General features: G+C 44.9%; 3 protein-coding genes across 8 annotated transcripts; 1 reads left to right on the top strand and 2 right to left on the bottom strand.

Moving 5' to 3' along the window:
- Positions 1 to 4,115: 4,115 nt before the first annotated feature.
- On the top strand, positions 4,116 to 36,623 carry Mppe1 (metallophosphoesterase 1). 5 transcript variants are annotated; one of them, XM_042263958.2, is made up of 12 exons: positions 4,116 to 4,606; positions 5,456 to 5,596; positions 15,376 to 15,459; positions 19,739 to 20,111; positions 24,346 to 24,454; positions 30,011 to 30,114; positions 31,132 to 31,206; positions 32,909 to 33,017; positions 33,170 to 33,238; positions 33,320 to 33,442; positions 34,521 to 34,661; positions 35,761 to 36,623. In XM_042263958.2, the coding sequence occupies exons 4-12, from the start codon at positions 19,843 to 19,845 to the stop codon at positions 35,941 to 35,943; spliced, it is 1,182 nt and encodes a 393-aa protein (XP_042119892.1). In that variant the 5' UTR covers positions 4,116 to 4,606; positions 5,456 to 5,596; positions 15,376 to 15,459; positions 19,739 to 19,842; the 3' UTR covers positions 35,944 to 36,623. The 5 variants fall into 5 exon arrangements, with proteins under 5 accessions (XP_042119892.1, XP_076411512.1, XP_076411513.1 ...); XM_076555397.1 differs by having other exon boundaries at positions 4,135 to 4,606; positions 33,173 to 33,238; XM_076555398.1 differs by having other exon boundaries at positions 4,578 to 4,606; positions 5,462 to 5,596; positions 33,173 to 33,238.
- On the bottom strand, positions 34,653 to 166,003 carry Gnal (G protein subunit alpha L). 2 transcript variants are annotated; one of them, XM_006970063.4, is made up of 12 exons: positions 165,365 to 166,003; positions 129,333 to 129,405; positions 128,266 to 128,320; positions 127,995 to 128,114; positions 75,340 to 75,437; positions 50,792 to 50,846; positions 49,021 to 49,094; positions 48,157 to 48,215; positions 47,688 to 47,808; positions 45,027 to 45,157; positions 40,255 to 40,322; positions 34,653 to 38,951 (listed from the first exon to the last, which is right to left on the bottom strand). In XM_006970063.4, exons 1-12 carry the CDS (start codon positions 165,714 to 165,716, stop codon positions 38,805 to 38,807), a joined length of 1,353 nt encoding a protein of 450 aa, XP_006970125.1. In that variant the 5' UTR covers positions 165,717 to 166,003; the 3' UTR covers positions 34,653 to 38,804. The 2 variants fall into 2 exon arrangements, with proteins under 2 accessions (XP_006970125.1, XP_006970126.1); XM_006970064.4 differs by lacking the exon at positions 165,365 to 166,003 and adding an exon at positions 129,669 to 130,283.
- Chmp1b (charged multivesicular body protein 1B) lies at positions 53,935 to 56,461 on the bottom strand. Its single transcript, XM_006970062.4, has one exon. The coding sequence runs from the start codon at positions 56,328 to 56,330 to the stop codon at positions 55,740 to 55,742; it is 591 nt and encodes a 196-aa protein (XP_006970124.1). The 5' UTR covers positions 56,331 to 56,461; the 3' UTR covers positions 53,935 to 55,739.
- Positions 166,004 to 243,793: the final 77,790 nt, after the last annotated feature.

The following is a 243,793-nucleotide window of genomic DNA, read 5'->3' as shown; positions in this document are numbered from 1 at the left end:
TCTTTACTCTTTTGGCTCTCTGTTCTTTATTGGTACCACCACCCAGTTCTCATATAAATCACACACGGAGGTTTATTCTTTTTTTTGAGACAGGGTTTCTCTGTGTAGTTTTGGTGCCTGTCCTGGATGTTGCTCTGTAGACCAGGCTGGCCTCAGACTCACAGAGATCCTCCTGGCTCTGCCTCCCAAGTGCTGGGACTAAAGGTGTGTGCCACCACTGCCTGGCCCAGAAGCTTATTCTTAATCATAAATGTCTGGGCTTAGCTTGGCTTGTTGCTGGCCAGCTTAACTTTCAGTCATCCTTTCTACCTTTTGCCTCTGGGCTTTTTCCTTTTCTTACTTTTGTGCATCTTACTTTTGCTCTTACTCCATGTATGGCTGGGTAGCTGGGTGGCTGGGTTGCTGGGTGGCTGGCCCCTGGAGTCCTCCTCTCCTTGTTCTCTTGCTTTCTTCTTTCCCTCCCAGATTTCTCCTATCTATTCTCTCTGCTTGCCAGCCCCGCCTATCCTTTCTCCTCACTATTGGCTGTTCAGCTCTTTATTAGAACATCAGGTGTGTTAGACAGGCACAGTAACACAGCTTCACAGAGTTGAACAAATGCAACATAAAAGAATGCAACACATCTTTGCATCATTAAAACAAATGTTCTGGGGCTGGAGAGATGGCGCAGAGGTTAAGAGCATTAGCTGTTCTTCCAGAGGTTCTGAGTTCAATTCCCAGCAACCGCACGGTGGCTCACAACCATCTATCATGGGATCTAATGTCCTCTTCTGGTGCCCAGGCATATGTGCAAGCAGAACACTGTATACATAATAAATACACCCCCGAGTCCTCAGCCGAAAGGGGGCCTAGTTCCCACCTCCTCCCGCCTTATATGCCTTTCTCTGCCCAGCCATATCATTTCCTGTTTCAACCTTCCTAGTGCTGGGATTAAAGGAGTGTGCCACCACTGCCTGCCTGGCTCTGTTTCTTTTTTAGACTGGATTAATCTCGTGTAGTCCAGTGTGGCCTTGAACTCACAGAAATCCAGACCGATCTCTGCCTCTGCTTCCTGAGTGCTAGGATTAAAGGTGTGTGCCGCCACTGCCTGCCCTCTGTGGCTAACTCTGTGGCTGGCTCTTTTCTCTGATCTTCAGGCAAGCTTTATTTCCTAGATTACAAATATATTACCACAAGGGCTACTCAGAGAAACCCTGTCTCAAGAACAATAAACAAATAGAAAAAGAAAGAAAGAGAGAGAGATTCTGGGGCTGAGGAGGTGAGTTGTTGGATAAAGGGTTGGCTGTGCAAGCACAAAGACCGGAGTTCAGATCTTGAACATCCACACAAAAGCTGGGCAGGGGTGGTGAGGAGGAGGACTCTTATATCCCCAGGGCTGGCAGGGCAGAGACAGAAGGAGCCTAGTGCTTTGCTGGCGGGCCAGCCTAGTGAACAACAGGCTTCTGGTTCAATGAAGAAACCCAGTTTCAAAAAGTAAGGTTAACAGAGAGGAAGACATCCCTACGTCAATCTCTAACTTCCACAGGTGCATGCAGGGGCACACACCCACACATACACACAACATGCACACATATTACACACACACACACACACACCACACACACATTCAACACACACACATTACACACACAACACACACAACACACACATTCAACACACACATACAACACACACAACATACACACATTACATATACACATACAACACACACACATATACACACATATTCACCAAAGCACAAAGAAACGCTGATATTATTAGACATTCTAGCTTAGGGAATTGGAAACCTTGACCTGAGGTCCTAGTCAGCTGTGTGACACAGGACAATTCATTTACCTTCCTGAGAGCTTTGGGGCCTGCTCCTTTAAAATGAGAGAGGAAAATAAAGGAAATCAGAGAAATGGACCTTGTGCCCACTAACACGCTTTGTAACTTTCCCACTTGTATGTTCTTAATTGTCTTTGCAGATACCCATAAACACGATTTCTCCTCCAGAGTTTAACATTCAAGTCTTGGTTCCTTTTTTCTCAGGGCAATGGGGGTGAGTATGTGTGGAGGCCAGATGCTGATGTCTGGTGTCTTCACTTTCCACTGTCCACCTCAATTTCAAGAGATGGGGTCTTTCAATGAACTTGGAGATCTCTGACAGGCAGCAGCTCCAGGATCCAAATTTGTTCCCTTCCCTATCACCAGGCCTATGGTTACAGAGATGACTGGTCATGTCTGTCTTTTACTTGTGCGCCAGAGATCCCAATATTTTGTGTGGGAGGTAGTTTACTGACTGAGCTATCACCCCCCCAACCCCCCCACCCCCCCACCCCCACCCTCAAGACCAGGTTTCTGTAGCCAGAAGCTCCAAACAGGCCAGAGATACAGAACTAGAATCATCAACATGGCTAAGTTGAAGGGGTATTAATGGCAGGCATTGAGACTGAATGCACCTCCATGATGAGGATTGTGGTTTTGACACAGGCACAAAGGCCAGAGAGACCACATGCCTGGCGATTCTCCAAAGGAGGAAAACTGGGTCTGGTAGTGCATATCTATAATCCCAACCCTCAGGAGACTGAGTCAGGAACATCAACAAGATCAAGGCCTGTGTGGCTACCAGAGAGCCAGTCTCAAAAAGTTAAAATAATATCAGGCAATCTAGAGTAATCCAAACGATATAGGTCATGCCGTGGTCCAGCTGATTTCCATGTGTATACCCCGTCAGAGTTTCAGAAAAGAATGTATTTCAACCGCAGTTCAGGAAGGCAATAGGGACCAGTGGTGAGGGTGGTGAAAGAATTCACCTGTTGTAGATAATTATTTTAAGATGTGTTACATTTTTGCGGTGGAACTTTTTTAAAAAGTTTTAAAAAGTTTTAAAAAATTTCTTTCTTTTTTTCCCCTTTGAGACAGGGTTTCTCTGTGTAGCCCTGATTGTCCTGGAACTCCCTTTGTAGACCAGTGTGGCCTTGAACTCCGAGAGATCCAATTAACTCTGCCCACTGAGTGCTGGGATTAAAGGCGTGCACCACCATCACCTGGATCAGAATTTCATTTTTTAATGAGTTCTCTTTTGCTGAGGAATTGCTTTGCTGCTGGTGTCCTGGTAACTTAGAACAAGCCATTCATGACCATATTCATAGGGTCTTCACTTTAGAGTGAGCACCACAGCTAGGAGGAAAAGGATGATTGCAAGGAGGAAACGAAAGGAGGACGTTCTACATCATCACCTTCAAGCTGACAGGTCTCAAGTTCAGTGAGGTCTTTTCTTTCCAGTGGAAGTTTGCCAGGTTTATTAAGTCTTTAAAGTCTTTCAGTGGGACAGATATATGTAACTTGTAAAATGAGAGTGACTTTTGGTTCACTGTACTAAGGAGTGTAATTTTATGTGTTATAATTTCATGAGCATTTTCCAGGTGGTCGTGCATGTACAATGATTGGTAAATCTGTAATTTCCTTAATGAATCGGGAGCACACATTTGCTTACTTCAAAATTTATTCTCTCAATCACTTTCCAGAATTCACCAATGACCTGATCTTTAAGTAGGGTGAAGGACTCAGAGGCCGGAGAGCCCATCACAAAATCTGCATGCTCTTAGCCAGAAACAAAGACTGCACACCATTAACAGCCCTGTCTTTGTACTCTCAATGAGATTCCTTTTAGGTAAGGTAGTGTGTGACCTGCAAGCATCTGGGAAGACGGAGGCTCAGGTGTGGTGTGCCACAGGCGGCATTTAGAGAGGGGTTTGAACACAGGTCTACGTGGAGGCGGAGTATTTGAACATCACAGTTAGGCTTAAGGCTTGGGAAGCCAGTGAGTGGGTGGCAGACATCAGATCACTGTTTCTCGTGTGAAGGCTTGTTCTATGACACCAGGGCAGAAGAGCTGCCTTATTTATATTTTAACCTTGGGCAGTTTCAAGTCTTCCCCAGTTGACCTTGAAACCCAAAGCAGGCTATCTCTTCCCAGGGTTTAATCACTCTCAGCCTCAGTTGAGGTTGTTGCTGACCTAACTTTATTTCCCACTTACTGGCCCGGCCTTCTGTGCTGTGTGGAAATGCTGAATTCTTAGAATCTTATTCTTCTTCTAAGTTCTAGTGCTCTGGGGGAACGTCTGACAATTGGCCCTCTGCCGAGACATTGACACAGTTACAGAAAACACTGGCCAGAAAAGGAAGCACACAGTATTTAGCAGCTCCATGCTAAGACAATGGTCAAAATCAGCCACAGCTGTTTCTTAACTACCGACAGGAGGTAGCCAGCTACCTCACACTCACACAGCAACACTGCAAGACTCTCCTGCCACCATGCGGTCCCTGCCAGGATGGACTGTATCATTTCAAACCAAAGAGCACGCCCCCTCCCCCCCCCCTTGTTTATCACAGTAACAGAAGAAGTAACTAAGAAAATCAGTACCAAAAAGTGGGGCTGTCGCTGTGACGAACAGCGCCATAAGGTTTTGTAGGCCTTTAAGATGAGTTTGAGAGAGAAACATGGGAGGGCTTGGAGCTGCAGCCTATGGAAGCTTCTAGAATGCAGAGACTGAGCTTAACAGGCATTCTGTTGAGAGCGTGGAAGACAGGAAAGCCAGGAGTGATGTACACAGATGGACTGGTGAGTTGTTCAGCAGATAAAGGCCACTGGGGATGATGGGAGGGGGGCGGGGAGGGAGAACAGCTTGGCCACGCAGGCTTAGAGATCCAGACACAGCTTCTGGCAGGTAACATCTGGACCCAGGAAAAGCCATAAACTGACATCACCTAGGGAGGGCCAGCATCTAAGGGAAAGTACCTGACATTCCAAACATTCCCTGTACTCCTAGACAAATGTTGGCCAATCAGGGTCCTGAACCCTGGAAATTGGAAATCCCCTCGCCCCAACCTCAGCTATGATTTAAAAAAAAAAAGCCACACCTTGCTTGGGCTCAGGGCTCTCTGCTCTCACTTTTTAAAAATGAATTTTAGTTATTTCACACCTCCCCCACCCCCTCTCACGCCCGCTTCCTCCCCGGCTTCCTCCACTTCTCCACAACTCCCTCCTACCTCCGTTTCTTCTTTTTGCACGTGGCCCACTGAGTTTAATTAGTCACTTGCCTGAGTGTGGGTGTGGGGGTTATTCAAGGGCGCAGGGGCAGCTCATCTGTGACTATACCGCGGAGGAAAATGACACTCCTCTCCCTCAGCAAATGTTAATTGCCAGTAGTCTCAAGGGCTCCTCCCTCATCCACCGGGAAGTGTGAGCGGCCCAGACTTGTTTCAGGAATCATATTCAGAAACCACAGCTGCAGTCAGTTCCTGAGCACAAAGGCTGCAGTATCAAACAGATACTTTTTTGTTACACTCTTACAGTCCCTCCCCCTCCTCCCCCCTTCTGGGATGTTCCCTGAGCCTTGGAGGCAGTGATACAGTTGTTCCATTTGGGGCTGGACACTTAACCATCACTTACTCTCCACTCTTTGGCCAGTTATAGATTTCTGCATTACCTACTGCCTGAAGAAGTCAAAACCTCCTCTGATGGAGACTGGGCACAGCACTAACCTGAGAAGGCAAACCTGAGCTGGTGGGATAGTTTGAGGTAGGGTCTCACTGGCGTGTAACTTGACAGGTAAGCTAAGCTGGCTGGCCAGCAAGTTATAGGAACCCTTCTATTTCTCTCTCCCCAGCTCTGGGTTTACAAGTGTATGTGTGTGTGTGTGTGCCCCAATGTTGAGCTTTTTGATGTGGGTTGAGGGGTTTAAATTCAGGTTCTCATGCTTGGAAATCAGACGCTGTACCAACTAAGCCAACTCCCCTGTTGAAAATATTGGCTACTCTACAAAATGTATAGTGTGTGTGTGTGTGTGTGTGTGTGTGTGTGTGTGTGTGTTGCAGGGGATGAGACCTGAGGTCTGGAACATGCTAGGTTAATAATGCTCTACCATTGAGTGTAGCATGAATCTTAAAAGCTCTTATTAATAAAAAAACAAACCCGGAGCCAGGTATTGGGGTGAACGCTGAAAGATCAGAGAAGCAGAACAAGCCATATCCAACTTCACCTTGCCAATTTCTCAGCTGATCTCGTTTCCTGAGACTGGAAGCCGCTGAATCCTCATCTGAATGGATCTCAGCTGAACCACTGCTAAAAGCCTCAAAGCTGAAAAGGACTCTAGTTCCTGGTCCTCATGCCTTATATACCTTTCTGCTTTCTGCCATCACTTCCTGGGATTAAAGGCGTGTGTCACCATGCCTGGCTATTTCAGTGTGGCTTTGAACTCACAGAGATCCAGACGGATCTCTGCCTCCAGAATGCTAGGATTAAAGGCATGTCTACCACTGCCTAAACCTATGTTTAATCTAGTGGCTGTTCTGTTCTCTGAAAAATTTATTAGGGTGCACAATATATTGGGGAACACAATATCACCACATTTTCCCTTTTTTTGTCTAAAATAAAAAAGCTTATAACTAATACAAGAAAAACTGTATCAATAAGTATATACAATATATACAGTCAAGAATTACAGCCAGGCGGTGGTGGCACACGCCTTTAATCCCAGCACTCAGGAGGCAGAGCCAGGTGGATCTCTGTGAGTTTGAGAACAGCCTGGTCTGCAAAGTGAGTTCCAGGAAAGGCACAAAGCTACACAGAGAAACCCTGTCTTGAAAAACCAAAAAAAAAAAAAAAAAAAAAAAAAAAAAAAGAATTACATTAACAATGTCTAGTCCATTAACAATTGAGGTGTGCTCTCAGCCCCTGGGAACCATTTAAACTATTCTGCCTTTGCATAGTTTGGTAGACTAAAAACTTTTAAAAATTATTTTTACAGGGGTACCCAGGCTGGCCTTGAGTTTACTATGTAGCTGAGAATGGCCTGGAATTTCTGACCCTCCTGCCTCCATCTTTTGGGATTACGGAAGTGCTGGATTGTAGCCTTCCAGTAAACACAACTGGCTTTATGTGATGCTGGGGGTCGAATCCAGGGTGGATGCTGGACAAGTACTCTACCAAGAGAGCTCTAGCTGAAGTATGGAGATAATTCTCTTTAAAAATTCCTGTACATTTTATTTACTTGTCTAATCTGTTTCTTTACATTTGTATATGTCGGTAGGAAGGGTATGTTTGTAAATGTTGGCAGTATTTTAAGAATTGACTATTATCACTATTATTATTTACAATTATGTATTTACTTGAGTAATGAATGGGTCTCAACTTTTCTGTGACTTTTTAATACAGTTCCTCATGTAGAGGTGATCCTCCAACCATAAAATTATTTTTGGTGCTACTTCATAAGTGTAATTTTGCTACTGTTATAAATTAACAATATTATAATGTAAATATTTGTGTTTTCCAATGGTTTTAGGCCACCCTTGTGAAAGGATCATTCAACTCCCCCCAGAGGGGTCACAACCACTGATTAGAGTCAATTGTTCCTACATGTGACTTTGGGGATTACGCCTTCTCACCGTCATACGCTTTTTTTTTTTTTTTTTTTTTTTTTCTGGGGCTGAGGATTGAACCCAGGGCCTTGTGCTTGCTAGGCAAGCACTCTACCACTGAGCTAAATCCCCAAGCCCCTGCTTTTTTTAAAATTAATTTTTAATTTTTATTATGTATATGGGTATCTTGCTTGCATGTATGTATATGGCCACAGAAGCCAGAAGAGGGCACTGGATTCCCTGGAACTGGAGTCCCAGCTGCTTTTGAGGGTGTTGGGATTTGATCCTGGATCATTTGCAAGAATAAGTGCTCTGAACCACTAAGCCGCCTCTCCAGCCTCCTGTTAGCATTCTTGGAGGTATAGTATGAAGATTTTTGAAAGAAACTGACCTAGACAAGCTATCTTCAACAGAGCATGCACTCTGTTTTTTAATGTTTGCAACTTTGAAAATAAATGTTACTTTATTACTTAAGGTTTCTTTTACAAAAGTATCATGACATAAAATTCCCTTTCAAGTTAAATGTATCATACCCTATGCTAGGTGGGCCTACACTTTAGGTAAGAATGAAATATTTTGACAAATGTATTTCTTCTGCACAGTTTTAATCCCAGCACTCAAGAGGCAGAGGCAGGCAGATCTCTGTGAGTTTGAGACCAGCCTGGTCTACAGAGCGAGGTTTAGGACAGCCAAGGCTACATATACAAAGAAACCCTGCCTTGAAAAACAAACAACAACAAGAAGCATATTTCTTAGGTTATTACAAACAAAATAGAACACCTTAAACATATGTGAAGGTAGAAATACAGCAAATGCTTGTACCCATCTTCTCTTCTTCTTCTAGACAGGATTTCTCTGTGTAGCTTTGTGCCTTTCCTGGAACTCGCTTTGTAGACCAGGCTGGTCTTGAACTCACAGAGATCTGCCTGCCTCTGCCTTGTGAGTGCTGGGATTAAAGGCGTTTGCCATCACTGCCTGGCTGTACCCATCTTCTTTTACTGCGGTGGTTTGTGTTAGGATTCCGGCCACTCCTCCAGCTATATGACCGCACATGCGCAGTTCAGTAGCCAAGTAAGGGGTCTTATGTCCTGTGCACATGCGTGGTGCAGCTCCGTAAGTCCACATGTGCACGTGCAGGGGAATCCTTAAAAAGCCGGTCACAGGCTCCTCCCCTCTCTTCTGCTCTCTCCTCTTCCTCCCCCATCTCTCCCTCCTCCTCAGTGTCTTTCCAACAGGCCTGGCCATGCTCTCTTCTGTCCCGCCCCTCTCCCTTCTAATAAAACTCTGCTCTGACAATGGGTTTTGTTGTGCCTCATGACTTTTCCTCGCAGAGTAAAAGCGCCGCATTTAAAACCAGCAGTTTGAATGAGAAATGTCCCCTCTAGGCCTCTGTTCCCAGTTGGCACATTGTTTAGGAAGTGAGGTCTTGCTGGAGGAAGTGTGTCACTAGGGGCGGGCTTGAGTGCTCATTCTACTTCCTGTTCTCTCTGTTTCTTGCTTGCTGTTGAGGATATGATCTCTCAGCTTCCTCCTCCTCAGCCATTCCTGCCCACCGTATTGGACTCTCAGCCCTCTTGAATCATGACCAGAATAAACCTTTGCTTCCATAAATTGCCTTGGTTGTGTTTTTGGTTTTTAATCACAGTAGCAGAAAGCCAACTAGCACAACTGCCAATGCAATGACTTGAAACAATATAGCTTGCACTCTGAGTCTCTCAGCCTGTATTAGTTACTTTTCTGTTGCTGTGATAGAAGACTCTGACTAAAAGGAACTTAGGGGAGAATTTGGGGGGGGGGCACAGGGAGGGGCTTATGGGTCCCGCCCATCATGGTGGGGAAGGCATGGCAGCAGGGTCATGAGGCTGGCCGGGCAGTCAGGAAGCAGAGTGATCACATCTTATCAGCATATAGGAAACACAGAGAGAAAACAGGAAGTGGAGACAGGCTTATAAAACCTCCTGTAGTAAATATTATTTTAAGGTGTGTTACTTTTGTTTATGTTGCATTTGTTTAACTCTGTGAAGCTGTGTTACTGTGCCTGTCTAAAACACCTGATGGTCTAATAAAGAACTGAACAGCCAATAGCAAGGCAGGAGAAAGGATAGGCGGGGCTGGCAGGAAGATACACACACACACACACACACACACACACACACACATATATGTATGTATGTATATGGAGAAAACTGGGAGAAGGGGAGCTAGGAACAAGAGAGGAAGAAGGACTCCAGAGGCCAGACACCCAGCTACACAGTAAGCCACAGAGTAAAAATTAGATTTACGCAAGTAAGAGAATGGGAAAAGCCCAGAGGCAAAATGTAGAGGGGATAATTTAAGAAAAGCTGGCTAGAAACTAAGCCAAGCTAAGGCTGGACATTTATAATTAAGAATAAACCTCTGTATGAGAATTTATTTGGGAACTGGGTGGTGGGCCCCCCAAAAAACAGTAAAAACAACTACACCTCCAAACCCTCCCCTAGTGATATATGTCCTCCATCAAGGCTCCACCTCCTAAAAGTTCCGTGACCTTCAAAAACAGCAGCACCAGCTGGGAACTAAGTATTCAAATATGTGAGCCCGTGGGGTGCATCTCATTCCAACCCTCCGGTTCTTACCCTGCCCTAATCTTCACTGGCCAAATTCATACCTCACCCTAGACTTGCCCGCATTTGATGCCATGATGTAGGAAGACCTGAAGTCTCTCCTCTGGTGGTTGACAGAGACCAGTTGGGCCAGTTGCCAGAGTGACATCAGGTCACCTCTGATGTTATCGTATTTCCATCGGTATGCTAAATGACATCCCCGCCAGTGTCATGGAGGTTGACAACTGTCATTACAGTAGCTTGAGAAAACTGCAGACGTGTGATGAGTCCCAGAAAGGTATCTCAGCCCATTCTCAGAAAAGATAAGATACGAATGTTCCTTCCCACCATTAGCCTATTCCACCCCGGAGTTGGTCTTCCTTTCTATTGTAACCTGCCCGTGTGTGGGGCTTCGGAAGTTGACTTATCAGCCTGCTTCCCACTCCTGTTCTCCATAGACAGGCAGACAGCAGCATGGTGGGACTCTGAGGAGAGTTTGGGCACGGGGTGTGTGTGTCCCCGTCCGTCCGTCCCTTCTTACTGTTTTTTTTTTTTTATGATTTATTTATTTTATATGTGAGGGTGTAGGATGATCTAGAACTGGAGTTATAGACAGTTGTGAGCTGCCATGTGGGTGCTGGAAATTGAACCCCGGAGCCATCTCTCCAGCCCTTCTTACAGGTTTTAAAGGAGGGAAGGAGATAGAAACGTTTCCTATTTTGGTCTGCCGTTGCTAGTGGTAGCCAGTGAGTGGCAGTTAAAGACTGTCAGGTGACAGATAAACATCTTTTGTGGTGGCCATTCCTGGAGGTCTGCAGGGTGGGGAAATCGATAATAGAGAAACAAGTTCCTTTACTTCAGAGAACCAAATTTCCTCAGCTGTCGTTTTTTAATCAAAATGGAGGTGCTTTGCCCGATGGCATGGTCATAGCTAACACAGATGACCCTGAATTCCTGATCCTCCTGCCGCCACCTCCCAAGAGCTGGGATTACAGGTGTGCACAGCCACAATACAGCCCACTTTTCTTGCTCTGTTGTGTGTGGTGCATGTAGAGGAGTGTGCAGATGCATGTGCATTCAGAAGCCAGAGCAAGACGTCCAGTGTCTTTATCACTCTCCTTGTTCTTTTGGGCAGTATCTCTTCCTCAGGCAGGACCTTCTCATTTCAGCTTGCCAGAGAGCTATTGTGATCTGCCTATCCTCCCCCCCCCCCCCCCCCCCCCCCCGTCCTGGGGTTATAAGTACCAACAGCCATCCCTGGCTTTTTCTGCTGTGTCGGGGATTTGAACTTACTTCATGCTTGCACGCAAGTAGTGCTATCCACTGAGCATCTCCCTAGACCCTTTCCCTTATTCTTGGCCAAGAGTAAAGAGTGTCCTTTGCAGTTGGGGCTGGGTCTTGTTACTGGTTCCATAATTGCAAGGAGAAAAAGGACCCAGTTTTAGACGGAAACTTAGATACAGCTTTTACTTCCATCTTCAGTAAATATGGTCAGTCCAAACCTCCCTTCCCTCCTTCCACTGGTGATGTTCTGCCCGCCTTCTGCCCCCCACCCCACACACATAGGGCTGGAGATGGTTCTTGGCTCGTGATTGGCCCCAAAGGATGAGATTGTGTCCACTTAGCTAATACAAATGATTTCCACATCCCCCAGGCTTCCTCTTGACCATCTTACTGGTCTCTTTGCCATGAAGGGTAGCAAATCCATAGAATCTGGAATCGGCATCTTTTTGGGGTCTTGATTCTGCTACACAATGTCCACCCAGCCTTCTTGCTTCAGTGTGAAGTGTGACATCTGTGTGTCTACTTCTCTAACTTTCTCCCCTAAAGACAAATTCTAAAATCTGCTGTGAAACCAACCCTCAGAAATTCTACCATTTGCATGTAAGTACTCTGATAGGGACCTTAGGTAAACCTGACTGAAAACGGAGGACAGTGGTACACACCTGTGATTCTACCCTTCCTGAGGCTGAGGATTGTCAGTTCAAAGCCAGCCTGGAAAAAGCAAGGCATTGTCTCAAAAACAAAAACAAAATAAAACCCATGATAAAAAAAAAGCATTATCTAGCAAGATAATTAATAACAATTAATTGCTTATTAATTAGTATTTCTCCAATGTCATTTAACATCCAGCCTATATTATATTTCCCAATGTGTTCACAAATGTCTTTTAAAAAAAGAAAAAAAAAAAAGGTTGATTGGGGACCTGGAGATTGCTCTGTGGATAAAGGCACTTGTAGCCAAGTGTGATGCCCGAAGTTTGATCCCTGGTCACCACGTGGTGGAAGAAGGGACCCACTGGTAAGGTGTCCTCTGATCCCTTTTGCACCAATAGTGAGCACTGGTGTGCCCAGGTGCACTGGGGGGGGGGGGGGGATAAATGTAATAGAGTTCTTTGTATCAGATCGAACCATCAAACAAGGCCCACAGACTGCATTTTGCTAACTTGTATCTCCAGTCTTCTTAGACTGCTCTACCTCTGACACACACCCCGCCCCGCCCCGCCCCGCCCCAGCTATTTAACATTTTTATTTAAATTAAGGAAAAACCTTTTTGAGACAGGGGTGCTATATGACTCAGGTTGGTGCTGAGGGATCTCCTGCCTCAGCCTCCCTGAGAGCTGGGACTTTTAGAGTGTTCCACCGGGCCCAGTGCCGCCACAGCTACTTTTTTTTTTTTTTTTTTTTTTTTTTTGGTTTTTCGAGACAGGGTTTCTTTGTGTATCTTTGCGCCATTCCTGGAACTCTCTTGGTAGACCAGGCTGGCCTCGAACTCACAGAGATCCGCCTGGCTCTGCCTCCTGAGTGCTGAGATTAAAGGCGTGCGCCACCACCGCCCGGCCCACAGCTACTTTTGAGTCAAGATTGTTTATAGTCTTCAGGAGCTCGGCTTTCTGGCTCTGGCTGATGGCTTCCTGGTGTGTTATCTACCCAGCATGCTCTTTTGGCTCCGTTATTTCTTAAACTCTTTGTTGACTGATTTAGTCCTCCTACCCCACCCCCGACCTCCATGGCATTACATCAGTATGGAAATGCCTTACTTTGGCATGTTAAGAGTTGCTCATCTGGGCCCGGTGGTGGTGGTGGTGGTGGTGGTGGTGGTGGTGGTGGTGGTGGTGGTGGTGGTGGTGGTGCACTTGCGAGGCAGAGACAGGTGGATCGAGGCCAGCCTGCTCTACAGTGCAAGATTCAGGACAGGCACCTAAACTACACGGAGAAACCCTGTCCAAAAAAAAAAAAAAAAGTTGCTCACCCGGATAGAGTCGAAATGACTATAGGCTTATAGTCTTTTTTAGTAAATAGCGAGCATTTACTGCATGCTTAAGGCACCCCAGACGTTGTTCTGGTTTGTCACTCTGTGGCTTATTCTACAAACCACACTCAGATTTGCAGAACTGGAAGCCAGCTCATAGTTTCGAAAGCATAGGTTAAGTGACCCTGGTGCTGTTTTACAGGCTTAACCTAAGAATTATTTAAAATAGTGGATGTGCGAGTACCCAAAGTTGAACAAGCTAGTATTCTTGTCGCTGAAAAGAAATGAGACCCCACAACAAACCTTTGGCCGGCTCATATACACATGAGTATTTTACACTTGAATATTTTTCCAAAAGGCCCTTGCGGGGCTTGGGAGATGACAGAAGACCGAAGAAACAATCGCTCCAGACGGGCGGCCGGAAGGACTCTGGCGGCTTCCTGCGTTGATTCCCGAGACGGTGCCACCGACTGGGACTTTGACCGCAGGGCGTGGGGTGGCCGGCTCCACCGCAACCACTGTGCAGCGCGCAGGCCTCGAGGTCTCCGGGCGAGCGGCTGGGTCCCCAACGGGTCCATCCTCCATTCGTGCATCACCACCAGCGTCTGGCGCGTTCTTCCTGCCGCCGCCCTGTGCAGCGACTTCCCGGAGGCGCCGCCATCCCCCGGCTGGAGGAAGGGCGCAGCCGGGCCCCGGAGGATGGCACCGGAGAGCTGAGGCCGCCGCAGCTCCGCGTAGGTTTCCATCTTTATCTCCCTCGGCTCTTCTGAGGCCTCCCGCAGCCGGCGTTCCACAATCTGGGCGCCGGCATTGGAGAGCTCCGGGTTTCTGAGATGATTGACATCTGGACTCCACTGCCCAACGCTGGGGCTGCAGCGCCAGCAGGGTCCCCCAGGGCTGCGACCGAGGTCCCAGGGAGGGTCCTAGGATCCAGGGTCTTCCCCGTGGCTTTGCTTTCATGGCTTTGCGCCCTGCAGAACTCAGGGGTAAAGTAAGGTGAAAGAGTGGGTCCTGCCGCCCGCCACATTTATACTTCAAGGTCAACTGCCGTTTCTTATTAAATGTTTGAAACTTCATGGTCCTTGTACTACAGCAAGTTAAATCTGAAGAAAAAAAAAAAAAACAGCTTTCTGGAAACATTATTCACCGAGAAAGCTGTCTTCTTGTAGGGCTATCTCAGCTACTCCCCAGACTGAAAAACAAAACAAAACAACAAAGCAAATCATCATTTTAAAAGATTACTTAAGATGTAAATATTCACAAGTAAATAGCGATTGATGAAATTGTGTTAATAATATAGTTAAGATTATAAGCAGTCAGGAGAGGTGCATTTAAGTATTACTTTTTGTGTTGTTTTGGAGGAAGTTTTTAATATTTAATGATAGTTTTGAAATTACGAATCAGTCAGGGAAGAAAAAATCTTTTGCTTTCAGTTGTAGATTGTGACGATTCGTGCGTGTTGGGTAGCATAGAACAATACCTCTATTTGTTTTATATAACAATACCTCTATTTGTTTTATATAAGCATTTTTATACCATTATTCAAACAAAACAAAACAAACCCTGTGTGTGGTGAGTGGTTTTTTGTCAGCCTGGTACAAACCTAGACGTATTTGGGAGGAGGAAATCTCGGAGGAGAAATTGCCCCCATCAGATTGGTCTGCAGGAAAGTTTGTGGGGCATTTTCTTGGCTAATGATTGATGTGGGAGGGCCCATTGAGGCACCCCTGGGCAGAAAGTGAACAAGCCAGGGTGAGAAAGTCAGCATTCCTCCATGGTCTCTGCTTCGGTTGCCTCCAGGTTGCCTGGAGTTCTTGTCTTGTTTTCCCTCAATGGACAATAACCCAGGGAATGTAAACCAAATAAGCCTGTTCCCCCCGAAGTTGCTTATGGTTATGGTGTTTATATAGAAAGCAAACTAAGACAAGTTGATTGTGGTGTGGGGAATCAAAAGTATTCTCCATTGAACTATATTCCTAGCCCTAGGAAAAAAAAAACAGGTCTTGGAATCCATAATGCCAGTCATTAATAAAAAATATTTCCGCTTTCTTGTTATTTTCACAGTCAGGTAACTTGTTGATAGTTCACTAAATAAAATTTAGTTCAGCATCAAAACACATTTTCTGTTTTATTTCAGATGACTGTGGTCTGATTTTGGAATGCAGATGCCAACTTGGGGCCTTGGTACCCAACTCAGCCTAGGAGCAGCGGTCTATAGAAGGTGAGGGGTTTATTGGCTCTCGGGAAAAACAGGGCAAGCGGGGCTCACAAAGAGTCTCTCTCTGTCTCTCTCTCTCTCTCTCTCTCTCTCTCTCTCTCTCTCTCTCTCTCTCGGTTTAAATCCAAATCCTCAGATCTTTTTAGTTAGAGTGATGACTTCCCACAGGCTTGGATCGCCTGAGTGGAGCAACCAAGAAGTTACTTCAGTTTTCTGCTTGTTTCTCTCTGAAAACTTCCCCCAAAGAGCCTCAAGGGAGGAACGCCATTACTCCCTCCTAAGGCTGAGTGAGCCTGGGTTTTCCTCTGCAGAGTTCCATATGGGATGGATGAAAAGTCATTCTGTGTACCTACTTAACAACCTTTAAACCTTTCAGTCAAAGCCAAGCACGAGTAACTTCTAACTCTTCACTTGTTGCTGTGATTGTTGTTTTGTTTTTAAGTCCTTAGTATCAGGTAATTTTGCAAGGGAGAGAGGGAGGGAGGATATATACTACACACACACACACACACACACACACACACACACACACACACACACACACACACACACACCCTGCATATCCTCTACGCTTAGGATGGAATCCCTGCTTGGCTTCACTGTATAGTCCAGGCTGGCCTTGGAATAATCCTTCTGCCTCAGCCTCCGCAGTGCTAGAATTACAGCGCCATGTCACCAGCCCTAGCTCTAACCACCTCCCCCCAAAGATGACATTATATTGGAGAGCTGATTGACATGGTACTGAGGTTTTTCTCAGGAGACTATGGAACAGCACTAGCATGCTTGCTTGTTCTCTAGTCCTTTTTTGTCTTCTTTCTCTCTGTCCGTCCTTCTTCCCTTGCTTCTAAGCCTCCTCTCATCGGATGGGTCTGCGGAGTCCGATGCTATTGTTTTTGTTTTTCCTCTGCTGAAAGAAGGTCGACATTTGACGGCAGGGATAGAGTGAGTTTTCTCCTTTGCTGTGTTGCGTGTCCCTCCGCATTGATGGCTTCCATGGTTAGTTCTTGGAGCAGAGGGGGTGGGGCCTGCTGAGTGGACTCACAGGATTGGCTGAGCTGTGTCTGAGCCTTTGCCCTGATTTTGGTGCCGGGAAGTTCGAGGTCTGCACCTTTGTGCCTGAAGCCTGCCCTCCAGCGCTCCAGCCTTCTTCCTCCTTGCTTGGTCACACCCATTAGCTCCTGAGTCACAACTGCTCAAACAGGGTTCTCTGGTGAGAGGAAGTGTGTGTAGGAGAGCAGAGATCTAGTTACCATTCTGGAATTTCATCATCTTGGGAAACACCGGAAGGAAAGCTTTTGATGAGTGTCAGCCAGGTGGGACTCCACAGCAAGGCCACACAGGTGCTGTTACATCAGCATCCTTGGTCTTGAGTCTGAAACAGGCCAGAGGGATGTCCAGATGGAGACTGCTACTTTCTCTGTGTTGGCATCGGCTCAGCACTGGCTTTACAGGGAGGAGGTGGGAGCAGGGTGGTTGCTCATCCTGTTGTCTAGGCCAGCCCTGGCTTACGTTGTTAAAGTTCCTAGGGGGGGAAAAAGCCATCCCTACATTAAACATCCTATAAGTCTCATTAATAATTGTGGAGAGTTAGAATATTGCAGACCTAGAGCCAAATTATCTTAGTCCCCTAAATAGACATTTACCTAACTCCATGTTTGACCTAATATCCCAGTGACTCTTAGGTAGATCCCTTTGGAGTATATGGTGGTTTGAATGAGAATGGCCCGGCCCCCACATTTGAATGCTTGGTCCCCGGTTAGTGGAACTGTTTGGGAAGGATCAGAGATGATGGCCTTGTTGGAGTAGATGTGGCCTTATTGGAGGAGGTGAGTCATTGGGATTAGGATTCGAGGTTTCAAAAGCCCAGGCCAGGTCCAGTCTCTGCCTGCTGCCTGCTGATCAAGATGTAAAACTCTCAGCTACTGCTCCCCTGCTGATCAGTATGTTAAACTCTCAGCTACTGCTCTAGCACCATGCCTGTCTATTTCCTCCATGGTGATCAAGGATTAATCCTCTAAAACTATAAGCAAGTCTCCAATTAAATGCTTTCTTTTTCTTTTACAAGAGTAGCCTTGGTCATGGAGTCTCTTCACATCAATAGAACAGTAACTAAGACAGAGTATAAGAACAGACAACCTGATTTCCACTAACCCCAAATCCGAGAATGTCATCAGATAACATCTGCACCTGATGTTGCCGCTGGGGTTTCCTGTCTTTTTAGTAACCCACCTACCCCCTGAGGTTCCACCAATGTATTTGAAAGTGTCTTGACTTATAATTTCTTTGTTGTGTTTCTGTGAAACTGTTACCATATTGGAGTGTGCTATGTGGAGCTCCTGGGCTGGGCTCACACATATTTGGCTCTAGAATGACCTATCTCTTATTCCTTTTGATGTGACAGTTGTGTTTTTTGCACCATCCATGCCCTGGCCTAGTTTATATTATTATTCATGCCATTGTTTGACACTTAAAGGTGTCCCTAGTTGAGAGGCAGTCTATGGAGATTCTGGTCCCTTGGCACTTGTGGTTTGGTAGAGAAAACTGAGTAGTGGAGGGTTATCAGTAAACAAGTTAAGGAGCAGGCAGCCACTGTGGCCTGCGACCTGGTGATAACGATGCTGTGGGTTCTCTCTCTCTCTCTCTCTCTCTCTCTCTTTTTTTTTTTTGGTTTTTCAAGACTGAGTTTCTCTGTGTAGCCCTGGTTGTCCTGGAACTTGCTCTGTAGACCAGGCTGGCTACAAATTCACAGAGATCCACCTGCCTCTGTCTCCTGAGAACTGGGATCAAAGGGCCTGTGCCACCACCACCTGGCATACTGTGGATTTTCTGAGAAAGGTTCCAGGAGAAGTTGATTCCACTTTGCAGGCAAGACTGCCTTAGATATTCTTTGGGGGAAAGGATGTACTTAATATTTATTATGCCTGCTATACCCTCTTTAATCAAGTGCTTAATATAAAGTATGAAGACAGAGGAAAGAGGGGCCTGGGTGTGGCTCTGTGGTTGGGTGCTTGATGAATAGAGCAGGTGGGAGATTTTTGAGTTCAATTCTCACCACCAAAACCCAAACAAAGCCTAACAGAAGTAAGAAAGTCCCCAGGGTCACCCATTTTATCTTCTCTTTTTATTCCCCATCCTTTTTTTTTTTTTTTAAACAGTCACAAAGGATTATAGCAGAAGCTTCTCATTTCTCCATTTTTCAATTCTGCAACCATTTGTTAACTTTGGACAATGGTTCCAAGTATGTATTCGCTCACTTGTTTTCTTTTTCTTTTTTGTATTTAGACAGGATTTCACTTTGTAGCCCCAGCTGGCCTGGAACATACTATGTAGACCAGGTTGGCCTCAAACTCACAGAGATCTACCTGCTTCTGCCTTCTGAATGTTTGGATTAAAGGTGTGCACCACCACACCTGGCCTCTCTTTATTTTTCTTTGGATAAGGTGTTTTTTTATCTATCTATCTATTTATTTATTTTTGTTTTTCCAGACAGGATTTTCTCTGTGTAGTTTTGGTTCCTGTCCCAGATCTCACTCAGCAGACCAGGCTGGCCTTGAACTCACAGAGATCTGCCTGGCTTTGCCTCCTGAGTGCTGGGATTAAAGGTGTGCACCACCACCACCATGGCCCGTCTGGATAAGGTTTTCAAAGTCCTTCATCCTCTGCATTATGACTCAGTGCACTGTGAAATGAGCCAGGCACTTTGATTTCTATGCTGTGGGTGTGAGTAGTCCTAAAGCCCGGAGTTCACAGAGACAATTGTTGATCCTCCTCTAGCACTGTGTGTGTTCATGATTCTGTGCCTACAAACCAATACAGTCCTGGGTTCATGTCTAAAAGCCAACCGCACAGACATGTTGTTGTTACCTTTCTCTGTTAGTTCAGTTGGGATCCCTGGTCACTGTTGTCCATGGACTCACTTCCTATGGTGGCTTCTCTGATGCCCAGGCTCTCTGTGGCCTGCAGGCCATTGTCTTTCTCACCCAATCATGAGCACATGCTGAGGAATTCTGAAGTGTCTAGAATGAAGCTCAAATCATACCTCAGGGCATCTTTTCACCAACTTGGATGTCTCAAAAACCTGCTTCCTATACAGGATGCAAGGTTACCCAGGAGTCAGGATGAGCACAGAAATGTTCTAAATGTCCTTCAGAAAATCCCTGGTACATTGGGGTCATGTGAAAGAAGGACATCTGGACTTTGAAGACTAATTTGTAGGGCAAAACATCTTTGTGGAAACATGCCAATCATGTCTCCGGGATTTTTCTTTCCTTCTTCCTTGTAGGTATAACGAAGGGCTGGGCCCGTCTCCACCACCCTCCTCAGGCTTCTACAGTGGGTTCTTGATGAACTTGGTCGTCTTCTGCCAGCAACTCCTGGGCAGGAGACATGGCTCTGGACATCAGATGGGGACGGAGAAGACAGAACTTCCACCCACTGAGCAGAGCGTTGCTGCTGAAACTCACAGTCATTATCATCTCCGTGCTTCTGTTTTGTGAATATATCATCTATTACATAGTCATCTTTCGGTGCCGATGGCCTGAGGTGAAGACGCTAGCTCATGGTGATAGGCAGGAGCCGGTGCTGAAGGCCATGTTTCTGGCTGACACTCACCTGCTTGGGGAAATACGAGGCCACTGGCTGGACAAATTACGGAGGTAAGAGGTGAAGGGGGAAATCCTTCTGGAATTCTGTAGACAGAAAGGCATGGCCCTGACCCCACGGGTCAGCCAGGAAGCTTCTGGTGATAGCTGCATTTCCTTCTAAGGTCACACAGGGGATTTTGAATTTTCTTCTACTAATTATTAAGCACGTATTATACGCAGAGCCCTGTAATTAGGGCATGGTCTGGGCTGCTGACTAGTTCTGGGAGTTTGGCAAGACTCTAAGTCCTGCCTCCTTGTCAATCACTGGGTCATAGTACCGGAAACCTCATAGCTGTGTGGAGAAGGCACCCACACAGGCTCCAGGATGTGAGAGTGGACCCTGGGCAGGAGGGTGCAGATCTGCATCGGGTTCCCTTTCATCTTGGTGGTGTGTGAGTCTGAGCACATTGGGTTTTTGGCTCCTCTGGGTAGCCATAGGCATGAGGCAGGTATGTGCCTGTCTTCCCGAGGATGAGTAAGGTCTTACCTCTTCAACTCTGACCTGCTCCAGCTTCATCCGTTTTTTTTTTTTTTCCCACCAGTAAGCTTTCCTTGTTCTCTATTTTGAAGGGAGGTAAAATACACAATACATACTAACATCTATCTGCTTTTACACAGACTCACAGTGGCTTTTTTTCTTTTCTTTTTCTTTTTTTTTTTTCCGAGACAGGGTTTCTCTGTGTAGCTTTGGTGCCTGTCCTGGATCTCGCTCTGTAGACCAGGCTGGCCTCGAACTCACAGAGATCCGCCTAGCTCTGCCTCCTGACTGCTGGGATTAAAGGTGTGCACCACCGCTGCCTCGCCCACAGTGGCTTTTTGATTTTCAGACTGCTGTGCAGTCGTCCCTGATATCCACCTCCAGATGTTTTCCTTGTACTGCAGCTGTACCCACGAAGCACCAACTCCTCACTTTCTTCTCTTGTCTCTGGAAGCCGTCATTGTGCTTCCTGTCCCTGTGAACCTCGCTTCAGCAGACATCACATACAAAGAGGAGCCACGCACGCGGCATTTCATTCTGTGACTAGCTTACTTCACTTAGCGGAATGTTCTTCAGGGTGTACCCATGTTGTAGCACACGCCAGGATTTCATTCCTTTAGAAAACAAACCATATTCCCTTGTTTGGACCTCATATTTTTGTTTGCTATTTGAGACAGAGACTTACTCCGTAGCCCAGGCTGGCCTTAAACTCACTATGAAGCTCAGGTTGGCCTTGTCTTTGGGGCACATCCGTCTTTTAAGGGTTGGGATTACAGGTTCAGCTCGGACCACATTTTAAAAAGTCGTTCAGTGGGCAGACAATGGAGCTGGCTACTGCGACAGGAGCATTGATGGGGCTCTTACCAGCAGGCCACTGGTGACCCTGCCGCTGTTCCTTATCTTAGCGCTCTTTCGCTGAGACAAATACCGGACACACGTTAAAAGGAGAAAGTGTTTGATTTGGTTAACGGCTGCAGGCGCTCAGTTCAGCAGTGCTTTTCTCTCATGTTCCTGGCCATGAATGAGGCAGAGTGTCCTGGTGGAGACAGAGAGCAGAACTGCTCAGCTCACTGTGGACAGAAAGCAGAAAGAGGGACAGGAAGGTGCCAAGAACAAGGTCCTCACTGACCTGTTCCTTCCAGCTAGGTCACGCCTCCCAATAATGCCGCCATACTGTGAATCCACTCTGGACTTGGCGCATCGGTGATGTTAAAACCCTTAGGGTCCAGTCACTTCCAAAGCCCGTCAATGGGCAACCAAGCCCGGCACATGGGAGCCCTCAGGGCACATTACAGACCCAACTGTGACTCTCCTCACCCACAGCTTAGTTGTCTTCGAAAGTGGGAGCATTCTTTCAAGAGGCGGTGTCCTCAGAAGGCTGCAGGTGTGGGTGACCTGGGGTTGGCAGAGTGGGCAGGATGTGTGACGTTCCCAGCCAGGGTGAAAAGGCAGGAGGAAGGAAGAAGAGTGAGGGGCTGCCCGGTCTTCCTATGAAGGGCTCTGGCCAATGGAGGCATGAGCTAGACAGGCAGAGGGAGGCTAGAGTGCCCAGGCTTTGTCTGGGGCTTCCGAAGGTCAGTCCCGCCGGGTAGTTTCCCGTTCCTCTGCGGTTGTGCTGATGTTCTTCTCCCACAGAGCTGCCTCTGGCTCTGGAATGACAAACCTCTGAGGAGTGATGTATACTCAATTTTTGGGGTCTAAAAAAACCTACTCCGATTAAAAAAACAAAACAGAACTTTTATTTCCGTACGGCAGGATGCAACGTTTCTCTTTAGAGGGGAAGCACCCTGGAGCAAGCCAGGAGGATGAGGGAAGGTGGGGGATCCTTACTTAGGAGGTCCCTACAGGAGCTGGAGTTGGTGAGGGGAAGGGAGGAGCTGACCGAGGAGCCTGGCGCTTCCTGAGGGCCTGCATTGTACTGTCACTGTCCAATGCCATCTAAGTCAATCCTGTCATGGACCCTGGAAAGTGGGTCTTTCCATTTTTTTTAAAAAAGATTTTATTTATTTATTTAATGTATATGAGCGCTCTATCTGCATGTGCTCCTTTCTTCCAGAAGAGGGCATCAGATCCTACTGTAGATGGTTGGGAGCCACCATGTGGGTGCTGGGAATCGAACCCAGGTCCTCTGGAAGAGCAGCCCATGCTCTTAACCACTGAGCCATCTCTCGAACCCAGGTCCTCTGGAAGAGCAGCCCATGCTCTTAACCACTGAGCCATCTCTCGAACCCAGGTCCTCTGGAAGAGCAGCCCGTGCTCTTAACCACTGAGCCATCTCTCCAGCCCCAAGGGTTCTTTCCATTTAAAATAAATTAAAATTTTTTTGAGACAGTCTTTCTATGTGGTCCACATTAGCCTTGAACCCGTGATCTTCCTGCCTCTTCCTCCCAGTACCAGGATGACAAGAGCGCACTACCATGCTGGCAATGCTTTTTTTTTACATTGCTAAGGAAGAAATTGGGAATTAGAGTGGGAATATTCTCTCCCCCCCCCTCTCTTTCTCTCTCTCTCTAATTTTTCGAGACAGGGTTTCTCTGTGCAACAGTCCTAGTTGTCCTAAAACTCGATTTGTAGACCAGGCTGGCCTCGAACTCACAGAGATCTACCTGCCTCTGCCTCCCGAGTGCAGGGATTAAAGGCATGCACCACCACTGCCCAGGCGAGGTGTTTAATTTTAATTGGGCATGTTAATTAGGTGAGCCGAGGGGGCTTTTGATTGCTGGACTTCAATACTTTGATAGCTGGACCTTGGCAGTCAGCCCCAGGAGGAGGCAGTGGCCAGATAAAGGAATGACCTTGGTGATGAGCTTGGTGATGTGATCTAAGGTTTTTAGCAAGGCCTGCCAGGGCCATGTTTGCTATGTCTGCTATACCCAGGTTGGCCAGAGTCCCTTCAGGAACCCCTGGAACTGGAGTTACAGACATGAGCTGCCATGTGGGTGATGGGAATTGAACCCAGGTCCTCTGGAACAGCAGCCAGTGCTCTTAATCACTGAGCCATCTCTCCAGCCCTAGGAGTTGGGCTTAAGCCATTGCCTGTCAGATAGCACACCCTAGATGCTGTTCCTGGTGCCGGTGAACTCACCTGGAGGGTGATCACCGATGTCCGGGATGGACTGGATTTACTGTTGTTCTTTGTTTCCCTGGAACTCTGAGGTTTAGGTCTGTTTTGAGAAGGGAAGCCTGAGTTGAGCTTGAAGCTCTGTAGAGTCTGCTTGCCTAACACCACAAAAACAGAAACAAAAACCAGAAAGAGTCTTAGGCTGCAAGTATGGTGTAAACCTTCCGGGCCTCTCTGCAAGCTATGTTAAATCCTTTCAATCTTTGGAGTTCTCTTGGTGGACTGGTGGCTTCGGGGCATTTTTTTGGTGGGGGGGGCGGGGAAGGGCAGCCTAAAATTCCCTAAATTCGATCAGATGCTCACCAATTGGTTGTTCCAAAGCTGAGGGTTGGAAATCAAGATTAGACCCACAGGAGACAGAGAACAGGATCATTTAATTCTCTTTATTTGCTTTTGCGATTTATTTAATTAATTAACTTACTTATTTTGTAGCAGGCTCTCTCACTATGTAGCCATGGCTAGTCTGGAACTTGCTATGTAGACTAGGCTGACCCTAAACTCACAGGGATCTGCTTTCCTGTTTCCCCGAGTGCTGGGATTAAAGATAGGCACTGCCACACCAGGCTAACTCACCTTCTAAATGACTGAGAAGGCCCAGGTAGCTTCCTTCACCCAAGACACGGACTGATGCTTTACTTTTTCTCAAGGGAGTGGCAAATGGAGAGAGCCTTTCAGACAGCTCTGTGGTTGCTGCGACCAGAAGTCGTCTTCATTTTGGGGGACATCTTTGATGAAGGGAAGTGGAGCACCGCCCAGGTAGGATCTGGGTTCTAATTCTGCCTCAAGGATTCACTTTGGCAGCCCAGGCAGTCCATGAAGTTCTAGTGGCTTGGGGCTGGGAGCTTTTCTTCATTCTGATGATGGGAATGCATGGTCCTATGGCCAGGGATGTTGCTCACCAGTGGAGGGGGTGCTTAGCATGTGTGGCGTCCTTAGTTTGGTCCCTAGTCCCCAAATATAGTCTATCTTGAAGATGCTCAGGGTTTTTTTGCTCAATGCTGGTCCTGCATTAGGTCATCTAATTTTTTCTTATCTATGTAGGAAATGTGTGGTTAGGTTGCCATCACTTATATAGTTGGAACATAGTCTTATTACCTTCTGGAGAAAAGTACAAATAGGCAAGATGATGCTACTTCCCCTTTCCTGGAATTACAGGATACACGCAGAGATGCACATTTACCTTCATACTCCTTTCTTCCTTTGGTGGCATGGGGGGTCGAACCCAGTGTGTGCTAGGCAGGCACTCTGCCCCTGAGCTATAGTCCAGACCCTAACTTTATCCCACATCACTGTACATCATGGGAATTAGTTACTCGCCATTGTCCTCTGTTCGCCTTTCTCCTGAGTGAGAGTTGCAGAAGGAGCCACAGGGACCTGGTGTGAGATTCCCCGCACTCAGGGCCTGAGACCACTGCCAGGTGGCTGTCAGAGTACTCTCCTTATTAAAACAAATGAGATTCTCAAAACAAATGAGAAGGAGTGTTCTCGATGTTGATTAAAAAATATTCAGCTACTAATATTTTTTTTGAGGAGGGATTTTTTTTTTTGATTCTCTGTGACTTTCACATCATGCATCCCAATCCCATTCATCTCCTCCTCCCTTCATATCCACCCTCTGCAACCTCCCCCGCAAGTAAAATAAAATTGAAAACAAAAACCCCAAAGCAAAAACAACTAAACTAACATACGAGAAAAAAAAAGTCTCGTCATGGAAGCTGTAGTGTGACACAGTGAGTCACACAGTGTACCCTTTAATCCATGCCTTTTTACTTGCAAGTGTTCATTGCAATGAGTCTTTGGTCTGGTTTGAGGCCTCTGGCTTCTGCTGGGCCCTCACTGGGACTCTACTTGGATATCCTGTTGTCCTGTGCTATGGAGATCCTGCCGCTTTGGATCTGCAGGTCCAGCCCCTTCACATGCTCCAGCAGTTTAGAAGGGGTTTTTCTTGGGAAGTAGTCACAAATGCATTGACATCTGCCGAAACAGCCCAAAAGCTGTTAAAATCTCAAGGGCTGGAGAGATCTCAGCGGGTAAAGGCACTTGACTGCCGAGCCTGCCGACCACAGGGTACAAAGAATGACTCTGACACAAATAAGCACATAACTGAAATGAAAAATAACTTTAAAGAGGTCCTGGATTAGCTACAAACCTATTGTCTAAACTGCTGTAATGTTTCTTATAAGGTAACCTCCAATTAAACATGAGGGAACAGAAATGCCAATGGTTCTCAACCTTTTTAACGCTGCTCATTTGATTACAGCTCCTCATGCTGTGGTGACCCCAACATAAAATTATTTTCGTTGCTACTTCATAACTGTAATTTTGCTACTGTTGTGAATTGCAGTGTAAATATTTTTTGGAGATAGAAGGTTGCCAAGGGGGTTGAGACTCACGGGTTGAGGACCACTGGAAATGCTATATGCAAAAGCAGCTAGCTACACAAGAGTTTAGCTTTGTGTTGCTGTTGTACATTATTAGCAATAGCTCAAGATTTTTAAGTTTTTTATTCTGATTTCATGTCATTCTAACTTTAAACATCTTTTTAAATGAACCTTTATAACTATATTGATGGACTCTATCTGCTTATTTCGTTAGGTAATGCTATATTTAAATTTTGTTATTTTTAAATTTAATTTTGAGTTCATACATTATACTTTCATCACAGTCTTTCCCAGCTCCCAACTCCTCCCGACCCAAATTCACGTTCTCTCAAAAAACAAAAACAAAAGAAAAAGCCACTAAAAACCATGGAGTCCAGTTTGTGTTGGCCAACTGCTCCTGAGCGTGGGGCCTGCCCTGGAGTGTGGTTGGTATTCCCAGTCCCTCCATTGAAGAAAAGTGATTTTCCCTCTCTTAGCAGCTGTCAATTGTGACGGACGCCTTGGCTAGCGGTGGGACTTCCCCTCCTTGGGGCTGGGAGTTTTGTCTGGCTTGAGTTGGTGCAAGTCGTGTTTGCACTGTCACAGTCTCTGTGAGTGCAAAGGCGCATGTGTCCCGTTGTCTCTGGAAAGAGCTTTCCCCTGAAATCTGTCCACCACCCCTGCCTCTTACCGTCTTTCTATCTCTCCTTCCATGGTGAGCCTTGAGGGGAGGGCTGAGTCCTCCAACGCCCCCCCCCCTTTTCTGCACACTGTCCCGTGGTGGGTCTCTGTTAATCCCCACCTACTGCAAGAAGCAGCTTCTCTGCTGAGGGCTGAATGGTGCCTGAGCGTCGGCATGGCGATGTCATGAAGGCTGACTTGATTGCCCTGTTCATTTAAATTTCCCACTGGGCCTGGCTCTGTTCTCCTAACAGTCCAGATCCAAGACAGTTCCCAAACTGGGTCCTTCATGATCTCCAGGGGTCGTGAAAGAAAGTATTTGAGGGGTGACAGTTAAAATGCTCTAAGTACCACATGAGAAGTATTGAAGTGGGGCAGAATAGAAATGGAGGTGAGGGCTGGGCTGATGGCTCAGAGGTTAAGAGCACTGGCCACTCTTTCAAAGGATCCGGGTTCAATTCCTAGCACCTCCATGGCAGTGCATGAATGTCTGTAAACTCCAGTTCCAGGGGATCTGGCATCCTCACACAGACATACATGCAGGCAAAACCCCAATGTATATAAAAAACAAATCTTTAAAAAATTTAAAAAGAGAGAGGGGGGCGGAAATGGACCCCTGAAATACATGGTGGAAGGAAAAAACTGACTCTTGGAAGTTGTTCCTGACCACTACATGTGTGCCTTGGCATGTCTCGGTCTCTGTCTCTGTTTCTCTCTCACTCACACACTGAATAAATAAATATGAAAAAAGAAAGGCAGGTGAATTAAGGGGAGCTGTGAAGGGAACCCCACTGTATTTATTGTATATTTCTTTTCTTTCTTTCTTTTTAATGTGTATGCAGTGCCTTTGGAGGCCAGGAGAGGGTGTTAGATCCTCTGGAGCTGTAGCTGCAGGACATCTTAAGCTGCTATGAGGGTGCTGGGAATCAAACCCAGGACCTCTGCAAGAGCAACAGAGTCATCCCTTCAGTTGAAAGGACCAACAGATGCCATAACAGGCTGCTCAGACTTCTCTCAGAGATCAGGCCTCAGTTTCAGTTCCCTGAGACTTGAGCAAGCAGTTTCTGGGAGGGCTGTGAACAAAACACATAGTCCTTGCAGTAGCCCCCTTTCTGCACGTATTCTGACTGCTCAAGGTTCAGCCAGTTGTTTACTGTCTGGGACCCCTCACCAATTTAGAGCTATGTGCATGGGTCAAGGACAGAGCCTGGGCCACGGAGTCAGCCCCCACAGTCAGTAGGTGCTAGGCCAGCCAGCCTCCACGGCAGCTCAAGGACAAAGCCTGGGACTTGTCCAGGCCTGCCCCAAAATGGTAACTGTAACTCCCAACTAACCCTAGCCAATTAAAAGTTACTAACATGATTGCCACTCGCATAAACCAATCCCGAGTCTGTTGCTATGTAGCCTGTAAACCCCAAAACCCCCACTTGCTTTACTCCCTATAAATAACTCTGCCCCCTTGCTTCCTCAGGGTCTCTCCTGCTCTGCTGCGTCAGACGGATGGAGAGGCCCAAGTTAACTGGCAGTTAAAAGACTCTTTGCTTTTGCCTCAGATTTGGTCTCCCAGTGGTCTTTGGGGGGACCCTGGGTACAACACAGTAACCTTTGTCAGACACTTAAAACTGACAAAATCAGGGAACATTGACATAAGACTTGTATCCCTCGGAGCTCTCAAATGTGAGCGTTAAAGCGGTGAGCGGATCACCCTTGCTTATGTTCAGGACGCACTTGACCTTTGCAATGAATCCTATTGTGCTGGCTAGGTTTGTCAACTTGCCACACACTATCGAGACGCGTGGGAAGAGGGGACCTCCTTGAGAAACTGGCCCTGGGAGCATTTTCTTGATTGCTAATCCAGGGAGGAATGTCTAGTTTGCTGTGGGCAGGTACCACCCCATCAGGGCAGGCCATCCGGGTTGTCTAAGGAAGGTAGCTGAGCCTGGGGACAAGCCAGTAATCATTGTTCCTCTGTGGTCTCTCTTCAGTGTCTGCCTCCAGCTTCCCGCTGTGAGTTCCTGTTTCAGCTTCCCCTGGTGAATGACTGTGCCCTGTAAATTAAAATAAGCCCATTCCTCCCCAGGTTGCTTTTGGTGAGTGTTTTCTTACAGCCAAAGCAAACCTGGACACCCACCAACACTGTCCTATCATCACGAAATTTTTGAATAGTAGACCTCATAAACTACCTTATAACTTCACTCACAAAAGGAAATCTCTGTTTTTGTTTTTGTTTTTTAATTTTTGTTTTTGACACAGGGTCTAGCCTGAAACTCACTCTATAGACCAGGTTGGCTTAAAACTTCAACTAACAGGTGATCCTCCTGCGTCTGCCTCTGGAATGTTGGAATTACAAGCATGGGCCACCATGCCTGATGCTGGAAATTCTTCAAGATGAGGAAATACATAAGCTAGCTTGTGTTTATCACATCTGATTTTAAAACTTCATCTTTGAGCCTTGTTACAAATCACATCTTTGAACAGCGTGACTTTAAAAGTTACAAAACCATGCATAAAGCTGTCAGGTCACTTGGAAATCTTCCCCTCAATGCTTTCTCTTAAATCTAAAATGTGGACACTTAATAAACCTAACACTGCAAGGGAGTGGTGGTGGTGGTGGTGGTAGTGGTGGTGGTGGTGGTGGTGGTGGTGGTGGTGGTGGTGGTGGTGGTGGTGGTGCACGCCTTTAATTCCAGCACTTGGGAGGCAGAGGCAGGCGGATCTCAGTGAGTTCAAGGCCAGCCTGGTCTACAAAGCAAAGTTTCAGGATAGCCAGGAATGTTATACAGAGAAATCCTATCTCAAAAGAAAAAAAAATCAGAAAACAAAACAAAACTTAACTCTACTTCCCATGACTCTTCCCGAAATTCTTTTCTGTGTCATAAGTCACTATCCTGGCTTCCCTGAGTGTGGAGTCCCTTAGTGGAAAATTCCTCAGCTAATTGTAGCGAATTCTACTGCATTTACCACAGCTGCTAACAGATGTCTTGTAAAAAGAATTAAAACTTGGCCTCTCAGTGGTGGCGCACACCTTTAATCCCAGCACTTGGGAGGCAGAGGTAGATGGATCTCTGGGTTCAAGATCAGCCTGGTCTACAGAGCAAGTTCCAGGACAGCCAGGGCTACACAGAGACACCCTGCCTGTAAAGACCAAACCAAACAAAAAAACTTTGTCTTGGTGTGGAGGAGGGGCTGCCCTCTCCAGCCAAAACAGGATCCTGGGTTTGCCAGAGGGAAGAGGGGTCGGGGCTCTCAGCTGTGGCTCTTGTTCCCTTAGGCCTGGGCAGACGATGTGCAGCGGTTTCAGAAGATGTTCAGGCACGGCAGCCATGTGCAGCTGAAGGTGATCATTGGCAATCATGATGTTGGCTTCCACTATCAGTAAGTAGTGTGTGGAAGAATCGAGCCCCCAGAAAGTTTCCTCAGCCATTAGTTATTTTAAAGTTGCTAAAACTTTGGGGAAAGCTGTATTTGTGTTTTTTGTTTTTTTTTTTTTTGGTTTTTTGAGACAGGGTTTCTCTGTGTAGCTTTGCACCTTTCCTGGAACTCACTTGGTAGCCCAGGCTGGCCTCGAACTCACAGAGATCTGCCTGGCTCTGCCTCCCGAGTGCTGGGATTAAAGGTGTGCGCCACCACCGCCCGGCTGCTGTATTTGTGTTTTACTGAAGAAATTCGTTTTCCTTCAAAGATGGGAGTTCTGAAATAGAGGCTCCTTAAGGAATTAAAAAAAAAAAATCTTGGCATATTTACACCCTCCACAAATATCTGGCATGAATGAGTTGTATGTGCCATGACAAGAATCTAACTTAAAATGTAATTAATTCATTTTATTTATTATTTTTTTGAGACAGGGTTTCACTGTGTAGCTCAGGCTTGGAACTCACTATGTAGACCAGGCTGACCCCAAACTCTACCTGCCTCTGCTTCCAAGTGATGGGATTAAAGACATCACCACGCCTGGCTATTTTTGTTTCTGTGTTTTGAGACTCAGTCTTACTATATAGTTCAGGGGGCCCTCAAACTTGTATTCCTTCTGCATTCAAGCTCTAGATGAAAATGTACACTTAACATCAGTCTTGGAAGTCAGACTATAAGTCCACATACCCTTTGCTAGCTCACACTGTAGTGTGCTCTGATGCTTATGTGCTAGTCATTTAAGTACTTTCTGTATACTAAGGTCTCTCTTTTTCATGTCCTGTTGTTTACTGCTCCACTGAGGTGCTAGGGAATTAAGTAACTCACCCTCCCCTCACGATAAGCAGTGGACCTGACCTTTGAGCCTCAATTGCCTGAGACCACTAATGCCAGATTGTCGAAGTTACTTTTCATGTTCACGGTAACTCCACGGTGCTAAGACAGCTTGACCTGAAAAGTGTTTCTTTTTACAATTGGATACAGGATGAGTAAATACAGAATAAAACGATTTGAGAAAGTGTTCGGCTCGGAAAGGCTGTTTTCTTGGAAAGGAGTTAAGTGAGTATTAGCTATGAATTCTTATGAAACTTTTTTTTTTTTATGAGGTGCTGGGGGTGAAGCCCAGAGCCTGAGACCCTTCCACTGAACTGTGCCCCCAGCTCAAATCCATTGTTATTCAAAGGTGGTTGCCATACGGTCAGACCCATGTCCTGTGTTACCTGGTGCCTGTTGATGGTCACTGTGGGAATTGACAGATGGGAAACTTGGACCCACCCACAAAGAACATATCAGTCTATGACTCCGCCCATTTACGGTGGGCGTGGCATTCTGTCTGCACTGTCCCAAGTGTTAGGCATCCAGCAGCCCACTTTGTCGAGATGCTTCTGTGGCTCTTTTTGTTTTGCTTTTGCAGACAGGGATTTGCTATGTTGTCCATGCTGTGGCAAACTTCTGAGCTGGAACTGTAGGTGCATGCCACTGTGTACATTGTGAAGCACCTTCTCATTTGGCCCAAATGTATTTGTACCATTTGACAAGGGCCACTCTGATAGGGATGATGTCCTGGCATTTGGTGCCAAGTGTGTCCACTTTCTATAGCTCTATCTGCCTTCTGAGTTCATCAGCCTTGACCTTTAAAAGAGCAGCCTAGCCTTAGTCTGGTCACTGGATACTCCCCACCCCCACGAGGCCATAAGCAGGGCCACTCTGAACCTTTTCTATGTTGTTGGTAGTACAACCTCCGAGACTGTGTGCCCTGCTCGAGTGAGTCCACACAGTGGAGGGAACCTCTTCTTTTTTAGTTCTGTCCCTCTGTGGCCCCAGAACTCTGCGGATGGTGATGCAGTGAGACCATCTCTGTAAGGAGCTGGTGATGGGAGTATCTTGGATTTTCCATCAGAACTCCTCTTTCATAACCCTGCGGGGGGTGGGGAGTGGGGGGATAGGGGGGTGGGGGGGGTAGAGGGTGGTCTCTCCAGCAACACCGTCCTCTTCTGTATAGCCATGGACTGATGTCACTGAGTGACGTCTGCCTAACCGTAGTAGCGCTTCAGAATTTATGCATGCTCACCAGATTTCAGGCCACCTCAGCTCCCTGTACCAAAAACAGTTTATATTTTAAGCAGTTTGCTGACAAGCACCTTTCCCATGCCCAGGTGCTATGTGTACAGGAAATAAAAGCGTATTTTCATGGGAGTCCATACAAATGTGACAGAGGTAGAGGCTAGCCAACCTTGACCTTACTCTCCCGGTTAGGGGTTATCGAAGCCCACTTTAGCACCCATGCGCACTTGGCCCTGAGCATCCCTTGCTGCGGGTGTGTCTGTGAGCTTCGAGGTCCACTTTAGAGTTTGTTGTTTCACTAACCCTTCACCATAGGCTTCCTGGTCTTCCCCCCACCTGCACACGCGAGACACAGGCTCAGGAGCTTGCCCCAGGACACACTTCCCACTGGATGCTCGATTGAGTGGTAGTCAGACCCCACGGCTTCTGTCTTGTAGGATTTCCTGCAAGTTACAGATTGGTCCTTTCTTTGATGTGGGGCAAGAGAAGCAAGCCCCGCTTCATCGTATCTGGGATCTAATGCTGTTTTTGTTTTGTCAATATTAACTAGTAATTAGTTTAGCTGGGAGTAAGCTGCTCTTGGGGCTTGTTTCATGACACCACGGACGTGTAATGTTGTTTCCATGGGGACAATGGGAAGAGAGGCTCACACGTGAGTCCGGTGGCCTGACCTTCTGCCTGCTCCTGTCTGCCTCAGTTTTGTGATGGTCAACAGCGTCGCGATGGAAGGGGATGGCTGTAGCATCTGCTCTGAAGCGGAAGCCGAGCTCAGAGAGATTTCTCGGAAACTGAATTGCTCGCGAGAGGTAGGAGACCTTGGAACAGCATAGGCCTCTGCGCTCATGTCTTCCCAAGGTGCCCCAGTCGCGCGCCCTGGCTGTTAGTCACCCAGCTCCCCTTCCCTGGCCGGCGGGGAAGCACTGGGGTTTGCCGGGTTAACAGGGTGACTTCTGACCAGCAGGTGCAGGGATCCAGCCGGTGTGAAGGTGAGCAGCGGCTCCCCTTTTCCGCCCCCGTGCTGCTGCAGGTGAGTTGGGGGAGGAAGTCCAGTCCAGCCAGCCAGCCACGCCTCTGACAAAATCACTGATGCCACGTTTATCTTGGACAGCACTACCCGCTCTATCGGGCCAGCGATGCTAATTGTTCTGGGGACGATGCGGCACCCCCAGAGGAGAAGAACGTCCCCTTCAAGGAGAAATACGATGTTCTTTCTCGGGAGGCCTCACAAAAGGTGTGTGGTGACATGACCTCATGCCAGGGTCACGTGGGGACAGCGGAGTGAACACCCAGGGCCTTTGTGGTCACTAGCTGCAGGAAGGGGAGGGCTTTGACACCCTCTCAGATTTCAGCTCAATCGCTTTGTTCCTTTTTTCTTCTTTGGTAGATCCACTATTTCCTAGTCTCAATTAAAATTACATTCTTGGCTAGTTTTTTTTTTTTTTTTCTTTCCCTGAGACAGGGTTTCTCTGTGTAGTATTGGTGCCTGTCCTGGATCTCGCTCTGTAGACCAGGCTGGCCTCGAACTCACAGAGATCTTCCTGGCTCGGCCTCCCGAGTGCTGGGATTAAAGGCATGTGCCACCACCATCCGGCCCCTTATTATTATTATTATTATTATTATTATTATTGTTATTATTAAGAGATTTTATGTGCGCTGATGTTTTGCCTACATGTGTTTCTGAGTGAGGATGTTGGATCCTCTGGAACTAGAGTTATATAGACAGTTGTGAGCTGCTATGTGGGTGCTGGGAATTAAATCCGGGTCCTCTGATGAAGCTGTCAGTGTGCTCTTAACTGCTGAGCCATCTCCCCTAATCTCTTAACGGCCAGCCCCTGCTCCACTCATATTTACATTAAATGCTTTTAAATCGACTTAAATGAATTGAGTGTAAATTAAATTTAGAGTCCAATTTGGGGGGATTTTAACTAGCAGTGCACTTTCTCAAATATGTATATTTAAGAAAAGTACATATAAACAGTAGCATCCGTGTATTATACTAATAGAAATATATTAAAATGCAAAAACATATAAATATGAAATGTAAATACAAATTTACGTTTTAAATATAAATGTATTTGTGGAAAATGTTTATGAGACAAATGTATAAAAATCAAGGGATATATACAAGTGTGTGGTAGAGGAGTGGTCCAAAGGTTTACTAGGAATAGGGAATCTGAGGAAAAAGAAGCCTGTCCTACCTATTAAGGATTATCATTTATTTGAGTGGAGTGAGTGGCCCTGGCAAAGCCATGGGGCTGTCACTGCTAGTCTGAGCCCTAATTGCCCATCTTCATCTCCTTGGCTGCCAGTTGCTGTGGTGGCTCCAGCCTCGCCTGGTTCTGAGCGGCCACACCCACAGCGCCTGTCAGGTACTCCATCCCGGAGGAGCCCCCGAGGTGAGCGTCCCATCCTTCAGTTGGAGGAACAGAAACAACCCCAGCTTCATCATGGTAACGTAAACCTTTATTTTTATCTGAAAGCTTCCTGGAGTATTGAAATCAACACAGTAATCAACTATTTAATGGCTGCAATCTGTAAAAACATACAAAAGCCAGAAATAAATCGCCCACTTTGCACTTTGGAGTTGTATACACCACCCGTCTGTAATCACCTGTCTGGGGACAAATAGGCAGAACACGGCTTCAGAGGGACTCTGAGGAACAGCTGCCAGAATTTTATCTCGAGAGCAGAGGCAGAGTCCAGCAAGTCCCAGTTTGTTTACAAAGAAAGAGTTGTCAATGCATTAACAGACTTGGTCATCTCTCATTTTCTTTCTTTTTTCTTTTGGTTTCTCTGTGTAGTTTTGGTGCCTGTCCTGGATCTCACTCTGTAGACCAGGCTGGCCTCGAACTCACAGAGATCCGCCTGCCTCTGCCTCCCGGGTGCTGGGATTAAAGGCGTGCGCCACCACCGCCGCCCGGCTTCATCTCTCATTTTCTAAGTGTGCCAGGCACGTGGTACTACAGAATTTCCAAGTTGGTGAAAGGTGTTGACTCAGTGAAACGCCTCCTTTGTAACCATGGGTCCTTGCGCCCAGTCTTATGCTACTCTTCTATGTATGGTTCTATCTATAAAAAGGTGGGGGCCCCTTGTGTTTTCAAGTTCAAGTAAGTGAAAACATTTGCTACCTTGATTCCGCATTGCAAACTGCTTACAATGGGAAGCCTATGGAGTTGCAGGGGCACTTCTGGGTGACAGACAGTAACTGCTCTGCTATCAGGTGGCAGGGAAACTCTTGTCCTCTTGTTCCTCTGGGACTGATGCCTCTTGGTCTCCCTCCAGGGCTGCCTTACTGTGTGAGGGATACATTTTAATGGAGGGGCCAGCATATCAGACCTTCTTCCCGAACCAGCAGAGCTTTGGCGCCTTCCTTCCGTCAGCACCTGGGTGGCCGGTGGTGACTTGTTATGCTCGAAGCCCCTTAGTCCTGGGTGGAGAGGGCTCTTCCTTCCCGGTCCCACCAGAGAGAACCTAGAAGACAGCCTCTAAGTGAGACTGCTGTGCCTGGGACTCACCCTGAAGCTTAAACTTTCTCGATTTCTTCCCCAGGGCAGTCTGACATCCAGAGACTTTGCTCTCTCCAAGTGCTACCTCCCACTTGAGGACAGGGTGCTGATCACGTATGGCGCAGCGGGTGGCTTCCTGATGATCCTCATCTTAGTGCATTTTGAACGCCTGCCTTCATCTTTCCTGCTTGGTTGGAAACTGTGCAGAATGCACACGAGAAGATGAAGAGCCGGTGACTGTTGCATGTGGTAATATAAATCAAAGCCAGAGACTTAGGACTTCCGGTGGGGCTCCTGTGAGCCACGGAGGAGAGCAAATGTTGGTTGTCCTTACGCACATCATGGGAATTCCGAATCGTCAGTGCCAGTGACTGCAGAATAAACAGTTGACTGTACTGTTCTCATGCTATAAAAATGGAACATGTGCTCTACAACAAATTTGTCTTTTGTTTTATCAAATATATGTGTAATCAAAGGTTGCATCTGTACAGTATATAAATGTTATGGACACTGGTCACTTGCATGCACAACACCCAACCCTTGCTTCCCCAGGGAAGGGCCCAGCAGCTCTGGCGCACACTTGAGGCTATGTGTGTACCTAAAAGTTGGATTTTCCCTGTCCCTCTATGAAGTGGGTCTCAGTTTCTTATAGATCGTGAAGCTGTACGCTCAAAAGTACAGATTCAATGTGCAGGAACATGTTTGTTATAGGCTCTTGTGTTTCTGTGCTAATGGAACCAGATTTTTAGTTTAATTTTCTCTCTCGAAGACCATGTTGTCACATCTGAATTCAGTGCCTGTTGATGACTAAAGCTTGAAAAAATGGAGGAGGACATGGATGCTTGAATTTAAAAATAAATGGTGTAAATAATTTTGTCAGATTAAAGCATATTCTTTTTTCCTAAAGGAGTCAATCTTTTTCAATGATCCCATTTTATTTATTTATATGTTTTATTTTGATCGAGTCAGGGTTTATGCATGCTAAGCATGTACTCTATCAGAGCTACATATTCAGCCCCTACAAAACTTTTAAATAGTCCTTTAGTAACAGGGAACTGTTGAGTAATAATGCAGGGAGTAGTGGAAAATTTCACTTGTGTGTGTGTGTGCGCGTGCAAGTTTTTCTTCTTTGCTATGAAAGTGCAGGGGGAACTGAAAGTCACTTTCATTTCACGTGGGGGCTCAGAAGTTTTGTGCAATGGTGGAGAATGGCATGGGGAGGCAGTGACGATGAGCCGGGAAATGTGCTGAACTGACTAAGGCTGCCATCCTTCCGTGGAAGAGCATCTCAACCAGGATGCATTTATGAAGCGTTACACAGTGCCGACTTCAGGAATAAACTCTAAACAATGAGGAGATGAACACGTGATGCAGGCTGTCACTCCTCTGCATTTGGACTGATGAAAATTCAACTTTGGACATCTTTACAGATAACTCTAAGCCTAAGAGGACTGACTATTCCTAAAGCCTCGGCCGTGGGTAGAACAGTGCATTGATGCAGCAACCGTTATTTTCTAGGTGTCCTACTGTAACTCGAGGCTGCACCTGCAGATCTTGCATGTGGGAGGAACAGCCATATATTTTGTCTTTAAAATAAAGGCTTTTGTGGGGCTGGAGTAATGGCTGCAGATAAGGATTAGCAGTAGAGTGCTTGCCTAGCATGCACTAGGTGCTGGGCCCATCCCTAGCAATGCAGATAGATACTAAGTAAGTAGCTTTGTAGTATTTCATCTTCGGAAGATGCCGTCCTTATTGTCCTCACTGCTCTAACATTGATACCTCCTTGCTTTCCCCTCACCACCTGTTTCTGGTACGATGGGACTGTGTGTAGAACTTAACTAAGGGATGGTAGGCCTGCTCCTACCTAGGGAACCTGAAGGAGTCATCAGAAACATTTCATCTTGGAGAGGGTGGGGGCGGGCAGCAGGGGGAAGAAAACCCTTGGTACCCTCAAAGAGCAGATTGTAACTTATGCCTTGGAATCGGGTCATCCCAGTGTTAGCAGCAGCTGAGGTTCAGAGCAGTAGAAGCAGGTGGCTGCGACAGTTCCGGCGCTGGGATGGCATTGCTGGTAAAGTGGATGATTCTGAAGTCAACGATAAACACCGACCTGATAAAAATAGCCTAGGACGAACAGGATCCCCCCGTCCCCCCCGCTGTAAAGCACGCAGCAGGCTGTGTGGCCCGCAAGCTGCTTGGCGCAGCTGGGACATAGTTCCTTCCAGGTGTGGCCATCACCAAGGCACAGAACTCTACACGGAGGTTTCGTGAGTCGTCATACAAAAGAGTGTTACATTTTGTGGTCTGTACAGTCTAGGAGAGCAACGACAAAAGGAAGATAGGAAAGACTCTGCCCCGCTATCAGGAAGGTGTAGAGGATACCTTTGTTTATAGACAGGATACGATTTGCAGTCACTACTACAATTGGCAGGGTTTCTGCCTAAATGTGAAAGGCTCCGAGAAACACTACCCCAAATGCCCGAGGCTCACGGCAGCAGTGGCTGAAAAGAGTTCCTCTTGCTCTGTTGCTGGCGTGGGTCTACTCTATGCCTTGGGCTAACGCAGGTCAGAAGGGGCAGCTACCTGCCAGCCTGACCTTTCATAAAGGGAAAAACCAGGAAGAGCCGCAGTGCATGGCGCACTGTATGGACAGTTTTTGCGATCATGCTTGAGAACTTGAAAATGATGCATTTCCCCCATTCACCACGCTGCCTTTAGGCCCAATCGGCTACCAAAGAATAAATAGGTTCCCACTCAGAGACACTTCACTGCAGTATCTATATCTCCTGCATGAGAGTTGGTAGCTTTGCAGTGATACACATTGGTGGCGGGAGGCCAGTTTTTAGTCCAGTGAAAAACAGAAGCTACAGAGACCAAACCTGGGGGGGTCAGAGGTAGCCAAAGGCTTGTTGGTCACATGTAGGCATAACCTAGGACAGGACAGGAGAGGGCAGCCCGGTGACACTAAACACTACGCCCTACCATGGCTCGGGGTAGACAGACAGGCAGGCTAGGGAGAGATACACCGCCTCTGGGGGTGACCAAGAGGGAGGAGAGTCGGCGGTGACGGGGAAGGGTGGGCAACCCTCACAAGAGTTCATACTGCTTGAGGTGCATCCTCTGGATGATGTCCCGACAGTCGTTGAACACCCTGCGGATGTTCTCTGTGTCCACGGCACAGGTGAAGTGGGGGTAGCAGTAATGTTTGCCGTCGCCCGTGGCAGTGCTGATCCTCTGTAAGAAGAAAGGCTGTGCTCAGGACGGCGGGGCCCAGTGCAGTCCAACGGGAGGACCGCCTAGGGGGACACGCTATGTAGGGACCAGGGAGGGCTTGGGCTGACCGGCTTTCACAAACTGTTCGGGTACCGAGCAGGTCCCTGGAGAGAGTTAAACTTCCCTCAGCTCCAGGCACCGAATCGGAGCCGAGACGGGCTTTGGAGAGAGCAAGGCAGGCTAAGAGTTGCAGAATGGAAATTTCCAGCATGTCTCTGCTGCCCTGGTGGACAGAACTCTGCTAGCGGAAATACATTCTGCCTGTAGTTGGGGTAGCTACTGCAACAAGTGCAGGCCACTGAGGGAGGGGGGCAGGAGCCGATCTCTGACTCAGTTTTCATTCATTTATATCTGTTTTGTGCAAGGGTCTTGCTCTATTGCCCACACCAACCTTGAACTCCACAGCTATAGCCATCCCCCTGCCTCACCACGCAACTCCTGTGCCACCAGATGCAACTAAAGTATTTAAGTCTCCACATGTGATGGGGCTGCGTCTTGGTTATACTTCTGCATTCCCCACACAGGTGACCTTGGCTGGCAGTAGAATGTTGCCTGGTGTGTGTGTGTGTGTGTGTGTGTGTGTGTGTGTGTGTGTGTGTGGTGTGTCTTGGAGAAAAGTTCTTTGCTGTTAACTGTGGGAAGCACAAGATTAATGCCATGGGCCTGTGATCCCAGAAGTAGAGGTGGGAGGAACGTAAGTTAGTGGCCAGCCTGGGCTGCACTGTGATTTTGAGGCTAGCCTGAGCTACACATACTCTTGTCTCAAAAAAAATCAAGGACTGGGATAGAGCTCAGTGGTATAATGCTTGGCTAATATATATAAGGTCCTGAAAAAAAAAACCTAAATAAACAAAAACAACAACAAAAAAATGTATGGCAAACACGGCAAATTGAGGGAGGGGGAGGGGCAGAATTTGGGCAAGTTCATTTTCCTGTCAGCCTGCTGGTGCTCTAGGATGGAGGAAACAGACACCAAGGCTTGACTGTGTGCACTTTAGACTCTGCAGGAGGACTTGCTACTGTTTGGAAGACATGAAAAGTGTGTAGCCCTGTCACCTGGCTACTCCCTTCCAGGGGTCCTGGAAGCTCTCTGGAACTAACTGGGTGAGAGAGCTATCCTCTCTCAAGCCAGTGTGCTCCAGCAGGAGAGGCTAACTGCTTCTCTCTCAGCTCAGGATTTGGGGAAACAGTGGAATCTCGAAGGGATAATTAGCAAACTGCAGAGAGCAAGGGTAGAACGCAGAAGGGCAACAGAACTGCTTACCAGAAACAGATCTCGGATAAAGAACTTGGCTCTGGTGACTTTGGGATCTTCTCCCGCATCTGGTGTTGCTGTTGAAATTAAAAATGAAATTTCATTTAACTGACAGGAAGCAAAGATACAGAAGTCTGGCAGAGCAGAAGGAGTCAACTACACAGGGCTGTGTATGCTCATGCTATTAACATACATGTATGACAGGGCAAAAATTAAATGTAATGTTCCTTTCCTTCTCTCAAAGCATTTTAATTCTCATAGAGTTCTGAGAAAAGATACATAATCTTCTGGTGTGAGTGTGTGTATATTCTCATATTGTCTTCCTCATCGAAGCATCAACAGGTGGGATGACTCTGTAGTGGGTAGCCGGTCCAGCTTTCATCTGGAAGTTCCAACCCCCATTGAGGCTTTGGTAACTGTCAGGCCTACAAGGCAGAGCCAATAGAGGACCCCTGAAGACCCAAAATCCAGATGGGCCAGCTCTCTTGGTTCCTGGATCCTGGACGCTAGAGGTAGACTGAGCAGAGTTCTCCCGAGAACACCACCAGACTGCACTACATCTTTCCCAGACTCTGTTACCTATCCCTTCACTTGTAAGTTACCCCACAAAATAAACCTCCCTTTTAACTACATGGAGTTGCCTTAATATTTAAACCAATATGACTCCGTTACCAGGGCTCTGCCATGAGAAGTGGGATTCAGCACTCATATAAAAGAAACCTGAAAGAGATTGTTCATGTCTTCCACCGGTTAAGGACACCGAACTCAGTGAAGAGAGAGTTGGCCCCACCAGACTCCAAATCTGGTGTCCTGCTTCTGGATTTCTCAGCCTCCAGAACACTTTCGTTGTTTATAAGTCACCCCGCCTAAGGAATTTTGTTATAGCAACCCAAATAGACATACTGTAGAGCAGTCTTTGTACACAGTAAATATGTATTGCTGTCATCGTTAATAAAAAGCTGATTGCCCAATAGCTGGGCAGAGACAGCCTGACACTGGGAGAGGAAGGGCGGAGTGAGGAGCCGCCAGCCAGATGCAGAGGGAGCAGGAGATGAACGTGCCATGCTAACAAAGGTACCGCCATGCGGCAGAACATAAATAAGGAATATGGGTTAACTTAAAATGTACGAGCTAGTTAGGAATAAGCCTGAGCTATTGGCCGAGCATTTATAATTGATATAAGCCTCAGTGTGTTTATTTGAGAGCAGCTGTGGGACAGGAAAACTCAGCCAACATAGCAGGTTAGGGCAAGTAATACCTGCTCAAGAAAGCTTCTAACTGAATCCTGAGAAGCTGAGACCCCCTCCATCTTCTACTTCCTATTGCAAGCTATGGTAGAGAGGAAGGCTGTGCTGACTGGGATGCTCTCGGCTTTTTAAACATCAGTCTTGTAGGGGGACTCTCTTCTAGCTACTGCAGACTCTGGTTGGGGGCTCTGGGAAGTCCCCTGCAGCAGACAGACCCTCTGGCTATCAACCCAAGTATGCCCTGGAACCTCAGGGTTTGGTGATGTCTCCACCTCTAGCCATACTCTGGTCATTCATCTGCTGGGAACTGGGCACTAGTTTTTTTGAGGGATAAATTATAGACTCTAAACTATATATATTTCAAATGTATACTTTGATACATTTTGACATGGATTGGCTATTGATAATTATCAAATTATCACTGTGAACAAAATAATGAGTGATCAAAATAACCATGTATCCAACACCATCGGAAGTGCCCCTATTTCCCTCTGCACCCCATTCTTCCCATTCTCAATCGAACAAGTATGATTCTGGCACTACAGTCTCTGCATTTCCTATACTTTACACAACCTGAAGTCTTCTTGGCTTGGATTCTTTCGTTCTGTGTAATTCCTGAGCATTGCACCCATGCTGCATGGATCTACACTTTCTAGCTGTCTAAGTCAGACTTGAGGATCACCAAGCTGGATGGTGAGTCTAGGCTGCCAGCAGTCATTACCCATGCCAGGGAGGGATGGGTGCCCTGGGGGTCACAGACAGACTGGACACATGGTACCAGGTGAGTACCAGTCATTGAGTTGGCACTGTGGCTGGAACCAAGGTCCCTTCAGCTGTCTCGATGAATCACTTTGGTGTTCCTTTTCTGGGAAGCTCCATCTCCTCGTGCAGAGGTAGGTGCCATTGGGGCTGCTGCTCTTTGAAAGATGGCTGTGCCAGAACTGAAGTGCTCAGGGAAGGCAAGTAAACACACACACACACACACACACACACACACACACACACACACACACACACACACACACACATCCCCATGGAGGCTAAGCCAGAAACTGAGTCACTGAAAGGATGGGGGTAAGGTCAGGACCACACCCGGAGAGGTGATGCTTGGAGAAGGCTCCACAGAACTCAGCTGTTGCCTGGACTAGGGCCAGTGAGACACAGGCAGTATCCTGGGAAGATGGAAGAGCCAGCCACGGCAACTGCAGCCAGGCCTGTTCAGCTTTTCCAAGAGCCCTGGTTCAGCCTGGGACGGAACTAGGCAGACCGGGAGGTGAGATCTGAGTACGCTCTGACCACAAAAGAGCCTGTAGCTGAGTGTGGTGGTGCACTTCTTTAATCCCAGTACTGGGGAGACAGGGGCAGCCAGGTGTGTGTGCTCGTGCGTGCGTGCGTGCGTGTGTGTGTGTGTGTGTGTGTGTGTGTGTGTGTGTGTGTGTGAATTTGTCTTTGAGTTCAAGGCCTACAAAGTGAATTCCAATCAGCCACATAAAACAGAAACAAAGTGGCGGCAGGCAGGGCTGGTTACAATGTAACAGCGCATGCTCTGGCCGCCCAGGCTGCTCGAGTTTACAGCAAAGGAGAGGCTGTTCCATAGAACAGGGGAGCTGTACCCCAGGCCCTTTCCCGGCACCTGCTGATTCTCACAGGGAATGGTCCCGTGATGCTCAGGATTTTCCTAGGAGTGCACAAAAGCCAGGACTTTGGGATGGTAGGTAGAGGAGACAAAAGGGGACACAAAGGGCTAAGAAGTCCGAGGTTTCTCTGTCCTCCATAGCGGTAAGAACTGCGGGCCCAACTCCGACTCCAGTTTCTAGAAGCATCCCTTTCGTTTGGCTTTGTTTAGCTCATGGTCTCACATTTTTTAGAAGTGATCTTACTTTTCCTTTAGCAAATGGCTCCTAAAAATGCCCAGTGGCTTAACACACACCGAAAACTAAGGGCAAATAGGACATGGATGACAAGCTCCGCTTTCCCTTCCTCGCCTTAGCACTGGGCCCTCCATCTCAGGAGGCTGGTGGAGCTGGCCACCCAGTGGGGGCCACCAGTGTTGCCACCAAGGGTCATGTAAGCCACAGGAGTGGCTGACAGCACAGGTTTGGACACCAGGGGATGGAGGCCTGTCTTGTCTTCCCAGCTCTACCTATGTGGTCTGGAGCAGGCTGATCACCTCTTGTCCTATGGCAGTGGTTCTCAACCTTCCTCACGCTGTGACCCTCAGCATGTTCTCAATAGTTCCATTCATGTTGTGGTGACCCCCAGCCATAACATTATTTCACTGCTACTTCATAACTGTCATTTTGCTACTGTTATGACTTTCAATATAAATATCTGATATGCGCCCTGAAGGGGTCATGACCCACAGGTTGAGAATCACTGATCTATAAAAAAAAAAATTACAGAAGCCACCACCTATGGTTACTGTATGGGGTTTGAATGATGTGCTGGTCACAAAAGACCCAGCTGGTGGTATGAGAGAACTTACCTGGTATGACACAGTCACTTACTCAAACAGCCCTTCTTTATGTGGCCCGTCTTTAATAGAAAATCAAACTCTGAACCATTTACAAGTAGAATCCTAAGTAAGACATTTGAATACCGACCAAGCATCCCTATTCTGAACACATAACATCTCAAATATCCCACATCTGCTAATCTCTTTTTTTTTTTTTTTTGGTTTTTCGAGACAGGGTTTCTCTGTGTAGCTTTGCGCCTTTCCTGGAGCTCACTTGGTAGCCCATGCTGGCCTCGAACTCACAGAGATCCGCTGCTAATCTCTTATATACTGACATTATACCACAGACACAAACTTCTTCTTTTTTTTTTTTTTTTTGAGACAGGGTTTCTCTGTGTAGCTTTGTGCCTTTCCTGTAACTCACTCTGTAGCCCAGGCTGGCCTTGAACTCACAGAGATCCACCTGGCTCTGCCTCCCGAGTGCTGGGATTAAAGGCGTGCACCACCAATGCTTGGTCCGAAGTTTTTTTTTTTAATTTTAATTTTATATGCATTGGTGTTTTGGGTGCATATGGCTGTGTGACAGTGTTGGATCCCCTGGAGCTGGAATTATAGACAGTTGTGAGCTACCATGTGGATACTGGGAGTTGAACCCAGGTCCTTTGGAAGAGCAGCCAGTGCTCTTAACCACTGAGCCATCTCTCCAGCCCCGACAGAAACTTCTATAGCTGACTTCATGTTACAGGCCCGTCAAAATCCTCAGGCTATATATTTGAGGTGCACACAAATACATTCCAACATTCAATGATTTGTTTTGAATGAAATATGGGTCACATCTCCCAGATAAGCAAACATTCCAAAATTCAAAAAAATCCTAAGCTCCCAGACACTTTTGGTCCTGTGCAATTTGGACAGGGTTACTCACTCTGTACCTTAGTACTTTGGGGGTGGGGTGGGGCAGAGAGGATGGTTTAATCTGAGGCCATTTCTTAGATTCACTAGACTTACAGTTACTGGACTATGGGAAAAGAACAGCTGACTCTTTCAATCATAAGCGAGACTGTGTTTTGAAATCTTACCATCTTCCGGGACAGTGTAATTGGCATACTCTGGGAAATAGTCTTCAATTTTTGATTTCCCTGCCAAGACCTTTTCTGCCAGCATATCTTGCTTGTTCAAGAACAAGATGATAGAAATGGTCCGCAACCACCTAGAGAGAACAAAAATGCACGCTGATTTCACAATGCCGGCGTGTGAAAGCACCATCACAACCACGCTGCCAGACTGAAAGGGAAACTCAGAGGATGCAGCTCAGTGGCGGGTGCTTGCCCAGTCCGAGGCCCTGCTTTCACCTCCACCCTCAGCTCTGCAAGACTGGCAAAAAAAAAAAAAAAAAAAAAAGGTGGTGGTGGGGGAGTGGGCCAACACCGGCATCTTCCGGAAGTGGACTCACTATCATTTGATACACCATTATTTGCACTCTTTGTACCATCAGTGACAAAGCCCCACCCCACCCCCCAACGCAGCAGTTCACTCTTTCCTTGATGAACTTCTGTGGGGACGTACACATTTATTGGTAATAAAGCAGAGATCTAGGCTTGTAATGAATACACTTGGACTCTTGTGATATAATTTTGGGGTCTAATGGGCCAGAAAACTCCAATGGGAGAAGTTAAAATGTTACTCAAGTACCAAATGACTCATTAGCCAATCAGGAGGGGTTTAATTAGCAGCCAGTCTTCCTTGGTCTTACCTCCTCTTAGCACGGGGGGGTGGGGGGGTGGGGGGGGGTGGGGAGGAGAGGGAGGATGGGGAGGGAGGGCAGAAGTAGACTCCCCTCATGTGATATGAGAAGCTAAAGGAATGAAGCCCAGGAATAGGGTGGTGAGGTAAGAAAAGCTGAAGTCTAGCCAAAAGGAAGTTAGCTGCCAAATAACAAAGCCCTCTGAAATCCTAGGAGGTCCCAGGGATCAGCCCACAGGACTCTGACTACAAATGTAAATGCCACCCATCTCCCCCTCAGGTGCTTCTTTTTTTTTAACTTATGTAGATTTTCTAGATACTATACAAACAAGCTTAAGTTATAGAAAATATACATATAATCAAATGCATTATATCAAATGACAATTACTATTAGGTTTTTATAATTTTATGCCTAGATTTTTTTATACTCATGCATATTTATAAATAAAGACAAAATTAGAATCTTTTTTTTTTTCAGTATTGGGGATCAGATCCAGGGATTTGTGCACAGAGTACTGGGATCTTCCAGGGTCCCCTGGAAGAGCAGCTAGTACTTTTAACTACATAACCATCTCTCCAGACTCATACAAATAATCTTCAAGGTCAACTTTTATTTTCTGTACTCCTTAGTGTTGTTTTTTTTCCTTAATAATTAATGAGAACCTGGTTTTTAACAGCATGAGTCTGCAGGGGAGTGTGTGTGTTGAACATTCCTTCCTGACATAATCACGTCTGCTCCCTTGGGATTCTGGGAATATCATGTGTCTGTGCTACAGCTTTGAGTGGTACAGATTGAAGAGACCATCTAGTTACCAGAGAACATTCTAAACTGGGTTCTTACCAACCAGGCATGGTGGCATATATCTGTAATTCAAGTACCTCACGAGGCTGAGAATAGAGGATTGAGAGTTTAAGGCCAGCCGGGGTAATGTAGGGAGACACCAGGCCAAAATAAGCAAATAAAACTAATTTTGAATTCAAAATATAACCTGAGACTTTTATAACAGATTTAAATAGTCCTAACCAAGCACCTATAAGATCTCCAAAGAATATTTCCCATGTTAAGTATGTCTATCAGATGGGATGAAAGGCTTATTAAAATTTAGGATTTACATGTGTGTGTGTGTGTGTTTGTGCACATGTGTGAGCAGGAACCAGTGGAAGCCAGAGGATGATATCTAAATATTTTCCAAAATCATTCTCTGTTGTAGAATATTATTTTAAGATATGTTACTTTTGTTCATGTTGCATTTGTTTAACTCTGTGAAGCTGTGTTACTGTGCCTGTCTAAAACACCTGATGGTCTAATAAAGAACTGAATAGCAAGGCAGGAGAAAAGACAGGCAGGGCTTGGCAGGCAGAGAAATGTAGGAAGAAAGAAGTAGCCAGAGAAGGAGGAGGAGACCAGAGGCCAGCCACTCAGCAATGGAGTAAGAAAGAAAGAAAGATATACAGAAATAGAGAAAGGTAAAAGCCCAGATGCAAAAGACAGATGGGATAATTTAAGTTAAGAAAAGCTGGCTAGAAATAAGCCAAGCTAAGGCTGGGCATTTATAAGTAAGAATAAATCTCCATGTGTGATTTATTTGGGAGCTGTGTGGTGGGGCCCCCAAAAGAAAAAAACCACCAACATTTTCTGCTTAGATTTGAGACAGGGTCTCTCCTTTGAGCGGGAGTTTGTCGTTTTGGCTAGGCTGGATGGCCAGTGAGGCCCAGGGATCTGCATGTCTCCAGCTCCCTATTTTTAGGTTACAGGTGCTCATGGTGACTTACAGCTCTTTTATTTATCAGGCTATGTAGCCCAGGCTGGCCTTGAACTCCAATCCACTTGATTTAACCTTCCTAATGTTAGGCAGACAGATGTGTGCCTTGGCTAAAGTGGGTACTTTTAGCAACAACAGTAACAACAACAAAACAACAAAAACATCTGTAGTCTTCTGAATGTACTTTTGATAAAAGGTCTGGGATCCAGTGGCGAGTCTGAATTGACTCATCACCTGTTATTCCAGATGCTTTCGAACAGGTCCAGCGATTCCCTCAGTCTGTTGGTGTTGTTGTCTTCTCGGATCACCATGTTGTAGCTACTGCAGGCTGCCACATAAATGATGGCAGTGACGTCTGGGTTGGGCACAGAGGGAGAGGGAGGCGGCTTAGATGGACAATGGCAGCTTTTCTGGGATTATGACGGCTCAGGTCCCAGGGATTGTATCTAGAATGACTTGAATATAGGTCCTATGCACAGCTGGGCATTGCTGCAACTTGACCAAGGGTCTACCCAAAAGGTACCTGGAAATGTGGGATGCTTAAATTCTCTATGAGATTCATATTTAAGGAAGGAACATGGTTATTCACTTTGCATGTTATGTTTACCATGTTATCCTTTGCATATCGATTAGAGTTTGACTAAAGCACAGCTAGACCGTGGTGGGAGCCAGCACCCAGCCCTCTACGGAGCATGCAAATCACCATTAAAGCACTGGATCCATTTTCTTCTCTCATCCCTCTGGCCACCAACATCAAACATGCTGTGGAAGAGAAACAGGGACGCCAATTATTCAGGGAAACTGGGGTAAAGGGTGCATGTTTTTTTACCCTTCTCCTCTGCGGTCAGAATGGTCAGCTGCTCATGATGCACCTCATGTGTCTCAGCCCTTGACCTTGAGCTACAAGTTATGCAGCCTCTCCCAGCTTCAGCTCTTCCTCTTTCATGCTACACTGTGGTTGTAGGAGTTAACAGCTGGCATGGTGTCTAGGGGCACATAGTAGGTGTCTAATAGATGCAGTGGTTTCTAGTTTCATACCACATCTTGTACCAAAGTGCATGCTAAGTCTGTGCTGGGGCAGGTCCTTCTGATAACTTGTCTCAGCACCAGAAGATTGTCTCCCCTGGGGAAGTGGGAGGGCTTCCTCTGGATCCAGCTACATCCACAGCCCTCTAGTCACCACGTATGTCTGTCCAGTACCGGGCAGGAGGACTGTCACTTGCATTCAGGCAGATGATACAGCCCTCTGTGAGGCTCTTCAATTGTCTGATTCAAGAACCCAAACGGTTTTCTGTCTGAGTTTCTCTGCAGCTCATTGGGTGGACCCTGGCCCCCCCTTCTCACTCTGCCCTGCTCAGTGCTCCCCTTTCCTGGAGCTGTGTCTCCTTGTGGGTGAGTTTCTCAGTGCCCTTGCTGGAGTCCAGCCTCACACGGCCTGTCCTGAATCCCCATTCCAACCCCTTTAGCCTCAAGGCCTTGTGGCTCCCATTCTGTCCAGAGGCTGGCACCAAGCTGGGCGTCCCTCCACTATTCCTGTCACGGGACACACTCTTAGCAGTGTACTCACTGAAAGTTCACTTTGTCAACTTGGAATCGTGTCTCGAAAATTCCTGAAGTCAGCACTCTGCATCTGAGGAGGTCCTGGAAGAAGAAGAGGAGAGAAGTGAGGTGTGCCCTGACCTAAGCGTGGTGACCGAGAAAGGACAAGGTCTATTGTAACAAAGAGGAGCAATTAAAATGCAGATGTAGAACCCCCCCAGTTAATCAGTTGGGCCCTTCACACAGTAACTGTGTCTGCATGCCTCTCGAGACTTTTAGGAAGTGATTCATGCCCATGTCTTGCTGGTACATGACAGCCAAACCTCATTGCACAGTGTTCAGGCACAGAGCCTGGCCTGTGCCTTGTGGCTACATCTGGAAGTCTCTGCTGGGAAGGGTCGGTAGGAAGCTTAACTCTCTTTCGTAAGTCAGGGATCTCAGGGCTGGAAGCCACTTCACTTCAGTGGGTTTGTTGTCTCTTCCTTGCACAGTTCTGCTCTCTCCAAGGTGGAAGATGAAGTGCTCCCAAGGGCATGGAAAAGCTACGCCGTTTCACAGAGCTGCCGTCTCCCTGTACAGGGCGGGTGCCATTATGCTCTTTACCCATCAGCCACTCTGGGAGACGATCGATGTTTCTGCTGTTTTACAGTCACATCATCACACCTGCGTAGGTCACCTTTGAGGAGTTCTCTTAATGTCAGAGGGCCCAGGTTACATCGTAGGAAGTATTTTTATTAGCATATATTAGTTATAGAGTATGACACTTTTGTACATGTATAGAATTTATTTTGAGCATGTTCCCGTTTCTCCTATTACTTTCCCTCCTTCCAATGCCACTTTCTCTCTCCAACTAGTCCCTTCTAGTTTCATGGTTTTTTTTTTTTTTTTTTTTTTTTTTGGTTTTTCAAGACAGGGTTTCTCTGTGTAGTTTTGGAGCCTTTCCTGGAACTCACTCTGTAGACCAAGCGGGCCTCAAACTCACAGAGATCTGCCTGCCTCTGCCTCCCGAGTGCTGGGATTAAAGGTGTGCGCCACCACCGCCCGGCTGTTTTTTTTTTTTTTTTTTTAAATCAGGGTTGCTTGCAGGAGCATGCGTGAAGGGTTATTTATAGTAGAGAAAAATGGCTCTACCTTCCCCAGAAATCATTGACTGCCCCAGAAACCTCCTGAGCCTCATGCTGGACGATTTTTTTTTTAAGCTATCTGAGTCAGCCATAAAGAGAACCTTCCATCTCCAGGGGGCACAGAGGAAAGGGAGCCTCCATGTGGTTCAAGTCCCAGGCCCCAGGGGTTGCAAGTGCTCGGGGTACATTAGGAGGACTAGTTTGCGTGAACTAACTTAGGTGGGGGTTTACTGGCTCTTTTTTCTCCTTTTACTTTCTTTCCATTCATTTCTTCTTTCTGTCTGGCTCAATCCAAAGGACACACTTGCGGCACACCTGGAGATGTGCTATGGTTACCTGGGGTTCAAGCCTGGAGTCCAAAGCAGAAAGGACCCAGTGTACTACAGGGAAGTGAAAGCCTGGCTTTCTCACTCATGGTCCTAGGAAGCCTGGGAATCCATGCTCCTCCTCTGCATGGGATCTTCCTTCCATACTGGCAAGGGCTTGACTAGGCGCCACAGCACAAGACAGGGGACTGAGGACTCAGAACTTGGTGGCCGGGCCAATGTGAGGGGCAGCATGGTAAGGTGCAGGAGACAGTGATTATGAGTAGGTTTTCCCTGAATCTTCTAAATTACCACGGGACGCTCCTGGCAGACTATCTCAGAAGCTTCCCATGGCTTTACTTTCACATACCTGGTCTGTGGGTGTGTAGTCAACCAGACTGACGCTGTCAATCCTTTCCAGGAAGCTGCAAGGAAAGCCAGGACAAGGTCAGACTAGCTCTCCAGTCCTTTATCCCAGGGCCTTGGCTGCGTTAATGGGGCATTTGCAAAGTGACAGTGAGGACAGGCCCAGGTGCCGCTGTGTGTCTGTCTCAAGGGGAGGCCAAGGCCTGCATTTGGTTTGACTTTGACATTCTGTTCTTTTGTCTCTGTTTTCCTTCCGCCCTCCCTCTTCTCCAGTCCTGGAAGGCTGGAAGAAGTGGCTGCTTGGAAACTGGGAGGGGGAATGAAGCCCCCACCCATGGCCAAGCTGGTAGGAAAAAGAATTGTAATACATGTTAAGACAAAATGTTAATATAAACCAGAAAGCAACAACTGTCCTAATAGGAACAAAAATATAATAGGTGCATGAAAGTCTGAGCATGTGAGAGTATGACTGTATGTTGTATTTATGTTTGCATGTTTGTGAGAATAAGAGTGTGTGAATGAGAAGATGTCCGTGTGAACAATGGTGTGAGGGTGTGGAAGGATAGTCGTGAGTGTGTGCAGGCAAGAGAGAGTAGGTGCAGATTTCATCGGCACAGGCCCAGCAGCAGCTCTCAGTGTAAGTCAGTTCAAGAACAGGACGACCAGACCTGTGCGGGGTGTGGCAGGTGAGTCAACATGGCGCCATCTTTTAAGTCTTTCCTGTTCCTAGGTAGCAGGTCACCTGCTCCTCCTGCTCTCAGAGGTAAGACCCTGTTTCAGACAGCACCCGTTGTCATGAGGCCTGGCTTTTCAGGTCCCAGGAGCACTTGTCACACATTGACATTATTTATTTCTTTTCTGTCAAGAAGTGTAGGACCCAGAGTGCAGGTCTTTGTCTCGGAGACTCTGGGGTCCCCAACACTCAGCGCAGTGCCCAGTCCTTAGGAAACATCCATGGAAGGAACACACACCCAACTCCTCCCTCAGCTGAGAGAGCCAGGTCCCTGACGGGGAAGGGCTGGAAGGAGCTAAAAATTAAATATGAGGCTGGTGGCTGGAGCCAGTTAGCTTAGGAAGCGACCAATTTAAAATTGGTGCACACAGGGTGGAGCAGGTGGGTGAATATACTTGGATGATAATGATTACAAGGAGCAAGAGTGAGATATGGTTGACAGAAAGTACATAGGAGGTTCTTGAGGGATGTAATTAAACACTGCCTTCCAGAGGAAGTGGTGGGAGGGAAGTGGTGGGAACCTTCCTGAAGCCTGTTCAGGCTGGGAGACTGAGGTGTCAACGAAGAGAGGCAAAGGGGCCTCGGTCCTCCCCCGCTCACTCTCCTCTCCAAGGTGCTTTCCAAAATCCTGTCCAGCTCTGACCCTTAGCCTCGATCCAAGCAACTTGCAGAAGTACTTCTTCCAGCTGGGGCTTGTACCTAACTGGACAGATGTCTTAGGAAGCTTTTCCAGAGTTGTGACATTCTCCTTAAGGGGGATGTTTCGTGTGAAGCAGAAAACACCGGGCCATCCAAGAATGTCCCCTACAAATGTCCCTTTGTAGTTCAGAAGGCCACACAGAGCTGTACAACCACAGAAAACTCCAACTGTAAAAAAAACCACTGTGTTAAGGAGGACCGAGTCTGGCGCTGTTTGTAATCTCAGTTGCTAGGGAGGCTGTGGCCGAGGCATTCCAAGATCAAGGCTTGCCTGAGCTACAAAGTGTGTTCAAGGCCAGCTTGGAAACTTAGTGAGATTCTGTCTCAAATTAAAAAGTGGGTAGTTAAGGGGGAGAGGAAAGACTGGGGATATAGCTCAGTGGTAAATGTTCGTGTAGTGTGTATGAGGCTCTGGGTTTAAACCCCAGCACATAAAACAAACAATGCCTCCCCATCCCACCAACTGGCTTTGCTATTTTTCAGTTTTTCCAGCGACAGCTTAAGTTGTGAATGGTGGCGGGAGGGTTTTACTACAGTAACTCAAAAGTTGGTGGCCATGAAGATGGTCAAGAAGTGGGGACAAGCTAGGACAAGGACAGTCGTGGAGAGGTTGTTGGGGATCTTTTGTAATGCCCACCTACCTGTCATCAATCCACATTTGAAATAATTTTTTTGTGGAAAAAAAAAGAGCAAGCTATAACTGTTGAGGGACGTAAGAAATACTCCTCTGAATCATGATACTTACCTCCAAGATAAAAGTACTGATGAATAAAAATATCCACATGGTAAAAATAGTACCAGGGCTTAGGCCTGTGCTCATTGTACCGACGTAAACAGTCTGCCTGTGGTCACCCGGGAACTCAGTACTGTCACCTACAAGTGATGCTATGAATCTGAGACATTCCCAGGAGCCTACTGTATGACCAGATTCTGTCTGGTTTGCTCCCTACTGGCCTCAGAATGTTATTGTAGAAAATGAACTTGGAGAAACTGGGCAGATAGTTTATTAGACCAGGAAGTGGAAGAAGGACAGAAAAGAAAGGAATAGGCCCATCACCAGTTTGCTTAATGTCCCCTGCTTTGTAGATTTTGCTGAGAGTTTTGAGGTATTTTTTGACAGCAAACACCCCCAGGAGGATGTTGTATGTATTGCAGAGAAATCCTTCACTAGTGATTACATATAGACTGGGTTAATAAGGTCACCAGACCAGACTAGTGTTCCCCCCGCCCCGTGCCCCCAATCAAAGGCAGTAGAAAGAACAGTTCTGGTTAGAATGTTCTCCAATTACACACATCTGGGGCCCTGCACTAAAATGAACTAATAGAGGAAAGTTGAGTTTGCACATCAGATTCCCCCCACCCGATTAATTCTAAAACCCAGCTTAGAAAAGATCCAGAGTAAGAATACCAAGGCTCCCAGGAATAGTCAAGAAGTTGCCAAGCTACCAAGATAAAAATTTAGGTTTGAGGCCAACTTTTGAAAAACAGCATGCTCTCTGAACCAAATCTACTTCTGAGTTCTCCTGTCCCCCCAGCCCCTCTGTGTAGTGCTGGGGATCTAGCCCAGGGTCTCCAGCATGCTAAATGTACACTCTATGCTGAGATCCATACTCACATGTAATGATACATCCTTTAAAATACATTCATCCAGTTTTCATGACTTAAAAATCAAAACTACATCAATTTTAAAAGTGAGGAAATAATTCATGGGCCTGTAGTGTTTGAAAATAATGTTTATGATTCATAAAAATGTACATTTATATAGTATGAAATGAACATATTTTAAGAAAGTTTAAGCATATATAGTATTGTTCAATCTCACAAAATATATTTTGATGGAAATATTTGCAGTACAAAAGGGTCTTCAATTTACCAAAGAGTCAATACTAAGCTATTTTTTCAAAGTTGTGTAATTAGTCAAGGTTTTCCAGTCTAAGCTTTTCCAGTCTAAAGGATGAAGGCACAGGTTTATTGACGCACGCCTGACTCAGCACAACTGTGTATACGAGAAAACATGTCTGGTAAAGGTCCTTTGAGAGGAAACTAGGCGGTTAAGGTGTCCCTTAGAGCACTTATCAAAAAAAAAAAGTGTAAGTATGTATACACACACACACACACACACACACACACACACACACACACACACAGCTTTAGTACTAATCTGTGCAGGCTTGTACTTGTTTTCATTAACATTCAGTCACATGGGAAATCACACTATAATGGATTTTTCAAAGAGTTCTGTAGAGGATCTATTTTTGTCTGAAATATTGGAATTCTTTTAATAGAAAAAAAAACCAGGAAAAGGGGAAATTAAATAAAACAAACTTTGTAAGCATTTAACTGAGGTTAAGTATGTGCCAAGCAAACACTTGTTCTGTGTTTGGAGGCCGGGAGAAAACGGGAGGTGCTTTGCTTTCCACCAGAGGAAAACAGGAAGGTGGATGGTGGTGGAGGCTTCTAGTCTCGATCTCTTTCCTTCTAATCCCAGCTCACTCCTGGGTCCTAGACTTGAAGCTGGCTAAATGTACATTTAAGCTTTGCAGATCTACAGCATTAACTTATGCTTTTTGAGATTTTAAAAGTTGCTGCTTTAAGACAAAATAATACATACAAATAACTAGAACTTAAAAAGGCTGTTCTATTTTATTTATATTTTTGGTTATTAAATAAAAACAAAACCTATAGTGACACAGTTCCAGGATTTACCTGGACCAGATCGGCAGTTCTTTGGCAATGTTAGGTGTGTAATAGGACTGCCATGGTGATGAACATTATTTTGATCAGAAGTCAATAAAGATTGCTTTTCATTAGCAAACAACTAGAAATTATAAATGTTAAGCCTTGAGAATTCTTGGTAAATTAGAATATAAATGAACAAATTTTAATTTTTCCTGGTAATAAACTATGTGGTATTTTTTCCCCAGTTATACACATACCATTATTATATGAACTAACAGGATTTAAAACGAGTATTTTCAAAAATCTTCTAAGGTAACTTTAGTATAAGTTATGAGAATAAATTAATAGTCAATTATAGTCTTTCTTTGATAGCAAAAAACAAAGAAAACCAAATGATATACAGAAAGAGTATTTCCCACCGAATAAGTTGAACAAAGTGTTTACAAATTTCTAAGTACCCATTCCTCCTCAATTTTTTGTACTACTTGTCAGTCTATGTATCATCAACCACACTAAAAATAAACTTCAATCTGATGATTCTAAGTGAAAACGGAATACATGAGGACTAGAGTTCTGCCGATTTTTCTAGATTCATATACAGCAAATTAACCGGTTTCGTTAAAAGGCAGCTATAAAAAAATACACATCATCATAAGCTATAAAGAACTTTAAAATCCAGTTAGAGGTGGAGGAAAACTGGAATTCCTTATCCTATCTGGAGAGGGTTGTAAACCCAAAGGTTTTTAGAAGGAAGAGTGTTCGGTATTCTGGCACAATTCTAGGGCACCCCTCTAAAACACAGGAGAGCGCGTCAAAAGTAAACCTCGGACAGCTTCTGCAGTCAGACTTGATCCCGAAGGCGGGCCAGTCTCTGGGACAGTTCATCCTGCTCAGCCGAAGCCACGCTCATTCCCACGGAACCGGTCTGGCCCTGCGGCAGCTCCATGTTGAGGTCGAGGCCCGCCTCATCAGCCATTTCCTGGAGCAGCATATCCACCTGGTTCTGGGGAGTGGTCAGCGTCGTCGTACTGCTCATCGTGTCTTCCATTTGCTGCGTCTGGACGTCCAGGGTCTCAAACTGGTGCTCGAATTTGTCCATCAAGGCAGAGATCTTCTCCAGATTCATGGTCTTCAACGTCGCATCCATCGACTTAACCACGCCGGCCATGGACTTGGTCACTTTGCCCATCGTCACCGCGGTCTGGACTCGGGCAGCCACCGCATCCACCCGCGCACTCATTCTCAAGAAATTCACCCCTTGGTTCTTCTGGCGGATGGCGTTTTCGGCGTGTATCCTCGCGACTTCCATGTTGCCCTTCTGAATGGCCTTTTTAATTTTGGCCTTTTCGGCCTTTTCCTCCTTGTCGCATTTTTTGGCACTCCTGTTCAGTTCTTTGGCCGCGAACTTCAGGTTGAACAGGTGTTTCTCCATGTTGGACAAGGCTGTGCGGCTTCTGCGGAGTGGGCCGGGGCGAAGCAAGCCGAGACACCGGCTCCAGGAGGTCCGCTCCCAGCCGGCGCTCCTTTGTTTTGATCCCACTTCCTGTAACCTACGGCGCGGCGGCGCAGACAGTGACGTCAAACTCGGCGCCGGGTGGGGCCCGCTGGAGAAGGACCGGGCCTAGGGGAGGGCGGAGCCGGGGGGCGGTGCCCGAGTGACGGACAGCGCCAGGCCCCGCCCACCCAGGCTCCCGTGCCTTCGTCGCTGGAGTTTTCCTGGCTGTGTCTTTCCCGACGTTTCGCTTAGTTTCTAAAGCAGCAAAACTAGGAGCAAACTCATAAAGCCAGCGCTCACAGGCGCTTTATTTTTGGGGGAGTGTAGCTACAGAAGAAGACGGGATGTGTCCAGACCTGCATGTAAAAAAATATCCCCGGCGCCGGGCGATGGTGGCGCACACCTTTAATCCCAGCACTCAGGAGGCAGAGCCAGGCGGATCTCTGTGAGTTCGAGTCCAGCCTGGGCTACAGAATGAGTTCCAGGAAAGGTGCCAAAGCTACACAGAGAAACCCTGTCTCGAAAAACAAAACAAAACAAACAAACAAACAAAAATCCAGGCTCCAGCAAGGGAGGAGTGTTTGGGCGCTGCGCTAAAATGCTGTAAAGTAGCAAGACCCCTTCCCTCCTCCTCTTTATGCACAAAGGGAACCTCCATTTTCTCAGGGAACCCGAATCCATTCCTGGAAGATCAAAGCTGTCCAGGGCCTGTGACTTGGCCTTTGCCAGCAATCTGCACAGGAGTTCAGATGCCTCTGTGGGGAGCCCAGAACAGCTTGTCCACACAACTGCCATGACAGGCTTAGAGGCCCAGACACACAGGCTCACTGGCAGGTAACACCCAGACCCAGGAAAAGCCATACCTGACTCCACCCAGGGAGGGCCTGCATCTAAGGGGAAATACCTGACATTCTAAACATTCCAACCATTTAGATAAGGGATGGCCAGATGTCCCTGAGTCTAGCACTCACCTATTTCTGTTTTACAGCTACCCCTAGACAATTGTCAGCCAATCAGGGTCCTGAACCCTAGAAATCCTCTCACCCCAACCTCTGCTATGATAAAACCCTGCCCTGCCTGGGCTCGGGGCTCTCTGCTCTCACTGCTTCATCAGACAGACAGAGAGATCAGGCTCGGAGCTTGAAATAAAGGCTCTTTGCTTTTACATATGGGATTCGGTCTCCTCCGTGGTGGTCTTTTTGGGGTCCCTGCTATCTGGGCATAACACCTCCTTCCTGACCGAACTTCACACCCTGGCTGGTAGCTCAGTTTACAGGGGAGCTGCTGGCAGTTGCCACCCCAAAGCCTCCTGTTTCTGAGCAGTGACGAAGACCCGTCTTTTGCTGGTACGATTTTGTCTTTCTGGTGTTTTATAAATACCCAAGGAGCTTCGCTCACATTGGATTCTGACAGGTTAGCTGCCATTTGAGATTACACAGGAAAGAATAGTGAGGTGTGGAGACCCATACACTGGCATGCATACATCAAGCTTGTCACTGCCTAGTAGGTACTTTAAAAAAAATGTAGGCTTTCCATGGCAGCAATGTGTGCCGTAACTTTCCTTTACAAAGGTCCCTCCCACACAGCAATAACAGGATGGCAGAAAGCCCACTGCCCTCATGAGCTAGAAGATACTGAATATGTGAGCAAATTCTGTTTAGAGAATTTTTTGCTTTTTTTTTTTGTTTTTTTCTGAGACAGGGTTTCTCTGTGTAGCTTTGTGCCTTTCCTGGATCTCGCTCTGTAGACCAGGCTGGCCTCGAACTCACAGAGATCCGCCTGCCTCTGCCTCCCAAGTGCTGGGACTAAAGGCGTGTGCCGCCACCACCGCCCGGCAAGAATATTTTAACCCAGGGTCCTACATCACTCAGGGTCCTACATCACTTGTCAATCAAAGTGTGCCTGTGCCAAGGGCATTTCCCCAGAACACAGCTGTCTCTTAAATGATTGTTCTCTGCAACAGGACACACAGGCTACCCTCTTCTACAGGGCAGGTTTTGTTCCTGTGCCAGTCAAACCAGACTGAAGAATGGAAATTGCTCAAGATGTGTGTCACTGGACCAAAGGAGAGATGGAGGACAGGGGACCCCTTCCTCGTACCTGCACCTACTGAGGTCCCCTCCCCTATCCATCCTTCCCAGGCTCTCTTCCGTGGTGGTGCAGCTGAATTCTGTAAGGTTGCCATAGCATAGGACCTATGCCTCGTCCACATCTGTTGTGACATTAACTACCCCACGGTAGGGAGCACTGTTCGGCTTTCCCACTGTGCCGTGGGTACAGAGGGGGTGTCTAAGAAAGCTTTATTGACTGGGAATGTGGTTGAGGGACTGGGACTCCCCGCCCCCATCCTCAGCAAAGCTCTTCCTCCAAGGAAGCTTTTCTAGAAATGTCATCTATAAATGTATAAAAGTGAGAACGGAGGGTGTTTTGAGGCTTTCTGCTCACCCTCAGCTTACTCGCCTCCCCTGTATGTAGATCCCTGGTGTTTCTTGCAGTTTACAAACAAGTTCCTTGTCAGTGATCCCCAACTCCTGCCTCTTCACTTTCACTCTGTCCCTTCCTCTTTGTTTTTTTTCATGGACCTGGGGATAGAATCTAGGTCGCTATGCATACATACCAGACAACCACTGAGCTACGTCCTAGCCCTACAGCTTTCTTCATAACAAATTCTAATTAGGTGGGATGGTTTGGAATACAGTCATGAGACACTCTGACAGACGGAGCTAATGACTACCACTACTTATTAAATGCTTAGCTGCTAAGATTGTTCCGCACTTTCCATAAATAAACTAATTTTATCGTCACACAAAAGTAGGTAGACACTATTAATAGCTCCAGTTTTCAGGTGAGGAAACCTAGGCCTATGGAGCTAAGAAACTTAGCAGAAACCACAACTCTGGTTAAAAGTTAACATCAGATTCCATGACACCCGCAGGAGCCGTAACAAGTTAATCCAATACAGATAAGAAGAACAAAGATATCTGAGGGCTGAGGATGTTACAGTGCTTGCCTATCATCCACAGACTGTAGGTTAGATCTCCAGCACTGCACAAAACGAGGGGTGGTGGTGTCGTCCACCTGGAAGGCTGAGGCAGGAAGATACAAAGTAACAAGCTAGCCCTGCCCTGCCTACTCAGTGAGAATCTGTCTCAAAACCTAAACGCAACAGTAACAAAACAAATGATGCTACTTATCCTAGAAAAGTAAGCTGACTGAGCAGTCGCTTCCTTGAGAAGACTGAGGAGTGGTAGCACTTGCAAGGTTGATGGAAAGTGTGAAACACGCACTAAAGGAGCTGCACTCAGTAACTACAGCTGGGCCACTTCCCAGCTGTAGTTCGCAGTTATTTCCAAGTATGCTCTTATCTACATCTGCATCCAACACATCTGAAAGCGTTTCCCATTCTTTCCATTCCCATTCCCATTGGGTTAGTGTAGTAGAAATTCACTGGTGGAGGTGACCTTCAGGGTCTGTTTTAGACTGGCATGTGTTCTTTTCTGTATATCCAGCTGGGCAGGGGGTGTTTAAAAGATAACGAGTACCTTCCTATGGTGATAGGTAGAGGTGTGCTGGAATCTTCTAGGCCTGTATTCCCCAAATATTGATTGGCCTCCGGGCTAGATGAGCAGTACAAGAGACAAGGATAGTTGGCAAACCTGAGCAATGTATAATATCTCATTAAGCAGAGTATTTTATTTGCTCTGGAGTGTCTTTTCATGGAAAGGCCCACGGGTGCCGGCCAAGCATTCTCAATGAACTTGGTGAGGGAGGCAGAAGGAGCTCAGGGAAGTGTTCTGAAGGAATAAATAGAACCCAGGTCCCAGCTGGGAATGGAAGTGGAGCTCAGTGTGGTGCTGCCTAGCATGAGCAAGGCCCAGAAAAAAAAGCAAGCTCACTTCCTCCAGACTACACCAATGTGTGGAATGCAACATTAACCAGTAAGTCACAGGACAGGAAGTAGATTTGCAGAAGCCATTGGGGGGTAAAAAGAGAACCGAAAAGCAATTGAATTTCTACTACACTAACCCAAACTGCAAAATTTTCAATGCATTTACATGAACCAAAATAAGGAAACAGTCACAGCCATGCTTCATTGGCTCCGGCTCCTTGGAAGGTTTCTGTTCTTTTCTTTAGCAGCCCAGGACTGTAGCTGTTACAGTTTCCTTCCCCAGAAGTTCCCATCTGCTGGAAGACGTCCCAGGAATACTCTGAGAATTAAGTGTGTACTCCTGGCGGGAGATAGGCATGTGCTCTATTCTCCACATGTGTTTTAGTCAACTGTGGAGCGATGGTTATTATTTTATTTAGTAACAATTAAAAAGGAACCGAGTTTGTGGTGAACCTGCACAGGCTTCTCCCTTGCCTTCCTCCCCTGACACGCCCGTACCACATCCACTCACATGGCACTTACACTCGCATGGACATCACAAGTCACCTGGGCGTGCTTTAGCACGTAGGAGGATGTGTACATGGTCTGTGCAAACACTTCAGACATTTTATGAATACAGAAGGAACTTCAGTAGCCAGAGAGTCTGGCGTCTGTGTGACCCAGAACCATCTGCCCGAGGACACAAAGGGACAGCCGCACAGTCATTTGTTCAGGTCACATCCTAGTTTAGAAAGAACCAGGATGGGGAATTGACCTTGGTGTCAACGTTAACTTCACACTACTTTCTTAAGAGATATGAAGCACCATTAGATATGTTCGGTTGAAAACAATACAAAATTACCTTTTTTGGCAAAATGATCTCTCAGGTCTTTTCTATCTTAGAAGATATATATATAGCCGCTGCTCACATCTTACTAGAAAGTTACAGCAAAGCCGTTTCTTCCTTAGCAATTACTGCCTGTGGAAGGCAGCCAGCTCAGGGATCTTATGTTTATTATTCCCAGAGAGAATGCCAAGCACTAAATTTTTACTAATATCAAATAGAATGTGGAATAAGGGCATCCCATTTGAACAGTGTGGTTCCCAAGCAAATGGAAGCTGTGTTTCAATTTCATTATCTCATTTTATTATCATAATAGGATAATACCTATTTCTCAAATGTTAACCACCGATATAAGAGACCCTCATTATGTGATCAATGGAATTTTCTATAAGAAAGTTATTTCATCCTAATAACTGGTACATGTAGCCAGCCTAGGGAGCCCTTCTCTCAGACTGCTTCCTTCAATGTGAAATTCTCAAAGAGCAGCTTCCTTATGCTGTAAAATCCTTTCTTAAAACTCTAACTACATTGCTGAAAAGAGGGAAAGTACTTATACAAGGTATCATTACAGCTCTCCATTGTTCCCGCAGCAGTAAATACTTCTATTGTGTAAAGACGGCCATGGAGCATAACCTCATTCTTTCTTACATTGTGGTCCTAGGGATCAGACCCTGGCCTTATCATGCTGAGTTCACTCTCTTACCCCTTACCGACACTAGCCATCCCTCCTCCCACAGCCCAGATGACCTCATTCTCTTTATTCCCAACTAACATTTCATTCTATGGACATAACATATTTTGTTTAATCATTTACCAGTTGATAAACGCTGGGGTTGTTCTATGTTTTTGAAGGACTATGAACGATGCTGTAAGCAGACACGGTGCCTCTAACTAGGTTAGCTTTATAGAAACATTACTTTTGTAGACGTGAACATGGTGGACTAAGACATTGAAGGAAGCAGGAAAAGCCCGACGATGATAGAAACAGCCATTCAGTTGACATGGACAGACTGCCCACAATGTGCTCAGTCATGTTCTAGGCCGGAGTGAAGCAGCAGGGCTACACACACTACTTGGACTCAGTCTGGGTGAAAAAATAAATAAATTAAAATGGAGAACAAAACATTGGGAGGGAGATGGGGGAGTGGTTTAGGGAGACTGTGAGGGGGAGTGGAGAATAGATAGGATCATAATACATTGCATATATGTATGAAATTTCTAAAGAATAAATAAAAAATATTGTCACCCCCCCCTCCCCCAAAGTAATTCCAAGTGAGCAGCTAACCCCTAGGCGATAGTCCATCTGTGTGGTAGAAGCTTATGGAACTTATGTAGATATATTCATCCATCTATTCACTATACAAAAGGGATGGAGTATCTGTAAGCCACAGCGGCTCTGGCTAACAAGAGGTGATTGTGCTGGGCGCTGCGTGAGAACACTTGCGAATCCTAGGGAGAGAAGTTATGAAGGATTGATTACCTACAAGCATCTTTTAGAGATTTTAAGACACGTTTTCATCGTGGGAACTATGTCTGGAATCTGCAGTTTTGCTTTTCTGTGATTTCTTTCCTTTTTTTTGTGTTAAATGGTGACTTAGCTTCCTGTCTGTTGCTGTGATAAACACCACAACCAAGAGCAACTTGGGGAGGGATGGAAAGGGTTTATTTCATCTTACAACTTACAGGTCATCAGGAAGGGAAATCAGGAACTCAAGCAGAGACCCTGGAGAATGCAGATTACTGGCTTGTCCCTCATGGCTTGCAGGAGGTGACATCATCCACGGAAAGCTGCGCTTTCCCACGTTTAACATCATTCAAAAAATGCCCCACAGATTTTCCTACAGGCCAGTCTGATGGAGGCAATTTCCCAATTGATGTTCTCTCTTTCCAAATGATTCTAGCTCGTGTTAAGCCGATAAAAAGCTAACCACCAGGAATGCATAAAAGAATGATAAAATAAACACGGGACAAGCATGACATGTTACAGGTCTCACATATGGAACAGTTCAGAGAGTGAGAATTACGTTAGTGTCTATTCAGTGGTTGTTGCTACTGCTGAGTGGAGTCTTGTGTTCCTTGATATTAAATGGAAGATCCCCCAAACAGGCAGACTCAAATGATCAAATGCCTGTAATTTCCAAGTTAAAAACTTAACAAGCCTGTCCAATAGGAAATGATAATTTCTTTCTTTCTTTCTTTCTTTCTTTCTTTCTTTCTTTCTTTCTTTCTTTCTTTCTTTCTTTCTTTCTTTCTTTCTTTCTTTCTTTCTTTCTTTCTTCCTTCCTTCCTTCCTTCCTTCCTTCCTTCCTTCCTTCCTTCCTTCCTTCCTTCCTTCTTTTCTTTTCTTTTCTTTTCTTTTCTTTTCTTTTCTTTTCTTTTCTTTTCTTTTTGAGAAAGGGTCTCACTATGTTGATAACTGGAACTGGCCTGGAACTCTATGTAGACCAGGCTGGTCTGGAGCTCACAGACATCTGCCTGCCTCTGCTGGGAATAAAGGCATGCCCCACCGCATCCTGCCTATTTTTCTTTTGAAATACGGTCTTGTTGAACTGCCCATGTTCCAGCTGTTGGGGTAAGGTGATTCTTCTGCCTCAGTTTCCTTATTAGCTGGGACTTAGGTGCATGCCCTCTCACCTGACTGGGAGTCTTACTTTGAAGTGCATTAAAAGCCCATAATTCAGTGGCTTTTCTGTATAGCTTGAATTTGTATAACCACCTTCACAATCACTCAGAACATTTTCATCCATTCATAAAAGAACTATATACCCACTAAAGCTACTTAACTCCCAGCTCACCTCAACCTTATGCATGCCTGATTTATTTTGTCTTAAGAGATATACCTCTCCTGGACATTTCGTGTACCTGATATTATACAATATGTGGCCTTTCATGTCTGGCTTCCTTGGATTAGCAGAATGAATTCAGGGTTCATCTGTGTTTCAGTATGCCAAGAGACTTCATTTTTTTTTTTATATAGGTCTATTAAACTTTGCACCATGTGGCTGTATAACATTTGCTGATCCCTTTATCAGCTAATGGGCATTTGGGTTGTTATGAACATCACTACTGGAAAAATCCAAGTGGATGTACGCTTTCAGTTCTCTTTGGTATGTACGCAAATTTGGGGCTACTGGTCTATGATTGATTTTCTGCAGAGCTGTCATCAGAGAGGAAGAAGTCTCAACTGAGAAAATGCCTTTGTGAGATTAAGCTGTAGGCAGGCCTGTGGGGCATTTTAAAAATGTGATTGGTGGGGGAGGACCCAGTTCATTGTGGGTAGCTCCATCCCTGGGCTGGTGGTCCTGGGTTCTATAAGAAAGCAGGCTGAGCAAGCCAGTAAGTATCACCCCTCCACAGCCTCTGCATCAGTTCCTGCCTCCAGGTTCCTGCCCTGTTTGAGTTCCTGTCCTGACTTCCTTCAATGATGAACAGTGATAATGGAAGTATAAGCTGAATAAACCCTTTCCTTCCCAACTGGCTTTTGGTATTGATTGATTGATTGAGACAGAGTTTCTTTGTGTAGCCCTGGCTGTCTGTCCTGGAACTCGCTCTGTATGTAGATCAGGCAGCCTCAAACTCACAGAAATCCACCTGCCTCTGCCTCCTGAGTGCTGGGACTACAAACTCACACCCAACCATCTGGATTGTTTTTTATTATACTTAAAATCCACTTGTCTGTTCATCTGCTCATTTACTAGTCCATCTTACCTGGATGCATCTCAAAGATAATGGCACACTTCCTCCTAAAAACTTCTGCATCATTGTTTAGAAACCATCTTAGTCACAGCTTTTCATTTCAGTGTAAACTTTACATCTGATTTTTATTTTTTTTCCATGTTGGAGATCAAACCAAGATCTTTACAAATGCCAACAAAGTCCGCTACCACTGAGCCACACTGTCACCAATTAAATATCCTACCACTGAGCCACACTGTCACCAATTAAATATCCTACCACTGAGCCACACTGGCACCAATTAAATATCCTACCACTGAGCCACACTGGCACCAACAAAGTACCCTACCACTGAGCCACAGAGCCATTCTGTCATCTTCTGCTCTTTTGTGTGTATGTGTATATGTGCTGTGTATGTGTTCATGTCTGTGCTGGTGCACATTATGTGCACATGTGCACGCATATGTGTATATGTGTGTGTGTGTGTGTGTGTGTGTGTGTGTGTGTGTGTGTGTGCACATGGAGGCCAGAGGTCAGTTTCTAGTGTTATTCCTCAGGACAGCAGTCCGTCTTGGATCCTTTTAAGATAGAGTCTCACTGGTCTGCAACTTGCCAAGCAGGCTGCCCGGCTGCCTATGAACCCTAAGAATCCTCCCTTCTCTGCTCCCACCCCAGGGCTGGGATCACAAGAGTGTGCCACTGCACTCAGCTTTTTGCATGGGTTTAGGGGATTGAACTTAGATCCTCATGCTTGTTCACTACTGAATAGCCTCCTCCTCAGCCCCTAAGTAGAAAAAAAAAAAAGATGCATCAGCTCCCATGTGAGCACATGGTGAGGAGCAGATTGTGCACAACACACTCCATTAGCTGCAGATGAGCTGGAGGTCAGGCTCGGGCCCAGGCTTAGAGGTCAGCTGTCATGTCCTCACAGAGGGGTGGGGCTCAGTGAGACAGAAATTTTGTTTTCCAGATTTTTAATTTATATTAAGGAGTGTGGAGTGTTGCTACAGACTATTTGGGATTAAAGTTGGAAGAACATTGGACTGTTTTCCGTGTCATATTTCTGCATGATTTTACATAAAGTATTTCATGTGATTATAAGGCAAATGCAAACTATATTTGCTCCCGTTTGTAACCCTTCATGGACATATGCCAGGATATGTAGGAAAGAATTGGGTACTGAACCCAGTGAATGGATCAAGTCATCTTTAATCACTGAGGTTCCACTTTGTCGTCCCCCCCCCCCCCCCCCCCCGCCCGCCCCCAAGGCCACAGAGACCTTCTGGCTTACTTGCAATGATTAAAGGCTGTGAATGGAAACATCTAAAATCAATGCAGCTCTGGGAAAATCCCACATTACTTAGGACCACTTGTTCTAATAAGTCACCACCTCGCTTTGGCACCTGGTGTCAGCTGGGTTCTTTCTCAGGTACGGATCCTGAAAACCAGTGTTGCCTTTGAAATCATGAACTGGAGCCAACAGAGGGACACCAGGCCGTTCAGGGGCGCTGGAGGGTGGACCCTCGGTCTTCGCCACCAGCCATACGTATCACAGCAGTCACATTTTTTTTTCCCCCAAGACAGGGTTTCTCTGTGTAGCTTTGAGCCTTTTCTGGAACTCGCTTTGGAGACCAGGCTGGCTTCGAACTCACAAAGATTCTCCTGCCTCTGCCTCCCAAGTGCTGGGATTAAAGGCCCCCGCTGCCCAGCAGCAGTCACATTTTTTTTTTTTATAATTTATTTAACTTTATGTGCATTGGTGCAAAGGTGTCAGATCCCCTGGAACTGGAGTTACAGAGAGTTGTGAGCTGCCATGTGGGTGCTGGGAATTGAACCCAGGTCCTCTAGAAGAGCAGCCAGTGCTCCGAAGCCCTGAGCCATCTCTCCAGCCCCAGCAGTCACATTTTTATTGGCACTCTGTACCTGGGTCTGTGTGACAAAGGATTTGATTTCTAATGAATACTAAACAATGCCACTCCAAATGATCAAAGGGATAATCTATTGTTTTATTGTATTGTGTATAATTTGAAGTTCCTACATTTCGCACCTTCACCGAGAAACTCCAGGAATGCAAAGCCAATGGCAAAGGGCATTAGAAACTTGTGACATGCTGGGAAGAGTCAGGACTAAGGGACCCACCCTGTCCTGTCATCCTGCTTTTTATACAAAGAGTGACTATCAAATTGAATGACAATCAAGAGTCCGCTGGAGCTCTTCATGCAAGGGAGTCATTACTTCGAGACATTTAAAAACACTTTCTACCTAAAATCCTGTGTAGTAACACACCTCAAAAAGTTCAGTTTCCGTCTTCGGAATTGACAGCAAGCCAGGCACTGTAGTATGCACACCTGTCTGTGATTCTGGTGATTGCATGCAGAGACGGGAGAAGACTTGGAAGCTCTGAGGGCTTGCTAGCCCGGCACCCACAGTGGGGAAAACAAGGCAAGAACCGACCCCCAAGGCTGTCTTCTGAACACACGTGTGCCATGGCACAAGCAGGCCCACACTTACACGTATGAATGTGAACACACTTGAACACACTGCACATACGACACCCACCCGCAGCTAAAACAAAATCAATTAATAAAAAAATTGCTTCTTTATGTGATAAGGCAGATATTTCCAAACAATGACGGAGGAAGTGAAGGGCTGGGGGAGGGGTGTGGAGAGACGTGTGTTCAGATGCGTATTCATCTGTGTTATCTCCACCTCTCTATCATCTTCCACAGTGGAAAAGAGAAAGAAAGAAAGAAAGAAAAAAAAAGACAACCACTGCCCATAAACAGGGACAATTCCTGAAAATAAATTTATCTAACAATAAAGGTGAAGCAAGTAGTTAAGAATAATGATTATTCTTGGTGACGGTTACATTTTTGATGAATTCAATGGCATAGTGCATATCTTTTAAATTCTACTTTCTTTTAAAATTATCTGCAGAAGGCCAGCTCTGAAGTTGAGATCACATAGGAGCCGACAATTTCCAGACTATTCTAAGAGTTTAGCATCCCCAGGGCTTGGCAGCGAGCCATACAGTTGAAGTCTGAGTTAGTGATGGCAAATTTGGCTGGGGAAACTCCTGGCAGTTGAGGAAAGACAGACCTGGCACTGTAGGACAAGAAGTACCTGACTCTTTTTCTTTGATATTCTAAGAGTCTTCCCAAGCCAGTTCTTGAAATGGATATGCTTCTACGCGAGCTTATGTGTTGGTACAAAGCGCAGGAGCCCACACTGGGTAGTGGTGGAAGTTACAGTAGGTGAAGGCTGACTTTATAGAGATCTTTAAAGGACCAATTTTCTCTCTCCTAAAATAGCTGTTTCCATGGTTACTTAATCACTTATTATGAGGCCTTAGAGGAAATGCATTTGGGGGGGATAATTCAGTAGACCGTGTTTAAATTTCCATTGTAGGAACTAGGGAACTTGGAATGAAATATAATCTCTGGTAATTTGCAGTTTGCTTGATGCTGAAAAGATATTTCTACCAGAGCAGGGAGTTTCAAACTCGGCGGTAATCTTGATTCCCACTCCCCCAGGTTATGCCAGCCTTGTTGCTGGAAGCAGTGGTTGCTGCTCAGGGACACAGAAGTGACTATGGATTGGGATGAGTGGGCTCCAGTAATTGGCTAGAGGGCAGATGTGAGTTGGCGTGGACATTGCCTATCTCTCTACTCCATTTGGAATCTGGTCTGCACAGGGTAAGGTGGAAGAGACGAAAACAGGAAGAAAGATACCACCTCCCGAGGGCTTCCCTAGACAAGTGCTGTTGGTTCAAAACTAGCTCTCAGACAGCTTTGGAGAAATCCTACTTTTCCTAGAAGTAGCCTGAGGAAGTTTCTACTCCTTGTGTGTCAACAGCATAGTGCATATCTCCATAGCCTCCAAATGTTTACCACACCCGTGTGGTACACTTCAGAGGTCCCTCCCTCTGTACGTGGATTTCAGCTTCCAGGGTGTTCCAGGGTGTTAGCTGGCTGAGGATGAGGATGCAGCTCTTGCATGTATGGGGTGCATGTCTCTACTATGTCATTCCGAGCTGATGACTCATGGCGGGCTGAAGGAGCAGGCTGAAGTTCTGTTGTCCTGATGGCGGCCCCCAAACACAGGCAGCCCTGAATACCATGTGCCTGTCATTTTTTTCTACCCTGCATTCTTCCATCCTCCTGTCGCCTTTCTTTGTAAGATGACATATAAATATATATGTATATAATTGTATATGTATATATGTATACGTATATAACTTATATAACATAAATGTTACCACTTTGAAGTATAGAATCCAATGGTCTTAATATATTCACAAGGTTGTATGACCAGCACACTAGCAAGTTTCAGAACGTTCATCCTGATAGTTAATCTTCCTTGTCAACTTGACTATATTCAGGATTACCTAGGAGATTAGTGAGGCACATTTCTGGGTGTTTCTAGAGAGAATTAACTGAGGGGGGGTGATGACCCACCTTAGAAGTAGGAAACATTAACCCACAGGCTGAGGTCTGTGAAGCATAGAATGGGAAGAGGAGACACCAATAGAACCCTGGTATTCCTCCCTCAGCTCCTGGCCTGACATGGAGTGAGTAAGCTGCACTGCCATGCCCTCCTGGCCATGATGACTCGACCCCCTCAAACCGTGAGCCAGAACAAACCCTTCCTTCTTTAAGCTGCTTCTTTCAAGGATTTTGTCATAGCAACACAGAGGTAACCAATCTACACGTCATCCCCGAGAGATACCACCCTGAGTAGTCTCACTCCATTCCTTCCTCTCCCTATTCCCAGTACCATTAACCTACCCTGTCTCTGTGGATTTGTCATTCATAGGCCTTTTTAAAAAAGATCTATCTATCTATCTATCTATCTATCTATCTATCTATCTATCTATCTATCTATCTATCTATCTGTCTATCATGTATATGGTGTTCTGCTGTATGTATGCCTGCATGCATATATGAAGAGGGCACCAGATCTCATTATAGATGGTTGTGAGCCACCATGTGGTTGCTGGGAATTGAACTCTGGACCTCTGAAGAGCAACTATCTCTCCAGCTCATTCATAGGCATTTTACATGCATGGACCATTTATCTGTGACCCTTCGGGTTTGGCTTCCATCACTTAGCGTGCTATGAACACTTATTTGTATGGATGCATGTTTATAATTCTCTTGGGCATATATCTAAGAGTGAATGGCTGGGGACAATAGACTGAGTCTTTTATGGACTGCTAGATTCCCATGATATCACTTTTTCCCATGGGTATTGAAAGTTAAACCTAGGGTCTCCTGCACGCTAGGCAACCACTGAACTAAAGCCAGAGCCCTCATTATAGTTTTGTTTTGAGCTAGGTTCTCATTAAGCTGTCCTTGAGTTCACTCTATAGCCCAGGAAAGGCCTTGAACTTGCTATCTTCCTGTCTCGACCTCCTGAGTAGCTGGGATTACATGCTGGCACCACTGGGCCCCTTTTCACATCTTAGTGGTCAACTCACTCTTTGCTGAGGCCTGAAGAGAATTTCAGTGTCGCTGCCGAGAGACTCTTCCCCAGGTGGTTCTAAGAGCTTACACACAGAAAGATGATTCCTAAGTGAGCACCAAGGCTCAAAGTGCAGAACTACTGAGCAGCACAGCACAGTGACTCAGAGTCACCCAAGACATTAGTCAGAGCTTCTAGCAGTCTAGATGAGGGAAAAAAGAAACCACATTAAGATCCTGGGGACCTGCAAGAGGAAGCTGCAGTGTATGAGAATCTAGGGTGTGGTATGGACTTGTGAAGGAGTCAAGGGTCAGTAGCTCCAATCAGCAGCACAGGGAATATGGGACTCTTGCTTTATTAATTCAGTTACAATCCAGTGCTGTCTATGAAACCTCCATATTCGCTGGACTGAAATATGCTTTGGTGATCTCTAGGACGATATGGAATAGAACAATTCTGCTTCCCAGGCTTTGCAGCTGTTGGAACGCAGCATAGCACATTTCTCAGCATTTGTAGGGATGCTGGTGTGTACCACACACTTGGCTGTCGGCCAGATAAAAGTACAGCACATGAGTCACAGGCAGCACACCATACTTGATAAGGTCAGGGAATGATGATGTTATCAGTGAAATATTTACCATGCTGGACTTTCTGTTGTGATTTCAGAGCATGTTCCTCTATTTGTGGAAAGAAGAGTGGACCGTGAACTAGTATGCTGGGTTTTCACAGCAGCTGCCTCACACATCTGGTGTTTACCTTGTCTCTTTTTTTTTTTTTTTTTTTTGGTTTTTCGAGACAGGGTTTCTCTGTGTAGCTTTGCGCCTTTCCTGGAGCTCACTTGGTAGCCCAGGCTGGCCTCGAACTCACAGAGATCCGCCTGCCTCCGCCTCCCGAGTGCTGGGATTAAAGGCGTGCGCCACCAACGCCCGGCAAATGATTTTTTTTTTTTTTTTTTGGTTTACCTTGTCTCTTTTTAAAAATAAGATAATTTTTTTATGTGTGTATATGTGTGAATCTGTGTGTGTGTGTGTGTGTGTGTGTGTGTGTGCACGCGTATGCCATACATGTGTGGGTGCATGCTGAGGCCAACAGAGGGCATTGGGTCTCCTGGATCGTAGTTTCAGGTGGTTGTGGGCTACCCAGGGGCCGGGAACTGCACTCCAGTCCTCTGGAAGAGCAGGATGCACTCTTAACCTTGGAGCCAATTCCAGTCCCTAATTTGTCTCTTGATCACATCATTTTTTCTTTTTCGTGTTTGACTTAATCATACGTTGTTTTACTCATCCAAGTTCTAGAAAGAGTAAGCTAGTAAACATTTATATGTGTCTCCATCTGTCTGGCTAGTAAACATTTCTATGTGTCTTTATCTGTCTGCCTGGTAGCCTGGGTGTCCACAAGCTATTCGATCCAGGTCTGCATAGCCTGCATGCTCTGTGATGTGTGCATAGTGATGGAACTATCTCTCTGAGGACACACTTCTCAGAGCATGTCCATGTCATCAGCAATATATGACTCTGTCACATAAAAGACTGCCAAAGGCTCCCTTCGCACAGGAAGGCCAAACTGAGAGACAGGCACGCGAATATGAACAGGACCCATTCCCTGGAGGTCAAAGTCTCATGAGTGACAAATAGCACAGGATCACGGTCCCATCCCTCTGCCAATGTGAGGCGTGTGTGTGCGTGTCCTTTCTTTTAGGAAGTGACAGTGATGGGAGATGGTTACACCTTACATTTTTCTAACATTTACTGAGCAACTTAAAAAACTCTGGCAGCACCAGGTGGTGGTGGTGGTGGTGGTGATGGTGGCGGCGGCGGCGGCGGCGGCGGCGGTGCATGCCTTTAATCTCAGCACTTGGGAGGCAGAGACAGGCAGATCTCTGTGAGTTTGAGGCCAGCCTAGTCTACAGAGCGACATCCAGGACAGGCACCGAAACTACACGGAGAAAATTGTCTCAAAAAACAAAACAAAACAAAAAAACCCACCAAAACTCTGGCAGCTATATATTGGTTTAACAAATTTATGGAAATACTACTTTTTATCTGAAAACTCTATTCCAATGGTTCTCAACCTCCCTAATGCTACAACCCTTTAATATAGTTCCTCATGTGGTGGTGACCCCCAACCATAAAATTATTTTCGTTGCTACTTCATAACTGTAAATTTGCTACTGTTATGAATCATAATGTAAAGATCTGTGTTTTCTGATGGTCTTAGGTGACCCTGTAAAAGGGTCATTTGATCACCCCTCCCCAGGGGTTGTGACCCACATGTTGAGAACTGCTCCTCTATTTCCTTAGTCTTAGAACCTGAGCATAGAAGTGAAACAAGATCATTTTTAGGGCCGGGTGGTGGTGGCACATGCCTTTAATTCTAGCACTTGGGAGTCAGAGGCAGGTGGATCTCTGTGAGTTTGAAGCCAGCATGGTCTACAGAGTGAGTTCCAGGACAGCTAGAACTATACAGAGAAACCCTGTCTCAAAAAAACAAAACAAAACAAAACAAAACAAAACAAACAAACAAAAAAAACCAAAACAAAACAGAAGTCCCTCAAGATCATTGTAAGGAGACAAAATTGAGCAACATGATTCTCACGTTAAGACAGATACGACAGCGACACAGGGGGAGTTATGAAGAGCTGGGTCCACAAGTCTCCAACATGGCAGCTTCCTGTGACTTGTCCAGGTCAGAGGTTAAAAAGTTGGGCTTTATTCCTAACAAGGCTGAAAGGGGGGTCTTACTCAGTCTGAGGCCAGAAGCCTTGTTCACGAGACACATTTTTTTGCTCATGGCTTTCTGTAGTTTGCAAGGATAGAAGTCAAGAAAGAAATCATCGATCTCTTCCTGGGGTCATGTCTATTAGTGGGAAATTGATTCTGGGCTGCCTCAGTGTACCTCTTTGGGCCAGCGGGTATCAGTCACATACTAGCAAGAATAATACTTATCAAGGAGCCAACTGTATGCCAGGCACTATCCTGAGGGCTTTGGGTATCTAACTTATTTGTCCGACTGCAACTCCACGGGGCTGGGTGCCACTGTTTCGCTTTTTATTTTCTGCTGAAATACTTTGCCCCAAGTCTCATGCAGCTGCCCACTGCCAAACTCGAGTCACTCAAAAAAAGTTATTTTTGCACATTCTACTTGAAGCTACATCATTACTTCGCCACTCCACTGATACAATAGTTAGATTTCCATTTTAAATTCTGCCTGGACAGTAGTGGCGCATGCCTTTAATCCCAGCACTCAGGGGGCAGAGGCAGGAGGATCTCTGTGAGTTTGAGGCCAGCCTGGTCTACAAAGTGAGTTCCTGGATAGTTGGGATACACAGAGAAACCCTGTCTCAAAAACACCTGAACAAAAATAAAAAATTTAAAAAAAATTAAAAAAAAGAAAAAGAAAGAAGAAATTCCTTACGTAACAATGTGTGACAATACCATGTCTCCAAGGACACTAACATGGGAAGACAAAACACATATTGCACACCAACTTCCAGGGCAAACAGATGTGAATTTCACTGCGATCACGAGCTATGCTAGAGATCCCAGCTGCTGCCATTTTCTGCTTTGGCATGTAGGTTAATAGAAGTTATATAATGCAGGTAGACCTCAAACTCATGATCCCCCTGCCTCAACTTTGTAATAACCATAAGGATGACCACATGCTTTAAGAGCCAGGCCTTGGTCACACTTCTGAAAACAATTATTTTATTTTTTCTCATCCAACCACAGCTTTATTGTGAGCTTGACCTTCACAGAGAATGTTCCAGTGACGAGTGTACTTAGAATCAACTCATTAAAATGTTTGAATACGACACTACGGAGCTGGGTTGTTCCAAATCCCAGAATGCTTTTAAACAGGTAACTGATGTCATTATTGGTCATGAAATAAACAGAATGACAGTATGTTTAAACTCGAGTCCCAGGCTACTGTCACCATTTGCTTTTGTATTTCAGGGAGCAAAGTGGTGTGTGTGTGTGTGTGTGTGTGTGTGTGTGTGTGTGTGTGTGTGTGTGTGTGTGTCTTGACACAGGGATTTTTTTACTTTGCAAGGAAACCGACGGCTGCTGTCCTATTACTTGAGAGCCATCAGTGAAGGTATGCATACCATACTCATTTATTCCAAAAGGCTCCAGAGAAGATAGTTTAAGCCTCTTCATGAGGCAAACCACCTGGAATCTATGGGTGAGAGCCAACACTGGTCTGTGCTTGATCTCATACAACATGAAAACATCATTTCCTTGGAACACAAATTTATCGATCCCACAGGAAACAGGAGGATGAGGAAAGTCATCGCTGAATCTCAGTACCCTAATTACAGGGCAGTTGTATGATCAGGGGTATGTGGTCAGCTCTCATTTTTGTGACCTAATCAGTCTGTTTTCATTTTCACTATCTGCCAATCAGAACACATTGAAGTCACTGCTGGTTTAAGCCCAGAAGCATTCCAAGACAGCAGAAAAAGGAGGAAGAAAGAACCTGCCTGAGACCACTATTAGCTTCATTATGCCCAATTCCAAAGTGCACTAGGCTCAGGGAACCAGTAGGAAACAGGCTTTACTTTATTTTAAATTAGGCGTATGTGTGTGTATATCTCCATGCATATGCATGCAAGTGCTTGAGGAGGCCAGCAGATGGCATCAGATCCTCTGGAGCTGGAGTTAACAGGCAGTTGTGAGCTGCCAAGTGCTTACTGGGAACTGAACTCAGGTCTTCTGGAAGAGCAGCCAGTGTTCTTAGCCACTGAACCATCTCTATAGTACTACAAATTTTGATATTAAAAAAATTATTTGGGAAGTCTTGCTTCAAAATTAAAATATAATAATGAGTATCTAGGTACATTATAATTCACAAATGTGCCTTTAAGTCTATGTGGAAATGAAAAACGAAGAAAGAAAAGTCAGGACAAGTGAGTGAGAGGTATTCTGATTCTTCCATGAAACAATGTTACTGAACACACCTCCTTTACAAAGTTAACTTTTGGAGCCAAAAGCCACACTTGTTCCCTGCTTTAGGAAACCTCAGAGCCACGGGGAGGGCAGCCCAGCCAAGAATGCAATCATGCTTCAGGGAGGCCTGTCTTCAGGGGGGCAACTTACTATTGTGCACAGTCAATCAGCTGGTACTCGTTGGATCTCTCAAAGCAGGCCTTCACCCCCTCATCGTCCCACAGCTTCTTCACGTGATCAAAGAACTCCTGGGGTTGGGGAGAGCGACAAGAAAGCACACGTCAGGATACCTTACACAGTGAAAAGTGAAAACTGCCAGGCAGAGGCTGCAAGGAGGGGGAGGAGAATTCTTTTAGTGCGGAAGACCATGCTCTAGCTGCCTGCCCTGTGCACCGATGGTTCAGCATGATGCAAGGCAGGCGACTCGGCTCTCCGCACCCATGCAAGCTACAGAACCTCCCTGCTGCTCACAAAGCTCACCAGAACGAAACCTGTAAGTCGAAAATTAATGCCAGTCATTAATTGTAAAACAAGGACACCACTGTGCAGTTCTTAGCATTCAGTACGTTTGGAAGCTAAGCAGCCACCTTGACCATGGAAGACACGGAGAGTGTAAGGTCCATCTCAGCAGCTGTCTTTTGACTTTTTTTAAAAAAAGATTTATTTATTTATTATGAATACAGTATTCTGCCTGCCCGTATGCCTAAATGCCAGAAGAAGGCACCAGATCTCATTACAGATGGTTGTAAGCCACCATGTGGTTGCTGGGAATTGAACTCAGGACCTCTCGAAGAGCAGCCAGTGCTCTTAACCTCTAAGCCATCTCTCCAGCCCGTCTTTTGACTTTTTAATGTGAGGTAAGAATCGAATGGAGGGCTGGAGAGATGGTTCAGTGGTTAAGAGCATTTGCTGTGTTTTGCAGAGGACCCTGGGTTTGATTCTCAGCATCCAAATGGGAGCTCACAACCATCTATAATTCTAATCCAAGGGGATCCAATGCCCTCTTTTGGCCTACTTGGGCACTAGACACACATGAGGCAAAACACCCATACACATAAAAAATGGACATACCAAAGTAGATAGATTAAATTGGCTCATTAACATACAAAATCTGCCATAGGGTCTCAGGTAGCCCAGCCTAGCCTCGAACATATGATCCTCCTGCTTCAGCCTTCAGTACCATGCCTGCTCAGTGATGGACAGCTTTACTATGAGGGTTTTATTTGCGTGTGTGTGTGTTTAAAGCAAACCATGAGTTAAATACGAACTGTGAGTTTTGGTTCACCCAAGAGTCATAAGGCTACCACGCTCGCCCATTATGGCGGCAGGACCCACTGGAAGAACTTGCCTTACTCTACAGTCACACCACTAGCTCTGAGGTACTTGATCCCTCTCCAGGTGAGTGACTTCACGTCAAACAGATTGGGCTGGGTTTGAATATAGGAACCGTTGACACTATAAAAGTCCACATGGTTTCTATTGGCGGTTTAAGAAGTACCCAGGATGAGTCTAAACCCGGTCAGTACGTGTGAAGGGCAGCAGACCCCTAGCTGGTTTCTTGGGTTAGGAATAGACAACACAAACCAGGGAGGAAAACGCCAGCGGGTGCAGGCTCCTCCTCTCTCTGGGATGCTCTCTCAAGCTTCTCCAGTCCTTGTCAGAGTCCGGAGAGCTGTCCCCACTCCCATGCTGTATAGTGAGTGGGTCGATGTGGTGGTCACAGCAGCTGGTGACAGAAGAGACCCCACACAGGTCAGACCCTGAACTAACTGGGATGAGGCTAGGGGACAGGAAGAGATGAGGCCCCCCTGGAGAGCAGGCCATGGAAAACTCGTCACAGGGACTGGGTCCAGAGGAAGTGCAGAAGTGCTGTGGTGCCCTGCAGGACCTTCTACCAGGTGGCGGGCGGGGAGAGGTAGGCACCCAGATTGGAACTCACTGCTGTCTGGTCACTGACAGCAGGTCAGGTGCCTGCTGGGTGGGGTGGGGGTAACAGGACAGGGTCATGGGTGCTTGTATCATTCAGACCCATGGCCCTCACGATGCCTGTGGGGTACACCCGTGGGCTCCCTCCTGCATCAATATCTGTGTCCCAGCTCTCCAGCTCTATTGGAAAATATTTGGAAATGGACAACTAGGAGAAAGGTGACTGTGACATTTCTTAATTTTTATTTTTATTTATTTATTTAAAAGATTTATTTATTATGTGTACAGTGTTCTGTCTGCATGTATTCCTACATGCCATTAGAGGGCACCAGATCTCATTACAGATGGTTGTGAGCCACCATGTAGTTGCTGGGAGTTGAACTCAGGACCTCTGGAAGAGTAGTCAGTGTTCTTAACCCCTGAGCCATCTCTCCAACCCCTTAATTTTTATTTTTACATTACTGAATGAGAAGCATCTTGAGATCTTTGTGCATTTAAGCAACCAAAATGCACAGATACTTCTGACTCTTCAAAGGGGCTGAGTTGTATTATGTAAGGGAAACATAGCACCACATTTAAAACTACTCTTCAAAACAAGGTTCTAAAGTCTCGAAAGCATACTTTTGTATTCTTTGCATGTAAATGTATGTGTGGTGTGTGCATGTGTGTGTGCACTCATGTTTGCACATGTGGGCATCTGTGTGTGTTCATGTATCCAAGTGCATGTAGACATCTGAGGCTGACGCTGGGGGTCTTCCTTGGTGGCTCCTGGCCTTATTTGTTGAAGCAGGGTCTTTCAAATGAACCCAGAGCTCACTGAAATGGATACTTTGGCTAACCAGCTTTCTCCATCTGGGAGGCCTGTCCTCTGCCTTCTGAGTGCTGGTGTGACGGCTGAGAGCTGAGAGCTGCCATACCTACCTGGCATTTATGTGGGTGTTGGGGATCTGAACTCAGGTTATCACACTTGCCAAGTAAGCACTTTATCTGCTGAGCCATCTCCCCAGGGACCATAACTTTAAGTAAGATTTAAAGTAAAATAAAAAAAAAGTAGTACCTGACCACTGCCCGATGTTTTCACAACCTTTCTCTTCCACTGTCCCCCATGACTTGATATTGATAGTATATTAAAAAATAGCTTGAAATTCTCAGATGATAACCTGTTTTTGTTTCTGCTATCAGATCCTCCCTAACTCTTTTTAAAAAGAAAATAAATGGATGACAACAAGAAACATAAGAATACTATTTCCTATATAATTTCTATGCTAACATACACACCTCACTTCTGGGTTATACACACTTGGGGCATAGTTTCCATTTTGAAGTGCACACTGAAGTAATCTCTCTAATTTCCTGAGACATGGGATGTGCAGGTGGCCCTTGCACACTGGAGGGTGTGGCTGGCCAGCTCTTCCTAGTGGCAGTGGTTCCCAGCCAGCTCTGCTCCCTGCACTTGTGGAACTCGTCACTGGGTAGTGAGAAAATATTACTCCTTATGGTCATTGCATGATATTCTTTCAAAGATGACAAACAGAAAATGCCTCTAGCATTAGTGTCAGGAACCTTACTGCAAAAACAAGTTATTTATGCCTATTATTATTTTTAATTTTCAGACCCTCACTGGATGACACTGGTGATTCCTCCTCCTCTTCTTGAGATACGATCTCATGTAAGCCCACAGTAGCCTTGAATTTACTATGTGGCAAGGGGTGACCTTGACTTGTGTTTCTCAGTCCTCCTGCCTCCAATCTTGAGTGCTGGGATTACAGGCATGTGCCACCTTGCCAGGTTTATGCACTGCTCAGGACTGAATGCCAGGCTTCATGCACACTGGCAAACCATTCTACCAACTAAGTTACAGCTCCCAACCCGCCTCTAGGTGATGTATAATGTTAATATCATGTAGAACTGTGTAAATAGTTGCTATACTGTATCCTTAGGGAGTAAGGACAGAAGAAAGTTTGTGCCTGTTTAGAACCCTCCCAGATTCCCCCTCAAATATTTATGATTCTTGATTGGTTGACTTCTTAGATATAGAATCTATCAATATGGAGAGTCAACTGTAGGTTGATTAACTTACAATTATTGATTGTAAGTTAATCTAAAATTCTACTTAGAAACAGCTTTCAGAATCTATGCTAGGAAACATCCTACCAACCCAAACATCTAAACCACTGAGCAGTCCCAGGGCTACCAAAGACAGTATCAAAAATAACACAGTAAAAGGAGGTCACACCTCACACCCACTGGAGTACATGAAGCCTGGCATTCGGTCCTGTGCAGTGCATAGACCCGGCATGGTGGCACACACCTATAATCTTTGTGCTCCAAGAACATTCTGGGGGGGGGGGTGTCTCAGACACCAGGTCTTTTCTGTGTCTCAAATAATGTATGAAATAGGTGATTCAGCTCCATATTCCAGATGTTACAGCAAGAACCACCGAGTATATTTCATTTTCTTCACATCCACCTAACTGGAAAAAGGCCAAGTCTGAACTCCAAGCTTGCTGGGAGCCCACCTCTCATCCTTTCCTCTGGCCCACAGCAGCTCCCTGGGCCCAGGAAAGCAGTGTGGGCATTGGGGACATCGTGTACACACCTGTCTGTTTTTGCCTATATTATAGGCTTATTATCCTCATTATTCATTTAAAAACAACTTTTGGGGCATATTTTATATGCCACAAACTTCCCCCTTCTATACCATCATGAAGCCACTATCACCTCGGAAGACATTCACCTTCCTTCTGGGTCGGGACCCACCGCTACCCCAGGGCCAGATGACTGCCAACTTCGGCTGTCACTGTGCTTTGCCTTTCCTGAAAATTTCATACAAATGAAATCATATACTGTTTTGTATTTGGCTTCTTTCTCACTTAGCATAATACATTTTAGATCCGCTCACTTTGTTATGCATATTACCAGTGTGTTTTATTAATTTTTTCTTTTTCTTTCTTCCTTTTGCTTGTGACTGAACCCAGGCCTTACATAGGTTAAGAAACTGGTCTACCACTGAGCTACGAGCTACTCCTCTGCCTTTGTTCTTTTACATTGCAGAGCTCTAACCCATTTTATAAGTACCCTATATTTTGTTCATTCACTCACCAGTTGATAGCTATTTGGTTGTTTCTAGTTTAACCTGATTTATTATTATTATTATTATTAATTATTAATTATTACGTGTGTGTGAGTGTGGACATGAGCATACTGGGTGCTGTATGTAGAAGTCAGAGAACACCTTTTGGGGCTGGTTCTCTCCCTCCACTGTGGGTTCTGGGGATCGAACTCAGGTTATTGGGCTTGTGAGGCAAGCACCTTTGTCCACTAAGTCATTCCCTGTGCCATATTTCCAGTTTTAAACAGCTATAAAGAGTGCTGTGTTAGTTTTCCTATGGACTTTGGTTTTTATTTCTCTTAGGTGGGAAGCTTTGCTGGGTTACACAGTCATGGGTGTGTCGCTGTTAAACACTGCCGACTCACTCGGCACAGTGGTATACTGTGGTTCCATTTGCACATGCAGAGGCCAAGTCCAGGCTTTCTAGCTTCCACATCCTCACCAATACCCACTTGATCAGTTTTCTTCTTAATTAAGACCTCACTGTGGTCTTAACTTTCATTTCCTTGAGGATAATGATGTGGGCAATCACTGTCTTGACGATTTCCTCCTTCTTTCTCCCCCTCCCTCCCTGTTTCAGTCTTTGGCTGGCCTAGAACTTGCCATGTAACCCAACCCGGTCTTGAATTCATAATCCTCTTGTCTCGGCCTTCAGAGTGCTTGGATTGCACATGCGCACTGCCACGCCTGGGTTCTTGTATGTCTTTTTGTCTTCTGATTTTTGATTTTTTTTTTTAAAAAAAAAGAGTAAAGGATTTCAAAAAAATGTCTGAAGTTAAAACCTTTCTTGGCTACGGGGTTTATTTATATATTCCCTTGAACTTCAATTTCTTAAGTGTCGGTTGATGACCACAATTTAAAATTTTTGGTGATATTCAATTAATCAGTTTCATTATCTTTTAGGTTTTATGGCTCTCTCTCTCTCTCTCTATTATATCAGAGAAGTCTTTGGATAATTCAAGATTAAATTTCCCCCATGTTTTCTTATAAACGTTATAGTTTTAGTTCATACATTTGCATCTTAACCCACTGAATTCATTTTGGGATGGTATGAAGAAAGGGCCAGTGCTCACTCTTTTCCACGGAATATCAATGTGGAGAAGACTACCCTTTCTCAGCTGAATTACATGATTCTTTTGTTGCACAAATCCTAACTGGTCTTATAATAAAAACCTGGAGCCAGATGTTGGGGTAAATGCTGAAAGACCAGAGAGACAAAGGAACAAGCCACTCCTGTTGATTTCAGTGGAAATGCTTTCAGTTTTTCCCATTTAGCAAGATGTTGGCTGTGGGATTGCTGTATATTATTATTATTATGTATATTATTATTTTTTAAAATTTTTTCAAGACAGGATTCTCTTTGGCACCTGTCCTGGGTCTCACTCTGTAGATCAGGCTGGCCTCAAACTCATAGAGACCCACCTGCCTCTGGGATTAAAGGTGTGTACCACAACCACCCAGCCTATTATGTATATTATGTATGTATGTATATCTCTACTCCTAGCTTGTCTAGGACTTTTATTATGAAGGGATGTTGTATTTTATCAAAAGGCCTCTTCTGCAGTCAACAAAATGGTCACATGGTTTCTGTCTTTGAGTCTAATTATGTGGTGGATTACATTTATTGATTTATATATGTTGAACCATCTCTGCATCTCTGCTAGGGAGCCAACTTGATTATGGAGGATGATCTTTTTAATGTGTTCTCGGATTCACTTTGCAAGTATTTTTATTGAAATTTTTTTGTTCATGATCCTCAGAGCTATTGGCCTAGTATTATCTTTTTTTGTGGTTGTTTTTTGGGTCTGGTTTTGGTATCAGGATAATACTGGTTTTATAAAAATAACTTAAAATATTCCTTTATCTTTCTATTTTGTGGAGTAATTTGAGGAGTATTGATGTTAGTTCTTAGAAGATCTGGTAGAATTCTTCACTGAATCTGTCTTCAATGAATCAGTTGGGGTATTTTTTGTTTTTTGGGTCTGGTTTTGGTATCAGAATAATACTGGATTTATAAAAAGAACTTAAAATATTCCTTCATCTTTCTATTTTGTGGAGTAATTTGAGGAGTATTGAAGTTAGTTCTTAGAAGGTCTGGTAGAATTCTCCACTGAATCTGTCTTCAATGAATCAGTTGGGGTATTTTTAGTCACCATTTCTATCTCATTGGACATCATGAATCTATTGAAATTATTTCATCTTGATTTAGCTTATATATTGATCTAGAAATATATATATCTAGAAATTCATCCATTTCTTTTATAATTTCCTTATATAATTTCTTTTATAATAAAAGGCAGATTTTAAAATTGTGTCCTTATGATTTTCTGAATTTTTCCAGAGTCTGTTGTGATATCTCTCCCATCCTTCTCTAGTATTATTAATTTGTCTTCTCTCTCCATCACAAAAGCTTTGTCAAATATTTCATTTTTGGACATTTTGGGGAGCATACAAATTGGTATCTATATTAGTTTTGTCTTTTATAAGCTTGCTACCTTTACCTATTAGTTTATAAGCTCAGGAGACATTTTTTTTTTTTTAACTGGGACAGAACTGGACTTTTGTGTAGATTGAAAACACAGGAGGATTAAGCCATGAGACCTCTACAGCCTCCATGTTAATCTTCATGGTTTGGGACGCTCTTAGGAGGTCAGAAATTCTAATTATTTTTAAAGATATGTAAAATTCTAACTCGTATTTCCAAATCACCACTTCATCAAATAACTGTGCTAAGCATAGCAGCCTAGTAATCAGCTGTATGGCCCGTAGTGGAGAATTAATTCAATCTACCCTTTGGGGACAGGGACACAACTTTCGATAACTACCCTCCACCTCACACAAAAATAGTTTTTTAGCTTTTGAGATTTTTCACAGTACTCCCACTCCTAAACCTAAAAGACTCCGTAAACCCCAATTCTCTGAGAAAACCGCAAGTGCGGCATGCCGGAGAAATTCAGAACAGAAACTTATTTGTGTGGGATCAGAAATAAAATAATTAAGTATTTTCACCGGGGAAGAGAGACTCCAAGAATCACGACTTTAGTCTTTTCTCTCAGACAATGCACAATGTTACTTGACAGGAATTCTCCTCAGGAAAATCAAGCTGGAGTTATGTAATTCTTCTTGTCCTTGTCCTTCTGAGTCACCCAAGCCTTCCTGTCTGCTGGGGCAGCACAGAGAAAGAAGACCCCTTCTTTGGAGGAATCAAGCAGAATTTAAAGCGAATGTCTAAAGGTAGGTCTACCATATTCCAGCTAACAAGGATGGTAGAATTAGATACACATTTCTTTGGGAAAACTGTAGTGTAAGACATGCTAAGGGTTCTAATAAGGCCCGTCGGATAATATCCATAGTGAGTGCACTGGTATTTTAGTATCTGAGTTCTTGGATTCAAACCCAGGTGGGTGGATTCTATTCATTTATTTATTTATTTATATTAAAAAATTTTATTTATTTTACATATGGACCACATTTTCCCCTCTCTCCTCTCCTTCTGTTGCCTCTTCCACCTCCCACCTGCCCCCCAACCCCCATCCACTCCTCCTTCATCTCCTTTCAGAAAGGGGCAGGCCTCCCATGGGAGTCAACAAAGCATGGCACATCAAGTTGAGGCAGGACCAAGCTCCTCTCCCAGATGGGGGATTCTCAGCTATGACTACTGAAACTCAGTTCCCTCCACTGTCCCAGTGATTATAGCTCAACAGCTCAGTGGTTATAGTATTTCTGAGCCAAGGGTAGTACCGTAGCCAGAACTGAGCAGTGCACGGCTCAAATACAGAGGAGGCCTGGAGGTCTTGAGTGTGTGGGGTGAGAGGTTGAAAGGAGAGGCAAAGGATGAAGTATGTGGGTGACTGTGATGGCGAACCTCTGGAAGGCTGAGGGAGGACAGGGATGACCCACGGGAATCCTTTAGTGGCTCTGGGCACAGGAGGGTGCCAGGAATGTGGCCACACAGATTTGGCAAGATGGCAAGACTTTAATGAGCAGAGAAGCGGCACATGGGGAAAGAGAGGCCACCCGGGTTTGAGGACTTGAGTCTAGAAATATCTACAGGACACATGAGTTCTAGGATGGAGGAGAGAGGCCCAGACTCATGAGCCTTTGAAGGAGGGTGGTATTTGTATTGCCAGCCTGGCTAAGGTAAAAAGGAGTTGGGATGAGGATGGATGGGGGTACTTAAGCATTGTTTTAGCCTCCAGTGATCTACCCTATCTTACTTGAAACCTCTTGGATGACCTGAAGCCTTTGACCTTTCAGGAATATCCTCAAACCAAGGCTTGGCCACTGAGAGCTGTGAAGGGAGTGATGGTGACTCGAAGGAGCAGCAGAAATGGACCAGGAGTCTGCTGCAGGAGCGCTAGAAATGGACCAGGAGTCTGCTGCAGGGAGGCTAGAAATGGACCAGGAGTCTGCTGCAGGGAGGCTATAGAGAATACATGTGGGAACCATGAGATGCTCATGAAGGATTATATACACTGAACCTGCATATCCGCTACCAAGGAGGATATCACAGTGTCCATGGCAATATGCCCCAACTCTGCAGGCTCTGCTCATGCTTCTGAGGTGGTCATACTCAGCTCCATTGTGACCACCAGCTTATACCTGCCAGATGGCTGATGGGGAAGGGCCAGAGGATTAGCAGAGGCATGGGCGGAACCTGAGAGTGACAGTGTGGGTGTGGGCCTAGGGTGACTTCATGTCAACAGCTGTGTGCCTATGTATCCTAAAGTTACCCGATGATATTCTCAGCTGGACAAGACAAAATCATGTTGTGTTTCTGTGGGTCAAGTGTGACCCTGTGGTTCTGTGAAACCAGAAGGTAAGAGTTTCAGAAAATCCGGCTGGAGAGATGGCTCAGAGGTTAAGAGCACTGACTGCTCTTCCAGAGGTCCTGAGTTCAATTCCCAGCAGCCACATGGAGGCTCACAACCATCTGTAATGAGATCTGATGCCCTCTTCTAGTGTGCAGGCATACATACAGACAGAGCACTGTATCCATAATAAATTAAAAAAAAAAAAAGGCATGGAGCAGGAAGGAGAATTCCTAAGTCAGGAGAGGGAGGGAACCCCACATTTGTTCTGTCTTAAAAAAAAAGAAGAAAGAAAAAAAAAAAAAAAGAGTTTCAGAAAATCCACACATTGCCCTGAATGCAGGGATCAGGGGATTCAAATTACTACAAGTATATAGAAGAACATCCTTCTTAGGCAATCACCTACTAGTTTGTGGTGCTATATAATATCTGGTATTTGATATCTATAACTCGATTCTACAATCAAATTATATTTGATTTGATATCTGTAATATAATATCTGATATTTGACCCCTGTGAAAGGGTTGTTTGAACCCCAAAGGGTTCATGACCCACAGGTTGAGAACTGCTGATGTAGAATGAAACGAAACGCGACAGGACCATGCGGGGGCAGGGACATGTCCAGCTGCGTTACAGTTTGAACATGGCATGGCTTCCCTTGCAGGCTCATGTGCCGATAGTGCCATTGAGAGGTGGTTGGATCAGAGCCCTAACTTCATCAATGGCCCACTGATGAGTTTATATGAGCGTGCTATTAGAGGTGGGCCTGGTTGGTGGTCACTGTGGACCTGACTCGGAAGAGTACACCTTCCTTGTTCCTTCTTCCTCTACCCCCGTCTTTGCTTTCTGGCTGCTGCACAGTGAACAGCTTCGTTCTGCTAGGCCCTCCTGCGACCAAGATGTTCTACCTCACTACAGGTCTTGTACTAGTTACTTTTTTTTTTTTTTGTTCCCTTGACACGAGCTAGGGTCATCTGGAGAGAGAGAACCTCAATTGAGAACATGCCTCCATTAGATTAGGCAAGGCTGTGGGGGTATTTTCTTGATTAATGATCGATGTGGAGGACCCAGCCCACTGTGGGCAGTGCCACCCCTGGGCAGGTAGTTCCGGGTTGTATAACGAGGCAAGCTGAGCAAGCCACAGAGAATAAGCTAGTAGACAGCTTTGCTTCATGGTGCCTGCCTCTGCTCTTGCTTGGTTCCTTCCCTGACTTCTCTCAGTGATGGACTGTGACTGGGGCATGCAAACCAAATCAATCCTTTCTTCCTCAAGTTGCTTTTGCTCAAGGTGTTTATCACAGCAAGAGAAAGTGAGATGCCCAGGACAGGCCCATAGCAATGTAGCCAGCTAGCCACGGGCTAAAATGTCTGTGACTGTGAACCCAAATAAACCTTTCTTCCCCAAATTTTGCAGCAGAGACCATAAAGGTAGTGGGTATAAGATAGAATTCAACCTTATCATCAAGAATAAAGCAAAGCACCATGGGTAATGAGTGAGACACACAACTTCTTTTTATACAGTTCAGGTATTATAAGAACAACCTAAAAGAATCCCCTGGCTCTCCACAACAGAAGAGGCCACATAAATAGAATGGCTGTCTACTACTTGCTTGTCAGTCTACCAGGAACAAATAATTGAAGGCATCTGAGAAGTTACAGGAAGCAGAACTATTTATCTTGTCATGCTTATCTGAAATTATGTGTTCTTTTTTTTTTTTTTTTGGTTTTTCGAGACAGGGTTTCTCTGTGTAGCTTTGCGCCTTTCCTGGAGCTCACTTGGTAGCCCAGGCTGGCCTCGAACTCACAGAGATCCGCCTGCCTCTGCCTCCCAAGTGCTGGGATTAAAGGCGTGCGCCACCACGCCCGGCTAAATTATGTGTTCTTATAACAAGGAAAATGTCCTTGAATATTCAGGGAAACAGGTGATCAAGTTGACATCTGAAAAAACTAGAAGTCTGTATGACAGCTGCATAATGCACTGATCATTGCCTGGGACCATTCTGGTTTGGGTATCCGTTCCTCACTTGGGAAATATCACTTAGTTCTCTGATCCCAAAGCATCTTTCTCAGAGAATATGATTCTCACAGATGGGGGGAGAGGCAGTCATGACAACCTTACTTGGACATCTGATGGGTACCATACTCCATGTTCTCAGGGCTGAATTGATGGGATGCACCTGCTTTGCCTGAGGTCTCTGCATCTTAGGTCTCATTTTCTTCCCAGGGGCTCACACTGAACCATGATATCATCCTGGGTTTTTTCTTCCACACCCCACCGAACCCATCTGTCTAAGGCTCATCTGAAACTATCCAGTTTTGAGTCTCTCACTGGTTCCAACCACTAGTGTCTCCGACCTAGATGGCCACATTTGCCTCTTGGTGTCTTTACCTCTCTTCTGGCCAGTTGAGAGCATCCTCTGAGTCAGCAGCTAGGATGAGGCTTTTAAGGCATGGATCAGCTCAGGTCATTTTGCCTCTAAGTTCTCACAGGGGCCTTATTCATTTAGGGTTCCCACAATGCTCTGCAAGACCCTCCTTCTACCTGCTCCATCACTTCTTCCATACCATCATCATTCTTCTCCGCTCTAGCCAACCAACCTTATGTTCCCTGAGCCCCAGGGTTGCAGTACTGTCTTTCCCATGGACCCCTGACTTGCTAACCGTGTCCCCTCCTTCACCACCTATTATGATTGTTTTAATGACAACCTGCCAAACATTAGCATCACCTCAATAGGGAGCCCCACTTGAATAGTGTCCTGATCACTGTGACTGACATGGAAAGGCCCACTCTGGCTGTGGGAAGCACCTTCTGGTAGCCATCCAGATACAAAGCGTGTGATAGATAGAACTTTGAAGTTTGCTCTTTGGCCCTTCCCTCCTGTGGACCAGTTAAGCTGCCCTGTTGCTGCTGCCACTGATCCGGATGTTGACAGCAGGACCAGCATTTCCAAGAATTCACATTCCAAGAATTCACAGCTCTCCGGGGATCTTTTGGGCTACTGGTGCTAGATTGGGACTGCTGAGGCATCCAGCCCTGTGGACTGAGCCACACCTGGGTGTCGAGCTGCCCCACAGTGACAGAAATCCATTGTGGAACTACTCCAACTGCCGAGAGATTCAGCTTCAAGGACCGAGCAACTACTTGGGGCTCAGCTCAGCTCTCAGGTGTGATTCTGCTGGTGTTTATATTTTAGAACTGACCTAGTAAGTTCTTAAGTGCATACACATATGTACATGGCTCGTGCACTCTCTCTCTCTTTCTCCCTCTCCCTCTCCCCCTCCCCCTCCCCCCCTCTCCCTTTTGTTCGGTTCCTTTAGAGAGCCCTGACTAACACACTATCTCCTTTACAGTGTACATTCCCTGACCACCCTCTTGCACAGGGCTTTGTTTGGAAGTGCCTTCTCTAACTCTGTCCTACTTCGTGTACCCTTTAACCTCCCCACAAAAGCTCTGTGCAATTAAGCTTAAATGCCACACAAACTACTTGTTAAAACCGTGAATGGATGGGAAGCTGGTTTGGATCTGCAGATGTTTTGTGTTTGACATCTATAGATATGTTCATCCTAGTTCAACCCAAACCAAACCAACCCAAACCAACCCAACCCAACCCAACCCAACCCAACCCAACCCAACCCAAACCAAACCAAACCAAACCAAACCAATCCAAACCAAACAAAAAAACCCACCATAAAACTATATGGAAAATAGTACTAACTACGTGCGGGTGGTTTATTTGATACATAAGACAGGTTGCAAACCTGCTTGGGGCTAGCCGTGACCCTATTATACCATCGTGCCATTGTGCCATTGCAAAAACCCAAACACCGACCTAATTTCTCATTGTAGAAATAATATGACATTCACGTTTAAGACTGTTTTTTGTTTTTGTTTGTTTTTTGTTTTTTAAGACAGGGTTTCTCTGTGTCGCTTTGCTCCTTTCCTGGAACTCACTCTGTAGCCCAGGGTGGCCTCGAACTCACAGAAATCCACCTGGCTCTGCCTCCCGAGTGCTGGGATTAAAGGTATGTGCCACCACCGCCTGGCTCATGGTTAAGATTGACCATGTTTGCAAGCCCGGTGCTCAGGGCACTGAGACAGGAGCGTGCGCTTGAGACCAACCTAGGCTACATCATGAGTCTTAGGCCATTTTGGGCAAGAGTGCTGCTAAGGCTAGAAGTGTTGTCTGCTCTTATAAATGGCCTCGGGGTGGGGGAGGGGGGGCTGGAACCCTACACTACAGAACTACAGGCAATGAGTACTAAGAGCAGAAGAAATAGCTTTCTCCAGAGAAGAGCACACCAATTGGTTGTCCAATACCGAATGGACATCCCTGCGAACATACACACAGATAACATCATACAGATTGAGCAGGTTGTATTTAGAAATATAACTGTGTATACATATATGCATGCAATAACAATTAATAAAAAAGAGGCCATGAGTCTGAAGGGAGCAAGGGGGGGTACATGGCAGGGTTTGGAGTGGGGGAAGGAGAAATATGATTACATTATAATCTTCGAAAACAAAAAACAAAAACCCTGTACTTGGAGGGGAAAAAAACGGAGATGAAGCAACCTCGTGGGAATAAATGAATTCTGTGTCTGGGGGACCAGGTGTGGGACCTTGGGACTCATTAGTTTGAGGCTTAATTTCCAAAGGCGTTGTTAAGAAAGTGTATTCTTTTGAAACAGTTAAGCAACTTAAATGCTGGAAGCTTATGATTCTCCATCTGTATTTGGCTGTAAATATTATAAAACGTTGATAAATAAGAGAAAAGTGTCTCTCCTATCCACCAAGGCATTCAGTAACCATCACAGTGATATCTCAAGCGTGTAGTTCTGCAGGTGACAAATGTCGGTCCACCATTACCTATGTTTATGCTGTAAATATAAACACAATTCCTGTATGGTTCAGGGGCTGGATGGGGGGTGGATTTTACCCAGGGCCACGTGCTTATTAGGTAAGTTCTTTACTGGGAGCCACTCACTCCAGCCCATTAAGGATAAAAGAAGACAGGAAGCAGTTCAATAGCAGTTTCTCTAAAGGCATGGGGAGGAGAGCCCTGGAGCAATGGCTCCACAGTGAGGGGCACTTGCTGCTTTTACAAGAGACACGGGTTTTGTTTCCAGCTCCCACAAGGTGGCTCCCAAACATCTGTAACTCCAGTTCCAGGGGACTCCAATGCCCTTTTCTGGCCTCCATGGGCAAACAAGTGGCGCCTAGATACACATGCCAGCAAAACACCCATACAAAGAAAAATTGAAATTAAAAAAGTAAAAACATTCAAAGGCACAGGGAGGAAAGAGAATTACCAGGATAGAGCAGAGATCCTGTTTGGCTAAGACTATGTTGGTCTGTGTCTTCGTCAACCATAAAATGGAACCTCTGCCTCATGTAATTAGTGAGAAGGGCATTGTATCCTGGGAAGGACTTTTAGGGATTCAGAGACTGCAACACTAAGCAAAGATCATGAATATTATGGGGGTACTTGTCATGCTAGCTGCTAGCTGGAGGAGACTAGGTTTGGTTATCTCTATCACAGGGAAGTGCTTGCTTGGATATGTTTGCTGTAAAGAGACAGTTGGTTCATTTACTGTAGTGCTTGCTCACGGCAGTCTGGTGTGATGTGTGAGAAGAGCTTCTGTTTCTCCATAATTACATTGTTTTGTTTTGATTTTTGAGACAGGGTTTCTCTATAATATAGCTTAGACTGTCCTGAACTGTCCCAAACTATCCTAAAATATAGACCAGGCTAGCCTTGAACTCACAGAGATCCACCTTGCTTCTACCCCCTGAGTGCCGGGGTTAAAGGTGTGTGCCACCACTCCAGGCTCTCCCCAACTGTAGATGACCCCAGGTCGCTGGCATTTTAGAATGACTGTGAATGCTTAGTTTTGTATTTCTCCCCATGGGTCTGTGAAAAAAATGAAACCATAATGGATTCTGGTGGACTCCTCCATCTCCTTTTGTGGTACTGAAAATGAAACCTAGGGTCTCACACATCACACAGCTGCAGATATGCTCCACCAAGAAGCCCCAGGTTCACTCAGAAACTCAACAGGAAGATGTTTCTTTGATAATACTGTCCCCCACCCCCCAAAAAAGAATTTGAAGTAATTAAGTGTGGTCATGCTTGTCAATGGCAACTGATATATGATGATGGTTGCCCTGGTCCCATAAGCTAACATTGCTAGTGACACTGTGGTTACATCTTGGTTTGTCTAAGTATATTTTATGATGTTCATGTGACAAAGAAAACACCTAATGACCACTTTCTTGGGAACGTATCTTCACCCTCAAGTGACATAGGATTCGAATTCCAGGGTTTAAACTGTGTACCAGAAATAAAACATTAATTTTTCCCCCCTGAACACCAAGAGTCAATCTAAAAACCATATAACAACCAAGCATGGCAGTACAAGCCTAGCACTCAGGTAGAAAGAGGAGGACCTTTGAGAGTTCCGGGCCAGTGTGTGTGTGTGCTATATAGCGGATTCCAGGCCAGCCAGGGCTGCACAGTAGGACCTTATCTCAGAACAAAACAGAAACAACTGCAAACAACAACAAAACATGCCCAAATTCAACACAACAATCCATCGTCATCTTGCATCTCTCCACGCCATGGTCGAGGATGCAGACACGAGATCAAGCCAGTATCAGCCTCATTTGCCATCCTGCTGCTCACTAGGGTGTGGCCAAGGGTCTTGACAGGATGACCAAGGCTCCAAACAGGCTTGTGATTCACAAAAACATGTGTAAGGAGGTCAGAGATAAACTCTCATTGTGGCACCCATATTATTTCAAATACAAAGCTTTTATTACATCTGCCCTTTTGCCACGTTTGGAACCCTATAACAGAAGAACTTGGTGAAATTCCTCTACAAATAACTTCGTTTTGTTTCATCAAACAAAGAATTAGGCCAGCGTTTTTTCCCAGTGAAAATAACAAATATTGTTGGATGCCTGTTTATGTATGTCTCTAGAAATATTTTTATTTTTTTTAATTGTGTGTATTTTAAAATGAAGTTGAGATTCAGAAAATACAAAATTAACCAGTGGAAAACATATAGCTCCATGGCATTGGTGTGTTCATGGTGTGGTCACGGTTTCTCTTTCATTCAGTTTTATCAGTCCAGAAGAAAACCTGTGCCCACTCTCCGGGTTCCCTCTTCCTTCCAACAGGTGACAATCATTGCCTGGCTTCCCATTTCCATGGATCTGCCCAACCTTGATATTTCATATAAATAGAATCACAACATGTGGCCTTTGTACCTCACTTCCCTCAGTGAACACAGTTTGAAGGTTTGTTCACACTGTGGCCTGTGGGTGCGTATCATTCCTTTTTCATGGCTAGTGCTAGCTCATTATGTATGCATGTTACATGTTTATCTTCTCATTCATTAATGGACATTTGCTTTATTTTGTATCCTTTGTCTGCTGCGAAAACTTCTGACTACAGAATACTGTGGAGAGTCGCTAGCAAGAGTAATGTAAGAATAATTTGATTTTCTGCTTTCAAAGACTTTGGACTTGCTAGCGGATAGGGTACTGCTGCCACACTGTCCCTGTGAAGGGACCACCACAGTGTTCCTAGTGTCGGCACCGTTTACACCCTGGCCCATCAGCAGCATGGGAGTGCGGCAGTTTCTCTGGAGCCCCACCAACAGTGTTTTGTTGTTGTTGCTATGGGAATCCTATCAGGCATGGTCACATTGGTTCCCTAAGAAAACATGTGATGCTGAGAATCTCCTCATGCACTTATTCTCCAGCTCTGCATCTTCTTGGGGAAACGTTTATTCTAGACCTTTCTTGTCTTTTTGTTGAAGTGTAAATCCTTATAATTCTGAACATTAGACCCATATGACACACGTTCTGTGAAGAGTCCCCCATTCTGTGGAGTGTCCTTTTGTTTTCTTGGTCATGTCACCCATGTATGAGGATTTTACATTTAGATGAACTTTGACTTATCGATTCTTGCTTGTGGCAAGCCTTAAGTGTATGTCCGGGAAAGCACAACCAGATCTAAAGCTGTAAGGAGTTATCCCTGTGGTTTCTTCTAAGAGTTTTACAGCTTTAGCTCTTATATTTAGGTAATCGATTTTGAGTTGACTATGTAGGGTATCATTATATACATAATTTAGAGTCAACTCAATCGAGGTTATTTCTCAGATTCACACAGATTGGAAACTGACACATTTTTCAAGTCTGTGAACACACATTCTATTTAGGAATTCTGGACCACCTCCCATTCTACAAACAGAATACAAGGAATCCCACAGTAGAGTTCTATCACCACGTCCCTGGGCTAGCAATGTGTCAAGACATTTGAAAAGAAGGATTTTCTTTTCTCTCCCATCGTGTTATCAGTGCCCAACTCTTCCTAATAACTGGCTAATCATTCACCAGGTGCCCATTGAACTCAAGTTCTGGAAGAGCTGGGGATGTTGTGATGAATGAGAAAGAGAGAACTGTATCTTCAAGGAGTCTGTACTTTGCAGAGCATGTTTTCATCAACTAGGCGGAGTGCTGGGGAGATGGAACACGGGAAGAAATCACAATTGTGTTCTCAAGGACTTAAGTGAATAGAGTCCATGGCCAAGATAGAGCAAACAAACAGGAAATGATACATGGTATCACGTAGTGTCAGGACAACCTAAGCCATGGTGCCATTCACAAAACCAAAGGAAGCCACATTAAAGGGATCCAGGACAGACTGGGGATGTCTCCAGAGGAGATGACTTGACCCCAAAGAATAAGCAGGAAATGAAAACTGTAACAGTTATTATGAAAGTGATAGTCACCACTGAAAAGACCAGCTTCCCAGGGCAGAGCAAATATAAACTCCTAAGTCATGAGGGCTGATTGATGACTGAACCAGGCAGGAAGGAGGCCCTGAGACTTCTCTATATTCTTAGAAAAGCCAGTTGCTTCCAGGGGAACAGAAATCCTGGCAAGTGTTTTATGGCTGTAGCGCTCTAGTTCAGGTGATGGCCCCAGGCTAACCCCACTATTCTCCAACACTAATTCTTACCCGAATAGACTATATGTGAGGTGATTTTTTATTATGAAATTAGTATTTATTGCAGAGTTGGTTATACGGCTGTCTTTGTCTTATTTCTGAAAGTGTTTATGATGTTTTACAGGGAAAAACACCCAGGAGAGAAATCAGCCCATTTGTTTCAAACAAACAAGCATAATCTCTAGATAATCAACCTTCTGTTTAGAAGGCAAATAGTGTCCCTCATGGCTTCTCTGACCTCAGCCGTGGGCCTACGTGGCTCTGTGGCCCCATGGGAGCCTGCTCTGCTGTAGCTACAGAAAAACACCAGTGGATCCTGCTCCTGTGGCTGGCAGGAAACATACATGCAGGCGGGAAACTGTCTATCTTAGTGCGAATGCTGCCCTGCCATCAACAACCCTTCCCTGAGGACTCAGTGAGGCCAGCAATCATAGCTGGGAGACTGGGGACAAGTTGACTAGGTGACAAGGGCCTTGGAGAATGTGACTGTTGCAACATTCATGTGTATGGTCCCAGGGAAGCTGGTGGCCCACAAGGGCCATAGGCTCAAAGGACATGGCTTTTAACTCTGCTTTGGAAGGAAGGTTTGAGTGACTGACCTCCATAGCAGTGGTCCAGCCTCCTACTGCCAATGCTCTCAGTCTGCAAAGAGTTCCTGCCTTAGTCTGTACGCTTCCGAGGATGTCCTTCTCTTCCTCATTAATGATCAGGGTCTTCCCTTCAAATAGTTCCATATTACAAGGCATCAGATCTCTGATTTATTCTACTTCAAAAAAAAAAATGTGCTTGTGCCTGAGACTTCTCTGAAGCACAGGTCAATGGATGTGTTATGGGCTATGTCTGGATGCAGTAGCATCAGTGACATGGACTGTGACAGCCTTTGGGTCCATGTGTTCACCCTCTGAAAGCCTGAGGAGCATGTGAAGTTCTGGGTTGATCAATGATCATTTCTAAACTATGACAATAAGTGACAAGGAAAGGGGGTGGGGATAAAACTTAAGGAGACCATTTAAAAAGAGATCCCTGAGTACTTTATTAAAACAAGCCATTTTAAAAGGCTGCTATGTTTGTCTACGTTGTACAAAACGCATGGTTTTATTATTTGGTCTGTGGGAAGTCACACACACACACACAGAGTCACCCTGAGAGCCAAGAAGTTGGGAGAAAATGCTTAAAGCTGGCTGTTAACCACCTTCAACTGGCACTAACATGAGAAGAGCCTATTACTCAGCCCATAGATCTACAAAATTGAAAAAAAACCAAACAAACTTCTTGTGTGTGGTACTGGGGACTGAATCCTGGGCCTCACACATGATGAGCAAGTGTTCCACCACTCAGCTGTGTCTACAGCCTTCTTACTTTCTATTTTGAGACAGGGTCTCTTTGAGTTTCACAGGCTGGTTACGAACTTGTTTTGAAGTCTAGGCAGGTCTTGAATTTGTGGTCCTCGGCTTTTTGCATCCTGGGTAGACAGGATTAGAGGCTTGTGCTACCAGGCCAGGCTTAAAACCCACTGAGCTTCTTTTATCACTCCATGTTTACTTAGGCTAACATACAAAGGACTTGGAAGTCACCAAGAAACAAGAGGGATGCTTTCAGCAGGCTGACCTGCAGGCAAGCCAAAGCAACACTACGTGACTAAGGAGAGTGGTTTGGAGCCTCAGTTTTCCTGTGAGCTGGTGTGTGTGTGTGCGCGCGCGCGTGCACGTGCATGTGTGGTATCTGTGAGTCTGTGTGTGTGTGTGATATGTGGTGTCTATGTGTCTGTGTGTTGTGTCTGTGGTGTGTGTGTGTGTGTGGTGTGGTGTCTGTGTGTCTCTGTGTGGTGTCTATGTGTGTGTCTGTGGTGTCTGTGTGTCTGTGTGGTGTGTGGTGTCTTTGAGTCTGTGTGTATGTGTGTGTGTATGTCTGTGTCTGTGTGGTGTGTGGTGTCTGTGAGTCTATGTGTGTGTGTGTGTGTATGTGTGTGTCTGTGTGGTGTGTGGTGTCTGTGTGTGTGTGTGTGTGATGTGTGGTGTCTATGTGTCTGTGTGTTGTGTCTGTGGTGTGTGTGTGTGTGTGGTGTGGTGTCTGTGTGTCTCTGTGTGGTGTCTATGTGTGTGTCTGTGGTGTCTGTGTGTCTGTGTGGTGTGTGGTGTCTTTGAGTCTGTGTGTATGTGTGTGTGTATGTCTGTGTCTGTGTGGTGTGTGGTGTCTGTGAGTCTATGTGTGTGTGTGTGTGTGTGTGTCTGTGTGGTGTGTGGTGTCTGTGTGTGTGTGTGTGGTGTGTGGTGTCTGTGTGGTGTGTGTTGTGTGGTGTCTGTGTGTGTGTGGTGTCTGTGTGTGTGTGGTGTGTGGTGTTTGTGTGTTGTGTGTGTCTGTGTGTTGTGTGTGTGTGTGTGTGTCTGTGTGTGGGGTGGTGGCAAGCTGGGAGTGCACATGGCTGGCTGAAGCCCACAGGCTGTGGCACAGCTGGGGGAACAATAAGAGTTGGGGAGATGCCCAAACCAAGGAGGGTCCAGAGGAGACACCTGTGGTGCTGTCTTCACTGTGACCGGTGTTTTGCATTGGTCACACACCTTCTCCTTCTAAGGAAAATCATTTCATAAACCTAAGATGTGCTCCAACTGGAAATACAGAAAGGGCTAGAGGAAGCCTGGGGCACGCCCGTGGAGCACAGAGAAGGCAGGGAACAAGGGGGTCACGAACACGTGGGGCATCTTTACCGCTAACCCCTCGTGGAGAAACCCAGGAAGCGGCAAAGTTCGTTCTAAGTTTCTAACCTCATCCGAACTCCACCTCACACCGGCAGCCGCACTGGTGACTGTCAATTAGTGTCAGCCTTGATGGTGGTTAGGAGCCTCTGGGGGAGATTTTAAAATAGATCTCACCCAAGAATTCTTGAACCAAAATCTCAGAGGACGGGCTTTTAAGGACCTTCGGGTGGTCTAATGCACAGGCAACCCTGGGAATGAAACACGTTCCACAGCTGAGCTCAAGTTCTCGAAAGCCTGATGATGTTGGCTGTTCTAGGAGGAAAGAACACAGGCGCGTGGAAGGAACCTGGAGGCTGGCAATCCAGTGCAGGCTACTCTTGAACCTGCTGGGCAGACAGTGTCCACAAAGCACATGGAACTGTCCCAGCTAAGGTCACAGAGCCAGGGAGATCCCAAATCCTGGGAGGCATCCGATGGACTCAGTGATGGTCGTCAGCACATCATTTGATTTCACAGTCTGAAATGTCCTTTATCTATACTGTACATGACAGCTACAGGAAGTCACTAAGTGATAATGCAAATGTTGAGTACCACATCGACCCACATCACCCACAATCACATTGACTTACAATAGTGGCTGCCATAAAAGGGTTGTGTTATTAGCAGACATCAGAGTTTTAACACCTTTATATTAGAAAGAGATGCCAAGGGCATTGTCCTGAAATGTGCACAGGACGGACCTTGGTTACACTCAGATCCTTGCTTTTCTTTGTATGTGTCCCAGGCTAAGTCCTATGATCTACTTAGCTTTTGACGAGTATTGGTCTTGCCTTCCTTGTTAGAGAAGAAGCCTCAGCACAGGGATTACTGAGCAAGCCTTACTCATCCCCACCCTGGTCCAGCCCCTCCTCTGTCTGCCCCAGTGCCCAGGGCAGTGCTATGGGACGTTAACACAGGTTGAAGCAATAGTCTCAATCTCTTGGGGTATGGATGACGGTTCAAATGAATAACCATGACGAAACGATGCTCCTAAATTATGAAAAGACTTAAACGGAAATTTTTGAAAGTCCATCGCATGACACACTTCTTTTGCCACATGAAAAAATAATCGTTGCCAAACACGGATCCCCCCCGCCCCCAGGATAGATTCATTTTCAATACAAGCCCTGCTCCAAGGAAATCAAATATTGGCACTTCCCGTTCTTGTTTACGTTCTAGTAATTTTCAGGGTCTTTGAAGAAAGTTGCTTTGTAAGGAGCCAATCGGACTGACCATGGCTCCCAGGATGTGCCGGTCTTATGTTAGAACCAAGTGCAGTCATGCAGACTGAGGGATGGGTTCCCACCGGCGGCGGCGGAGGGATAATTTCTCCCGCTGCTGGTTCTAGAGGCAGCATCCCTCTCCCTGCCTCTGACAACACCCTTCACAGGTAAGGAAGGAGGAGCGGGCCCAGCTCCCCTTCGCTCTCCTTTTTAGAACAGGGAACAGTCATTTTCTTTCATTTTAATAATTTCCTCCCTTGCTAGAGGAATTCAAATGTCTTTCACTTGCCAGGAGAGTGGGAGGCAGTGGGTGGAAGTCTTTAAAGACCTTCAATAACAGCTTGACACCAGCTGAGCTGGGATCTGGCTTAACTCTTTCAGAGCCCCGCTCAGCAGGGGATGGAGAGTAAAAATAGGTGTCAGATCAAAATGCTGCCTTCTGCCTTCTCATGCACCAACAGGACCCACATTATGAAAGGTATGTTCTAAACACACACACACACACACACACACACACACACACACACACACACACACACACACAAGGCACTGATTCACTGATTCCTTTAGCCTAAGACATTTCACTAAATGCTAGAGAAAGAAAAAAAATCTTGCTTGATTGGATAGGATGTTCTCTAGGGCCTCTGGTCTCAGAAGATGGTGGTGGGTACCACACAGGACCTGGGAGAACTGTCTCTCTGGATGCTAGTGTTGGCAAGGCCAAGTACTGCCCAGCATCCTGGTTATTCCTCACGGCTACAGTCTCTGATATTTATCCAGCACCATCTCTGTATTTGTGGGTATGATTAAAATATAAAGATGGGAGCACGTGGATTCTATGCAGTATGATGCCATTTTACATAAAGGATTTGAACATTTCAGTTTGGTATTTTCAGGGGTTCACTGAAACAACCTCCTGTGGGCATCAAGGGACAACGGTACCTCTTGGGGTCCTACTCATTGGAGGCTTCCGGTACACAGGCTTATTACAGCACATTCCTGATCTCTCTGCCCTATAGACATCCACGCTATATTTGTAGGGGTTCCTCCAATGGTGACTTCATGAGAACAAGTATAAGCTCGACTCCTAGCTCCCTCAACTCTCCCATACCTTCTGGTCTTTGAGCTTCCTAGGCATATCATCAAACCCCACTGGGGTGAAGTCTTGTGTAAAATTGTTTGGGCAACTTTACTACATCGAGGGAGGAAAAGCTTTGGTTTCATGGGCTACAAAGGATGGATGGACACAGTATGGACTAATCAAAGCATGAATCAGTAACTCCAGTCTCTGGAGAAACCGAAAACATTACATGATCTGGAACTTTCTTTGAACATCCATGTGCTAATTGTCTTTCCAGTTTTAAATAGTAGTGACTGAGTAATTCCTCTTGTTTATATCCCCCTTCCTAAACTTGAATTCTCTGTACAGTGTGAATCATATATCTCCTCCTACTTTTCTGACTTCCTTATGTAGAGTGTAACCAGGTCTGTACAGATTTCCCAGAATCCAACAGGCCATGCAAAGCAGATTCCTGCAAGACAGAACTCAGTATGGCTTGCTAATTTGTCCCCCGCCCCCCCTAAATTCCACTGAGGCTACAAGGATCTCTCTTCATGCATCCTGCTCAGAGTCACAGCGCAGTGTTCTTTTAACACAGACAGACCACAGCTGCCTTCTTGGCTCAGAAATGCAATGTTAATTTGAATTTTGAGGGAATTACTAAGCGCCCGAAAAAGTGCATGCATAAACTAAAAGAACAAGGATCACACAATCTGCTCCTGCCCAAGTGGCACATCACCAAATGGCTCTTACAGGAAAGGCATCAAGAGTATTTTTACAGACTGTAGGAATGGTTTGGGCAAAATATTTTCCCAGTCTGTTCAAGGTCCCGGGTTTGAGCTCCACCACTCAAGAAAAGATTAAAAGGTACAACATTAAGCTTTGCAGAGAACTGGGATGTCACTAAAGTGTGATAAGGTGGAGGGGATGAGTGTGTCAGTTTCTTTCCTTGTTGCTATGGCAAGACACCTCATCAAAGGAGCGTAAGGAAGGAAGAGCCAATTTTGGTTCACAGTTTTTTTTTTTTTTGGGGGGGGGGGAGTTCACCATGGCAGAGAAGCCACAACTGTAGAAGCAGGAGTCTGCTGGTCACACTGTGTCCACAGTCAGGAAGTAGACAGCATGATTGCTGATGTTTTCCCCCTTCCATACTGTCCAGCACCCTAGCCAGGGGAGGGTGCCCCCACATTTAGGGTGGGCCTCCGACCTCGGTTGGACTGTAACTGCAACTCACAGACAATAGGTTGAGAGTAAGATCAGTTTTCCATACACTGTAGGTATGGAGAAGGGCCGTGTGGCTAGATTCAGCCTCTATGGTGAAGCCCTGGTGGTTGATGTAGGAGACAGAATCTCTGGTTGGATGCCATGACCAATCAGCCAAGTGTACGCTTCACTCACTAACCTGGATGGGAGGAATTGTTACATAAAAGTCTCTAAGAGTGGCTGGGAAATGGTGGTGCGCACTGTTAATGCCCCCATCCAAGAGGCAGAGGGGCCAAGCCTCTGCTGGGCCCTGTGGGCAGGAGGATACATTTCCAGGCTGCAGGGTCCCGTGGGGACTGCCACACTCCAGTGTGTCAGGACAATGAGCACCATGGATGGAGCTCTCCCTCTCCTGATGATACCATGACGGCTGAGGTTGGTAAAGAGGAAATCATCATGGTCACCCTTGGTATTGGAGGGGACTGGTTTGAGGGCTCTTTCCAAGTATCAGAACTTGATCATGCTCGAGTGCCTTATGTAAATGAGGCACCATGTTTTCAGAGCACCCCCACGTATTCTCCGGTATGCTTTAAATCAGCCCTGATTACTTATAATGCTCAATATCATGTCAAGTGCCGTGTGGAGAAATGTGATGTCGTATTGCTTAGGGAATAATGACAAGGTAAAGAGTGCACTTTGTCAGTGGAGGAGCCTTTTCTGCAAATGTTTTCTATCTTGTGTTTGGTTGAACACTAGGATGTGGAGATCAAGGAGACAAAAGGAGGCTCCCTCCTCCCTCCAGCCCTCTGCTTTAGACTTGCTCTGATCTTGTAGCCTCTAGCAACAAGTTGGCCCCTGAGTGCTTGCAATGTGAGATGCTCAAATTGAGATGTGCTGGATATGTAAAGCACACATGAGGCTAAATGATATATCACAAAAAAGAATATCACACCACTCATTAGTAATTTCTAAAAAATCAAATGTCAAAATAATATTTGGGCATATTGAGTTAGGTAAAATTCATTCCTTTTAATATTTGTATTGTTTTTACTTTGAAAACATGGTTGTTAGGAAATGTAAAATTATAAACGTGGTTTACACTTATGTCCCATGTTAGTTTTCTGGTTTTTGTGTTTATCAGAGCCAGTGAAGGGAACATATTCATGGGATCAAGTCTGAGCATAGTCTCCAATCCTGGCAGGCTTGCGAACACCTACGTTCTTCATAGAGAACACACATCATTTATATGCAAACTGTGAGCTTAACCTTCTAGTCCTCACAGCAGCTCTGCAAGGCAAATGCTGCCCATCTCAGAGGAGTGCATGGAGACACCCAAGGTGCTGTGCTCCAAGAGAGATGCACCATGTCTAGAGTCAGAGTCTGGTTCACTGCAGAAACGGCTGCTCAAAATTTGCAGAATGACAGCAAGTAACCTTTGCAAATGTTGGCTCAGATCCTCCACCCCCAGACAGAGTCTCTACTCACAACACTAGGCTACCCTTGAACTCATAATCCTGCCTCTAGCTCCAGAGTGCTAGGATCACACTTGTGTACTAACACAACTGGCTTGGGTGATTTTCTAGCATGCCTCTTGCATGTCAGAGTCTGTCTTACAGAGAGGTATTTCCCTTATTAACAGTGATACTTATTCTTTTTTTTAAATTATTTATTTTTATTTTATGTGCACTGATGTTTTGCCTGCATATGTACCTGTGTGAGTGTGTTGGATCCCCTGGAACTGGAGTTACAGGACAGTTGTGAGCTGCCATGTGGGTGTTGGGAATTGAACCTGAGTCCTTTGGAAGAACAGCCAGTGCTCTTACCTGCTGAGCCATCTCTCCACCCCCCCAAAAGCAATTCTTAAAGCACTGCCAACCCATTACAATAAATACAAACCTCAAATTCACTTTTTGTGTGTGCATGTTTATGTATTTTTTGGTGTGTGGGGAGTACATGGGCACATGTGTACATAAGTGAATGTGTGTGTGTGTGTGTGTGTGTGTGTGTGTGTGTGTGTGTGTGTGTGTGTGTGTAGGGGGCAGAGGTAGAAGTCAAGTGTCCTGTTCAATTGTTCTTCCCTTTATTTTTTGAAACAGTGTCTTTCCAAAGATCCTGGAGCTTGCTGATTAGGTTAGACCAGCTGGCTAGCAAGTCCCCCCGCCCCCCAGCACTGGGATTACAGACACATTCCACAGCACCCAGTTTACTACATGGGTCCTGGGATGCTGAACTCAGGTCCTTATATTTGTGCAGCAAACACCTTCCCAAACGAGCCATCTTTCCAGCCTCAAGTGCTATCCAGGATTCTCCTTATTATCCATATTGCATGTTGTGCTCACATAGCCCGTTCAACATTTCCTGCAAAATTCAAAATTTCCTTTAAGACTCCACAAACATGCACATGGCAAACTTGGAAAAAAGCCTAGAGGACAGCTCAGTGCAGCGCTTGTCTGGCATGCACAAAGCTCTGGTCCCCAATGCAGGACAAAATTAAAAAATAAAGATAAGAGAAATAAAAGAAACACACGAGAAAAAGGAAGAAAATTCTGGTTTCTTTCTTTTTCTTTCTTTTTTTTTCCAAGACAGGGTTTCTCTGTGTAGCTTTGCGCCTTTCCTGGATCTCGCTTTGTAGACCAGGCTGGCCTCGAACTCACAGAGATCCACCTGGCTCTGCCTCCCGAGTGCTGGGATTAAAGGCATGCACCACCATCACCTGGCTCAAAAATTTCTTAATTATGTATTTATATTTACACACTGGCTTATGTGTCTTACTGATATTTTTAGGTAGATAGCTAATAGTACGAGTCCTTATGACTTTTGTTTGTTTGAGACAGGGTCTCTCTGTGTAGCTCTGGCTGTTCTGGAACTCTGTAGACCAGGATGGCCTCAAACTCAGAGATCTGCCCACCTCTGCCTTCTGAGTATTGGGATTCAAGGCTCCTTATGACTTTTTTCAGATATCCCTTCTGTTATTTTACCCTTCCCCCATATTTATGTCTCTCCCCCTCCCTCACTAGAGTCCCCGTTCCCATTTTCCTGATCAGATCACCTGCACCCGACTTTCCGCCCCTTCTATTGCACCGCCCCCTCCAGCAATAGCCCCTGGCTTCTGCAGTTACTCCAGATTATAGACTCACATATGAAGAATTGCAGCTAGGAAACTCAGATGGGAGAGAACCTGTGACATTTGTCTTTCTGTGTCTGGATTACCTCACTCAGTACGATCTTTTCTATCCATGCAGGGAGCTTGCTGTTAGATTGTGTCTTCTAGGAATATCAGAAGCTACACCCATACATACCACCAACAGGACTGCCTAAACATGAACTGAACAAGGACAATAATAAATATGCTAAAACGGATGGAGGAAAGCCTATGAGGCTTCAACCCTACACAAAGAACTACAGGCAACTCAGGAATGCCAAGAGAAGAAGTATTCCTCCCCAGAGAAGAGCACACCAACAGCTTTTCCAATACCAAATCGTCAGCCCTGAAAACATACATATAAGTAAAATTCTATAGACGGAGCAGCTTGGATTATGCATTTAGGAATATGAATGTATGTAACAATTAACGAAAAAAAGAGGCCACACATCTGAAAGAGTGAGGAGAGGTCTGTGGGAGGATGTGGAAAATCCTATGGGAGGATTAGGAAAAGAGGGGAGAGAAATGATGTAATTATATTGTAACCACAAAAATAGAAATAATAATAATAATAATAATAATAATAATAATAATAATAATAATGATAGAACCTTAGTCCAGCTAGGCATAGTGGCTCATGCCTGTAAATCCCAGTACTTAAGAGATAGAGGCAGGGGAATCTTGAGTTTGAGGTCAGTCCGGGCTATGTAAAGGAAAGGAAAAAGACATGAAGATTCTCCAGACTGCCACTATGACAGACAGCTCATCCATTTTTATGGGTGGCTGAACCTTCCACAGATCATGTGGCCATGGTCCCGTTACCAGGCATTTTAGACGTTTCTGTTTCTTTTTTTCCCCTCCTCATGGATAGCTCCTCTGTGAATGTTCTAGAACAGATTTCCTGAGATACACTCTTCACCACAATCTTGACGGACACAAACTTGCTCTTGAAATCCACTGTAACCCTGGCCTCCCCGGAAGAGCTGCCTCTTAAGTTTTCCTGAAAAGTGGCAGAAGAGGCAGCCTCGCCAGTGGGGTGGGTGACTCCTGAGAGATGTACAGCTTCTTCTCTCTGTTGTAAGGTGGAGCACCATTTAGCGCTCACCAGATGCATGGTGCAGCTTACACTCTGCATGAAAGCAAAGGGGTGGCGCCTTCAGAGATTTCAGTAGCTTGCTAATTTGTAGCTCATACCAAATGACTTTTTAGAAAACAATTATGCAATTAGCCAAGGAAATGTCTACAACTGTTTTTTTTTTAAAGCAATATGGTATTTAATTTTCTATAAAATGCTATATTTCCTCTATTCTTGATGTAGCACTGTTTTAATAATAGATTTTTTCAGAGTGTGGGTGTATGGGAGGAGAAATCAAACACAATTAAATCTACACATCTATTATAAGATGCAGAAATCCCACGTTGCTAAAGGTGTACACTGAGGCTTTCTCAACCCAAGTTTATTCTTCTAGGCTTAAATAACCCCCCAAAACCATTAAGAGTCCTTCAGACTTACAAATTAATAACTTGTCATCCTTCTGATTAATTTTTTACTTATAATCTGAGGAATGCTACATTGGTAGTTACCACACTTGCTGCATATTGAAAGATGCACAGAAGAGTTAAAGTATGAAAGGAAAAAAAGGAAGCATACACTTCTTACACTTACAGTCTTAATTTCAAACTGTTCATAAAACATCTACATGTTTTTGTCATAACTCCCCTCATTTGCTGGATGACATTTTTTTTCTTATAGAATATCTTTTAATTAAAAGCTCTTATCAAGCGGGGCGGTGGTGATGCACGCCTTTAATCCCAGCACTTGGGAGGCAGAGGCAAGTGGATCTTTGTGAGTTCGAGGCCAGCCTGGGCTACCAAGTGAGTTTTCCAGGAAAGGTGCAAAGCTACACAGAGAAACTCCGTCTCGAAAAACCAAAAAAAAAAAAAAAAAATCAAAAATACATCTGATAGAATAACAGGTTACATAATATTTTGTCACTCATTTTATACCTTAGTGTGACGTAGGCCAGGCCTTAAAATTGATTTCTAGGAATGGAACTGCCAGAAGTGTGTGCCTCAAAGCCCTCTCTGTTTGTGGCTAATTTCCAATATAATTCTTGTCCCTTTCTGGTCTAGTATTTGAAGTTGGCAAAAAACAGTGAAAATAATAATTCACATTTAATTTTTTGGATGCTTATTAAGCCAGGGTTCAATCATTACTCACTGTAGCTTTTTGGCACTGGTAGTCACAAGCTCACATATGGCGGCGGTGGGGGGGACGACAATGACTACGACTCAAAGGCAGGCTGTGGGAGGCCGAGGTTGGTCCTAAGCTGACTTGATTCTCCCCAGTCTTGGGTTCATCTCACCATGGCAGGTTCCACAAAGACTGACTGTTCCACTTACGACTCCAGTGTTTTTAATTTAAAGCACCTAAGGGGTTCTCACTACAAAACTATACACATTTATTTTTTGAAGACAAACTATTTAAGGCCCAGAATTGTCATGCTTTAAATTAAACAGAAATCTGTCTTTGAAAATAAAAAAAAAAGAGGGATAATCAAAATACCAGATATTTGTGGGAGGAGGGAAGAGAGGGGGACCTGTGGTTGGTATGTAAAATGAATAAAAAAAATCCTTAATTAAAAAAAAAAAACCCAGATATTGGAGCTGAAGAGACGGCTCAGCGGTTAAGAGCACTGGCTGCTCTTCCAGAGGACCCAGGTTCGATTCCCAGTAACAACATGGTGGCTCACAACTGTCTGCTAACTCTAGCTCCAGGGGATTCAACATCCTCACTCATGCATACATGCAGGCAGAACACCAATGCATAATAAATCATTTTTAAAATGCCAGCTATTGCTCTAAAGGAAGGCTATGTGTTAGGAATGGAGCCTGGAAGTCCAGCACACAGGATGAATTCCTGTGCAAGGGCGCATGGGTGTGACTGCGTGGGAACAGCTTTTCTTTCAGAGCCTAGTTTCAAGCCCCTATGGAATCATTTCAGGTCACAGCACACAAAAAAGAGGTTAAGAAATAAAAAGATATAAGAAGGACTGATGGATATTTTTGTGTGACAGCTGAGGAATCTGGCACAAGCCCCCAGTGAGCCAGTGACAGAAGCAGTGTGTATAAAAGCCAGTGGTGCCACTGCTTGATCCAAGTCCAGTGGCAATGACACTGTTAAAGGATCTTTTCAGGTGAGTGGAAAAACCAAGCGGGGTTGTTATTTTCCATCCCCGTATTTATTAGCGATGGCGTTGCTTCATTTTGTATAGCATGATGCAAGGGAATGAACGGGATCTATGGGATCCCAAGTGCTCAAGGGAAAATGGCTGACTTCCACTATTTGGTTGAAAAAAAAAAAGTGTGTTCTTCAAGGAAGGGACTAGATCTTGGTTGCTGCGACAGCCGAGAGCCCAGATGGCCACCAGCACGAGGCATTCAGGAAATCTACCTCAACTGTATGAACGATCTAGTAACTTCTACAATTTTGTTCTCATCTGTTTGCAGCCTGGCTGTCCTCTAAGGATGGCTCCCAGAGCTAACACAGCAGGACAGTGAAGAATCTCTTGGAACTGAAAACACCAGAAACAGGAATACCAGGCCATTACATCAGGGTATTGTCACTCTTCAGGCTGCCCTGTGAATTCTCACTGTAGTAGGTAGCCATTTCAGCTTTGACCTGGAAGTTCCAACCCCCATTGAGGCTTCGGTAACTGTCACGCCTACGAGGCAGGGCCAAGAGAGGACCCTGAAGACCCAGATCCAGATGGGCCGGCTCTCTTGGATCCTGGACCCTGGACGCTGGAGGTAGATTGAGCAGAGTTCTCCAGAGAACACCTGCTCCACACCTTTCCCAGACTCTGTAAACTATCCCTTTATTTGTGAGTTACCCCACAAAATAAACCTCCCTTTTAACTATGTGGAGGGGCTTTAATAATTTCACCAATATCTCACCCTGCCACCCAGGTGCCTGTCAGCAAGCCCCATGTTTGTAACAAAGTCTGTCCTTCAACCTCACAGCAGGTCATCACAAGAATTACTTTGACTGGCTTCATCCATCAGTGTCACCATACACGTGTGTGCTAGCTATTTTTTGTTTTTTTTTTGTCAACTTGTCACAAGTGAGGGTCATCTGGGAAGAGGGAACCTCAGCTGAGAAAATGCCCCCACCAGACTGCCAGTAGACAAGTGTGTAGGGCATTTTCCCAATTAATGACTGATGTGGAAGGGCCCAGCACACCGTGAGTGATATGTCCCTGGGTAGGTGGTCCTTGGGTACTTAAGAAAGCAAAATGAGCAAGCCAGGGGAACCGAGTCAGTCAGCAGCATTTCTGCTTCAGTTCCTGCCTCGGCTTCCTTCAGTGTTCTGTGACCTGGCATATATAAGCCAAACAAACCCTTCCCTCCCCAAGTTGCTTTTGGTCATGGTGTTTTTACCACAGCAACAGAAACCCTAATTAAGATAACAAGCGATGCGTAGTCCTGGATTATAATGCACACACCACATATTTACAGTCTCTGGGGGAGGGATCTAAGAAGGGGAGTTTTAGGCATGATGATAAACGGTTAGGAAGGTAGAGATCTGGCACCCCAGGAAGCTGCTTCTGTTGCGATGATTGTTTATAACTGCTTGCCTTCCATCAACGTACTCTTTGCATTTTTACTGTTGGAGAGAAAATGCTGGGGGATGATCTGGTATGCACAGTGCCTCACAGTATGAAGGGCAGGGAAATCTGACAGCAGGAAAGGGACACATTGCCCACTATCTGTAACAAATCTTGGCATGAACAGAAGCAAGTTTTCAAGTATGACTAAGGTCAAGGAAGAAGAGAACCTTGCAGGCTTTCTTGGTTTCAAATCTTTAGGATGATGGTCACCTCCAGTTATACATACTGGTGTTATGCTCTCAGAAGTTTCAACTCTCTTTTCATTTACCTGCTCTTTATAAAGTTTCTTTTATAGAGCACAGATTTCTTTTTTGAATTATCTAATGAGAATTTAGCTGTTATCTACAAAAATAGTCTATATTTCATGTAGAATCCACCTCAAAAGAAGCTGGAGAAACCACAGAAGGATCAGGCTGCTGACTGTGGGAGATAACACTGATGACACTTGATGAATGAACAAATTATAAAGGACCTCTGTCTGGGGATTGTCTTGGTCAGATCAGTAGGCATCTCAGAGGCCGAGAGGCCACTAAGCTGACCAACACACAGCAGAGCTTTCTACACTATTATGGACTTCCCTCTGGCACCAATGCCCTTCCCATCAGACCTTGAGTGCCCATCTTCCTGTGGCATTTCATACATTTTTCAGTTCTTAAAAAAACTGTGAAGGTCTGGAGAGGATGCTCAGTGATTGAAGAGGACCCAGATTGGATCCCCAGAATCCACATGGTGGCTTCACAACCACCCATAACTCCAGTTCCAGAGGATCCAGTGTCCTTTTCTGACTTCCAGACATGTCCCTAGGCTGAATGATTCCAAGGATTTTTTTTTTTTTTGAGTTCTGATGTACCTTTCTTGTATATGGTAAAGTTATGTTCAGCATAAAGACAACTGAGTCAACAGTGACCATGCATATGATGGTGGCCCCATGGGGTTACCATGGAGTGCTGGGGGTAGAGCTGAGTCAACAGTGACCATGCATATGATGGTGGCCCCATGGGGTTAACATGGAGTGCTGGGGGTAGAGCAGAGCTGGCAGAGTGTTGACCTAGTTTGCCCAAAGCCCTGGGTTTGATCCTCAGCAAAGCATGAATTAGATGCAGCAGCACACATCTGTAATCCTAGCACTTGGGAGATGGAGGCAGAAAGACCAAAAGTTCAAGGTCCTCTTTGGCTGCACAGTGAGTTTGAGGCCTGCCTGGGCTACGTGAGATCCTGTCTCAAAAACAAAGCTGGGTGTGGTGGCACACACCTTTAGTCCCAGCACTCAAGAGGCAGAGACAGGAGGATCTGTGAGTTTGAGGCCAGCCTGGTCTACACAGTGAGTTCTAGGGCAGCCAAAGATACAGAGAAACCCTGTCTTAAAAACCCAAAACCAAACCAAGACAAACCATCAAACAAATGATTACAATGGACCTGAATAATGTCCTAGAAGCAACCAAGCCACCTAACACAATGTGCTGCTTGTGTTCATGGTGGTGCTGTTACAGACAAGCAAGTGCGCTGCCAGCCACAGTGCAGAGAGGTATGCGCCACTTTGGACAGTCGTTGGTGATGCCATTGGTTCCTTTTTTTCACACAGAGTTCACCTTGGTGGCTGGCCTTCACCATCTCAGTTTTTGTAAGCTCATTCCGTGATGCTGGCACACCCAGAAAACAGTTTAGCAATGCATGATGCCTCTGAAGGATGTCTCCCCTTAAGTGACGCATGACTATGGTTTCCTTCACTGCTCTTCACTTCCAGCGTGACACAGGGAGAGACTGTGTTCATAGCCTTTGATATCATAGCCAAGAGATAGGCCTTGGTGCCAGCCTCACTGGCACCAACTCTATGACATGAAGGCAGGCAGTCTGCCTGCTCTTTCTCATCTGTTTTACAGGGACTGTCACGGGCCGCTTCACAGGGGCGTGTGTATGTTCACATATGTGTGTGACCCTAGGTAACCCATGTAAGGCTTTAGAATAGTAAGTACTACCCACTCAGTGACGACTCAAACCTGTAGTCTAAAAATAGCCTCATAAATGGAAGCGTGTATGTGCACAGGCAAGGCATGGGCCTTGAGGTCTAACTCGTTGGGCCGGCCCTTCTGTTTCTTCCCTCCCTCCATCCTGCAAATTGAATTTCTTTGGGGGGGGGTTATCAATGCCCAGAATAAAGGATTCTAATCAGATCCCCCTAGAATCTCTGATTAAAGGTTGGGAAATGCCGCACAGTGATTCTTTCAAGATTTGTCTTGTTTGAGTAAATTGGAATCAACAGCCACAGCTGGTCAAGGGGGCGTCATCTGGGCTCCACTGAGGCATGGCTGCTGGGCCTGCCAGCTGCAGGGAGCTCTGTGTTTCAGAAGGGACAGATGTGAAAGAGGGTAAGGCTAGGGGAGCCCCGCCCACCCTCACCCACCCTGCTCCCGAGGTGAGATGGAGGACCGCATTCGTAGACTAGGTGACCACAAGAAGTCAGGAATTCCCACCAACCTAAACTCTGAAAATAAAAGCAAACTAAGGGATAGTGGTGTGAGTTGAACAAACTTCCATTTGGCTAGGGTGCCACAGGGACCCAGGGAGGCCACATCGCAGTGTGCCAGGCAAGTTCTGGGGTCAGACTGCCTGGGCTCAAATTCTGGACAACCTCCTCCTACCCAGCTCCATGACCTGGGGTAGTCAGCAGCCGCCTCTGCATTGGTTTCTCATGTGAGGATTGCTGTAAGTCTACAACTCAGGACAGGTCTCCGGATACAGTGCTATGTGAGTACCCACCCTTCCTGTCAATATCAGGCCACGCCACCAGCATCACTAAAGCACACAAAATCTGAGGAGTCAACTGTGTTGTTCTTTATATTCTTATTGAAACTATATAATTTATTTCAGACTGAACTGTTTTCTGCCATGTAGAACATTTTGACTACTTTTATGCCATCCCAAGCCTTGAAAGGCCACAGAAGGTAGAGAGGTCCCCTGAAACATCATAGACTGACATGTATTCAGAGAAAACCTTACTCTCAGGCTGTGCCAAGAAGTATGGGTCACACTGGGTACCTGTGTGTGGTTTCTAGCCACCTCTTGGTGGAGGTATTTGATGCAGGAATTACAGGCTGCTGTCCAGTCTTCATGGCAGCCCACACTTCTTGCTTTAGAAAATCTAGTGGGATATAAAAGCATTCTCAATTCTCTAGCGAGAGAAGGCCCACAAGCCCCCAGGAAGCAGGTAGGCTCTCTGCACATTCCTGATAGAGCACATTTGAAAGCAAAACTAATAAGGTGTTCAAAGCTTAGCCGTTCACAACATCTTGAAAGGTATATAAACACATCAATATTGTAATCAATACACAGCATCAATATTGTACATCAATATTGGCTAACAGAGACCTGACACACACTGAATGTCTACCCTGTACCAGGCACAGCCATGTACTTCAGACACATTACTGTATTTGATCCCCAAAAAGCTTCATGTGAGAGGCATTTTTAGAATTTCCATTTTATAGATGAGAATACTGAGTCAAGAGATTACAGTGACCAGGTTTTCTGAGATGGGATGAACTGTGAAGCCTGTACTCCTGACTGATGTTGGCAAGCCCCTGTTCCAGCTACCAAAATTACCTCAGGTACAATTTTAATTACAAGTATTATTAGTTTGGGGGTATATTTTTATATCTATCTATCTATCTATCTATCTATCTATCTATCTATCTATCTATCTATCCATCTATCTATCTATTTAAAAGAGACTCAAGATGCAAGAGCAAAGTAATTATGGGGATGACTTCAGAGACTGGTCCCCAGGGTACCACCTTGTCTACTGAAAGTCCCAGCACACACTGAAGATCTGTCAGGGTCATTTTATCCAAAGTCCCTTGGACAGACCCGAAAAGTTCTAGTTGTCACAATTGTAGATAAATGAATATGTGCTTAGCACCAAAATCGTAATTAGGGGGTGGGGAATGAAGATGTGGCATGCAGGACTCGGTGAGGGCATACCTTGGCTGGCAATGGAGGGTGAGTCTATGCAGTCAATATGGCGCTGGGCAGATTTTCCCATCTCACCTCACAGGTAGACTATAATAAAACTCCGGCAGGGACAAGCTTGGGAATGAGGATGAAGGAGAGTGACTGGATGCTCTGAAGAAGCAGGAAGGCGGGTCAGGGATGAGGTATAAGAAGGAAAAGCCCTTACCCAGAGTAGCTCTTACCCAATGGTCCCTTGACCTGTCACTCATGGCAAGGTCATATTCTAGAATCAAGGGACATAGGGACAATGACAAAAGACTGACATGTGACAGGCCTGCAGTCTATAAGGTCAAGTCATATGAAACTGTCACAACATAGCTAAAAATAATTAAATAGTGGCAGTTTTCTATGGTCCAATCTAATGGATTCAGATGAGATCTGGATCACATAGTAAGGATGATGATAGCAAGAGACCCGGATGGTAGACCAGATGACTGTCTCTAGCTCAGACTACACTTGCAAGGCCAACACAGCTGGGTGATCCCACCCAGGTTCACACACTCCTGCTCTCACTCCTTGCTCATCTGTAAAGTACATTGGGGAGTCCACGCTGAAATCCAGCAGAGTGCTCAGGTTTAAGGCTAGGCCCCGGCAGAAGGATGTCTGGAGAGGCCTGGTCAAATGCATTGTAGAAGCTAAGTGTGGCCCACAGCAAGAGGACAGTGCTGGGGCAAACCGATGGCCATGGAGAAGTTGCCAGCAGAGAAACCCTGTGAAGCCCTCGTCTCCTGGGATTCGGAGATAAGCAAACAGGTAAGGGTGAGCAATTATTTGGGTGAGAGATGACGGCTACATTTCAAATATGCTCTCAACGTCAACAGGGTCAATTTAAAGAAACCTTTTAGTGGAAGCACACACACATTCCCTGAATTTCTTGTAACACTTTCCTACCTTTTCTGTTTAAATCCCTACTATAATAATCGCACTGTGTCCACACAGCAGGATTCCCCACTCAGCGAGTCTCCTGTTGAACAATACGAAAATTCGCTTCAGGGGAGCTATAACTACAGACACTCCTCGGCATTCTTAGGCCATCCTGCAGGGCTAGACCTCCCATGGGATTCCTTCTGGGACAGAGGGTCTGAGAAGGTTCCCCTCGGAAGTGTCCCTTAGCAGGTGTGCTGGCTGCCCCTCCTCCCCTGACTTTGTCATTTCTGATTCCCCTTCCCTGCGCCCCCCATGCCCCCAGGAGTTTTTCTTTTGCCAAAGAGCCAGCCTCGCCTTTCCCTGGGGCAGCGACAGTGAATGCACCACAGAGGCTCAGTCTCTGTCACAGTGTGCTGGGATTATGGGGATTATTCAAACTCTGCATGTGCTTCCAGGGTTTACAGCATCCGGCACATATTCCATCATCCTCTTGAAAAATGGAACTGAATGACCACCCAGAAAACACGGGTGGTATTCACTGAAATACATTCATCTCCACTCACAGAAACCTACATATGATGTAACGTGCCACTTATTACTTTATTTTCTTTTCTGTGTTGAGGCTTGGGCACACGTCACACACTCTAGGAGAGCGCTCTGCCATACAGTATACCCCAGCAAGTATAAGGTTTAGTGAAGAAATATGAAACACTGATGATAAATTTTACTGGCTTGGTTCTCCCGGGCACTTATGAATGCCAGGTAAGCGCCATTTTAGTTTCTTTGGTAGTTAATATAAATGTAGTTTAATAAGAATAATAAAGATCCACTATTTAGGAACATTGAAAAAAATATAAGAAGTTTTAAACAATAAATACCGTGGGGGTTGGGGGTGTAGCTCAGTGGTAGAGTGCCCTCTAAATATGCTCGGGGGCCCTGCTTCCATCTCCAGCATTGTGTGTGAGGCAACAGGTCATTTAGATGATGTTTAGGAGCCTAGGTAAGGAGTGTAGGCTTGGGGAGGACAGATGGGGAGCCTTCAGGTATGTTCTCAAATGAAGTGACTTATTCTAGTCCCCTAAGAGGTACTTTGTAGGTTGATGACATGTGATAAAGACAAAAAACTCAAGTATCAATTGTCATTTTTTTCTATGACTATGTTAGCCAAAATGTTCTCACTTGATTAAGGCCACAAGGTTGGTTCTACAGAGTCGAAACGTGTATTTTTCACTAATAATTTTTTTTTTTGAGACAGAGTCTCTTAGGTATTCCTGGCTATACTGGAACTTGCTTTGTAGACCAGGCTGGCCTTGAACTCACAGAGATTTTCCTGTCTCTGCCTCCCCAAGTACTGGGATTAAAGACATGTGCCACCATGCCTGGCCTTGCTAACATTTCTTTAAACACTGAGTAATCATATGGTATGCAATACATTGACAGTCACATACCATGGAAGCCCTGTGGAAGAAGTGCTTAGACTCGGGGCTCAGGCTGAGTTCTCATCAAAGATCACTCTTTCCCAAGACCAAAGGATGAAGCTGCTGTGCTGGGCACAGTCTTGACTTGTGATGAGGAACAAAGTCTTGACCTGGAGATTTCAGGTCTCTATAGTTTTTTTTTCTCAACCTATTTTGCCTTTCTGTCCCAAATGACCACATCTCAAACCTATAGGTGTGCCCGTGCCACTTTTTAATTAAAAAAAAAAAATCCAGGTGGGGCTGGGTGTGGTGGTACATGCCTTCAATCCTAGCAGAGGCAGAGGTAGGTGGCTCTGTGAGTTCAAGGCCAACCTGGTCTAAAAAGCAAGCTCCAGGACAGCCAGGGCTGTTATACAGAGAAACCCTATCTCAAAAAACCACAAATCAAACCAAACCAAACCAAACCAAAAAACAAAACCAACCAACCAAACAAACAAACAACAAACAAAAAACCAAAAAAAAAACAAAAAAAAACCAAACCCTAAAAAACCTCCCCCCAACCCCCAAAATCAACCAAACAAAAAACAAACAACAAAAAACCAAAACTGAGGTGGGCTCAGCAGTTCACATCCTATCTCTGATTCTTGTTTTGCTTTTATAACCCATCTCTGACTTTAGTGGAAGTGGGTTCTTTCCTTCATGGCCCAGACTTCTTTACTGCTCTGCTGGTGAAATTTTCTTAGCGAGGCAATGCTTTCCACCAGGTGCTGTCTGTCATGAAGCTTTTGCTCTGAGGCCATGTTCCTGTTAACAGCTGGAGTCTCTGGTAAGGCCGTTACTACAGAATCACACTATTATTACTGTTCATTACTGTAGGTTACACTTTATATGTTTCTAACAACTTGCGCTTCTTCACTGAGTCAAGCATTTCCAGAAAGCTTATGCTTTCTTGTGTCAACTCTTGGTCCCAAGCACGATACAGAGCAGAGCATAAGTAAACACTTAGCTTTAGGATAGTAACTGAGCATAACATATGCCAACTACTACATCCCAACAAAGACAGCTACCTCACGCCTCAATGGAGGTACAGTGAAGACTGACCTGAAAAAATTAAGGGGTAGTATACAAACAAAATGCTTTATATTACACCAAATAAATATGTTTCCTAAGAAAGACTAGCCTTGCTGGGCGGTGGTGGAGCATGCCTTTAATCCCAGCACTCGGGAGGCAGAGCCAGGCGGATCTCTGTGAGTTCGAGGCCAGCCTGGGCTACCAAGTGAGTTCCAGGAAAGGCACAAAGCTACACAGAGAAACCTGTCTCGAAAAACAAAACAAAACAAAACAAAACAAAACAAAACAAAACAAAACAAAACAAAACAAAACAAAACAAAACAAAACAAAACAAAAAAAAAGAAAGACTAGCCTTGCTAATTGGAGGGATTTAAAATGGCAGGGGAGGTGGGGGGAGGCAATCTGTTTTCTTAGACTTTTGATCATTTGGCATTAAGTACTTGTCAGTGGTCAAAGTCATTAAGACCGACCTTTGGTAAATCAGTGAGTGAATAAGGACAACTGTGTGGCATGCAAAGACATTAGTGGAAGCCTTGGTTTTTTCAGAAAAAAAAAAATAATTAAAAAAAAAAAAAACCCGGCAGGTGAGTCAAACTTTGAAGAAGGGATAAGAAGACCCGTGGGGAGGAGGGTCCAGTGTCAGCGGCAAGAAGAAAGCAAGGGTGGCAGATGGGGAGTGGCAGGGACTCTTTCTTGGGCAGAGATGTCAGACTAGGCCGTGAAACAGAAACGGTCTCAGGAGAGATGGCATGTTTTACAGCTAGCGACACAGACCATAGGGCAGGTACAGATGGAATGGGTCACTCAGGTGGGAAGCAGGAGTCTGCAGCGCTTTAGTATCACTTTAGGTGACGATGACGACACCACGTTGAGGGGCTGTCCTCCACAGGTAGCCATCTGCCTGGGACCTCACGATCACATGCCTTCCAAGTGTCCACCCTGGAACTGTCTGATGTACGATTTCCCTCAGAGTGACGAAGGCTGCAGCTGACATATTTAAAATAGCAACAGCGAATGTGTGGCGGATAACATCGTTCTATATTTTCGTAACTAAGTGCTCTGGCATTTCGTCTCAGCCCTCAGAAAGCTTCTATACAATACACTTCAGTGTCAAATTTTATTGAAAAACATTCACTTAGTAATTCAGGCTAGACAAATTTTATACTAAGAAAATTAATTGCAATTTGTATCTATAGTTTATAACAGGTTGTCCTAGGAGGTAGAAATGAGTTGAGGGTGTGGCTCAGTGGTAGAGTACTTTTAGTGTGTTGTGCTCAAAGTCCTGGTTTAGATCCAACATGAGGGGAAAGAATGCCTGTTAAGAGGCTTGCTCCTCAGACACTCAGAGTTGGTGCTGCGTTGACCACTGTGTTGACTGACAGGTCACATCCTGCATACCAGTGGGGAACTGGGAGGAGCCACATGAGGGAATTCTCACATCTTTTAGATTTTATTTCATACACAAATATGTCCTAAACAAGCAAACAAAAATTTAAAAAGGAAACTGTTTTGTGTAGAGAGAATATCACACAGAAAACTGCATTAGTTTAACCCACATGCCATAGCATAATAAAAGTACAAAATTATTTTAAGAGGTGAAGGAAAAAAAAAAACCCACACCTTCATGGATAACATTCCTATGTGTACCAGTTAGTACTTGCCAACTTGACACTAACTTTAGTCATTTGAGAAAAAGGGAACTTCAACTGAGGAATTGCCTCAATCACACTGATCTGTCAGCCATTTTTCTGATTAATGATGAGGGATGGCCAAGCCCATGGTGGGCTGTGCCACCCCTGGGAAGGTGGTCTTGGGTTTTATAAGAGAGCCGGCTTCCCCGGATGATGAACTATAACCTGGAAGCCAAATAACTCCTTTCCTCCCCAAGCCGCTCTTGGTCAGTGTTTGGTCACAGCCAGAGAAGCTAACTAGAACACCACGCAAAACCAACGGCAATTTTTAAAAAGTCACGGTGCTTGAAGAATCCTCCTAGGAACATCCCCATTATTCTGCCTCATGAAACCCTGGTGTGCGTTTCTCACAAGCCACAAGTGTTGACTCATTTAAGGCTTAATTTGGCATAAGAATAGCCTACTTACTGTTCCTTCTGCCATTCCCCAAAGAGACGGCTGAAAAGTTCAAAATATTTCCTCTCAGTTACATAAAGCTAGCGATGACAAGGACTGCGATGGGCACCAAGGTGCTGGCTCCTGGGGCTTGGCTTCTCCTCTGCTAAGCCCCGCAGCTAGCTTGCAAGACATGCTAACCAGAGGTGAACTGGATACCAGAAGTCTTTTCATAGAACTTGAGATTTCAATGACGTCCTCTCCAGGAATTAAAAAATCGTTGCCTTAGTTTGTCGCTTAAAATTCATCTCTCTAAGCAGAAGCTCTCTAGATAAGAGTCACATAGTTCAACTCCTAGTTTTATTATGATTATTATATTTTTTAAATTTTTTATTCTGGCATGTTACTTAGGAAAGGTAAATGGGAGTCGGCTTCCAAAATGTTCTTCATTCCCTTAGTAGTAGGTATGTTAAGTCTAGGATGCTCCTGGAAATGCATAAATATCCTGATCTCTTTTCTTTTTTTCTTTTCTTTCCTTTTCTTTTCTTTTCAAGACAAAGTCTTGCTATATATTTATGGTTGGCTTGGAAATCACTATGTAGACCAGGCTAGCCTCAAACTCACAGAGATACGCCTACCTCTGCATTCTCAGTGCTTGGATTAGAGGTGTGCACAACCATGCCCAGCTGTCATGTTCTTACACAAATGTTTCTAATAGTTGTAGGACACCAGTCCATCTGAGTCACAGTAAACGGCCGCTCATTGTAGGATTTATAAGAGTCCAGAGACTCCAGCAACCGCCTTTCTTAAGTATTTATTGTGGTTCAAGGGTACCATTGTGCTAAAACTGGCAAGTGAACATTTGATAAGGATGGGGACATGCACATGCACACACACACACACAAACAGTCCTACGAGACATTTCTAGAACTTGCTTTTGAATTACCAAGGGAACATGGTTCATCCTTCCTTAGATTCGACATAAGTCCTAAGAGGCCCAGGAGAAGTTTTCTGGTAGGAGAAATGCCCTTCGCCCCATGCCAACCCCTCAGAACCCCATTCCACAGCAGACCTGGAAGTGTGTTGAATTCCAGAATCATTTCTCCAGAAAGAACCGACACTTCCTTCTGATGAGAACATCTGTGAAGCTCTCCACAGCCCAAGGAGGAAACCTAGCCCTATAGCTGGCACAACTAGCCTGTGCTTGCTCTCTTCCCACATATGGTGAATGCCCTCAGCCTCCGTGACACGGAGCCACTTTCTGCCTCTGGGCCTCTGCTCTGTCCACACCAGTGCAGAGAATTCAGGCGGCAGGGATTTCTCCTTATCACAGGAAGAAGGCATTTTTCATGTGTTCCTAATACCTGTGAACCTCCCATGCTTGTCTCATCCCAACATCTGAAACAGGAAAGCATGGCCCCGTTCACCTCCGTACCCCCAGATACTTCGTGACTTTGAAGAAGCAAGCTCGGCTCATGTGACCCCTTCCTTCACCTTTCTTCCTACTGTCCAGGGTGGGACCATGGGACCTCAGCACTATTCCCCAGTGCTGGCCAAACAGACTTCTTCCACACTGGCCAAATGCCACAGGCTCCACAGATGGCTAGAGAAATGACACCAGGGTGTCGGGGCTCTCTTCAGTCCCCATATTCTTTATCTCTGCTCGCTCTTCTTCAGTTGCGGCTGTCAGTTAGATGTCCCTGAGGTCTCACCCTCAACACACAGCACTGTTTTCATTTTAAAGTATGGTTTCTGTTATTCTCTATGGAATCAATATGGTTGTCCCAGGTCTATAAAGTGTTTGCCACTTTCTTCAAACCCCAGAAATAAGAGGAAAATAAAATCCAGAGGTGCAAATTTAGAGAAAATTTGTGATAGCATCCAGATTGGCCTCAAACTCAAGAGCCCTTTGCCTCTCCTCCAGAGTCTCATTCTCTTTTAGGAGGAACTTTTCTAGAACTTTTTAGAAAGTTAGAGAACACACCCTAGGAGAGATAAAATATTTTATTTCAAAAATTCTAGCCGAGCAGCGGTGGCGCACGCCTTTAATCCCAGCACTTGGGAGGCAGAGCCAGGTGGATCTCTGTGAGTTCGAGGCCAGCCTGGTTTACAGAGTGAGATCCAGGACAGGCACCAAAACTACAAAGAGAAACCCTGTCTTGAAAAACAAATAAACAAACAAAATAATAATAATAATTCTAAATGCTGACAACTTGACTAACAAAGACCCTGTTGCTCAAACTGTAAAGTGCTTGGGGTTAACTCCCCTATGCAGGCCATCGTTCAGGAGACGCTCACCTTTCACTGGACACATGGATGAGTGAGCTAGGCCTCGTGAAACCTTGTGTGAAAACATGGACAAGCGTTTTCGTCTCATGGAACCGTATTTTAGTTAAAATATTGAACTTATTTTAATTAAAATAAATTCAAGCAACAACAGTAACAAATTCCCAGCAGACCCATCAAGGCCTAGTTAGTTCCAAGCAGCCCCATGGAGCCACAGGTCCAGACAGCAGGATGAAGGTGGGCAGGAATAGGTAAAAAGGACCGACAGGGTCGGTTTGTGAAAAATCCAAGTGAAGGGGCTGGTACAGAGCTCGGTTTGTAGGGTGCTTGCTTAGTGTGCACGAGCTTCTGGGTGTGAGCCCCAGCATCCCATAATCTGCATGGTGGCACCACCTATAATCCCCAAACTCAGCAGCTGGAGACAGGAAATCAGAAGTTCAAGGTCATCCTTGGCTACCTATTGAGTCTGAGTCCAGCCTGGGCTGTATGAGACTCTATCTCAAATAAAACAATCCCTTCCCCAAACAAAGAAATTAAGAAAAAATGGCCGGCGGTGGTGGCACACGCCTTTAATCCCAGCACTCGGGAGGCAGAGGCAGGTGGATCTCTGTGAGTTCGAGGCCAGCCTGGGCTACCAAGTGAGTTCCAGGAAAGGCGCAAAGCTACACAAAGAAACCCTGTCTCAAAAAACCAAAAAAAAAGAAAAGAAAAGAAAAAACGGAAAACGAAACTGTGAAAATAATGTAGCGGGTGGGGGTGGGTGGGTGGGTGGGTGGTGGGTGGGGTGCGGACCTGAAGTCTCAGGGCAGCTGGTGACAGAGACAGAGATGAAGCCCGTCAGCCAGGGTAGCAGAAGCACCCTCCCCATGAAATGTGTCTTCAGAGATGGCACAGAGGTCAGAGGTCGGAGTTCCTTAGCTTGTCTCCACTGTGCTACTTGGAGGTGAGTTCCCTTAGGTGAATTATGTTTAGGGGACCCGGGCTCTTGGCACGGGACAAAAGAGACTGCTCGTGAACACTGCCTAAGGCAGGGTGGGACGGCTCTGGGGTCTCTTAGTTCCTGTGGATTGGAGGAAGGGTTGACAGAGAACTGGTATCGACGTGGCCACCAGGACCTCTGGGCTGACGACAGGGGATGAGGATGAGGGCCACAGCCTGAGCTAGAATCGGAGGACCTGGTACACCTGACTCCACCAGCCCTTCTCTCTCACGGAGCAAGGACACTCGTCCTCAAGGTGTACCTCTCGGGGGCTGGCTGCCTCCCAGGTGTCACTGTATTTAATCCTGTCGCAGCCACATGGAATAGCCGGCATGGTCCCCTCTGCTGCACTGTTGAGAAATTACAGGGCTAATGGGCTAATGGTCTCACTCTGAGTCATATGGCAAGCCTTTGGTCTGGCTGCGGGTTTGAGCATAGTGGACCAGGTGTGATGCTCCTCATCCTCCCCATTCTCCCCCCACAACCTGCTCTCTCTACTGCTTCCTTCTTTCCAAGTGAGAACGCAGAAGATGCTCCTCGCTGATCATGCTCAATCTCCTGGACAGCATAGAAACAGCCCAGGCCCATAGCCCCTCACTGGTGTGGCTCCGGTAAAGGCAACGGCTCCCCCGCCCCCCCTCCCGTCCAGCACAGGAACAGCCAGCCCCTACGAGTATCTCACAGACTGTTTTCCATGTATTCCTCACCTCTGACCAAAGCTGAGAGGGAAACCCCTTTCCATGCCATACACAAAACTCTTTCCGCCTCTCAGTTCCCCGAGGAAAGTGGGTTTTTCACCCTTCGCTCCCCCAGTCCAGAGGTTTTGCCACGCGGTACTCCTGCGTGCTAGGCAAGCTCTGCCACGGAACTACACCCCCTACCCCTCTTCGGTCTCTTTAAAAACAGGCACACGGCTTCACCAGTTCAAAGAGGAAAGGATGGGTTAGCTGCTTGCCAAATGGATTTCCACTGCTGTATGCACAAGAATGTTTCCCTACTGTTAGGTGGTGTTCTAATCAGCCTGTCCGCTGGCGCCGCAGACTCACTGTCCCGAATGATGCCGATCCAGGGGCTTCTGTCGTAGTATAGATGGGCAGATATTCTGTGACGTTTTCAGTGTACACAGCACACGGCAGAATGCTGCTGTGAGCTGCGGGGGAAGAGCACTGTGGGAGGGAGGCCCCTTCCTCAGCTGTATTTCAAGGAGCACAAGCAGCCATGTCCAATTGGGGCTGGGAGACTTGAGGCTGTGATAAAGGGGCTGGGGATCCCAGTACAGCTGTGGTTTGGGCTCCCATGGAAGAACTCGCTGTCACTGGCTAACATAGAAGGCTTCAGACTGCTTGATCACAAGCTCCCTCCCCCTCTCCCCTCCCCCCCAAAAGGGCCTGGGATTGGCTCATTGGGAAAGTGCCCAGCTAGCATTTGGGAGGTCCTAGGTTGGATTCTTAGTCTCCGCGCCGCCACGCCCCCCCCCCCCCCCCTGCCCCAGGGCCCGGGTTTCTCTGTGTGTAGTTCTGGATCTGACTCGGTAGACCAGGCTGGCCTCGAACTCACAGAGATCCATCTGGCTCTGCCTCCTGAGTGCTGAGATTGAAGGTGTGCGCCACCACCACCCGGCCCTTCTCTTTTTAAAAAGTGTAGTTTAAACTGGGTGGTGGTGGTGGCGGCGCTCGTCTTTAATCCCAGCACTCGGGAGGCAGAGGCAGGTGGACCTCTGTGAGTTCGAGGCCAGCCTGGTCTCCAAAGCGAGTTCCAGGAAAGGCGCAAAGCTACACAGAGAAACCCTGTCTCGAAAAACAAAACAAACAAACAAAAAAGTGTAGTTTAAGCCTGATGTAGTGGTCTGGGCCTGTAATCTCTGTACCAAGGAGGAGGAAACAGAAGAGTCCCATGTTTGAGGGCAGCCTGGACTACACAGCGATTGGGGGCTAGCCTGGGCTACACACAGAGACCCTGTCTCAAAAGCAGAAGACAAATTATACAGGCAGGTGCAGCTAATACTCAACATGCTGCTTAGGATCCCAGCTCCACTCCAGCGTTTATCTGGACACACTCACACATAAGCCCTGGTGGGGAAACTGTACAAGTCAGGGACACTTGGTTAAGGTCATTTGCTTAAATACTGCGGAAAGTCTACCTCCTGGCACCTTGTCCAGTCCACGGGGCCACCCTCTACCTATATCCTGACCAAATGCACAATAGCCGTGGAGACCTCACTGACCTGCTCTCACTGGGGTAGGGGGAACTGTAACTCCTGCTCCCTGGGTATAATTCTGTTGGTAATGGAACTATGATGAACTTGCCGTCTTAGGAACTATCAGATGGCGATGAAAAAGCATTGATTGATGGGTCAGACTGCTTTTGTTTGGCCTGTCTGCCTGCCTTTTCTCTTTTTCCTTTTCTTTCTTTCTTTCTTTCTTTCTTTCTTTCTTTCTTTCTTTCTTTCTTTCTTTCTTTCTTTCTTTCTTTCTTTCTTTCTTTCTTCCCTCCCTCCTTCCCTCCCTCCCCCTTCCTTCCTTCCTTCCTTCCTTCCTTCCTTCCTTCCTTCCTTCCTTCCTTCCTTCCTTCCTTCCTTCTTTCCTTCCTTCCTTCCTTTCTTTTTTTTCCCTTTGAGCCAGAGTCTTGACAGTTCTGGAACTTGCTATACCGCCCAAGCTGTCCTTGAAATCACAATCTTCCTGCCTTAGCCTCCCAAATGCTAAGATGGCAGGTATACCCATCACTCCACACGAGTTCTGTTTTTGCATTCTTGTAACACCTTCTTTGTCTTAAAAAACATCCTAATAAAACCCATTTTAAAGAGAGCTAATACGACACCCATATTTGAAGAAGGAAAAAACCCAAACAAGTGGGGATTCACTTGAACAGCGACTCTGCCTGTTGAAGGATTTTTGGGGTGAGAGGCAATCATTGCATTTTCCTTTTTAGTGAATGATCAACTGATTTCTGTTTTCCTGCTTCACTGTCTATTCAGACTGCTTTCCATCCCTTCTTCTGCTAGATGCTAAATAAAATTTGATTGCAAGTACATGGTGCCCACCAATGAAAGGATTCCTGCCTGGGTAGACTGAGTCTTAAACCAAGATGACCTAAGGTCTAGATATATTCATGGAAAAACAAACAAACAAACAAACAAACAAACAAACAAACAAACAAACAAAAAACAACTAACCAGGCAACTGTCAAAAAATTATTTGTACTTAAGGGCTGGGCTTTTCCTGTCCAATGTAATTCATATTTTATAGAGGACATTTGCATTTGTTTTACTTGATGTTAACATTCAGCATACCATGTTTGCCTGGCCTCCCCACATTCCACGTGGTGGGCAGCACAGAGCTCATCAGGTAGCCGTGAGAACAGCTGGAGGTTTTGCTTCCGACCTCTGGAAGGATTCCTCCTTTGGTACTCTTGGCTTGTGAAAGGAGGAACGGCGTCACTTGGGTTCAAGGGTGCACTGGCTTTATTCTCTCTCATTATTGTTCATCCTAACCATGAATAATACCACTAACAGCAGGTGGGCCAGTTTGTGGAGATTCCCAAACCAGACAATATGGACGTTTACTGGTTTGTTTTAAAAGGCGTTTGCGAGGCAGCCTTTTCTTCCTGTAAGATCTGCCATCTCCCCTTGGTCTATGCCTGTCCTTTGCCCTCCCTCACACTCCGCCGCCCCAGTCTGTCTGGGTTTTCCATCCATTGTGCTCCCTGAGAGACGAGGGTCTGTCAATAGCCTCTTTTCCTAGCACTCTCATTTTTTCTTTCTTTGCCAAAGAATACAGGTCATGTGATTGTGGATCTTTTATTCTAAAAAGCAACCTCTCTGGAAACTGACTCCACAAAAATCACCCTTTGGCCTTTACATGTGTACCATGGTATGAACACTCTCTCCCCTATCTCTTTCTCTTTGTCTCCTGTTCTCTCTCTCTCTCTCTCTCTCTCTCTCTCTCTCTCTCTCTCTCTCTCTCTAAAATAAAATGAAGCTTTTTTTTTTTTTAAACCTTTCTAAGCCTTTTCTGCCCTTTTGGATCCTAGCTTCCTGGATTTTCTTAGAGGCAGAGCCTACAGCAAGCCACAGAAGCAGCCCACAGGATGCTTCTGGGCCTTTCCTATTCTCCTTCGTTTCTGCTTCTTGACTTTTCTCCAGAGCAGAGCCCACGGAAGACCCAGGATGCTCTTGCTGCCTCCATTTTCTCTTGTCAACATCCTCTTCTCAGCATACCAGCTGATCTCCGTCAAGGCTGCTGTGGACCTTCGGGCTACAAAAGCCATGTTCCTCGAATGCCTACTTAGATTCACTTTCTCCACATTGCCCTGAGGTGGAGGTCTCTTTCAATCTTGAATGGCTCTTCTAAAGCGCCCGCCCCCCATCTCTGCTCTGACTTCCCCGGCTTCATGGTGTCCTGCCATGGCATCTCAGACAGCCTCTTGAATACTGGGAATCTGGCAATCTACTTAGTGTTTCCCTAGAGTCTTCCTAATGGGCCCACCCCACCACACAATCCCTGTGCAGGAGACCTCCAGCGTTCACCTCCTCCCTCCAAGCCTGCGCCACATGCCTTCCCACCATGCCTGCTCACCCTGCTCACTCCAAGCTTGTACCTAATGCCCTCCAAGCTTGCACCGGGGTGTCTGAATGGTGATTTCCAGCATCTCGGGGAAAACAGGACTCCTTATTCCTCCCTCTTCCCAACCTGTTTCTATTTTCTGTGCAGAAATCTAGGCTCAATATCCACATGCAAAGATCAGACCATACAAACAACTCTATTTCCAAAATACATTTCAGCCCAGGACCCTTCCACTGTCCCCCCACCATCAGCAATCCACACCAAATCGCCCTCGCATCCCTGTCTAGATAATTCCAGTCAGCTCCAAAATGACCATCTAATCTCAGCTCCCGCCTCCTACAATCCATTCTTCACAGCTAGCTCACATCCTGCATAACACACAACTCCACTTAGCACCCTTCGAATTCTTGCATGCCAAAATATAAGTAGTATGATGTGTGATGTTTCCAGGCACGATTGAATAAAGTCTATGAAGAGAGTGTATATTAAATAAGAAACAGCATTTTTCAGAAACAATGCTATCTACTAGTGTTAAGTTCTTATTTATATAAGTCTAGATTATTCTTTATAAATAAAACTGTCATTTTACACAAGCACAGACATGTGAAACCACAGAGTGCTAGGAGAGAAAAATGAAAAAAAAAAAAATCAGCCGGGCGGTGGTGATGCATACCTTTAATCCCAGCACTTGGGAAGTAGAGGCAGGCAGATCTCTGTGAGTTTGAGGCCAGCCTGGTCTATAGAGCGAGTCCCAGGACAGGCTTCAAAGCTACACAGAGAAACCCTGTCTCGAAAAAGAAAAAAAAATCCACAGAACAGCTCCTAAAAGAGTTTGCCTCCACACTGCATTTGAGTTGCTATCAAATCCTCTTTCACCTAATGGATAACTAAATATGGCTTATGAAAACAATTTTGTGAAAATACATGCATATGTAGAGAATGACTCCAAGTTTTGTTTTTATTAAAATGGGTAAGATTGAACTCAAAAGTCACATTCACAATGCCTGAGACAGCCCAGGAGAGAGCTGGGTTTCTGAATTTCAGATGGAAAGATCACCTGTGAGTGTTCATGAGAAGAAAGAAAATGATGCAGAATGGATTGATCCATCTTAACTTCTCATAGGCTAACAACGACATTTTAAAGGAAAATTTTGAGGAATAGATAAGGTCTTTTATAATGGCTTTGGGAAAACATGGCAGGACAGTCAACATCTGAGGCTGGATGAGAGAATGCCACTCTTCATTTCGACCAGGACTGTCACTTCACATTACATCTCTAATGCACACAACACCACAGAGAACATAGCAGATGCCCCACAGCTCCAGTTGGAGCTAGGAGGCTTCCTGGTGTGGCAGAAGCATCTGGCTCCTTTTCACCCACCTTACCATCTCCGTATCCCATTTCTAACCATCCATAAGTAAAGACACAGTTCAGAACCAATGTGCCTTGTGCCAGATGCCAAACTTCTTTTCCTTATGGTGTTACTCCAAACTCCTTTTTTAGAAATTGTAAAGATAGTTCTGGCTTTATTGGGATGCTTACACTTATTAGAAGCAAAAAACATACTAGAGGATGAAAATATAAGCTCTTTAAAAGGGCACTGTCAGCTAGGCGTGGTGGTGCACACCTTTAATCCTAGCACTTGGGAGGCAGAGGCAGGCAGAGCTCTGTGAGTTTGAAGCCAGCCTGATCTACATAGTAAGTTCCAGGACAGCCAGGACTATGTAGAAAGACCCTTTCTCAAAAATATTATTATCCATTACCCTGAAACAGCACCCAAGGGATGGCATTTTATGGGGAGTAGGGAGGGAGCAGCAGGTGCATCAGGCCTTTAAGCCAGGGCAGGGCAAGGCCTCTGTTTACACAGTGGATTCTGCACTTGGAGGAGAGGTATGTGCAAACCACCTGCCAGGTAGTGAAAACTCTGGAATACAGTACTGACCAGTATATGCATGTACACATGCACATATACAAAGATGCTCTTTTGCTACAATGGGACAAACATGGCTTTCTCAGAAACAGTATCCAGTTCTATTCAAATCTGCTACATCAAACTACCAAACCCTATTTTAAAGATCCAACAAGAAACAACTCATACTGGTTGGTCTCCTTCTCCAGCACGGGCAATGCTGGTACAGGAATGATGGGTGGCAGCTGTCAGTGAGGCAGCTGTAAACCACACTGTATCTTGCTTGACACGACACACAGAATGCTGGTCCATTACTCACAACATGCACTCTCTTGTCTTGTGCTCAGATGGACACAGAGTCTAAGAGAAAACTGAATTCTGTTTTTCTTTTTCTTCTTCTGTTATTCCCACAAAGGCAGTTACGTGCCACAAGCTTTTCTATCTGCTCATGTAGTTTATGTTTCCGTCATATGTGGCAATGCTTTGAAAACATACCAGGAAAAGCAGCGCCAACATTTCTAAAAGACCAGCTGCCTCCCTGATGATCAGCCACCCAGGCATCCATAGAGGCATTTCGAACAATCCCACTGTCTTTACTATTTTTAACAAGCACAAAAGAAGCATCTGTAGGGCTAGATTTTAGACAATCATGCTGCTTTTCAGTAAGGAATGACCCATTCCTACTGAATGGGTCCACCTCTCATGTAAAATGTTTGAGGAAAAATGTTCTTACCTGGGAATATTCAAAGTCGGTGATAGGGGCTATGCTCTTGATATAATCAGACCGAAACTGGTTTTCAGGGTTGGCCAGTGGAACTGGAGGTATTATAGTACTCATTGCTGAAACGATTGTCTAAAATAGGATGAAGGGGGGAGAAAAACCAACAGAGAGATATAACATGTAAAGGTCCCATGAAAGGTAATCAGAAATACATACTTTGTTTACACAATCTAAGTCTAGCCTACTCAACACTTCAGGTGAATTAACATTAGGGGGGGCTTACCACGATAGCATCTTTGACATTTTTCCTGATGTCCAGAATTTTCTGCTTCTTTTCCCTGCATTGAAAGAGAGTTGTTATTAATTTCATTCACGATAGAACCCAATAAAGATTTTAAATAAAAAAAAAAGATTTTAAATTTCCAGTGTCTGTAGCGTCAGGTAGACTGGGTTCACCAGAGGTCAGTATCGACTTCCAAGGCATCTATTAAGCTTTTATCTCACAAATGAGAACACAGCCAGTCCCCCACCCCTTCCAATCTGTGCCCAAAACAAATTGAATGCACCTGCGTTAAAATCTACACCCTCAAACAAACATCAAGGCCACATAGTCACAATTATGATGGATATAGCAGACAAATACAACTACAGTTATACTCATAACTGTATATACTTATATTCATAGTTATAAACTGAAGTAGATGTAAGCGGGTTGTACTGTAGAGAGACGGTGTACTAAGATATCGTTAGGCTTCATATAGGCGATTCTACATTGGTGAACTCAATCAACTGAGGATCAAAAAACATTTGGCAGAAAAAAACTGTATGCGCACTGAATGTGTTCAGGCATTTTCTTTCCTTGTGATTATTTCCTAAACTATCCAACACGATACAGTCACAGCTTTTATTAACATGTTGCAGTAGGCACTATGAATCATCCAGAGAAGAGGAGATATGAAGTAAATTGAAAGATGTTCATAGGTATTTTGCAACTACTACACCATTTTATGCAACAGATTCTAATATGTTAGGCTCCTGAGAGACCTCCCCTTCAGATACTAACGGGTAAAGGATCAATGTATTGGCTGAAAGTTCAGCGCCATACCTATATTAGAGACCAGTTCTCCCAAGAATTCCTAACAAATTGTATTTCGGCAAGCTGTTTACTTTTTAAACTAGACATCGCCAAGGAAGGGTTTGCCTACATGGAGGAAATTCTATGCTAGATTTCCACCTCCCGGCCACCCCAATCTACTCCGTTATCAAAAGAACTGTGTGGAGAAAGTACTTCTGAGAAAAGATGCGACTGACACAGAATTTAGAAACCGAATCCAAATTGGGTATCCTTACTCAGGGTTGAAGCCGTTGACGTGCAGAATCCTCATCTGTTTGACGATGGTGCTTTTCCCTGACTCACCAGCCCCTGGAACAAACAGAAAGAAGGTGGTCATCTGTGTCCTCCTATCGGGCCATACCTGTCACTACCCAATGTGTTCTTTCCTTACGTGGGGTCTTTCGAGTACACCCCAGATATGGCTCGCAGTAAGTAGTTCGCCCTGGCTAAGTTCCAGCGCCCGGTGGTGCGCACCCCGGTTTGGCTGGGCCGGTGGCTGTGAGCCCCAGAACGTGCGCTCCTGGACACAGGGAGCTGTCGGGGGTCAGAGCGACCACGCACCCTGGCCTTACCCAGAAGCAGCAGGCGGTGAGTCGCTTTGTAAGCCAGGCGCTCCTTCTGCAGCTGCTTCTCGATCTTTTTGTTGGCCTCGCGGCGTTCTTTTTCATCCACGCCCTGATCCTCCGCGGTCTTGCTGCTGTTGCCCAAACACCCCATGCCTGCTGGCTCGCACTCCCGTCAGGCAAGTAGGAAGACGCACGAGAGCCAGCGAGAACCCGAGGTGTGCACTCCCCGCGACCGCTTCTCCACTCCCCGATGCTGAAAGAGACAGCCTGGTCTCCCGGGGATGTGCGATGATCGCACCGGCTTCTCCCCCCCCTGCGCCCACCGCACGCTCCCGGCTAACGGCGCCGGGAGGCAGGCGCGCCCAGGGAAACGCTCCTTAAAGGCAGGTCGTCTTAGGAACCTGCTGGGGAAACAGCGCACAGCGCGCGGAGCCCCGGGCGCAGGGCTCTGCTGGAGGCAGCCGGGTGGCGCTGTGCCCGGGCCCCGCCTCCGCCCGCCTCAGCACCGCCCCTCCGAGATGCCGAGGGGGTGGCGCGTAACCGAAAAGCGGGGTCCTGCCTGCGCAGTGGCTAAGCGCAGCGTAGAGGGCCAGAGCTCGCACCAAAGGGTCCCCACAGAGCGGCTGTGGCCACCCACGTGGCTGACTTGTTTCAAAGTCTGACGTGTGCGCCCCCTGCGGGTCCTGCTCCCCTGGAAGGAGGGGCGGGGGAGAAGGAGAAGGGGGGAGGTAGGGGAGAGACAACAGTAGGAGTTGGCTTGGGGGTCTCAGAGCAGCGTTTCTCTAACCCAGTGAGTCAGAGAAGGGACAAGGGGTGCTTACACGCTGGCCGGTGTGGCTTCCTTGCACCCAGTGTCCCCCAGTGCATCTGGGCACGTGCTCCTCGCTCTCCCCCGACGCCTCCTTGCTCCTAAGCGAGCGGGGACTTGGGATCATGCATATTCTATCAGGGAGGAGGATCGCTGGGAGGCTCAGCAGTCACATCGCTTTTGCTCTCTTCAGCTTCTAGACTATTCCAGCTCGCCCCCGCTACCACCTTTCCAGCCCATCTTCACCTCCAGCCCCCGTTTTTTTTTTTCTCAGCAGTTTTGTCGAACAGTTCCACTGCTTTTCTAGAACACACCGTGGTTTTGAATCTGACCTTAGAGCAGAGGGACGGATGAGGACAGGAGACTAGCACCTGCTGGTCCTTTATTGTGACTAAAAACGAGAGCCCTTACTTAGCTCTGCTAACCTCTGCACTTTGTGTTCACAGTGTAAGAGTAGGGGATGAGGAGGGCAAAAGAGGTGACCGAGCCCGGGTATTGGATTCCAGCACCAAGACGCGGAGGTGAAAAGGAGTCCTAGGGACCATGGGAAGTTGATGGTTCCCAACTTGGCAACAACTAGGTTGTGAGCAGGAAGTCATAAACCTTTGCTTGGAGCGTGTGTGTGTGTGTGTGTGTGTGTGTGTGTGTGTGTGTGTGTGTGTGTGTGTCTCCAGACGCCACATTTCCCCTGCTATCAGCATGACCTGGCCTGTGCCCCAGAGAGTAGACACAGACTGTGTTACTTTATCCCACAGTCAGACCATGCCCTCCTGGCCCCTTCCCTTAGGCCTGTCTCATCTCTTCTGGTTTCCTCAGCTCTATCCACTTGCTCCAATCTCCTCTCTCTCCCTCCCTCTCTCCTGGTGGGCCCGTTTTCCTAAAGCATGCAAACATGCACCCACACTGCCCATTGCAAACGAAGACCTTCGGTTCCCTCTCCTTGGTTCAACCAATCTTCCTTCCTCCAGGGCTCGCTCCAGCCCTGCTTGTCTCTCCTTCCTCCTGAAACTTCAACCCCAGGTAGCCTGACAGTGAGTGGCCTGAGCTCCTACACTGAGGATATCAGGATCACCAGTAGATTTGGGCATTTCTGGTCTCTGTGCTCTTCGCAAAGCCAGTCCGGCGCTCTCCTTGAATCTTGGCCTTTAGCACGCCACCCTCTGAGTGTTGGATCTCAGCTTACCCTTTCTCCCCAGACACAACTGCCCATTGTGCCTATCCACACCTCCAACCTACTCCTTCAAACCCTGTACTTTCCACGGATTTGCCAAGCCACGAGGCATGGGAGTGACCCCGGTTGGTTTTTCTCTTGCAAAACACGAAAAGTTGCTGTGTCCTGCTGGATGTTTCTTAAATACATGTCCCATCCTCTACCGCTCCTCCGCCACCACGATGGGCTCTGGTCACCCATTCCAAGCACAGTTTCAGCAGTACAGGCCAGTTTCCATTGTCTCTCGTCTATTCAAAGAATTATTTATTCAACACTGCCTGAGTAGTGTTACCTTCACATTGCTATTCTTAGTCACCCCCACTCCACACACACACAAACTCCTTCCCTGGTTCTTCTAGACCCTCCGACTTCACCATGTTCCCTTACCCCGCCCCTCCTTCCTAACCAGGTGCATTGTCGCTTTGCTCTGGGGAGCAGCTGTGGTTCCTTCTTGGGGCCAGGCCTGCCTCGCTGTCTCTCTTGTAGCCGCACTGGATTAGTAAGGGTTCTCTGGAAGAACAGACCTGACACGGTGAATATATTTTACGGCAGGTTTATTAGAATGGCTCACACGACATGGTCCGGGTGGTGTGACAATGGGTAGCCTGGTGGTGAGAGGCCGAGAATCTATTAGCTGCTCAGTCCATGAGACTGGAGGTCTCCGCAGTCCCACTCATGTGCTGGAGACCTGGAGGATTCCTGGAGCGCTGCCGGTCTTCGGTTTATTTTAGGAGGTTGACAGAGCTTGTTCTAATAGCAGCGAAGGAAAGCTTCAGGAACAGGATTAATAGACTTGTCAGTGAGAGTGAAGACAAGCAGGCTGGGAGCGAAGCTCTCCTCTTCCAGTCCTTTCATCTGAGCTGCCTCCTGCAGGAGCCGCCCACATTAGGGTGGGTCTTCCCGCTTCAAACAATGTGATCAAGAAAGCCCCCCCACAGGAGTGCCCAATGGCTTGCTGTCTTAGGTGATTCCAGATCCAGTCAAGCTGACAACCAAAATTAGCCATCACACATACCTAGAAACCCCCTTTCACATCTCACAGAGCCCAGGCTTCTCCTTCGTCTCATCTATCACACTGCATGCAGTGGCTTTTTTCCGGCTGCACTGTAGCTCCATTAGATAGTAGACGCCTTGAGGGCCAAGCTGGGTACCTCCTCCACCAGGACTGGGAATACTGCTGAATGGGAGAAGAATTGACAAAACCAGAGACAATTCCTAGTCAAAGCATGGGCTGCTGTGACAGGGGTTTCACGGCCAACTTTTAAATTCATAACACATTTCTCTAGTGTAGCATCTTATTGAAAAGAAGAATACTTTTTTTCTAAAGAGCCAAAGCCACAACTTCCCTGCATAGGTAGACATAAACATATTCCATTTTGAACTCCATTAAAAGTCCCGAGTCTACAGAAGACTGTCTAGCGCGGTCACCACATTTGTGAGTGTGCTAACACATGTATCAACCCAGGAGATACTACATCTATTAGGGCAGGCAGAAAGCGAGGGTAGAATCCGAAAGCACAGAATAGTGTGAGTAGATGTGTAAGGATCTGTCAATCCTAAAATGCCAAGATATCCATACATTACTAAGAGAGATGGGAACAAAACAGACGTCATAAAAAGTTATAAAGGGGGAATTAGATTAGAAAGCCCCGAAATACTCAGTTACTCTGAAAATATAGTAAAAGTGGGGTTCTGATCAGATATATAAATTAGAATTATAAAATTTAAGGATTAAATACACCGATGTAATGAAAAACCACACTGTACCCAGAAAGTTAGTAGATGATCAATATAATGATCACACATCCATTGGAAAGGTAGCTCCTGGCTTTTGAGTGATGGCTGGTACTGGCCTAAGTCCTGTCGCTAGGAAAAAGTTTTAGTGCAAAATAGGAATTATTAGCACCACCATTTTTCGTGCTCAGAGTGGCGACTTAGAAGGGTGAGTGACTGGCTCACAATCTGCCCAATACAACCTATGGTGTGTGGCAGCACACTGTGCTAATTTACAGACTCCATAGTCTAAACCGGGAAAGTGTCTGTTTTGTTTGGTGATTTCAGTGAAAATGTGAAAAATGCAAAGCCCATCTCAGCCTGTTAGTAGGCAGGAACTCAAAGGTTCCTCTCCCTTCCTTCCTTCCTTCCTTCCTTCCTTCCTTCCTTCCTTCCTTCCTCCCTCCCTCCCTCCCTCCCTCTTTTCTTTCCTCCTTTCCTTTCTCTTCCTTCCTTCTTTCCTTCCTTCCTCCCTCCCTCCCTCCCCCCCTCTCCCTTCTTTGTCTTTGGAATCAAGCCCAGAGACTTGTACATGCAAGAGTTCTACTACTGAGTTACATCCCTGGCTCCCAAACTTCAAAAAATTTAAAATCAATAATCTGCGGTTTGCTATTATAGCCTGGAAAAACCGATCCTCATCCATGTTTCCAAATTTTGAATTAGAACCCAGAATACTCATTGGCTTATCCGGAGTTACAGGGAAGAACTGTAGGGTAACTCAGAAAACTGATATGTAGCCCCGGCAAGGAAAGCATCTGTTGCTAGGCAACCTGAACAAGGCAGCGCTAGGAGGCTGCCCAGGCAGAGCACTTAAACCAGCAGGGTCTGAGGGCTGATCCACGAGCCTCACCGGCAGAGGGCAACAGCAGATGTGATCAGGGAAAAGAGCAAGAGAGCAAGGCTCTGGAACATGGAGCGCATGGCGTTTGAGGTCTGAAGACAAGGTGTAACAAAGGGGAGTTTCCCTCACTACTGAGGAGAAAGACAGGCAGAGGGTTTCAAAACTCTGATTTAAATCTCTTACATTTTAGTTTTGAGAAATTAAAATAATGACTTGAAAGTCTCCATCTGCTTCAAACACTGAAGAGAATGACAGCTTCTTTCTCATGAGCTGGAAATGAAGTCCAGGGTAGCAAGAAGGGATCGTACCTTCCCATTATCAGGCAGTTCAAAAAAATTTAATTAACCAGGAGATGAAAAACGTTCAGGACGGGTTGTTTCAATTAGCGGCAGCCCTAGAGTCAGGAAACGGGAACAAATCTGAAAAAATGAGTCAAGTGACGCATCCCGAGAGATGTCAGGCACTAAAGGTGAGTGGAAACATTTAGCTTGTTCTTCTGTTGTGTTGGTACTTTTCATGATGTTCAAGACTAAAACTGCAGCAAGACCTTTGGTGTGGGTTCATCAAATGTCCTAAAAGAAGCACAGAGCAATTGTGAGCGCCAAGGAGCAAGAACCATGTTTGGAGACGCTCACAGCTGCAGCCAGAGAGCAGCTCACACACAAACTGGGCCATGTGGTAGCACAGGGTGTCACAGGCAGGGGTCCTTGCATGACAAATGGCACAATCGTCTGCTGTTTTATCTCACCACTTAGTGTCTTGGTGGAAATAGGCTGTGGCTCATTTTTAGCAGCCTAGATTATTAGATCACTATGACCTAATTATAACGCATGGAAAGTATTATGGTACATTTCAACATTTTTTTTTAAAACAGAGAAGCAGATAAATAGCTTCAAGTTTCCTTTTCTGTACATACTCTGAGATCAAATATTTTCAAATTTATTGAAATCACATGTCTTCCCCTTTTCCTTACTCCTGCAACAAAAGTAACATGAAGTAGCTGTGAGAGGTGCCATCCACAAAGAATCAGAAACCGACGGTTTTAAAAACCAAAAAGCAGCCCATCATCAGGGAGAGGATGCTAAATGTCACCAACTCCTCTTTGTGTCCAAAGCACAGGATTTCAATGTCCCTGTTCAAATATTAGCCATGGCACAGAGTTTAACAACTGTATATGGCAGGAGGCAGGAGGCAGGAGACCGCCAGACACATTAAAAAACAAACTCAAACAAAACAACAAAAATATCCTATGTGCCATAAGAGGGAATTTCCAGACAGAATGGAAACATCAATGCTTTCAATCCAGAAATCCCGTGAAAGCCACCAAACTCAACTAGGCTCTGTCACATCTGAATAAGTGTCTTCTGAAAGCCCATGTGTTAGTAAAGACTGTTCCAGCCCCTGGCACTATTGAAACGTGGAGCCTAGTGGGCAAAAGAGTGTGTCTTCTGGTCACTGAAGGTATGCCCTCAAAGGGGATAGTGAGACTCTAGCTTCCTTCTCTTTCACATCTTGGCTGTGTGTGTGTGTGTGTGTGTGTGTGTGTGAGTGGTGTGGTGTGGATTTATTGTTGTCGAGTGGTGCCCTCAGTGCAGTGAGACATTGATGGCCTAAACCATTCACAGCTGTGTGAAAGGAAAACTGAGACACACTTGGTGCGTGGCTGGGCCTTGAGATTATAAGATTGGGTGAAATAATATCCCTGACTTCCGATACCATAATAGTCTAGTTAAGCAGACTAGACCTGGCATCGGGTTCTATGATTTCTATCCAGATTCCAGTGGGAACACATAGGGATAGGTGTGGTCAATTCTAAAAGTACAGAAAACAAAGTCCTTGCTTTCCTAGAGAAACTTCCACTAGCCTGTGTGAGTCATTGTTCACTTCAAGTTTTAAAAAGACAGCAAAAGGGGGCTGACTTCCCGCACGTTATTTGAGTCTCGCAAGATGCACATTATCACCCACAGTTCCTCTGAAAGTAACATGAGGGACTGGGCAAGGGGGAGAGCCTCACTCCCAGGAGGACCCGGAACCCCCCTCCTTACAGACTGCAGAGAACCACACCATTTCTTTCCCCCTGTTACAGAATGAACATTGAATAAGCCTACCTCCCTTCCCACTCATTAGGGAGATTAATCTGCATATAATGAGTGCTGAATTAATTATCTCTCTGCCCAGTTGCCTTAGCAACTGGTTTCTTTTAGAATTTGGTTTAGTTACAGAGTTTAAAGCCACCATATTCCTCATGATAGAATATGAAATCAAACAGAGGATAAATGTATTTTATCCTAGCTGTCAACTATGGGCACTCAGTGTCCTAAAACTCAGTATCCTAAAACTTGCAGGGCGATTGGCAAAGAACAAGCGGGAGAGAGCTTAATGCTCGTCTGTGCATTATAGAGTTCACTCATTGATGCTTTACATTTCATGCTTTGCATTTCTTTCTGAGAATTTAAACCAGAACGAGGGCTGGGGGTGTGGCTTAGAGACAGAAGACTTGCTTGTATGAGACTGGGAGTTCAAGCCGTATGTAGCACTAGAAAAAACAAAGAGAAAGAGAATAAAAGGAGAAAAATAAACCAACCACGGTTGACATCCAAGAGGGATTCTCTCATTCCAGAAAAGTCCTAAACGAAGGTAGGCAAGCCATAGGATGAGCAAATGCAGAAGTGTGTGACCCTGTGATTGACAGGAAGAAACAGCGGACAAATACGGGACGGGAGGAGAAAAACCAAAACCAAAACCAAAACACAGGGATGGATGGGGATCATAGAACAGGATGGGGCCATGCTCATGGCTCGGTTGGCTCAGGCCTCTGCAAGCCTGTGTGCCTCTGTGTGTATTGTCTGCTGAGAAAGGCAGGAAGTTAAGATTTCCCTGTAGTCGCAGGCATGCTCATGTGGAAGAGAGGATCCTCTTTGGAGTGACAGCCCAGATTTGTGGTTTCAGGAGAGTGTCTTTCCTTTTGAGCAGGGTCTCACAGGTAAGGAGGGAGAAGGGGCATCTCATGCACCTACGCTCAGGTTGCAGCATGACTTGGCTGCACAGTTGGGAGATTTGAACTTCCAGGCTGACAGAGGCAGCTAGCTTCTCTGTCCTGAGCTGCAGCAGGTTCTGGAGGTCCTACCTTCTCCCCATCTCCAGGGATCTGCCCCTGTCTCTGAGGAAGCTTTCCCTGACTCCCTGTCCTGGCTCCTGGGCACTTTCTCAAAACTATCCCTGATCAATGTGGCACGGAAGGGCTCCCTGCTGCTGCTGCCCCTGACACACCCCTACCACGCAGTGGTTTTCTGAGCCTTCCCCACACCTTTATAAATAACTCTTCACTAGATAGCTTGTTATTTCCCTCCAGGGGCTCCATCGAACAGCACCTTCCTGAGCTAATGGCACAGCTTGTGGAAAGGACCTGGTTCTCAGTCCCCAGCTCCTAATTCGTCAGTGCTTTTGTCTAGCTGCAAACTTGTACAACTGTAGATAGTCCTGGCACGTTTTCAGCCTCGGTGGCCTGAGAAGGGAAATGAACCAGTAGACTGGAAAGATGCAAAGCCAGATAAGCAGCCGAGCCTATTGCAGAGAGCCCAAGGCCAGTGGGGGTGGTAAGGGGAACACAACCAAGAGAAGAGAGGTGGGGTAGACGTTTTGTTTGCGAGACTCCAGTGTTGAGAAGTCAGGAGAAAAGGAGATGGCAGATGACTCAAGACTGTTAGAAACTGACTCCAAACAAATACACCCAGTTTAAAGCATGCATTCGTCATTACTGTTTGGAAGAAAGCGGTTTTTCTCACCTGTAGAGACTGTTAGACCACGCACAGTGAGTATGTATGGAAGCCCCCAGGTGACCAGTCAGCAACCAACACATATGCATTTTAAATGTGAAATAATGTCCAGCTTATGGGGATGCTTCAAAAAGACTGGAAGGTTCCCTCTGCACTCCACATCTGCATGCTCTGACGGTTAGCATTTGGAAACACTCTACTTGTCTGTTTTCATAATTACACATTTCCCCGAACTATTTGAGAGGAGGCTGTGACATTCTGCCTCTCTCCATATCACACTCGCTAAGGACAAGAGTCTCTTATATAGCCACAGGTCTCTGTTATCTCATCTGGTCTGTGTCCGAAGCTAGTCAAGGATGCTCTACTTATAGACATGGTCTGAATGTCTCCCCCAGGAAGGCTCATTCTCCTTGGTATGGGTTTGTGAGAGGTGGTAGGGCCTTTAAGAGGTGGAATTTAGTGGAGGGCCATTGGTGGCATAGTCTTTTGAAGGGATTATTAAGCAGTTCTCACGGGACTCCAGTTAGTTTTCACTAGACTGGAGAATTAGAGAAAGCCGCCCTGACTCTCTCTGGTCCCTTACAACTCTCTTTCTCATCCTATAATTTTTTCTTTCCTCACATTCAGAGATGACATTGTGGTATTTGCACTTTCAGCCTTCAAAACTAAAGACTTAAAAGTTTTTTTTTTAAACGACTACACTGGTCTACATCCCATGCACCCTCTTACTTCCTCCCTTATTGCTATGGTTACTTCGAATGCCTGGTCTTTCTCCCGGAATGAGCCCCCCTCTCCCGTACGCCTCTTAGGAGCCTGTCAGACCCCTGATGAGTCCAAGTGAGCCAGAGAACTCCAGCACCTTCCAGTCAGAGTCAGGTGTGCTTCCCTTGGAACCTAAGCGTTACCCATTGAAGGAGCCGTGGGATCACAAGGGTCCTAAGCTGTCCACAGAGTACCTGTGCTACGCAGAATGCAAGCTATTCTATCTTCTCCCAGAGCACGCTGCTCCCTGAGAGGAACTCACTTGAGCTTCCAGTTCCAGAGTGACTGGATTGATTTAACCCATACTCTGTGACCTGACCCATTCACGCAGAGACACACTGCTTCTTTCCCCCAAGTCACCACAGAGCTTCTAGAAAGATATATGTCCTTTGGACAAGTCCTTGGGGATGCTGAGGTCACCTTGTATGTGGGGCTGAAAAGCTCTTCTAGGACAGAGGTGTTTGTAGGGTGGACCAGAATGTCCAGGAATGTGCAGAACCATGTGGACACGTATCTTGAGTGTTTTTTTTTCTTTTTCAGGAAACATATTTCCAAGAGAAAGAAAGCACAGCCATGGGATGATGGGAAGCTGCTGGTGTGTTATGTCTAGTTCAGGTCTCTGGCCCTTCTCCTGTCTAGCTGGGCTCCCACAGAGCAACCCTGCCACCTGCCTTGGCATTCGTCACAGGGAGCACTTGGGGTGTGAAGCAATTCCCTTCACACAGAAGAAGGTGTGACGGTGCTAGCTTACCCTTCTTATGGTTTGATTACAAAATGTCCCATAGACTCCTGGGTTTGAAGACTCAGTCCCTCATTGAGGGCATTTTTTTTTTTTTTTTTCTGTAGAACTTTAGGATGCGGGGGTAGCTGGAAGGGGCGGGTCACAAGGAGCAGGTCTTCAAAGGGTATCTTGTCCCTGCCCCTTCAGGTCTCCCTGTGTCTTTGCTGGTGGTTGTCATGAGCTAAGGGTCTCTGATCCTGTCGCTAAGCTTTCCCCATCAAAGGCCTAGAAACAAAACTAATTAACCACATACCAAAGCCTGTTTAGACATCAAAATAAACTTTTAGTCCCTTAAGTTGATTTTCTCAGGTTATTTGTCACAATGCTAGGCACCTATGATCCCCTCAGATCGAGCATGAACTTGGATGGGGCAGTCACTGGATCACACAAAAGGCCCAGGGGCACGTGGTAGATTGTGAAGTTTGGCGAGAGAGGGTTGTTTCTCTGTGCGACAGCACCACCTTGTGGATGCTTTGAGGGATAACTCATTTGTGAGCCCGGACGTCGAGCATCTCTGGGAACGCAAGATAGAGCAGAAGGCAGAGCAGGAACCCTTCAGGACTCCTCAGCAGACCCTCTTTCCCCTGTCTCCTGCTACTTTCTTCTAAAAAATTAATTATTAATCAAATTATTCCTTGACAATCTCATGTATGTTTATAATACACTCTTCCCATATCCTTTATTTTCCCCCATCAATTCCTCTCCTCCCAGGGAATCCCATCTCTCTCTCTCTCTCTCTTTTTTTTTTCTTTATGACACACTGGATTTAACCAGAGACTCTTAGATATCCACAGGTGTATGAGTAGCTCACCAGTGGCTACTTCCCTAAAGACAAAGACTCCCTCTCCCGCCCTGCCCTAGGCTACCATTAGCACCCTTTGGCATGACCCACAAACCTCTCCTCATCTATGACTGCATGTTTGTGGGCTCAGCTTTGTGCAGATCGTACGAAGGAAACCACAGCTTTTGTGAGTTCACGAGTGCCACAGCTATGCCATGTCCGTAAGACAGCATTCCGGGTCCTTCATGCGCTCTCTTCTACAATGTTCCCTGAGGAGGTGACCCAGCTGTCACTTTTAGGACTGAGCATTCAACATTCACTTTTTCTTAGCACCTTGACCAGCCACGAGTCTCTATATTAACCATCATTTGCTGCAAAGAGAAGTTTCTTTGATCAAGACTGAAGACAGTACTAGTCTGTGGGTATAAGTATAAACATTTAGGAGACAGTTTGACATGCCACTTTAACAAAACAAAAGCCAGAGGTTCATCCCTCATGCTTATGATCTCCTAAGTCATGAGCCCGTGACCAGGTCCACAGTACAAGTCCTGAAGTCCTTTCTATGGAGCAGACCTCAGATCCAATTAAAAAAAATATTTATTTATTACATATACAGTGTTCTGCCTGCATGGATACATGCAGGCCAGAAGAGGGCACCAGATCTCATTACAGATGGTTGTGAGCCACCATGCGGTTGCTGGGAATTGAACCCAACACCTCTGAAGAACAGCCAGTGCTCTTAACCACTGAGCCATCTCTCCAGCCCATTTGATTGTTTATTTATTTTTTATTTTTTTATGCTTTTTTTTTCTTTACAGGAGCTGAGGACCGAACCTAGGGCCTTGCGCTTGCCAGGCAAGTGCTCTACCACTGAGCTAAATCCCCAAACCTCAGATACAATTTTTAAAAGTCAGTTGGTTCACAGCGGCAGAATATTCACAGGAAAAACTTTGTTTTCCTGTGCTTGATCTGAACAACCCCCTTTCTACCCAAACTTGATGGCTCTGAGAGATACAGGTTTCTTTTCATGTTACAGAGCAGGAAATGGAGGCCTGGGTAAAGTCTGTTCCTCAACGTCACGCCGGGAGAATACGGCAGTGCTTGGATTCGAATCTCACTCCTCATTCTTATACACTCACTGTCCCTCCCAGCAGACCACACGACTCTAATGACTGCAGCCTTTTACTTAGGAGGGAATTGTTCCTGCCCGCACCACGTCCCTCACTCCACCTCACCCTTTAAAAAAAAAAGCACATTGTATTTTTTATTAGAATGACATTCACTGTCTTTGGAATCCATGTTTTTTCCTTGTGTTTGGGGCAGGAGCTCTTCCTTCAGCCTGCACTCAGACCAATGGGGGCGGAGCGGGGGATCTTAAATGCTGTTGCTTCTGTACAATTTCCAAATGTGAAGTTTGTAGCTTTAACCTTTGGTAACAAATACTAATAACACCAGCTTAAGTGCTGACTTGGAATGCTACTTTGTAAGGTTTAGATGTAAACAGCGGAGGCCAGCAGTTTGTGAATTTGTGAGACAAAGCTTCTCTCACTGCGTTTGTTTTTAACTTGGGGGACTACTGCATGCTTTGTGTTAAGTTGTTCTCCTCATTCCTCCTCCAATACCTGTCCCCTTGGTTTTCAATAAAGTGTCCTTGAAACCACAAAGAATAAAAAAATCAGTTGGTTGCCCCTGCAACAGTTTGCTTCTTGTCTGGCAAATTGGTATTGCAGCATACATGGTCCAAAGACAGGAAAGACCATTGCTGATCATCAATCCCCCGCCCCCCCCCCCCCAATAGTAACTTACGGCATTAGGAAGACTAGCCAGCATCAGTTCCAACTCCCAGCTCATTTCAACACAGTTGTGTTTTATTCTACAACCAAGGAATTTGATGTTTTTGACAATATGGTCTTACCATCCAGTTCTGGTAGGCAACCAAAGGCAGTGGCCTTAACCTGCATAGTTGGGGCCTGGGGTGGTGGTGGTGGTGGTTCTGAGTCCATTCTTGACAACTCCTGGGTTCTAAGCCTGATACTAGGATTTTCAATAACCCATGTCTTCTGAGATTGACATTATTCACCCATGCAGCATAGCTCTATTTAAAGTACCCTCTTCCCCCTTTTTTTGAGACAGGGAATCACTATGTAGCCCTGGCTGGCCTCAGACTCAGAGATCTGCCTGCATCTGCCTCCCGGGTGGGTGCTAGGCTTAAAGGTGTGCATCACTATGCCCAGCCCCATTTGAAGTCTTTTTAAAGTAACGTTTTAAAATTAGTTTATAGAGTTGTGGGCTTGTACGTGATTCCTTTGTACATCCTTATTTGGATTGCATCTGTTAGGATTCTGTACATGCGCAGCTCGGGGGTGTCTGGTGCCTTACGTCATCAGCGGGCGACTGTGTCCCCGCCTTAAAAAGCCACACAGGGACCCCCATGCTCTCTCTCTGCGCTTCTCTTGCTTTGTTTCCTCTGCCAGGCCTGGCTCCCCCCCCTCCATTAAAGCTCTATAAACTATATTTGGGTTCTGCTGTGGCCGTGACTCTTCGGCCGACCCACCCGCGCTGTTCATCCTTTCAACATCTCACTGATTAAACCCTACACTCCGTTACTCACCCACCCTCTCTAAACTGTACCACCCTCAGCATCCCTCCCCATTTAAGGTCTCTTCTACTGCCATGTCCCTGTTGTTATTTCCAGGTTGCTACATTCCAAATTGAACAAACAAATCTAAAACAATTGAAGCTATGGCCCACATATAATATGATCTGCATATAAGAGAGAACATGTGGTATTTGATTTTCTGGGCGTGGGTTAGCTCATTCAGTGTGGTATTTTCCAGTTCCATCCATTTCCTCCTTTCCTTTCCTTTCCTTTCCTTTCCTTTCCTTTCCTTTCCTTTCCTTTCCTTTCCTTTCCTTTCCTTTCCTTTCCTTTCCTTTCCTTTCCTTTCCTTTCCTTTTCCTTTCCCTTTCCCTTTCCCTTTCCCTTTCCCTTTCCCTTCCCCTTTCCCCTTTCCCTTCCCCTTTCCCCTTTCCCCTTCTTTCCCCTTTCCCCTTCTTTCCCCTTTCCCCTTCTTTCCCCTTTCCCCTTCTTTCCCCTTCTTTCCCCTTCTTTCCCCTTCTTTCCCCTTCTTTCCCCTTCTTTCCCCTTTCCTCTCCCCTTTCCTCTCCCCTTTCCTCTCCCCTTTCCTCTCCCCTTTCCTCTCCCCTTTCCTTTCCTTTCCTTTCCTTTCCTTTCCTTTCCTTTCCTTTCCTTTCCTTTCCTTTCCTTTCCTTTCCTTTCCTTTCCTTTCCTTTCCTTTCCTTTCCTTTCCTTTCCTTTCCTTTCCTTTCCTTTCCTTTCCTCCCTCCCTCCCCCCTCTCTCTCTTCCTTCCTCCCTTCCTTTCTCTTCCTTTCTCTTCCTTCCTTCATCTCCCTCTCCCTCTCCCTCTCTCTCTCTTTCTCTCTCTTTATTTCTCTTTTTTTGGGGGGTGGTGGTTTGGAGACAGGATTTCCCTGTGTAACAGCCCTGGCCATCCTGGAACTCATGTTATAGACCAGGCTGGCCTTAAACTCACAGAGATCCACCTGCCTCTGCCTCCCGAGTGCTGGGATTAAAGGCGTGCACCACCACTGCCTGGCTTCCATCCATTTTCTTATAGCTTCTATAAGTTCATTCTTCATTACACTGAATAAAATTCTGTGCTGTAAATATACATTTTCATGATCTATGCTTCAGCTGATGGACGTATAAGCCAATTCCATTGGGTGTAGAGCAGCAATGAACACTGATGAATGAGCAAGTGTCTCTATAGTGAGATTTAGCATACACCCAGGAGCAATGTAGCTGGATCATTCTAGGTTTGTGAAAAACCTCCAAATTGATTTCCAAAGTGGTTGCACTACTTTACATCCCATCAGCAGTGACTGGGTGGTCCTTTTCCTACATCCATGCCAGCATCTATTGTCATCTGTATTCTTGGCCATTCAGCCTGGGGTGAGGTGGTTTTGATGTGCATTTCCCTAATAGCTAAGAATGTTGTGAACACATTGAAGTGTTCACTAGCCATTTGTCTTCCTTCTTTTGAGAATTCTGTTTAACTACATAGTCAATTTTCAAGAGGGCAGTTTGCTCTCTTGAAATAAAAAAAATCACTTTATTTTTTAAACATTTTATTTTATGAGCATTGGTGTCTTGCCTGCATGTATGTCTTTGTGAGGGTGTCAGGTCCCCTGAAACTAAGGTTATAGACAGCTGTGAGCTGCCATGTGAGTGCTGAGACTTGAACCCAGGTCCTCTGGAAGAGCAGTCAGTGTGCTCTTAACTGCGGAGCTATCTCTCCAACCCTTCTCTTGAAATTTTTAAAAAGTTCTTTTTATAGTTTAAGCCCTAATTCTCTGTCAGATGTACAGCTGACAAAGATTATTTTTTCTTATTCCATGGTCTTTCTCTTCACTCAGTTCCGTTTCCTATGTTGTCCAGAAACTTTTCAGCTTCTTGGGGTCCAGTTTGCTGAATGTGCTACTGGAGTCCTGTTCACAAAGTGCTGATCTGTGCCTTTATGTCGAAGCACATACTGTGTCCTCTAGCACTTTGGAGCATCAAGTCTTATCTGAGGTTCTTGATCCATTCGGGGCTGTTTTACACAGCGTGAGAGATAAAGATCTGGTTTAGCTCTTGTACATACTGATATCCAGTCTCCTCCATACCATATGTTGAAGATACTGACTTTTCTCTGCCATATATTTTGGCATATTTATTAAAAAATGAGGTAGCTGAAGGTGTATGGACTTACATCCGTGTCCTTTGCTCTGTCCCACTGATCTGTTTGTTCTTGTGACATACACTGTTTCTGTTACTATGGTTTTGTAGTTTGACTTGAAATCAGGTATGGTGGCTCCTTCTACTGCATTCTTCTTGCTCGGGATTGCTTTGGCTATCATCAGTACTTGTGTTCCCATATAAGATTTAAAATGGCCTTTTCTATGTCTGTGAAGAACGGTCCTGGAGCTTTGGTTGGGATTGCTTTTGGTAGGATGGGCATTTTCACAGTATTAATTCTTCTGATCTGTGAGCACAGGAGGTCTGCCCATCCTCCTCTCTTTCTTCAGTATCTCAAAGTTTTCACTATAGAGGTCTTTCACTTTCTTGCTTCCGCGTATCTCCAGATAGCTGATTATTATTATTATTTTTATTGTGGTCCTTGTGAATGGGACTTCTCCCTGGATTCCTTTTTCAGTATGTTTGTCTGTGGTTTATAGGAAGGCAATGGATTATTTGTATGTTGATTTTGTATCTTGCCACTTTGCCGAAAGTGGTTGTCATCTCTAAGAGTTCCTCAGTGCCATCTTCAGAGTCTCCTATGTATGGAATTGTCCACACAAAGAGATATTGGACTTCTTTTTCCATCTGTATTCCTTTTATTTCCTTTTCTTTTCTTAATGCTCTTCCCAAGACTTCAAGCACTGTATTCAACAGGAATAGGGAAAGCGGATACTGTCTTCTTGCTGATATTAGTAGAAATGTTGTGAGTTTTTCTCCATCACACATGATATTGGCTATATGTTTGTCATATAGAACACTTTTATGTTGGTGTGTGCTCCCTCTATGCCTAGCCTCTCTGTGACTTTCATCATGAAGGGATGTTGGATTTGGTCAATGGTCTTTCTATTTCTGTGGACATGACCATGTGATTTTTGTCTTTGAGTACATTTATGTGACAAATTACATTTACTGATTAATTATCCCAAATTTCTGGAATGAAGTCAACTTGACCCTGATGAATAAAGTATTTTGTATCTATGGTCATGAGGCTTTTTTTTTTTTTTTTGTCTTTTACAACAGTGGCTATGATTGGCCTGGAACTTCCTGTGTAGACTAGGCTGGCCTCAGACTCACAGAGGTCTGCTTGCCTCTGCCTAACGTGCACTTGGGATTAAAGATGGACAGCACCATGTACTGCCTACTGTTCCTTTTTTGTTGTGTCTATCTGATGCTAGATTCATTAAAATGAACTCGGGAGCTTCTTTTCATTTTCATTTTCTATTTTATGGAACAGTTTGGTATTAGTTCTTTCAAAGTCTGCTGGAATCCTGCTACAGTGGCTTTGTTTTGTTGTTAGATTTTTGATTATTGCTTCTGTATCATTGATGGCTGTTGCTGGAGGGCTTCTCTCCAGGTTCCACCAAGCCCCACAGTCCCACAATCCACATATAAAATAATCACTCAGACGCTTATATTACTTATAAACTGTATGGCCATGGCAGGCTTCTTGCTAACTGTTCTTTTATCTTAAATTAACCCATTTCTATAAATCTATACCTTGCCACGTGACTGGTGGCTTACCGGCGTCTTTACATGCTGCTTGTCCTGGCGGTGGCTGCAGTGTCTCTCCCCTTCTTCCTGTTTCCCCAATTCTCCTCTCTCCTTGTCCCGCCTATACTTCCTGTCTGGTCACTGGCCATCAGTGTTTTATTTATATAGAGTGATATCCACTGCAGATGGCTGTAGATTTGTTTGAATTATATAATATTTCACATTGTTTTAATTTTTATAGGTCATATGCATTTAGAATTTTATCCATGTCTTTTAGATTTTTCCAATTTAGTGAAATACAGGTTTTTAAGGTATGTCCACGCGACTCTCTGAATTTCCTTGTTATCTGTTATAATGTCTTCTTTTTAATTTCTGATTTTACTAATTTGGATCTTTTCTCTCTTTTTGGCTAATCTAAGGGTTTGCCAACTTTGTTTTTTCAAAGAACCATCTCTTCATTTAATTGATTCTTTTTTTTTTTTTTTACATATTTCACTGATTCTTTGTATTTTTGTTTCCATTTCATTAATTTCTACCTTGATCTTAGTTATCTCTTTGGATTGCTTTTGGATTTTGTTTGTTCTTGGTTTTCCAAAGACTCAAAGTCATTAAGCCATTTACATCATTATTTATTTGAGTTCTTGCTGATTTAAAAATATTATTATTAGTGTGTGTGGGTGTGTATGTTTCGGGGCCTACACGTGTTATGGCATGCATGTGTAAAGTTGAAGACTAATGTTTTTTTTTTGTTTGTTTGTTTTTGTTTTTTCAAGACAAGGTTTCTCTGTGTAGCTTTGTGTCTTTCCTGGGACTCACTTGGTAGCCCAGGCTGGCCTTGAACTCACAGAGATCCGCCTGGCTCTGCCTCCCGAATGTGCTGGGATTAAAGGCGTGAGCCACCACCGCCTGGCCTCCTTCCCCTTTTATGTATATTCCAGAGATCATGTTCAAGTCATCAAACTTGCATGGCAGGCGCTTTATCCGCCGAATCATCTCCCTGGCCCTCTTTGCTCTTTTGACATAAGCACTTAGAGCTATAAACATTCCTCTTAGGGTTGCCTTTTTTTGTGCCCCACAGGTTTGGGATGGTGTGTTTTCATTTCTGTTCCATTCTAAAAAGTTCTAAAATTTCCTACCTGATTTCCTCAGTGACTCAGTCATCATTCAATAATGTGTTGTTCAGTTTCCAGGAAATTGTGTATTTTCTGTAGCTTTTCTTGTTAATATCAAGCTTTATTCTAATTTGGGTAGACAGACTACAAGATGCTATTTTAACCTCATATTTGTTAAGAGTTGATTTGTGTCTTAATATGTGATCTATTTGGAGAAAGTTCCACAAACTGCTGAAAACAATGTGCATTCTTTAGTGTTTGGGTGGAACGGTCTATGTATCTGTTAGCCCATTTGGTCTTTGGTGTCCTCTAATGCCAATTTTTCTCTGTTCACTTTTTGCCTAGATAAGCTATCCATTGGTGAGAGTAGGATATCGAAGTCGCCTACTATTACTGAGTTGGGGCTAATCTGTGACTTAACATCTACTAGTACTTGCTTTATGAAATTAGATGCACCTGTGTTTGGTGTATGTATTTAGAATTACAGTATCATTTTGATGGACTGTTCCCTTGATGAGTATGAAGCGTTCTTATCTTTTCTGTCTAGTTGGGTTTTAAGTCTACTTTGTTAGACATTAGAATAGCCAAGCCTGCTTATTTACTGGCTGCATTTGCTTGGAGTACCACTGTCTAGCCTTTTCTGAGCTGGTGTCCGTCTTCGGTTGCGGTGGTCTGAAGGAGACGTGTTTCCCATAGTCTCGGGTACTTGAATACTTGGTCCCCAGGTGGTAGCACTGTTTGGGGAGGTTTGGGTGGTGCAGTCTTGTTGGAGGTAGTACATCACTGGGGAGGGGTCGGGCTTTGGCATTAAAAGCCTTGCATCATTTCCAGGTCTCTCTGCTCCCCTCTTGCATCTCAGGCTGCGAGCTCTCAGTTTCTCACTCCTGCCACCGTGTCTGCCGAGTGCCACCTCGTGTCCCTGGCATCATGGACTCCTCCCTCTCTAAGTTGCCTTGGCTATGGTGTTTTCTGACAGCAGCAGAGAGGAAATGAATACAAGAATTGCGAGATTACCCTGGAGATCCACTGCCGGTTTTCCTAAAGGAAAGTTTGGCCACACTGGGATAATGTCTGGAAAGTTTGCGCTTAGGATGACTTGTAGGGATGGGTTAGAGAGGCCAAGGGTGGTTACTGTCAGCAGAATCAAGATATCTTCTCTGATGCTACAGCCCCAGGTGAGGCTGCCTCCCCGTAGCCACCCCTGGAAAGGATCTCCAAGAGACAGAGGTTACGTGGACAGGAAACTCCACGATTTGCCACCTGCATGTCAGATTACTGATGTTTGCCCTCCAGGCCTTACTGTTACCTTATAGGAGCCCTAACACGGTGTCTTAGTCAGTGTTCTATTGCTGTGAAGAGACACCATGACCACAGCAACTCTTACAGAGGGAAACACTTAATTGGGGTTGGCTTATAATTCAGAGGTTTACTCCATTATTGTCATGATGGGTAGCATGGTGTCACACAGGGAGACGTGATGCTAGAGAAATAGCTGAGGGTTCTTCATCGGGATCATCAGGCAGCAAGAAGAATAACACTAGGCTTGAGCCCCTGGAACCTCAAAGCCCACCCCCAGTGACCCTCTTCCTCCAACAAGGCCACACCTACTCTAACAAGGCCGCACCTCCTAAGAGCGTCACTCCCTATGGGCCTATGGGGGCCGTGTTCATTCAAACCACCACATGTGGGGTATCTTCACTTCTGAGAAACTATCATCAGGCAAAAAGAGGGAAATGGACATGAATATTAAATAAGCCTGGCCATTAGGCATAGCAGGGCAGATTAGATGAATTGCCTCTGTAAGCAATGTGAGCGTGCCACTCATGAGGCAGTTGATGTTCAGTATGCTGTTGGGGGGAGAACTACGTAGCCGCCCCCTCCACAACAACGAGAATGAAAGGATTATCACCTGGCTGTTACCCCACACTGTTCAACTGGTTCTTTGTAGAATGAAAATTCATCATGACCAAATGCATTTTTCTACACTTCTTGAAAAGCAGGGGAACTCCCTCACCTGTCACAGAAGTCAATGAGATAACTTTATCCCTATCGGTTGAATTTAGGTGCAACCAAGGACAAGGTATTTCATATTTGTTCTAGACGAAACCTTAATGTGATACTTTCCAAGGATAGGAAACCAAAACCAAAACCAAAAGAACCTCAAAATGGCTATTGCTTTAAAAACATGAATATAGTCTACATTTTAATTTTTTTAGTGAGTTCTCCAAAAGATGCCTGAGGGGTGCCAGGCTCTGCTGATCTCTCTAAAAGTGCCCCTTCCGCTACCCCCTGACCACTGGTCCTCTATGCCCACCAGATTTATACTGTACAGTAGTCTCCTCCACTAGTGAGCTCATTTCCTGTCTACTCAGCTAGCTATTGTTAAGTGAGATCTGAAAATATTCAATGAAGAACTCCAGATTTTTATTATTTTATTATATTATTATTACAGTTCTTGATATTACTCACTTATTGTACTTAGTATATGGATTAAAGTTTGTCATAGCGACATATGCATAGAGTAAAGCATAGCGTCTATGGGGCGTGGCTCTATCTTTTGGGCATTGTGGAAAGTCTTGGAACTCGTCCCTCCTGGGATAAAGAGAGCCGCTGAGTGCCACAGGTGGCTACTTCATTTGTCTCCCGCTGAAGGCCATAAGCCCCCGAGGACGAGTCTGTAAGCAGATCTCAGAATCTGGGACATGGGACTACCGAATTCCAATAATGCCTGAGTCAACAGTGAGTACAGGTGTCTGTCTCCACACACACACTGTCTCACACATCAAATGGCTGATCGCTTCATGACAGCCACTCAGTCTTTAGGGCGATGCTGGTTTTGGCTGCATCCCAGCCTTCCTTCCCAGCCTACTTGGAAGCTTGTGGTTTGTCTCCTCCGGCCTGGGAGGTGCAGGGGTGGGTAAGCACTGCTTAATGCGTCTGCTCTGTGGGTCCTGCCCAGGCCTGGCTGGGCTGCTCTGTCCTGCTGTATTGCTTCACTCCTGTGCTGGTGAGATGGACATTTACACATTTCTGCAGGTCACCTACTTCCAGGGACCTCTCTTGCCAGGTGAGAAAGGACAGTGGGCTTTTGGTAAATGTGAGCTCTGACCTATGTTTCTCTTGCTGCCTCTCCGTGGAGACTCCGGACATACTGTCTGCTCCCAGAAGGGCCTATAAAATGCATCTGCTCCAGCAGTCAGGTTTCCACACTGTGGACCAGCACCCTTTCTTACAATGATTCCCTTCCAGGCACCCACAAGAGTTAATCAGAACTCTCTTGTGATGATGTCATACATGCTGCTGACCAGGGAAGAGTAGCTGCTGCCTGCACCCCAGATTAGCTAGCCATGCCCCTAACGCATGTCAGAGGTTTCAAAGGCAAATAACAGCTCCTGAATTCCTCAATGCATTTCTTTCCTTTTGAGAAACATCATGATCTGATAGATGAAATAAATACTCCAGTACATGCTATGGGTACTCAGTACCCATAGAGATTAGAAAACTAGGAAGGGGCTGTAGTGACTAATATGGTTTGTCAACTTCACCGGATCTGGAATCAACTAAAATGCATGCTTCTGGGCATGCTTTCCAGGGATTTTCTTCATCAGATTATTTGAAGTGGGAAGATTCACCCAATGGCCACACAGGTCAAAGCAATGGAAGAGGGAAGCTTTGCACTCTGTCTGCTTGCTTTCATTCCTGCTGGCGAGTTCATCCTTCCTGTTGCTATGGCATCCCTTCACTGACATTAGAACCAATTCTCTGGGATTCCAACACAGCCTGAAGACCAGCAGCTCTCCGGAAGTCCTCCAGGCCTTCAGCACCAGATTGGGTCTGTTGGGATCAGCCTCATGGGCTGGGCAGATACCAGAGTTTCTATATAATGCCTGCATGCGCGCGCGCGCGCGCGCACGCGCGCGCACGCGCACACGCACACACACACACACACACACACACACACACACACACACACACACACGCACACATCATATATTCCTTTATTTCTGTTCCTTTAGAGAAGCCTGACTAATACAGGGGCAACAGGGGAGATTTTGAAGGAAGGGGGATAGAACCCAGGTGATGAAGGAGAAGGGGGAAATAATGGGACAAGAAGGGTTAAATGGGTTGAGGGATCTGAAGGCAGAATAGTGGAGGAAGTTTGGGGAGGGATAACACTAAGGACCTTTGAAAACACTGCTACTGTAGACACCTTGTAAAATACATACACATTTAAAAGGAGTTTAAATGGACTTACCCTATAATTGAGACAATGATAGGCTATTCAATAAAAAGCCTTGTGTTAGGTAGAGGCTACTTCTTTTTGAGTTGTTGGTTGTTTTTTACTCTTTTGGGGGGTCCACCACCCAGCTCCCAAATAAATCACACATGGAGGCTTATCCTTACTTATAAATGCCTGGCCTTGGCTTGGCTTGTTTCTAGCCAGCTTTCCTTAACTTAAATTATCCTGTCAATCTTTTGCCTCTGGGCTTTTCCTTTTCTATTACTGTATACCTTTCTTTGTTTCTTTTCTTTTTAATATTTACTTATTTATCTACTGTGCATTGGTGTTTTGCCTGCATGTCTGCCTGTGTGAAGGTGTTGGATCCCTTGGAACTGGAGTTACAGACAGTTGTGAACTGCCATGTTGGTGCTGGGAATTGAACTCAGGTCCTCTGGGACAGCAGCCAGTGCTCTTAACCACTAAGCCATCTCTCCAGCCCCCTTTCTTTGTTTCTTATTCCGCGGTTTGCTGTGTAGCTTGGTGGCTGGCCCCTGGAGTCCTCTTCCTTCTCTGGCTACTTCTTTTTTCTCCCCGCCCCCATTTCTCCTTCTATATATTCTCTCTGCCTGCCAGCCCCACCTACCCTTTCTCCTGCCTTGCTATTGGCTGTTCAGTTCTTTCTGAAACCATCAGGTGTTTTAGACAGGCACAGTAACACAGCTTCACAGAGTTGACAAATGCAACATAAACAAAAGCAACGCACCTTAAAATAATATTCTACATCAGGTCAGTGGGGTTCCATCGACCTCCACAAATACTGTAGTCTATTGATGCTGCTTTGGTTACCCTCCAGAACTTTTTGGTAAAAACCCTATTGCTGAAGACACCACACACTTGGGTCATAGGGCATGGTGAAATCAAGCTAGACAGCCCAGAAGCTTCATCTCTGATAGAGAGCTCTCATAGTGCTGGAAGGTTCTGTGCACGCTGCTAGGGGAGAAGAGCAACCATCAGTCCTATGTAGTTGTGAATCCTGTGAGCTACAATAATGACTATCCTGCCAGAATATGGCCTCCAGTGAAATAGTTGTGCAAATATTATGTAAGCAGCCATCTTCTGATTGTATTTAAAGACAACTCCATTAGGCAGAACTCATTCCCAGCAGTGTTACTGGGGACATAACCCTTGGCTGGCTAGGTCGTAGACCACAGGAGAAAACCCAATACTTTATTCTGCTAAATGAACATAATAGACTGTTCTTATCTTTATAACCATAGACTACTCACCTCTCAACCCATATTAGAGGAGCTTATTTCTGTAGTAGATGGCAATTAATATAGAGTGCCCCCCCAAAAAAAGATAAACATCTTTTTCTTTATATCTATTTGTGGCTTGTTCTCTGCAGTTTTGGCCAGTTGTGGTTTTCTTTGTCATGGTCTGTTGCGAAGACATTTATTTGGTGGGGGTGGGTGATACCTATACCTATTTGTAGATATAAGGATTTTTTAAAATGTCTGTATATGTGTGGTATGTGCAGTACCCACAGGGACCAGAAGAGGGCATACGATTCCCTGGAACTGGAGTTACACATGGCTGTTACCTGCCAGGTGGGTGCTGGGAATCAAACCTGGGTCCTTGTGCAAGAGCAGTCAGTGATCTGAACCACTGAACCACCTCTCCAGCCCAGGAAAGTTGTTTAAATGATGCTTTTCCTATTTACGAGCTGCAGCTTCCAACAGCAGGACACCGTCTCTTTTGGCTTGGTTTAAATGAACTTATGGGGCCTCTTTAAGAGGACCGGCTTGTGCTTGTGGCCCTGAGATGGGTTTTTCAGAATAACTCCTACCTCCCTGCTCTAGTCACTCTGTTTCCCTCTTTCTTCTCACTAGCTGCTTTGCTCTGGATCCCGATCTAAGGACATAACCTAGGGCAGATTGTTTTCGTATTGGCAGACTTAACCTTTTAGAGCTGTCCTGGTTCACAGCAAAGCGGAACAGAAGGTCCAGAGATTTCCCATCTGTCCCTTGCCCTCCACATACACACACAGCCTGCCTCCTCATCATTCCCCAGAGGGGGGCATCTGGTATCATGGATGAAGCAGCCAGACATATCACTCTGAGCGTGCAGTTGGAGTGCTCTGTATTCCTGGTCATTCGGTGGTTGTGGACAAAGGAACAACACATGTCCTCCCTGGCCACGTTGCCCAGATCGGCCTCACTGCCCTAAAGGTGCCCTGGCTCCTCCCAGCCCTCCTCAGGGAACCTGAAGCCCTGGATGGTTTCTCTGGCCCTTGGACACACGGAGTCACCGCCGCGGTGGGCAGGATCTCATTTCCATGTTTGTCAGAGAAAGAATTGACTTCAGTTTGAGACCATCCCTTCCCCTCATGAAACTGTTAGTGCTAAGTGTGCTGTGAATCAAATAACAGTCCTTGTGGGTTTTTCTTTGCTAAACATTTTTTAAAGATTCGTTTATTATTTAAGTGTATGAGTGTCTGGTTTGCATGTATATATGTCCACCGTATTCATGCCACAGAGGGCAGAAAGAGTGTCGGATCTCTGGAACCAGAGTTATGTATGATTGAGAATAGCCATGTGGGTGCTGGGAACTAGACCTGGGTCTTCTGCAAGAGAAAGTGTTCCTAACCACTGGGCTACCTCTCTAGCCCCAGTCTTTTTTTTTTTTTTTTTTTTTTTTTTAACTACATCTATTCTTATTCTCATTTGATTCTGTCATGGTACTTTGGTTCTAGTTTCACCTCTCCCCCCACCACCCCACACCATCCCCAGCTCTGGAAACTGACATGAGGGCCTCCTGCATGCTAGGCCAATGCTCTACTGTGGAGCCACACCACAAGCTCCTGCAGTGGGTGCATCTTCTGATGATCATTTTCCATGTCAGGCCTCAGTACTTAGGTCTCGTCTTGGAAGACATACGTGTTTGGAGAGAGTTTTCATAGATGGTCGGAGAGCGGTCGTCCTGTCTTGCTCACTCCTCAATCATTTTTGCTCTAAACTGCTGACCTGTCGGATGGCGCCAGCGGGGGAGTTACCTGTGGTAGAGGGGATGCGGCTGGGTCCACACCTTGGTCCTCACTCAGTGGCATCGTCCAAGCGGGGCCAGGTCACCCGGAGGCCACCGGTGCAAGATGGTGAGTTCTCCCAAGCTCTGGTCCGCTGCTGCCCATTTCATCCGTATCCTTCCAAACTGCCTCCATGACAGCACAGCACGAGAGGGGTGGCACTGAGCTTTCCTGCCTCCTCTGGGGCAAATGTTTTCCTGTCCCTTCCAAGCTTCCAGAAGTCTACTCACCTGGGAACCCACAAGCCCCACGGGATTCTTTCCAGTCCTTAAACTTGCTCAGCTGTTGAATGTTCTTCTTCCCCAAATTCTTTCTTTTCCCAGAGTGGCAGGGAACCACACAGCTGCGCATTCTACTATCACTCACAATAGGGCCTGGTCCTTCCTCTCTGTCATTCATGTGTCTTCTCTGTTTACCCCAATCCTCTTGGTTGGAGCATATTTATGGCCAGCGGCTGGCTGTGCTGTGACCTCCCAGGATTGTATAGTGGCACAGATATAGCCTGGCTTCACGCCTTGCTCTGTCACGTGGTGGCTGCATGAACATGGGACCACATGGCGTATTCTAGGGTGTGTGATGCTGCTCACTCAAGTTCAGGTCCCGTCAAAGGTTAATCATCGTACTAAACCAAACCAAATAAAGCCAGACCAGATACACACGGTCTTAGTTGGGGTGTCCATTGCTGTGGTAAAACACCATGATCAAAAGCAACTTGAGGAGGAAAGAGTTTATTTCACTTTACGGCTTGTGGTCCATCATCCAGGGAAGCCAGAGCACGAACTTGGAGCCAGGAACTGATGCAGACAGAGGCCATGGAGAATCGGTGTTTACTGGTTTGATCATCATGGCTTGCTCAGACTGCTTTCTTATACAATTTCTGGACCACATGCCCAGGAATGACACTGCCCCTCCCACATCAACCATCAGTCAAGAAAAATGCCTTCAGACTAGCATACATGCCAATTCTATGGAAGCATTTTCTTGATTAAGATCCCTTCCTCCCGATGATCCCAGCTTATGTCAAGTTGATATAAAACCAGCCAGCACATTTGACTCTGTCAGTTCAACACATAAACACATTGCTTATTAAGCTGTGGAGGCCCATAAAGGTTTCCTAGTGAGATCTGAGCTTGCTTTACCCAGCAGGGCTGCATTAGAGGATTGTTTGACCATGTGTGTGGTTACCAGGTGATTGGAAGGGTCCGTACTTGGCTGTGCTAGGGGGAGGTCTTTTGCTCCCCCACTTAGCATTCCTACAAAAAGCCCTTTAGAAGATACAGGAGGGGCTGGTGGATAATGATCCAGGCCCTCCCGAGGCTATCCTGTGTTTCTATTTGTTTCTCTCCCCTCTAGCCTTCTAAGTATTTCTTTCTCCTCCCTCCTCAAGAGTACCCTGGGGAAAAAGTGGGAGCAGGCCTCCCACAGAGAAATGGGTAGGTCCCCCACATTAAGCCAGAATATTTTTTGTTGTCCCTAAGATGCTATGTTAATACGACAATATAAAACATCCCAACTTTTAAAATCCCCACAGTTTTTAAACGTTTTAACATTTTAAAAGTTTAGTCTTTTTAAAATATTCAGAGTCTCTCTAAAACTGCAAAGTTTCTCTAAAATTCCATCTTTTTAAAAGTTTCAAAGCCTCTCAACTGTGGGCACCTGTGAAGTCTGAATAAATGAAAGACTTTCTTACTTTAAGAAGGAAGAATCAGGGCACAGCTATAATCAGATTAAACCAAGTCGAAGTTCAATAGTACAAAAGTTTCAGTGCCCGGGACTCACTCACAACCTTCTGGGCTCCAAAGGGCCTTGATGCCTCCATTTTTGTAGGTCTGCCATTCACAGCACACACAGCTTGTCTTCTAGGCTCAAGCTGGCTCCACTCCACACCTACTGCTGTCCTTGGCAGTCATACATGGTACTGGCATCTCCAAAATGCTGGGGTCTCTGCAACTGGATTGCACCTTCACCAATACCCCCTCCTCAGCTCTCTCCAGGGACTCTGACCCTGTCACATTATACCAAGTTACAACCTCTCTCCATGGCCCCTTCTACCAGAACTGAGGGTATACCTTCACCGATGGCCCCTCCCAGCCTCTCTTCAGGAATGCCAACCAAGGCACATGGTACCAAGCCTCAGTGGTTCTCCATAATCCCTTCATGCTTTTAAAAGCAGTACCACCTAGAAAAACTCTTACACATTACCAAGTTCAGCTGTTAGCACAAGGTACAGCCTCAGCCCCCTCTGGACCACAGCTGCTGTGTGCTGACCTGGAGGAAACGCTTCCCAGAAAAGTTCACCTCAGTGATGCTGGTCTCTTCTTAGTTACAGCTGATTCTCAGCTCCAGCTGACCAGCATCGATTGTCCCAGCAAAGCAAATGTTTCACTTTAGTGGTTCTGGTCTCTTGTTAATCACAGCCGGCCCAAACCACAGATTCTTAAAACAGCAAATGGCTTGGCTCATCTTTAAAGGACTCTCAAACTTCCCTCTGAAGTTTCCCAATCCAGGTCTCCACCGACTGTATTCCTCTCAATTCTCTTATTTTTGAAGCTCCCTGAAAACAGCCCACTGAGCTCTGAGCACTTATTGGCTTTTCTAGCCCAATGTTCTAAGCCCCTCCCCACAATCCTCCCCTAAACACATGGTCAGGTCTGTCACAACACAAGTACACGACCTGGTACCAATTTCTGTTTTGGGGTTTCAGCACTAGCTGAAATGAAAACACCATGACCAAAAGCAGCTTGAGGAGGAAAGGATTTTTATCTTGAAGTTTATAATCCATCATCCAGGGAAGTCAGATCAGGAACCTGGAGCCAGGAACTGATGCAGAGGCCACGGAGGAGTGCTGCTTACTGGCTTGACTCCCGCCCTGGCTTGCCTAATCTGCTTTCTTATATCACAGGACTACCTGCCCCTCCCTGAGGGGGGGCACTTCCACAGTGAGCAGAGCCCTCCCACATCAATCACCGATCACGAAAATACCCCCAAGACCTGTCTACAGGCCAATCCTCTAGAGGCATTTTCTCGATTAAGATCCCTTCTTCCCAGATGACCCCAGCTCATGTCAAGTTGACATAGAAACTAGCCAGCACAAACACACAAATCTAAGATAGACTTGAAAAAGAGTGGACTAACCCTACAGAGTGATGAAAAGTTCTTGTGTGTCTTCACTCCGTGCTTTTAGAGTAGCTAAAGATATGAGTTAAAGTCACGTCAGGTAAGAGACCACCAGTGACGGTCCCAAAGAGATTGCTCTTCGTGAAAGAGTGTATCGCACTCAAAAAATGTAATAGAAATGGCCAGATTAAAAACCTGGGTCTTATCCACAGCTGACTGCTTCAAACAGAATGAGGATCGAAAGAGACAGACCAAGAGGTGGGCCGCGAGGTCTCTTCCTGATTAATGTCCATCTATCAGTGAAAGACAAGGGAGAAGACCCAGGATATCTGCTTTCTTACAATGCCACAGACTCGCTGGAGGAGAACACACTGGCAGCCAGCACAGCTTTGCTTGCTCTGTGTGCTCAGGTAGATGAAATATTTTCATAACTAGTGCTGTGGCTTGGGTATGGTTTGAATATGTCATATTTTTCTTTGCTTTTCCCCCCTTCCTTCTTCCTTCTTTTCGTTTTCCTCCCCTCTCCCCTGCTTCTCTCTCTCTCTCGACAAGGTCTTGCTACATAGTTCTGGCTGGCCTGGAATTCACTTTATTGCCCAGGCTGGCTTCAAACTCTTGGTAATCTTACCTCACCCTCCCCAAGGGCTGGTATTGTGTGTGCCACCATGAACATCTCTGATTTGTACTTTAAGCCTCATGTGTTGAATTTAATTGAAAATTTGAGGTATTAAGAGAGTCGTCGCTTAATCCAAATCGGGTGTCTAGAAATGGGGTCTGTAGGAGCTGTTGAGAACCTAGATGAGGTCATTAGGGTGGAATTCCATGACTGAGTAACCAAGGGCTTTATAAGAGGAGGGAGAGAGGCCAGGGCATCTCTTCCTCTCCTCTTCTCTCCTCTCCTCTCCTCTGCTCCCCTCCCCTTCCCTCTCTCCTCTCCCCTCTTTTCTCCTCTTCTTCCCCTCCCCACAGCATATCAAGACTGAACCCATGTAAAAGACTGAACCACCTTGAGACCACCAAGAGGTTAGCAAATAGACAATCACCAAATGCAAGCTCTTCGCTATTGGTCTTCAGAAGGTTAAGTCATAGAAAACCTCTCTTTGCTATAAAGTTACTTGGCCTCAGTTATTTCATTATAGCATTGCAAAGTGCATTAATACACCTAGTCAAGTCAATTATGCTTTTAACTGGTATAGGTCCAGGCTTGCCATCAATAGGCCTTCTTAGGGTGGCCTGGGGGAAACCAGAGGCAAGAGTTAGCTAACCATGGATTGGTCATGTAGACTGTGACTCACAAAAAATTGAGCTAATGCTTAAAAAAAAAATAGTCTTGCTGGGTGTGGTAGCACATGCCTTTAATCCCAGCACTTGGGAAGCAGAGGCAGGTGGATCTCTGAGTTGGAGGATAGACAGAGCTACATAATAGACCTTCCAAATAATTAGTCATCCGTGGAAAACTGATGTTTCCATCTTATTCTAGGAATTCATAACACCTGACCACTGTGAGGGACTAGCGTATGTCTCACACGCATCAGGGAAATGAAGCTGCCTCTGGTAAGACAGGACATGGACCCTCTGCTTTAATTGCTAGTTGGGACACAATTTTGTATTTTCTACCCCAGATTCATATATTGAATTATAATCCTCAATGTCATTTTGCCACAGAGCCTAAGGAGGTAACTAAGGTCACAAGGCAAGACTCTAATCTGACAGAGCTGATGTCCTCATCAGAAGGGGAGATGGCAGATGGCCCCTCACCTACATGCAGAGCAGACTTTTTTTTTTTTTTTTTTTTTTTTTTTGTATTTCTGAGACAGGATTTCTCTGTGTAGTTTTGGTGCCTGTCCTGGATCTCGCTCTGTAGACCAGGCTGGCTTTGAACTCACAGAGATCGCCTGGCTCTGCCTTCTGAGTGCTGGGATTAAAGGTGTGTGCCACCACCACCCGGCCAGAGCAAAGACTTTAATAGCCAACACCATGTGAAGGACGCTGTCTACAAGCCCAGGACCCCACGCTGGAAAACAGCCCTGTCAACGCCTCCACCACAGACTTCCAGCTTACAAAGCTGAGTTACCTCAGGCCCCTTTCTATTGTCTGTGTCCCACATCCAGTCACTGACCCCTTCTCCAGGGCCACACCTCCCAGGTCCTACCATGCTGTTCAAATTGAACTCCATCAGGCCTTACCCTTTTGGAGGAGAGGATGGGGGTAGGTTGCGAGGGAGGAGACTGGGGGGAAGGGATGAGAGGGGGATTGATTGGTATGTAAAATGAGTAAAAAAAAATTTCTTAAAGAAAAAAATAAAACAAAACAAAACAAATTTGACTCCATCACATCCACATACCATCCCTGAACCCAGTAATACCATGTATTCCTGAAAAATGTGCCCCCTAAGGTTAAAAACAGGGCCACACCCCCTCCAACCAAGAGGTCCTCACAGTTCCAAGGATACTTTGATGTTTGTGCTGTTGCTGGGGAGCCTTGCTGAGGGCTGTATGGAAGAGAGTCAAGGAATCTGATCAACCTTATGGTAGAGCTGGACCTTGGGATGACATCCTGGCCTGAGCAGTTATTGTGGGTGGGGATGAGAGCATCCTCAACATAATGGACCAGGCCAGAGGGGCACTGGAGCAAGCAGGCCTGCCCTGAGTCTGTGAACTCTGTCCCCAATGCCGGGCTCTCAATGCACCTGTCTAGGATCAATGAAGCAGTGGGCAAGTAAGAGCAAAGACTCACCAGCAAATGAAGGAGTAACGGAAGCAGACCTCTGAGATCAAGGGCCTACAAGTCTGAGCCAAAACTTCCAGTCAAGCCCATTCTACATGGTAACAAATGCCAGGAACCTTTCCATATTTAACTCAAATCTACTAAAACATATAAAACATTTTTCAGCCTGATGTAACAGGCTTTTTTAAAAAAATTATTATTATTGTGATTTGCTAGTTTTTCAAGATGGTGCTGGGGACCCAGGACCAGTGCCTGCTACCACTGAACTAATCTTAGACCCAGGTTTTCTTGCTGATAACATTGGGTGGAAGACGAAATGTACTCCACAAAGTGAGTCATTTGAGCTAATGCCACTCAGATTAGATGTTGATATAAAAACCACATTAGGCTATGAGGTAGTCTTTAAAGAAAATAACCATAAAAATGTGCTTAAAGAAATTTATGCTTTAGAGCCCAGCAGAATTGTTCAGAGACCATCTCCCACTTTTCTCTACAGAATCATCCTTCACAATGTATCACAAATCAAGCCTTTTTTGCTTCATATATTTCTGATGGTGGTGCTTCTGGGACTGAACCCAAAGCCTTGCAAATAGTAAGCCCCACCTCTATTATTTTAGGAGTTTGACTAGTCAGTCACACTGAAAAACCTTCTGTTAGGGGCTGGAGAGATAGCTCAGTGGTTAAAGGAATTTGGTGTTCCTCTAGAGGACCTGAGATTGAGTCCCAGCACCCACACGGGAGCTCATAGCTGTCTGTCATCCAGTCCCAAAGTATCTGATGTCATCCATCTTCTTGCCTCCAAGGGTAATGGATGCACATGGTGCATAGACATACAAGCAGACAAAACACCATACAGATAAAATACATTAAAAGAGAAAAAACTTGTTAATCATAACTCATGACCTTACCTTTAACCTATTTCTTGAGACCATAATTCTCCCCCACTTTGAGCTTTTAAAATTTGATCCATTAAACAAACTGAAAATATGTGTGAACTTTGAGCTCTTGTTATTTCAAATATGAGCTAATAAGCAAGCTGTATTAGGCTATCAGACAATGTTTTTTAGAGTAAAGTCCTTCAAAATTCATTAGAAGCAGCTGATATTTATTTTGCTGTTCAAAAATGTATTTAATGCCCATGCCCTCAACTATGATTCAAAATAGGCATGAGATTCTAAAAATATAATTTCATATCCCCAGGACTCTAGAAACATTTGCTTGCCATATTCTAGAAGTTGGCACTGGAGAGCTGGAGAGCAGAAGTCTGAAGCTTTTTTGGTATCCTCTTTTGAGGCAACAATCATATTTGGTTTTGGTATATGGTAGTTAACTCTATCTGCAATTTGGTGTTTGCCTACAGTTTAAGTTACCCACGGTTATCAGTGGTTAGAAAATATTAAATGGGGGCTGGAGAGATGGCTCAGTGGTTAAGAGCACTCGACTGCTCTTCCAGAGGTCCTGAGTTCAATTCCCAGGAACCACATGGTGGCCTACAACTATCTATAATGGGATCCGATTCCTTCTCCTGGTGCACATGAAGACAGATCACTCATATACATAAAATACATGAATAAATCAATCTTTAAAAAAGAAAATATTAAATGAAAAATTTCAAAAATAAACTGTTTTCAATGGCCCTTCTAATTAACACAATGAAACCTTCCTTGTGTTGACCACTCCATCCTGCCCAGGAGGTATGTCATCCCTTTGTAGAGAGAATCCACACGGTAATATGCTACTTGCTGGCTGGTCACTTAGTTATCTGGTTTTGATCCACGGTGGTGTTTTCAACTCACTCTTTTTTTTTTCCCATGATGCAATCAGCATTTATTACACCGAATGCCATATGGGGTTGTGCACCTGTACCTCAAGATACTCTTATAACAGTATATGTCACTGATAGGGGTGTGAGGATGGTTTAGGGTACTTGCCGTATTCTGCATCATAGGAAGGTATCTGCAGATATACTCTATTAGTGACCTGTTCGCTCTAAAGAGTGCAGAGAGTTGACACTAGCTGACATTAACCAGACCTAGAGGTTTAAGAAGTGTGAGCCCAGATGTTCATAAAGATTATAATGAAAGACAAGCGAAAGGGTGATAACAAGGGAGTTATGCTTATCATACTAATTCCAAGAATGTTAAAGACTACCTAGGAACAATTGTCTGTTTTCTTCTCTATAGCAACTGTGGCCTGGGTTTGACCAGGTGCTGACCTGCCAGTGACTATTTCAGATCTGAGTGAAGTGCAATGTACATGTGTCTGCTTATGCACCTTTGTGGAGACAGACAACACGTATGATGCCCCAGTATTCCAGACACATGGCAACTCCAGTTTCATTCACCTCTGTTTCATTGCTGAAACTCTGTATTACCTCATGGCATCATAAGAAGGGCAGGTAGAGCACAATACGAGAAACCACATTCATATGACATTTATTACAGGTTATTATTCATTAAGTATTCGATTAGTGTAGGGAGCCACTATTCAAAGATGGCGCTGGCTTCCTGGTAGCCTAGCTGTAAACAACTCCATATTTGGCTATGATGCACGAGTATGGTAATTGGCCTTATGTCCTCAGCCTATCCCGTGGCTCCCCATGCTTGCATTCTGGCGGGACCCAATCACAGTACGGCACGTTTGCCTGATTCCCTTTATAAGCAGCTGCAGTTTAGTCCTCGGGGCCCCTCACCTCCCGCTCTCCCTTGATCAAGAGGCGCTCCAATAAAGTGTGTTCTGAGAAGGATCCTTGCATGGTGGTCGTTCTTCCTCGCTGGCCGAGGAGCTCGCCGCAGATTAGTTGTTGTTACTCTCTTATTGTGCCCAATGTACATAATAAACTTCATCCTAGGTATGCATACATGGGCAAAGCATACGATGAAAGGTTTCTATATATGATTTCCATTATCCATAGAGGTTTGGGAATGTGTCACCTGAAGAAAATGTAGGAGTCTCATGTTTATATTTTGTCTTTTGTTTTAAGAGAAAGTTCTCTTTGTTTTAGAATTCAGACATCTCACGATGATATAGCAGCTAGTTTTGTTTTAAACCATTCATTTTTAAAGTGGGTGGGTCTGTTTAATCTCATTATTTGTTCTCCAGGTTTTAAGAGTGGCATTGATTTCTAAACTAGTTTTTTCTTCTCATGGCATAACTCCCTATACACAGCTGAGCTCAGATGCCAGCTATTCCTCCTGATAGCTCACAAAGTTGGATCAAATTCTGACATCTTAGTTTTCTCCCTGATTCAGGGCCAGGCCTTGCCAAGCCCGAATAACCCGAGTTCCCTCCCCCTGGGGACCCACAAGTTGGTAGGAGAGAAGAGACATAAGTTGTCCTCTGACCTCCACATACATGCTGCGGCATGTATGTGCCAACGCACACACAAATAAATACACGTAATAAAATTGTAAAACAAAACAAAACAAAACACTTCATGATTTAGGGGATGGAGAGATGGTGCTTGATGCTCATGTACGAGGGGCTGAGTTTGGATCCCACCATCACGAAACCCTGCAACCTCAAGGTTTGGTGGCTACAAATCTAGGTCCAGGTTCGACGAGAGACTTTGCCTCAAAGGATTAAGGAGGAGGGTGATGGAGCAGGATTCCCAATGTCCTCCTCTGGTTTCTGCGTGTACAGAGACACCATGCACAGAGACATGCAGGAATTCATGACTTAGTTCCCCTTTCTTTGCACAATTGACTGCACAGAAAATGTTTTCCAGTTGTTAATAAGAGCATACTTATTCTTGCTAAAACTCAACTCTGAAAAATACCAGCGAACCTCCAAATGCTTGCAGGTTTATGTCCACTTTATTACAGTTGGTGAGGAAATATTGAGGCCGGGGGGCGGGGCATAGGGTGGGAACAGACAGGCAGGACCTTCCCCTCTCTTATGCTGGTTCTGAGAAGAGCGAACAGCAGCATGGCACCCGTACGGCTTCTATAACAGTGTGTGATACGGACAACGATGCTGTTTCTCATCAGCCAGCATCATACAACTATCCCAGCTCTGCTCTAAGATTTGTTTACGATAAAAGCTTTGTGGTCTAGCTAAAAGGCTTTCTAAGTCTCCTTTTATTGGTGTTCTTAGAACAAACTAAGCTGCCTGGATTGTGGCAGGAAATGGAGGACTAGGATGAAGACATCCCTGTGGAGTTCACGCTACGGAAATCAATGGACCAAGGGCGGAAATTTCCCAGAGAGGCTCATTAATTAGTAATCAGGGAGCCACTGGCCCCGGGTCACAAGGCAACAAAAGAGAGCGAAACCACCCAGGAGCGCCAGAGCCATTGACATGTCAGGGTGAAAGTCATTCTGTTTGCAGTGTCCACACCTGACATTCCCCAAGGCAGGTGCGAATCCCCGAATCCTCGCTTGAATCCCCGGCTCCCGCGCCGGAGGTGCGGACTTACCCAGCAGCAGGAGCCGGTGCGTCTGCTGCAGGTCGCGCTTCTGCTCGCGCAGCATGCGGTCGATGCCTCGGCTCACTTTCCTCGCTTCCTTTGCCGCCTCCCGCTCCTCGGCGCGCAGCTGCTCCTGTCGCCGCCGGCTCTGCAGTTCTGCTACCGGCCGAGCGCTCGCCGGGTTCCGGCCGCCGCCTCGCCGGAGCAGGGTCTCCGCTGGAGCCGGGGCTGGCACCGGGGCCGAGGCTGGGGATGGGGCGGCGCTGGACTGCGCGTCCTCCGCGCGCGGATCGTCCGCGGTGCAGGGTGCATCCCCCGAGCTCCCGAAGAGCAGCGGTCGCAGGCTATAGCACAGGCCCATTGGGGCTCAGGGCACCGGGTGCGGGGCGCGGGGCGCGGGCAGGTCCCCCCCCGGGTCAGACCGTGGCTCCAGCGGACGCGCGAGGCTGCGCTGCACTCGGACCCCGGGGTGCCGGCTGCGGGGCGTGGCTGCGGTGGGTCCAACCCGAGGGCCACGGCCCCTCACTGCCCCGAGGGGACATTGTGCACCGTCTGCACGTCCTGGGCGGGTGCTCTCACCTGAGAGCGCAGCGAGCTGGCGGAGCTGACCCAGCTGCCCGGCCTTGGCCAGCCCGGCCCCGTTACCGTAAATGCAGCCGCGCAGTCTGCTCCCGTTACCGTAAATACCGCCTCCTATGGCAAGTATTGCTGCCCTGGCTGCTTACCTTAAGTACCAGACAGAACTCTTTGCCCTGTTGCAGGGGCGATTAGGTTACCACTAGCTGGAGCTGGGACAGAGAGCGAGCGACCCATAGTGCTGGGGCAGGGTGGAGCATTGTTAAAATGTTGGGTTTGGGTGGAACTTTTTTTTATGACCGAGCAAAACTCCTCTACTGGTTGTGTGTCAACTTGACAGAAGCTAGAATCATCAGAGAGGAAGGAGCCTCAGCTGAGGAAATCCCTCTTTGAGATCCAGCTGTAAGGCATTTTCTCAATTGGAAATCAACAGGGGAGGGCTCAGCCCGTGGTGGGTAGTGCCCCCATTCATGGGCTGGTGGTCCTGGGTTCTATAAGAAAGCAGGCTGAGCAAGCCAGTAAGCAGCACCCCTCCATGGCCTCTCTTCATCAGTTTCTGCCCTGTTTGAGTTCCTGTCCTGACTTCTTTCAGTGATGAACAGCAATGTTGAAGTGTAAGCCAAATAAACCCTTTCTTCCCCAACTTGCTTTTTGGTCATGGTGTTTCGGGGTAGCAATAGAGACCCTAAGGCAACTCCCAAGAATGGGTAGATGAGACCTTTGGATAGACCCTTCCCTTAAGTCCGGCAGCTTGGAGCTGGGAAGCTTTTAAAGAGCAACCCCTCCTGGACAGCCAGCCTGCTGTATACACTCGAAAGCCCCATGACACACACCAACTGAACAGATAATGGCAACTGAAGCCATGGTTCCTGCTCCAGAAGGTCTTGCTCAGTCATGACCACTGCAGACCACCCGTGCCGGCTTTGGAAGACAGTACCCCAGCAAGATAGGCCCTGGTGACCATTAGGTGACCTGGAAGCTCTTCTGACAGGAGGGGAAGCGGTAAGAGGCTAGCTAGTGCCGTGAAACTGGAAGCTGTGTTGTGATCGATGCAAATACAATTATTCATTTACACGAGGAAAGGACCGAGCAGATGCCATAACAGGCTGCTCAGTCTTCTCTCAAGAGATCAGGCCTCAGTTTCAGTTTCCTGAGACTTGAGCAAGCAGTTTCTGGGAGGGCTGTGAACAAAAGACATAGTTCTTGCAGTAGCTCCCTTTCTGCACGTACTCTGACTGCTCAAGGTTCAGCCAATTGTTGACTGTCTGGGACCCCTCACCAACTTAGAGCTATGTGCATGGCACAGTGTGAACATGCTAGGCCAGCCAGCCTCCATGGCAGCTCAAGGACAGAGCCTGGAACTTGTCCAGGCCTGCCCCAAAATGGTAACTGTAACCCCCAACCAGTAAATTCAAAGGTTATATTCCCTCACCCAATCATATGATGCAAAGGCTTGTACCACTCTGATTGTGGTTTTTCCCTTTAAAAACCCCTTATTCTGAGAGCTCAGGGCTGTGTCAGAGTGTTGGACACCACCAAGCCCGGGCTTACTTGTTCTAAATAAACCCTTGTGTGTTTTGCATCAGATATCGGCTCTGTGGTGGTCTTCCTTGGGGGGGTCTCGCGATGCGGGCACAACACCACCACCCCCTTACCGTGTCCTCCTCTGGGCTACATAAATAGATGGTTCGGCTAGTTTTCATGTTGCCCCCGCGGTGTGGCAACATGAGGCCTAATAAAGAGGATTCTCCCAGATGGTCTTTTCGTGCCGGTCGTGGCTCCAGTCAGCTTAGTTGGAAACAACAATGGCAGCGACCGGCTGTGGTTGAAGAAGACAGGTGCAGGGTTAGGGGAGCGACCACCAGCAGCTCCTGGGGCACAGTGGCGCGTGAGATGAGGAAGGGCAGCGGCAGAAGGCGGGGATCCAGGATCAGAAGGAGGGAGGCCGTGAAGAGCAAGCGGGGCTCTGCAGGGCTGTGGTCACCGGGGATGCCCACCCCTGGGGGGGGGGGTTGAGGGTCCTGATCCCCAGGGCCTGCTTGAGAGCTAGAATCCGAATTTTCCACTCACTGGAGGGCAGGAGCTGAGCGGCTCAATGGAATCGAGTGCTTGAAGGCCCTAGTACTAGCTGGCGCTAACTGTTGCTGTTTCTATTTACTTTAGAGCAGAGACTTTCTTCACTGGACACACAGTACCAGGCCGGCAGCAGCTGGACCCTAGATGGGCAACTCAAGTCTCTGGCTCCTGAGTCCTGGAGCCATACATCAAATTTAGAAGGCTAGAGGTGTTGTCATGGGTAAAGACTATTTTTATGTGGAGAGAGGGAGGGTTCATTTCATTTTTTGAGATTGTAATATGGTTGTGCCTCCCTTCTCTTTCCTCCCTCCCACCCCACCCCATGAACCCTCCCTTGCTCTCATTCAAATTCATGACATCATTTTGTCACACACACACACACACACTCCAAAATATAACCACCTCAGTCCGTATAATGTTGCTTGTACGTCTTCCCCAGGAGAGTACACTTTTCTCCTCCAGCAGCATGCTCAGCACCTTCCTATGAAAGCTAGCCAATAGAGGCAAAGCTTCCAGCTTAGTATCCGCTCGACTTCATGTCCTATGATTCAAGTGTATGATGTCATCAGCAATAGAGTCTTCCCTTCAAGTTGAGAGGGGAGCCAAGGACACTGACAATAGTTTATAAAGTTTAGGGTGCCTTTGGGACTTACCAATGACCCCCAAAGTAGTAACCTATTCCTGGGACTAGGCTTTCTCTTAGCCTACTGGGTAGACACCCAAAAACAGGTTGCTGGAGCATATGGTAGTTCTTTGTAAATACACTTTAAAAAGCCTTTTGTATGTATGAGTATATGTGCATGTACCTCTTTGCCATGGCTTGCGTGTAAAATCAGAGTGCAATTTTTGGAAGTTGGTTCTGGTCTTCCACCAGGTGATGTCCGAGATCACTCAGACCATCAGACTTGGCAGCAAGTGCCTTTACCCATTTGAGCCGTCTCATTGACTCTCATATGGTGGTTTCTAATTTTATTTATTTATTTTTAGGAACCACCATACTGTATCTTATGTCACAAAATTCCGGAAGGAGTACATGTTAAGTGCCTTCAACATAAAGATGCCGTGAGACCATGTCTATGTTTTATTTAACCCATATACAGCATAAATATACATCAAACATTACTATTGTTGGTTGTTTTTTTTACTTTTTTGGCTCTGCTCTTTGGGGGCCCGCCACCCAGCTCTCAAATAAATCACACACACACAGGCTTATTCTTTCTTATGAATGCCCAGCCTTAGCCTGGCTTATTTCTAGCCAGCTTTTCTCAATTTAGATGATCCTGTCTACCTTTTGCCTGCATCTTTGCATCATTAAACAAATATTCCACAGAATAAACAAATGCAACATAACTTAAAATATTATACAACATGTTACATTGTACCTTTAATCATGTATCATCAGTTACAAAGAACTTGAATGCAACTAATTTAATTTCTAATTATTATGATAGTCTATTATTATACAATATTCTAATTATTCTATTAGAAGAAGCCACTTTTATGTGATAAGAGCACCATGTGATTAAAAACACCGTGACCAAGGCAGCTTAGAACTAATTGGTTTTACATTACCAGAGGGTTAAAGTCTATGGTGGCAAGTGAAGGCTTCGTAGCAGGCAGCTGAGCGCTCACATCTTGATCCACAAGTAGGAGGCAGAAGGTACATTGGGGATGACGGGAGGCTTTTCAAGTCCCAAGCTTGCCCCCAGTGAAGTTTCAAAAGACTAAATCTGAGCTAGTTCTTCTTCCTGCTTGTGGTTTGAGATGAGAGCCCCCAGCTGCTCCTGCTGGCATGACTCTGCTCCACTATCCTGGACTCTGACCTGTTGAAACGGTAAGCCCAATTAAACTCCTTCTTCTAAAGTTGTGTTGGCCATGGTGTTTTATCATAGCAATAGAAAACTAATACAGTGTGACATCTGGTATATCAACCACACTTCAGAGCAGACCCCCACACTCAAATAGTCAGCTGACATTTTCTTTGTTAAAAAATCATTTTATTTTTAGGGCTAGAGAGATGGCTCAGCAGTTGAGAGCACTGGCTGCTTTTGCCGAGGATCTGGGTTCCCAGTCCACACACTGCAGCTAACAACCATTTGTAACTCTAGTTCCAGGGGTTCTGATCCCCTCCTCTGGCTTCTGCAGGTACCAGGTGTGCATGTGGTGCACAGAAATACATGCAGACAAAACACTTATACACACAAAAGGAACACAGATCAATGTTTTTAAAAAAGATTTTACTGAAAAAAAATTGTGTATGCATGTATCTGTGTGTGGTTTGTACATGCGGGCACAGGTGCCTGTGGGCATCAAATCCCCTGGAACTGGAGTCATAGGCAGTTGTCAGCTACCCCGTTGTGGATGTTGGGAACCAACTTGGGTCATTTCCAAGAATGGTTCCCTCTCTTAGCCTCTCTGTCATTTCCCTAGCCCAATACTTAGCTTTTATTGGTGCATTGGAAATTTTCACTGCTACTGGATTTTGTATGGAATACGTCTCTGTTTATGGGCTCATTTCTTGCTTTCAAAGCATTGATATTTGATACTGCAGGCCATGATGTGGGTATGATGCTAGCCATCCTGTTAAGCATTACTTTTCTTTTTTTCTTTTTCTTTTTCATTTTTAGGCTTCAACCTTTGCTTCCCTACAGTGTAGAAATTCATTGTTTTCCTGCCACTGGTGATACTGGAATGGAAAAAAAAAACTAAATAAGACTCTGTTCTGCTTGCTCTTTCTTACTTAATTATTGCTTTTGGAGAGCACACAGCTGGCCATGTGTGGTTTCTTTGTGGTTTTGTTGACAACACCTTCTGTGACCAGAATACTGGAGTTTGTAATGTCGTCATCACAAATGCCAGTGAGCAGAGATAGGGTTGGAAGAACTGCACTTGTTCTGAGGCTCGTGAGCTAAGAAGTCAGCAGGTTAACACCCCAGAAAACTGACATCTCGTGTCCAGACAGCAGGTTACATAGCAAAAGGGCACACGGCAGTCAGCCACTCCAGAATTCAGTTTTGTTCTTCTGGCCAGATAGTCCACCTGATCCCTGTGGTCCACAGTGTTAGTGCCTCTTCCCTTACCTCCAGCAAATGTTCTTTTCTAGCTACATTGTATCCCAAGTTACAGACATCAGAATAGGTCACAGGTTTATTGGCGTTTCATAGTAAGCTGTGGTTTTGTGGGCCTTGCCATCCACCAAGAGGAAGACAGGCAATATAGGTGAAAATGGAGTGATATATTTGGCTGTGAAAGAATGTGTTGGGGCCCATTTAGGTTTCTAGTGGCTTTACCCAGCAGGTCTGCATCAAGAGGATGATTAGACCATGGGCCTGAGTGCAGGTGTCTGAGACGGTCAGCACTTGGCTGTGCTGGGGGCAGGGCTGATGTGCCACCCCTTGGCATTCCTTTAAAAGCCCTTTGGCAGAGATAGTTGGGGCCCGATGGGTAAGGATCCAGGCCCTCTCGAGGCTATCCTGTATCTTCTGTTTCTCTCCTGTCAATACTTCTCATATTTCCTGCTGCTCCTGCTCAAGAGTACCCTAGGGAAAAGTGGGGGTGGGATGGCCCCCCACAGATGGCACCAGCGAACAGGGACAAAGACAAAGACAAAATCAAAAACGACAAAAACAAAACAAAACAAAACAAAAAAAAAACCACCAACCAAAACAAAACCCAGAGTACTTGGCGAAAGTGGGAGTTAGACCCTTCTAGAAAGCAGTGGGATCAGTCGGCTTAGTAGTGAGAAAAAAAAAGTAAAATGAGGCAGGGGGTTTTATCCTCAGGATAAAGAAAAAAGGGACTTTAAGGATGTCTGAACAGAAGGCTGCAGCATAGAATCTTCTCTATCAAGATTTCTTTCTGTCTCTCTCTTAATTTCTATCTAGGAAAAATAAGGAAGGTAGTGTGTAGTAATATACGTGTGGAAAAAACTTAAGTAGACTGCAGGAATATAGTGTAAAGAAAAAACTTAGCATAAAGTAGGATAAGACAAGCAACTAGACAGAGAACTATGTCCTTAATTTTCTAACTACGGGGCTATGAATGCAAACTGGGAAAAACCAGAGAAAGAAACTGGGTGGTGGTGGTGGTGGGGGGGTGGATTCCTGTGGGAAGGTTTTGGTCTCAAGCGGGAGGAAAATAATTTTCTCTGAGGCAAAATGCAGGTGAAATAAACCAAAGTTTAGAAGCTTTGGGGGAACTTGGTGGTTTTCCTCTCTCAAAAACAAATCTTTCTTGGAAAAAAAAAACTTGGTAAAATCTCTCTAAAAAAACTAAAAAGCTTTCAGAGCTTTCTTTCTCAGATTCTCTTTCTGTAAGGACAAAGTAAGATTGACCTGGAGATATTAGTATGGGAAATCACTTGTGATTCGCTCTAAGAAAAAAGAGCCAACCTCTTGGCACAAGGCAAAACCTCTCTGCTAAGTTCTGTCTTTCTTTCAAGCCAGGAAAAACAGCAGCCAGAAGTTCCTTGTGGTTAGAGCCTGTCCAGAGAAAGTGCAGGCAGCAAGTTGAAACAGGGACAGCCTCTCCCAAGGTGAAGCCAAAACAGAGGTGGTATGGGACCTGGGGAAGGGCTACTGATGAGGAGGATGCAGTAAAGCTGAGCCTCTCAACTGTAGCTGTGCTGTGGCATCAGGGATTCTGTGTCTGGGGAGGAGACAAGGATGAGACAAAGAACTATTCTGGGAGAAAAGCTCTCTTTTCTATCAGGGAGAGGACCTTTCTGAGAAAGCTTTGTTTCAAGTACTTTCATTTCCCTCACTGACCCGGTACTGTGGAAGAGCAAGCCCCGAGGGAATTTTGCTTTGGGTACAAAAGTACCTACCCAGGTACAGTGCAGGCAAATGGAGGCAACCCCCTCAGGGACTGGGTCAGGTGAAAGATCTAATTGGAGAGGTACACCTATTAAACGGTGGTGCAGCATCCTAAAACAAGCTTAGGGAAGAAAAAGAAATTTCCCATTGCAAAAGCAAAACCATGAAAATTAACCCTGTAAAGGGAAGAGGAGGTTTTCTGCATACTTGAAAGGCATGATGGGAATGTAGTTTCAAAAAAGTAGTTTGGAAATGTAGTAATAGCATGATGCTGTAGAGAAAGACTTTCTGGGAAATGTAGTTTTGCAGCTAAAATTGGCTGTACTGCCTGCAAAAACTTTTTTTTCAGCTGAAAGTGAAGTTTCTTTTCAAAGCAATCTTAGAAATCTTTACCTCTTGATAACTAAAAACAAACAACTTGCCCCTAAAGAGATAATGAAAGTGCTAGTACCTTTTGTCAGCAAGTCACTTTGAAAACCTTAAGAAACCAAGGGAAAAATTGAGAGTTTGTTGAATGTCAGCTCCAATGAAAATCTGTAAGGAAATGGAGCTTGGAACTGTGCCGCTTTTGGCTATGCAGGCTCCTTTGAGAAAGTGCCTTATATTGCCTAATAGCTACAGAGTGTTTTTAATGGCAGCTGGATAACAAAGCGCTACCTATATGGGCAGTGAAGTCACTTAGAAATACATTATGCCCCTTAGAAGATTTTTATTCTCATTCTCTTTACGTCTTTTTTGGTTTTGATAACTAAATTTACTTTTATTTCTGTGTTTTTTGGTTTTTTGAGACAGGGTTCCTCTGTGTAGCTTTGCGCCTTTCCTGGAACTCACTTGGTAGCCCAGGCTGGCCTCAAACTCACAGAGATCCTCCTGGCTCTGCCTCCCAAGTGCTGGTATTAAAGGCATGTGCTGCCACTGCCCGGCAATTTCTATTTTCTAAATGAAGTCCAAAGAAAATTACTCTCTGTCTTGTTGGAAGATAATGTAACAACTCTCTTAAATGTTAAGCAATCTTTTCTAAATCGCTTCTAGGTGTTAAGAAATCTTTTAGGTGTTTGCTGAGTTAGGTATTTGCTAATGGTAGGCCTATAGAGAGTTTGCTTAATAGTTCTTATGAATATAAGTTTGTAAAATAGAGCTATAGAATTTCTTTTTTTTTTTTTTTTTTTTTTTTTTTTTTTTTTTTTTTTTTTTTTAAAGATTTATTTATTATGTATACAGTGTTCTGTCTGCATGAATGCCCGCAGGCCAGAAGAGGACACCAGATCTCATTACAGATGGTTGTGAGCCACCATGTGGTTGCTGGGAATTGAACTCAGGACCTTTGGAAGAGCAAGCAGTGCTCTTAACCTCTGAGCCATCTCTCCAGCCCTAGAATTTCTTTATGAATATAAGAAGTATATTTGCTAAGGTAGTCCTATAGAGTTTAAGAATATAAGCATGCAAGAAGTATAAATAAATATTGAATGTGAGTCTAAAAGCTTATGTAAGCTAGCAAAAAAAAAAAAGATGCAAATATGTATAGTGATAATAGTCCAATTAAGAAATCCCTTTAAAATGTTGGTTAGAAAATGCTGGTAAGAAATGTAAATACAGGTAGTAAATGGCCATGCTAGTTGTAAATGTAAGTTTAAATAAGAAATGTAAATAAAGCAAATCATAGAAATGTAGGTTTATATTTTAGAGTAGAATAAGCTTTAGGCATAAAGATATTGTGTAGGCTTAAAACTTAGGTATAATATATTAAGGTAGGATATACACTTTAGGTCTAGGGACATGGTGAAGGTTTAATAAAAAAGTAATTTATAGTAAAGTAGGTTTTCCTAATCCAGGACACAGGAAGTAGTGTTCCTAGCAGATTGCAAAACTTGGCAGTTCCAGAAGCTGCCAACAACTGCAAAAAGCAGCTCCAGAGACTGCCAGCTTCAGAAAGTAGCAGCAGAGCATGAACAACTGAGGCCTGTGGAACATCAATGTAGTTGATGGTGGCAGATGCATGGAGGTGTGCAAACTTTCTACTGAAAGGAAGCCATGGTGAGCAGTGGACATGCTAAGCTGCAAGGGAGGCAAATGGCAGGGGCCAGTTTGGAAAGTCCAGCAGAGATGGCATGCCAAGAGAAAGGTGAATGGCAGGCAGTGGTGTCAGCCAAGACTCCTGAACCCAGCTGCAGGAGTAGGTCTGTCTCCTGGAACTATAGTCCCTTGTGGCCAGAGCCTGTGACACCACGAGAGAGCTGGAGAGCCAAGCTGATTGTTCATCAGAGGCACTGTGGAGGAGGCTGAGAACAGAGTGGTGTTAGTGCCAGACGAGCAGCTGAGATGCACTGAGCCAAGGAAGCTGTGGAGGTGAGAGCTATGCCCGAGGCTAAATAGCCAGACCAGGGCTCTGTGGGAACTGCTGAGTGCTCCAGGCTGAACAGCCAGACCAGGGGCTCTCTGGGAACTGCTGAGACACAGCTGAGCTCCTAGCAGCAAGGTGTGGCTGGAACCATGGTGTTGCCCTGGGGCTACATTTGGCAGTGCAACAGGACAGCATATGGAGGATTCTGGGACCTGAGGTGCTGAGCACTGGACCGCTGGTGAAGCAGGTAATGGGACCCAAGGAAGCTGCAGTTTGTAGTGGCTGGGTTTCCTCTCAAAGTCAGGGTTGCTATGGGAAAGCCACGGCTCAGCTCATAGCAGCTGGACTGTGGCATGAGTTGATTAAAAGCTCTCTAGCCTCAGGACACAGAAGTCCTGAGAATGGCCTGGTTATGGAAGGCTACAGACTGCAAAGCACAGTGGTAGCTGAGAGCTAAAGTTTCAGAGAGGCTTGCTTGAACTGAAAAAAAGTTTTGGTTATGGGACTCCTCATATTTGGAGCTGTTTGCTTCAGAGTCATTATGACTCTGACAGCTATACAAAGACTTAAGGGCAGCTGACAGGCCAGGCCCTGATTTCGAGCACTCAGAGGAACTTTTAGGAATGGGTTATGAACTTAATGAAATGGACAGGAGTGATTTCATTGCAATGGGACAATTTTGAACTTACTTATGCATATAGATTCTATCAACTCTGATGATTTATGGAACTGTTTATGTAAAAATGGAACTGTTTAAATAGAAAAGTTTGGGTTTTTTCTAACTAGGCTTAAGATTTAGTTTAAAAAATTATAAAGAAAAAGGGGTGTGTTAATATTCCTCAGTCTATTTAATTTAAAAAATATTTTCTTATTTGAGTGAATTAATGTTATGTTTTGTATAGTTCTATTAAAAATTGCTTTTGAATGTAGGTTTGTAGGAATTATAATTGGTTTGGTGAAGTGAAGGGAGTATTTAAGTTTGATGTGAATACATTAGAAGTTTATCCTGTGTTTTGTTTGCTAGAAATTCAAATGGTTCTATTAAGAGTTTGCTTTTGGATGTAAGTTTGAGAGAATTGTAATTATGTATAGTAATATTTATGTTAGAATTATGTTAACCTGTTAATATTAATGATGAAGCTAAGGGAGTCTTTAAGTTTGATGTAGTTGCATCAAGAGGGTTTTTTTTTTTTTTTTTTTTTTTTTTTTTTTTTTTTTTTGGTTTTTCGAGACAGGGTTTCTCTGTGTAGCTTTGCGCCTTTCCTGGTGCTCACTTGGTAGCCCAGGCTGGCCTCGAACTCACAGAGATCCGTCTGGCTCTGCCTCCCGAGTGCTGGGATTAAAGGCGTGCACCACCAACGCCCGGCTTTTTTTTTTTTTTTTTTTTTTTTATTTAAAGGGCTTGATGCAGCTAAGACTACTGTAGTTACCTTAGACCCACCCCTCTCCCCCGACAAAAAATAGGAATGTCATCTTTATCACCCTCTACTCTTACACTGGGAGGTGTGACAGCTATGGAAATTGCTGTGAGCTCTTAATTGGGAGTTTTTCTTTTTTAAAATAGATTAAGAAGCGGGGACTTGTTGGAGCCCATTTAAGTTTCCTCATGGCTTTACCCAGCAGGTCTGCATAAAGAGGATGACTGGACCACAGGCCTGAGTACCAGGTGTCCGAGACAGTCTGCATTTGGCTGTGCTGGGGGGAGGTGTTATGCTCCACCCCTTGGCATTCCTTTTAAAGCTCTTTGGCAGAGACAGTTGGGGCCTGATGGATTAGGATTGAGGCCCTCTTGAGGCTATTCTGTATTTCCTATCTGTTCTCTCCCATTGATACTCCTAATATTTCCTGCTGCTCCTGCTTAAGAGTACCCTGGGGAAAAGGGGGGTGGTTTTGACCCCTCTCACAGGAATGTAACAGAGAGAAGAAATGGGTATAGGAGAGAGAGATATGGAGCTACATAAAATGAGATGTAACTATACATAAGAGGTATATGGCTACATTGAGAATTTATGGAGAATGTAACAATGTGTAATGTAACTTGGCTGTATGGGAAATGTCACAATATGGAATGTATCATGTGGAGACAGAGATTTTGAGAGAAAGAGATCTGTTAAGATGAAATGAAAGAGTAAGTTACCACCAGAAAGCGTGTATGTTTCCTTATTTTGCCCCTCAGATAGCTAGATACTTATTTCTAAATACCCTCAGATAGAAAAACTCTAGCCCTCAGATAAGTTTTCCTAAGCTCTCGCCACCTTCATGGATTTTTTTTTTAATTTTTATTTTTTTACATAACTTGGGGGTGGCCTCAGAGCAGGCTCTCCAAGGGCTACTTATAGATACTTTCTGTTGTTCTTTCTAGCTGCTGGAGGAGAAACAAAGCAAAACCTCTTCAAGGTGGGATGTGAATGGGTGCTCATTATACATCTCCCTGGCAGGCAGAAGGCAGAAAGATGCAATATGCTTTTTGCCAAGTACACCCAGTTGTTTTTATTTCTGTTAAGTGGTACATTTGTCTCTCTGAAGAATAGAGGACTAAATATTAATAAGAACACAAGCATCTTTGCCTTTGTAGAGTCAGCTTTAAATCCCATTTGGATATCCACTGATTTTGAGACACCTTCTTTACCCCAGTGCCAAGCATGTGAGGCTTAACTCTAGCAAGCTTTGCTGCTGTTGGTGCCTCCAGAGGCACTGCCCGTGGGTCCGTCTGCTTCTTACCCATCTTCCAGTGATCCTGTTTCATGGGCTTTCAACAGAACTTTGTGTCCCAGCTGGACAGAATTCACAGAATTCCTTTTAAGCAAAATCTCTAACACATGCATTAGTTTTCCATGAGCTGAAAATCTGTCCTGGATGACATACATATAATTCTTATTTTTAAATTCTCAATCTATTAGAGTGTGACTCAGTTTAAGTATTATCTGGAGTGGTTGCCCCATTAAAAGCTTCAACTGTGGAGACATTTTCTCCCTCTTAATTGTTTCTCTTATGTATTTTGCCACAGTGATGGAAATTAGCAGAATGATTAATACTTCTGTTTCTCATCATGGCCACTAAGGAAAGCATTTCTCTTCAACATGTTTTTCTTGGACATTTTTTTTTTCCTGTGAGATGAGCATTCAGATCTGGGTTTACTAGTATAAACGGTGCTCTGGGCAGTGAGCCATAAGTTTTTCTGTTTTCAAACTGGGGCAAGCTAAAGACATGGGAGAGGGGGAGAAGTATCTCGGGCCATGGTACTATATAGCAGATGTTAATTTATATTCAGGTGTCAACCCACCAGAAGAATAATTCTCTGACAGAGGAACCTCATTCAAGCCAGGCTTATGAGGCCCAGACTCTGAATACTGTTTGCTTCTGTCTGTAATTTCACACGTGCAGAAACAACTGTGGAATTCCCTTCACTGCCTGTGTGTTTATCTCATGAATATGTTCCATCTTTGGGTACTTATATCCGTGGACTGTCTCCTTAAAGATGACTCCTCCTTAAGCTATATATAATTTTGATGAATAAAAATAATGTTTCATAGCTAGGCCTATTATTACACACGTGGCTTGTGAGTCACACCTAAAAGCTGCTTTATATCATAGCTCAGACTGACATAAGAAAACAGTTGAATCCCCCCCACCTCTAAGACAACTGTATACCATTAGCTGATTTAATGCGTCAAAGTAACTTTAGATTAAGACTAGGTGCTTTGCTAATAGATTTTAAGACATACATTTCCAGAAATAGCAGTTTAGTTCACAAGGACACCCTGAGCTATTTCGCTAGGTTGTAAATACAATAAGCCCAGTTATTGCTAGCTGGCTAATGATTAAGTCCTTACACCCATTCCTGACCTCAATTTGTGACACTATATCCTGACTAGCCAAGGCTACAGTAAATAATTTGACTCTGTAGCTGCTAATGAGGACTGCAGTTGTTCTTAGATAATTAAAAGTTACACACAAGACAAAAAGTACACTTTGAGATTTAAGCATGGTATTGCCATAGTATCCTGAAGAATACAGACCTGAGCTAAAAGAGAAACAGTTTCTCAGGAATGCTGGCTTAAGCCTTAATTGAAAGATTTATGGGCTCCCTGCCTGAAGACTCAGTGCTCACCAGCTACCCTCCAATTGTGGGGAGTTAGTCAGAATGTTTACTTAGTCATGGTTTCTTATCATTTACTTAAGAAATGTGAGGTGACCCCCAAATGTAACTTTTATATTGCCTGAAGGTTTCTGTGGAGTATATATAGCTGTAAGAACAAAGAGGAGCTGGAGCCCAACAGAGAAAACAGATAAGCCAAGATGAGAAAAGAGAGCAAGTGAGAGAATAAAAAAGATTACCATCAGAATTTGTGGTTCCTTTCCTAAGACCCTCAGATTAAAAATAAATAAATAAATAAATCCCTGAAGTCCTCGCTACTTTGTGGCACTTTCTCTACTAACCCTGGAGCAGCCTGGAAGCTGTTCTTTCAGACTACAATGGAGAAGGGAACCTCCACTGAGAAAATGCCGTAAGCAGATTGGCCTGGAGGCAAGTCGGTGGTGCTTTAATGGTCCATCTCTGCTGTGAGCAGTGACTCGCCTGGGCGAGTGGTGGTCCTTGGTTCTGTATGTAAGAAAACAGGCTGAGCAAGCCGCAGGGAGAGCAAGCCAGTAAGCAGCAGTTGCTCTCTAGCCTCTCTTCAGTTCCTGCCCTGAGATTCTGCCCCAGCTTCCCTCAATGATGGACTAAGTAAGCTGTAAGAGGACACCAACCCTCTCCTCTCTAAGTTGCTTTTGGTCATGGTCTTTATCACAGCAATAGAAAGCTAACTAGAACAACAGGGGTGGGATAAATAAAGTTTATACTCTCAAGACTGTCCTTCCTTGTTAAAAAAAACAAAGAAAACTATTAAGTCTAAGGCCTTGCTTTGTCTCTCCTCAGGCAAATAGCATCCACAAGAACAGAAGTGTCATTTTGTCATAGCCAAGTATCAGTCTGTTTTTCATCTCTGTTGTCTGTCTTCCGCTTGGCAGGTGGCAGACACTTCTGTCTCCGTTTGTTCAGGGGACTTGTCGTTGTCCTCCTACCCTCTTCAGTCATCACACAGTCCTGGATTTATACGGAACCATTCCCAGCAGGAATTCAAGGTATCGTCAGACGTAGTTTTAGGTCATGATCATCAGGCCTTGCTGGCTGTCAGAGCCAGCGGATACGTCTGGAGCATTATCAAGCTCAGCTATGCTTGCTTGATTCTTGGGACTTGTCTTTGTAACATGCTCTCTCCTGAGCCTTTTCTTCTCGTGGCCCTTCCTGGTAACCTGGATGGTCTCTGTTTTTTTTGTCACTTCGTCTCTGAGTGAATCCCACAGCTTAGCTCTGAGCTCCCCTCTGTTTCCAAGCTGTGGTTTGAATTAGGAGCTTTTAGGAATCCTACCCATCTAGTCCTTGCCTCTTCCTCTGAGTTCTTGACTTCTGTAACTAATGCCCTGGCATCTCCCCTGGACATCTAGTGATCGCCTCATTTTCATACATGCAGAGTCCTATTCACGCTCCCCTTGCACACCATCTTCCCCTCTCTTCAGCGGCCCAGATGGGGAGAGCAGCATGCTCAGGGCCTCAAGCTCCCAACTTCAGTTTCCCCTCCTTCTCCTTTTCATGCTCCACATCAGCTGAGCATCCTCAGGCGGTCGCTTTGCTCGTGGTGTGTATTTCAAGTACTCTTGTCTCCACTACCTTAGTAGTCACTCGCATGACTACCGTCTTGCACTTTGAAGGAGTCCAATCAAAAGGTTTCTCTGCTTCCATGGCAATGTGGTTTCACCAAATGTGGTTTCTCCTTATATTATAGACCTTTTATAAAGAGCAACCCAGACGGGCCATTCTGTTGCTTATCTAGACGTGTTTTCCTTTTGCAGTGGAAGTTAAGCATCTTTAGCTCCCCTTGACTTGGTGAGGTGCCCCTGTATGACCTAGATTCTGCCTCCCTCGTTGGCCCCCGCCACTCTCCCGTCACACGTGTTGGTCACACACATAGACTTTCCTTCTAGTCCTCAGATACTGGATTGCTTTCTGGCTTTGGGCCTTTGAAATTGTCCCTTCCTTGGCCGGGAAACATTCTCAAGGAGCTTCCAGACCAAGAAAGCCAAGGAACTTCAAACACAGTGAAGGGCTAGCAGCAAGGAAGTAGACTCCAGTGTAAGCTCTGTGGAAATACAAGCTCTGTAGTTTTCCCAGTAGTCTCTAGCTGAGTAAATGAATGAATGGAAGGCCTTTTAGACATGGTATCCCCAAGAAAGAAGAGGTTGGGGAAGACAACCAGAGAATGGAGAGTGCTTCCTCCATACCCATATCACTTCCCGTGATAAGAATAGATTCTTCAATCTACTAAGCTAATGAGCTTCCTGCTTCCAGGGCAAGGTGTCAGCAGTGCAGTAAGACCGAGAGGTAAAAATGAGGAGGTGAAGATAGGGATGTGAAAGTAGGCTCACAAATAGCTCACATCAGAAAAGTGGGAGCTAGCGACATCAGATCAAGAGAGCCACACAACAGTCCGTGTTAAAAAAAAAATCTCTGAAGAGGTGGTTTGGGGCTGGATAGCCACCACATTGAAAGCTACCCAACTTATATCCCAGTTATGTGGATAAAACCCCAAGAAAAGGTGCCACGGTCCATGGCATAATACAGCGGATGACAATAATTCAGATGTCAAAATTCTCTGAGGGAGGAACCTCATTTCAAGCAAGGCTTATGATGGCACAAAACTGTTTGTTTCTGTCTGTAATTTCACATGGGCAAAACCAGCTGTGGAATCCCCCCCCCACCTGTGCTGTAGTGTGTCTGTCTCATGATTACATCTCAGTCGCATGGGCATTTATTCTGTGGACTGTAGTGTCCATTTGGTATCTATAATGTTAGCTTACCCAGAGTTTGGTGGACAAATACGAATACGAAGAAATACTGCACAAGCCAGGAGTTATAGTCCCCGAGAAACGTTTAAATTCAGAGCTCAGCCTGACCCAAGAAAACAGTTGCATCTCCCCCAGCTCTAAGACAGCTGATTTAATGCTTCAAAGTAACTTCACATTAGACCAGGTGCCTTGCTAATGGTTTTTTAGATAAACACCGGCTATTTTAGTTCACAAGGACATACTGAGCTATCTGGCTAGGTCATAAATACAAAAAAGCCTAATTATTGCTAGCTGACAAATGATTTAGTCCTTGCACCTGCTCCTGACCTCAATTTGTAAAAATATATTCTGACTCATCAAGGCTGCAGAAAATAACTTGACTCTAGCCCCCAGTGAGGGCTACTGGTGTTCTTAGGTAATCAGAAGTTACACACAGGATAGGGAAATATATTTCAAGATTTAGAAACACTTTTATTGTCACTGTGCTATGGAGAATGCCCTCGTGAGCTCATATTAAGAAAATTAAGGCAAACCTGAGTTCCTACTAAAGCATTTACCACCCAGTTCTCTTTCTGTAAACACTTTTAGAAAGCCCAGCATTTCTGCTCATCACAAAACGTTAGATAACATAATGACTGAGTCTTTATTTTTGCAGCCGAATTTGCGCTTTACAGCCAATTAGGAAGTCGAGAGATTTATTGCTTGTGTGTATTGGGATGACTCTGTTTCTTATCGTTTACTGAAATGTGACCTTAAAATATAACTCTATTCATCATGAAAGAGGCTACTGAATACATACAGCTGTAAGAACAAAGAAAAGCTGGAGCCCACACCAGAAAAGAGAGAAGCCGAGTTGAGAAATGAAATGAGAAAAAAAGTTACCATCAGCACTCATGTGATGTTTTTATCTGTTTGTTTTTTCCCCCTAAAACCCCCAGATAAAGAAAAAAAGTTCCTAAAGCCCTCGCTACTCTGTAACATTTTCCTTATTAACCCCAGAGCAGCCTGGAAGCTGGTCTTACAGGCTGTGATAGCAAGGGCTGGTAATGAAGAGGGCATACCATTGGTGGTTTCCCAGCTTGTGAGAGCCAGTGACACACACACTCTACATTTCCCTGATCACACACTTTGCTCAGCAGTAGCCATCGTGGGAATATTTATATCAGGGAAGTTAACAAATGTTGGACATCAGGGCCCCTTTCTTCACTTCTCAGAGGTCCTTGTTGATCAGCACACCAGTGGCAACAGAACTGTAACTTGCTAAAGAATCTGGATGAAGTCTCCAAATAAAAATGTAATTGATCAACAGGAAGTCCATCTTGCTTTCTTACCTCTTCATTTCCCCCACCCCTCTTGAGTGTTTCTTTTGGGTCAGGCTGGATGCTTACTGTGATGTGTAGACGTGAATCAAGGTGACAGGTGTATTGACAATGCTCACGGGGACCTGGGATAGAGGATGGGGTTCTAGAAAAGCATCTGGGTGCCTGTGAGATGAGAAGCAAATCTCAGCTTCTGTTTCGTAGGAACACAAGCCATTGTTTAGGGGTAGGGTTTCCATCCTCTGTCGGGAATAGTCCTTGGCAGTGTGTGCTCTCTGTGGAAGTCAGGTATGTCTGTGGTCAGCAGCACCACAGCCATTGTTTATGGTAGTGGCGCCCGTTACTTCAGGAACCAGCAGTATTAGGAAGAGCTTGGATGAACTTTAAGTGGTGGGGCCAACAGCTCACCGGATGAGCAACTATGCAAGGCCAAGAGTGAAGTCAGACATCAGAGAGTCGGGGAGGGGGGCTGGGCTAGTCTGTGAACAGGGCAGGTACTTAGAACATTTTTGTGCAAGTCTCTCCCAGAAGTACCTGTTGGCAAAAATGATCAGGAACAAGAGGGATTAAGTGGGTGGGGACTTTCTATCCATGCAGAGATGGGACAGAGGTCATAGCGAATAAACAATGAGGGCCAGTTCCAAATCTACACAAGGTAGTAACAGACTCCTCTTCCTCTGCAGTTGGAACCCAGTCCACTGGCTGCTGGATCAGGGGGCCACAATACCCATCTTGAAGGGGCTGTGCTCTGGCTGGCACATCTGTGCTGTAGGACCATCATGCTGGCCCTGATGAACTGGGTATGGATATATGTCATGGAAGGCAGGCAAGAGGGTAGTCAGGAGAATGGGGATCACTTTGCAGACAGAAAAAAAAAATGAAATGGCTGTTCAGAGGGATAGAGGTAAGAAATGGAGAGCACTGGGGCTTTTTAACTGTGATCTTGGCCTTGAAGCCTTGTAGTATAGGCACCAAGACCACAGTCTTGGCAACATGGACCATCCCTTTGGACTTTTCTGTTATTTTTTTGCTTGGGTACTTCTTGTCCATCCTCCTTGGCTCCTTTTAGCCTGAGGCCTCTGCTGTCTACTGGAGAAGAGTTAGCTTCATCCCCTTCAGACGTTAGATGTTTGGAAAAAGCTGTGTCTAAATTTGTCTCCAGAGTCACATTGTGCCTTACGGATCTTGAAAATGCCAGGAGCTCAAATAGCACTGTAAGACACAGTGCTCAACAGAATGAGCAGCTCCGGGACACAACCTCAGGGACAGTAAAACTCTGTTCCTAACTTCCGACAACAGCAGTTCACTGGTGTCTTGCACAGCGGTTGATTTGGGCCGCACAGTGGCTGCAGAAACTAGAACGACCATGTACTAAAGAGTGGTGAGGAGGAGGAAGAGAGTAAGACTTTCAAGAAATTTGGTTGCAAAGGAAAAAAAAAAACATGCAATGCTCTCATTGAAACAATCTGTAGCTTGACAGAAGGACCCAGGCTAGGAGAAGAACATTTATGTTTTCTGGTAGTATCAGGGACAGGGCTTGGCTACAGCAGCTCAGTTTTGACTGTGCAAAATTTGAAATGATAGATTTCTGGGCTTTGAATCCAAACGTTCTCTGGATTCACAGCACTTTGGTGTCGAGGAAGGAGGGCAGACAGAATCAAGATGAGACTTTCTTGTGAGTGGTTGAGTGGATGCAGGAGTGTGCATTAGGTTTTTTTTCGTTCTTTCCAGAAATAGATTTCATACGATCTCCAGCTGCTTTAGATGAATGTCCTTGTGCAGGCCCTCAAAAGTCATGTTGAGAAAGCACACGACCCCTTAGGTTTTAATGATCACTAGCCCCCAGCTCCATTGAGAAAGTAGGAAATAGTGTTTTAATGATTAAAAAGAAATAAAAAGGAGGTTATGACATCTCCTAAGGGGTTGGGTTTTTTATTATAGATATAAGGGAGGAAACAGGCAGAGACATCTGGAAGGGTCCAGAGTGAACATGGTCAGATTGATCCAGGCCACGTGAGGAGAGAAGGGGAGGGAGAGAGAGCAAGAGAGGAGCAGCTGACCAAGAGGGATTGGCCTGCGCTTTGAGACTGGCCAAGAGATTGGTGTAGGCAAAATGGCTGGGTTATATAGGGGCCAGAGGAGCTGGGGGGAAGCCCAGGGAGGAATTTGGGGTAGGGGGCTCATTTACTAGCTAGGAGGACCCTGTAACAGGTAGGACTGTGGGATGCTGGGAGAACCTGGTGTCCACCTTCAACTTTGGTATGTGAATAGGCACCTTAGCTATTTGTGCTGGGTTTCAGACCTCACTGTGTGTCTAGTTCTGAAGTGAGCACTGAAGTGACCAAAAGAAGCACTGAGGAGGGGAGGAGGCATGTGGTACTGTGTGACCTGAGGCCCCACAGTGACACCGAGTGGCAGTTGCTAGGGGGCAGTTGATGGGCAGCAGTTAGAACCTGAGGCAGTTGGGGAAGGTAGTTCCATGCAACAGCCAGGAATGATCCCAGCAACTAGGACTTGGATGGTCTGGCAGGCGCTGTGGGGCCACAGGCTGGGGCTGAGGAAGGGTCACAGCACTTGCCAAGGTGTTAAGAGGCGCACACCCTTTGATGCTCTTACAGTATCTGTCCATGAGTTTGGGATCAAGTCCTGTGAACAGGCAGGCGCAGCTGCTAGGAGGAGCACAACCCAAAGCGAGAGCAATGGGGTGAGGCAGAGAGGGGCTGGTGAAGGGTCTGGCCTCAGAGGACAAGCTGTGCCCTTCTGTTGCCTCCAATGACAAGGCTGCTGCTGTGGATTTAGAGCCATGTTGTCACCAGCTGCAGGCAGGGGATGTCCACACTGTGTTGCCAACAGATCAAGAAGCAAAATGGGGGAGACAAGTCATTTCTAGAACAGTTCCTAGCACGGGAGCAGCATCTGGCCAAGTGTGTTGGACTTGGCGATAATTGTGGCTCCTGTTTCCCAAAGGCTTACTGAAATGCTTAGAGAAGGACCCCACCTTCCCAACACGCGCTGTCCCCAGTGGGCAGCAGCCACACTGCCTTCCTTGGTTGTTTGCCTGACTCCAAGCTACACCGCAAAGCATCTAGAGTTGGTCCCTTTGATGTCCTCCGCCAGCCCTGGGTTGCTGCCCTGAGTCACCCTCCCGCACCTCAGTCAGCTCAGGCTGAGGTTTTCCTCACCTCCCTTGTGGGCTTCTCTAGGACTCCACGGAAGTACCATCTCCTAGGTTTTCCAAGATCCCAGGCCTTCCCTGCCACATACAGTCCATGCCTCCTGTCACTTTGTTCATAGTCTTTATCACAAGGACGAGTATTTCTCTAGCGAGGCGTGGTTTCCCCACGGCAGGTTCACGTGGCAGAGCTTTCACCCTGCACGACATACAGCTTATGCTGTACACTTGTGTACATGGAGCCGATGAAGAAGGCACACTGCAAGTTTCTCTCCTTTATAACTCAGTCTGTCTTCTGCCAGGAGGGAGATCCCATCGGGGTGTCAGCGGCTTCGATGTTTCTAGCCTGAAGCTGCAGATTCTCAGTCAGATTTTATGGGACTCGGAGAAACTTGTACAACGCTGCCCATGTGGTTTCTCAAAATACACACAGTGTTTCTTGGTTTTCCCTTCTCTACATTGGACACACCTCTCTCCCTCCTCGTGACAAGGCAGCTGCTCCCTAATATTGCCCACTGCTATTTTCTTCCTCTAAGTTACTTGCAGGATTATTTAGTTTGGATTAAGCTTTTTCCACTTGATGGATAATTGAGGTGGTTTTTAAAAAAAATTTTTTTATTTTTATGTGCATGTCTCTTTTTCCTCACTATGTTCTTCAAGGGGTAAACATTGTGGGTTTTGTACTTTTCCACGGTGCCTTGTAAAAATATAAACAAAACAAAACTTCAATAAAATTGTACTAAAGTGGCAGGTGAAGAGATGTAAAGTATGTGGATTCCTTAGAATGTAAGGTCATGGGATTGCATGTAGCCATGCTTTTGACAATTTTGATTACTCTTGTGTCCTTAAATCCTTGAGCTCATACCTGGAATGTTAATATAGATTGAATGGATGAATCTTTTTAAGACATAAGCTAATCTTTATTAATCCATGGCATGTTTAGATATTTCAGTAATAACAAAACAGCATGGAATAAATAGGACTTGAATTTTTTTTTTTGGCTGACTTTTGCATCATTGAACTCAATTAATGGGATGGATTTGCCATTTCACCACTGATCTCAATGGGAAAATATAATTTGGATAATAGAAATTAAGATTGACACCATAGTCAAGCATTTCATTGCAGGGATGTTAGGTCTCAAGCCCAGGACAAACAGCTAACTGAGGTGTCTATTAACATATTGAAACAAACACAGGCTGGGACATTCGCTTAGCATTCCTCAGTCCCTATCTGTTACAGGATCTCCCTGGCAGGCATACTCAGCCTCTTACCCTAAACTTCTCCAGCCTAAGCACGGGGCTGGGCTGCCCTTCCCTATCTAACCCGGCCATTGCTGCTACACTGGTCCTTTGGCCTCTCGCCCTCTTGATGATGTGGCTCTTGGTTCCCCTCTCTTGGTTCTCCCTTCTCCTCACATGGCCTAGCTCAGTCTGCTGGTCATGTCCACTCTGGACTCTTCCACATGTCTCTTCCTCTACATGAGCTCTCCCTCATAGCTACAATAAACCTCTTCCTCCACTATACCTAGGAGCAGTCATGTCTCATTTGTTTTTCGTTCATCAAATATGGTCCTGAGGCAGAGTAGCATCTAAGTAAACTAATTTGCAACAGCACCAGCATAGAAACAGAGGGAGGAGCTTGTTCCTGGCTTCTGTTATTAACCAGAGGTGTGACTTGGGACCAGGAACGTCTCCAGGGCTTGTCTTGTCTATAAACAGAGTTTGGTTAGGTTTCTTCTAGTTTTAATACTGGGAGATTTACTTCCTGATCACGGAAGTTTCCTTAAAGGTCACAGTGATAAAGTGGGAGAAGACCTGGTGAAGTAATGTCAACCAGAGGGTGGTGAGAAAATACATTAGAAACTTCAGTGTAACCTCAGAGATCTACAAGTATAATGCACAGATAAAAAAAAAAAAAAAGAATTAACCTTTGCTATGTTTTGTGGAGGCCTTCAGAGCTGAGGACCAGAGCTTAGGCCTCGAGATCCATCACAGTGCACAGAAAGATTTAGCCTCCAGTGATTTGGGGGAGATGATGTGAAGAATGATCCATATAGTTAAAACCATCTTTAAAAACAGGTGGCAGGAATCTGAAAGAGTTAAGGTACCTTAAATTAATTTTTAAGATGGTGACAATTTCACCATTAATTTCATAGCATTGGGCTAAATGCTTGCCAAAGATACTTAGAACATTTCCGAATCTCATTTTTATAGAGCAGTAGGGTTGAAATAGATGATACTTGACTCCCTTTCAGCTTTGGCAACCCATGATTTAATTTTGTATCCCTGAATAATAGAGAAATTCCTGATGTGATCCTCCCTCCCCTCTTTGGTTTACTGACTTTTTCTCTGGGGTTAGGAAGGGCCTAAGGCTAAAATTGCTCCAACCCACACCAACTCCTAAGAAACGTTGTCCAAATGAATTCTGCCATTTCCCCAGCTAGGGATTTCATTTCCTCCACCAGTGCTGGTGGGTCTGAGGAGAAAGCTTCACATGGCTAGAGAGCACTAACTGCTCCTTACTATTGGAATACACCAGCAGGCTGGAACGTCTCTCAAGATCTTCGCTCCTTAAATCTCCTATTCAGGAGAGCAGATTTCCCCATTAGTCACTGTTATTTCAAATGGAAAAAAAAAAATGTCTCACTTCTACCTGGGTTGTTCCCTTCCTCTCAGGAGCTAGAAGAATGTCCAAGAGTGGAATTTCTGTTTGGCTGGCCCAGTGGTTTGAAGCGTGAGATAGGCTGTCTCATTAGCCCTTCCCCCTAATTTTGACCAGTGAAAGGTTTCTTTCAGAAAACCATAACTGATGATCAATGTCATTAGTAATGACTGAAACGTGTAAAGGGCTCTCAGATGCCTCTGTCCGCATTTCTCCGTGATGTTTTTACGAGTAAATTCAATGCACTCGGCAGCCCACAGTTGCTTCGACTCGGGTGCTGCTCATCTCTGTCAAGATCTGTGGTTGCCAGAAACAAAAACCCAAGTCAGATTTGCTTCAGCAAAAAAAAAAAAAAAAAAAAAAAAAAGCAAACAAAAACAACAACAACTAGGAATCTGACCAGATAATTCAGAAGCCTTGAAATGTTATACCTTCAAAGTTGATTAGGATCCAGGGGCTTGAATATGATCAAGACTCTTACTAAATCTTGAGCCTTCCTGTCTCTCTGTGTTGACACTGTTTCTGATTGAGATCCCCTCACTGGGCCCCTCCCTCATCTTTGCTGTGTGAAAAGAAGAGAATTTGTTTCTGTTCTTGGTTTGTCAGAAAAGCCACTTGGTTGAGGCTGGAGCTGAGAAGATAAAAGCAAGAAAACGCCGAGGAAGTGAAAACTGAGGAGATGGGAGACAAGGACTTTTTTTCTGATAGGAAAATTTAGAGATTTTTTTTTTTTTTTTAAATGGGAATGAGGCTGATCCAAACCTCACATAAGGGAAGGCATTGGCAGTCTGATCCAGCAACCGCGTGTCTTATGTTCTGGGAACAGTCCCCCAGCTCAGGTTCAGGAGGAGGCTGGGGATGACTGTGTGGGTTAAATGGCTGAAACTGGGTTCAGCCCCGAGCAGGCGGTCAGTGGGGACTCCGCACGGTCATGTTACTACAGAAGGAAGGCAAAGCTTGCCTTCTGCCTTGTTTGGTTTCCCTCAGGCCAGTCCCTGGGAGGGGAGCCATCTGGCTCTTTTCTACCACAACAGCCGCCGGCCTGCCCTTTCTCCAGGCAGACCTGGTGTGTTTCCTTCCAACAACTCCTTGTACTGTACTGAATTTCTGTAGGACTAAAGTCACACTGAAATTCTGATGGGGAATGGAGAAGGGCAGACCCTTTCTCCTCAACTTTTTGTCACTTTTCTCTCTTCTAGGTCAAACTCACTAGTTTTTCTACATTCTTGTGGAATGGCAGATACAAATTTTGTCAAATGATGTTCATCACTGGCTCTCACCAACAAAAGCCCTAGAGTGACTGGACGTTGAAACTTTTAAGTCTCTCTCTCTCTGGGACACACACCCAATGGGATAGACTTAAAACCCAAACCTGGCTTCGGGTATAATCAGAAACAAAAGCAACATTACTTAAAGATAAAGCACCTCATCTGCCGTGTACGAACACAGCTGTATAGCCATTTGCTATGGAAAGATAGAATGACTGCTCCCGCCCATGGTTTTAAAAAGGGGACATGGTGTAGGAAGGGGAAGTCTTGAGTTGTTCTGAATTTGGGGTGGTAGAAAGGGTGTTGCTGGAGGATGGGCAAGGTGAGGAGAAGCATGGGCTGGTGATCTTCTCCCAAAGACAAAGCAGTGAGGAGGAACTTTGGACGAAGTGCCGTGGATGCCCAGGTTTCCTGTTACGACGGGGACCAGGCACTCTATTCCATGTCACCAGAGCATAACCTGGAAAGTTCCCATGTTCGCCAATGGCTTTTGTGTACGTTCACTTTTGAAGGGAAACTTGAAGAGTTTATTTTCCATGGCTCCAAGGATATAGAGGTGATGGTAGCAGGGTGGGAGGCCCGAGAGAATGACAAAGTGTCATTGGACACTCACAGAAATGCTGGAATACCCTCATTTTCTCCTGGCTTTCAGGGAGCAGGGCTTGGTGATGCTTTAAGATGCTTCTGTGTGGTCCGGTTCTCAGAGCCCAATTGGTCAGCACTCCTCATGGGCAAGAGCAGCCTTCCATTAGTTACTGTTAAGCGTCCCTACTGATTTTCAGGGGTTGGGAAAAAATAAAAAAGCTGGAAAGTGGTTAGTGACGATCCTGGAAAAGGGGAGCTAAATGGAGTGGGCAGGCTCTGGCTAAAGGTGCTGGTGCCTTCCCACGATATCCTGAGATCCATTTACTTTCCAGTCTTCTTGCCCCCTGTTTTAAAAGGGCAGCATATCTCTGGATCTTTTGGTGAGAGGGCCATGAATGCACTCTACCTCTTGGTAAAGTTACCCCAAACAAGGCCCCAGTCCTGCAGACTCTGCCCTGCAGAGCTCCGCCTTCTGGCCTTCTTTCTTGTGTCTGTGAACTGGAGGTAAAGACAGCATCTGCCTACTGTGCAGGGCAGGCCGGGGGATGTTGAGAGAGGAAGCACTGAGTACCCCAGTGCATGCTTATTTTGCTTTGAATGGCTCTGTAAGGGACCCACACATATGATGTGGGGTGTGCCAGAGACTCGTCTCCTTGATTATAATCCCAACCATAGCTTCCTTCCCAGTGGAAATCCACTTTATCCACAAGAGACAGTGAGAACTCGAATATTGCTTGGGAGCCCAGTGCCCTGCTGTGCCTCCAGGCCTCCCAGCCCCTCCCCTGCCAAACTCCTGCTCTGGCTCTCCAGAGTTAGGCCAGGCCTTTTGCTCTGTAACTCTGGTTCCCTCCCCAGAACAGCACAGGCCTCTACCCTAGGGGGTGTTACATACATTCTTCCTGTTTCTCTCAGGTGAGCCACATCATTCACGTTGCTGCTGCCTCCAACGGGAACATTAAGATTCTCCAACCCACCTATCTATTAAACACAAGCAAGTGACCTTGGGACACAAACTCGTCTTTCGTTTAAGGACAGTGATAAGCGAATGTCTGACCAGCCTCCTTCCGAAGGGGACAGGCTTGTAGCATCAGCGGGCATTTCCCTTGTGGTAACTCCTTGCTCATGCCGCCTCACAGCAGATGTCCGGCACAGGAGTGATAGACCAGTTGGCACTGTCCCTACAGCCCTGACTGCCCTCTTTGCCACGTTTGTGCCTCCCATAAACATGGTACTCTCACTGGTCACTGTAGAGAGATGGCATCTGTATTTCCTTGGCTTTGGGACTGTAGTCCCGGTGATGCCTCTCATCTACATAAAACCAAAAAAAAAAAAAATCAGAATGCAAATTTCTTGTCTGGCCCCAGAAGGCTCTGCATGATTCTGGTGCACATCTCCCAATCCCACACTATTTCTCTCCTGGGTTGCCCATTCCTTTGGCCCTAGAGCTCTGTAAGGGCCACCCCACTCCTTGCTCCAGGAAAGCTCTTTTCCCGTGTCTTTACAGAGTCATCTCTTCAGAGACACCGCTCAACGATGACACTCCTGAGAAGACAGGGTTCAGTCCACCCTATCTTTTTGTCTCTGTGGCTTTGGCGATCCGATCCGCGCCTGCGCTCTTCTTTGTTTATCTGCCTGTTTTGGTGCTGTTTTCCCTGCTGGGGTGGGTAGCCGAGCGATGGCTGGGGCTGGTCTTCGTAGCTTCCCATTTCACTGACACCTGCAGTGGTGTGTAGCATGTAGTTGTTGAATGATACCTTGGATAAAATGTCCTGCTTTTTGATCTGGATTGTGCACCCTCTTAACACCAGGTGGCTGGCTGGCTCAGTGTTACTTTTGTTCGGTTTTTAAAGGACCTGGTATGTAGACAGAACTGGGTGAATGTCTGTTGGCAAGTGTTTGAATGTGACTAGAAAGGAAGACACATGGAATAATTATTTCTGAGCCATGCCAGGGATGGGACTTCTTTTATATGCCATATAAAACTTGAGGGTATGTGATGGGGAGAGCTGTGATTTGGATTCCTCTCCTTCCACTGCAGCTAACTAGCTGTGGGCTCTTGGGACAGATATTTTATGTGCTCTCCAGACGAGCAAGTCACAATCAACCCTCGCGATTCTTGTTTCTCACACCTGTGAACACAAGAAGTAGACCAGGGCTGTTTGGGGGGACCTCTCTCACTTCTAGATTCTAGACCTGGGTCCTTTGGGGCTAAGCACCAGCATTGTGTTATTTCCATTTTGGCTTCTTTAATGGGTGTGAATGTGTATTAGCAGTGTGAGCCCAGGGTAATGCTGTAAGAAGCGTCATAACTTTCTAGCATCGGGAAGGGACATGGGTGACCCAAAGGGACTGGCAGCCTCAGTGAGAAGCTGAGAAATGTAGGAAAGAGAAGGGCCTGCAGGGAGAGAGTTGGTGTTCTATGCTGGGCGGTGCCCAGCTGTCTGGGTGAGGGCTCGCTATGCATGGGACTGGTTAAGGCACGGCACAGTGCTCTTGTGTGAAGGGATCTGAGAGACACATGCTGCTGGAAGAGAGGGCTGTGCACGGGTCCAAATCTGCAGTGGCCTAGATACATTGCATACTTTCCATGTGGTCCCATAGAGGGTGACTTGCTGCTTGGTGAATGGTCATTAGCTCTAGCTGATGACAGACAGGTACCGTTCTGAAGGATGGCTTCAGGGCCCTTGGGGAGCTGGACTTTCTGGGTGAATTGAGGAACTTTTTGTGAATAGCAGATGGGCATATGAGTAAAAGGTGCAATTCGAGGGCATACCAATTGTGCCTGGAGGTAAAAGTGCTCAGCTGTGTCACGGTTATCATGGTTATCGCTGGTCTCTTGGTTGTTTCTGTGTCTCTCCTTCTACTCTGTTTCCTGGCAAATCAGCATTAGGGCCCATGACTGACAGCAGCCCCGGTTTATAGCTGGCCTGGGCTAGATTTGTAGTTATGATCTTTCTACTTGGTGTGACAGGGACTTGGGCACCTGCTGAAGGTGTAGAGATACTCGTTGTCTGTTTTTCTTTTCTTATTGACAGTTCTTGCCTGAGTGGGATTCTGCCTCAGTTTCTCCATCTAGTATCCATCCCCCAAGCCTTGCTGGCACCAGTTTGAGTGCTGAGCTCACTGAACCCCTGTTGACTCTCTGTTCCTCTCAACAGAAGTATGTTCACTCTCGCTGAAGATTCTGGAAACAGCCCTGCCTCCAGGAAGTTTCCACAAAGTTGTGGCCCTGATGTATCATGCCAAAGCCCCCTATAGCAAGGCAATCCATTCTCAGTACCAAGAAGCCCAGGGTGCCATGCCCTGGCACCAGAGGGTGGCCCAAGGTAAATGAGACCTCAAAGGAGGTCAGGGCCACACCAAGGATGACGTGAAGTGACACAAGAGTTTTCAGCAGTGTTCTCATGATTGGCTGCTGGGTGGGGCATGCAGGGAATCTAAGGGTGCTTTTGGGAGCCCTACATAACCGAAGTCGTGGTTAATTTGGCTTAGGATGGAGGGAGTGGAGATGGAGGTAGAGTTTATGCATATCGAGGAAACAGATTTGGCAGAACTCAGCCCTTGTTGGGTTGGGTGGAGGCTGGGGGTAAGTCTTTGGTGCCAAAGACTTCTTTGTTGACATGCCACTTTGTAAGAGGAGACCTCAGGAAGGAGGATCTGCTTGGGGAGGGTGGGTGGGTGGGGTCTGTGTCAGGAGGGCTGTGTGCTTTGAAGAGGCAGATTCTGGTTGGTTCTTGGTCCTGCTGAGATGGGGCGCTGCTGAAACCTTTCTGCGGAGATGTGGAGCGGAACAGGAACTCTGAGCATAGCTGTACTCTGGGGAACATAATCACACCATAGTAGTGGGTAAGGCCTTGAAAGGGAGTTTCTGGTATGAAAATGAAAGCGAACTGAAGCTTGAATTTAGATCAATTCCTTTGTGTAAAGGCTGGTGCTAGAGTAGGACCCCCTAAAGGGGAGCTCAAGAGAGCTGGCCCAGAGGGTCTGAAGGTGAGCAGAGATATCCCCCAGGCCCTGAGGGATAGGATCCCTGAAGAAAAGGTGAAATAGTTCACAGTGTTCAAGTCTTCTGAAATGAGAGAAGGAAACAATGAGACAAGCAGGCATGTGACTGGCCTGGTGGCTGGGGACGTAGAGAGGAGTCCTCTTGGGGGGGGGGAACCAACTTGGAGGGGTTGAGAAATGAGTGGAACCGATGGGGGGGTGGACCAATGGTCAGATGGCTCAATGGAGGTTCTGGAATGGGAAGAGGAGAGAGCTAGAGGTGGCCAGGCACCTGGGAGAACTTATGAGGGAGCGGGGGAGCGCTTGTGAATGCTGAGGTAAACCCTTGGATGGAGAAGGTGGGGTTAGAGATAAAGGGCTGGAAGTGTGTGTGTGTGGGGGGGGGGGGGGGTGAATGCCTGAGAAGCAGTGTGGAGCTGGGATGACAAGCCTCTCCATAGGTCTTGCTCTGCTGAGTGGAGAGGAGACACTTCAACAGCGCTGCAGCTGGGAGAACTCCCCAGGGGACCTTTTGGATGGAGTGAGGCCAGGATGTGACTGGAATCCCTGCCTCCTGGCTTCTTGTTTTCTCTGAAACACTTCAGATGAGGCCGTACTGCCCATGAGGCAGCAGAAGAGGCTAGAGGTTGGGGGACAGAAGACCTTTTGCAACTGTCATGGTGAGGAAGGGAGTTCCTGTGACCTCATAGTTGAAGGGTCAGTACTCACCTCCATCAGGACACAGTAAACGTCCATGGTCATGTTTCTTGTATTGGTGGACTAAGGTGGGGGTTAAAAAGGGGGGAGGCTAAGGAGGGTGAGTGATAGGGAGGCATAGATTTCATTGGCACAAGACAGCCCTGCATACCTGAGGTTGGAGGTTACAATGGTGCCTGTCCTTTGTACTTAGCATTGCCATTTTAAGCTGTAGAAACAAAGAACAGCTTTGCAGGAATCCACCTGGAGGCCTATGCCTGCCAGACATTGCATACTAGGATCATACTTAAATGCCCAAGAAGTTTAAGGGATTTTAGAATCTGTAGTAAGAGCTGCCCCACTCTGCTTTAATTTTCTCTTGTGTCCTGCTGAGCGTCTTCTGGGAAGGCCAAGGTGGATGGACAGAATGTTGATCATTAAGATGTAGGTCAGTGACATAGGATTTGGTGAATTACTTCCTCGGAAGTCTAGGCTTGCGTCCCGAAGTTCAGATTACAGACTAGGGAGTGAGTTGTTTTCCAGCCTCTCTTGCTTTCTGGCTCTCCACCCTCTGGCTGTGAGACCACTGTGGCTGTGGACTGTTGGGTCTCCACACTCAGAGCAAGAGTCACACACACTGAGGAAGATGGGATGGCCTGTGTCCCACATTCCCAGTGTTTCAGTGACAGTCAGTAGTCTCTGATGTTTGTTAGGTTTCTTTTTTTTTTTAAATTATTTATTCATTTTCTTCTTTTTTTCTATAAGTCTCATAATTACGTCCCCACTGCAGTTTCCCCTCCCTCCACTTCTCCCATCCCTCCTCCCCCAGATCTACTCCTCCCCTGTTTGCCTTTAAATAAGAGCAGGCCTCCCAGGGATATCCACTGAACATGGCCTAATAAGTTACAATAACACTAGGCGCAAACCCTCATACCAAGGCTGGATGCAGTAACCCAGTAGGAGGAAAAGGGTCCCAAGAGCAGGCAAAAGAGTCCGAGGCACCCCTACTCCCTCTGTTGGGAGTCCCATAAGAACACCAAGCTATACAACCATAACGTACATGCAGAGGACCTAGCTCAGACCAATACAGGCTCTGTGACTGTTGCGTCAGCCTCTGTGACCCCCTGTGAGCCCTGCTTAGTTGATTCTGTGTGCTGTGTTCTTGTGGTGTCCTCGACCATTCTGGATCCTAAATCCTTCTGCCCTCCTCTTCCACTGGACTCCCTGAACTCTGCCTAGTATTTGGCTGTGGGTCTCTGCATTTGCTCCTATCCGTTACTGAAAGAAGCCTCTCTGATGATGATTATGCTAGGCCCAATTTATGAGCATGGCAGAATATCATTAGGAATCACTTTATTGACTTTTTTTTTTTTTTTTTTTTTTTTTTTTTGCCAGTCATATTTGGTTCTATCCTGGGTTTCTGGGCTGACCAGCCTCTGGTTCCTGGCCATCCACGCAGTGTTAGGCATGGGCTCCCTCTCAGCATGGGCCTCAAGTTGGACCAGTCATTAGTTTGCCACTCCCACAGGCCTGTGCCACCCTTACCCTAGCCCATCTTGCAGGCAGGGCAGATTGTAGGTTGAAGGTTTTGAGGCTTGGTGGGTGGCCCAGTCCTACAGCTAGGAGCCTTGCCTGGTTATAGAAGATGGCTACTTTGGGCTCTGTATCCCCCATTTCTAGGAGACTTCACTAGGGTCACTCTTGTAGATTCCAGAGAGTTTCCATTGCTCTAGGTTTCTGCACTACCCCCCAAGGGCCCCCCATCCCATTCCAGTCATCTCTCCCAGTGCTCTCTCCCTCCATCCCTCCCGTCCCCTGCCTATTTCCTCCTATTCCCATCCTCACTTTTCATATTCCCCAGTCTACCTACAAACCCCTCAAAATCTGTTTCCCTTTTCCAGGGAGACCATGCGCCTCCCCTTTAGCCTTCCTTGTTACTTAGCCTCTCTGAGTCTGTGAACTGTAACACAATTATCCCTTACTTAACAGATATAGCATTTGTTAGTTTTCAAAACTAGTCATTGAGTTAGCGATTCACATCCTTAAAGTTGGGACATTTTTTTCTTTTGCTGTGGCATCAGAATTATATTTTCCAACCTGCTTGGCTTCAGTTTTTGAAAAAAAAAATATATTGTGCTGAGCTGTGCTTCTTAGACATGCCAGTTTTCCTTTTGACCTCTTTATTAGGAAGAAGGGAGCTAAGCGCATAAACCATTGGAAACTGTTGATATTTATAGGCTAGGGAGATGGTTAAAGCCTGTTTTTTACCACATTAAACCCATGATGTGCTGGGAAAATAGGGTGATGTAGCACACCCTCTGCTGGTTTAGTTCAGCATCCTGCTGCTACTGTACACTAGGGAAGAACTTATTTTGCCCAAATCTAGAAATTCAGCTTCCTCAAAACTCAAAGGTGTCATTGTTTTTTGAGTGACCTCCAGGCTATGAGTTTTCTCAGTAAGTAGGGAGGCATGTTGCTTTAAAAAATTCAGGTATTTCTACTTGACGGCTTCACCTAGGGCAGGTGCTTAATGAAGCAGGTGGGGTAGCCCGAAGCCCAGGGCTGTAGTGTTCACCACATTGAGACTACCAGTGGGGAGTCTTGAGGGATAAGCTTAGGAAGTCTGTCTTTGAGTTCAGGCTCTTTGTCTGCACCACAATTTTCCCGTGGGAAAATCAGGCGTTTGACTAGATGATTTCTAAGGACTTCCAGCTCTCTGTCTGTTGCAGGTAGCACCATCCTGCCTCACAGGGGCTTAGAATGCAGGTGGTATCTTTACCTGAGCTGCTGGAGCTCATGTGGTAAAGACAGGCAGCCAGGACTGACTGTTAGACCAAGTTGCCAGATATGAAGGCTGCCTCTATCCGGTGGCTGGGTTTGTTCAGAAATGCATCGGACACACACACACACCTTCTAGGCTACAGTCCCCCTAAATTTGCCTTGGCCAAAGTTACCCTGGGCATCTGGTACTACTTGGCGGTTGTCATGTATGTTCTGTTCTGTGCCGCCTGCCACGCGGCCCAGAAGCCATGCATCTCCTTGGACCCTCAGGTCAGTCTGCTACCTACTTCTATCACTGTGGCTGCCACAATCTGAGCTAGTGATTCTGCCTCCCTCCTCTTGAACAGAGGGAGACAAGGGCTATGAGGGTGGGGAGCAGATGTACTCAGACTGTGGGTCACATACGAGACTGAGTCTCTTAAGTATTCACCCCATTCAGAAAGGCAAGCTCCTCTTTCTGAATGATGGATTTGCGATTCTCACTCAGCATCTCATCTCTTCCTCACCAGTGCTCTTTGGCAGCCAAGTTTCTTGAAAACAGTGTCATAGCCTCCCTTCCCTACGGGGCCCTCCCCATGCTGTGCTGCAGCTGGACAGCTAGCTTGTGTGTACTCTGGAAGCTGGCCCAATTCAAGGCTCCGCACAACCCGCATGTGACCGAGGTCTGCGGTCTGTTGGCAGCTCATGCCTTCTGTGTACATGTCCTTTCCCCTTTCCCAATCCTCCTGGTCTCTATGTCCGCTGCCTTTGGGTATTTATGTGCAGCATTAAGGATTCTTCTGCCTTAGTTGCTCCCTTGGGTTCTGTCCCAGATAACTTTCTGTTTTGTTCTATATAACTCAACACAGAAGGCCATGGTGTGTGTGTGTGTGTGTGTGTGTGTGTGTGTGTGTGTGTGTGTGTGTGTGTGTGTGTGCTCAATACAGGCTGGCTAAAACCTCTCCACTGTAGGCGAGGTGGTCTCCTTGCTATTAGAAATTTCCATGAGAGGGACAGGGATGAAGGGAAATGTAACACAAGTTTACATCATGCTGAGCATCATTGGGTATGTGTTGGAACCAGTGCTGGGATGCAGGGTGGACCCTTGTGTCTTCTTGAGAGCTTGTCCCAGAAGTTTCTAAGTGTCCATGTTAGGTCCCTGGATCAGTGATGGGGTGAGGGCTGGACCATAACAAGGAGACAGGAGATAGGAAGCAATATCAGCAAGGGTAGGTGACAGAGCCCTTTGGGCTCCCCTAGAGAAGGCTTGTAGGGGTGGGACCAGACCACTTAATCAAGAGAATCAGCTCATGTGCACCCAGGATCTGCCCTGGCATGGAGATTGGAGAGGTCAGTTGGTCTTTCGTGCCATGAGGGTCTCGCACCCCCAGCCCCTCCAAGGAGAACAGAGGAGTTGGAAGATGTTCACTCCTGTAAGTTCATCCAAAAGATCTCACTCACTGAGTGTGGTAGCAATGTGAAAAGTCACATTCAAACCTTATCCCCTCATTACTCAGGGAGGGGTAGGCTCAAAAAAAAGTGTATCGTATAGACGATAGAACCCCTTGTTTTCTTTATCCTTCTGATTATAAATTATCTAAGAAACCCTCAAAGACTGTGGATGATATGTAAGAGAGACATAAAAAACAAAATCCTGTCCTATGTAATAGCAAATGAACAAAGAATAAAATGTGTAAGTGAAGATTGGGAAAGGGCCTGAAGTAGAGTTGTTAGTGTCACTGTGGTGGGTAGATGGGTAGAGGAAACACCAAGCCTTTTCAGCTGGTGCTGTCATTGTTTAGGCCTTGTTTAGGCAACCTTATTGTTGAAATCCCATGGGCGCCACTTCCCTGTGGCATCTAAAAGACACAATCTCACGACAGCCTTCCTGGTCCTCTGGCTCTTACAACCTTTCTTCTTGATCTTCCTTGACTTCCCAAGCCTTAGGTGTAGGGATTGTGTTGGAGGCGAAGCTGGGGCTGGGCGACCAAGATCAGCTGTTCTCTGCATTTTGACCACTTGTGGCTTTCTGTAATGGGCTTTGTCTGATAGACCATTAACAACTGCTGGGAAAGGGAGAATTAGTCTTCCTCAGGGATAACCCCCTAATTGGTTGTGAAACCCAAGTGGTTAGCCCTAAACACACACACACACACACACACACACACACACACACACACACACACACAGCATTAAATGGACTCAGTAGGTTGTATTTATATATATTTATTCATATATATAAAATAATTATAGAAAAAGAAGTCATGAATTTGAGAGGGAGCAGGAAACATGGGAAGGCTTGGAGAAGGGGAGAATGATGTAATTTTATTTTAATTAAAAATAAATTAAAAAAAACCTTTTCACTTTATATACAGTTACTAAAATGGAATTATGAATAAATCCATTTTATTACAGTATATATGATTAGGAATGGAGTAATATTTTCATTTTTCCTCTCACCAGAGTAGTGTTTTTGTTTGGGAACCACACATGAAAATTTCCATAGCAACCCTTAAAAATGATCTTAAAAAAACAAAACAAAACAAAAAACATGAAAAGGACAGATCCCTTACTCTTGCCCTGAGAAGTTGTATACTTTTTAAGTTTAAAACAGGATTTTTTGAGTAGGAATTCATTATGATTTCACTTATGTCAAAAGATCAGCTAGCTCAGAATCCTAAGCTGCCCTCAGCTACAAATCCCTTAGTGGTTTCCTTCTAGCCTGTGCCTCACAACGCCTCCTTCTGGAAAAGATTTGTAATGGAATGTGTCCAGGTCCCACTACTGTGAGGAAGGCTTTGTACCAGTGCGAAGGAGGGGGTGGAGCTGAGGGCCAAGGCCGAGGGTAGGGCGTGTAGGGGAGACATCTTGGCTTCTGCCCATTGTCAAATCTCCAGTTTTAGACTTTTGTTCTTTGGTGATCCCAGTTCCACATTCTAAACTCGATCACACATCTGTTATGGCACAACTAACCCTATATATTTGGTGGATGTTCAAAACAGTGTCAGAATGTCTCATGTACCTGGAAAGTTGAAACCAGCTGGCCATTGGCAAGAGTGCTTGCCTCTTGTGCTGTTAGTTCCTTGCTAACATGGGTCACTGGAAGATTGGTGACAAGTTCCTTTTTTTTTTTTTTTTTTTTTTTAGGAGAATAAATAATAATGGGCAATTCAAGAAAGCATGAGAGTAGGTGGAAATGTTTGTTGTCTACCCCCATGCTGTGGAAGAAGCCCACAGGGTCTGAATGCTAGGAACCCAGGAAAATTGGGGACTGGTACCTTAACTCACCTTCCAGCTCCTAGTGCTTTCCATGGGCAAATTTGTATCTCCCACCCTACCCCAAGTTCTCCCCCCTCCATGAATTTCATCTCACTAAAATCCTCATTCAGGCAACTCTAGGGTGATAGGATGTGATTAAGGCTACTGGGTTCCAGTTCCTCGCATCTGAGTGTTTGTGGAGGACATGCAACAGGTAATTGCCACAGGCTTTTTCTAGTGTCACCCGAAGCCCATGCGCTATGGTAGTTCCAAAGTCCACATGGCCACATTTGAAATAGTGTCTTGAGGAAGACTTCTCTCCGGGTCACACAGAAGCAGCTCTCCCGGTCTCTTTTACTGCGCTCGCTGGTCTTTATCTTTGCGTGATTCTCACTGGTGGGTTTTGTTTGTCCATCACATGGTTTTCCAGACTACTCCTGTCAAATTCCCTCCCAGCCCTGTGGATCTCCTGCTTAATGGGCTAGTTCTGTAGGACAAATGTCATGTTTAGGAGTTCTTCAAAATAAGCCTCTCCTCACCCCAGACTGCTGATGAGGCGGGTGGAGGGTTGGCAGCGCCTTTGCAATCCACAGAGCTTCCTGCTGCTTGCTGCAAGGTCCTCAGAGATCTGGTGAAGGGGGTTTGCAGGTGCTACCTGTGACTTTTCAGAGCTGAGTCTTATCCGTGGGCCCCCGGAAAGATCTTTGCTCAAAAACCATTCCACCATTTCCTTTGCACATCTGGAGAGGGTGGAGATTTTCAAACATAACTGTCCCTGAATCCTTTTGGTAGCTCTTCCTTCAGCTGGTCTCTGCCCCACCAGTTAGATATCAGTGGTTCTGAGGCCAAAATCTGGCTGTCCAGTTCATTAGGTGTGTTTTGTGCTTTCTTCATCCTGGACATGGCATCGTTGTTAAGGTTTCTGCCACGACACAGCCTCCTGAATAGTCTCTCTTCGGCTCCCATGTGCCCTTACAGGTGACTTTTCGTCACTAAGGTTTTGCTGACAATTCCCTCAAAGTCCGTGAGTGCTACTCTTCGAGGTCTGCCTAGCTTCCGCCCACTGTCCAACCCATAGGGTGTAGGTGTGGCCAGCTTTCTGTCACTGCGACAAAACACCTGAGGTGTTAAATCTGCAAGGTGGGGAGATATATTTTTGGCTCTGAGTTTCGGAAGCTCCAGTCTGTGGCTGGCTGGCTCCATCGTTTGTGGCCTGTGGCAATGCAGAAAACATCGTGAACAAGGCGCTCATGGCAGAGTTGAGCTGCTCCACGAGGTGCAAGAGAAAGGGTTAGGTCTGAGTTCCAATGTCCCCTTCAGTGGCACGCTCCTCAGTGGTCTGACTTCTTCCATGATGCTGTACTTGTGTTTCCCAATAGTGCAAGACATTGGTGACTAAGCCCTCAGCACAGGGAGACTCTTAAGGTCCACGCTGGAGCGCCCACTCTAGGTTTTCCTGGGCAGTAGCATCCCACTTCTGAAATTTGTTTCTTATTTTGACAACAGTTACCCAAAGTTCAGTGCTATCTCCCTTGTCCTAGGTGGGTCAGGAATTAGAGAACTCTGGGCTGTCTGGTGCTGTATGTTTGTGGACACTTCATGAAGTTTAAGGCATCAACTTTGGACACATAGCTCTATTTTCTAGATGCCTCACATCTGGAAACCAGACAGCCCTAGCTGTTCTGGGAATCCTTAGTTCCCTGAGCTATGAATCTCTCCACAGGGCTTCTCAGAGTGCCTTACAACACAGCAATGAGATTTTGTCTTGTATGACCTTGGCTCCACATGGAAACCATACACTGTCATTTCTAAAGCCACGGTCTATCCTTTACTGCAGGATGGGATGTCACAGTGACAGGAATGGCAGAGCACAGGAACCTGTGGGCTGTATGGTGTGGTGTGCACACATCAGGAAGAAAAAACGTAGCCTCAAACACATATGACAACAGAAAATTACCTAAAACCTCAGCTGTTTAAGCTTTTTGCTTGCTGTTCATTCCTGAAATGGGTAGGAATTGAATCTTGTGGTTATATTCCCTTAGCCTTTGTTGTGTTTTTTGATTGTTTGTTTTGAGGGTTAATCTTCAAAATATTTAACAACTGGTATGACATGGGCACCAATCTAGCAGATGGGACAAGGCCACCAGAGGTAGCTAATGTCACACTTGGCTTTTCCGCTTGTATTTGTGTCTCTCAACAGTATGTTATTTATTTTTGAGTGTTAGCATTTTTTAATGAATACTCTTGAGACTTCACACTTATGCCAGTGGCCACTGCTCCTTGTCACTGCTATGTATGTTTTGTGACAATATTTTGCTTACAAATCCCCTGACTATGACAAACAGGAAATCACACATGCCTTTTTTTTTTTTTTTTTTTTGGTGAACTTGGCAAGAAATATGATAGCAGAGAAATATTGAATTTCAGAGCATATAGGTTTTCAGTTTTAGAAAAAAAATGTAAATTTTTTTTCAAGATGGACACAAACTTATATTCCCTACTACTTATAATAATTTTCATTGCTCAATGTCAATTTTTTCCTTAGAGATATAACATGGTATCTTACAGTTTCTTTAATTTTTACTCTTGATTTTTAGTGAGATGATCTTTTTTTATGTATTTATTTTTGTCTATCCCTCTTTCTTTCTTTTTTTGGGAATGCAAGTTCAAGTATTTTCTTTTGTTTGTTCTTCTCCCATTCTGGCCCCAAGCCTGTGGATGTGTTGTTGGCTCAGATAACTAACTCTGAAAACCCATTGACATCCATACTCAGATGTTTGTTTCCATAGTGATTTCAAATCCTATCAGACTGACAGAACTTACCATTGTGCCCACTCTCCCCTTACTTATTCCAACAGCGGCTGACAATCAATTGGATGTTTAGACTACTTATGTTTAATGTGATGATGTGTTGAGGATTAAGCACACCATTGTCTTTTTTTTCTCATCTAGTTAAGATTTCCTCTTCTCCCCACGTTTGGTCTTCCTTTAGTTTAGCTGAGGATTAAAAAGCCAAAGAGAACAACAACAATAAAAGAACGTCCATCTTCAGTCCTGTCTGATCAACCTTACTCTGGTTAGTGCTCTCGCTGTGGTCCCTTCCCCCTCACACAAATTGAAAACATCATGCATCCAACAGCAGCTCTTATGGACATGGTGTCTCTCCTGGTCCATGCGGTTAAAAGCACTAACCACAAATGTGATGGGAAGTACTTTGAGACAGAGGAACTCATGAGGGTGGGGCCATCAGGATAGGGTTAGTGTCCCTGTGAAAGAAGACTCCAGAAAGTTTGCTTGCTCTCTCACTTTACATGTACACCCAGGAGAAGTCACAGGATCACCATGCAGGGAGAAGTTGGCTGCCTGAAAGCCAGGAAGGGCCCTCAGCAGAATCCAACCCCCCAGCGCTCTGACTGTAGATTTCTAGCCTCCAGAATTTTGAGCAAACAAGTCTGTTGTTGGAATTCACCCTGTCTGTACTTGTTGACTGTGGTGTATGAACAGCTGGGGCAGGCACTTTACGACTCCACACTGATGCTTTCTGTCCTCAGTTTTTGTGCCATTATGGTAGATTTGGTGTTTAGAAATGCCATAAGCTTTACAATGAGTATTATTATTATTATTATTTTTTTACCTTAAATACTCAGTTATCTTCCAGGAAGTTAGAAAAAAAATCTGAGAAATCATGTCATGTTAAGCTACAAGTTCACAATTTACTATGGTCTTTATTAGAGCCGGTTCCCCATGCCATTTGCCTCTCTAACTGGAGGCATCGTCTTTCCTATAAAACTGCTCTGGTGATCAATTCCCTCAGGGTTTTTTTTTTTTTTGTCTCTTTAAGCTGTTGGATGTCTTAAAGCATCTTCATTTTTGCCTTTGCTTTTGAAAGACACTTGGAGAGAGGTGGACTGCATCTGCATCTTCTCCCTCTACCTTGATCCAACTGCCTTTTAGATTGTCCTGGGAAGTGGCCTGGCACTTAGCTCTTCATGAGTCCGGTTGCTTTTAGAACTAACTGTCTGTCACCGGCTTTGAGAAATTTGAATGTGATGTGGTGCTGGGGATGTGGGTTCATTGAGTTTCTTAGCTCTGTGAGTTAAGAGTAGTTTTCAGGAAAATTGGAAAACATTTTGGCCATTATTTCCTCAGATGTGTGTGTGTGTGTGTGTGTGTGTCCCACAGAAGACTTAATTTGTGTGTGCATGTGGGATGAGACTCCCATGATATTCTTATTAGGCATTCTGATACTGACTTAACTGGCCCTTTGCTTAACTTTTCAGTCTCTTTCTTTCTGCGGCTTTCATAGCTTTGGTTATTTATTAAAGCCCACTGATGTTGTTTGTAGTGATGCCGCATTGGCTGTCTCTGTTTGCGCTGAAAATGTGATTGGTGATCACGGATCCACATGATGTTGTGAATCAATGCTGATGACTCCCATACTTGGTTCAGTGCTCACCAAGGGCAGCATCTTCGTAGGTGATCGTCTGGCACCGCAACTAGGACACTGGCAGGGACAGAGCCTCCGGTGTTCTTCAGAGACGCCTCCCCCAAGTGCTGCTTATGCTCTGTTTGTTTTTACTTATGAGGCTTCAGATCTCCCAGTCCCAAGCCCTAGAAACCACTGTTCTGGAATTCTGTCCTTTCAGAATGGTTTGCTTGTGCAGCCAACACATTCACACCATGGTACATGAGAACTGGCCATTTCACTCAGTGTAACTGCCTGGAAACTCTCCTGGGATAGATAATTGCAACTCAGTGTTTTTTGTTTTTGTTTTCTTTTGAAAGAGGGTCTCATGTATTCAAGGCTGACCTCAATCTTGCTATGTGGCTGAGGATGACCTTGAACTTCCGATCCTTCTGCCTCTACCTCCCAAGTGCTGAGATTACTGGCATGCACCATCATGCCTTGTTTCTTGGTACTGGTACTGGGAATCAAACCTAGGGCTTTGTACACGCTGTCCAAACACTTTACCAACTGAGCTACATCCCCATCTCCTACCCAGGATGTTTTAACCTCAGACATTATCAATTTTCAGCTATAGAAGTTCCATATGAATCTTTTGAAAATATTTTTTTTGTGGGGTTATTTTTTGGACCCTCTTCTTCAATCCTGGTCAATTACTAATTGACTTTTATAATTAAAAGTCCTGATTAATGGTAATAAGAGGAACTGGAGTGAAGGAGAAAGAATTATTTACTCCCAATGCTGGCATGGACAGAGAAGTAGACAGTGCTGAGCACTGGTGGGAAGGTATGGAAAGTGGCTGGTGAGGAAAGACTAAGTCATTTACAAATGGAAGCAATCTTATCAATGTTCCCTGCGACTCACTTCAACAGCCTTTGGATGTTTACCCTATGGTAGGAGGCATGTTGGGACTGTTTCCTGAAGCGCTGTTGTAGGAGCCGGGAGTTGCGGCCAGCTGGTATCTGTTTGGCATACTGGGTGGGTGTTGTGAATTGCTCAGTCACTGTGGTGTTGTTCCGAAGCCCTCAGATGGGGCTTAGAGGGATGTGTAAGAGGGGTACGAAAATATTAGAGTTTGTAAAAAAAAAAAAAAGATTAGGAAACTGGGACACATCACATAATATCCTCAAAGAATATGTCTTAAAACAAAAATGTACACATGCAAAAAGGGGCACTCGGCTACTTGTCAAAGAATTCGATTGACTTGCTCCACTGAAGTACCTGAGTTAGATCATAAGACTCAGAAATTTAACTTGAGAGATAGCAAGTCTTACTGACCCTCCTGGGGCCAGGAGGATACAATCCAGGTACTCTGAAGTGATCTTTTCTCAGGAGATTTTACCAAGGCTACCCACACTCTGTCGGGTGACATGGAAGTGTTTACTTTCTCGCCCTCTTATTTTCCGCTCTGCTCTGTCTTCCTTCTTCATTTCTTAGGTGGAAAAACTGTGCTGGACTCTCCAAATGGGCATTTCCAGTCTAATCCTGGAATTAAGCCTAATCACTCTAATTACTAATTAAGCTTAATTACTCTAAGCCACAAGAGTAAAAGTGATGGCACTGTGCAGAGGTCTCTTCCTGGTTTACTTCACTTCTCTGAAGCATATCTTACAGTCGAGTAGTTTTATCAAAAAAATACATGAAACAGTACCTTGAGGCTTTCATAGTTGAATTCATGTATATTCTGGAGTAGTATTCTAAGATGGAAGGATAAGAATTTTGGACAGGTTGTACCACTGACTTCCAGCAGTCAATATTGTGGAAAGGGTTATATTTAGTTACCTTGCTTAAGGGGAGGGGGGAACCAACTTGAGTTTTGGAAGAATCTTAGGCTTACATAAAAGTTTGAAAGAGCCCATAGAGTTTCTATACATCCTTCATCCCATTGTCTCAAGTGTTAATGTCTTACATTCCTGTGGCATATTTCCCAAAGTTTAGACTCTGACCTGAGTATCTTGCTGCCTATTACAGGCTTTGTTTAGCTATTACTAGGGTGTTCTATTAATGTCCCTTTGTCCCTTTTCTGTTTCAGTATTCCATGCATGGCACCAAAGTACATTTACTTGTCATATCCCTTGTGGCCCTGTAAATGTAGGCACGTCTCAGTTTTTATTTTATTTTTAAAGACATTGTCAGTCTTGAGGAACACTGGCCCAGGCTTCCTGTAGACTGCCCTTTAACTCTTGGCTGTGTTCATAACCCGGACTGAGGTTACGGGTGTTTGGAAAGGATGCAACAGGGAGGAAGTGTCATAGGCCAAAACTGGGGCCATCCATGCATACTTTTTTAGGGGGATAAAAGGTTTTCACTTTTCCTGAGTCCTTCTCTAAGAATGAAGGTGGTGGGCCCTATGGAAGTTGGGTTGCACATTATGAGGAAGCACCAAGCTGTTTTCTGTGTTGCATTCCCACTATGAATGTATATGGATTTCAATTTTCTACAATTTGCTTGGCATTCACCTTGATTTGAATGGAGCTATTCCATCGAGTGTGCAGAGGGCACCACACTATGTTTTTGTCTTTGTCTCCTGTTGCTAATGGTGCTGAACACCATTGGGTGTGCTCATTGGCCATTCGCAGATCTTCTTAGGAGATATGTTCATTCAGACACTTTGGCTATTTAAAAATGGGGTTGTTAATAAGTTGTATGAATTCTTTAAAATATTCTGGACACAAGCACCTTGTTAGATAAATGCTTGTTCGGTCTCTGCCCCCCGACTATACTTTTCATTTTAAGCTTTGATTTTTGTGTACTGATAAAATTCAGTCTGTCCCCGCCCCCCTGTCATGTGTGCTTTGGATACTGTACCAGAAGTTGCTGAGTTTTGCTGTTCTGTTGGCTTTTCAGGGTGTCTCATGTTTAGATCTTCCATTTAGGTGGATCTTTGGGAAGGATTAATGCCCAGTTGGTGTTGATTTTTGCATATTGTATGAAAGAGGGATCCAAGTTCATCTTTCTGCCTTTGATGTGCAGTTGGGTGCTTTCTTTGCACACACATGCTGTCCCTGTGCAGCTTATCTCAGCCTCTTGAACATTGCCTTTTGGAAGCTACAGGTTTCCTGTCTGTGCACACTCTGCTCTTGCTTGCTTGGCAAGGACCTAAGACAGTCGAGGGGGCTATTTGGACTCTTCTTTTGGAATTGCTTGTCTTCCTCATGGATTTCCTTTCCCACTAGTGTACAGTATTAATCTTCATCTTCTAGGATTTAGAGCCTATGATACTGTGGCTTTTTGCTTGAGGTTTAGCTTCTTTGTGTTGGATGGACCTGTGTGCACACTGGTAACGAGTCATGGAAATACGGATCTTACCCTGCATGTTTGGCTTCTTTCAGGGTTCAAGTCATCTTTATATTTGGACTCCTTTTTTGGTACTTATTTTATATTCCTTTTGAAATGTTTTCTATTTTATTTTTAAAAGAATATGGAGTCTATAAATAGAAATGTTTTTTATTTTTAAAAAGAATATGGAGTCTATAATGCTATAATAAGCATTAGAGACATTGTCATCTCTTACAGGATTTTATTTTATGATGTTATTCTTTTCAATATTTTTTAGAGTAAATTGCCTCAACTTCCATTTGTATTTCAACATATCTTCAATAACTTTCTTCCTTGAAATGCTAGTATAGAATTGTAAACTTCTCAGTATGGGACAAATACACCTGGCTATCAGATGGCTCCCCCACACCTGTTATGTCCTCTATCTTAGTTCAAGATGAACACAGTTTCCTAGGCCAGCTGGACAGTATTCATCCTTAGCCTTGGAATTTCTATTACATGTCTCACGTTTTCATCCCCTGTTCACTGATGACCTGAACCATCTTTCTCTTGGTGTCCTTCCTCCATTGTACAAAGGAAATCCTGTTCTATAGTTTTGTGATAATTGGTTCACAGTAGGTAAAATATTTGAGAACTTACATATATAACTTAAAGGAGGCCTTTCCTTCCTTTGGACTGATAGTCTGGACAGCCAGAAAACTTGCAAAATTTGGAACTACAGTTCTGAGTATTTTGTATTATCACATTTTCTTGTAGAGTCTGGTGTTTTGTTTTTGTTTGTTTGTTTAAAACCTAGATAAATGATTATTCTTGATTAATCCCCTTGAAAATATCTTTGGGTTTGGATGTGTGTGTAAAATTTTGAAATCCTGTGATTTCTACTTTTTTTTCTGGGTCATTTAACCATTTTTTTCTGTGCACACTCACTATTCTTATCAGAGTCAATGGCCCTTGGCCATGTTGTGTCAGTTTTGATGGAGCTGATTTCTTTCTTCTTCTGCGGGAGACTGTGTAAGTCCAGCTCTGACCTGCTCCCACCTTTTGAAGGGTTTTTAGGTAGAAGAGAGATGAATTAAGAAGTGATAGATCTAGCCAATGAGAAGAAAGACAGAAACACAGGATAGCTTTGGGAGGGCCTGAGCCAATACCCACCAGCCTTGTCCTTTATTGAAAAGGACTTTTACAATTTGCTAAGGGGAGAGGCAAAGGACCTCCACTTGTAAGATCAAAGCACACTGTACAGCCAAGTGTAGACCTAAATCATCATCTTATGCAGCCCTGCTGGGTAAAGCAATCCCAGATTTTCTGACCCTGAGTAAGTTCTCACTAGGAAGCCTCTGTGGGATCCTGCAGGTCCCCCTTCTTAATAATATAAATCTCAAATGAGGGTACAAAGCTTAACTTCATGCAGCTTTGAATCAGCTTTTCCACTAAGAGCTTGCAAGTAGCTGAAATAGCTGGAATTACTACAGCAATGCTCCTGCTCCCTGTGGCTACCACACCTCCCAGTAAAGGAGTAGAGGATGGTAAAGATAGAATGGCCTTTTTGAATGGGTCTAAGATGTCTATAGCAGTCTTAGCTGCACCAAGCTCTTTTTTAAATCAATAAACTCCTGATGCAACCACATCAAATCTAAAGACTCCTTAGCATCACCATTAACATTAACAGGTTAACATAATTCTAGAATGAATATTACTATACACAATTACAATTCTCACAAACTTACATCTAAAAGCAAACTCTCAATAGAACTATTTACACTTTACAAACTTTAGCAAATATCCAAATGCAATTTCTTAATAGAACTTTTTGCATTTTTTAGTAACAAAACATAGGGTACGTTAACACAAGTTAACATTAATCAACTCAAAGGACAAGGAAATATTTTTTTTTTGGACTGAGGAATATTAACTTCACCTTTTCTTTGTAATTGTTTTAAAGCTACATCTTGAGTCTGGGTAGAAAAAACAAATTTCTCCATTTTGTACACAAAACAGACAGTTCATTTTTTTTATACAAAATAGTTCATAAATCACCACAGTTAATAAAACATATATGCATACACAAAACAATTCATAAGTCATCACAGTTGATAGAATCTATATGTATAAATAAAGTCAAAATTTTCCATTGCAATTGAATCACTCCTGTCCATCCCATTTCTTAAGTCTGAAAAGTTCAAAAAGACAGTTCCAGTACCAGTCTTAAAGTTCCTCTGAGTGCTTGAAATCAGGGCCTGGCTTGTCAGCTGCCCCGAAGTCCCTGTATAGCAGTCTAAGTGGTAATGAGTTTGAAGTAAACAGCTCTGAAAATATGAGGAGTCCCATAACCAAAAAATTTTGCAGTTCCCTTGCCTGCAACCCAATTCAAACAAGCATCTCTGAAGCCTCGGTCTCAGCTACAGAGGCACTTTCAGTTAGCTTTCCCTTAGGTGAAAACTGCTTTAGGGCAAAAGCTGTTAGCTGGCCGAGGAAGACCTCTTTGTACAGCCAGGATGAACCACCAGCAAACAAACTGTGCAGTTTTGGTTGCTGGCTCCACTCAGCTTCCACAGTCCTGGTTTGTCTATGCCTCCTGTAACCACCTATCTGCCCAGGACAACTGTGTCCTGAGGCCCAGGGGGCTCTCTTGAATCTCACACTGCATGGCTGAATGCTGCCCCATTGCTATGAGCCTATGGTTCTCATTCAGCAGCACTGGTCTGGGAGGAAATCCAGCTGAGACCAGTGGTGGCTGCTTCACACCAGCTCCATTACCTGCTCCACTGGGAGTCCTTCTCTGCATGCTGCTCTGCTTGCACAGCCCAATGCCGCCTCCAGTGCAATTCCATCATCCTGCCGCTGGGAGCTTGGGCTGCTCCTGGCTTCCAGCACATCTCCACCAGTTCAGCATGGAGTACAGCTCTGCCTTACCTCAGCAGTTCTCATACCTGCCTTTCCATGCAGGGACATGTCTCAGTTGCTCATCTGCCCTGCCTGAGGCAGCAGTCTCTCCACAGGGCTTCTGCTCTTCACTGCTGCTCACTGTTAGCCTCTCCCACAGCATCTTTGCTAGCCTCTGGCCACCAGGAACTCTGGCTCCAGGCAACAGACGTGCTCTGGCCCCTGGGGTCTGAAGTTTTTGCTACACTCCAAGCTACCACCACTGCCTGCCATTCGCCCCTCTCACACCAAGGCATCTCAGCTTGTCAAGGTTGCATGTAGCCTCAAGCCATGTCCTCCGGCTAGCTGACTGCATTCTCCTCACCACAGCTCAGCCGCGGCAGAAAGCGTGCAGAACCCTGCTGTTTGTGTTGGCTCTCATAATCTGCTGCCTGTGAACTTGATGATAACCCACCCGTCTCAGCTGCCAATGCCTAGCTGCTACTGCTTGTGGTGGGGGCTTCTGAAGCTGGCAGTCTCTGAAGCAGCTTTTTGTTCTTGGACGGCCAGGTTAGCAGTGTCTGTTCCATCCTGGATGCTGTTTCTGCATCCCAGGTCCTGTCCGTGTTTGGGGAAAAACTACTCTAAGTTAAACCTTCACCAAAACTTTTTTCACAACTTTAAATGGAGAGAAAATACTTGCTGCAGCCCAACTTTAACTACTCTGCTTTATATTTACAATTTTATTCCCAAAGATTAGAATATCATCACCGCCTTTGATTAATTACCGGGCATGCCCCCTGCTCTGCAGCGTTCCTTCTCTTTGTCCTCTGTACCTAGGTCCCATGTTCAGGGTACCATCGTGGTGGACTGTGGGAGTCCAGTCTACCTGTTCCCACCTTTTGAAGGGTTCTTAGGTGGAGGAGAGAGGAACTAAAAAAATGATATATATATAGAGAGAGACCTAGCCAATGAGAAGACAGACAGAAACACGGGATAGCTTCGGGAGGGCCTGGGTCAATACCCACCAGCCTTGCCCTTTATTGAAAAGGGCTTTTTATAATGTGTCAAGGGGAGAGGCAAAAGACCTCCCCTTTACAAGATCAAAGTACACTGTGCAGCCAAGTGTAGATCCTTCCAAACACCTGGCAAACATGCCTGTGGCCAAATCATCTCCTTATGCAGCCCTGCTGGGTAAAGCAAGCCCAGAAATTCTGACCCTGAGTAAGTTCTCACTAGGAAGCCTCTGTGGGATCCCACATTCTTCTTTTTTTTTTTCTCTCCACAGCCTGTTGATTTTATTTGAGCAATTATTTTTGTACTCTTATTAGTGTGGTGTTTTGTGGCCCTGCGGCCATCTGTCAGCTTTCTCTGGAGTTGAGGCCAATGGTTCTAGGTCTCTGGGATATCCTATGCACAGGGTGTTGCTCAGAAGGCTGAAGTTCTTCAGTGTTTAGTTCTGACCTTCTTATACAGCATGTAATCAATGGACATTGCTGACATTCCTACTTATCCTGCTTTCTTGTATGGGTGATGGTTTTCTTGTGCTTCTTGGCAAACATTGCTACCTCCCATGGTCAGACCTGCCACTCAGTGCTACTTTCTCTGGATTTGCATCCCCAGGGCTCATCCTCACCTTCTTTCAGGTGGTCTGTTGTTCTGTACTTGTGGTTGGCTGTTTCATGTTGTTTGATTCCTGCTTGATTGTTCTGCTGCCAATGTTTTGTTCATACAAAATACTTCTATTTTCCCTGTCTTGCCATGTCTTTGGCTGTCTGGGTATTAGGTAATGATGGCTTCCCACTTTGAGTTCATAAGGAGTCCCTTTGCTTCTATTTACTGAAGGAATTATGAAAAATTGGTGTCATTTTTTTCCCTTAAATTTTTGGAAGAATTCACCAGTGCGTTATGGGTGCTTTCTGCTTTAAAGGGCCTATTAATTATTGATTCTACTTATTTAATTGATAAGGGACCTATCTTTTACATTTATGGATCTCTCTAGATTGTGTTCTTCAAGGAACTGGTCTATTTCTCTTAGGTCATCAAATTTGTAGGTATAGACTTGTTCATTCCTTTATTCACCCTTTTTTTTTCTCTCTTTGTAGTGCTGGAGATTGAATCCAGCAGGGCCTCACACATCCAAATTGAGTGCTCTGCTTTTGAGTTACAATTCTAGTCCTTTATTTTCTTTTTAATGTTGATAGGATCAGTAGTGATATCTACTCATTCATTTCTGATATCAGCAATTTATATCTTAAGTTACCTCAAGAGAGGTTTATCGATTTCAAAATTGATTATTAAAAACTCAGGTTTTTATGTTCATCTTTTTGGGTACTGGTTTATGCTATCCAACTTCATTAATTTCTGCTCTGACTTGGATTTCCTCTGCTAGGTTTGGAAGAATGAAACTGCTGATTTTTGTTCTTCCTTACAACATATGCATTGAATGTATGCTTGGCACCACTGTAGCCTATAATTTTATAATTGTGTTTTCAGTTTGTTGAAAATATAAAACACTCTTTTGGGACTTATATTTCAACCCATATATTATAATTTCCATGTGTGTAGTACTGGGGATCAGACCCAGAGCCTTACACATGCTAGACAGGCAATCTACCACTGAGCTACATCTCAGCCCTGTGCCATATATTATTCAGAATTCAGACTCTTGTCTTCAAATATTTTGGAGTCTTCCAGCTACATTTCTGTTCTTGATCATTATAGTAACTCTATAGTCTGTGGGCAGACATATGATTTCTGACTTTTAACTTCATTAAGGTATGTTTTATAGTTCAGAAAGTGGCCTAGCTCAGTAGCTTGGTGAATATTCCTTCTGAGTTTAAGAACATTGCGTCCTCTGTTGATAAACCTTTCTGTAATATCAACTGGATCCAGTTGATTGAAAGTGCAGTTTAATTTCTCTGCATCTTTACTCATTCTCTGATGGTTACATTCATTTAGTAGTGTGAATACTATTGATGTTTCCCACTGTAAGAATGGGTTCATCCATGTCTTCTGGTATACCTACTTTTTATTTAGTTTTTGAGACAGGGTCTTGCTATGTAGCCCAGGCTAACCCGGAACTCACTATGTAGCGCAGGCTGGCCTCAAACTCAAGATCCTCCTCCCTTACCTTCCTGCATGCTGGGATTACAGGTGTGCACCATAATGCCCAACAGCTATCTACTAGGCTGAATTTTTGTATTGTATTGTGCAGGCAAATTCTGTTCAACATAAAGATTGTTTATGTCTTGTTGGAGAACTATGATTTTTATTATCATATAATGCTCCACTTTGTCCCTGACAGCTTTCCTAGCTTTGAAGCCAGCTTTGTCTGAAGTTAATTTAGCTATTCCAGCCATCTCTTGAGCAGTGTAATTGTGGTAGATCTCTTTGTTTTAGCTTTAACATTTCTAGTCCTTGTTAAAGTAGACTTTAGTGTATGTGTGTGTGTGCATGTGCACACGCACATGTGGAGGCCAGAGGTTGACATTGGGTGTCTTTCTCAATTGCTTTCCACCTTATTGTAGTTATTTTTTAAAGACAGTCTCTCACTAAAACTGGAGCGCACTGATTCCATTAGACTGGTACCAGCAAGTGCCCGTGATCCTTTGATCACAGCTTTCCTGGTGCTGGGGTTATAAGCCTGCCCATCATGCTTGGCTTTTTCACATAGGTGCTTTGTTGGGGACCCAATTCGGGGCCTCACACTTATGTAGTGAGTGTTCTACCAACAGAGCCATCTTCCCAGCATCTTTTTTTTTTTTTTGAAACAAAGTTAGAGTTTATGTATTATATTATAGATTTAAGAATAGTTGTTAAGGGAGAGAGAGAGAGGTACTTAGGAATAGGATAGTACACAGTTAAGACATGGGTGTGGGCTTCTCAAAAGTGGGAGCCACCTAAAGTGGACCTTTTCAGGTCATTGAACCTTTTTTTTTTAAATCCACTTTGATAGTAACTGTCTTTTAATTGGCATATTTAAACCATTGGCATTTAGTCATATGACAACTAAAATAGACTATTCTGTTCCTTTTAACTTATTTATCTCTGTCCTTTATTTCTCCTTTCTGCCATTTCTTCCTTTCTTTGGCTTAAGGTAAGCTTTTCCATAGTTTCTATAATTCCATTTTTAATTTTTTTGATGTATCAAGTGTACTTTACAATCTAGAGTTGGAGTTTGCAACTTGCATTCCTCACTAATTGAAGCCACATTCAAAGAAGCCTGTACCATTGCTTAGGTAGCAAGAGAGCTCTCCAAATTAGTCCCCTTTCCTTTTTCTTAGAAAAATCTTGGATTTGAATGGCTCATTTCACACAGAATGGTGTCACTTCATCTTTCTTTCAATATCATTGGCTACACTCATTGACTTAGCGTGTGCCAGATGCTGAGCTAAATCATTTACATTTGAGCATTACAGGGCACAACTGTTTTTATTCTGTGTCACATATCGGGTAGGTGGGTGGGGGACAACTTTGCAGAAGTGAAACAATAGACTGACAGTCAGTCAGTCAGTCAGTGGAAGAGCCTTGACCCAGGCAGCTTAGCTCATCAGTCAGCCCCCTGGGATCTATATCTCCATTTCTGCAAAAATCCTAGAATAAAATTGTAAAAACAGAGTGTAGTAAAAAAACTCTGGCTTTTGTTCTTGTTATACTTGCTTTTTATACAATACTCATTTTCAAAGCCACAATATCCTATGGTTTGTACCTTGTCTTCCCTGTTTATATCTTGGAATTAGCTTTGAAACCTCCAATTTTGATAACTATATGATTTTTAAATCAATATAGTGATGCAGAAAACTAGAGATGCCATCTACAGTATTGTCCAGAAGATAGCAAAATATTTGCTTGACGTTTTTAGGGTTAACTAGTTTCCAGTTTTAATGTGTTTCCCTTATTTGACATGTGCCTTTTATATTATGGCCCATGCCATTTTTTTTGTATGTCTCTAGCTGCTGAAGCAGTTATCAGTACTTGTATCTTAATAGCAAACAAGGAAGGGACCACAAAAGGGTGAGAAAATCAGAGAACCCTCTCTTTGTAAAGAGTGTTTTTTGATGTGGAGGCAGGTGCAGAGCTGCCTGGAACATATAATGTAAAGCTTTGGCTTGAACTGTGATTTCCTTATCTGAATAATCGTGAACCCCCTGAAGCTCTCTATTTGTCAAAGGACATGTGCGGCAGGAGCATCTTTGTGCTTCTCTCCAGTGACTTCACAGTCACAGCTGATCACTGCTTTTGTTTGAATCTCTTTAAGTGTATTTTCTTAAATTGGGGAATAGTCTTTCTTTGCTCCTCCCCTGGCTCTTCCTCCCTCATCTCCAGGGATGCATTTCAGCATGTTCAAACATGTCACTTGGTCGATAACACAGCAGCTGGTCAGCCCCTCGGGGGAGAGCAGCAGTTCTAAATCGTCCCTGGGTCTGAGAAAGTAGCTCCCAACTCTCTTGGTCAGGGTGCCCTAGTTTAATCACAGGACTGAAGTCAAGAAAATTGAATCGCTATGATAGGCTTTAAATCCCTTCATGTGTTTCTGAACCCAGGAAGAAGTAAGAGTGAGTGGGCGGGTCTCCTGCTTCACAGAGCTCACAGCATACACCCTGGTGGACATTGTACTGGAATGATAAAGTAGGAATGCTGTAGCCATTGACCAGGTTCTCCTTTTGCTTGCTGAGGAATTCAAGGTCTCCAGGTTTTGATTAAACCTCAAACTCTCTACTAGGAGATGCCCAGGCCTTCAGAGTGCCACACATGTGCAGAGTTCTTAGTCAAAACATTGGTGCCGTGGCCATAGGTGGTATGCAACCTGAGAACAGACTACATCACACTTGTAAATCACTTAGTGGCTATCATTGGCCACCGGATCCTTCAGGCATGCCTAAACTTTGGCTTTAGCTCTTTAGTGTCTTTGGGAGAACACAAGGAATCTTCCTCGAAGGTCTTTTCTACTGATGGAGTAAGTACTCCTCTAGTTAAAAAAATGGAACCAAAAAAAGGCAAAGATGCCCAGAAGAAACTCCCTATGTCCAGGGGCAGTTAGGAGGCATGGGAAAGATTACCTGGAGAATGCAAATGCAAGTCACAGCTTAGTTATCATGCAAACAAATACGATAAGGAAGGCATTGACTCAGTTCATGTTTTAGAAGCAGAGGTGAAAATGTGATGGTTTTAATTAGAAATGTGTCCATGCTGGAATAATGTTCCATCATTGGACTATTGGCTTCATTTAAAGCCATTTTCTTTATGCTTAACGGCCACTCAGTGTTCCCATGAAGACTACTTCTTTCCCCTAAGGCTTCCTTCCACTGAGTCTGTTGCGGCTGCCGCCCAAGCAGGCGTTCTTCCTCACACTCTGCTTCATTTCCTCCTGATACAGAGTGGAGAGCAGTTTCGCTAGGGCAGACAAAACCCCTTCCTGGTCGCCCACTAGAGACTTCTGTTTTGCCACTATGGCTGGTGAGAGGCTCGGCCTGCTCCCCTGCATGTGGAATGTCTTACTCCTGTCATCCCTCCCACATGTGGTGGTGACAATGACTATTGGAAAGCTGCACTGTCCTCAGAGCGGAGGAGCGCAGCAGGCTTCTTCCCACACAGAAGACAGGGTAGTCTATCCGAGGGCTAGCAAAGGGCCTTCCAGAGCCTGGCCCTTGCCAGTCCTGCCCCATAGAGAACTTTGAGCCTGTGGGATTATCAGTGATGTTATTCTTTATATTACCACTTTATCAGGAAAAATTTCTATGGGTAATTTACTTGAGAGGTTGAGGAGAAAAAACATCACCCATATCACTAAACTTCTTGTATGAGCCGCCCCTGACTCTGCATTGAAGCCATTGCAGCCATTGAAGATCCTTCATCCATGTTTCCCTGTGTTTAGAGCTTTAACCTATTTGTAATCATGGATGTGGATGGTCAATGGCAGGCATTTTTGCCTCAGTAAAACCTCATTTAGTATTTGTGTCTTATTTTTCTCAAGTCCAGGATTCATGTCTATCATGTGCTAGACATTCTAGGGGACAGGAAGCAGTCTCTCCTCTCTCTCTCTCTCTGTCTCTCTCTCTCTGTCTCTCTGTCTCTGTCTCTGTCTCTGTCTCTCTCTCTCTCTCTCTCTCTCTCTCTCTCTCTCTCTCTCTCTCTCTCTAATCCACTTTCTCCTACGTGGCTGTAGTCAGAGGATCCACAAAAAAAATCGGCTTCGATATCTGGAAGAGCAAGATGGTTGGTTCATCAGAATATTGCCAAGTGAGGGGCACTCAACTAGGAACACAGATGCTGAAATATTGAGGCAACTTCGTTTTTCTTTTTTGATTAGTTTGGCAAGGTGGTTTTAGGTGGGAGGCTGGGCTTGGAGTTTAGAAACCAGGGAAGCTTGCTGATGTAGTTTATGAAGCAGATCTCGGGTCGGAGCTGTCAATGGTGGGTTTCTCTAGGATGATTTCTATTGACTACAGTCCCCACTGCTGTGACTAAATACAATTTAAGCAAGGTACGGTTTATTTTGACTTGTGGCTTGCTATCAAGGTACTGAACGCTGGGCTCAGGCACAGCTTTTAGTTGCTGTGGTAGGAGTATGAGGCTGCTCATTTCTAAAGTAGAAGAGATGAAGTGGGGTTGGGGTATAAACCTCAATTCCTGCCCCTCCCCATGGCCTGCTTCTAGTTAGGCCTTACCCCCTAAAGGTTCTATAACATCCCCAAAACAGCACTGGCAGCTGGGGACCAGGTGTTCAAACACATATGGGATATTTTTACATCCCAAACAAAACTCACTCCAAGCCAGACACTGCTGAAATAGTCTGAGCTTAAGGGGTTTGCATTTGAAGGCGTGATGTCTGCATCATTCCTGCCTTTGGCAAGGGGTGGTTTCTGTACAGTTTCTTTGGCATGTTGTGGCCTTATTCCTCAGCCTCAACTGAAGGTTGTACTTGAGACTATAGAATAGTCTGTATGGTGGTGGTTCCTGGTTTGCACTGCTGACCAAAGGCTCTGTGGTTATTTCTCCTCCCGTCTTTGGGGTTAACATTTGGAATTCCCCAGTGAGATCAAGACCCCAACCCAAGTTAAGAAATTCAGAAGTGTGTGTGTGTGTGTGTGTGTGTGCCCTTCCTTCTGGCCCTCCAGGACTGAAGAGCTATTCCCTGGTATGTGTGCTCCTTGGGAGATATTCCAAGACCCTTAGGCACACCTTCAGTTCTTCCAACTGCCTGAGAAAATGGCATTAAAAAAAAAAAGAAAGAAAAGGAAAAGGGAAAACAGCAAGCACTTTCCTCCCCTTTTCTGTGGAGGCCTCCTCTGGTAAATTATGGACACTTTTTGATTTTTCTGTGACACCTGGTTTCTGGTTCTGTTCTGGTCCTGTGGAATCCCAATTGATCTGGGGATGTGGGGGTTCAAATTAGGCCTGTCATTTCTGTGTGCAGGGTGAAAGGAGATGTCCCCATGGTCCGCTGGTTATTTCTGGTTAATTGGAAGTTCAGCCAGAGCTACCAGTTCTTTGTTTTTTTTTTTTTGGTTTTTCGAGACAGGGTTTCTCTGTGTAGCTTTGCGCCTTTCCTGGAGCTCACTTGGTAGCCCAGGCTGGCCTCGAACTCACAGAGATCCGCCTGACTCTGCCTCCCAAGTGCTGGGATTAAAGGCGTGCGCCACCAATGCCCGGCTCAGTTCTTTGTTTTTTTGACTTGCCTTGGGACCCTGAGGATGCCCTGGTGATACTGGGGGCTAAGAAAATTAGAGAGGCTTGGGTTGACTGCCCTACTCTGCCTTGTCAAAGTAAGGACAGTCCCCCAGGTTCCTCCCCTACAGGGAAATCTCTCAGACCTGGGCCTGGCAGCCAAAGCCTGATGCTGTCCTGTATGACAGCTAAAGACAACCACTGCCCCCAATGATGCCATTAAGACCACCGGAGCCTAGGGCCACAGTCTAGGTAATGGGTAAGTCTCTGTCATTCATGTGATTCATAGGCCACTTGGATTATATTTCCTGCTATAATTTATTGTTCTCAGACCTCTGATGATGTAGACAGCTAATTGTCACTTCATCAATTTAGTAGCAGCAACCTGGTCAAAAACATTGCACATATAAAAACCAGGCCTTACTTTTCTAGAGTTATTAGTTTACCTGATAAAAAAGGCAAACTCACAGACAGATTTGCCTACTAACAGGCTTATATTAAAAGATAAAAAGGTTTAAATCACAACTTTTACATTTAAAGAAACTTGTTTTGGAAAGACTGCTCTCAGTAATCAACAACTTATGTATGTCTAATGGTAAATAATTGGATAAAAACTTTAAGGTTTATATAAATTACAAAGGTCTAAAAATTTAAATTATAAACATCTAAGGATATAAGAAGTCTAAATTATGAAGATCTAAAAATGACTTAAGGTATATAAATACAAATTATTCTATGTATTGTTATACTAAGATTTCAAAAATTCCAAGTTTTGACATTAATCAATGGAGTTCTGGTAAACTGGTAAAGCACTGACTAACTACTGTTTTCAGTCACAAGCTCAAGATTTTAATGTAAACTTCAGGGAGTTAGAAAAAAACCATAAGACTTAGATTCCCCTCTCACAGGTCAAATGGACTCCAGATAAACACTCTTGCCAATCAATAGCTTAAACTTCCCTGCCTATTGCCTATTCCTGAGGAGGAAGCTCCAAATGTTTCCTTTAAATTCTTTAACTTCTGTCCCTGGTCTATATCTGTCTTGGTAGAGTTCCACTCAGCTGGTAGACACCACCTAGAAATCAACTGCGGACCACAAACTGCTCCAAAGGTGATCTACACCATGCCAGTCCCAGGTAGTCCTACAAAACCATAAAGCCTTTCTGAAAGCAGATGTGAACCAGTCCAGATGATGTGATTACTCCCTGTCTCTTCAGCTGGGTCAACAAATCAGATGCTCCTGATGAATACCCCATTGCCCTTATCCGCCTCCCCCAGCCTTTGACTAATATTCCAGCTTTCCTGGGTCCTGACAATGGTGTCCCAATTTCAGCGGGAAGTAGTTACAGAGGAGAGTATATCACTCCTTGTCCTCAGCAAAGGGCTTGAATATTAAGTCCAAGGATATTCTCTGGCAAAGGAGAAAAATGACTACCTATAGTACCAAGATTATATGGCCTTAAAATATTTGTTATATTTGTGCTAACCAACCATATAATTTATGAATGAGCAATGCATATTTTGATGCATTACAATATTTTTCTCCCTCCAGATAAAGAGTGCTAAGACCCTATCAAGGATCTGACAGGGTCACATAAGACAAGGGAGGAATGAAGAACTAGCCCGCCTCCACCTTAGGCTTAAAAGCCATTTATAGTAAATGCAAAGTAGGTTTATTCCTGTTTATGACTAAACCTTTGCTTCTCAAGGGCCGGGCTATGCCCCACCTGTAACCTTAGCTACAAATTGTGATGTACTGCCTGTTCCAGGGATGGCACTTATGTCTTTGTTTCAAAAAGTTGATTATAACCATTTTGCAGCCCTACCTTTGTTTCAGAAGGTTATATGACCCCCTATGACTACCTTGTTATGACTCCCTGTTGTCATGACTACCTGTTGGGACTCCCTTGTTTTGCCCACCTAGCAACCATGTCTCTGTTTCAGGAGGGACTAACTTGTCATGCTTACATGTTCCACTCCTGTCACTCTGCCTGTTTTGCCAACAAATCCTCCATTTGGAAACCCCCTACACCTGAGCTGTAAAAAAAGCCTTGTCTTCTCCACATCTAATGCTGACCTCTTGAAGTCTGCCCTGGGGGAGGCAGCCCATGGGCACAAACAAAAAGCTTGCTTTAATTAATTTGGCCATGATGATTTGGGTCGGTGGTCTTTCTCCTCCCATCTTTGGGATGTAACAGTTATATTGGAAGTCGCTTGGGTTTCAACACACACAAGATTTTTTGGTAGTTTTTCCTGAATTGTCCTTTTTTGGTGAGGTGGTAACTAATACTGTTTTAGATGTGGGGTATTGTAGTATTTTGAGTGAGAATAAACCCCATAGGTTCAGATACTAAGTTGGTGGCTTGTTTGTGTGTGTGTGTGTGTGGGAGATACTAAGTTGGTGGCTTGTTTGTGTGTGTGTGTGTGTGGGGGGGAGATACTAAGTTGGTGGCTTGTTTGTGTGTGTGTGTGTGGGGGAGAGGTTTAGGTGGCAGGGCCTTGCTGAAGGAAGTATGTCAGTGGGGTCAGGCTTTGAGAGCTTAAGTCTCACACCACTTTCTTGCTTTCTACTTGTTCTCAAACACAAGACAATTGGCTCACTGAGGTGCCTATTAACATACCAGTGCTGAAGGTGGCCACCAGGCTCTCCCAGCATCCCTCAGTCCCCACCTGTTACAGGGTTCTCCTGACTGGCATACCCTGCCCCACCCTAAACTTCTTCAGTCCAGGGGCTGGGCTGGGCTAGGCTGCTCTTCTCCCAGCTTCTCCGATTCCTGTATAACCCAACCAGTTTGACTTTGCTGGTGCTTTTGGCCTTTTAGCCTCTTGGCCATCACTCCAGGTTCCCCTCCCTCTCTCTCCCTTCTCACCTCCCACCTCTCTTCACATGACCCAGCTCTGTCTACTGGTCATGTCCACTCTGGACTCTGCCAGATGCCTATGTCTCTGCCTCTGTCTGTTTTCTCCCTTATATCTCTAATAAAAACTGTAACTCTTTAGGAGCAGTCATGTCTTCCTTTTATTTGCTTTTTTTTTTTAAAGGTTTATTTGTTTATTATGTATAGAGTGTTCTACCTGCACATATTCCTGCAGGCCAGAAGAGGGCACCAGATCTCATTACAGGTGGTTGTGAGCCACCATGTGGTTGCTGGGAATTGAACTCAGGACCTTTGGAAGAGCAAGCAGTGCTCTTAACCTCTGAGCCATCTCTGCAGCCCTTATTTGCTTTTTATACACTGTGCACACACTGTTTTATGTTCACCTTTGAAGAGAAGGACTCTTGGCTTCTGCTCCTGTCACTGGGTTTACTGCTTGCTCCAGGCCTCTGTCCTGAGACGATAGACACTTATCCCTCTGTAACTGTAAGCCTAACCATGCCTCTGCCTGGCCACAGTGGACACTTATCCCTCTGTAACTGTAAGCCCAAATAAACTGTACTTTTAATAAGTTGCTTCTGGCCATGATGTTTTATCAGAGCAACTGCAAAGTAACCAATATAGGTTTACATATTAGAACACTGCAAAGCTTGCAAACACAAAGGTATCTGTTACAGAGTTTGTGACCCCTGGGAAAAGACTGCAGCCTCAATCCTATTATAATTAAGATTTGTTGCTTAACTGCTAGCAAGACAAACAATCTCTGAGCCAAATTTGGGATTGCCATGAAGGAGGGTTATGGGAAGGACTTTTAAGGGGAAAACCACACGAAGATTTTCCATATCTATGCAATCAAATAAAAACTGTTATGTTCTGTCAATTTAAGTGATTAAGGCAACTCAAAGCAATCTTTGGGTATCTGCATAAGCAAGTTACAGAAGCAAAAAAAGCTGTTAGTCATATCATAACAAGTAGATAGTCACAGCTGTATAATTTTTTTGGGTGTGTGGGGATCACTGAATCAGGGTTACTAGGAACTTATCTTTCAGGGACTGGAGTCAGAGACAAAAATGGAGTTTCTTTAGCCAAAACAGATCCTAATCAAATTGTGTAGCCAGTTTTCAAGGCAGTATCTAAAAATAATCAAACCAGAGAACACACTTCATCCATGGAACTCCCTAGGATATGAACCAAATTGCCTAGTTTTATAATTTCTGTATTTTCTGGTATTAATCCCAAAGATTCGAGGAGACAGACTACTGACCCAAATCATCACGGCCAATTAAAGCAAGCTTTTTTATCCATGTAATGGGCTGCCTTTCCTTAAGGTAGGGTTCAAGAGGTCAGCTTTGGATAAAGGCAAGACTAAGGGTTTATATAGCTCAGGGGTAGGGGTTTTCCAAACGGGGAATTTGGCGGGGAAATAGGGTTACAGAAGCAGAACATAACAAGGTGGTCATAATAACAGGTGGTCATAATACCTTTTGAAACAAAGGTAAGGTTGCAAGATTGTTATAACAACCTCCCAAAACAAAGGGCACGGGTGCAAGGTTCTCACAACCTTTTGAAACAAAGACTTGGTTGCCATTTCTTGGAACAGGCAGTACAGAATCATTTGTAGTTAAGGTTCCAGGGGAAACATAGTTCAATCTGTGAGAAGCAGAGATTTAATCATAATCAGGAATTAGCCTAGTTTGTATTATAAGATAGCTTTTAAGCCCAAGATGGAGGCAGGCTGGTTCATTACCAGATCTTGTCAAAACATTAAAAATTAGTAAAAAATAAATAAAAATTGTGGAGATTAGGTATAACATTTTCCCCTTGAGGGCACTTGGCCCACCTTGAGAGCTGTGTTTACAGAGACCTAATTCTTTTGAGAACCACTATGGGGCCCATTGTGTGAAATTCTTTGTTTAAGAGATGTGTCACTCTGGTGTTCAGAACCGCACATAACATAGACTCTTCCATGTATTTCAGCTTACTCCCAGCTCTAAATGATGATTTTTCTCTTCATGAATTGGTGTGTTTCTGAGAGAGTAAATTGATTGTCCAAGAGAGCCCTTGGGAAGGGAACAGATGGCATGTGAGCACAGCCTGCTAGAATCTCCAGGGAGCCAACTGGAGAAACTGGCTAACAGGATGCGAGGACTTGGGTGGCCTCTGAAAACCTCCATGAAAGTAAAACCTTATAAAACAGAAGTGGTAAGAAACCCAGATGCCGGGCGGTGGTGGCACACGCCTTTAATCCCAGCACTTGGGAGGCAGAGGCAGGCAGATCTCTATGAGTTCAAGGCCAGCCTGGACTACAGAGTGAGTTTCAGGAAAGGCTCAAAGCTACACAGAGAAACCCTGTCTCGAAAAACCAAAAAAAAAAAAAAAATGTATTACACATCTGGAGTATTTTCATACCAAGACAGATAAACTGGTAGGCAGTGAGTGTGTTGCTTGGCTTGATTTAGCCATCATGTAATGTGCATGCACCCAAACATCATGTTGCACACCATAAATATATATGGTTTGATTAGATAATTTAAAAATAATATTAAAAACATAGTTAAAAAAAGTAATTTGAATAAAGGTATCCTGCATGAGTAGATTATGCTCTTGGCTGGAGCCATAGGTCATTAAGTAAAAATTTCAGTGTCAGATATGGGATACCATATGCCTGGGAGACAGTAAAGAAGCTACAGACGTATCTGCTCCATGATATGATTAAGGTTTTTATTGTAGATATGAGAGAACATCCAGAGGCATCTGGAAGAGTCCAGAGCAGAGAGAGAGAGAGAGAGAGAGGTGAGAATAGCTGGGTTAGAAGGATGAGTAGCTGTGGGAGGTACACTCATGGGCTGGAGGGAGTTTAGGGCAGAGGAGGAGGTGAGAACTGCTAGGATGCCAGTGTGGACTGTGAAATGTGTATCAAGCACTTGTGAATAAGGACTGAGGGAGCCTGGAGGCCAGCTGCATAGACTTGACTCTGCAGCCACAGGTACATGAAGAGCTATATGATTCTTCTGTTAGAGGTAAGGAAGATGACTCCTTATGGCAGATGGGAACCAGTTTCACAAGTTCCTGAAGAATGCTGGCTTTTATCTAACCACCAGAAGTCCTAGAGTTCAGCCTGAGCTCATTTCTGTATATTTGGACAGCCTGGAATCTAACCTATATCCCTATGAGTGATTGATTAGAAAGTCTCTAATGCTCTCCAAACAACACAAGCTATCGCCACTGCTCTTGGCTGCCCTCCTGAAGAAGGTGGTAAGACTCTATTGATGAAGGCGCCTCATGCTTTGTAGGACATAGAGGAATCGAGCTAGAACGGGCCTGAAAACCTTGCTTGCTACCTTTCACAGTGCCAGAAGGTGCTCTGCTGGCTTCTGGGAATGAAAAGCCATCAATGGTCTTACCCAGCAGACGATCCTGCAGGTGACGGCACTGACCTATAAGGCAAGATGTGCCCACCAGTGTAATGTGGGGATTAACAAGGCAACTCCACATAGTTAAAAAGGAGGTTTATTTTGGGGTAACTTACAGCCAGGTAAAGGGGTTGGTTACAGGATCCAGGAGAGGTGAGGTGCAGTCCAATGGGGTTCTCTGGAGAACTCTGCTTGGTCTACCATCTAGCATCCAGGATCATGAGGAACCAAGCGTGCTGGCACATCCGGATCTCGGGTCTTAAGGGCTCCGGTCTCGGCCCTGCCCCAGGGGTGGGTCATGGGTAGGTGTGACAGTTACTAGAAGCCTCACTAGGGGTAGTGCTTCCAGGTCAAAGCTGGAACAGCTACCCACTACACTGGTGCAATGCTGGAATGAAAGTTATGTGGGTAACCAACCACATTCTGGCAAACCTGGCCAAAACCCCATGGCTGGGGAGGCCATAAGCCCTAGGAAGGAAACTACTACTGTTTTGTTAACTAGTTGTACGGTGGTCAAACTGCATTATAAATATTCATGCTTATCCAGATGGAGGGGAGGTGGGAGGAACTGGGGAGAGTAGAGGAAGGGAAACCATAATCAGAATATATTATATGAGAAAGCAACTGCTTTCAATGAAAGGAAAACAAACACGTTTATACTCCTAGGTCAGCACTGCTCTTAGTCTTTGTCAGAGGAGCTTCTTGTGGCACTGGGCAGGAGTTAACACAGAGAGTCACAACTGGAAAGTGTTAGGAGTCTTCAGTAGGACATTTGTATCATCCCAGCCCAAGGCTCAGGCAATATCATGAAAGACAGAGTTAAAAGGATAAAAGAACCAGAGAACATGGGAGATGCTTTTTTTTTTTTTTTTTTTTTTGGGCAGGGTTTCTCTGTGTAGCTTTGGAGCCTATCCTGGAACTCACTCTGTAGCCCAGGCTGGCCTCGAACTTAGAGATCTGCCTGCCTCTGCCTCCCGAGTGCTGGGATTAAAGTCTTGTGCCACCACTGCCCAGTGGGAGGACGCTTTTAAAGAACCGTCTTCTGGATGTGATTCTTGGACTCATGAAATCCCAGTAGTGTGGCTAACTAATAGTATCTGTACAAGAAGGAGCCTGTCAACATTCCAGCATGGATAGAGGAAGGCACCTTAGCCTCCAACCCCATTGCCAGTTAATGGTTGCTTGGTGAGCCATAATCCAGTAAATAACCCCACATCAATGCATGTAAGGGTAGTTCTAGTTAAATTCAGTGTGTTCTAAAAAGAACAGCATGAAAGTGGGAAGAAGAAGTATTCCAGAAAGAGCAGAGGGGGATGAGAAAGCAGAGGAGGTGAATATAATTAAAACACATTCATACATGACACTGTTGAAGAATAAATACAAAATTAAATAATATGTCCTATGACCCAGCTAGACTACTTATGGTGTTTACCCAAAAGAATCCAAGTTGACACATCACAGAAAATTGCACACTAGTGTATACTGTAGCATTGTTCACAATAGTCAAAATTATTGAACCAAGCTAGGTATCTGTCTTGGTCAATGCTCTATTGCTGTGAAGAGACACCATGACCATAGCAACTCTTATAAACTCTTATAAAGGAAAGCATTTAATTGGGGCTGGCTTACAGATAAGAGCCAGAACATGGGAGGATGCTTTGTTTTGTTTTTCAAGACAAGGTTTCTCTATGTAGCTTTGATAATGATAATATCCATTATCATTAGCATGGCAGGTAGCACGTAGGCAGACATGGTAGCTAAGAGTTCTTCACCTAGATCCAAAGGCAGCAGGAAGAGAGAGACACTGAGCCTGGCTTGAGCTAATGAAACCCCAAAGCCCACCCCGAGTGACAAACTTCCTTCAAGAACGTCACACCTAATCTAACAAGGCCACACCTACTCCAACAAGGCCATGCCTCCTAGTCCCTTTTAAGTAGTTTGACTCCCTAAGGACCAAACATTCAAATGTGTGTGACAACATATGTTCAAATACATAGAACAACAGAAGAGTGGAGAAAGCAATTGTGGTACATACACACAACGGAATGTTCCTCAGTCATAAAGGAGAAGAAGAGTGTGTAGTTTGCAGGGAAATAGATGCAACTGTAGATCATCTTAAGTTAAGCTAGTCTCAGAAAGTCACCCTGTTTTCCCTGTGGCTCCTATATTTTGTATAGGTACGTAAAATCATACATGTGCACATACGGCCTGAAAATAGAAATGAAGCTGGGGGGAGCAAATGGGGACTAACGGGAACAGGAAGGGTGACAGCGAGAGATGGGGGTGTGAAGACGGTGTCCTCAAGGTACATGGCAAACCTGCATAGAAAAGTCTGTGTGAAACTCATCACTCTGTGCAATGAATATAGTCCAGTAAACAAAGACAAAAAGTGAAAACGTGGCTATGGAGCAATGCTAGGTGCTGTCCTGAGTGTAGGTATCCATCTACCCAGAAAGCTCTTGTTCCATTTTCATGCAGCAACCACAAGGTTTCTGAGTTGGAAAATCTGTTACCATTCATGGGAACACCTGGCCACTTCTATGGAGTTATCTGGTGTGCTACAGTAACGGAATTTACGATGCTGTGCTGGATAGTTTTATGTAAATTTGACACAAGCCAGAGTCATTTGGGAAGAAAAAAAAATCTTGAGAAAATGTCCACACCAAATTGGCTGGTGGGCAAGTCTGTTGTGCATTTTCTTGATTGGTGATTGAGGTGGGAGGGCCCATGCCATTGTGGGAGGTGCTGTTCTCAGGCAGGTGAGCCTGGATGGTATAAGAAAGCAGGCTGAGCAAGCCAGTAAGCTGCCCTTCTACATGGCTTCTGCTTCCGTTTCTGCCTCCAGGTCCCTGACTTGAGTTCCTGGCCTGACTTCCATGGATGATGGATGACAAGATACAAGATGAAATAAACCCTTTCCTCCACAAGTTGCTTTTGGTTATAGTGACTTATCACAACCATAGAAACTCTACCTAAGATGTAGCACCAGATGATGACACTTGAGAAAGATGACTCAACATGGTGAAGGAGAATGAACTTGTGTTTTAGTTATATATCTGCCCCTTCACGTGCTCCAGCCGATCACAGGTGGGGTGGATGTTGGGGTGGGTCAATATGGTAAGTCTTTTTCACCCTGAAGGCCTCTCCACTGACACAGCAATCCAAATTAGACTGAATCAGATCAAATGGAAAAGCCCAGGTTCAATGGGTAAAGCGTTCCCGGGTGATTCCTGGCCCCTCAAAGAATAGATGGGGCGAGAGACTGGAAGAACCACTTGTCTGTTTTCTGGGATGCAGCTTAAATACCCTGTGGGAGTGGTCTTGAGCCTCTCTAGGGGAGGAGCTGTGTTTGGCGGGCTTGAAAGGGGCAGGTTTAGGGAGAGAGATAGAGGAGGGGAGTAGAGGTGGATCTTCCACCAGACTTCCAAACACAACACATAACTATGGTGATATTTTATTTTGTACTAAAATGTTATTTGTATGTTAATAAATAAAGTTGCCCAGGGGTCAGAGCTATTAGCAAGCCATAGGAAAGCTAGGCGGTGGTGGTGCATGCCTTTAATCCCAGCATTTGGTAGGCAGAGCTAGGTAGATCTCTGTGTGTTCAGGGATACAGCCAGCATTGGAGACACACGCCTTTAATCTCAATACCAACCATAGAAGACCTGGAGGTCTATACAGACAGGCAGTGATGAGGCGGTCATGTGGTTGGGTTTACAACCAATGAGAAGGCAGAACCGAAAGTCTTTATAAAGACTTTAACACAGGAAGTAGCTCTCTTTCAGAGAGGTAGGACCACTGCAGGAGGAAGGGTAAGGTTTTAGCTCTGAGCTCTGACCTCTTGGCTTTCTCCTTTGCATTGGTTCTGTGTTTCTTATTTAATTAGACGGTTGGTTACATCTACACATAACCCTGGTTCTGGGCCTGGTAGTTGCAGGGTTGGTCAGCCTGCCAGCTCTCCCCCATCTTTGCCACCAGAGTGGGCTCTCCAGCATTGCCCTGGCCAGTTCACCCCTGGCAGTGATGAGCAAGGGGCGGGCTGATTCTCTGACCTTCCAGTCCTCAGGGTTGGTTCTCCCACATCTACACTTTCAGGGGCAGCTAGCTCTACTATGTTGTGGGTGGTATCTTGAGCATATATGAGACCGCAAAGCCCACTTCCATAGTGATACTTCCTCCAACAAGACCACACCTACTCCAACAAGACCACATCTCCTAATAGTGCCACTCTTTTTGGGGGCCATTTTCTTTCAAACCACCACAAGCTAGGTCACAGGAAAGGTATGGACTCCTACCCTGAGCTGTTACATAAGAAGGCATTAAACATTTTGGCTATGTGATTTGATGTGGTATTTGCTACACAGAAATGTCACATGGGGTCTGAGTCTAATTATGTAGGGAATTGTGTATCATACTCCCTCTTCTGTGAGCCATACTCCCAGCCTTTGCATAAACACTGATTGTTTCAGTTTTTTTTTCTCCATAGTGATGGGGCTGGATTGTGACTCCATCTTAGACACAGAGCAACTCCATTGTAGAAAATGACCTAAGCCTGGGTCCAGAAAGCACCCCAGCCAAGTTTAGCCAGTCAGTTAAACAGTTTCAAACCTGGCCTTATAAAGCTGGGGGTGGGATGGTGTGTGTGTGTGTGTGTGTGTGTGTGTGTGTGTGTGTGTGTGTGTGTGTGTGTGTGCAAAGTTACAGGATACGGCTGTCAGTAAGCATATATGACTAAAATGCCCACAATGGATAGAACTATTCCTAGCCTCATCCAATCAACACACACCCTCCTTGACCACCCATTAGAACAAGATTAGCTCAGCACACTTAAAATTCCCCAAGTTCCTTCTTAAAAGGGCCTTCCTGCCTTTGTCCCAGTTCACCATTGCGATTTTTGTGTGGATGATCAACCCCTCCCTGCATGCTGGCTATTTCTGCGGAATAAATGTTCTTTGTGTTTGGATATTATTTGAGTCTGGGGTCTTTCTTCAGCAATTCTTAGACTCTTACAATAAATGAAGAACCTGAGTTACAGGGAGGTCTTATCTCTTGCCAGCGATCACATGGCTGATCTAGGATTACATTCCCAGTCAGTAGATCCTAGAGGCCATTTTCTACAGTGCTGCCCTAACATCTACCTTAGAAGGCTGAAATTACATCATACCACCCAATAATTACTTATCCTTACCAGTCTTGGCAACTATTCTGAAGTGCTCTATATTTTCTTATAAAGAATCATCGTTTTTGCACTATTTATTTGACAATCTACTGCATTTGTTAGGAATTCTGCCTGGATGCCAAAGTGGAGGTATCAACACACAGTCAGTACTTCCCTGGAAGAAGTGCATCTTAGAAAATAAAGGAGTAATTGACAGAAAAATTGCATTTATAATGACAATATATTCACAGATCCTCATAGAGATATGGGACAGGATCCTGAGGAAAAATGTCATTAAGTTCATCCCATAGAGAGCTAATGCTCTCTCTTTGTTTGAACTGTGAGCTGAACTATGATTGATAACCAGAGGACAAGGAAGCAGAAGAATGTTTAAGGAAGAATTTATTCAGTGCACGAGGTCTTGAGATGCCAATTCAGAAAATACAAGAAAACCAGACTGTAGCGAAGCCTAGAAAACCCCCAAGGAGAAATTATCCTGTAGATGGAAGGGCTTCTGAGGGAGCTTGGTGTTTCTCCTTAAAGCACGAGAAAGCCACACCACCTTTGAACTGTATTGTAACATGGTTGTGATGTCTTTTTAAGACATAGGTCTTAAAAGTGAATTCAGTTTTAGGTGCATAGAACCGAATTACAGCATCACTATGAAATGGGAATCTACAGAGTTAGCTCTAGCATTAAATTGATACTCTAGATCAGTGAATAAGGGGAAAAGGAAGAAAAGGTAAGCTAGCCTACCACTAAAAGTGGAATGCTGGGGTAGAAATTTTGGTCTATTAGAATGTGCTGATGTGAAGAATGGCAGAGCCACAAAATAGAAGGAACTGAGGTCTTTGGAGGACTTCATGGAGCAGAAGGGTGTGACAGTCTTAGCTATATGGACGTCTTCCTTTCATCACTTCCCATAGCTGAGTAGAAAGAGGGATGAAGAAGAATTGCATGCTATTATTGGTAAACCAGTGAGAAGATACATGTTAAGGAAAACTTCAAATCTATACCATATGTAGATACTATTGTAGCATCATTTTCCAAATAAGGAAAAGGAAGCAGAGAAAGATTGTGTGCTTTACCCACATTCAGAAATTTATTCATCCAAAGAATTGGTAACATATTCTTTGGAATATAATAGTCTTGAATTTCAACATGTTATTCAATATTTAAGAATGTGACAATTACAATATTTTTAAATCTATTTTGATACTTTGGTGCTTACAGTCTGTGAAGATATAAAAAAGTGTTCAATTCTTTATATATTTCCATGGTGCCCAAATTTCAATTCTTTTTTTATAGATGTTTTGGGTGTTGTTTATTTGTTTTTTTTGGGGGGTTTCTTTTTTTTGCAGAGCTGAGGACTGAACCCAGGGACTTGCATTTGCTAGGCAAGCGCTCTACCACTGAGCTAAAACCCCAACCCCTCCAAATTTCAATTCTTTACCCATCCACATGGTGCTTAGTCAATGATGAAATCATAAGAATTATGCTATTCCTTTAAGTTAGGCCAGACTTAGACATTTCACTATATAATTTAAGAATATCTGGGTTTAAATGAAAGAAGGTGAAGTCAGAGTGAATAGCTAAGGCTATAAAGCATGAGGATTCAGGAACTCAATAGACACTCAGAAGACACATTGATATGGTTACTTCACGAGCTTTTCCCTTGCCTGTTTTCATAAGTCCCTGGTCTCTCCTGGGAGAATGTCTTTTCATCTTTGAGAAGCTATTTTTAACAATACCACGAAACTGAATATTCTAAATACACAGAAGAGAGAGGCAATAGCTCTTATCTCTCAGTATCTGGTCTTTATAATTTGTGATTCTTTCAACTTTTGTTTTATTTTTCCACAAGCATTTTAAAGCTTTTTTTTTTGTTTACTTAAGTTGAAAGGAGAGAAGATCACAACCTTCATATGATCAAAACTGTATTGCTCCTTCTGGGTTTTCTGCCAGGAGTATAGAAGATTTTTCTTACAATTGCTTGCTTTTTAGAGATCATAACAGTTTTATTTTGTAATTCACTATTCATATTATTCACACACATAATTCAGACCAAACCTCTCAGAGGAGAGCCTGCTTTGCAAAGAACTTCGGGAATTTCCCATACAAAGTATAATTCACAGTTCAAAGATTTGACCCCGGTCCAGAAACCAGAGTGTCTGACTTTAGTCTCATGCTTCCCACCTAAGGGTTTTCTAATTAAACCTAAGTAGTCAAATCATATTACAAATCATTCTAAGGTTCTTAGGCAACATGTGGTTTTAACATGAACATAAAATATTAACAAAGCAATGCTAGTTATTTAATTTCAACATGAGTGGTTTCAAATTAGTTGGGTTAAATTAGCGTTTCTAAATGACTCTCATACCACAGGGACTGCATTGTCATATGTATCTATACTCAAGTGCAGAATGTATATAATTTTTATTTCTTATCTCAAAAATCTCCATCTTTTCTCAAGCCTACCTTGGAAGTAATTATCTAAAAGTATGAACTAGCAGGAATTGGTTATTCCACATTGAATCTCATAGTTTTAATGGAACCTTATATGGGCAAACTATGGAGCATATGTACTAACTGACAGGTAGCAGCCTAGGAAATCCAGATCAACCTGAAACGATGTCAGTATTGTGCAAGTCTAGAGTTACGATGAAGAACAACAGATTCTTTTCCTATTACAGAAAGAGCTTCAACAGAAAAGAAACAAGATGAGGTGAGATTTTTCTCTCTAAAGAAGCCACCAACCCCATATCAAGGCATCCCATGCTGTTTGTGAGAACCCAGGGCCAAGAGTAACTCTTGGAAATGTGTTTGTTTCCCTTCTGGGATACAGGCACAAGAATGGTGAGTCTAGAGATTCTCAACAGCCAGGGACTGAATACACCCAGCAGAAGGAGAGAACCAAACCACCAATTTGCCTTTGACATCCACCTAAGAGTCATGCTACAAGCACCCAGGCACACACATCATCTATACACACACACATTAATAATAAATCATATAAAAATTTAAGTGATGCTAAATAATCCCCAATTGACTTGATTCTATGATGAAGAGAAAGAGAATAAATCCTGATGTAATGAGCATGTATATACCTCCTGTTTTGCATCCAATTGGCTTATGTGCATTACAGCTTCTGTGTTAAAATGAAGAGAACAAAAAGTTCATTGACATAATTTCAAATTTCATACTGATAATGACATTTTCATTTTTATATGCATCAACGAAAAATAACCTACTGAAATATCTGTCCTTTCCAATGATGTGTTCTGACCCAAATTTTCTTCAGATAGATACTTTAACCAGCACATTTTGAAACACATGGACTACAGAAGCAGACAGGAGAATCCACATGATTTCTATTGAGCCTAATCTACTAAACAAAACAAAACAAAACAAAACAAAACAAAACAAAACAAAAGAAACCACTACCAAGCAATTACCAAAATATAAAGTACAGTTATCCTAATTTTATTTTGTTTTTAGGAAATGGAATATTTTATAAAATCCTGGCACACATGTGATAATACTTACAATTGTTATTTATTTTTTTTACATTTGTTATTTTGTAACATGCTTATATATGTCATTTTAATTAAACAGAAAAATTTTGATGTTTTAGCAGTTTAATTTATGATAGTCCTAATAAAGCCCAAATTATTGCATATAATCCATATAAAGAAAAATTATTTCTTTTAATGATGTGAATTAAACTTTTAATGATGTGAATGGATCCTAAGAGCATATTGCTGCCTCCATATAACTGGTACTGTAGATGTAAAATTATTTTAAGGTAGAAAATAAGATTCTCAGGGGGAACTATCTTATTTTAAAGATTAAATGCTTTCTTCCAAGGGAGCCTCATGATTAATTTTTAATGGTACACAGACATAACAAATATGCTTGATGTTTGCATTTGAATCTCAGATGTTTATCATAGAATACAAAGAAGAGAAAAATAACACCTGGATGTTATAATATAAACCAATAACATAAATTGTCTCATGAATATTTAATTTGCACATTAATTTACCTACAGCTAAGCAAGGCTTGCAAAACAAATAAATACATCCATAAATATCCCCTGGCTTAGTTATCTATTTAGTCTTTTATAGATGGTGGTAAGTGTTATTATGCAAAAAATGCTGTATAAATAAATGACATTTAAATAGCTTTAAAGTGCTTTTCATTATAACCACTGGCCGCTGTTATGCTAATAAAAGTGAAGATATAAAAATAGGATTTACACAGCTGGACTCTCTTTGAAATGAGATGTTAGCTTGCATCTTGTTTACACAGTGGGAGGCTTAAATCTATCAGAGATGCTGATTAATCTGGAAAGAGCAGAAGACGGCCTATTTATGTCTTGGCTTTCTAGCTTCTGGGAGTGAGGAGTAACTTGCTTCTATTCAGTTAGACTCCTGTGTGATGCATAGATACCAGAGTTTCACCCTGTTGATATAATAAATACTACAACCCAAAGCAATTTAGAGGGAGGGAAGACTTTATTTTGGTTTATAGTTTTAATTTAGTAATACAGTCCATTATTGAAGGAGGTCAAGGAAGGAACTCAAGAGGGAACCAGAAGCAGAAACCATCTAGGAATGCTGCTTGCTAATTCTCTTTCAAGCTAGCTAGCTCTCTTACACAGCCCTGGATCACCTGCCTAGGGAATGGAACTTCCCACAATGGGTGGGCTCTCCTTCAGCAACCCCACGGCCCAACATGCCCACAGGCCAATCTAGGCAATTCTTCATTAGAGACTTCTCCTCTCGAATAATACTTGGCTGTGACAAGTTGACAGTTAAAGATAACTAGGACACTCTCGTGTATACTTCTTACTTTGTGAAACTTTGAGTACACGGAAGGTAAATTAAGGACTTAAAAAAATTGATACTTACACAATTGTACATAAACGTTTCCATTGCCAGTTGAAGGCTGGCTTAGGACGCCTTCAAAGCTTTTTAATCCCATTAAGTTAAAGCTCCATTTCCTCAGCATTGATAGTGAATGGTCAAAGCAGTGGTTCTCAACATGTGGGTGGCGACCCCTTAGAGGGCTCAAATGACCCTTTCACAGATATTCTGTATATCATATAGTTACATTAAGATTCATAACAGTAGCAAAATTAAAGCCATAAAGCAGCGATGAAATAATTTTATGCTTGGGGGTCACCACAGAATGAGGAACTGTATTAAAGGCTCACAGCATTGGGAAGGTTGAGATTCACTGATTTAAAGTTTCAGTCTTTTTTTTTTTTTTTTTTTTTTTTTTTTAAAAAAGATTTATTTATTATGTATACAGTGTTCTGCCTGCACACCAGAAGAGGGCATCAGATCTCATTACAGATTGTTGTGAGCTACCATGTGGTTGCTGGGAATTAAACTCAGGACCTCTGGAAGATCAGCCAGTGCTCTTAACCACCAAGCCATCTCTCCAGCCCCTAGTCTGGGGTTTTTATGAGTAGAGTGTTGTAGCAGGGCAGTGGGAGGCAGAGGCAGAAGCAGGTAGATCTCTGAGTTCAAGGCCAGTCTGGTCTACAGAGAGGGTTCCAGGACAGGTATACAGAGAAGCCCTGTCTTGACAACCAGAAAAAAAAAAGAGTAAAGTGCTATTAGATCTATTTTTATGTATAATGTCATTCAGGTCTGACATTTCTGTTTATTTATTTTTTTGTCTAGATGACCTGCCTACTGGAGAAAGTGAGGTGTGGAGATCATTTGGACTGGAGTTAATCTGTGTTTTCAAGTCTATTAGTATACTTTTTTTTATGAAATCGGGTTTGGTTCCTATATGTTTAGAACACATGGATGTCTTCTTGGTTATCAATTCTCATGATTAGAATGAAATTTCTTTATCTTTTCAGAGTAGTTTGGGTTTGAAGTCCACTTTGCCAGATATTACATACTAACACCTGTTTGCTTTCTGATCTCATTTGTTTGGAATAGTCTTTTTTTCTTCTTTTCACTTAAAGGTTGTATCCATTTTTTAAAAAGATTTATTTATTTATTATGTATACAGAAGAGGGCGCCAGATCTCATTACAGATGGTTGTGAGCCACCATGTGGTTGCTGGGAATTGAACTCAGGACCTCTGGAAGAGCAGTCAGTGCTCTTAACCTCTGAGCCATCACTCCAGCCCAGTTGTATCCATTTTTTTTTTAATTTTACAATACCATTCAGTTCTACATATCAGCCAAGGGTTCCCCTATTCTCCGCTCTCCCACCCCCTCCCCTTGGCCCCAGCCCACCCCCCATTCCCACCTCCTCCAGGGCAAAGCCTCCCCTGAGGACTACGATCAGCCTGGTAGACTCAGTCCAGGCAGGTCCAGTCCCTTCCTCCCAGACTGAGCCAAGTGTCCCTGCATAAGCTCCAGGTTTCAAACAGCCAACTCATGCAATGAGCACAGGACTTGGTCCCACTGCCTAGTTGCCTCCCAAACTGATCAAGCCAATCAACTGTTTCACCTATTCAGAGGGCCTGATCCAGCTGGGAGCCCCTCAGCCTTTGGTTCATAGTTCATGTGTTTCCATTCATTTGGCTATTTTTTTTCAATCATTGAGTAAAACCGAAATTTATTATAAGCCACAGTCATCCTAGGGACCTCCATACTATATATATAGCCTCCATGGTTCTATGGGTTGTGGTCTGATTGTTCTTTATTTTATATCTAGAATCCACTTATGAGTGAGTACATACCATGACTGTCTTTCTGGGTTTGGGTTACCTCACTCAGGATGATTTTTTTTTTCTAGTTCCATCCATTTGCCTGCAAATTTCATGCTTTCATTGTTTTTCTCTGCGGAGTAGTACTCCATTGTGTATATGTACCACATTTTTTTTTCATCCATTCTTCCATTGACGGGCATCTAGGTTGTTTCCAGGTTCTGGCTATTACAAATAGTGCTACTATGAACATAGCTGAGCATGTATCTTTATGGTATGAATCAGCATTCCTTGGGTATATGCCCAAGAGTGGGATGGCTGGGTCTTGAGGTAGTTCGATTCCTAATTTTCTGAGAAACCGCCATACTGATTTCCACAGTGGTTGTACAAGTTTACATCCCCACCAACAGTGGAGGAGTGTTCCCTTTGCTCCACATCCTCTCCAACATTGACTGTCACTGGTGTTTTTGATCGTCGTCATTCTGACAGGTGTAAGGTGGTATCTCAGAGTCGTTTTGATTTGCATTTCTCTGATGATTAAGGATGTTGAGCATTTCTTTAAATGTCTTTCAGCCATTTGTGTTTCTTGTTTTGTGAATTCTCTGTTTAGCTCTTTAGCCCATTTTTTAATTGGACTGTTCAGTATTTTGATGTCTAGTTTCTTGAGTTCTTTATATACTGTGGAGATCAATCCTCTGTCAGATGTGGGGTTGGTGAAGATCTTTTCCCATTCTGTTGGCTGTCTTTTTGTCTTATTGACTGTGTCTTTTGCCCTGCAGAAGCTTCTCAATTTCGAGAGGTCCCATTTATTAATTGTTGTGCTCAGGGTCTGTACTGTTGGTGTTTTATTTAGGAAATGGTCTCTGGTGCCAATGCGTTCAAGAGTGCTTCCTATTTTCTTTTCTATTAAGTTTAGTGTAAGTAGATTTATGTTCAGGTCTTTGATCCACTTGGACTTGAGTTTTGTGCATGGTGACAGATATGGATCTATTTGTAATCTTTTACATATTGACATCCAGTTATGCCAGCACCATTTGTTGAAGATACTTTCTTTGTTCCATTGTATAGTTTTGGCTCCTTAGTCAAAAACCAGGTGTTCATATGTGCATGGATTAATGTCAGGGTCTTCAATTCAGTTCCATTGGTCCATATGTCGGTTTTTATACCAGTACCAAGCTGTTTTTATTACTATAGCTCTATAGTAGAGTTTGAGGTCAGGGATGGTGATGCCTCCAAAGGTTGCTTTATCATATAGGATTCTTTTAGCTATCCTGGGTCTTTTGTTTTACCATATGAAGTTGAGTATTTTTCTTTCCAAGTCTGTGAAGAATTGTGTTGGGATTTTGATGGGGATTGCATTGAATCTGTAGATTGCTTTTGGTAAGATTGCCATTTTTACTATGTTAATCCTACCTATCCATGAACATGGGAGATCCTTCCATTTTCTGATATCTTCTTCAATTTCTTTCTTTAGAGATTTAAAGTTCTTGTCAAAAAGGTCCTTCACTTGTTTAGTTAGTGTTATCCCAAGGTATTTTATATTATTTGTGGCTATTGTAAAGGGTGATGTTTCTCTGACTTCTTTCTCAGCCCTTTTATCATTTGTGTATAGGAGGGCTACTGATTTTTTTGAGTTGATCTTGTATCCTGCCACTTTACTGAAGGAGTTTATCAGCTGTAGGAGTTCCCTGGTAGAGTTTTTGGGGTCACTTATGCATACTATCATATCATCTGCAAATAGTGAAAGGTTGACTTCTTCCTTGCAAATTTGTATTCCTTTGATCTCCTTTTGTTGTCTTATTGCTCTGGCTAGAATTCTAGTGCTATATTGAATAAATATGGGGAGAGTGGACAGCCTTGTCTTGTTCCTGAATTTAGTGGTATCGCTTTGAGTTTCTCTCCATTTAATTTGATGTTTGCTTGCTATAAATTGCTTTTATTATGTTTAGAAATGTTCCTTGTATTCCTGATCTTTCTAAGACCTTTATCATGAAGGGGTGTTGGATTTTGTCAAAGGCTTTTTCAGCATCTAAGGAGATGATCATGTGGTTTTTTTCTTTCAGTTTGTTTATATGGTGTATTACATTGACTGATTTTCGTATGTTGAACCATCCTTGCATCCCTGGGATGAATCCTACTTGGTCGTGATGGATGATTGTTTTGATGTATTCTTGGATTTGGTTTGCCAATATTTTCTTGAGTATTTCTGCATCAATGTTCATGAGGGAGGTTGGTCTGTAGTTCTCTTTCTTTGTTGCATCTTTGTGTAGTTTGGGTATCAGGGTAATTGTAGCCTCATAAAAAGAGTTTGGTAGTGTTCCTTCTGTTTCTATTGTGTGGAACACTTTGAAGAGTATTGGTATTAGTTCTTCTTTGAAAATCTGGTAGAATTCTGCACTGAAACCATCTGGTCCTGGGCTTTTTTTGCTTGGGAGACTTTTGATGACTGTTTTTATTTCTTTAGGGGTTATTGGTCTATTTAAATGGTTTATCTGGTCTTGATTTAATTTTGGTATGTGGTATTTATCCAGAAAATTGTCCATTTCTTCCTGGTTTTCCATTTTTGTGGAGTACAGGTTTTTGAAGTATGATCTGATGATTCTCTGGATTTCCTCATTGTCTGTTGTTATGTCTCCCTTTTCATTTCTGATTTTTTTAATTTGGGTGCTCTCTCCTTGCCTTTTGGTTAATTTGGCTAGGGGTTTGTCTATCTTGTTGATTTTTTTCAAAGAACCAACTCTTTGTTTCATTGATTTTTTGTATTGTTCTCTTGTTTTCTATTTCCTTGATTTCATCCCTCAATTTGATTATTTCCTGGCATCTATTTCTCCTGGGTGAGTTTGTTTCTTTTTGTTCTAGAGCTTTCAGTTGTGCTGTTAATTCATTGGTATTGGATTGCTCCATCTTCTTTATGTGTGCATTTAGAGCTATGAATTTTCCTCTTAGCACTGCTTTCATAGTGTCCCATAAGTTTGAGTATGTTGTACTTTCATTTTCATTGAATTCTAGGAACTCTTTAATTTCTTTCTTTCTTTCTTCCTTGACCCATTGATTTTTCAAGTGGGCATTATTCAGTTTCCATGAGTTTGTGGGTTTTCTATAATTTTTGTTGTTGTTGACGTCTAACTTTAAGGCATGGTGGTCTGATAAGATACAGGAGGTTATTCCAATTTTTTTGTATCTGTTGAGATTTGTTTTGTGTCCAAGCATGTGGTCAATTTTTGAGAAGGTTCCATGGGGTGCTGAGAAGAAGGTATATTCTTTTGTTTTAGGATGGAATGTTCTGTAGATATCTATTAAGTCCATTTGAGTCATAACATCTGTTAGGTCCTTTATTTCTTTGTTAAGTTTCAGTCTGGTAGATCTGTCTTTTGGTGAGAGTGGTATGTTAAAATCTCTCACTACTAATGTGTGGGGTTTGATGTGCGTTTAAACTTTAGTAGTGTTTCTTTTATGAATGTGGGTGCTTTTGTATTTGGAGCATAAATGTTTATAATCGAGACTTCATCTTGGTGGATTTTTCCCGTGATAAATATGTAATGTCCATCCTGATCTCTTTTGATTGATTTTAGTTTGAAGTCTATTTTATTAGATATTAGGATAGCTACACCAGCTTGTTTCTTAGGTCCATTTGCTTGGAAAGCCTTTTCCCAGCCCTTTACTCAGAGGTAGTGTCTGTCTTTGAAGTTAAGGTGTGTTTCTTGTATGCAGCAGATGGATGGGTCCTGTTTTCTTATCCATTCTGTTAGCCTGTGTCTTTTTATAGGTGAGTTGAGACCATTGATATTGATGGATAGTAATGACCAGTGATTGTTAATTCCTGTTATTTTTTGTGGTTGTGTTGTGTTGTCCTTCTTTGGTGTATGTGAGATTATCTATTGCTTGATTTTTCATGGATGTGTTTAGCTTCTTTGGGTTTGATTTTCCCTTTTAGTGCTTTCTTTAGGGCTGGGTTTGTGGACAGGTATTGATTAAATCTGGTTTTATCCTGGAATATTTTGTTTACTCCGCCTATGGTGATTGAGAGTTTTGCTGGGTATAATAGTCTGGGTTGGCATCCGTGGTCTCTTAGTGTCTGCATAAGATTTGTCCATGATCTTCTAGCTTTCATAGTCTCTATTGAGTAGTCTGGTGTTATTCTGATGGGTTTGCCTTTATATGTTACTTGGTCTTTTTCCTTTGTGGCTCTTAATATTTTTTCTTTGTTCTGTGTGTTTAGTGTTTTGATTATTATGTGGCAAGGGGACTTTTTTTTGGATCCAGCCTATTTGGTGTTCTGTAAGCTTCTTGTATCTTCATAGGTATTTCTTTCTTTAGGTTAGGAAAGTTTTCTTCTATGATTTTGTTGAATATATTTTCTGTGCCTTTGAGTTGGTATTCTTCTTCTTCTATCCCTATTATTCTTAGGTTTGGTCTTTTCATGGTGTCCCAAATTTCCTGGACGTTTTGTGCTACGACTTTTTTGTCTTCAGTGTTTTCTTTGACTGATGAATCTATTTTCTCTATTGTGTCTTCAATGTCAGAGATTCTCTGTTCCATCTCTTACAATCTGTTGGTTATGCTTGTTTCTGTAGTTCCTGTTGGTTTAGTCAGGATTTCTATTTCCAGCATTCCCTTAGCATGTGTTTTCTTTATTG

This window comes from Peromyscus maniculatus, chromosome 19, assembly GCF_049852395.1.
Source record: "Peromyscus maniculatus bairdii isolate BWxNUB_F1_BW_parent chromosome 19, HU_Pman_BW_mat_3.1, whole genome shotgun sequence".
In the NCBI taxonomy this organism is placed as follows: domain Eukaryota; kingdom Metazoa; phylum Chordata; class Mammalia; order Rodentia; family Cricetidae; genus Peromyscus; species Peromyscus maniculatus.
This window is presented reverse-complemented; position numbering and strand designations above follow the sequence as displayed.

What these genes read in the sequence shown, in the direction of transcription:
- Mppe1 (XM_042263958.2), top strand. Translation starts at nt 19,843, where the DNA reads ATGGCTCTGGACATCAGATGGGGACGGAGAAGACAGAACTTCCACCCA. An exon ending in TTTTCTTGGAAAGGAGTTAA is followed by an intron (nt 31,207 to 32,908) that starts GTGAGTATTAGC and finishes TGTCTGCCTCAG; the next exon opens with TTTTGTGATGGTCAACAGCG. An exon ending in ACAACCCCAGCTTCATCATG is followed by an intron (nt 34,662 to 35,760) that starts GTAACGTAAACC and finishes TTTCTTCCCCAG; the next exon opens with GGCAGTCTGACATCCAGAGA.
- Chmp1b (XM_006970062.4), bottom strand. Translation starts at nt 56,330, where the DNA reads ATGGAGAAACACCTGTTCAACCTGAAGTTCGCGGCCAAAGAACTGAAC.
- Gnal (XM_006970063.4), bottom strand. Translation starts at nt 165,716, where the DNA reads ATGGGCCTGTGCTATAGCCTGCGACCGCTGCTCTTCGGGAGCTCGGGG. An exon ending in GTTGACAAAGTGAACTTTCA is followed by an intron (nt 48,216 to 49,020) that starts GTGAGTACACTG and finishes TCTCTTCCACAG; the next exon opens with CATGTTTGATGTTGGTGGCC. An exon ending in GAAAGCATCTGGAATAACAG is followed by an intron (nt 45,158 to 47,687) that starts GTGATGAGTCAA and finishes TGTTCTCTCTAG; the next exon opens with GTGGTTGCGGACCATTTCTA.